We start from the raw sequence: 239,213 nt of genomic DNA, 5'->3' as shown, positions 1-239,213 counted from the left end.
GTGAGTGTAAGAGTGTATGTGGAGTGTGCATGTGTGAGCGCACGTGTTTTGAGTCTCCACCCCAACCGGCGCTGCAAAGTGCAGGGGGCGGGATGGGCGGCAGGGGGCCTGCCCCGCTGGATTCCCTCATGCAAGTTCCGGGGCGGCCCTGTCTAAAGCGCTTTATGTACTGTCGGGAGGGTGGGGACTGGCGCGGGTAGAAAACGGGATGCCTGGGGATTCCGGCCGGCTTTCCGTCACTTGGAACTGGCCAAGGTGCGCAGTTAAAGGAGCGCTCACGAACGGAGGCGCAGACCAAGCTGCGTACAACGCGCGCCCACCTCCTGGGGAAGGAACCGCGAGGCCGGGACCGCGGCGGCAGCGCGCTGGGACCGTCGCGGGGATGGAGCGCAGGGGGGTGGCGGCGGCGGCGGCGTGCACGCTGCTGCTGGCGCTCGCAGCCTGCTTGGCGCCGGCGAGAGGCGAAGGTAAGCCCCCGCCAGCCAGAACTCCGCGCGAAGCGCTTGGCTTCCCCCGCCGTGGCAGGGTCGAATCCGCAGGGCGACGAATGGGCCAGCGGGAGGGCGGAGGGGAGAGCGGCCGGGCAGGGGCCAGGGCAAGGCGGCGGTGCCGCAGCGGCTTCCCCTGGGGCGCTCAGGTTGCACCGCGAGCTGCAAGAAGCGCCCCTCCTTCGCCCGGCTGAGGACTGTGCAGCCGCAAACTTGAGAAAGCAGCCCAGTAGATTTCTGTGACAGCGCACCCCGCGGGTAACCCATTATTGTTCCCACGGGGAATATTTCGTTTTTCTGGAAAGTACTTTGCAGTTGGAATCCAGGAGAATGGTGTGGTCCCCCGCGGACCCTCAGCCTGCTAACCTCTGCGGATTTATTCTCGCCGTGGCTGAGTGGTCCGCTCGGTGTGCAGTTTTCCACCTGCAACGCCTGCGGGCTGGGGAGGATCCTTTCGCGCGCACAAGCCTTGGGTCGCGGCACCTCCTTCCCCTTGCCCCAATCACTGGGTAACTTGGTCCTGCGGTGACCCCTCTCTCCCCCAGGGACTTGGATCTGGCGCACCCCTCCTCCCCGCGCCCTCTCTCCAATCACCGGCAAAACTTGGTCCCGCGGTGACCCCAAGAGACTGCATCTCATGATACAGATCATTTATGAGCCGAGATAAGGCCGGGAGGTGTGATTGGCCGAGAGAGCAGTTGATACACTAGAGTATTTTCTTGAGGGGTTTTCTTTTTCAACCCTGGAGGTGGGGGTTTTTGTGTTGATGAATGGAGCTTGTCTGCGCGGCCAGTTTTAAGAGCTCTAATGCAGAAAGTTTCTGGGGTGAAGCGCTTTAAATGTCTCTCAAGTGGTCTGAGAGTTTACTTTTTTTTTGGAGAAACAGAGGACAGGGAAAGAGGAGGAAAAAGAATAAAAAAGTAAGAGGAAAAAGGAGAGAGGGAAAGAAGCAAGTGGAGAAGAAAAGGGAGAGAAGGTGTGAGAGCGAGTTTCAAAAGAAAGCTTTGGGGAGAATGAGAGAGAGCGAGAGCGAGAGAGAGCGAGAGCGAGAGAGCGAGAGAGCGCGACCGACCGGGAATGAATGGGAAGGGCGAAGGGCGAGGAGGAGGCCGGGGAACCCGCGAGCTCTCTCCCTGGCTTTGCGTTGCTAGGTAGCAGTCGGGAGCTGCGTGTGACCCACCACCAGACAGAGCGGACGCTGCTGCCGCCGCGGGGACTACTCTGTCTGTGGGGATGGGAGAGTCCCCCCTTTTCCCTCCAGCCTCTTCTTTCCCGTTGGACAACTTAATTGCCCTACAATGAAAATGAGACTCCTTTTGTTGTAGGATTAGCCAAAGCAATAAATTGATTTCCCTGGATCACATGTTGGGGTTGATGGGTGGGGACTGTGGAAGCCCCCACTTACCAGGGGGAGGGGAGGGCTTGTGGATGGGCCGTGGCATGTATTCAAATGGTTAATCTGCTTTCTTTCCCCAATTCTTAGCGTAAGCTCCTTAGAGGGAATCAAGTAAGTAATTATATAGCAACACCTAACAGTACCCGTTTCAAACTTACTGGGAAGAAGTAAGTTTGGAAATGCCAATATCCCCATTGGTCTTGCAAAAATCTTTAACCAAGAACACTTGGTAACAATTGTAAAAATGTTGTAAGTGCCAGAAAAATATACTCATTTATTATTGTGGAAGATTTCTTCTGAGGTGGACAGTGCTTAGGGTTATGTGTAATTTATGTCCTAAATATGGCCATAGGATTTGCTATATGTTCCTGTCAGTGCTGGGCAAAAGAAAATCTTGGCTGGGTTCACTTGGTAATGTCCTGGTACAACCAAAACCAATACTCTCCTCAGGGTTGATGGTTTAGTCTTTAAATAACTTGCACTTATTCTTCTTGATGGCTTACATCTATCTATCTTCCATTCTATAATAACAATATATAATGTAATGATCTATGTAGTGATAGCAAACATATACACTTACATGTACCAGGCCTTGTTCTAAGTACTTTACACTTACTGACTCAGTTAATAACCCTGGAAGTAGGTACTCTTATCCCTATTTTACAGATGAGGAAACTGAGGCACAGAACTTTCTTGTTCAAGGTCATACTGCTAGGAAATGGCTGAGCTGTGAGGCAAACCCAAATAATTTTTGTTCCAGAGTCCACGATTTAACTGTGGACTTTAACCACAGTTTTAGATTTTTGTTTCCCCAACTCTGTTGTACCAAAAATGTACTCTCTTTTACTATACACATGAGAGGTTCTAAGGAAGCTGAGGAGCATTTGCCAGTCTTTACCATAAGGTAAAATTCACCTGCCTAATTAAATGTGGATATTTTTAAAGAAACCATTTGCAGTTTTCCCAAATCTCCTCATTCCCAGTTTTTCTACTTTACAATTTTTGGATACATGTCCTCTAAGCCTACAAGGGTGAGGGAATTCCTAGATTCTTGAATTGATCCTGACTTAATCAGATGAAGGGAAGTGTGATGACATTGTGGATGCCCTTATATTTCAGCATTTTTGGAAGGACCCCACTACTAACTCTGAATTGCTAGAAATTCTAAGAGAACTTTGAGTGTTCCATGGTAAAGTGTTTTTTTTTTTTTTAATTATACTGTGTCTGTATGAAAAAGTTATTTGCATTTTTCTCATTTTGCACATGGATTTTTAAGAAAAAAAGTTCTTGGATTTTTATGAAAAAAGTAACATGGATTTTTAAGAAAAAAAGGTGATATTGGGCTGTGGAGTCAAGCTGTCTGGGTTCTGGTAATAGCTGAATGGCTCCACCACTTTTTATCTGTGTGGCCTTAGGAAAGTCACTTCACTTATACAAAGTGATTATCTGCAAAATTGAAACGCCTACTCCATTGACATTTTATGAGCCCAGGGACAGTATACAAAGTGCTTAGAATGGTGTAAAGCATAGAAAATGATTAATAGCTACTTTTATTAACACTTTTGCTCACTATTTAAAAAAAGAGTTTTGGGGCCAGTAACAAAATCACAACATTGTGGTTCCGTCACATTTCTGGTGCTTCACTCCTGCTTTTGTTTCACAGCAGATGGCTTCCCTTTTTTTGCTTGAAGTTCTTTCTTGCCAGTCTATAGGGCTTCTGCCTTAACTCCATTCTATCATGTGCCTGTCCTGTTTACTAGTTAATTTAAAGTATTTCTTGACTAAGTTGGAAAACTTAGTTATCAACTGGTCCGCTTGCATTATTTTAAAGATAAGATAACAACCTAGAGGAGGGGTGTGGGTGGATGGAGGAGGGAAGGGTCTAAGTGCTTTGTCTAAAGGCAGATGGTGCACAACAAGGCTAAGACCCAGGCCTCCTCATTCCTATCTTCCTACTTGACCATTTTCAGGTACAGGTCCTCTGAATGTCTGGTTGGTTAAGGAGAGTTCTAGATTACTCTTGTACTGATTCGGACTTATCAGATGAGGTAAAGTATGATGAGTAGATGATCTTAGTCTTCAAAACTGGGTGGGTCACCTCCAGGGCCTAAGGGTATACAGCCGCTGGTCACAGGCTTTTAGCTTGATACAGAATTTAAGCCTCTTTAATGCCCCACCTCCCATAGACCATATCTCAGGATTCATTTTTTCTCATTCTTGGGCCATAAAAACACATTTTGAAGATCTTTGAATTTTGGAGTGTAGCTTGCTATGAAACTAGGTTTTTGGTTATATTCAATGTAATTATTAATTCATGGTTAATCATTGTCCATGTTCTCTGAGCAGGCCCTCTAAGAACACTTTATAAAATTTTGATTAGAATTTTTAAATAATGTCAAGAAACTAGATAAATTTTTCCTGAGTGTCCAAAAGCATGATGTACAAGTAGAAAGTAGAAGGTGCTTACAAATGTTTGTTGAATTGAAAGGTATACTGCATGATACAGAGCAACTAAAAAGGTACTAATTGTGAAGCCCTAGTCTAGTATGGGGAAAATGAGTTTGATCGAGCCTTTTTCTATAATCAAATGGTTATATCATATCCTATTAACTTTGTGATCATAAGGAATTTTTGCATATTCTACAAACATATTATAAAGGGCTACAGTGGGCTAGTAAGTCAATAGTATCGACACTATAGGTAGGTTAAGGAGGATGAGAACTGAAGAGGAGTCTCAATGTTACAGTTAAAAGGGACTGCAGGTTTGCATTTAAGCTTCTGAGATCGTATCGTTCAATAGTTCCTAGTAACCCTGTCCAGGATCTTGCCAATGTTACTATTTTTGAAAATGGTCATCTTGGTAGTTATTTTGGTCAGGGACGCTTCTTTAGTGCTTCGTATGTTTGATGGGGCCTCATGCAGTTGTTCTCTAAGTTAATTTCTTGACAGTCTCAGCATTTTGAGATGGAAGGATGAAGAGCTTGAGATTTGCCGGTTACAGAGGATCTGGGTTTGAATTCTGGCTCTGCCATTTACTATTTGGGAACTCTAGGGCATCACATTCAACTTTCAGGTTCAGTTTTCTTATCTGTAAAATGGGCATTTATCTACTTTACAGGGTGTGAAAATGTTTTTGTGGACTGATAGATTTCTATCATTATTACACTTCTTCATGAATTTGATGTTTTCCAAAATAGGGGGAGGAAGATATTGTAGAATCTTGGCATGTTCTTTGCAAGTGTTCCTGTGAATGATGCATCTATGTATGCTGTTTTATTGGCTACAGGAACCTTACTTATTAGTCAGGACTCTTGTTTCTGCAAATGACAGATGAGAGAAATGAAGAAATGACAGAAATGAAAACTAAAAGGAAGTTTATTCAAATAATTGAAAGACGCAGATTATTGGGTTGAACTATGAGATTGCTGTATTTCTAGGTTAATAGTCAAATACTGATAGTTTCATTTGGCTCAACAATGTAAAATGGGAGTTTACCCTATGTGATGTAAATATGTTTTCTCTCCATATTGTGGCTCTGAGATGACTTCATTCTCAGACATGTTTCCTCTGGTGTTGTAAGATGGCTGTCAATGGCTCCACTGACATGACATGAAAGCATTGTTTTACTGTTCCCAGTAAAAGTCTCGGTTTCATCTCAGGGACTGCTTGGGTCACATGCTCATTGGAGAACCTAGTCATTGTGTCCAGAGTTGTGAATGTGCTTGGATCATGTGCTTGGCCCCCGAGGTCAGGGACTAAGTATGGACCCCGGAGGAAAATTGGGGCAAGGCTCCCAGAAGAATGCTGAGTAGATGCTGGGCTGCAAAAACAACAGGTGTCCTGTATACCTTATCAGATAAGAGTGACTGATGTTACGTTCATTTTATATGCGAAGACAGACTTGAGGAGAAATTTCTCAGGAGCAGTCCTGGGATAACTCAAAGAATTGAAGGAAAAGTATTGGTAACATTAAGATAAAAGATGTGGCACTCTGTGTTCATGAGGCCATGTTGCACCTTTAAGTTTAGAAGGTTCTGGACAAATCAGCTGAAAGCAACAGAATACAGGAGGAGCTCTTGAGTTCATTTTAGGATTTCATGTTTCTGAGAACCTTATGCCTTTGCTTATTTTCCAGTCTACTCCATTCCCTTGTTGATATTCCTGACTTTGTCCCTATTCTAGGCACTAGGCTTCGGCTATAAGGACAGGGTAGAAAGAAAAAATAGATAACAAGGTTTGGAAGCATGTTAAGCTTGCTTCCAAAGAGGCAATATATCTTAATACATCTTGCTGCATATCCAAGAGTCCCTAGCACTTAAACCAGGGACTTCTGTATATGGCAGAACAGGTATCTTTCATACCTCACTGGATTAATTCAGAAATCCTAAATATATGCAGTCTATGCCCATAGTTAATTTCTTGGTATTTAATTTAAGTCTTATTTCTAATAGTGTGTTCTGTGAAAATGGAAACATTATCATTTCAGAAGTAAAATGGTTAGCTTTTATGCTAGGACACTTTTGATGTAGGACAGGGTTGAAATCCAAGATAAGGGAATGTAAGTCTCTATGAGAAAATGACAGATTAGGCAATTTGAAGTTTTCATGTTGAAATCTCAATGCTTTTGGTCATTAGCCCCCAAGTCATGCCTGACCCCAAGGTTATTGGAAACAGTGAGAGGTGAATGAAAGGAGGAAATGTAATTACCATTCTGTGCATTGAAAACTTAAGCCACTTGTTACCATGGATACAATGACTTGTTTATTGTCCAGATCTTGATCTGACTTAGTAAAGCAATACCTGAAGTCTTGTACCATCAGCCAATAAGTAACAACATATATTCTACTTTTGGGGTCCAGTGGGCATTGAGGAAATCTGAAAAAGTACAGTAGGAAAGTAGTTACAATTCTGTTATGCTAGGCTTTCTTGGGTTTTATAGTGAGGTTTGCATGTTGTTTTGGGCCCAGTTCTTTGGTTTTTCTCATTAACACGGAGAAGCTTTTATTGAATACAGACTTGTAAAGTTGAATTCAGGAAAATCCTTAAAGTTGAATTTAAGAATGGAAGTCTTTTATCTGAATTATGCCACTTACATTTTAATCTCACTGAAGGGTAGGAGAAATGCTAGCACTGTTTCATTGATGTGGGCAAAGGTGTAGAGAATACTTTTTGTTGTAAGAAACAATAAATCAAAAACTCAAACTGGCTTTAACAATAGAGGGTATTTGTTGGCTAATGTAAGTAAAAAAATTGTGAGGTAGATTGGGGTTCAGATGAGGTACAGTCAGGCTTTAGTTCCGTTTTTCCTGACTAACCACTTCTTGGTTTAGGCTTTGTTTTCAGTCTAGCTTCCCACATAGCTATAACATGGCTGCGAGGGCAAATGGGCTGGGCCACGTGTTTTCTTGATCATGAACAGGGAGAATTCACCTTCTTGATCATAAACAGGGAGAACTCACTTTTTAGGAGCTGTCAGTTATGTCCTCAAAAGCATTATTTCATCACAATTATTTGTTGATATTTGTAATTTCTCGAGACTCTAGATAGAAATCTGCTAACTCCTCCTGGCTTGACCTATTATCAGAATTGCCTGGGATACTTTATTTTTCTTTTAATTAAATCATATGTATACATTTTATTTTTATCTTTTCTGTTACTGTCCCTGGGGAGCTTTAAAAAGTACGTGGGTTCTTAGGCCCAAACCCAGACTTACTAAATCAGAGTCATGGGCATCTGTATCTCCAGATTAGGTATTTCTGAGGGCTGGACAATTTGGGAACAACTGAGATAGTAACCCCTCATTTTTCAGTTGTGTAAACTGAACTAATTGCAAATTCCTTCCAGTGGCAGTTAAGTATATGTATCTTGTTAAATCTGTTCTTTCTTTTGAGGTGGGGGTGTTACAAGAAAAAGGAAAACTCTTTTCGTGGACAGTGATGACCCAGCTATAATGCCTGCACTTCAGCCCATATTCTGTCTTTCCTCCTGATACTGTGGATGAACTTTCCATGCCATCCAATCAGTTCATTCATGTTTTAGATACTATTTTTTCTCACCTCAGCAGTTGTCTCTTCTCTTTTGCAAAGTCCTCTTTTTCCCATATTCCCTTTCAGCTTTCACTCTATTTTTTGTTTCTTTACAACAAAATTCCTTGACAGATTTGTCTACATCCACTGTCTGTAATTTTTCTCCTCCAATTCTCACTCAAATCGATGGCATTTGGCATTTGCCCCCATATCCTTCACAGAAATTTCTTTTGTCAAGATAACGGGTGACCTCCATGCTGTTAAAAGCAATGATTGATTCTCAGTTCTCATTTAACTGATCAGCAGCATTGGACACAGTGTATCTTGCCTTCTTCCATCAAACACTTAATCTGGCTTCCGGGATACCACATTCTCCTGATTTCCTTCCTATGCTGCTGACCTCCTTGGTATCTCCTTGGTATATCTTTGATATCTTGTGCTTATTCCTGGCATCCATCTCTCTGACCTGTTTTCACCTCTATCTGCACTATTCCTTTGGTAACCTCATCCTGTCTCATGGCTTTAAAGACCATCTGTATGTTGACAACTTCCAAATTTATGACTCTATCCAGACTGCTACCCTAAACTCCAGATCTATATATCCCATTACTTATTTGATATATCCACATGCCTGTCAAATAATTACCTCAGATGTAACATGTCCAAAACTGAACTTTTGACCTATTAATGCCCCAAACCTGCTTTCCACATAGACTTCTCCATCTCAGTAAATGGCTGCTCCAACCTTGTTCAGGCCCCAAACTTTGGAGTCTAACTTGACTAGTTTATAACCCACATCCAACCCATCAGGAAATCCTGTTGCTTCCATCTTCAAAATAGATCTAGAATCCAACCACTTCTCACCACTTCACCTCTACTTCAAGGATCGAAGTCACTGTCATCTTTTCCCTGGATTGTTGCAATAGCTTCCTTACTGATCGCCCTGCTTCCCTTTGGCACTTCTGTCTACTCTCAAACAGCAGCTATAGCAACGCTTTTAGAACATCTGTCAGATCATGCCGCTGTTCTGCTTGAAACCTCTTGTGTGTAGCTTCTGTCTTCAACAAGTTGGGTTGTCCAGAAACTGACACTGAAATGGGGTTCATTAGGATCAACCCCTGTGAAGGGAAGGGGTGGAAGCAGAATTGGGCAGAGGAAGAAGTTGAACTGTGGCCAACCTGGTGGTGAGTTCTGGAGCAAAAGTTGCCTGTGAGCATGTCCTGTGTAAGGCTTAAGTGGCCTTGCTCGCACACTGGAAGCTGCCGGCCCTGGGAAGGGCATGACTGTGGGCAAGATGGCTCTCTGCAGCCGAGACAGACCCCAAAGCAGCTGAGTACGGGTAGAAAGGCCTTCCTTGCAGCTGGTAACAAGTCCTTTCTTGAAGGGGAACCTGGGTGGCAACAGTCTACCAGACCCTATCCCTCTGGCCTTCTTGTTACCTCCCTGACCTTATCTCCTCTGCCCCCACTCGTAGTGCTCTGCACAGTGATATCCTTGCTTTTTAAGGCTTTTGCATTTGCCTTCTCTCCTTCTGAGTGTTCTTGCTTGGACTGTGTATGACTTGATTGCTAACCTCCTACAGGTCTTTGCTCATAGGTCACCTTCACAGTGTTGCTTTTTCTGAATACTTGATTTAAGAGCCTCCCCCCCAACACAACTTCTTTTTTTCATTAGAGAAGTTGTGGGTTTACCGAAAAATCATGCATAAAATACGGGTTCTCATACCACCTAATTATTATTTTTTTAAAATAATTCAATTTTATTGAGATATATTCACATACCAGGCAGTCATACAAAGTGTACAATCAGTTGTTCACAGTACCACCATATAGTTGTGCATCCATCACCAAAATTAATTTTTGGACATTTTCATTACCACACACACGCAAGTAATAAGAATAAAAATTAAAGTGAAAAGGAATACTGGGTGCTTTTTTTTTTTCTTTTTTTTCTTTTGCCCCTGTTTTTCTACTCATCCATCCATACACTGGACAAAGGGGAGTGTGGTCCATATGGCTTTCCCAATCACATTGTCACCCCTCATAAGCTACATTTTTATACAACCGTCTTCAAGATTCAAGGGTTTGTAGTTTGATAGTTTCAGGTATTTACTGCTAGCTGTTCCAATTCATTAGAACCTAAAAAGGTTTATCTATATTGTGCCCACCAGAGTGATCTCTTGGCTCCTTTTGGAATCTCTCAGCCACTGAAACTTATTTCATTTCCTTTCACATCCCCCTTTTGGTCAAGAAGATGTTCTCCATCCCAGGATGCCAGGTCCAGATTCCTCCCTGGGAGTCATATTCCACTTTGCCAGGGGGATTTACACCCTTGGGTGTCAGATCCCATGTAGGGGGGAGGGCAGTGATTTCATCTGCCAAGTTGACTTAGCTAGAGAAGAGGGCCACATCTGAGCAACAAAGAGGCATTCAGGAGGAGACTCTTAGGCACAATTATAAGCAGGCCTAGCCTCTCCTTTTAACAGTCTTCTCAAGGGCAAGTCCCATGATAGAGGGCTCAGCCCATCAAACCACTGGTCCCCAATGTCTGTCAGCACATTAGCAACCATTGAGGTGGGGAAGCCCAATGCCCCTGCATCCTCCCCCAGCAATGTTCACATTAGTGGTAGCATATAATATTTCTCTTTTTGTGCCTGGCTTATTTCGCTCAGCATTATGTCTTCAAGGTTCATCCAAGTTGTCATATGTTTCACAACATCATTTCTTCTTACTGCTGCGTAGTATTCCATTGTGTGTATATACCACATTTTATTTATCCACTCATCTGTTGAAGGACATTTGGGTTGTTTCTATCTTTTGACAATTGTGAACAATGCCGCTATGAACATTGGTGTGCAAATATCTGTTCATGTCAGTGCTTTCAGATCTTCTGGGTATATACCGAGAAGTGAAATTGCCAGATCCTAGGGTAACTTATTTAGTTTTCTAAGGAACTGCCAGACTGTCTTCTAGAGTGGCTGAACCATTATACAGTCCTACCAACAATGAATAAGAGTTCCAATTTCTCCACATCCTCTCCAGCATTTGTAGTTTCCTGTTTGTTTAATGGAAGTCATTCTGATTGACCACCTGATCATTAACACCTTGTAATAGTGTGATACATTTGTTACAGTTGACAGAAGCACATTTTTATAATTGCACTAAGTATAGTTTATGGTTTACCTTAGGGTTCACTGTGTTGTACAGTCCTATGTACCTTTTTAAAATATTTATTCTAGAAACATATATAACCTAAAATTTTCCCTTATAATGACATTATTATATATAATATATAATTCAGGGCCATTGATTTGATTATGTTCACAGTTTTGTGCTACCGTCACTATCAGCACATGGGCATTTCCTATCTCTATTTTCTGATTTACTTTCTCTACCACAGTTACCTGATTTGACATAAAGTATGAAAGCAATTTGTTTGCTTACTTACATAATGTCTCCTTCTGTAAGGTGTAAATTCCACGTGGGCAGAGATTTTCATCTTTTATTCATTGCTTTATTCCCAGCATCCAGAATAGGGCTAAATAAATAACTACACGTTGAATGAGGACTGGAGGGATACCACTGTGGACATGTGGGCTAAGAAGAGGTGTCCTCAGTGCATCACCATACCCCTGCTGTTGCCAGCCCTGAATGTCCTCAGACCCCGGGAGGCCATATCAAGGCCTTGATGGGAAAAGAGAAAATTGCTGTCTCTGCCACTGCAAGTGGCTTTGCAATGTTTCTCTTCATTTTACTCTCCCCTTTCCTCTGCCTGCTGACCCCCACTACTCACGATTCCCAATGTGTTTGAGAGTAGATGATTCTACATCAGCCTTTTTAATTTCTGTTCCAGGCATTAGGTTACCCTGTGAGAATCTTCAGTACATACCGAATGGGTCATTTGGCTATTTTTAGGATAGATTTGCTACAGTAGCTTTTACAAAAAGATAAGCCAAAGTTTTTAGACATTATGTTAGTGGACTGTCATTCTGTGTTTAAACGGAACACGAAAGAAAGCTGAGAGCATGGCACAGTCTTGATCAGACAGCAGGCCCTCCTGAGGAGGGGTGTGCCTTCCCAATTCAGGGAGGCAGCGTGGACTGTGTTGGAAAGAACATCGCATATCAAGTCAGGATACTCATGGGTCATATTCCTGATGAATGAAGAAGGAAAAACGAGTCCAACCAGCAAGGGCTCCAGACTGCTTAAAAATGCCCATGGCTCCTTGTCCACTGGGCACACTATTTCTCATCTCGGTCCTATTCTTTTGGGGACTCCATATGCAACCATGACCAAAGAGGCTAGAGGCAGGAGAATGACTCATTTAAATGCATGTATGGGTACAGAAGTTGGGGGAATGAACTGTAATAATAACAGCTAAAATGCTTTGAGTGCTTTCCAGACCCCTGGAGGCCATGTCAAAGTCCTGATGGGAAAAGAGAAAATTGCTGTCTCTGTCACTGCAAGTGGCTTTGCAATGTTTCTCTTCATTTGACTCTCCCTTTCTCTCTGCCTGGCTGACCCCCACTACTCACAATTCCCAATGTGTTTGGGAGTAGATGATTCTACATCAGCCTTTTTAATTTCCATTTCCTGACACTGTCCTAAGTGCTTTACAGTTATGAATTTCCCTACTTTTTCTTTTTAATTACCTACTTTTTATTAGCATCCATTAGTTTTATGAGTGCAGGACTAAGACAAAGATAGGTGAGGTAATTTGCTAAGGCCATCCAGTTAGTAAGTGGTGGATCCTAGATTTGAACCCAGAGCCCATGCAATTAACATGTTATCCCCTTGGATAAGCCCGAGCAAGTAGAAGATAGGTCCTCTGTAGGCATCCAGAAAAAGCCTTACTTAGTGGCTCAAGCTATGGTGAGATGACTCATTTCAGAGGCTGGTACTTTCACAGCCCAATCTATTGACATTTTTGGGCTACTTATGTTCATTCATTTATTCAATACATGTTTATTGAGAGCTTATCCTGCTACAGACATAACTCACCTAGGTGTACTACAAAGGATAGAGGGATGCTCATAACAGCTTACTGTTGAGAAGGGAACATTTCTACTCTAATCTAGTCATTCCTCGATGTACCCTTTAGGTACTGGCTGATTTTTGATTGGCTACTTTCTCCTACACTGTCATCACATTATCTGGGAACATCTATTCTACATGTCTTTTAAAAACTCTTACGTAGTCAGTTCTGTTTTAACTTCCCATTAGGGATGGCAGTGACATCTACATTTTTAAAGATTGTTGCTTAATATTTATGGGAAAAAATCCTACGAAGTTCTCCTATTCGACGTCTTAGAAACAAACAACCAAGTGAGAACTGAGTCTATATACATCCCTGAGGAGGCTGCATTTGTGGAGATGGAGGAGGCGTTTGCTGGATGTCCTTAAAGGTCTTTTTCTCCAAAGTAACTCTCATCCTGGTCAAAGGTGTCTGCTGTGTCACTGTGAGAGCCAGTTCTTTAGAGTAAGACATTGTTTCTGCACGAAACTCCTTTTAATGAAAAAATGTTTTCCTCTGCAAGGTACTTAGATGAGATAATAAGCACAGTAAACATTTGTCAGAGCAAGGTTCAGAGAGAATGAGACTCAAGGGTAAAATGCTTTGATAGGAGATGAGAGAGGAAAAGCAGGTATCAGAGGCGAGAGGTGGTCTTGAAAGGAAGCGAAATTTCTCTTCATTGTTTTGCCTGAATCTAGCTTTTGTGAGGAAAAAAAGGTATTGGATAGCTGCATGGGGAAGTCTTGCTGTAAAACTGTTGAATGGAATGTGATAGAATTTCTTACCTTCTAGTATGGTTTTCCTCTCTAGTTAACTCAGTTGAAATAGGATTGTTAAAAATAAAAGGAGAGGTTGTACCTAAAAGCGACAAAGTTGGAACACTACCAATCATTTCTTAGGTATTTATCAGTAAGATTGAGAAGGGTTTTTGGATTTGAATTTACACCAAAGTGAGTGTTGCTAGACCATAATGATGACTATTAATAGAAGTTTGTTTTTCTTTTCAGTTAGTATGTAATTAAAAAAAAAAAGAATTTGCAAATGAATGAAGTTAAATGCACACATTTCCCAAGTCAATTGCTAGATGGTAAATGTACCAAAACTCTGAATTTTTTTTTCAGTTCTCTGAGTTAAGGAAAAACTTCTTCCCTAGTATTTGGTGCAGTGAGGTGTTGAAACAATTTGCTAACTAATCATTGGAAGCTGACATTCTAGAGGAAAACAAAATACATGGTTTAAAAATTGAACGTACTATCTGGAAGACAGTGAAATTTAGATGCTTCTCATTGTAAATAATTAAACCCAACAGGGCAGACAAGAGAAAATATCCCACCAAGTTGCGACTTGAGTTAAGAAGGATGCATATTGTGTTAATGCTTTCATTTTTGTAAGGGAAATCAAAGGGTCATTAATAGTTGGTGATGATTGTAAATATGTGCCACAAAACCGACTGTAATCCAGATTTATTTTTCAAGCATTTTGCTTTGATAGAAGGAATGAGAAAGTGAAGGGAAGGGGGATGGAGGTTTATGAAGGCCCTAGCACTCTTTTTTTCTCTTTAGGAGGTCCATGCTTGACTTGTCACAGTGACCTGGGACTTTTGTTCCCTCCAGAGCCCTCCTGCACTATGGGCACATTGGCAGATCAAAGACAATTAACTCTATTTTTCTTTACTAAAGCAGTGGATCTACTGTTTAAGAACTGGATTGACAAGAGACACAGGATATATTTTTTCTGACTTTCACTAACAGTGTTTTCTTAAACCCCCCTCCCCCACTTTTTTTTGAAGTGGGGCAAGTTCTTAGCCTTAATTTTTCCATGTGTAAAAAAGGGAATATGATTTTACAGTTTTCATAGGGAGGCCTTTGAACATTAGCATAACTAAATGTTTTATTGTAGCAAAATAAAAATTTGCCATTTTGACATTTTTAAGTGTACAATTTAGTGACATTAATTATTTACAATGTTGTGCTACCATCACTACTATTTCCAAAACTTTATCTCCCCAAGCAGAAATTGTACTCATTAGGCAATAACTTAACCTAGTTTTTAAATGTTAAGAGTAAAATTGACTTGGTGTGTACAGTTCTATGAATTTTATAGAACCAGATATACAAAATCCCTTGACATTGCAGTCATACTCTCCCAATAAAGTATTTTATAAGTTCTTTTATTTGAAAACTCACTTTCCCAGATGAAAGTCTCAATAGCCTTTCATTTGGTCATTTTTATTCAAGAAGTTCCCCTAGCTCATTTTGAAGTAATTTAAAATGACACAGTTTGGACGTTGCAAAGCTAGTTTTCCTTTATTATAATGGCAGAAAATTTTTGGAAAAATGGAGGCTCTTCAATATAATCATGGAAGAAAAAAACATTCTCAAAAGCTGGCTTCTTGCTAGATTGGAATCTGCAAAGAAAACACACTCAAGAAATCTACCTTGAAGGAGGAGGACAGAGGTTTATTTTTTATTTAACAATTTACCCCTTGACACCTGGAAAATGATTAGTTGATGTTTTCAAAGAAGATTAAGTCAGTGTGGTTAATTAACTGTGGTAATCAGATGACTTAAATCAATTAACTCCTTGTTAACAATTTCCATCAATTTTGTAAATAAATGACTAAATCAGTAAATTGTACTCTTAAGATTAAAGGCTATTTTCTGATTTATTTTATTGATGACATATTAGAGAGTTTCTCCTTCCCTTTTCATCCCCTCCCTGCCAACCTTATTCTTACTAATGAGAAATCTTAAGCCAGCTTTAGTTTGAGAGGAACATGCCGGTAACATTTAATATATTGGTTTAAGGAAAAGTCAGCCCCAGGATACCTTTGCTCCCTCATCTCAGCATATTTGGAAAGAATGATTTAGGGAAATGAAACTTAATAAGTAAGTGTGTACAAACTAATAAGTAAGTGACATTAAGGGAGATTGGATGTGGCAAGTAATGCTGAAACTCACTCTAGGATAAGCTTTTACCATTAAGTCTCTTAATGTTTTATTTTCCTAAGCTAAAACTGGATGAGGGATACAATAAAGTGAAACAGGGTTCGGCTCTTAGCTACATGTAAACTTTAATGGATAACTTAGGTACTCTGTTTAGAGGGAGTTTATTAAAATCCTGGGATGCTGATTGCATTCGTCTCTAAAGCTTGATGGTATTATTAAAACACCACACAAACATACAACTAAAATATTAATTTTCGAATCTTTGTTATTGAATATCCTTTTCCCTGATTACATGATATGTCTTGGTCTCCAAAGAAACGTGTGAGTCACAACATTAAACTATATCCCATAACCTCAAATACACCATTGCATTTTCTGAAGGGGGTTGAACATTTAGGGGATTTGCATTGTAGGTCAGGTGATACAGGTCATTTAGGATTGTCTCAAGGAGATGCATTTGGCATCTTGAGTAACTACTAAGGCTTTAGTTAATATTTACATATTTGAAAATTCTATGCTAAAATCACTCAAATTTTATAAAGATATTAAGAGAAAATTCCTAGTTTCTTTGAAGGTATAGAAGATAGCCTAAGTGGTGCAAATTTAAATGTCAGGCTGCCAAGCAAAATTCTGGGCTCTTCCTCCCGTTAAAGAAGTTTCCTTGCCATGCTTTCACTGCTCGTTCTCCACCTCTGTCCAAGGCTCCCCAATCTGCGTAGGACATGGTGAACCTGTGACCAGATCCTTAGAGATTTAGCTCCACCACTTTCCAGATGTGACACCTGGGCCACATGACCTTGCTGAGCTTGTTTCCTGGACTATACAGTGAGGGTTAGCAATTTCTACCTCACAGATTCCTGGGAAGACTTAAAGAACATTGTGAACATGTGAGATCCTGGCACTTGGTGAGCATTCAGTGAACATTTGGACCCCCCAGGGAATCTGTTGCTAAATCATTCATAGTTGACCAGTTCTTGGTCAGGTCAGCACAGCAGAGCAGCCACCATGCTGTGGTCCTGTGAAATAAAGAAACCACGTGTCAAGTTCTCTTTCCATAGAATTGCTGGGCAGAAAATACAGCTTCATTCTGGAGGTAAAATATCAGGGAAGAGCTTGGCAAGCGGAAGGAGGAACACAAACTCTTAGGAAGCAAGACACTCTGAAGGTCACCTACCATTATGCACCATTGCTAATTTTAGGTCCTTTCTTGGATATGTCTAATATTTTAGGTAGAGAATGAAGTAAAGATTGAAGATGTTTACTGACAATAGAATGGTGTTTACTGTAATAGAAAAATAGACAGGTTAGGAATTATTTAAAGTAAAGGCAACTAGAGTAGGTGCTAGGTAAACTGTTCTACCTGTTCAAGTGGTTGGACAGTACAGATAAGTCAGGACTGGGGTCCAGGATAGCCAGAAGGGTATGGCCTTTCCTGGGGTTTGGTTAGACAAGGGGCCAAATCTGGAAAAGTGGATGAAGCAGAGAAAAGGAAAGTCTGGGAGAGTTCAATCTCTATATTGGAGAGAGTAGGGAAGAGTATCTCTAGCAGGCAGGATGGTAGACTTTGTTCCTGGAGCAGGAGCCTTTTGTGCCTGTCCCATATTATTTAGCTTGTTGAGTCTATTAAATTTGCGATATTAAATATCTAAGAGAAGGTCTAGAGAATGAGGATAATGAATATCTTTAATACTTTTAGGATACACCTGAACTTTCCTTCTGTTGAGTTTAGTACCTGGAGAATCTCTGAACTTTCCAACTGGAAAGCTTAGTTTCAGTTGATTAAAATCATGAATTTCTTTACTTCATTTCTATACCTTATATTAAGACATGAGCTGAGGCCAGTATGGAAACTTCTTATATTTAAAACCTTGCACATCTTATCAGCTTTTTGGTTGAAACTCTACACTTCAGTATTTCGCATCAAAACTCCAGAGGATCATCTGAGATAGAGTAATTTAAGAGGCAATTAAAAAATACCCTTTGTAGCAAAATAGAAAAACGTATAAAAGGAGAACATGGGGAACCAGTGACAGGCTTGGTTTTGGCTCTCACTTGGCCTGTGTTTTCTTGTATCTCTCCTTTGTCTTGTCCTTGACCCAAGACTGGGCCAATGGAAGCTTTGTCCTTGAGTCGAGGCAGGCAACCATCATGCTTGCTCTCAGTTCTGAGCCTCCTGCTGAGCAGGGTGACTCAGGTTTTAGAGTTTTCTCTCAATTTGATATGAGGGGAATAAATGGGTCCTGTCTGAAGGTATGGATACCTGATTTTATTTCCTACATAACTTTTAGAGTGTTCGAGTTTGGTGAGGGATGGGAGTGCCCAGGGAAGGGACTACTGTGCTCCAGGCACTGTGCTGAAGGGTTACAGGGACCCCTTTCACCCTCCCCACAGCCTGATTGTTCAGACATTTTGCTGATAAGGTAATGGCGTCAGAGCAAGTTCATGAAGGCAAGTCAGTTGAACAACCAATATTTCTTGGGTGACGATTCAGTAGTCACTAAAACTAATTACAACATGGAACCCATGTCTCTTGCTCTTAGTATGGAATTTTTTTTTCATTAGTAACTTCTTATATTACCCTTATTAAAAAATCTAAAATTCTTACTGAATTTACTATAAATTTTACTTTATTATTGCAATATCTAAGGAGTCATGCTGACTATCAGCACATACATTTATTGGTTAATTTCAGACTATAATAGTTACCCCAATTCCCAGAATTGGGATAGTTTTGTTTTAATTGTGATTGCCTTTTCTGAAAGTGTAATACAGACAGAATTCCAGATAGCAAATGGTTTTGATTTTTTGTATTCTAGTTATCAGATTTTATTGTATGTACTTTCTAGTACGTACTGAAACTGTAACTTTCTCCAGCATTAAAATTCTAAGATTCTATTTAAATACATGGTTTAAAATTTTGTATTTATAATAATGACAATCAGGTGTTTACTGTCATTACTTACTCTTAAAATAAAATTTAGGCAATATCTTGAATACCTTTATTTCTGCTTTTTACAACCTTTGCAGATAAACTTGTAATTTTATTTAAGCTGCTATAAATATTGAGACATCATAAATTCACCATATGGGCAGAAATCTGAACATCATTATATTACACATGGATATCAGTTGGTGGCAATATAATGTTGTTGGTGCTGTGTCAACAAGCTATTGGGTTGTTTCAAGTCATCACAATCAGATTATAGCATGAAGTGATGACATTTATAGAGACTAGAAGTGATTTGAAGAGCTATAAATGCTGTTTTGAGCCCAGGCGTAACAAACCAGGGCCAAAGGACTCCTGGTGCAACAGATAAACTTGCTAGTGAGTTATGTTCTGAAATTCTTTTTGCTCACATCTGTTAAAATCAATGTCATAGGGGAGAAACAGGAAATTTAGTGTCATTCTCCCATGAAAATCTTTGCAAATATATTAGGTCCTATTTTATAGATTCACAGGGTAACAGAATCAGCTTTACTTGAAGTAGGGAAACCCAAATCATGAATATGTTAAGCTAATAAATTGCTTATAAGAAAAAGTTTTTATTTGTGGAATCAGCTGTGCTCTTTCTTTTTTCCCTCTCCAGAGTAGTGTTAGATATAAATAGTGCTCTGTATAGCATTGGCAGCCTTTCGTGAATTAGTGGATAATGACCTGAACATTACGGCATCAATATTCGTCTTATAAAATCCTTTCTGAGGTATAGCTTGGCACTAGAAGGGGAAAAATGCACATGTATTTGTAAGACATCAAAAAAAAACCCAATTAAAAAGAGAGAATGACTCATTTTAAAATGTTGACTTCAGTTTATAGGTATCACTACCTATTGCCTAAGAAAAGACTTTTAAACTTATCTTGGAATTCTTTTGGCCTTCTTGCTGCACAATATTTCTTGATCATTTAAGATAATTCTTTCTTTGTTGGCAGAAGCCATGCATGTCTATAACAGAATCATCAAGGTTGAGTTATGTGTATTTATGTGCCTCTTAACTATTCTGTGAATGATTAAACTATTGATTAAGTTAAGGGCTTGTGTAAGTAACAATGTACAGAGCCTTGCCATAAATAAGGTGTCACAGTTGCTTATTGATGGTGAAGCATTGGTTGCTTCAGTTCTCTATTTTCTGAAAAGACACATTCGGAATGACAGGGTATTTTGTTCCTAGCATGTAGTTTGTGACTTATAAACCCTACTCAGCATTACATGCTAGCTCAGTCTGGATTTGGGCCATAGCTGAATAAGAATAAATTGCCAATTTGTACCAGCCTGGAGTTAAGATGCAAGGTATTAAGTCTCATTAAATTTAGTGTCTGGGCAATCACTGGTAACTTTGACGTCCCTCCTTTCCCCTTCTCCCTTCTTCTCTTCCTCTCTTTCTCCAAGTCTGTCTCTTTCCCTTTTCATTTCTTTTGTTCTTGTGTTGTGACTATTGTGGTCGTCAAGAACTAAATAGCGTAGAATAAGAGTGAAGGAATACAGCAAGGTATTTGTAACATTCAAATCAAGAAGCTATTTTAGTAGTTATAAACAATTTAGCTTATCTCCAAGTCCACTGTTTTGGGAGTTGATATCTTCTGCTGCTGTTATAATTTACAGTTGTTCATTTTATGATTGCCTATCTAATTTCCTTGTTAAGATGACCAAAATGAGAGTGATGCTTACAGTGTTAACACGTATGTCACTTTGATGTTTAGTTCAACATTTGGGCCTAATTAATGAGAAAAACTTTCATTTGATGCTCTCTGTAAAAACTGTGTCTATCATACCATTTATAAGCCTGAAGCAGGAGAGCTACCTGCTTGGTCCCTCACGAGTATTCTATTCCAGTGTTTCTTCTGTTCAAACATTTTCCAATAATTTATATTGCTAATAAAGGAATCCTTTAGGGCTTGAAAATCAGCTCTTAAATGGGAGTGATTTATAGTTTCTGTACAGGGTGTGTTAAATCATTAAGTGCTGAAGGGCATTTTACTCTATCCTTAAGTAGTTTGATTCATTGTATCCTTATTTACCCAGAAGGCAAACTATCTTAAATTTTCTTCTGTTTGGAGAGTGTTCTCTGCATCCTGTAAGTGTAGCTCTTTGGCCATTAAAGGGCTAAATAACTGGTTAGTCCTGGGGTGGGAAGGGGGCGGGGGGAGAGGAAGTTCTTAGGCTTAGTTTTCTCAGTGTGGAGGCGAGTCCCATCTCCAGGAACCTCAGTTACTTTGCTGATAGAGAAAACACTGCACAAATTATCCAGGGGAAGTGCAGACAAGACTAATACCAACGCAATGTCAGTGTTTTGGTACTGGCTGGCAGGAAGTTTTCATTGCTGACAATGTTCCTGGTAATTCTTTGGAGGTATTCACATTTAAATGCTTTTCAATACATTTTTATTTCTTGGTGAATGTATGGCAGGGGTGGGGAGACGACATTCGAAGAAATTACAGATGAGAAAAGGTGTACCATAATAAAACAGGTGCATTTATGATCATTTTCCATAGCAGTGGTCCTTTACGTTAAGGAGGATTTAACGTTTTGGGCTTGTTCTGTTTCCAGCGTGACACGCTTTGGAATGAGTAAGCCTGTGGAGACAAGCAAACCACACTGGAGCATTCCAGGGTGAAGCAGGCCTCCCTGGAACTTAGATTCTTTATCAGTCTCCCAGGGGAGTTCATTCCAAGTTGCTGGTACCAGTAACTGCAGCATGATATTGCCCAATCCCAGGTCCTCTTATTGATGGGTGGGAGGGAGTGAGATTGCTGCTTAAGAAGTTTTATTATCTTTAGAAGGGAAGAATTTATTATAGGGGTTTTCTTGGATGATCTCTTTCATGTGAGTTAAGACGTTTTGAGCTCTGAATGTCCAAGCTGCTTAGAGGTTCTAAGTTGTTCACAGCCAGGGGTGGTACTGCCATCCTCAAGGGGTGATTGGACATGTATGGGGATGTTTTTGTTGTCACAGCGACTGGGGAGTGGACCCTGCTGGTGTTCGGGGGGGTGGGGTGGGGTGTGGGCTGGATGCTATGCCCAGGACAGTTTGGTAAAAGGAGTAATTGTCCAAGTCTAAATGCCGATGGCGTCCTCCTGGGCTGCTGAGAAATATGGCTTTGTATACAATGTTCTGCTGTGGTGAAGGGGTCCACAGCTTGGTATTGGGGTGGGAGGTACTCAGTGAGAAATAAATGGATCTAAAAGACTCGGGGGGAAGGGAAGAAAAGCAAGTAGCTGGTGTTGAAATGTAAATGGAGAAGAGTTGCTCTGTTAAAAAAGGGTGGTAACTTCAATTTTCCAATTCCCAGAACCAAGAGACTGCAATTGGTTCTGCAAATATTTATGTAGTGCCTGAGATCAACTGTCTTGGGAAGACTGAATTCTGTAGGCTAGATGCTCAGAGCTCAGGCTTTGGAGTCATACAAGTCCTAGTCTGAATCAGATTTTGACATTTTCTACCTGTGTGACCCAGGGGGAAGTTGGTTAATGTTCCTGAGGCTCAGTTTCCCTTTATATAAGTGTAAAACTCACTTTATTTCTAAGAGAATCCAATAGATGGATCTGAGGCTAAATATATTGACTGGCACGTAGTAGGGGTTCAATTAATAATAGTTATTTTTGGATGGCTATTTAATATATCATGTATAAATACTTATCTCCAGTCAACATGTAAGTTCTATGAAAATAAGGACCCTGTCTTATTTTTTTGTATCCTCCACAAATTATAGAACAGTGTTTTGCACAGAGTAGCTTTTCTGTGGCTTGAGTGATTCTGACCTTATAATTCCTTTTGGGAGCATTAAATAAATAATGTGCCTACATGGCTACTCATCAACTGGCCTTATGAATTTTGCCTTAGGAAGTTCTTGCAATGCCCTCTGAATGTTTGTTTTTAATTTTTTAATTTTAGCATTGTAGTAACATCTAACAAAACATCAGGATTTGGAAAAAGCAGTCAACCCAATTACGAACAATTGGTTCATAAATGGAATTAAAAAAAAATAATTCCTGCTGCCTATTTTGCAGTCTGTTTTGAAAACCAGGCAGCTGAGACATTGCAGAGAGAGTAGTGGGTTGATTTTGCTGTACATGTCTTGTTTCAGTTCCATCGATTGACTCCTTGACTGTCCCATCAATTCACATTAGACAGATAGGCTTCTTCCTCACAGTCTGTTGCCTTTGGCTTCCATGTCTGGGGCTTAAAATTTTGGAAATACGCAAGTGGCCCTTAACCTTCCAGAGAGCACTGGTCTTGGTGTGGGTCAGGTATGGGAATTATAGCAAGCCATCACCCAATTTACACACATCAGAAGTATGTCTATCAATACCAAAGGAATAAAAATAAAGGGGAAAAAGAGAAGTAAAATTTATGGATCAATTTAAGGGATTGCCTTTTCAAGTTTGTTTCTTTGAGCTCAGTGAAGACAAAACTGTTATAATATGATTTAGCTGTACACTGTTTTAAAAAAAGCACACATACCTCCTCATGGACTGTCTGAAATGACCAGGTGTTAAGAGGATCTAGCAGGGAAATAGAATTTGCCATAAAATTACCTTACTATACTAAAGTTGGACAATGATCTATTGCCTTTCTCTGCCAGGAAGAGAATTCATGAAAGGGAAAAGAAACTTTTGTAAGGAAAGGGTAAAAGAATGAATCTGATTTTAATATGACTCAATTTTATTTTTCTATTTCTTATTAGATAATTGTGGATATTTCTCATCTCATTATTCCAGATCTCATTTTTCTTTCTATGGACTTACGAGCATAAGCTCCTATTTAAGACTCATTGTTTGCCCTAATGGTTTTTATGTAGCTCTGGTATATAATGGTCCCAGCAAACTGAATTTTACAATGGGGAACCTTGATCACCTGACAACTAACTGCTCAGCTCTGTGCTAGAGGCTGTGAAGGATAAAGAAGTGCCCTGGAAAACAAACAAATGATTCCTTCCCTCCTCTAGGCCCTATCTGTTATTCTAATATCTTATCTTAACACATTCTTAGTCCAACACTTCGACCAGGAAGCTTGGGATGTGGCTGTTTATGAAAAAAGGATTATTCTTGTTTTTCTTCAGCCTTGGGGCCCTACAAGGTTGGAAAACAAGTCAAATGTAAATTCTCTAGAAGAGATCCAAACTCTCTTCTGCTTTTCTTTTGATTGTTGGGAAGTTTGCCAAGTCCTTCAACTTCTCCAACCCAAGTATAGGTGTGAGAACCCCAGATTCCCTGGCAGCCCAGTTAACTCAATGTTAATAGCAACTTGGGGGGAAATCCTTGGTTAGTATTTTTAGATGAAAAGGGTACATAGAACAGCGGTCATTATAGCTCATATGCTGGAATCAGACAACTAGGTTCAAATCCTTGCTCTGTGACCCTGGGTGAATTACTTAACTGTTCTGTGCCTTGACTTCTTTACTTGTAAAATGCTTGTAATAATAAAGTCTCATAGGGTTGTGAGGATTACATGAGTTAATGTTGGCAAAGTTCTTACAATGAGGTGTGCCATGTAAGTATTCATCTTTGCACCATTGATTTTTGGTAAAGGCAGGGGCTGCTGATGAGGCAGGCTATTCATTTGGTTTTGATGGTTCCGTCAAAGGCTGCCTGGTTCTTAACAAAGTCTTATTTCAGTGTGGATTACAATGTTTTCGTTTCTGGTTTTTAGTAGAGGGAAATGTTTTAAAGTTATGAAAGGGCTTGTTTGCAAAATTACAGCATGGCTAAAACTGGACTGATCAAAGATGGGTGTTCAGAATATTTGTTAAAAATTTTAAATTTTACTCTGTTTAGTTTCCTACCTATCACTTCAACTCCGCAGCAGTTGGAGTATACCAAATCATCCCTTCCCCTCTTTTTGGACTCGAAATTATTAGATAAGATAAAGATAAAATGTCTAGTAACCTTTGGGGGATTATAAATAAAGGCTTCTTATTTAAAATAAAAGACTCAGAGAATAAAGTGCATGTAGATCAAATGAAATCAGGGTAACCTGCAATTGTCAGACCTGATCTAGACCTTTTCACTAGCAGTTTGTTTTTAAACAGCACATACTCCCTTTGTCATAGAATGAGTGGCAGGCCTCTGACACCACTGGAGTATTTTGTCTGATTGCTAAGAGGCCAGGCATCAATGATAAAGTATCAGTTTGTTTTTTCTGGAGAGATATTTCCAAACAATAGTCATTTGGGAGTTATAGTGGGCATGGAAGTAACTATTGAAAGGCGAATTTGACAAATGTATTATGGTGGATCTGTTGATAAATCAATAAATTGAATATATTACTTTAGATAACAGTGATTGAGAGATCAAATGTGAAAAAAAACTATAGTTGCTTGATTTTAAATAATTGACTTTGAAGTATTTTAAAATGATTTGGGTGTCTATTTTGGGTTCTTTTCATGATTTGCTTAACTTCATATTTTAGCAAAAAAAAACCTAACCCCAATTTACTTGTAATAAAAGTTGCTTAAAAATGTTTATTTTCAAAACAGGCAATATATTCTGAGAATTTTCTCTACTATGCTTATGCTTTTCTTTTTTTTTTCCCATAGTAACATGAAACTTTGTAAGTGGATGGACTTTAGATTGTTATAATTTTTCTAATAACTTTTTGCTGTCGAAGTTACCGGGTACCAAGGGAGACAAATGTACTGAATTTACAAATGTATTATGTTGGATTACTAACAATAGACCTAATTGATAGAAGTGATTTAATATATGTTGTGTTAATAGCTAACCCCCCAAAGCCCGTAATCTCCTATGGAAATATTGCTTTGTAGATCAAAATCCAATGAAGTTCTGGGATTCCAGAGTGAATTTGTACATTCCTTAGGGGCATTTTTGCAAGGGAGGTTGTTGTGTTTTAAAGGTAGTTGATAAGAGACCTGCACCACCAACCCCAGACCTGCACCACCAACCACCATCATGCATTAGTCTATAGAGGTATTTGGGTGTACATACTCCTGTACCACTCGGTACCACCATTTAGCCAAGGGAAGTTTCTGACCATTTGCAGCATACATTATAAATCAGGATGTCACTACGAGACAATCAGATTTGAACATTCCATGAACAAAGTAGCCTGTATCCCCTTTGGAATAGATCACTTAACTATGTTTATGTCATGCTGTTGATATGCCTGCATTTACACAAGTCAGGATAACACATTGTTTATTTATTTTAGGACTAGATAGTTGATCTGTAAATTTATCTTATTTTGAGTTAATTAGCAAAATCAAGGGGTAATTTAGCATGATTGCTCAAAGATGTGAGGAAATTGCAATTTCTCTTGCAACCCAGAAAATTACTCCACTACCACCTTGGGTTTGTAAAAGAATAATTTTGAGTCTTCTCTAAGTTGTGCGGGTGTTGGCTGCTGTCTAAAAAATTTCCTATTTGGCACATAATGCTTGGGGAGGTCTTTTGCCAGATATTTGGGGAAGCTGGGAGGATTTCCAACTGCCAAATTTAGTCCTTTAGGGAGACCCAGGAAATCAGGTTATATTTGTTGAATGTAATGAGCTTGTTATATTCTCTTTCTAGCATCACCAAGAAGATTTTGGGATGTGGCAGCCTTTGGTGCCAAGTTTGTGCACTCTGACTGGCTGCAGAGGTTTTTTGTTTGTTTGTTTTTAATTTGCTGCAGAGATGAGTTTATAGGCATGGCAAATTATTTGAGAAAAGAAAAACTGAAATATTGGTCTGAATCAGGGATGAAGGCACAATTTGATATATGTAATTAAATAAAAAGCTACTTTAAAAATATTGGGTGGGAACTGCTTAATGACATGGGGTTTTCTTTTAAGATGACGAAAATATTTTGTAACCGTATAGAGGTAGTAGCTGCTCAACACGGGAATGTAGTAATTGCAACCGAATTGCAATTTGGTTAATTTAAGTTTGGGAAAGGTTATTTGAAGCCCCTAAGTGACTATTTCTGTTTTTTTTTTTTTAAATTGAATTCAGTTTTATTGAGATATATTTCACATACCATACAGTCATCTATGGTGTACAATCAGCTGTTCACAGTACCATCATATAGTTGTGAATTCACCACCACAATCTATTTTTGACCACTTTCCTTACAGAAGAAAGAATCAGAATAAGGATAAGAAATAAAAGTAAGAAAAAGAACACCTAAGTCATCCTCCCCATCCTACCCTATTTTTCATTCAGTCTTTGTCCCTATTCTTCTATTCGTCCATCCATACATGGGATAAAGGGAGTGCGATCCACAAGATTTCCACAATCACACTATCACCCCATGTAAGCTACATTGTTATACAGTCGTCTTCAAGAGCCAAGCTGGGTTGGAGTTTGATAATTTCAGGTATTTACGTCTAGCTATTCCAATACATTAAAACCTAAAAAGTGTTATCTATATAGTGTGTAAGAGTGTCCACCAGAGTGACCTCTTGACTCCATTTGAATCTCTCAGCCACTGAAGGTTTATTTCGTTTCATTTTACATCCCACTTTTGGTCAAGAAGATGTTCTCAGTCCCACGATGCTGGGTCCAGATTCATCTCCGGGAGTCATATCCTGTGTTGCCAGGGAGATTTACACCCCTGGGAGTCAGGTCCCACTTAGAGGGGAGGGCAGCGAGATTGCCCAATGAGGTGGCTTTTGCTCTGGAAATTTTATACACCAACAAGGACAACCCAAAAATAATGGTATCCAAACTATTATTTTAAAAAGTTCTTTAATTTAGTTAATTTTATGTTAATGAATTTCACGTTAAAATATATAAAGGGTGCGGAAGTGAAAAAAGCACAATCAAGGATATGAAAAGTTACTGATGTTATTATTCAGAGATAAACACTGTTTTAACATTCTGATATTCTACTTTTTTTTTCTGTGATCTTAATATAGATAAAATTTTGTATCCTGTGTTACATTATATTATACGTATTTATCGAAAAACATTTAGAAGTTCTTTCTAATCATTTTTAATAGGGTCCTAATATGTCAATATACAGATTTAACAAAATTTAATCATTTTCCTGTTGTTGGATATTTAGAGGTTTGCAATTTCCTTTTATAAATAACATTTGAAAATCTTTATACAGAAATCTTGGTCTAGTTCTCTGGTTAGTTCCTTAGAAATAAAAGTACTATGTTAAAGAATAAAGAAATGCATATTGTCAAATGAGTTTTTCCAGATTGGTTACATCTGCATATGCTCTAACAAGCTGTGTATGAAAATGAACTTCTTACTGCAGACCCCCAAACTGTCATTATAAAAATGATTTTCTAATAGTAATAATAATTAGCATTCCTTTGATTACTAATTAATTGACTGATTTTTCATGTTTGTCAATAATATGAATTTCTTTAGTGAAATATCTGCAAGGCCTAAGTTTTTTTTTATTGTTGTTTGTTGTATTACAGAATGTGTCAGTGGGAGTTTTCGCTGCGGAGATGGGCGTTGTATCTATGCATCCTGGAGGTGTGATGGGATCAGCGACTGTTCGGATAACTCCGATGAAATGAACTGCCGTAAGTGGGGAGCGGCCTGGTTTGTGTAACAAAAGAGCTTCATGGTGATTTCAGCTGTAGCCCTTCTTGACAGATCCAGGACTACTGGTTCAAGTCTTGATCTCTGGTTCAGTCAAGAATTGATGGCAGTGATAATTGTTTTCATTCTCTTTTAAGGTAGAGTTTCAATTCACAGCAATTTGTGTTTTACTGTTATACTATGACCATGACCTTAATGTGGAAATAAGTTGGGGAAAGCTTTTCTGAAGCCCATAAGCAACTATTTCTGTTTGTTCGCTCTGGAAATCTTGTACACCAACAGGATCAGCCAAAAAAAAATAATGATATCCAAACTATTTTAAAAAAGTACTTTTTAATTAAAGGAAAGGATGCAGTATCACTTATGTAGATATCATAGAAGTGGCTAGTTTGTTTTTGTGTTTGAAAATTCTATTTAAATAACTTGATAATACAGCAACCCAATATATAACTACTAATAAAATCACCTTCATTTAATTCAACAATATTCTGAGGTAGTTTTCAGATTAGGAAACTGAGGCTTGGAGAAGTTCAGCCATTTTGCTAAAGGCCTCACACGTGGTGAGTGACATGCACAAATTCTAGCCCTTAAGTCTATTGCTTGCCATAGCTGCTCAGCAACACTACTGCTATTTCATTCCTTCAGATGGATGAAGGACCAAGTGTTACCATCCAAAAACCCAGAAGATTTTTAATTGTTGGCTGTCCTATGACACAATAGAGCAGTCAAATTTTGGGCGTATTGTTTGGGATGATGATGCATTTGAAAATAGGAGGAAGGGACTGGGGAGAAGGTCCTAGATAGTGCTTCTCAAACTGTCATGCACAAACGGATCATGGGGGGAGCTTGTTAAAGTGCACATTTTCATTCCACGATATCTTTACTTCCTTAGACAAGCTCCCAGGCAAGGCTGCTGCTGGTGGTCTCTGGACCCCACTTTGAGCAAGGGAGTAGTTACATTTGCAGGGATGTGGTTATGGGCTCACTTTTTGCCTCCTCTGGGCTTATTGAGTTCATTTTAGATTAATTTGTATTCTGGGATACAGGAGGTTTGTTTTTTTTGCATTTTAATGTCCCATAAAAATAATAACAATAGTGACAGCGAATAACATTCCATGGCATTTTCACATATGTTAACTTAATTTTTACTAATTCATGAGATAGGCATAGATACCATTTAATTTTTATTATTTTTTATGTTTGATGAAATATTGGTTAAGCACCCACAGCACCATATAGACCCCATTTTATGATGCATACATTGAGGCTCAGAGAACCTGCCAAAGATCCTAAGACTAGTAAATTTTATTTTTATATTTTTTGGTGATAAATTTCAGTGTTTTGGCCTTTTTTTTTAATCGCTGTGTATCATTTGTTTTTGATGTGATGCTATTGCCAAGAGTACTTGAAAGTAAATTGTGATTAGAGTCTATATACTCAGCTATTTGACTTTCAAATATATTGAGCAGGAGTTGATCTATATTTATATACTTACAACTTTTAAAATGCTAGTATAAAAGGCTGAATGTTTTTAGCTCCCCATTCCTGCCTGTCTGACGAGTTCCGGTGTACCTCTGGGATGTGCATACCTCAGTCCTGGGTGTGTGACGGCGAGGACGACTGTAGCGATGCCTCCGATGAACGGCAGCAGTGTCGTAAGTGTTCTGACCCGTTGGGCACCTAAAATCTAACCTGTCACTGATACCAAAGGCAGTGGAATGATTCCTTATAGATGCTGAATCAGGCCTTAAACAACAGGGAGACCTAGGCAAGCAGTCTCATTCAGGGGTTGGAGGATATTAAAAGTGTGAGTGTGCTGAAAAATTACAAATATGCCCCCACTTATTATTTCATCCTCAAGGAAGAAATGAAACATTTGTTGGTAACTCTGGGCCCATCAGTGCTGGTCATGGGGTCTGCTGGGGACAAAGGGGTGGTGAGCCTTGGGCCAGCTGGTTAAGGGGAACCAGCAAATTCTGTCAGTCCTGAGGCAGGTGTGGGCAGGAGCTGCTAGTCAGGGTCAGACAGAGGCATGGCATGTTCAGACCAGGTCCAGTTATGGGTCAGGGTTTGTGGTGGTGTGGCAAAAGAGGGGACCAGATGTTAGAGGGGGAATAGTAGTCCAGAAATACTGAGGTGAAGAAAAGTGTCAGACATAGTAGGGAGCAGGAGGAAATCCATCTCAGAGAACAAAACAGCCTTGGAGTCTCCTCATGGGACAAGGGCTATAATATTCTTTGACTGGCCTCGCAAAGTCCTAGGGGAAAGGATAGCTGGTCCTCACTGGGAACAGGATGGGGCTGGATTGTAAATCTCTGGAGGGCAGTGACAATGCTTATTAACCTTTGTATCCCCAAGGCCTGGCACATTGTCTGGTGCATGGTAGGCTCATAATAACTGCATGCTGAATGAATGAATGATGGATTCTTCATGCTTTTGCCATATGCTCCATTTTGGTTCCCTTGCACCCCACACTGAGTAGTAAGAAAGCTGAGCTTTTATAGATTGTATGTTCATGTTTGGCAGTTGACTCCACACAAATAATAATACTTGATACTAATATTAATATTCATACTATTATGAAAAATAATATTCTCAAACTCATGTAAAATTCATGACAGTTTTTTGTGAATAAACTTCACATTAAAAAAACATTTTATTAGCTAAGCAAGAAAGAAGGAACAAGGTGACAAAGATAAAATCACTTAAGCATGGAAAAGGGTGGTAATTATGGTTAATATATTTTACATTTTATTTATCAAGATTTATATTATTTATGTGATTAAAAATTTAACAAAAACGATTTTTCTTGTTTTGATGGCTCATTCCTTAATAGGTATCTTAATTTTATCAGAAAACAAAGTTTTGCTGAACTCAAGTATCTTTACTATATAGAAGTGTAGAAAACTTTGTAACAGTGTTTTTCATTAAATCTAAAACTCAGGGGAAAACTTTTTTCCTCCATAAGAGGATTATATTCCTTTGTAGAGGATCACATTTTCCCCAAATGCTTCTTTATAGGTGGACAATTGATGATAAGATAAAGTTGTGATTCCTGCCTCAGACTTGCAGACATTAATTGATTTAGTTTTGCCCGTTTTATCCGCAGGCAAACTTGAGAAACTGCTGATGCCCTGCTTTCACCTTCACCAATCTATTTAGGATAAAATCTAGCTTTTTTCTGTTTAGGAAAATGACACATGGTTAAGGTGGAAAGTTTATGAAATAGACACATGTTGATAATATAATTGCCTACACTAACCTTGCATGTTGGTACTTTGGGCATTTTGATACTAAAGTCTTTTGCTTTTGCACTGTAAGCTTTTAGTGGTGGATACTCTGCTTTCAAATATCCTCATTAATATTTTGTAAATGCCAGTAGATTGGCCTTTTCTTGCCTAATAGTTATAAATTAAGTACTATGCCCCCCCCTTCACAGATCCGGTAACATGCTCAAGCCATCAGATGACATGTGCCAGTGGCGAGTGTGTCCCAATCGAATACCGGTGTGACCACGTCAAAGACTGCACTGATGGAACCGACGAGAAGGACTGCCGTGAGTTCATTTCAGTCTTTGCATTGTATTTGGTTTCACCCTTTTAATTTGTCAGATCTGTTGAGGGACCGAAATACCTACAATATGCCTCCTGTTATTGAAATCTCTTGGCAGATTCTTCTGTGGATTAGAGGCGATGTTCTGATAAGAGTTTATTTTTAGCAAGAAATACTAAGTGCGTCCTACCTTAACACATAAAGTTCTGTAAATTTTGAAGGAACATTAACATGGAATTCCAAAAGGCCATTGAGTACAATGAGTAGAGAATCTAGTTAGTCACTTTTAATTTTTATTACATTACTTTTACATTAGTATTTCAGATTTGTAGCTCAAATTTCTTATTGGGTTTTCAGCTCTTAAGACCTCAGACATTTTCCAGATTACTTTTGGAAAATGTTACATTTTAAAAGTGGGCTTTCCCATAATGGCCCCATGCTATATCAGTTTCTTTAAAAAATTCTATTTTATTGAGATATATTCACACACCATACAGTCATACACAGTGTACAATCAGTTGTTCACAGTACCATTATATAGTTGTCCATTCATCACCACAATCAATTTTTTTTAATAATTGAATTTTATTGAGACATTCACATACCATGCAGTCATACAAAGTGTACAATCAGTTGTTCACAGTACCACCATATAGTTGTGCGTCCATCACCAAAATTAATTTTTGAACATTTTCATTACCACACACAAAAAAGAATAAAAATTAAAGTAAAAAAGGACACCCAAAACATCCCATACTCCCCATCCCTCTCTATTACTCATTTACTTTTTGTTCTCATTTCTCTTTTCATCTGTCCATTCACTGGATAAAGGGAGTAGGAGCCAGAAAGTTTTCACAATCACACAGTCACACAGTTTAAGCTATACAGTTATACAGTTGTCTCCAAGATTAAAGGCTACTGGGTTGCAAATCAACAGTTTCAGGTATTTCCTTCTAGCTATTCCAGTACACTAAAAACTAATAAGGGATATCTGTATAATGCATAAGAATAGCCTCCAGAATGACCTCTCAACTCTATTTGAGATCCCTTAGCCGCTGGAACTTAAATTTGTTTCATTTCTCTTCCCCTTTTTGGTACAAGAAGGCTTTCTCAATCCCAAAATGCCAGGGCCAGATTCATCCCCACAAATCATGTCCTACATTGCCAGGGGATTTACACCCCTGGGAGTCATGTCCCACACGGGGAGAGGGCAGTGAGTACCTGCCGAGTTGGCTTAGAGAGAGAGGCCACAGCTGAGCAACAAAAAAGGTTCTCTGGGGGTAACTCTTAGGCACACTTGAACTCTCCTTTGCAACAACAGACTTCATAAGGGCAAGCCCCAAGGTCTACGGCTTGCCCTTCTAAATTGGTAGCCCCTAGTGCTTATGAGAATATCATTAATTCCCCAGGTGGGGAAATTTAGTATTTCCACATTTCCCCCCAGTTCTTCAAGGGGGCTTTGCAAATACATTTTTATTCTCTGCTCAAATTTACTCTGGGATGTATTGGGGCTACACACTAACCTGTACAAACCAACTAGATTTCACTCTTTATCCAACATTCCAGGTAATTATGTTGCTTGAATAAACTGACCATCTAAGTTAAATTAAAAACACCATCATTGTCATCCTTTACCCTTTAGTCTGATTTACCTTAGTCCTAACCAAGTCCATTGTTCCTATCTCTAATTGAAGTTTGATCTCTTTTTTCAGACTCTTTAACATTTGCTGTATGGGGTAATGCTGACATTCATAGCTGCCTTGACTCTGGCTTTGAGTCTCATGTCACACAGATACCCAAAGTTCCAGGGACTGACCAGATTATACAAAAAGAGTTCAGCATCTCAGACTATCGAAATAGCCACTACAACTCAGACTAGATGTAACTGCTGTAAGAGCTTACAATCTAGGAATCTTTACAATAAGCCTTCCCCAGATAACCTATTCTTCAGACTCAGTTCTCAGAGTTTGCACATTGTAGTTAGTCCATATTAGTGAGGCAGTATAATGTTTTTCTTTTCATTTCTGGTTTATTTCACTCAACATACTGTCCTCAATGTCCATTCACCTCACAACTTCGCTCCTTTTTGTAGTAGCTCATTATTCCATTGCATGTATACAACATAGTTTGCCATCCTGTTCATCAGCCGATATAGCCTTAGGCCACCTCCATCCACTGCAAATTGTGAATGCTGACACCATAAACCCCACTGTGCAAATGTCCATTTGTGCCCTCTTTTCAGTTCTTCCAAGTACATACTCAGTAACCGAGTTTTAGGATCATGTGTCTGCCCCATGCTTTACCATCACTATCTGTGTAAGGACATTTCCATTTCTTCTGCAAAGAAAGAAGAAGAGGTGAAAAAATAAACCCAAAGGAAAAAAAAAAAGGCAACTAAAAAGCAACAATAGAAAAAATAAAATTAAAATAAAATATAAAAAAAAAGTCAAACCGTATCACCAATGCCAAGAATCCCATACCCCTCCTCTATATCTCCCTCTTAAAGACATTTAGCTTTGCTATGTTGCCTTTGTTACAATTAACGGAAGCATATTACAGCATTACTGTTAACTATAGACTCTGTTTGCATTGATTGTTTTTTTTTTTACCTAATACCACCCCATTTTTAACACCTTGCAAAGTTGGCATTCATTTGTTCTCCCTCATGTAAAAATATTCTTATATTTGTACCTTTAATCACAATCATTGACCACTCTAGGTTTCACTACCAATAATCCCAGTCTTTATCTGCTAGGTTTCCTTTTGTTGTCCTACATGCCCCTAACCTTCCTCTTTCAACCACACTCATAGTCATTTTCATTCAGTGTACTTACAATATTGTGCTACCATCACCCAATATTGTGTTCCAAACCTCTCTCCCCTATCTTTTCCTATCTGCCTGTAGTGCTCCCTTTAGTATTTCCTGTAGAGCTGGTGTCTTGTTCACAAACTCTCTGTGTCTGTTTGTCTCAGAATATTTTAAACTCCCTGATTTTTGGAGGACAGTTTTTCTCTTTCAGTATCTTAAATTTATCACATCACTTCCTTCCTTCCTTCTTTCCTCTATGGTTTCTGCTGAGAAATCAGCACATAGTCTGTTGAACTTCCCTTGTATGTGATGGATCGCTTTTCTCTTGCTGCTTTCAGAATCCTCTCTTTGTCTTTGACGTTTGATAATCTAATCATTAAGTGTCTTGGCATAGGCCTGTTTGGATATATTCTGTTTGGGGTACACTGCACTTCTTGAATCTGTTATTTCATGTCTTTCATAAGAGATGGGAAATTTTCAGTGATTAGTTCCTCCATTATTATTTCTGTTCCTTTTCCCTTCTCCTACTGGGACACCCATGACACGTACATTCATGCACGTCATGTGGCAATTCAATTCCCTTAGCTGCTGCGCATATTTTTCCATTCTTTTCCCAATCTGTTCCTTTTTATGTAAGACTTCGGATGTCCTGTCCTCTGGTTCATGAATCCTTCAGATTTGCTGTGTTACTTTTCCTGTAAGGGTCTGTGTTATTTGTCTTTGTAGCTCCATTTCCTAGCAGGGTATCTTGTCCAGTTCTGTTCTGGCATAACTTCCATGTTGTATGTTCTATTTTGAAAGGGATTACATTGTCTCTTGGGTTTCCATCCTCTTTGAAAAGTCTGTGGAGAATCTAGAGTGAATGTTGACAATTTTAGAGATAGTAGTGTGTGTTTTGATGTCTGGGTGCCAAAAAACTGCTGATAGGAAGTCCATGAACCAAGGACTTTGCTTTTAGTTCCTGTGGAGAAATGGAAAGCACAGAAGATCCTTCATGGAGGCACATGAAGAAGTATATTATTATATTATATATAACTATATATATATCATATATATAAAATCATATATTATATTTGACCCCATACAAATATGTTACAAGGTTATGTAAATTTCAGTTATTGTTTGGCTCTCTATGAAGACAATAGGACAGGAAGTATTCTACTCTTATGAATGGAAAACTGAAACTTCAGAGGGTAATGTGGTTTGTTTGAGGTTGCACAATGAGTGGCAGAGCTAGACAGCTCAACCCAAGGCTTTAGATTGATTGGTCTTCGTGAAGGACTTTATTTACAGAAGGAGAATGTCTTACCAAGTTTGTGAGTGAGCTAGAGGTCTGTGCCACCAGCCAACAGAATTAAGTTTTTTTTTTTTTTTTTTTTTCACTTATTTACAAGTGGATAAAAATGAGTGCTTTATTGCAAATGCAATGGGACTGAAAGAAATGCTACTTTGGGGAAAATAAAAGGCAACTGAAGCAGGCTGTTTGGAATTTTTCCATGTGAACACTCTGCAGCCAAGTCCAAAGTCACCATTGCAACTCCCTCACAACATTGCCAATGAACCTTCCGGAAAAAAACTGGCAGGGTATGATCTGCAAGAAACTGTTGTGGGAAGGAAATAATATATATGGGCAGGAATTTTCAACTAAGTATTTGTTAGGAAAGAGAACCAGATTTATAGCTCAGTGTTTACAGAATCATATAGGTCATGAATCCTTGAGGGCATATCATGGCTCTAAAATGACTATCAGACATGTAGGGGGTTTTACAATAAGGGATTTTTCCCCCCTATTTTTCTGTTCATTTATTGCTCTATTTTATTTATAGAAGAGTGTTAAAAACAGCTCAGTAGAAATTAAAAAAGGAGTCTTCATTCTTCCTGATAGTGCTTTGATCTCCTGGCCACAGCCAGGTGAGTGCAAGAAGGGCTCAAAGTCTCATAAAGCACCAGTCTAAGCCAGGCAGGATTTGCCCTATTTTGTCTTCATTCATTTTTTTTGAAACTGTTGTGGGGAGTGGAAAAGCGAATTATTCGCCGAGCATCAGCTACTATTTTATACAAATCTTCACATCAATGCTACAACATAGATGTAATGACCAACCCCACATTACAGACTGTAATGAAGCAAGGATGGGAAGATTCAGGATTTTAACCTAGATCTAAACTCTATGCCTAAACTGTCAGAATTCTTTCCCTTAGTAGTGAGTACTTATAAACTATTTTTGCCTGAATGTTGCCTAGCTATTTTATTATTTTAAAAATTATGTTTTTTTAAAAGGACGCTTTTAAACATACAAAAACAGTGAATTGTATAATGGCCCTTTTGTATGTATAGAAGCACTCAGTTTCAGCAATTATTAACTTATAATTCATCTTTTATTCTTTAATTCTTCCCCCCATATTTTTGAAACAATTCATATAATTTCATCTGTAATTATTTCAGTGTAAATTTCACAACTGTCCTTTAAAACAGTCAGGTAGCTCATCAGTTTTTATTTATAGTTTGATTGTTTGAATTAAAATTCCTGAAGCCTATACGTTAGAGTTCATTGATTTGTCCCTTAGGCATTTGAATTTGTAGATTTGCCTTCCATGTCTCTTATTTTTACCCCTTGCAATATATTTGCTGAAAAAACCAGGTCACTTGTCCTGAAGTTTTTTATGGTCTGGATTTTGCTTATTGCATGCCCTGATATTGTTTAACATATTCTTCTGTCCCTTGTATTTCCTGTAAATTGGTAGGTAGATCTAAAGCAAGGTTTCTCTGTCTTAGCATTAATGACGTTTTGGGCTAGATAATTCTGGATTTTGTGGTGGGCTGCCCTATGCATTGTAGAATGTTTAGCAGTATCCCTGGCCCTACCCATTATATGCCAGTAGCTCGTGCCCCCAAGTTGTGACAACCAAAAATGTTTGCAGACACTGCCAGATGTCCCATGCGGGGACAAAACCACTCCCCTCTTCTCTGTCTGAGAACCACCAACCTAGAGACATGAATGAAGTTTTTTTTTTTTTCCCAAGAAGATTTTGTAGTTAAAGGTGTATGTCCTATCAGGAGGCTCATTGATTTGATGAGAGCCATGCAGTCACATAAATACATAGGTATGTCACTAGATATATAGCAGCTGTTTATTAATTGCTGTAAATCAGAATGCGTCCCAATGATTAAGGATTAAGTGAGGCCTGGCCAGAAACCATTTTTATGAAACATATAACTTCTATTTCTGTAGTCATGATGCTGAGGATTCATGCATCCTATTTGTGGACAAACTTATCAGCTTATGTGGAAGACTTCTATTTCTCAGAAAGAAGGTTGTCAACAGGAAGGGGTCTTAATACAATTGTCTCCTGGAAACCACCCAAATACAGTAATGGATGTTGGAAAAGGTTCAAAGATGGACCTTTTTTTTTTTCCTCTTTTTTCTCCAAATATTCAAAAGGGTTAGGAACTTGGGCCCTTAGTAACCCTGCCTGTTGATAATCAGACTCCTGGGGTACAGTCCCTACCCTTATAAAATCAAGACATCACGGTCAAGGACAGAGCACCTTGTGTCCTTTCCGAGCAATCTTTTTTATAGAACAAAGAACAATCTTTTTTACAGAACAAAGAACATGGAGGCAGAGGGAGAGGAGGCAAAAGAATGGGAGAGATGGTCAAGAAGGTGAAAGTATTAAGGTTAAAAAGTATTAAGTATTAAAAAGATTATGCTTGAAATGAATTTGGTTATAGTTTGTATATTTCTTATTGTCTGCTATATTATTCTAAAATAGTCTAATTCTAAAATCAGTTTGTGAAATACTTATATTTATAAATATATATATTTTCCCCTAAGTTATGTAGTCTGCAAAATGGCATCTGATAGTCAGTAGCTTGTCAATTAATTTTTTGGGGAACAGATTCAAAACTGTAGTCCATTTACTTCTAATGGAATTAGCATCTTGGAAGAACCACTGAACATCAGAACGGTTGCAGCAATTTTGGGTCATTAAGTTAATATATTGAAGTGACTTTAGACTGCTTAAAAATAGTTAAGTATACAAATTATTTTGTTGGGAAACATATTAGAATGATTTAGGTATGAGTAAAACCAAAGATCATTGGTTTTCAGCATTTCTTTTTTGTTACTTAGGAATGCCAAAGAAAGGTTAAAATCCCTATTACAATGAAGGCTTTCTTGCTGGTAATCAGCAGTATTTGGTCTGTCTGCAATTGGGGCTGCTTTGCCCCCAAAGTTCAGTTCTATTGACTTTCTGTTCTTCAGAATTTAAGCATTTTCCTTTATATATCTAATTGCTGAATCTCCAACTGGGGTAACAGTTGGAGGGAATTAAAGAGGGCTCAGAAAGAACTTGTTCTTCAAACTCACTGCTACATTTAAGGTGCCTAACGAGCCTTGCTCTTATTGTCCTTTCACTGCTTGAGGTGAAAAGAGGCAAAGGGACTCTCTGGTGACTGTCTTACATAGCATATCACAGATGTACCTTTTTAGCATTCCCACAGTTGAGACACGATTCAAGACCCTTAAAGCCATCTACAAGCACATTATAAATGGCTACCATCTTTAAAAAAAATGATTATTATGATTCTCCCTCAGCTGCTGCCCTTTATGGCAAAGTTATCTGAAGAGTTGTCTTTAATGAGTATCTCCCTTTCCTCATTTTCTTTCTTAGGCACAATGAAAACAGTCCTTCATCTTCACACAGCAATGATTTGCTGATGGGTGCTCAAATTATCTAGAGCCTGGTTCCCAGCAGGGAGGCTGAGCCACACCATTTGTAAGCCTCTGCCATACTCTTCGTGTGGAACTAGGATTTCTGTCTCCTGGTTACACACGTTTGCTCTGCTCAGCTGGGTCACTAACCATACGGAGAATGGCTAACCATAAGGAAGAGATGAGGAATGTGACCAAGGTGTTGTGTGACTCTGAATGAAAACATGTAGCCCCATCCCTCCTATATAGGATCAGTGTCACTAAATCTGGTGCATATCTGGTGCATATCTCTGTATGGGGCTCCAATTGTTGGAAACAATTCCTGAGTTGTGTCCAGTATTTAGAAATACTCAAGTCAGGGAACGCCATACAGTCTTTCTTCTGGGCATACATCCCAGGGTAACTATACGTAGAGGAGTCCAGGGGTTGTAGAGGGATTGAAGGGGGGTCCTTAGCTGAGAGAGATTTCATTATCAGTATGGATAGAGACATTAAAGTATTAGTTCCTCCTTCTGACCTGACCATCGTAATACTCTCAGGCTGACGTTGTTTGTGGAGGTTTATGAGCCATTTCAGTAAACTTTAGTCATGACACTTGGTGCTGTTTTATGGTACTGGCTCTCAAAGTAGGATGGGAAGAACAAGAAAGAGATCCTCCCAGGGCCCTCCTATCTACAATAATCACCTTAAATGAGGTAGCTCTAGTCCAAACCCAAATAAAATTTCCTTCTGACGGATGGCTGATTTATAGCAAAGAAGCTGGGGTTTCTAAATTGTGTTTGGTGATTTCTTGGGGGAAACAGCTAAACAACCAATACAATAAAGCCTACCTATCTCTTTATTCCCCCGAGTCTGGGGGAAGCCTGGGGAGGGACTGGCACCGTGTTACTCCTGGAAGAGAAGGGATTTACCTTGCCACCTAGAAAACCAGGGTTAAACATCTGGTTAATACCAGTGGAGGTGACCGTACATGCATAATGTGTGAGAATAATTGGTGTACATTATGGTTTTCAGGGTGCTTTAATAAACTTTGTCTTTTTACATCCCACTACCCTGTGAAGTAAAATACCAAAGTGTATGAATAAGGAAGTGACGACAGAAAGAGGTTAAGCAACTTGTGTTAAGAGTGAGCGGCTGCTGAATGGTTCCTCTGGACTCAGGTCCCAGGTCTCTGACCTCTGCTTTCTTTCTATAAACCTCCAGTAAAGAAAAAGTCTTCATTATTTTAGGGGAGAGATCCCTGAACCCCTAGATCCTCCTACTGTGCACTCTGTGATTTCCACCTTAGTACTTAACCCAGTTTGTAATTTGCTATTTGTGTCTTCATTTGATTTTCTCTTCCCTACTTAATTGCAATCTCCAAGGGGGCAGGGGTTATGTCTCTTTTGTTTAGCAATATTTGCTCAGCATTTAGTAACCAGCCTGTGGTAGTCATTCAAAAAATGTTTGCTGAAAGAATGGCTTATCTTTAAGTTTGTTGTTTCCATTCTTTAATAGAATACCCAACATGTGAGCAGTTTACTTGTGCCAATGGAGCCTGCTATAACATGACTCAGAGGTGTGACGGGAATCTTGATTGCAGGGACTCATCTGATGAAGCTAACTGCAGTAAGTATTGTGCATGGAGAAGTGCACTCGTGTGCCAGAGCTGCGTATCTTTTCCCAGCACACCATTGCCTAATAAGAATCACTTTTTAATCTCAAGGTCATATCTTCCTATGAGAATAAATGCCTACCATCCTTTTGGTTTGGTTGGGACAGTGGAATTTAAATTCTTTCTTTTTTTTCCCTTCATCCCAGCTCAGCTATGTGGGCACGACGAGTTTCACTGTGCCAGTGGAGAGTGTATCCCTAAAACCTTTGCCTGCGACCACAACTCTGACTGTAGAGACGGCAGTGATGAATATTTTTGCAGTACGGTGATTTTCTTATTCTGGATCATGTTAGGAGTGGGTTTTTTTTCTCCCCACTGTTCCAATCCAACAGAAGGGACATCTAGCAGCTAGAGCTACGTGATCATTTAGGGGCTAAAGCAAGAGCCTTAGTGTTGCTCAGTCTAGGCTCCTTTATCTTCAAGGATCTATGCAGAGGGTTGGTGATGGACAGTTTGCATTCTTTCCTTAGGCTACAAGGGTAATAGGGTATATTGTATCACTGGACTCTCAAATAACCCATGTCACAGGAATGAGTCTGATCACCTCCATAGCAGAGTAAGAGAAGGGCTTGAAAGGGAGGGGAAAGCTCCTATTAGCAATGGCTCTACCTCCTCTTTTTATTTTGAAATAAAAATAAAGGGGGGTCAGGAAAGTGTTTAGGTAGGTTTCATTGCCTCCACTCCTACTTCTTCACTCTACTCTGCTTTTCCTTCCATGCTGTTGCCTATGGGAACACTCTTGTTTCCACCTCTAGCCTCATTTTACTGGAATGTGTAAAAGTAAAGGACCCTGTGAGAGAGTGTCACCAATTCCAATAAATTTTGCAGCTTTTTTTTTTTAACAGAACATATGATTTTTGTCCATACATGTTTTGATCAGTTGGTGCCCATATCTTAAGAGGTTGTTAAATGTTTTGAATATCACCCCAATTTTTCTATGATTCATGCCTGATTTCCTTTCTAGCACCTGAGCTTATTTCCCTATCTTGTTCAAGAGTTTGTGAAATCATGGAATGGGTGACTCAGAATCATTTGGTCCTAGAGAGCACTTATAGTACCTATGGTTGGACATTGATTTCTCTGTAACATCTTTATACCCACCTGCATTTCCAGTTTTGTGTCAACCTATAGCACACCATCTTGTTTTGAACATAGAGAAATACACACTGACACCTGAATTCATTTCCTGGACCCAAAGCTGCTGTTACCTCCTGTGCCTTCTTTTCTTCCTTCTCCTTTGTGTCTTCCTTTTATTCATTTGGGTGAAGGTATGTAAGGAACTAAATCAAAGTTTCAGTTTATAGGAGCCATGTTTATGCAGTGAGGTGAAGAGTTTGATTTTTCTAAGCGATTTGTGTCTTTGGAGTGATGCTATTGTTTTCTTCCAGCGTATCAGACCTGTAGAGGCAACCAATTCACTTGCCCAAGTGGCCAATGTATTAGTCAAAATTGGGTTTGTGATGGAGAAGACGACTGTAAAGACAATGCAGATGAAAATGGATGTGGTAAGAAGGGGAAGAGATGCCTATTGAAAAGCATTTTCCAGAGCTTGTTTTTCCTCCTTTTCTTAGAAATTTTGTGTTGTAAGCCAGCCTCAGGACTGGTTTTATGGAATGCTTTAGGGACTTTGAATCAGTGGGTTAGAAGGAAGTGACTCCACTAGCTCCTGAGCTCTGATATAGTCTAAATTACTAACTATAATCAGGGCAAATTAGGTAAGGCAGTCTTTCTCCCTTCGATTCCCACTCTGACTTTTCCCCATTAAGACTGCCTATTTTAACCAGATTTACCTACAGAAAAGTAGTAGACTGGGAATTGAGGGATTCAATCAATTCAATCTAAGGGATTTGTCTTAGATCTTATACCCTTGAAAAATGTTACCCAAGTGACAGTTCAGTTTCTTTGCAAATTTGGATTTCCAGTTGAGTCACTGATACCCAGTGCTGGAAGACAGACCACATTTGGAACATGTGGTTTAGAATTAGGGATTGGTAGGTGCTGGAGAGGCTATTATCCAGGAAATGGTCAATAATATTTGCCCTTTTCCTGTGTCTGTACCATCCCCAATACCTCTAGCAGTTCAGATGTTAATAGCACCTACACCAAGGCAAGTTGCCTGGGCTCCACATTATATGAAGGCAATGCTTCTTCTGGGAACATCCACTGGCTTCTCCAGTGTACCAGGAAGGGGTCTTTGTATATTTGGGTTATGGTGTTTTTTAAGCTGCCCATGTTCCATTACCACCAAAACAAAAAAAAAAACAAAAAAACAAAAAACAAAAAACAAGAAAACAAAGAAAAACAAGAGAAAACAAAAACTTGGGAGTCATGGAGTTACCTTAATGCCCCTAGTTCTGTAATTCCTAATTTAACCCTGAAGGTATATTAATTTAGTTTGTCAATACAGGCCCATATCTGCTTTTTACTCTCATAACCTGGGTGGTGACTGCCTCCTTCAGAAAGAGTAAAACTTATTAATTCCATTCTGTTAGTCCTTAGAATCTCAATAAAAGGCTAGTGGTAGACTTAGAAACTTAGTTCATTTGTAGATTTCTGTTGTTCATCTTGTCTATGTCCTCTCTTGACTGTGGATTAAGAAAAGCACTTGCTCTACCTCTCAGACAGCAGTCATCATCGTAAATGTTACCCAAGAGAATGGGCTTGTCCAGGTTCTGAAAAATGCATCTCAATTGAAAAAGTTTGCGATGGGCAGGTGGATTGTCCTGGAGGAGAAGATGAAACCAATACAACTGCTGGGCACCAATGTGGTGAGTATGGAAAGTTACCTGGTTAGCTTTTTTCTATAACAGATTTCCATATGCTGAGTGTATGAGTTAGCATTTGCATAACAAACCAGATCAAAATTTAGTGGCTAAAATGAACAAACATTTATTCTCACAGTTCTGTGGATTGGCTAAGTAGTTCTTTGGTCTGGATGGATCAGCTTACTCACATGTCAGGGTGTTGGCTTGATGTCAGCTGGGGTGATGGCCACATGTCAACCACCATCTAGTAGGCTTGTTTGCATGGTGGTGAAAGGGCAATCTCCAATGCAGAAGCTCTTTTCAAGCCTTTTGTCTTAGTTTGCTATGACAGATACCACAAACTGGTTGGCTTAAACACCTGAAATACATCGTTTCATGGTTTGGAGGCTAAAGTGCAAACAGCAAGGTGCTGGTGGGGCTTGCTTTCTCCTGGGGTCTGTAGCAGTTCTGGCAATCCTCGGTCACATGGCGCTCTCTCCCTGATTTCCACTAACTGCTGGCTTCCACTTCTGCCCCCAATTTCCTTTTCTTATAAGGACTCCAGTCACATGGATTCAACCCACCTTGAATGAATAGGATTGTATTCACATCCACAGAACTTGAACATGACTTTTGTGGGGGACAACACCTCATTGGCCAAATTTAATGGACTGGAGAAATAGAAATAGTCTCTTGATGGGAAAAGCTTTTTTGTGGTACACAGAGACTCTGCAGCTTGTTTTGATGTGCTTCTGGTTCCTGGGATATGTAGTTTTTTCAGTGGTGAAATTGAAATGAGTTGGCCACAAAGAGTATGGCCTTTTTTTGTGTATATAGGGCTGCAGAACTTCCTCTATCCATCAACTCTGTTGGTAGCTGACTCTATCAGGGAATAAAATTTGTAATCCTGATTTCATCAGTAGAATACTGGTTACTTCAGTTATTTAGTGGTTGCCTCGAAGGAGATGGAATTATGACCCGATGAAGCACTAACCTTAGTCATAATAAATTAAAAAAAAATTTTAAAGTTTTTATTACATAATAAGACATTAATGGTGACATCTTCTGTGCCTTTGCTACATGGTTACTTAGTTTTTACTTACGGAAAAAGAAGCCACTACTTCGGAGACAACTCTGTCTTGTTCAGAGGTCACTACTAATTTAGCCAATTGTTTCTCTCTGTTTAGATGTGTCTATGTGTCCCACCTTGAGCTGTCAGTTCCAATGCCACAGCTCACCATTCGGAGGGGCATGTTATTGTCCTCCAGGATATATCATCAATGGAAATGACAGCCGTACCTGTCTTGGTAAGTGACAGATGGGACTCTTCGGCTTCCATGACATCAGGAAATTTATACTTGTTGAGTAGGAGAGATGATCTGTCCTCACTGAAAACCTGGACCATATGAAGTTTTAACCTTCAGAAACGTTTGTGAGGTGTATAAGGCAAGAGTTGACACCTGATAGAACAGATCACTAGGCCACTGTTCCAGTGACCACACTAGTGGTTGGTGGCCAAGCTGTGCTGGTTGTTTGCACAATAGCTGAAAGAGAAAGGAGAAGATGCTGCCATGTCCGTTTTTTTTTTTTAAAGCAGTTTTATTCACACATGCAATCCATCCAACACTCTCACTATGATCACAGAGTTATACTTTCATCACCACAACATTTTCATTGCTCCAAAAGGAAAACCCCAGACCTCCCCTGTTATTGACACTTAGCATTGGTCTGGTACCTTGGTTACAATTGGTGGAGGAATATTATATTACTGTTAATTATAGTCCATAGTTTGCATTAGGTATATTTTTTCCCATATACTACCATATGAACACCTTGTGATGAGTTTTTAATGCTCTTTTTCTTTTTCTTGCTTACTGATTTTTTGATACAACAAACACATTGGTAGAAAGTCATCACAGGGTTAAAAAAAAACATCCATCCCCGTTTTTACTGGTGTTGTGAAAGGTGTCTGGAAATGAAGTTTAGTAGGACATCTGTGGATCCCCAGATGTTGATAATTCAGAAATTTCTTAGGATATCTGTTTTCTTTGGATATTCTTTAGAAATTTGAAATTCTTCCAGGCCTCCCAAATAAAAAAAAGATGGTAAAAATATTGAATTTGTTTAAATATAATGAAGTAATTCATTCTTAGTCTCAGCTCATGGCTTTCAACTTCTTTATACTTTATCAAATATGGTTGATCTTAATATCTACTCGGAGTCAAAAAAAAGAAAAAAAAACTGGTAATACCAGGAATAAACTCTGGTTTGCAAATTATGCTTGGTATTCCTTCTCCATCTATTTCTCAGTGTTACTGTTTTCAACAACACACGTTAAGATAAAGTGATTTAGCCAAGTCAGCCTGAGAGATCACAGAGAGAACTTTGAACTATTTAAGAAAACTCCCCCAATTTTTCATTTCAAAACACTTTGTAAATAAAATGTGATCTGTAACATTAAAGGAGATTGCAGGATTTTTTTTTGTGTTTTATTATTATTATTGGCAACACATTCAAGTAATTTAGAAACGAATGTCTTCTCATTTATTTGGTGGCTTTCCAGTTTTGGCTTCCTGCCTGTGCTTCCTGGCATCCTTCCGAGTGGTACTCATCGGTGGGGTGAGGCTGCTCCTTTGTCTTTGGCAAATGTCAGGCTTCTCTACCCTCCCCTTGACTGCCACCCAGCTGTCAATCCTATTTCCAGTCTTTTAGTTCTCTAGGCATTTCCCTTTTCTCTTAGTAGAAAAGAAATTCTAATAGAAATACCAGAAGCCACATTCTCAGAATTACCTCAGCTTTTCTGACCCCGATTTCCAAACAGGAGTTGTGGTTGGGCTGTCTTGCAGTTTGAACTCAATAAGCTGTGACAACTTTTCAGTAAAAGTGATTTGCTCTTTCAGAATCCTTGATTCAGTTTTGTATAATCCAAGAGCTGTTCTCAGTGTCTTTTCCACCCTAGAGGCCTGATATGGCTTGTGAGGAGGCTTGGGTTATACTTCCAAGTGTCTAGAGCTTCGTAGATGCTTGAAGTTGCAGTGGCCTGGAACCATTAACAAGTTTATTGTTTTATAAAATTTTACATTTAACCCATTATTGAATGTAATATAGAAAATTTCATTATTACGTTGTGCACAAGATAAATTTCAGGATTTATAAAATTACCAGTTCATGATACATTGCATGTTTGTGGTCTGATAATAGCATTCTAGTTCCATAATGGATGCCTGACCTTTTGGTACAGACAATCTCAAAAATTCAAAAGTCTGCATTTGAGGGCTTTTGCAAACAGGAGGCCCCCCTGCCACCTCCAGAGACATTTTCTTTGAGCTTTCCTGCCCTTCGAAAATGTGTCATTTGAAAGTGGGTTAACACTTGTTTCACCTGATTGTTGTTTTGGTTGGGTCTTTCAAGCATGTAACAGTTACATTCTGTACCCTTCTGCATGGCTGACTCATTACAGAGGCTTCAGGTGTTGGAAAACTATGCAACGTTTATCCTCTTAGACATTGCAACAGTAATCAAGAAAAAAGTTGAATAATCCTGACACAAAATCTTGTGTCTTTCTACCATTCATCTGCCTCTGGTAGTCTTGACCTGGCAGTGGAAACTCTGTGGCATGCTGCAGTGGTTTATTGGGTTTATTATTAAGGGTTTATGGTTTAGTGACAGGATATGGTATTAGTTGACAGAATTACATTGCAGTGCAGAGTTAGGGCAGGAAGTTCATTCCACCTGGTCTAGATGAATCATAGGGTATCCAAAGGTTTTTTTTTTATTTATTTCCAAAGTAGCAATTGATGGTAAGAGGGGACAGAATAAAAAGAAAAGAAAAACAGATAAAGGTAGCCAGGAGGAGAGGAGAAAGGAATATAAAGCAAAGTTTCAGAAGATTCTACTATCTTTCTCATAAAAATGAATATTCTGCTCTTATTTTTCTTGCCTTCTCTGTGGATGATGGTCAGCCTTTTATGCCCATCTATTGTTTTACCTTGCCCTGTCTGGATTGGATTAGCTTTTTGTTGTTGATATGGTCCTTGGAATGAAAGATATACTGGCCCATGTTGTTATTTTTGGTCAAGAGGAAACACTGGAGCCATGAGCTTAGTGTCCGGACCTCCTTGGGCTTTTCTAGTTGGGGAGTCCTGGGACAGTGTGGGGGAGTCACAACTCTGACATTTGCTGCAAATGCAATGAGACCTAAAAATCTGGAGCATTTCCTGAAGCCAGAGGAACCCTTAGATAAAGGTTGTAGAGGTCAGCCTCCCAGGGAAGAGCGCAGGATAGAGGATGATTGAAAGTGGACATGGACATGACGGGCAATGAATAAGCAGAAGAGGTTATGAGTTTTAGATGTCACCTTTGCAGACACTTTACACTTTATTGAAGTCACTGATTTTTGTTTTCTTTTGGGAATGGGTATAAGACAGTTCCTACTTTATTTTTAAAAGTAATGCTTTCCAATAGAACTTCTAATCTATGCTCTTCCATATGGTAACCACTAATCATTATGTGGCTGTTGAACATTTGAAATCATTATTATTAGTGTAAACATAATTTAAATAGCCACTGTGGTCTAGTGTCTACCATATTGGGAGGCAGTTTTGAAGGGAAGCATATTAATCAGAATTTAGACATTTCAATAATTAAAATGCAATACCACAGGACTCTGAATCCAGGCAGCCTTGTGCATCTTCTGTACAGTCATCCTTCATGCAGAGTGTGAAAACTTATTTAGCGCGCTTGGGTTTTCCCTTTTATTAAGATGCCTACCACCAGAGGACACTTATTTAGAACATAAGCGTCACCACATTCCTGTCCATGATGTGTCCATCAGTGCTCATGCTAGTAAACATGATTTCAAATGTTTATTTCCTGTGTGGCAGATTTTAATGATTGCCAGATATGGGGGGTTTGTGACCAGATTTGTGAAGACCGTGTTGGCCATCACCAGTGCCGCTGTGTAGAAGGATATATCTTGGAGCATCAGCGGTATTGCAGAGCTCATTCTTCCTGTGAGTATATTATGCACATGAATCGGATCTCTGATCAGTAAACTAATATCCTCCTTCCATAGCACATGGCAAGAGAAATCTCAGCATTTATGCTAGCATTTTGTCATCACAAATGGAGTGGCTCTGGTATTTACCTATTGCCAAGAAGGATGGGTCAACATTAATCTCATCCTTTGATTATCAAGGGCCACTTTGTGGATTAATGATGACCATTAGTAGTATTTTTTTACTGGTTGCTTGTTCACCTTGGGGTTTCACTGTTTTGTCTACATTTGACTGACTTTTCAATTAATTTACCTACCACAAATATAGGTGATCTATCTATAGAAATAAATTTGGCATTGTTTATGCACAACAATGTCATGGGGAGAAGTCTGCTAAAAAAATGGGACCCAGTGGATTTGCCCCCATGGATTCTGAGTAATGTCTCTGCTAATGCCCACAATGTGTGCCATGAATGGCCCATTTGAAGATGGCACCATCATTGCTCACCTCAGGGACTGTTAATGCTTTTCTTTTTCACATTTAGCTGGCGAGGCCACTGTCATCTTCTCCAATGGTCAGGATTTACTAGTTGGTAATATTCAAGGAAATAGCTTCCAGGTCCTGGTACATCCTGAAGGTCGTGGAAAGGCTGTGGGTGTGGATTTTCACTACGACCTCCGAAAGGTCTTTTGGACAGACGTCATGAGAGGAAAGGTAAATGGAAATTTCAGTACCTAGCTTGGAGCTGAATAGAACCATAAGCACAATGTGTTGATAGCTTTTCATTTTTCCCGGAGTAGAGGGGAAAGTTTCTTTGTTTTCTTACAAAAAAGGCCCTTGAGATATTTTATGTTAATCAGCACCTTTTCCAGGCTATACTATTACATGTGACCTATTAAACAAAGCAGTCTATTATATGGATTAGCCTGGAGCAACTTTTAATTTTATTCGAAATGGAGTCCAAAAGCCTAATTAAAAGAAATAGTAGACATTCTTTCCAAACTGGATGGATATTTGGTAGTCATTTTTGAAACTTGATCATTTAAAATGTAAAAAGTACCCTGCTTTTGTGGATGATAAAAATCGGATTTTCCTTGCGTTCTCTAATGGAACTATAATTGAGGTCTGCATAACGAATATTGACAGTATTTTGTTTAACGGCCAAAATTTTGTTACAGTGTCTTATTTGGAAAGCATGGTGGATCTAATTTCAACATAGTAGCAATACTCCTAAAGATTTATGGAATTTTATTTCTTTCTGTTACATTTCCTTGTATCATTAATAAAGTTCTTATTCATCCATATGATAACTTGCATAACATTTCTAAAAATTTGATTACAGTTAAAAAACAAACCAACACCTCTACCAGAAAAAAACCATGTGCTTAAATTAAACCTTTCAGGGAAACACATGGTAGAGAATTAGGTCAGTTCCCCCTACCCTGTTTTTGTTTGAGAAGTTGTAGGTTTACAAAAAAATCATGCCTACTTATATCATTCTATTAATAACACTTTGCCTTAGTGTTGTGTATTTGTTAAAATTCATGAAAGAACATTTTTATAGTTGTACTACTAACTGCAGTTCATTGTGTACAATATAATTGTACTGTGTTGATACCCTTTTTATGCCAATCATTGGTCACTTTTCTTTGTGTCGTTAGTTTTATTGTTGTCTCAGAGAAGTTAGATGGGGATAAGGTCTCTCAGGTAAGAGAACTTAGACATGAATAATATATTTATTAACATTGTCAAAAGGACAACATTGGTGACCTAAATTATGAGGCTACATGGCCACCTCAAAAGATGAATTCAAGAAAAATTATTCCAGTTGTTTCTGTGGCCAGACTAGAGTTTAGGTGCTTTTTTCCCTCCCGCTAGGATATAGGTCCAAGCCTAGTCTTCAGCCTCCCACCAGGTGATGTAAAGGAGAGGAACGGGCTGTGCCCTCAGCCCCGCACTTGGTAGGAGGGGTGGTGGTTGTGCTGAGCTCCATCTGAAGGGAGCATTCTCTGCTCACTCTAGCCCACTGCTGCCAAGTACTAATGAAGCCCGGTATTCCCAGATCTTTTAAAGCTAGAAATTAAGAAACACTGAAAGTAGGTCAGGGTGAGAATGGAGATAGGTGGGGTGGCTTTTTGTCTGGTACTTGTAAAATCTTAAATGTCTTGAAGCTTGAGACAGCCCTCCCTCTTGGAGAAGCCTGACTGTATAGGACCAGACTGGTTTTCACCCATTGCTCTTGCCAGACTTCACGAATGGTGGAACGCTGATGCCTCAGATGCCTTCCCCACCTCCATTAGCTTTACAGCATACACTGGCTGAGGCTCTGTTGGTTGAAGATGCTAGGATTTTAACTTTTTTTTTAGGAAATACATAGACCCTAGCATGATTGTATTGATTTTTAGGTCCTTGGAAATGCAAAATATGTCTGTGTCTCGAGGCTAGAGGTTTGGAGGCGAGGCTCTGGAGTTAGGGAGACCTGCATACAATTCCTGATTCCACCACATCTTAGATGGCTGCTGCTGCTTCTCCTTCTTCTTCTTCTTCTTCTTCTTCTCCTTCTTCTTCTCCTTCTCCTTCTCCTTCATTTTAATAATGTTACCTATAGCCCATCATTTACAATAGAGTTCATTGTGTTGTATAGTCCTATGTTTTTCAATTTTTATTCTAGTAACATATATGGCCTAAAAATTTCCCTCTATATATACGACCTGAAATTTCATCCTGAGCTGTTTGTTTCCTTATCTGTAATTTCACCTCTGCATGTAGTCGTTTTTCCCAGTAAGCCATGATGGAAATAGAAAGTCTCCAGTGATTTTATTTACTTTTAGGTCCAGATGAATGATTTCTACAAAAAAGTGTACAAGAAGTGTAGGAAAACAGTGCCCTCATTTAGTCATGCTTATTAAGTGTCGTAATTTTGGTTTTCCATTCAGGTTTTTTCAGTTCATATTAATGGTTTGAATCTCCAAGAAGTCCTCAATGTTTCCGTTGATGCTGCAGAGAATCTGGCTGTGGACTGGGTTAATGATAAACTTTATGTCGTGGAGACTACGGTCGGCCGCATAGATTTAGTAAATTTGGACGGAAGTCACCGAGTTTCCCTCATCACTGAAAATTTGAGGCAGCCTAGAGGAATCGCCTTAGACCCAACTGTTGGGTAAGTGATGTGTAAACATACCGATCCTTTTTTTTGGAGTTTTATGTCTCCCCCTAAACATTGACCATCCATTTGATTTCTGATTTCTTATGGGCTCTGTACTCTAGAATGCCTCTACTGATAGCAGCTCTAAAGAAGTTGAGTAAATATAATCGCAGTTGAGGATAAGTTGTACACCTACTGGTGTACTAAAAATACTTGAGTTTTTGGGGTGTGAGTTTTATTCTCATAACCTGGATAGGAGTTTATGAGTATTATTAAAAGTAAATATTTTACTGTTATTAAGATGACAACTCTACCATGAATTGACTGTGAAGTTTTTTAAAGAGGCAAAAGATGTTGGGGTGATTACACTTTCTTATTATAGACTGTGGTTGAGATGTCAACATTAATGTTGCATTACAACTTGTTCAGTGTGAATTAACCCAGCAAGACTGATAATACTTCATATTAGAAGTTTATTGGAGACAGCTTTCTCCTGAACTTTTACACTTAGGTCTTAGAAACCTTGGAAGAAGTTTTGGCTGTTTTAGTGATGGTGAATAATTATTCATTTCTGTTTCATAATATCAGCTGTTCTTTTTGTTGGAAATGATGGAAATATCTTTGGGCTTGATAGCTTAATTTAAAATGGAATGCTTGGGAGGGGCTGGAATGAGAAGATTTATGCTGTATATATGTTTCCACAATTGAAAAAAAAAGACCGTCTAAATAGATAATGACAATTAAATGCCATAGATGATGCTGGATGAGATCTAAGAATAGAGGGGAAAAGGCTCAAAAGGACACAATTGGGACATAAGAAAAAAAATGAAATATACAATGTAAGCTTTATATGAATGTTAAATTTCTTGAACTTCTTAACCTACACTTAATATGATTACATAAATGAATATTCTTGTTCATAAGAAATATATATGTGAATTATATTATTTGTTCAAGGGTGTGTGCAACTTGCTCTTATATGTTCGGAAGACATATAAGACATATAAGACAGGGAGGGAAAGAAAGAAATGGTAAAGGGACAAAATATTAAAGTTGGTAGATCGGGATATCGGTGGAGGGGGGTTGGGGTATGCTGTTCTGTGTATGGGGTTTGTATTATTTTTGCAACTGTTACTGTAAGTTTGAATTTATTTCAACATAAAAACTAAAAAAAATGTATTTGTAATTTTTCTTGGTGTAAAAGTTAAAGATGAAGGTAGGGAAGACGCCATATTAGTGTGCTTTTAAGAGTTGCTGTTTGGAATCCTTAATTCTCCTGATTGGCCCTCATGATCTCATGGGTTTTGCACAATTTTTCCTTTGAAAAACTACCACAGTTACTAATCAACCATGAAATAACAGGCCCTTTTGTGTTTTTTTTTTTTTTTTTTTTGTAGATATTTATTTTTCTCAGATTGGCAGAGTCTTTCTGGGAACCCTAAGGTGGAAAGGGCTTTCATGGATGGCTCCAACCGTAAAGATTTGGTAAAAACAAAGCTGGGATGGCCTGCTGGGATAACTGTGGATATAGTATCAAAACGGGTTTATTGGGTTGATGCCCGCTTTGATTACATTGACACTGTGACTTATGATGGACTTCAAAGGTAAGAGGTTTTTTTTTTTTCTTTTTTTTTAATGGCTTTATAAATTTGCAAGCCAGTGCCTAAAATTGAGAGGGAGATAGAAAGATAATGCTTTCTTGGTTGACTTTACAGCTTTAACGACCTTTGTATTTTCATTTGCCTTGAAGTGACCTGTTCTGAGTTTTGTTAGCTTTTCTTGTGCTCCATAATAGCACACACCGGATATTACATAGAGCATTTATTCTTTGATTTCTTCTCTCCAGCCTCTCCCTCTATTCCAGATGAAGCATTAATTCCCGAGATCTTTATTCTTTCTTTCCAGGGATTACTTTATCTTTATAATATATCTTTATATAATTTATCTTTAGAATATATTATACTTTTGTCTTCTAGTCTGATTAGAGCTAACTAAAATTGCTTAAGACGTGTTCTTTAAATTTTGTTCAAAAGGATTCAGTGAATATGCTGTCTTGTTTGCAATATTTTCCTCTTTATCATTTTGGTTAAATGAAGTGATTGGATATTAAAACCATGACTTTCTATCAATGAAACTTGTTCCCACTGTGAGAACACTTAGTGAATTCATCACAGCAGGGGGAAAAATTGAAAGATCTAGTGCAAGCTAGAGGATTAATTGGTCCTGGAATATGTCTCCAGAGTCTTTTCCCAGCTTCAACATGAAAATCCTTCTATCAAATGTAGTTGGAACACATGCATCTTAAAATATTTGTAACACAAAATTAGCTTTTTGGTATTTAATTGAACTGACTCCAACTTTAGTAAAGATAAAAAATGATAAGAAAAAACAAATTGTATAATATATGCATATATTTCTTTTAACAGGAAGACAGTTGTTCAAGGAGGCTCTGCCATTGCTCATCCCTTTGGAATAAGCCTGTTTGAAGGGCATGTGTTCTTTACCGACTGGACAAAGATGGCTGTGTTGAAGGCAAACAAGTTCAGGGACACCAGTCCCCAAGTGTACCACCAGTCTACCCTGCAACCTTATGGAGTGACTGTTTACCATGCCCTCAGGCAGCCTCGTGGTAAGCCCCCGGCACAATGGATACTATGCTTGATATTGAACTTGGTAGAAAGGTTTTCTCAAAGCTACGGAGGTTAGCGATGAGGGATCTCATGAGATTTGCTTGGAATTCGCAGATGTATCAAGAGTTATCCAGAGAGGTAAACACTGAAATTGGCATTGGAAATGATGAACATTCTGGTGATATTGAGTAAAAATGTCAGATCTAGAGGAAATTTTACAGACCATAAATATTGTTTGGCATGTGCAGTATGCCAGGTACTGTTTAGATGCTGTTTAGCAGCAAGCAAAAACAAACCAAAAATATCTATACTTAGTCTACTGGGAGTACCCATTTTAGGCACTTGTATAGACGCTACACGTGTTCTCTGGTGTGCATTAAATCTGTCATAGGCCAGCTGGGTTTGGTGTCTCTGGCTGGTTACTTATGTTTAGTCTTCTGTTATTGTTAAGTAAGTTGTTTGTGTTTCAAGTTTTAAATTAAGCCACATATGTAGGTCTGCAATTGTTTGTTGTGTTGATAGAAAATTTAATATTGGTGAACAGTGATTTAGGGAAAAGGCAGGTTTATATTGTGAGATGGATTGTTTTATGATGATGAAAAAAAAAACCCCCAATGATGATCAACCTCTGAAGCATTTAGGTCATTATTCTTTAAGTACTCATCTAGTAGAACCTGATCTTGCTCCACCTCATAACTTTTTCCCATTATTTGCTCAGAATGATTTCTGGCTGCTTCTGCAAATCAATCCCCCCGAGAAGCTGTTTAGCTGCGAAATAATCATGGGCAAGTTATCTAACTTTTCAGAGCCTTAGTTTCCTCTTCTGTAAAATTATGATGTTAGTGAATGTAAGTTGGCTTTCTCACCAAGTTAACATCTAGTGAGTGATAGCGGTTATAGTATTATATCTTACTAATGGTAAAAGTAGCATTACATTTTTTTTTTCTTGGTCACTGAGAATAGAAGGCATAATTCTTGTGGGGAGAGAACTCCCAAAGTTATTCATTTATGGATGTTTGGTTTGTTGACAACACCAGTTTGAGTGGATAGAAGTGCAGCTATGAAATTTGGAGGGCAAATGCAGACAGGCATTTGAACAGGAATCTAGGTTTAAATTGACTTCAGCACTTTTTGCATAATTATATATTTCTAGCTGAGATTTAACTCTGTGCATTTTTTCCTCCAGTTAGAAATCCATGTGAAAATAACAATGGAGGTTGTGAACAGGTGTGTGTCCTCAGCCATATAACAGATAATAATGGTTTGGGTTACCGCTGCAGGTGTAAAATTGGCTTTGAACTGGCTGGGGATAATCACCGCTGTGTTGGTAAGAAGTCAGTTTGGACTGTTCTTCTGCTTGCCCCTACTTAGGCTTCTCCTTTTCTGTTTTCCCTGCAGCTTTCTGTCTCCTTCCCTTGACACATAGAACTGGGATTGAAGCTGTAAATTTCTGTCCTTTGGAACTGCCCCTTGGCTTTCTGGTCTGGGTTCTTTCTGTCCCATGTATACCTTTTCCACTTTTGTGGGAAATATTTCCCATTACTTTTAGAGGCTTCTCCTAGGCTACCACCTTTGATCAAGGTAATTACATCTTAATCTCAAAGTAAACATTTGAGCATTGAGGTGGCTCAGCTTCTCATCTAGTTTTTCACTTCAGTTCTGAGCTCTCTATCCTTCTTTCCTCCTGGTTGCTTATACATCGACTGATAACATAATTAGGCCATTGCCTTTGGTATTAGCTATGTTTAATGCTATGGTATATAGCTGTTATACCTATATAATATATAAAATATATAAAATATAACCTATATATATATATATATAACCAAATTATCTACTATAGCTAATATATATCTAATTATAATTAGTGAACTTCGGTCTTTTCCTGTTCTTCTCCTTTCCTCCCTTCCCTTCTTTCCATCCTAAGCAATTTACCTGGTTGCTGTTAAATTCTTTTTTTCCCCAGATTTATATCTCAAAATTAACATAACTTAGAAATTTTCATAGGGTTATCATGGAGTACTATTTTAGAAATTAAGCACATGCACATCATCTTCAGGATAAAATTTTCAGGAAGATTCTAAAACGTGTATCACCTTATCCTTTTTCTTCCCTTCCCCTCATTCTTTCTAACTATAAGGTAACATTCTGGGGAGGGAGGGTGAGAACCATGCCTGTGGCTGACCGTACTGCGTTCCACTTTCTACAGCTGTTAAGAACTTCCTGTTGTTTTCATCTAAAATGTCTGTTCGTGGGATCCCATTCAGCACTTACCGTAATGAAGACGTCATGATTCCTGTGACGGAAAGTCCTTCTTTATTTGTTGGGATTGATTTTTGTGCCGAGATGAACTCTGTCTTTTTTTCGGATAGACTAGGAGACGTTATTGCTAAACAAAAGACTGATGGCACAGGTGAGGAAGGATTTTTTTTTGCATGTGTACATGTGTTGCCTGTGAATAATATTAATAATTTATTCAGTAAAACTGCATCCACTTCTTTTACTAAATTTGGAAAAGAAAATCTATTGCTTATGAATTAAGATAATGACAGCTGACATTAACATATCAGTGGCAAGTGTATGAAAGCTGTGAGTGGGTTGATTGGCCATATTCGAGCATGCAGATGACTTCTCTTTAGGGATGCTGGAACATCAGGCAATGGCTGGGCTGGCTTCCTGTAAGAAAGAGTGATCTAGATATTCGGTAGCAGAGTTCACTGTATTGCTGAGCATATTCATGGCGGGTTCTTACTTGCCTCATAGAGGATGGTGGGAAACCACTGGGTGGGATCCAGTAAGTTGATTTCACAATCACTGATGAATTTTGAAAAAGAAAAAAAATTGGCAGCCAATATGATTTTGAGGGCTGCCCAGGCATCGACTGCCTGGCTTTGAATCCTTTCTTCCCACATTTCCTATTTGGGTAAACTGGGGCAAAATACTTAATCTCCTTTTCCACTCTCTATTGTCCTCCAAGCAAGTGGGACTCTAGCTGTTGCTGAGGGGAGACTTTTCCAGGGGCTGTCCTGCCATGCTGATGATATCACCTCTCTTTTTCTTTCCTTTTGTTGCTTTAGGAATAAAACCATTATTTGACACAAGATCCTGAAGATGCTACCCTATGTTTTCTTCTAGGAGTTTTATAGTTATGGTTCTTAGATTTATTATGTCTATGATCCACTTTGAGTTGATTTTTATATATAGTGTAAGGGTTCACCTTCACACTTGGGCATCTGGTTTCCCCATTACCATTTGTTGAAGAGACTATTCCTTCCCCATTGCATGGACATGGCACCCTTGTCAAAAATCAATTTAGCCATAAATGTGAGGCTTTATTTCTGAGGGTTTTTTTGGTCTGTTCTTATGCCAGTACTATGCTGTGGCTTTGTAATACATTTTAAAACTTATTACAAGAAGTATGAGTGTTCCAACTTTGTTCCTCTTTTTCAAGATGGCCCCTTACCCTTCATATAAATTTGATTGGCTTTTCCATTTCTGTGAAGAAGGCTGTAAAGAAGGAAATTTGATTGGATTGCGTTGAATCTGTAAATTGCTTTGGGTAGAAATGGCATCTTAACAATATTTAGTCCATGAACATGCATGTCTTTCCATTTATTTAGGGTATCTTTTAGCAACGTCTTCTTGTGTTCTGCATACAAGTCCTTTACATCCTTAGTTAGACATCCCTAGATTTATTCCTAAATTTGGGAAATCTTGCCATACCTTCATCTTGCCATATGCTCTCGTGCCATCTTGTACATACCTCCATCACAGGACCCATTACTGTGAGCCTAATCGCCCCCATTTTCTCTCCCACTCCCCACCTCTTTCTCTATTTGTGAAATAGGAATGGAATCCATGTAATTTACTAGGCCCAATCATTGGCTACCAGTCAGTTCTCAATTCTACTATTATAAGTACTGTTACCATTATTATATTTCCTGAATATTTAGAATGAGGTGTTTACACAAATTCAGATTTCCTGTAGTGGGGGAAAAAGAGAGAAGGAAAGGCATAGAGTAATTTTTTAAAAAAGGAAGTGCTTTTTTTTCTTTCCAGTACCCAGTTCTGCTTCCCTGTTTGGTATTTTTGCTGCAGTTTTCCAAACTTTGCAACCTAGTGGATGTGTAGGACTGAGAGGCAGTAATACCTCAGGGCCATGCCCCTCCCCACTCGTACCTGGTCGTGTCAGCTTTGGGGGTGTTTGTGAGTAGGTGAACCCAGGTATCTCCTCTGCAATGACAATTTTTTCTCACAGGTTGAACAAGGGAGTAAGTGCAAGCCATGCCACCAAAGTTCTATTTTATCAGAATCATAGAATTATCTCAATTGTTGCAGGTTTTTTTGCTGTTTTCCTTGATTTGCTTAAGAATTCCACACATATTACTAAAATATGTGATGAAAAATTTGGTTTTAAGTTTTAAACAAATCACATTTGTGTTTTGATTTATAGGAAGAGAAATTCTCGTACCTAACAGGGTGGACGGTGTTGACAGTCTGTCTTTTGACTGGATTTCAAAGAACCTCTATTGGACAGATTCAATTTATGGTGCTATCAGTGTCCTGAGGCTAGCTGATAAATCGAGACGCACAATAATCCGCCATTTGGATAGTCCACAATCAATTGTAGTTCATCCTATCATGGGGTAAGTGTGTTCATGTTTTCCAAGGATCTTGGAAACTGTATGCCTATTACAGTCATTGAAACGTGATGCCATAGGCTGGAAGCCATCAGGTTGAGTGAAATAAGCCAGACACAGAAGGACAAATATGTATCTGAATATGATTAAAAGGGGAAATGTTAGATTGTAACCTAATTAAAACAGTGTGGTATATCCTGTATCATGATTGTTCTCACAACTTCTCTAAAAAAATGAGTGATGCCATAGGGATTTGAAAAGTTGAGCAAATACATGATTCTGATTGAACTATATATGTTGAAAGTACCTATAATTGTATCCCTTTAGCATAAGCTAAACAATTTTTTCCCCACAATTGCAGAGGACCAAGGAATGTGATTCAGTAAAGAAGGAATGACTATGCAGGAAAGGGTCAAATTAAGCAGCAGTTAGTAGCCAAATTCTGGGACTGCAAAGGCCCCGTGTGTGTAATATATAAAATCTGCCTTTATAGTGTTCCTTTGTATATTTTAAATAAACCATGCACATGCTTTGATTTATAGGAATATACATGATTGCATATTTATTTCCTCTTTTTTAAAATAAACAGTGCATTTTTAAACTGATGATATGAAATTGTATTGCTTTATAGACAGATTTTGAATGTACCTTAACCAAAATGATGCCTTCATTTAAAATCATAGAAAGTTACTACAATTCAATGTGGAATTACATTTCATAATTTTATGACACCATCATCACCATCCATCATCAAAGCATTCTATAACCATTAAGCATTAACTCCCCACCCCCCTGTAAGTGAAATCATGAAATATCTGTCCTTTGCATCTGACTTATTTCACTCAACATAATGTCTTCAAGCTTCACCATGCTTATCTGTTCATTCCTTGATGTCTATTGTGATAACGTACCCTTACTACATATATGGTTTCCAAATATGTTCTCCCATACTGTAGGAAGAATCATGCATAATATCTTTTAGATATCTTGTTTGCCAAATCGTTATTAATATATTTTAATGCTCTTTGTAGAATTAGATCAGCTGTCCCAACCTAAGCCTAATAACATATATAGAAAATGAAATTAGTTCAGCAAGTCTCTGGAGAATTTGTGTTTGTTCTGTGTTAACATCCTTGATTTATTACATCATTTCTAGGTATATATTCTATACTGATTTATTACGTCCTTCTAAAATTGTGAGAGCGTGGAGTGATGGATCTCACTCTTTGCCTATAGTAAACACTACTCTTGGATTGCCCACTGGGTTGGCCATAGATTGGGGGTAAGTAAGATTCATCCCACATTATTGAGTTACCATTCATATTGTGCTCATATTGAACACATATGAGGCATACTAGGGTTGTATGAGGGAGTGAGGGATGGTTCTACATACCTTCAGAAGTTTATTAATAGGAGTTAAGAGAGATATGTAGAATGAACACAAGCACAGTTGACCATTTATTGTTCAGACCAAACTAATGCATTCATAAATATTCTGAGAAAATTGCTAGGGAACCAGAATTACAGAAGTTTGTAGGAGGTAAGTATGGTGGTGGTGAGTTGTGAACTGCATTAGAAGTAGGATAGCTCACGTATAACTCTTATAGGGAAAATCTTGAGAATAGGATATTAAATATCAAAATGAAAAGAACTGCAGTGAGTTTTGAACTGGTTGCTCTTGGTTGGTCAGGTTTGTGGATTGAGCTGTAGGCCATATGTTCATGCAGTTTACCTTGCATCTGAGCCACTTCTGTTCCATCTGTCAATCTCTCCTTGTTTGTTTCTGTATAACAGATAACTAACTATTTTATTCTTTTAGTGCTTCAAGATTGTACTGGGTGGATGCATTATTTGCTAAAATCGAGCACAGCAACTTCGATGGTTTAGACAGAAAAAGCCTGGGCCCTATAGAGGAGGTGACATATCCATATGGAATTACCATCGTTCAGGGTACGTTTTGAGGCAATAAAAGCGTATGCCGTTTTGGAAGTCCTTATTGACAGTCTCACAATGGTGCTATAGACAATATATTAGTTTTTGTTTTGGGTGCATTTGGATAATAATATATCATGTTTAATACTCATACAGACAGCCATTTGCTGAGTAGGTTATTCAGAACTTTCGCATAGTTGCTTTTGGTTATGTGCATGTCATTCTTGTTTCTTTAAGCATGAGTATCATGATTTACTAAGGACATGGTGCTACTTCAGAACATATGCTGAGAGTTGAGGGTATGGAAATATGTGTTTCTCTCCTTACTCCTGGGAAAGGGTACTTGGGAAATTTGCCCTATTTATAGTGCAATTTTATTGAGATATATTTACATATCATACAATCCATTCAAAGTATTCAGTCAGTGGCTCACAGTATCGTCACATAGTTGTGCATTCATTACCACGATCAACATTTTCAGTATTCCAGGAAGTAAAAAATAAAGAAAAAAAAAGAAAAAAGAAAAAGGAAACACCCAAAACATCCTGTACTCCTTATCCTCCCTATCATTGCTGATTACACATTCCCATGTTTTAACCTGGCTTTCCTTCTGTTGACATATATGACTCTAAACTTCCCCTATCAATCGCATTCACACTCTGTTCAGCACCATTAATTATTTTAACAATATTTTGCTATCATCACCTCTATCCATTTCCACTCATTTATTTTTTCTTTTTTTTTCTTTTTATTGTGAACTTCAACCTAAATACATAACAGTGATAACTTTCAAAGTACAATTTCACAAGTAGTTAGAGAGCAAATCTCAAAAGAATGTCATGGGTTACAATTCCACAACTTCAGCCATTTCTATTACTGTAAAATATACATTCAGAAAGGTGTCATCTCTTGATTTACAGCTCAACAAGCAGTCATGTAGGTAATTTCAAAAATTGTTATGGATTACAGTTCCACAGTTTCATTTCCTTCCTTTTTATGCATTACAAAGTATGTACAGAAAGGTGAAGATGAGCAGCTATAGAGCAAATCCCAAAGGATGCTATAGGCTACAGTTCTACCAAGTCATTTGCCTCCATTCCAGCACCCCAGCATCCAAAAATATATAATTATGTAAAGTTTCAGTATTCATAGACCTTTGTTCAATCTTATCTTGTTTGCTGTTACCCCTTCCCCTCACTTAATCTCTTTCTCCCTCTTCAGGGGTGTCTAGGCAGTGACCACCCTAACTTGTTCATATTGAAAGGGGGTGTTGACATTACAGGGAAAGGGGCCACATTTGATAGTTGATCTTAAAGAGGCTGTTGCCTCTGGGTTTTAGGACTTGTCAGGTATAGGAACACTCTGGTGTATTTAAGTTTCTGAAAGATAAAACTTAGTGAGTGAATCTTTTATAGAATCTCAGGTAGGGACCTAGGTATTTGTGGATTTTTTTTGGTATGGGCATGGCATACTGTAAGCCATTTCCACTCATTTAAATTCAACCTCGTTAAAAATTCGGCACACATTAAGCATCTGCTCCCCAGTTTCTACCCAAATTCTATTTTCTGGTAACCCATATTCTAGCTTTTATCTCTGAGCTTCCTTTATTATAATTAGTTCATATTATTGAGATCATACACTATTTGTCTTTTTGTGACTTACTTCACTCAGCGTTCATCCAGGTCGTCGCATGCTTCAGGACTTCATCCCTTCTCACTGCGGAATAATATTCCATTATATGTATATACATTTTGTTTGTCCATTCATCAGTTGATGGACACTTGGGTTGCTTCCATCTTTTGACAATTGTAAATAATGCCACTATGAACATCGACATGCAAATGTCTGTTTGCGTCCTTGCTTTCATTTTTTCTGGCCATATACTGCTTAGCGGGATTGCAGGATCGATCATAGGCAACTCTATACATCTTCCTGAGGAACTGCCAAATTGTCTTCCACAGCAGCTACACCATTTTACATTCCCACCAGTGGTGAATAAGCATTCCTATTTCTCCACATCCTTTCCAACACTTGTAGTTTCCTGTTTGTTTAACAGCAGCCGCTCCAATAGGTGTGCAATGGTATCTCATTTTGGTTTTATTTTGAATTTCCCTAATAGCTAGTGAAGCTGAGCATCCTTTTATGTGTTTTTTATCTATTTGTATTTCTTCATTGGAAAGATGTCTATTCATGCATTTTTAATTGGTTTATTTGCCTTTTTATTGTTTAGATGTAGGATTTCTTTATATATTCTAGATATCAAACCTGTATCAGGTATGTGGTTTCCAGATATTTTCTCCCATTGAGTTGGCTGCCTTTTCACCCTTTTGAAGTCTTTTGAAGCACAGAAGTTTTCAGTTTTAAGTTTTTTTCTTTCATTGCTTGTGCTTTAGGTATAAGGTCTATTTTTGAATGAGGAGTGAGATAGGGATTGTTTTTCATTCTTTTGGATATCAATATCCAGTTCTCCCAACGCCATTTATTGAAGAGACTGTTCTGTCCCAGTTGAGTGTTTTGACCACTGTAGCTTTTTAATAGCTTTAAAATCAGGAAATGTGAGTCCTCCCATTTCATTCTTCTTTTTCAAGATAGTTTTGGCAACTTGGGGCCCCTTACCCTTCCAAATAAATTTGGTAATTAGTTTTCCATTTATGCATAGTAGGCTATTGGAATTTTGATTGGGATTGCCTGGATTCTGTAGATCTATTTGGGTAGAATTGACATCTTAATGACATTTCACCTTCTAATACATGATGGATGTTTGATTTCTTTTAGCAATGTTTTGTAGTCTTCTGTGTACCAGTCCTTTACATCCTTGGTTAAGGTTATTCCTAGATATTTGATTCTTTTAGTTATTTTTGTGAATGGAATTTTTAAATAAGTTTTACAGATTACATGTATTACACATTTCAATATCACTTGAGGAAACTGAGGCTCAAATACACTTTATTTTCACACTGTTCCTTGGTGTTTACATAAACCTTATCAGATTCCTTGTAGACATTCTTAAACCACGGTATACTCACACAATGACTCCGAAGCTTTTTAAGTCATTGCTTAAGCAAATACTATGCAATTGAAATTTACTGTTTCATGATTTTGAGTCTAGGAGATGTTCAGATCAAGGCATCAAGATGTTTTCTTCCCAAAGACTGGCATTCTGTGCTTGATTGCTGGTGATCCTTGGTCCTTGGCTTCTCTGTTACATGGCAATGCACACTAACAATGCACAGCCTCTCCTGGTCTCTCCATTCTCTTTTCAAGATTCTGTTGACTTTCATCTTCTGGTTTCCCGTGGCTTTCCATCTGAATTTCACTTCAGTAATGGGGTTAATTCTCACCCACAGGATGGGATGGATGTTTTTCTGGGAGTACATAGCTTCAAAACCATCACAGTATTGGTAACTGATGTTAACAACATATGGTTGTTTTTCATCAACAATTTAAAATGATTTAATGCTACTAGTAAAGATTGCTGGGAAGGACCAGCAGGTTAATGCTCTATAGAATAAACCTTTGGAAGTCTAAACCTAATTTTGATAAATGCTATCACAGTACTTACCTGAAGTGCTTACCTGAATCTGCACTCACTACTGTTAAGGTAACAAAAATGGATTACAGAAAACGATCACAGATGCTTATGGTAGAAGATTCTTAAATTTGCAAGAAGCATTAGAGACCTATTGCATTTTCCCAAGTAGGCTGTGACTGAAAATAAAAGTCACCTATTTTTCTTCTTAGACTATGCGTATTTTACTGACTGGAGACTGAAGGCTATTGTTCGAGTTAGGAAAACTGATGGTGGGGCAAGGACCATTATCCGAAGAGACATTGATGAAATCATGCTTGTGAAAGCATATGATGCTAATATCCAGACCGGTGAGTGAGTGTTCCAAATTCTCTTAGACGGATTTATTTATTTGATATGGTTGCTCCTTTTCTCTGTTTTAGTTTCCTAGGCTGCTTAAAGCAGATACCATGAAATGGGTTGCCTTAAGCAATGGAAATTTGTTAGCTTTCCCATTGTCACCCCTCATAAGCTACATTTTTATAAAATTGTCTTCGAGATTCATGGGTTCTGGGTTGTAGTTTGATAGTTTCAGGTATCCACCACCAGCTACCCCAATTCTTTAGAACCTAAAAAGGGTTGTCTAAATTGTGCATAAGAGTGCCCACCAGAGTGACCTCTTGGCTCCTTTTGGAATCTCTCTGCCACTGAAGCTTATTTCATTTCCTTTCACATCCCCCTTTTGATCAAGAAGATGTTCTCCGTCCCACAATGCCAAGAAAATGTCCAAATGAAGGCAATGCTTTCTTCCAATTAAGGATTGGCTGCTGGCAATCCTTGTTCCTCTGTCACATGGCAAGGCACATGGCCTCATCTGCTGGTCTATCCTTTCTTTTCTGTGTTTCAGCTTGCTTCCATGGCTTATCTCCTGATAGTTTTCACTCACAAACCAAAGCTCTGACCAACCAAATGGAAAGGTGAATAATTTCTTATATTAGAACATTGCTTTTTCAGGTTCTAACGCCTGCAATCGACCCAGCAATCCTAATGGCGACTGCAGCCACTTTTGCTTCCCGGTGCCAAATTTCCAGCGGGTGTGTGAATGCCCCCTGGGAATGAAGCTGTCATCCAATCACCTGACATGTGTGAATGACTCATCCAGTCAACCACCAGTAGAACAGTGTGGCAACTTTTCCTTCACCTGCAAAAATGGCAGATGCATCCCCAGTGAATACCGCTGTGATGGAGTTGATAACTGTCAGGATAACAGTGATGAGCAGGAATGTGGTTTATTTAGTAAGTAACTGTTTTCCTGGGATGAATATATCAGAGAGAGGCTGGCTTTTTGGGAATTTATGCCAAAGGTTTAGGAAGCTAGGCAATAATATCATTCATAGGTTACTTTACAAATATTATTTAGCATTGATTTTTAGAAGGTCACAGAATAATAGGTACTTGGAATAAGAGCCTTTGAAAATCTCATGTTCTACATTTCTTTTTTCTCCCATTTAGAGTGAAATTTCTGATGTTAATGAAGTGCTTGATTGTACATTTTACTGATTTTGGGGTATTATCTATTATGTAGTTGCATCATTTCAATGATGTTTTCAAGATTTCTGCCAACTAGTAGTTAAGGATGGGCCATCAAGGCTCTCCCCATAGAGCTTGAATCTACAGCAGATTTCTAATTCTCTCAAAACCCTCAGTTTTCTCATCTGTAAAATATGTATTGCATAGTATTCCTGGAAGAGTAGAGCACTTGGAGTGCTAAAAGGTAAGTGCTAAATAAATGCCAGCCAATAGTGGCACATCCCATAGTGCTCCTACTGAGAAAGAGAAGAATTGGACCACATCTTTACAAGGGAAGAATTCATTTAAAAGACTGAGTATCTTAATGAACAATGCTTTTGCTTTAGATAATACCTGTTCACCTATGGCATTCACCTGTGGCCATGGACATTGTATCCCCTTACAATGGCGCTGTGACAGGTTTACTGACTGTGTGGATGGCAGTGATGAGCAGAACTGCCCCAACCAAGGAGCTGCTTCTTGCCCTCCGAACCTCTACACCTGTGATAATAACCATTGTATCCCAAAACTCTGGGTCTGTGACACGGATAATGATTGTGGGGATGGATCTGATGAAAAGAACTGTGGTAAGTTTTGAGCTGGTTTCTTTTGATTGGTCAAGCCAGTGAATAGACACACAAGTTATACTGCATCCTAGCCATTTCTGTTCCATCTGTCAATCTCCAGATCAATCTATATCAATCAGCTATAATAGTAGCACATGCATGCACATGGACAGTTGGAAAAAGGACAAACATCTAGATAGTAACTATTCACATATTTAAAATCTGTTTTTTTCCTAATTATTTAAGCATATCCTGACATTTGTCTACAGAATAAAGAGGCACAGAAAATGTATATTTCCATTAACCTTATCCACCTGAATTTTCCTTTAGGTTGGTACCTATTCTCATGTCTGCAGAAAGGTGGCGCAAAGTTCCTTGCGCTAAGTTCCAGTCTTGGTTGCAAGACGTAGCCAGTCACTCTTGGGAGTTGCTTGCACATTCCATGAGTCTATATTTAATAGAACTTTCTGCTTAGACTTTGGATTAAATCCAGTGATCATGTGCTGTCCTCTGTCTACACAATGTTGCTGCTAGGGATGTGGGACATGCAGACCTTACAGCCTAGTTGGTCTCCATTCCTTTCCTTTGGTCTTATGAGGTGTAGTCCCAGTCCAAGTACATGGAGTATATTTCTATTCCTTTTTACAAAAGCTGTCCTGGCTTTGAGTTCTCATGCTGGGCTGACCCTTGACAACGTGACTGAGGAACACATACATATATTTACAACTGAGATGTCTTTTGCGTAGCTACTTGGTATTTTTCAGTTTGCCTCTGGTACACATTGAACAAGAAATAAACTACTATTTGGTTTTATTTTTGGGTGACATCAGCCTCTGAAGATGCTTGCCAATTTAATCAATTTAAATGTCCTGGCCATCGATGTATTGCCCTGTCTTATGTCTGTGATGGGGACCGTGACTGTGCTGATGGAGCTGATGAGGTTGGTTGTGGTAAGTGAGATTGCTCTGTTTTATTCATGATTAGAAAATGTTCACTTTTTTAGTAGTTTTCCTTCTGAACTGATTTACAGTGCCCTTCTCTTGTATCCATAGTTTACAACTGCACAGCTTCTCAATTCAAGTGTGCCAGTGGGGATCAATGTATTAGCAACATAAACCATTGTGATGGTGTTTATGACTGCCGCGACCACTCTGATGAGATCGGCTGTCGTAAGTACCATGTACCCAAAATGTTCCAGACAAAGGGGTCATTTTATTTTACTAGCATCCAGACAGCTGGAGGGAAGGCAACCTAAATTATAAAGAATTCTCAAAGCAAAGCGCAGTACCATAGTACCAAGTAATTTGTAATTAGCAAATGATGTAGTTAATGGGCACTTGTATAAATATTTCTAAGGTATTTTTGCTTTCACTATTAATTTCCCAGCAAATCCCCAATTTTTTATTACATGAAGATATTTTATTGGTTTCTTTTGTATTTGAACAGGAAGGACAAATCATAGTTTAGAAATAGTACTGAGCTGTATTTGATATTGACTAATGAATTATAATATTTGTTGAATACCTGCTAAGATGTTATCTATGGCCTTTGTCCTTAGAGTCCTCTGGTGATTCCATTGGTTTTTTTTTTAATTCAGTTTCATTGAGATATATTCACATACCATACAATCATCCATGGTGTACAATCAACTGTTCACAGTACCATCTTATAGTTGTGCATTCATCGCCCCCATCTATTTTTGAACATTTTCCTTAACTAGAAAGAATCAGAATAAGAATAAAAAATAAAAGTAAAAAAGAACCCAAATCATCCCCCCCCATCCCACCCTGTTTTTCATTTAGGTTTTGTCCCCATTTTCCTACTCATCCATGCATCCATACACTGGATAAGGGAGTGAAAGCCACAAGGTTTTCACCGTCACACTGTCACCCTTCAGTTGTTAATATCAACTTTTTCATAGTCATTATTTCACGGTCATTATATACCACGATTAATCCAAACTAATTTCCTCTGAATCTAGAGATTGTAAACTGCATTCACCAGCCCAATTTGCAAATGCTTTCTCCCCAGCAACCAGGCCTCCTGGTATGTGCCACCCAGATGAATTTCAATGCCAAGCAGATGGCTCCTGCATCCCAAAAACCTGGGAGTGTGATGGACATCCAGACTGCATCCAAGGATCCGATGAGCATCCTGGCTGCCCCCCCAGTACCTGCCCTGAATCTCGCTTCCGCTGTGACAATGGAATCTGCATCTCAAAAATGTGGCTCTGTGATGGGGACAATGACTGCGGGGATATGAGTGATGAGAGGGACTGCCCTACTCAGCCCTTTCAGTGCTCCAGTGGGCAATGGCAGTGTCCCGACCACAACATCTGTGTGAACCTGACTGCAGTGTGTGATGGTGTTGCGGACTGTCCCAATGGGGCAGATGAGTCCCCACTTTGCAGTAAGTTTCCTGACCACAGTTCACTGGCCAGAAGCCTGATGTGCCTCACTAGCTTAACTATGTAGCTTTTTAGCAAGGGATTTTAGTTCATCTATGAGTACAGATTTGTATCGAGGTAACCATAATTAGATTCAAATAAATCATCACTGGACAAGATTTCTTGTTAAGTCCTTTGCACTTGGTTATATGTTTTTACTTCTTTTGATGCTATGATTTAGAAAAGTGAGTTTATATAAGGCCATAGATTAATTTAAATTTTGTTCTTTCTGTAATGTGCTCCTACATTTTTCTAACTTTAATATTTTCTAATGTCAATCAGAACTTGCCACAAAAGAAATGAAGCCTGGGGTTTGTGTTTGCTGTGATTGCCAATGCTGTGATTGGCTTGTAATCCTAACTACTGTTCTTTCTCTCTTTCCTCTTTAATCAATGCCCTCTCCCAGATGAACCCCAGCCAGGTATGACTGTGACAAGTATATCAGACTCTTATGATTTTGTATGTGTTATGTTTGTTCAGAAAACGTCCTAATCATTTTGGCTTACTTTCCTTCCTAATGCATGTTCTGTGTTATGAGCACACTTGGAATTTGCAGGGCATTTGCATCCTCAGGTATATGAACTGCCTTTGGATGGTTTTGGTCATTGCCATTTTGGCCTGAAAAGTCCTTAATGATGGTATATTAGTGGATCCTTGCGCTCTGATGTTCCAGTTAACCTTCCACTTCCATTTATTCACTTCCATAGCTCTTCCAGACTTTTCAGCCTTTTCTCTTAAATGTCAAAGTAACTTATTTACCATTTCTGTATAAATAGAGGAATGGCAAGAAATAAGTGGGAAGCAATTCAAGTCTCTTTGCATGTTCTGCCAGTGACAGTTGTCATTATCAGTGTGTATTGTCTTGATGTCAACAATATTTCAACACAAGTTCTCTCATTGCACTAAATAAGAGAGGACCTGTAGTGGAGAAAGCAGTCTGAGTCAAATGGGTGTAAACCCTTCAATGAACAGCCTGGGGAGCTCATTCAAGTGAATGCTGCTCTTAGCTTTCTACCTGGGCATCACATTGAAGATGCCACGAGGCTGCATGAGAAATACTACATCGCAGTGAATGAAAGAAGCAAAGATTCCCTAACTTTAACCCTTCGTGATTCTCTTCCTTTATTCTAGACCAGCAGAGTTGCATACATGATAATGGTGGTTGTACTCATGACTGTCTTCAAGGGCCTTTTGGGGCTGAATGCAAGTGTCCATTGGGTTTTCTACTTGCCAGTGATTTGAAGACATGTGAAGACATCAATGAATGTGATACTCCAGGCTTTTGTAGCCAGCACTGTTACAATGAGATAGGTTCTTTCCGATGCTTTTGTGATGAAGGCTACGCATTAGAAGGTGACAGGCGGACTTGCAAAGTTGCAGGTAATGACTGAACTTGAAAGTGAACTAACTGCAGCCAGCTTAACAGCCATCACAGAGCATAAGAACAAATGTCACGTGTAGGCAATCAGATGGACAGGTTTTGTAATCTTCTTAAACCTCAATTTCTTATGAAGATTAAGTGAGGCAATAGAAAAATGAGTCTAAAACATATACAGGTGGAAGATGATTATTTAATTAATTATTTGTACTAAGTGCATGTGATTTTGATACAGGAGGCTAAAACAAGTAGGCAGTCCAAGGGCTTCTATGTAGGGATCAAAGCTATATCTCCACACATATTTTCTCTCAGAAAGTAGCTTTCTTTTAAGCAGCTTTCTTTTAAGGAAGTGCGCTAACATCCCACTAGAAAGAACGTAGTCATGTCATGTGGCCACACCCAGCTGTCTAGCTGGGCAGCAATGTGCCAGAAGAGGGAAGGGAATATTGGGAGGAAATTTAGAACATTAATGTGTAATTCATGGAAGGCCATATTTTAAATATGCATGAAAAATCAGCTAATTATTAAGGAGCAAGCCTTGCCCCATCCCTCTCTGTTACATTGCAGAGACCAACCATGTGATTAGGGAGTAGGGGATTTGAGCCATATGATATCAGCCTCACCTTTGGGGAGGGGCATGGAGTTCAGCCAGTGGGCATTGCTTCCATCAGGGAATCCATCAGGAGATCAATTGGGGCGGCACAGGGAGCTTCCTTGGTTGGTAATTCACATCTCTGTGCTGAGAGAGTGATGTGTCCTTAGTCGAATGGAGAGAAGACATCAGAAGCATTGAGTTTGGGGACATTCACAGACCTTGCCCCATTGTTCCTTCTTTTGGCTTCTTCTGATTTGTATCCTTTTGTGATAATCACAAGAATCACAAGAATGAAAGTATTGCGTCAAGTATTTAAGAGACGTTTTAATTGTGTTTTCACTCAGAATCATTGACATTTTTGAATTTTGCATTTTCTTCTTGTACAGGGTCTGACAGTCTGTTGTTACTTGTGACAAATAAGAACCAAATTGTTGCTGATAATATCACTTTCCACACTCAAAATATCTATCCACTGGTCGAGAATGGTTCTCACATTGTAGCTATTGATTTTGATTCAATCAGTGGTCGTATCTTTTGGTCTGATAGAATTGAGGATAAAATCTGGAGTGCATTTCAAAATGGAACAGATAGAAAAACAGTAAGTACAGCTCCACTGACCTTTGCCCTGACTGATTTTTCTGTCCATTTGCTATTATTCACCAGTGGGAGAGGGAACTGCTTCATTCCAGGGTAGCTTTCATATTCCCATTTGGACCACATCATGCCAAAGAGGCTTTTGGTTTATATTCAAAACACACTCTGCCCCTTATTTTGTAATTGTTGGTGTTTCATAGGGCTGCTAACTTAGCAAATTGATGTAGCTTTTGTTTAATTGCAAAAACTTTTGCAACCAAAATGAAGCTACACACTAATCAATTACATGAAATCTTGATATTTTTTCCATAGGAATCAGAACTGTTGACTTGTTAGTTTGTTATCAGTCTGGAGCTTCTTTTTGTCTTTTTAGGTGCTTGACATTGGTGTCACCATGACCGAAAGTATTGCAATAGACTGGGTAGGTCGCAATCTTTATTGGACAGACTATATTCTGGAAACAATCGAGGTCTCTAAAATCGATGGGAGTCACAGGACTGCGCTGATTAGTGAAAATGTAACAAACCCAAGGGGACTAGCATTAGACCCTAGAATTAAGTAAGTCTTTTGGTTTTGTTTCTTGACACAGTTATGGTGGGGGTGGCAGGTGGATAACAGTAAATGTACTGATATGCATACTGTGGAGGTGATTTATTTTAAGCAGAGCATAAAATAGTGTACTTTGGACATTGAAATAAGTCCTCTCCAATTGGTAACCAGTTATTTTCTTTCCACAGTGAACATCTGATGTTCTGGACTGACTGGGGCAGTCACCCTCGTATTGAGCGAGCCAGCATGGATGGCACCATGCGAACTGTCATCGTCCAGGACAAACTCCACTGGCCCAACGGCATAACTATTGACTATCCTAACAAACTGCTCTACTTTGTGGATGCCTATTTTGATTACATAGACTTTTGTGATTATAATGGATTACGTCGAAGGCAGGTGATAGCCAGTGATTTGGTAAGTTGTTAAATCCACAACGGTGGATTTAAAAGTTACATCAAATTTTATAATAATCATAATCATTTCTGAATGAAATGCATTTTCACGAGTTAAATGGGCAAATACCATAAATATTTATGTTGCCAAAGACTTAAGATTGCAAAGGAAAAGATGGTGGAAATAGTGCCGGACGAGGACTGGTGATAATTGGGGAAGAGGCTCCAGATAATTAAATTTCTGTGCTTCAGTTTTGTTTTCGTTTGTAAAAGGGATGTCCAATGTGAAAGCAAATACTAAGTGACACATGTATTTTGGTTGACATAGTGGTATATTTTATGTCTGTCTCTTGGACAAGTACTTCTGGGCCTTTATTAAGTAAATGCCAAAGGAAACCATCTTATTGGGCAGACATCCTATTCTGCTTTGATCATCTTGGCTTTTATTTCTGGATGAGGCCTCATTGCTCTATTCTCCCTCACAGATTCTGCGGACTCCCCATGCCCTAACTCTCTTTGAAGATTCTGTATACTGGACTGACCGTTATACTCGTCAAGTTATTCAAGCCAACAAGTGGCATGGGGGGAACCAGTCGGTCTTGATTTATAATATTCATGATCCCCTTGGGATTGCTGTGATTCATCCTGTGAAACAACCAAGTAGTAAGTGATACAGAATAGCCTAGGAATAGCTTGGAAAACTACACATACGCTGCATGTACTCTGTGGCAGACCCACACCTCCTTCCTCTTGTTATGTCTCTTGTGAGTTTATGTTGAAAGCATGATGCTATGGAAGGGTAAGGTGGTTTAGGAAAAACCAGACATAACCTGAAATTACTCATGTCTCCAAATACTGGGTGCCTCTGGTAGGTCAATAACATGACTCTGGGAGGTTTTTCATTCTCTACTGTGTTCTTCTCTTTCTGTTACAGGCAGAAATTCATGTGCCTATGCCCCTTGCAGCCATCTCTGCCTGCTTTCCTCACAGGGGCCAAGGTTTTACTCCTGTGCTTGTCCTTCGGGATGGAGCCTCTCTCATGATTCTGTGAATTGCTTGAAAGGTACAGTATGTTCTTTATGTGCCATCCTGAAGTTGGAGCTTTCCATAGTTTGTGCCAAGCAGAGTAAACTCTGAATCCACTCACTGACTGAGTGTGTGCTGAGCTCCTTTTGGTTGAGGAGATGTCTGTGGATTGCATGTTGTATGGGGTGGCTTCCTTGAACACCTCAGTTGTAATATCAAATTATATAGGTTCCTGTATACAGAGCTCAGGTTATGTCTGCATGTGATTGAACAAACTTTCACCTCATATTTTCCCTCTGACCAGCTGTGCTAATGGGAAGTTCCAAATCTTGTACTTCTTGACCTTGTCATTGTCTCATTTTATGTTCATAGCAAGAAGTGAGTGGTCTAGCCTATTTCAGTACCTGTAGTATTACTATCAGATACTTGAAAAAATAAGCGAGTTTAATCTTCATCTCATCCAAGAGATACGTTACTGGGTCTGTTGAAGAGTTGTGGAGAGTTATACTAATTTGGGATGTACAAAAGGAAGGAAAAAGATACGCAGAGCCCTCTGAGGAGCTGGTGGAGAATGCAGGGATATTGGGCTTCCCTGCCTCAATGGTTGCTGATGTGCTCACAGACATAGGGGACTGGTGGTTTGATGGGCTGAGCCCTCTACCACAGGACTTGCCCTTGGGAAGACTGTTGCTGCAAAGGAGAGGCTAGGCCTCCCTATAATTGTGCCTAAGAGTCTCCTCCTGAATGCCTCTTTGTTGCTCAGATGTGGCCCTCTCTCTCTAGCTAAACCAACTTGGCAGGTGAAATCACAACTATAAAACAGTACTGTGCAAATTGAATGTGTGCTTTGTATGACTGCATGGTATGTGAATATATCTCAATAGAATTGAATTAAAAACAAAGAAAGGTAGGAAAAGATTCAGGCAACCCATAAAAGAAATTTCTTCTGGAATAAGTATTGGTGTGTAATAACCTATTTTTACTAATCATTCTCCATTGCTTAACCCAGGTTTCTTTCCAGAGAGAAAGTTATGATAGTGATACAAATGGTTGTAGATGTTTTAATGATAATATATTGCTAAATTAAGAGAGAATAGCCTTAATCTAGAGGGAAAATATATGGTGAATATATATTGAGTCAAGAAATTTATGTGTTTACAGGTTATGCCCATGTAGGTTTACTGAAAAACAAATCCCTTCAGCATGCAACATTTGCAAGGATACTTATTGTGATGAAAGATTTTAATTTATTAGTGATGCTTATAAGGGGATTGGCATTTGCCATTTTTCTTCAGAAATTCATTATGCACCTAATCCTTGTTGACAGTGTTTAATTTAGTGTGTCTTCTGTGTGTCCTTCAGCAGATTAAACTTAGTGATAGACATTTTGGATACAAAGCATTCTTTCATTGTGCTTTCATGGACTGTGCATTGGGAGTTGGCGTAATCAGTGTTGCTAATCTGATAAGTATCAATTTGGGATAGTACCGTTTGTTGTCCTCAGTTGGGTAGACTCATTTTACTAATATCTATTAAAAGAGTGCATGGAATATCTTTGGAAGTGCCTCTGTGGTAATGTTAGGTGAAAAATTAAACCCTGCATTAAAAAGTCGAAAAAGTCAGTAGTGACTACAATAGGGGATTATGAGGTATTTCTGTTGTTTAAAATGAGAGCTTTCTTTGGATGAAATACTGTTTTATTCTCTAGAAAATATGTTCCCCACAATGCCAAGAACAAGTAAGTAAACAAAACTCAAACCAAAATCTTTCCCTAACACCCCTTAAAATAAATAACCTCAAAGTCCTAATCAGGTGACTGATGTGCATATTCTTTTGTGTAGGGACCAAGGCGTATGGACCAAGGTCATAAATGTCGCCTTTTATTTACAACATCGATGTCTCATTTCTCTGCTTTGCTAAACCAGTCTTAGTGAAGAGATGACCTTCAGAATACTGAAACACACTATCCTAGGACAACATCACCTCCTCCTGTGCTCCTTCCCATCCAACCCCAGGTGCTACTGTGTCTACCCCTTCATAACCATTATCACAGTGAATTGTTAAGAGCCCATACACTTGGTCTTGTCCTCTATCCACTTAGTTCCCTGAAGGTAAATTCTCCACCTGATTTATTGTATAATTACTGCCCATGGCATATTGGATCACAGTGGCATTCAGAGTGGAATGCCCTCTAATATCCATTTTTTGCTCATTCTCTTCTGTTTCTTACCCATTTGCTACTTATATAGGTGTCTAGTTTCATCAGATCACTTTTTCTATCCCATAGCACTTTCCTATGCCACCTTTTCAAGTGCTCCCCTGGCTTCAGCCCTTACCCTGGCTGTCACTTCCAGCCAGTACATTAGATGATACGCTGCACTCTGTAAGTTTCCCCACCGAACCCCATATGTTGAGCAGCAATCAGATGCGGAAGAGTTCCTCAAGGGATGCTCCATTTGGTGGATGAGAAAGTTTGTCAGACCCAGAACAATGCTTTGGTTAATAATTACTTCAATTAAGAGAAAGGAAAGTAAATATCCTTCGCGCAGATGATGAGCTTTTATAATATATGATCTATAAGATAATTATTTCCTCAGTGTAATTTCAGGATACATCTCAAACTCATAATGCAATTTTCATTTTTTATTACAGCAGCTAAATCAAATTGGTCGAGTGGTAATTTGATAGTCAATGGTAGCACCGGGTAGTGATTAAGGACATGGGTTTTGGCATCTAGGAGACCAGGCTTTCTTTTTTTTTTTTTTTTTTTAAGTCTTCATTTTGTTGAGATATATTCACATACCACACAGTCATACAAAACAAATCGTACATTCGATTGTTCATAGTACCATTACATAGTTGTACATTCATTACTGAAATCAATCCCTGACACCTTCATTAGCACACACACAAAAATAACAAGAATAATAATTAAAGTGAAAAAGAGCAATTGAAGTAAAAGAGAACACTGGGTACCTTTGTCTGTCTGTCTGTTTGTTTGTTTCCTTCCCCTATTTTTCTACTCATCCATCCATGAACTAGACAAAGGGGAGTGTGGTCCTTATGGCTTTCCCAATCCCATTGTCACCCCTCATAAGCTACATTTTTATACAATTGTCTTCAAGATTCATGGGTTCTGGGTTGTAGTTTGGTAGTTTCAGGTATCCACCACCAGCTACCCCAATCTTCAGAACCTAAAAAGGGTTGTCTAAATTGTGCGTAAGAGTGCCCACCAGAGTGACCTCTCGGCTCCTTTTGGAATCTCTCTGCCACTGAAGCTTATTTCATTTCCTTTCACATCCCCCTTTTGGAGACCAGGCTTTCTGACCTTTATTTGCAATTTAGGAGACTATCTGACAAACAGGGTCATGATGCTTAAGAGAGACAATTTAAGTGCTTAGGGTGTAATGTGTGGCACATATTTTCAATAAATGGGGCTGAGAGAACAAGGGCAAAAATAACATTAAATTAAATTAAATTTGTGTTCTCAGTAATAGAAATGGCAGGAATAAGGAAAAGCTAATGAGATGTATCAAGATAATCCTGCTGAAGTTGTAAAGGTTCCCAGATTGTCAAAGCAATGAAAATACAATTTTTTAGCAATGATCATTCATCTTAATTACACAAAACTCACATTCCAAAGTTATTAAAGGAACTATTATATTTATTGTAAATTATTAAATTTATTTTAGTCCCACTCTTGGATTTCACTAATTCAGATTTTGATTTTTTAATAAGATATTATGATGATGGCAAATCAGACACAGTCACTGCCTTTTGGCCTAGATACATTAGTTGAATGCCTTTTGGCCTAGATACATTAGTTGAATGCCTTTTGGCCTAGATACATTAGTTGAATCACAATCGGTGGGATTATAAATCAGTCTTATCCATTTAAGTCCCTACCAAATTTACTAGGTAACACTGAATTAAGAGTAGGGTAAATAGTAATATGTCCAGAAGGCATTGTGTGTGGCCTAGAAACCCATTGAAATGCTATGGTTGGTTGATATAGACGTTATTTATTCCCACAATGAGATTTTATTCCATACAATGATAACAATCCATTATTGGCAGGGACTGTGTTAAAATCTAAACAGTGGGATATAATTTTGACTGACATTCTGCTATTCCCTCAGATGAACAACCTTTCTTAATAACTGTAAGACAGCATGTAATTTTTGGAATCTCCCTTAATCCTGTGGAAAAGAGCAATGATGCCATGGTTCCCATAGCTGGGCTACAGAACGGTGATGATGTTGACTTTGATGACACAGAACATTTCATCTATTGGATTGAGAATCCAGTAAGTTTTGAATAACATTCAGAGTGTGTAACTTGTTCTCAGGGAGCCTGCCTGTGCTTATGCCTTATTATGTGCATAACTTATTATGTGAAACAGTTCAGAAAGAAACTGAACTGAGAGATATAAATGTGAGGTTGGCCTGGAATAAAGATTAAAACCTCTTCAACTTTAGAAATAAATTTAAATTATTGGGCATTATTTATTCTTTCTGTGCCTGCTGTTTGCATACTGAGCCTATCCAGTGGCATGGTATATTTGTTCGCCTTTTTCTCAAGTTTGAGGACTATGAAAGAAATACAGCAGCTGGCAGTAGCTGCAATGAAGAAAGCACTCCAATGCAGAGCCTGTGGCCTTGAAATGGTTCACCTGACGTTTTTCTTTCAAGGGTGAAATTCACAGAGTGAAGACAGATGGCACCAACAGGGAAGTGTTTGCTCCTACAACTATTTTGGGGTCTCCTATGAGCTTGGCCTTAGATTGGATATCAAGAAACCTTTATTACACCAATCCTGGAAGCCATTCAATTGAGGTAATAATTTCATAATACTGCTTTAACTCAAACTTCAGTTTCTAACTCAAGTAAAATCTATCCTCAGTAAATGCTGTCTTGGAATTTGAAAGAAAAGAGGATGAGATGATATTAGCTATTGAAGAGGAAAACCTCTTTATATTCTTGGGTCTTCCTGTTACTCTATTTTCTTTCCTCCTAAATGTATGCTGCTTTGTTCCTAAAAAGGAAGATTTTAGATGATATACAAAATATATAAGAATATAAAGAAAACATTTTTTAAGAAAATCAGCCAAAAGGAAGGGAATGTTCACTGTTTTTCCTCATCTACAGTGGTATTTCAGTTCTAAACCAATTTCATAGGTTATCTCTCTTCTCAGCTGTAAATCTATGGTTCCAAAACAGTGGAATCACCAGTGTACTTGTACAATATCCCTTTCCGCATAGGTGTAATTCTTATTTAATTTCAACTTGAAAATAAAAAAGAAGTATTGAAGAAATTGTTTTCCACTAGGGGTAGCTGTGTGTCTATTCACTGTTTTGTAGTCAAAAACTGAAGCCTGCAGAAGGGCTGAGTGAGAGAAAGCTCAATACATTCCAGAAAATAAGGAAAGAAGCTTTCCTTTGAATCACAGAAATCTTAGGCATAGAAAAGGAGAGAAATTGTAGGAGAAGGAGGTAACCTGAAAAGAGTAAACTGTCTTAGGCCCAGCAGCTGAGAGACAAGAGCGAAGAGGAGAAGGGAGAGAGAGAAGGAGCGAGGGACAGAGAGAAACACACGCAGAGGCAGAAACACCTCCTGGATGATCCACCTCTCAGAAATGCTTCCAGTCAGCTAATTCATAATTCAACATAATTACCCCAAAGGAATAATATAACAGCAATAGAGATAGATAACATTGAGAAAGCTGCTAAACCTCTAGGCCTCTTTTTTTTATCATCCATAATACACGCATAATAACATCTACCTCTGAGTCTCTGTCTCGGTTTCCTCACCCTCTAAGGACTTCAGTCATACTGGGTTCAATTTGGCCTCATATAAACTCCTCATACAGACACCCACGAGACTGGGGTTAGGACCTGAACATATCTTTGTACATCATTATAATTCACATTTTCCTGAGAAAGAAACTAAATTCAGAGAGGTGAATTTACTTCAGGTTGTAGAGGGCAGGGACTTGAATTCAGGTGTTTTTAACTCAGGCCATTGACTTGGAACAGCATTCACTTTTAATCTCAATTCAGTTTCTTGTTGATCAGCTGTGTTTGCAGTGATGTACCACCCACACCAGGTGGTCCGGTCATTCGGTACAGGGGGTCTGTGGAGTTTCCATTTGCCTTCTAGGATTATCGCTTTTTGCTTTTTTGAAAACACCCTTGCAGTATCTCCATGCAGTGATTGTATATGGTTTGCTCAGATGAATCTTTCCAGATAAATTTCCTCTCCTAAGGAATTGAATGTAGGTATTTTGGAGGTGATTTTGCTTTTCCTTCCTCATACTTCTGAAATGCAATTAGGGATTATCTGAATCTCACTGAAACTCTCCAGTTCGTCCCTATGCGCTTCAAAATTTGTTGCATATGTAGGCTCTCCTTCATCTCAGGTTTCTGAATCTAATTTATTTTATGCTATAGGTTCTGACACTCAAGGGAGATTTAAAATACAGAAAAACACTGATTACCAATGATGGGACAACTCTTGGAACTGGTCTCCCCATTGGCATAACTATTGACCCTGCTCGTGGGTAAGTTTTCATAATGGTATACATCATTTTTGTTAATGTCGTGGAAAGTTTCAAATGTAGGGGGTAGATTACAGACCTTGGAGGATGAGAAGGCTCCCAGGTAGAGAAGGAGTTGCAACTGGGGAGTGGTATTCAAGGCCACGGGATCAGCAAAGGCACAGAAGCTTGCCAGCAGTATTTAGTGTGATTGCAGAGAGGGCCAGAACCAGAGGCTTGTTAGAGTAGAGGGCATCTTGGTGACTTGCTGATTGGTGACTGTGGTTCATGGTGTAGTTCCTTGGTATATCTATGAAATGGAAAGCCAAAAAAAAAAAAAGAAAAAGTTCTTTGTACTAAGTCTCCTATCTGCCTACCTGTCAGACCAATGGAAGCCAAAGGAAGTCATCAGTGGAAGATCCTAGCCTCCTGTTTTAGGCACATTTAAAATTACTAAGAAATTAACATTTGTTATGTATCCTTCTATACTGTATTCCAATTCAACATTTGTTAAATGCTGGTGTTTTTCATGGTTGTAGGAAACTGTACTGGTCGGATCAAGGGACAGGCAGTGGGGTTCCCGCCAAGATTGCAAGTGCTAACATGGATGGCACAGCTCTCAAAACACTCTTCACTGGAAACCTTGAACACCTGGAGTTTATCACCTTGGACATCGAGGAGCAGAAACTCTACTGGGCAGTGACCAGCACAGGAGTTGTATGAGCACCCTATTTTTGGTCTTCACTGCTGAGCTTCTGTAGCTGATGCTGAGTTGTCCGGCAGTGGGGCAGTGCTTTATTGCCCTTCCCCAAATAACCCTTCCTCTAATTTAAGCTCACTTCTTTATGTGCACATTTCCAAATAGAATAATGTTCATTAACTTTTTCCTCTTCATGATAAAATAATTCCATTTCTCATTCTTTAACTTATCCCTTCAGAGCCATTTCTTCTGTTTTAGTGATGTGAAACTTTTCTCTAGGTTCTTTGTAGAAATTAAGAGCTCAGTGTCCCCACTCTAATGGCCCATCATAGTTAGTGCATATGTGAAAACTGCTATTACTGGTAATTTTAAACTCCAAAGTAGAGTTTATTATGTTCTGCAATAAGAAGCACAAATTCATTCACTGAAATAGTGTTTGACCTCTCCTGATGCAGCTGATCTTCAATGCTCAGTAATAATCAATGAAAACACTGATTTAGAATTCACCTTTTCCCTCCCCTTCCCATGAGATTTGTTAGTGGTGTGACTCTTCATACCTTCCCTCCCCTCATTTAATCACCAGAAAATTCTGGCAATTCTTCCTCAGCCTTTCTCAGCATTTCTCTGCCACTTCCACCATCCTAGCCTCTTTTCTCCAGCCCTGTCTGTGGCTGCAGCCCTCGAAATAGCCCACTGGCCCTCATTATTGAACTTATTTTCATTTGTCCACATGTCAACAACACAGAAGCTTGATCAAGCTCAGTTTACAACGCTGGCCTGGTGGAGCAGCTGTGTTTGGTCAGCTAATCTGACCTTGGCCGCTCCCTCTGTAACTCCCCTCCATTTATGTCGCTTATCCTCTAGCCTCCTGGAACTTCTAGGGCCAGCCAGCCTCACTCTTGTAACTGGTTTCCTTGTATCAGTCTTCCTTGTCCAGGAGGCAGTGAGCCAGACCTCGTTTGTCAGGTCCTGGTACAGGGGCTTGTCGTTCCTCATGGGAACTTCATTCTTGTGATTTCTTTTCCATTATGCCTAAGTCATTTGATTAAGGCTTGTTAACAACACAAGATCAATCAGCTACTGTTTAATGGCCCACAGTTAGACTAGACTATTACAAAGGAGGTTTAGTCCTTTGACCTAGTTGAGCAGTGAAACGAGCAACAATGATATTTGCTTTTCGTACTTTCTGCCCAGTGGAGTTGTGACTATCAAATCTGAAAATAGCTCTACAAAGAATACAGTGCTATATACATGTGCAGGTTTGTTATTAGGAGAATATTTCACTATGAATCAGCTAAACTAATATTTCTGGTCCTTTAGATTGAGAGAGGAAACGTGGATGGCACAAATCGAATGATCCTGGTACACCACCTTTCCCATCCGTGGGGAATTGCAGTCTATGATTCCTTCCTTTATTATGCTGACTATGACTATGAGACCATTGAACGAGTTGACAAGAACACTGGGAATAACAAAATAGTCTTGAGAGATAATGTCCCAAATCTCAGATGCCTTCGAATTTATCACAGGCGTAGTAAGTATTTGTTGCTGAAACATACACATGCGTGAGTGTACAATGTACACATCTACAGACCTACATATTTAAGCACACATGCCCACATGAATACAAGTTGAAATTTATGTAAATAATCTGAAAGGCAAGATTCCTATTCTTTTTCCTTATCACTCATTTTTATAGTTTTTAGTTTCTAATCAAAGTTTGTTTCCTGCCTTATACCTAGGTGTTTCAAATGAGTATTTAATTTTTATACTTGTGAAAATAAAATGCTTATTTAGGATCCTGTTTGACCATCTCATTCGTTGATTATGTAGTCTCTCATCATCATCTAGTCTCTCCGATATAGGATTTTAACTCGGATACTATATGGTTGTTGTTAATTGATTTTTATGTCATTTAGACTCTGCAGATTCCACAAATGGCTGTAGCAACAACGTGAATGCCTGTCAGCAGATTTGCCTGCCTGTGCCAGGAGGGTTGTTCTCTTGCGCCTGTGCCAGTGGATTTATACTCAATCCTGATAATCGGACCTGCTCTCCACATAGCTCTTTCATTGTTGTTTCAATGCTCACTGCAATTAAAGGCTTTAGCTTGGATTTGTCAGATCACGGAGAAGCCATGGTGCCAGTGGCAGGCCAAGGTATGTCAACACCAATACAAGTAAGTTTTGCCTCCATCTGGTGCTAGCATGAAATAAATAAAACAGGAGGGCTGTTCTGGATCCCACCCCCAGAGGCAGTAACCTGTATTCTTTACAAGTCCCCAGGGCATGCTGCTGCTGGTCACAGACCACACTGAGAGCTGCAGGCCTTACGCAATGTGAAATATAGCATGAGCTGGCGTAGTGTGCCCTGTTTCTCACTGTTAGTGGAGATTTAGGATAGAGGGTATAATGAAATAACAGTATTAGCTGTTCCTTAATGACAGTATTCTGAATGTATAGATGAACTAAAAAGGGTTCTAGGCCCACATACCACAATAGGAGCTAAGAGTTTACTAGCATCACAAAGGGTACAAGTGGCTGCCTGTATCCTGTCCCATTAGTGTTTGCTTTTTGAGACAATAAGGGGCTCCTGGCTCACCTTGTACCATCCCTATCCCAGACCTACAATAAGCCATTTCTCCCGGGATCTCTGATTCCTTAGATTGGGAAATGGTATTTAGAAACCAAGATCTGTGGTAGGAGTGCTCATTGCAACTGGGAAACAAATTGTTTTGTTTTGTGGTGGGGGGATGGTCAGAGAATGGGGTTGGGAATGTGGATGTGAGAGGAAAGGCAAAATTTAGAAGATGTTTTAGTTCCTGCTAGGGTACAGTCTAATGGCTTTTTCTCTAATGTTCCAGGTCGAAATGCGCTGCATGTGGATGTTGATGTGCATTCTGGTTTTATTTATTGGTGTGATTTCAGCAACTCTGTTGTATTTCTGAATGCAATCCGTAGAATCAAACCAGATGGGTCTTCTTTTACAAATATCGTTACAACTGGGATAGGAGAAAATGGAGTCCGGGGTATTGCAGTGGATTGGATAGCAGGTAGGTAAGCTGTATAGCAATTTTATTCAAAAGCCTTTTTGAGTTGCACCTCCGTCATCTTATTAACTACAAGTGCTACAGAAATGTTTTTCTAGATTACACGTTTACTAAATCATTTCAGACAGTATAGATAAAGCAGGGGACAAGCTGTCTATAGCCTGTAGGCCAGATATAGCCCACTGCCTGTTTTTGTTTCTTGTAGCACAGCCATGCCTGTGTTTTGTCTATGGCTGCTTTCATGTTCCAAGGATGTTGAGTAGTTGCTACAAAAATCATCTGGCCCACAAAGTATAAGTGTTTACTGTCTGCCCCTTTGCAGGATAAAATTGCAGACCTGGATTAATTCAGCATTTGTTGCATTAGAAGTAGATAAAGAAAAAAGAATTAATCAGTAAAAATTTCCATATCTGCTTGATTTCTCTAGAGGAGAATTGGGTATAAGCTCAAAATTATAGAATTCCAAATAGGTATGCCTGGATATAAAGGTGGAGTTATCACTCAACCACAGACCTTAGGTGGTAGAGACCTTGAAGACTCTGTACCCAGAGCTGTCTACACAGACATTAGAAACATATACTGAGCCAAATCTCAACCTTGCATGTTTTGTTCTAATTTGAAAAGGTATCCTCTTTTTTTTTTTTTTTTTCCTTTCCGTTCATTAGCATGCTCTTTCATTTTCCTGCAGGAAATCTTTATTTCACCAACGCTTTTCGGTCTGAAACCCTGGTAGAAGTTCTGAGGATTAATACCACCCACCGCCGTGTTCTCCTTAAAACCACAGTGGATATGCCCAGACATATTATAGTAGATCCCAAGAACCGATACATCTTCTGGGCTGACTATGGACAGAACCCAAAGATTGAACGTGCCTTACTTGACTGTACTAATCGGACTGTGCTCGTATCAACAGGCATTGTCACACCACGGGGTTTGGCTATGGACCGTAGCACTGGCTTCATTTATTGGGTTGATGATTCTTTAGATATAATTGCAAGGGTCCATCTTAATGGGGGTCCATCTGAAATGATTCGTTATGGCAGTCAATACCCAACTCCTTTTGGCATCACTGTTTTTGGAAATTCTATTATATGGGTAGACAGAAATTTGAAAAAAATCTTCCAAGCTAGCAAACAACCAGGTAACACAGAGCTGCCAAGAGTGTTAAGGGACAATATCAATTTGCTACGAGATGTGACCATGTTTGACCCCCAGGTCCAGCCTCGATCACCAGCAGAGGTCAACAACAACCCTTGCTTGGAAAATAATGGTGGGTGCTCCCATTTCTGCTTTGCTATGCCTGGATTGCAGGCCCCCAAATGTGGCTGTGCCTTTGGGACCCTGCAAGGTGATGGGAAGAGCTGTGCCATTTCAACAGAAAATTTCCTTATCTATGCCTTGGAGAATTCCTTAAGAAGCCTACACTTGGACCCCGAAAACCACAGCCCACCATTCAGTGCAATACAGGTAGAAAGCACTATTGCAGACCTGGAATATGACAGTATAAATAATAGAATCTACTTTACACAAAATGGACATGGACATGGCCAGATTTCCTATATCAACCTGTTTTCAGGGATCCATTCTGCAACAGTCATTGCTTCAGGTAGGTGCCCTCCAAATGGGGTCAATATTCATGGATGGGGCAAGTAGTTCTCAAATGCACATTGAGAATCTAATGCCTTTGTGTGTGTTTGTGTATGCCGTCGTGTGTCCAGATATAGGGATTGCTGATGGCATTGCCTTCGATTGGATCAATAACAGAATTTATTACAGTGATTTCCTCAACCAAACAATTAACTCCATGGCCGTGGATGGGTCTCAGCATACTGTGATAGCCCGTGTTCCAAGACCAAGAAATATTGCATTAGATGTTTGCCAAGGGTATGTCATTTTGACCTGTGCATATTTTTTTGGAGGGAGAGCAGCCTGAAACTATATAATGTTCATAGAGAGCTAGTGTTTATGGGTTTCTAACATTATGGCTACAGTTTCAGGGGGAAAGAGCACTGAGTGATTTTTGTTTTGTTTTTTTTTAACTTTAGAAGGAGGTGCAGTGCACATCTCCCTTTGATCCTTTTGGAGAAGTTGTGTGGGTTGGAATGCAGTAGCCAATTAAACGATGCTAACATGTTTTACATGAAAAGGAATTTAAGGTCCCTTGCTGTGAATTAATTATGACTCTTTTTGGCCGCCTAGGTACATGTACTGGACTGACTGGGGCAACACTCCTAAGATTGAGAGAGCCACGCTGGGGGGGAACTTCCGGGCACAAATTGTCAACAGCAGCCTGGTCTGGCCCAATGGGCTCACTCTGGACTTTGAGGAGAAACTTCTCTACTGGGCAGATGCCAGTCTGTATGTGTCTTTGGATACTTGTGCCTTCTTCCCCCAACTTCTGAAGAGAAGGGCTTTGCATAGTATCATGAAAATGTCATATACCAAATAGATGTGGCTAAAATTTAGAATCTCAGTTTTTGGAACTATATTGGTGGACATAGCTGCATCATAATTTTTCTGCAGCATACTCCGATGATGCATTAGTAGATGAGTATAACTACAAATGTAATCCACAGGCCATGTAACTAGTATAAGATATGAATGGCTTTTTTTTTTTTTTTAATCTTCATTTTATTGAGATATATTCATATACCACGCAGTCATACAAAACAAATCGTACTTTCGATTGTTCACAGTACCATTACATAGTTGTACATTCATCACCCAAATCAATCCCTAACACCTTCATTAGCACACACACAAGAATAACAAGAATAATACTTAGAGTGAAAAAGAGCAATTGAAGTAAAAAAGAACACTGGGTACCTTTGTCTGTTTGTTTCCTTCCCCTATTTTTCTACTCATCCATCCATAAACTAGACAAAGTGGAGTGTGGTCCTTATGGCTTTCCCAATCCCCTTGTCACCCCTCATAAGCTACATTTTTATACAACTGTCTTCGAGATTCATGGGTTCTGGGTTGTAGTTTGATAGTTTCAGGTATCCACCACCAGCTACCCCAATTCTTTAGAACCTAAAAAGGGTTGTCTAAAGTGTGCATAAGAGTGCCCACCAGAGTGACCTCTCGGCTCCTTTTGGATTCTCTCTGCCACTGAAGCTTATTTCATTTCCTTTCACATCCCCCTTTTGGTCAAGAAGATGTTCTCCGTCCCATGATGCCGGGTCTACATTCCTCCCCGGGAGTCATATTCCACGTTGCCAGGGAGATTCACTCCCCTGGGTGTCTGATCCCACGTAGTGGGGAGGGCAGTGATTTCACCTTTCAAGTTGGCTTAGCTAGAGAGACAGGGCCACATCTGAGCAACAAAGAGGCAATGAATGGCTTTTAAATGCACACTAAGTTTTCTCTGGGGCTTTCCTTTCAGTGTCACAATATTTCTAAAAGTTTTTGGTCAATTATTGAACTCAAATTTTCTTCTTTATTTTCCTTAAATGATTTTGGTCTTGAGATTGTGCACAACCTGACCTTTTCTTCATTATCTCATTTGAAATGAAGCAGCAATGTTTCTTTTCTAAATAAAGATGTGGTTCTACGTGAACACTGTAAGGTGCTAATTACATTTTTGATTTTTATATTTACTAAGAGAGTCGGAAGGGAAAGATAATTTACATTTTATTGACTGTCTGCTCTCTGCTAAGTTCCATGCTTTGCTGAGTTCCGTGGTTCACACAGATTATTTCATAATGTTCTCCCATTTCTAGTGTCATCCTGGTTCCTTCTGTAGCATTACCTGTAGGTTATATTAACATTTGGAAGTCAAGGACATTGTTTGATAAGAAAATAAGACCTCCCATCACCAGAGGAAAGATTTTTAGCTGTGAAATGCCTCACTTGAAAGTTGGGGGCTTGTGTGAAACAATGATTGGGCTCAGGCATTTTTTTACTTCATTTTTAGGAGGAAGATCGAGCGCTGCACTCTAACGGGCATGGACCGTGAAGTTGTTGTCAGCACAATGTTACATCCTTTTGCCTTGACTGTCTATGGGCAGTATATTTACTGGACTGACTTGTTCACAAAAGGAATTTACCGAGCTAACAAATACGATGGGTCGGGTCAGATGGTGATGACCATGAATTTGCCCAGGCAGCCTACGGCTATTCATATTCGTGATAAGGGCCAGCAACAGCAGTGTAGCAATCCTTGCAGCCAGTTTAATGGGGGCTGCAGTCACATCTGTGCACCAGGTAAGGCCTTGCACATGAAGAGCCATACGTGGAGAGTAAAAATGATGACAGCTGGTAGGGAAGCCTGAGGGAATATTCAGCTCTAACAAGTGGAAAAAGAATCCCAATTCTCCTTTATTTCAGGTTAAACCATATGGTAGATTTGGGGGTGTCTCTTTTGAGAGGACGGTTTCTTTTCTATATGGAGCCCTTTAGAGTACTTGGTGGAGGTGGAAACTAAGCAGCTTTGGACTGCTACATTTCATGACTTTAAATAGGCTTACTTTCCTTACAAAAGGATTCAGTTATTCCACTTGAGAGATACCATTTTACAGGCATTTTAAAATGCGATTATATACTTCATGGTGTTTTCAAACTCATAGGGAAACATGACTTTTGATACCCATTGCTTTGCAAATTTTGCTGAGAAAGGAGAATCATTGCTATTGTTTAAGTGTAGATGAAAAATTAGGGTGAATTATCCACATGTATTAGAAATTGGTGGTGGTCCTTTTCTTATTTTTTATAGGAGAAGTTATAGGTTTATGGAAAAATCATGAATGAAATGTATTCAGTCCCGTACATTTGTTGTAATTGATAATTGTGCTATTAACTATAGTCTCATTTACTTTAGGGAATCACTGTGTTGTACAGTCCCAAGGATTTTTTTTTTATATTTAATCATTTATATATACAACCTGTAACTTTTGTACATATATGCAATAAAGTTGATGGGCAGAATATCCACAGCTTGTCTTACAGAGCGTTTAACGTAGCTGTTGCAAGTGCTGTTCTGAAGCAGAAAATGCGAATGTTTGCCACACAAATCTTTTGCGTTTTCAGGTCCTAATGGGGCCGAGTGCCAGTGCCCTTCTGAGGGCCATTGGTATTTGGCCAACAACAACAAGCACTGCATTGTGGACAGTGGCAGCCGGTGTAATGGGTCCCAATTCACCTGCTTCAATGGGCACTGCATCTCTGAGCAGTGGATATGCGACAACCATGATGACTGTGGCGATGGCAGTGAGGAGCTGGAAATTGTCTGTGGTGAGTTGGATGCTAATGGCATCTTTGTGCCAAGTGTTTAGTTCAGAATCCTGTTGTGTGTGACTGGGTTTGAAATTTGTGCCTCATCCTCCTGTTGGAGCAGAGAAAACCTCTGCAGAAATGCAGGCTGCATTTCTGTTCAATCACATGTAAGCTCATGTATTTTGTGGATTCGTAGGAAGCACAGGTACCATTTACAGTCTGCAAAGCCCTGGGCAAGTTACTAAACCTTGGGTCCCCAGGCATATCTGTACAATGGAGCTTACTAGGGTTCTTGTGAATCCAGGGTAAGGCCGAGGGCTCCAATAGGGGATTGTTATCATTTTATTACCTTTCATACTAGAAATTACTCATTCATGCCATTGATCTAATAATTTTATTGAATTCACTCCCAATCCTGAAATTCCACCTGTATAGGGTAATGCACAGTGGACTTTCTCAGTCAGTTACTTTCTTCTAGCAGACCATGTAAGAACTAGAAGTTTAGATTTGTATATGACATAGTTTACTTACTCTGATTTAAAATTTAAAAGTGTTATCTTACTTTGCATGCAGTCCGTTTTGTGGTCATTTTTGCCTTTGAAGGTGTCCATTTTATTTGATTGTATCTTTTTAGAAAGTAGGCTGATGCTTTGAGAGGTTTCTTCAATGTCTTTTCATTCTTTTAGCGTTTCACACCTGCTCGCCAACAGACTTCACCTGTGACAACGGGCGATGTGTCCAATACCATTTTCGCTGTGATCACTACAACGACTGCGGTGACAATAGTGATGAGATAGGATGCCAGTTCAGGAACTGTAACTCCACCACGGAATTTACTTGCAATAATGGAAGGTGCATATCTCTTCAGCATGTCTGCAATGGTATAAACGACTGCCATGATAATGGCACTTCAGATGAGAAAAACTGCCGTAAGTACATTTTAAGGACTATTGTGCTTTGGGGTCTGATGTCTCAGATCGTGAGAGACTTTTAATAGAAAAACTATCTAATATTTAAATTGTTCACTGAAATTGATGGATGTGTACAACCATTGAACATTTTCTCCTTTGCTTGTATGTCTACCAGATTTGATTGTTTTCAAGCTTTCCGTGAAATACATTTCTGTAACGTAGAATCTGTTCTTTCCATTTGCTAATTTTCAGTGTAATGGTGATGAATGAGCATTAGGCCAGTGGGAGCCCTTTCAAGTTGCCACTTGTATTCTTTTGTCATAACCACATTTAGTTCTCACACATTTCTTGTCTCAGACCTGGAATTAGCTACTTCTCCAAGGAGGATATCCAATTCCAATTTGGTTTTCATTGGACAGTGGGTATAGCTTGTTTTCAAGAAAGAAAATGAATTTATATTTATATTTCTCTTTTAAATATAAGGTTACAGGTTTTTCACTTAGATTTTATAGGCATATTTCTTTTCTTCCTTTTATAGCTCTATGGTACACCATTGCATGGGTATGCCACGGTTTATTTAACCAAAACTCTTGTTGATGCTATTAATGAAAACAGACAAATCAGGCTACTTCCCCAACCCCTGGGAATTTATAGAGTGCCATATTGTCAATGATCATGACTCCCTTCAGGTGGCTTTGGTTCTGCAATAGATCTTTCTTTATGGTATATTTGATGAAAGTGTTGTGAATGTTTATCTGGTTGTTTTTTCCTAGCTGATTTCACTTGCCAACCTGGATACGTGAAATGTCAGAATACAAATGTGTGTATCTTTCATCGTTACTTGTGTGATGGAGACAATGACTGTGGAGATATGAGTGATGAAAACCCCACGTATTGTGGTCAGTAAGACAGACCTGCTTCTCTTTCTTTCATCCTTCCTACAAGGATGTATATCTTGAGTGTTTGGGCTAGTTTGAATTTGTCATCTCCAATTGACCTTGTAAGTAGATATGGTAGGCCATTTGGAGGGGCAGGTTAAGCTCCTTCTCTTGTTTCTCTGGCTGGATGCCTTAGAGGTACGTTTGAATTTTATTTTATTTTATTTCATATTTAGCATCATTAAGCCATTAATGTAAATAGCTGCGTAATTTACAAATTTAGGAATTTAGGAACATACACCTGACTTTAGGGCTACCAAGAAAAGCATCTTTGTTCAAACAAAGGTCCCATATTACAAGGATGAATAAGAGCATACCCAATACCCCTCCTTCCCAATGCAAAGATAAAAAAATGCCACTTCCCATCCCCAGTCTTCCTTTCTTGGCAACTTCAGAGATTAAGGCTGATGGGAACAAATGTTTTTTGCTCATAGATTTTACCTTCTTTCTTTCCTTCAGCCTCTCAGACGTGCGCTGTCAGTGATTTCCGGTGCACATCTGGGCGCTGCATTCCTGGTCATTGGTATTGTGATGAAGAAAGAGATTGTTCTGATGGCTCTGATGAACCTGCCTCTTGTGGTGAGAAATAAGCATCAAACTATTACAATGCAGCTAGAAAACCCCACTCTTCTAACCATAGCTGCTGAATGTTTGCACTCAGCAGATGTTCATTAAAGGCACTGTGTGGGGAGCTGATCAGGTTACGGAAGTTGCTGATTGATAGCTGATAAGTATGTTGGTGGATCCACCTTGTACTCTACCTGGCTTGTATGAATTTCTAAATTTGGCCTCCCGTAAGTCTGTGGGAGGATATGACAGGGATTGGAGTCATCACATACCTGAGACAGGAGCAGATTATGGCCACACGACCTCTTCCTGTTCTCTCACTGTGCTGGCTTATGAGGTAGGGCCCCCTGGTCATCTGAGCTCTTCAGTGTATTCCTGAAGGCAGTTGTATTTGGAAGCTGCTATTTACCCTTACTATAACTTGCACATTTTTTTTACGTAAAGAGCTTCTATATTGCTATTTTTTTTTAAAATCATGGATGCTCCATGGGTTTTTAACCCTTTCCTAGTGATATTTCCTGTTTTTCACTATAAAACTATTGCTGAATAAACATCCTCCCCTCATTGCAATATGTGAAAGGGGATATGTCTCTTTAAAAGGCTTTATCAGCGTACATTTCTTTTGTGTCCAGTTTCTCCTACAGTTATCATTGTTCAGTGTTTTAACGTTTAAATAAAATGTTGTTTTGTCTTAGGCTAATTTTGAGGGGGCCTCGGGTTTATGAACAGCTTGATTAGTTGTATACGATTATGTAGGATTATTTGCTACTTTAAATCGTTTATTTTTGAGCACCTACTATGTTTTAGGCACTTGGGCTACGTTAGTGAATAAGACAGAAGCTCATGTTCTAGCTTATTCTAGCGACGGGAGACAATGCATACAAAAAAATAAGTTAATTGTATAGTATGTAATTGCTATGGAGAAAGGGGAAAAGGGCAGGGAAATGGCCAGTTGGGAGTACTGGGAGTGGGTGGTTTGGCTTTGGAAGAAAAGCAGATGTGAAATAGTAGGTATATCCTCTTGGGAAAAGCATTGCTCACTGACGTGTGTCTCCTTGGAGGACCTTGCAGTTCCAAGTTTCCTAGACAACCCAACCACAGCAGGCTTCTTTCACAGTTTCTAAAATTTCACTAAGTGCTTTTTCCTTTCAACAATGACTTTTATTCATAATTTTCAAAGATGAGTTGTAGATTTACAAAAATATCATGCATAGAATGTTCCCTTTTGACCACAGTTCAGCACGTTAGATCATGCTGAGGGAAAAAAGCCAGATAACCAATAGTGCTTTTTATCTCAGAGTACCACAGTCGAACATGCCCAAGTCAGCAGTTCACGTGTGATAACCGGAGGTGCATCCCAAGTGATTGGATCTGTGACGGTGATAACGACTGTGGGGACAGGAGTGATGAAGATGAAAGGCACCAGTGTGGTAAGTGAAGCCAGTGAGTTCCTCTGTATAGTCACATTCTGGAGAAACACATTAGGGCTGAATGTACACTGACCAAATGTTTTTCACTCTGGCATTGTTTGCTATCCCCTTAAATGCTTTAAAATTTTATATTTACTTTCATCTCTTGCATTTGTAGAATGCAAAGTGTAGAGCCGGTAAGTGTAGCAACTATCTGAGCCTCCCAGTCCCATTTATTAGCTTAGAGCTCTCACTTGGGGGATTATTCCTTTTAAGCAAATATCATTGTTCATTACTAAGAGAGCATGGAATCTTTAGCTAAGTTGCCACAGAAGAGTTCACTGACATTTACTGTAACCTCACGTCAGTGGTTCATACCCCAACATGTGCTCTATCCATGGAAACAGGTGTTTGGCAGCTGCACATGTTGATTATGACCGGCTCTATTCTCCCTTCTCCTGTCACAAAATCTCCCTCCTTCTGTTTCTTCATTTACCCACAATAAGTGTGGGACAATGCCTGTTCTTTTATTCTGTGGCATCTCTTTCCTCTCAATGTCATGGTTTCCGGCAACTCTAGTCTCTCCTATCTACCCTAATTCAATATAGATACCAAAGCTATATTTGGCAGTAAATTGGAGTGAAAACGTTTGAAGCCCTAGCTCTTTTCTTTCTAGTTCTTATGACATTGAGCCATCCAGTTATCTCACATCATGCTTGATCATATGTGTTATATGAGTTTACATTTTGTGAACTAAAAAAATGTTACCAAAAGGCATTTTTGGTATCCAGATAAGAAGATATGAGTGTTTTTTCTGAAGCTGTAAGGGGTTCAGAATGGTTGTGCATTAATTTTATGGAAAACTAAGCAGGATGGCTTTTTATGTTTATCTTATGAAAAATCCAAGGTCCTAAATGTATTTTTGTTATGATCTACAATTGTCAGAGCAATGTGATTTGGCTACCTGTTTTCCTCCCATTTCCTTTTATCCCTTAAGATGTTGAGTAACATAAAGCAAGAGAAATAATGGATGAGAGTGAGTTTGACTGCTAGAATGAGCTCTCATATGGTCTTTGATTCTTTGTTTTAGAGACTAGAACTTGTTCGAGTTCCGAGTTTTTCTGTGAACACAGCAAATCTTCCTCCAGAAGGTGCATTCCCCGATTCTGGGTCTGTGATGGTGAGGCAGATTGTTCTGACGCGGATGATGAGAATCAGAATTGTACCAGGAGAACTTGCTCTGCAAATGAATTCACTTGTCGTAATGGACTGTGCATCCGTAACACGTTCAGGTGAATTGGGTATTAAAAGATTTCCCTGTAAACCTCAAGTGTCCATGGAGGAGCAGGACTGTCTTACCTATTAGGCATAGTGGCTACAATGCACCTGGAGAAGTATGTTACATTCTTCTAATGCTAGGGGAGAGGGACCTGAGGGAACTCTTGATCATGCTGTTGAAATGGTTGACCTAGCCCCAATTGGGTCTCAAAACACAGGTGTGACTGGCGCAACGACTGCGGTGACTACAGCGATGAGAGGGAGTGCTCGTACCCAACCTGCAGTGAGACTCAGTTTACCTGTCAGAATGGGCGCTGCATTCCTAAGGCTTACACTTGTGATGGCGATAATGACTGTGGAGATGAATCTGATGAGCTGGAGCACCTGTGTAGCACCCCAGAACCCACATGCCCTCCTCATCAGTTCAGGTGTGACAATGGACACTGCATTGAGATGGAGAAGATCTGCAACCACATAGATGACTGTGGTGATGACACTGATGAAAGAGGATGTGGTAAGAAGATTTGGGAAAAGGAAAAAGGGGAAACTGCATATGAGATCTCAATATATCAAGATGTTCAAATCTATCAGAAAATTACTATTGCTTGTGAATCAGAAGGCAAGGACTCCTTGGTATGTGTGAAGTAGCTGTACAAAATTTTCAGACTAGCATCTCATTGTGTCTCTTCCAACCCACTAAACCTTGACTTTGTACTGAGAGGACAGAAAGCCAGAAGGAGTCCTAGTGTTTTTTTTTTTTTTTTAAGAAAAGTTGTGGGTTTACAGGGAAATCATTCATAAAATACCAGGGTTCTCATATATCACCCTATTATTAACAGCTTGCGTTGGTATAGTACCTTTGTTACAATTGATGAAAAAACATAATTGTGGTATTGACTGCAGGCCATGGTTTAACTTAGGGTCCATTGTGTTGTGCAGTTCCAGGAAAGAGCATTCTTATAAATGTACTATTAACTATAGTCCTTCATTTACAATAGGGTTCACCATTGTGTAGTACAGTCCTATGTTGTTGTTTTTTTTAATTCGAGTAACATATATACAAGCTAAAATTTCCCCACATTCACATATATAATTCAGTGCTGTGAATTACATTCACAATGTTGTGCTACCATCATCACCATTCTAGTGATTTTGTAAATCTTTTCGCAAATAGTAAAATGGTAGCCCATAGATGTGAAATAAATTGCTTGGGATCAAATTAGCAGCAGAAAGAGGCCTGATAATGCAGTTTGTGAAGTAATTTGATCCATTACTTCTTAACCAAAATCTCCTTCCTGTGTTTGGGTAAGCTTGGCTATGTTTCATAGGACCAGGCAAAGGCTGTCCCATTTTTTTAAAAGGAATTCTCATTTTATGGGTGAGCCAGGCCCAGTAACCAGTGGGCTGAGTCATGCCATCTCATAAGAGCCAAGTGTGTGCATGACTTCCAAACTCAGTGACATCACTTTGGTGAGTTGGTGGAAAGTAGTTGTGCCACAGAATGAAAGATGCTAGGAAACAAAGCATTTCTTTTTCTGGAGATGGGGCTGTTTTCCCAGTACACCCTCGCTGGTTCTTCTGCTCTTACGCTCCTTTCTTCTGCCATTTTACCTTCTTGGTTAAGAGAAGGTTAGCAGGCATAGGATTAGAAGTTAAAGTATTAACTGCTAAAACTACTAGTTGAAGGACTAAGTTGGGGAAGAAGTGGAAAAATAGTGACTTTTGAATAAACTGTGGATTTTATCGTGATATATTAAGAATTGGCACTGTCCAGCAGAAATGTTAACTTTGGACCATTATGCGAGACCTGTTGCTGACATTTTAGGTTCTTTAATAAACTCCCTTTTGTCTTTAGGCATTAATGAGTGCAACGACCCTTCAATCAGTCGCTGTGATCACAAATGCACAGACACCCAAACCAGTTTCTATTGTTCTTGTAATCCTGGTTATAAGCTTATGTCTGACAAGCGGTCTTGTGATGATATCGATGAGTGCAAGGAGATGCCCTCTGTCTGTAGCCAGATGTGTGAGAACACAGAGGGCTCCTACATTTGCAAGTGTGCCCCAGGCTACATCCGCGAATCTGATGGAAAGAGTTGTCGGCAGAACAGTGACATCACACCCTTTCTCATTTTTAGCAACCGATATTATTTGAGAAATCTAACTTTAGATGGCCAGTTTTACTCCCTCATTCTGCAAGGTCTGAGCAACGTTGTGGCAATGGATTTTGACCGCGTAGAAAAGAGATTGTACTGGTTTGATGTACAGAGGAGAGTCCTTGAGAGAATGTTTCTGAATGGGACCAACAGGGAGACAGTCATGAGGGACAATCTACCAAATGCAGAAGGTCTGGCTGTAGACTGGGTTGGCAGGTAAGAAAACACTGATTTATCTTTTCAACATGAGTTTGGGTGCAATTAATGCTTTGGAATGCTTTTTCTACTGCTTTGTATCTAATGTCCACCTAGTTTATGGTATCATTTTTATGGGGTGGGGCATCACAAGGGAGGAAAGAGCTCTGCTTTTTCTGGCCATTCAGTTAATGATAGGGGGTTTGAGATAGTCCTTCTAGCAAGGGTCTTGCTAGGGTCTTTATGGTAGGCCAGTTATACTTCTTAAAATCTCTACTGAATCTTTACTAAATTTCTTCAGCATTTAGTAAGCATCTAATAAATAGGTACTATTATAATTGCTATACTTAACCTCTTCAATGACAGAACTCGAGATTGTGACGTTCATTCATTACTCAACTGAATTAACTGGCTAGGGCTTGTCTATTTATGGATACTCACAGTACTCACAAGCCTAAAAGGATGCTATTGTCGGATCAGTTAAATATTCTGACATCCAGCATTTTTGGTTTAGGCCTTAGCAAAGAAGAATTTGCAATTTTTGGAAGGGAAATCATTTTCAGTTGGAAATGATTGGTCCCAGATACACTGAACAGTGAACTGGACATTGAACCCTTTAGGGGTTATGGATAGCCCTTGTGAGATAATGACACATATTTATGCATTTTGCATTAGTTTTAGAGGATTGCACAGAACCTCAAAGCCCAAACTTGCCAAATACCAGGTTAAGGACCCCAGGTTAATAACACCTGCCTTATAGAAAAGTAGTGGATTTTGTACATTAGCAGTATATTTAAACTGAAATATTCTTAAGGTAGGAGTTTCTAAAGCTTCTTAGTAAAACTTTTCACAGAATAAAAAACTCTTTTCCCAAGTCTAGTCTGACAAGACCAGGGATGGGTATGGTTTCTCTCATAAGGATGTCATAGTTAATCTTTGCATTGTCTGGGAAGGATGCTTATACTTCTTTTTTTTTTTTTTTAATTTTATTTTGAAATAAATTCAAAGTTACAGGAACAGTTGCAAAAACAATACAAAACCCATACACAGAACTCCAGCATACCCTGACCCCCCTCCCCCGATACCCTGATCCACCAACTTGAACATGCTGTCACATCACCATTTCTTTCCCTCCCTCCCTGTCATCCATCATCTATTGCTCTGTCTTCTGAACATATGAGAGCAAGCTGCACACATCCTTGAACAATGTAATTCACATACATTTCCCATGAACAAGCACATTCTTTTATGCAATCCCATTAAGCGCAGCTAAGAAGTTCAAGAAATTCAACGTTGATACAAAGCTTGTATTCTATATTTCTTTTTTTTTTTTTTTTTTCCTTATGTCCCAACTGTGTCCCTTTGATCCTCCTCTCTTCCATCCTCAGATCCCATCCAGGATCATCCTTGGCATTTAATTGTCATTGCCTATTTAGACTTTTTTTTTTTTCCCCCTCAATTGTGGAAACATATATACAGCCTAAATATTCCCATTCCAACCCATCCCTAGCATTCCATTAGTGGGATTAATCACATTTAGAATGTTGTAATGCTATCACCTTCCCACCATCCATTACTAGAAATTTCCCTTCACTCCAAACAGCAACCCTACACTCATTTCTTAACTCCCCATTGCCCCTTCCCCCACTTCTCATAACCTATACTCTACTTTTCATCTTTATGGTCATATTCTCTGATAATTTCTTTGTGTTTACTGTGGGGCTTAAATTTAACCTCTTAAATCTATAACAGTCTTGTTTTTCTTTGATACCAACTTAACTTCAATAGGACACATAAACTATGTTCCTATACTCCTCCATTCTCTATACCTCTCTCTCTTTGTTTCTCTGTTGCTAGGACTCCCTTTAATATCTGAAGTAGGACAGGTCTTTTATTAGCAAAATTTCTCAGCATTTGTTTGTGAAAATTTTAAGCTCTCCCTCAAATTTGAAGGAGAGTTTTGCTGGATAAAGTATTCTTGGTTGGAAATTTTTCCCTCTCAGAATTTTAAATATGTCATGCCACTGCTTTCTCACCTCCATGGTGGCCACTGAGTAGTCACTACTTAGTCTTATGTTGTTTCCTTTGTATGTGGTGAATTGCTTTTCTCTTGCTGCTTTCCGAACTTCCTCCTTCTCTTCAGTATTTGACAGTCTGATCAGAATATGTCTTAGAGTGGGTTTATTTGGATTTATTCTATTTGGAGTTCACTGGGCATTTATGTTTTGTGTATTTATATTGTGTAGAAGGTTGGGGAAGTTTTCCCCAACAACTTCTTTGAATACTCTTTCAAGTCCTCCTTTCTGGGACACCAGTGAGTCGTAAATGTGGACGTTTTATTTTATCTATCGTATCCCTGAGATCCGTTTCAATTTTTTCAATTTTTTTCTCCATTCTTTCTTTTGTTCTTTCATTTTCCATTCTGTGGTCATCAGGATGCTGAGTTGATGTTTAACTTCCTTTAATCTTGTATTATGAGTATCCAGAGTCTTTTTTTAATTTGGCCAACAGTTTCCATAAAATCTTCTATTTTTTTTATTTACTCTTGCAATTTCTTTATGCTCTTCTAGGGTTTTCTTTATGTCCTTTATATCCTGTACCATGCTCTTATTGTTTGATTTTAGGCTTTTGATTAATTGTGCCAAGTACTGTGTCTCTTCTGATCTTTTGATTTGGGTGTTTGGGTTTGGGTTCTCCATATTGTCTGGTTTTATCATATGCTTTAAGATTTTCTGTTGTTGTTGGCTTCTAGGCATTTGCTTTACTTGATAGGGTTCTTTTTGGATATAATACTGATACCTAATTTTTCAGATCTACAGCTTGGTGGCATATACTTTCTCTGACTATCCAGCAGATGGTGTCCGCTGGTCACCTGTTCCCCTCAAGTCAGTTCTCCCTGACTTTGTCTTTGTGGTGTGTGGAGATCTGATCCTTGTGGGGTTCAATTGGTGCACTAAGTTTGGGTGTGTTGTTGGTGCTGTCCGCCCTGAATGTGGGGTGTGTGTCTGGGTGGTTAGGGAGATAGGGCAGCTTTAATAATCAAACTTCCCAGGTGTTCCTGGAGAGTCAAGGCTGTTACAAGAGTCTAAGCCTTTGTTTCAGTCTTGCCACAGATTGTCTCTGCCGCTAACCCACAAGTCCTTGGTATTGGTGTAGGGTCCCTGGGATTTCCGAGCGGGTGCCCCTTCCGAGCTGTGCTCTTCCAGGACCTCTGCAGGGGGAAGGCTATGTCACGTCACAAGTGTGCACCAGCCTCCAGGGAAGCCCTGGGCCACTGGGCCATGCAGGGGTGTTCCCAGCCTGCTATAAAGATGGTTGAATGGGGTGTGTTAATTTCCTCCTTTTCTCACAGCTCCACCTTCCCAGCTCCGGGAGAATTAGCTGTGTGTGCACTAAAGGCCACTGTCCATGGCCATTGTCCATGGCACTGTGGGAAACACTCTTGGCGCGGCTCTGGCCTATGGCTCCGTCCCTGGGCAGGAGTGTCTCCAGTCTGCCAGGGAGATATCTGCAAGGGGCACGGTTTCTTTCTCCTTTTGGCTCCCGTCTATCCCCCTGGTCCCAAGATAATCAGGAGCGGGTGTGGGGAGGGCTATCCTCCACACCATACACCGAGGTGTTGGCTATAACCTGTTCCTGGAGTGAGTGCTTCACTGCATGGTTCTCACTGCCATATCTGCAGCCGCTCCTGAGTTTTTTGTTTTTTTTTTTTTAAAAGAACTAGTCCATCTCCAAACGCCAACCCGTGGTTTCCCCACACCGCAGCGTGGCTGCCAGACTTTCCGCTGGCTTACTCACTTGTTTCAGAATGCAGACTCCCAGTTTCACCAAATGCAAGGTCCCTGTGGATTTAGCAGACCTTGTCCGGCTGGTGCATTGCTGGAACTGTTGTTCTGGGTCACTTTCTGGCTTTTATCTAGTATTTTTCACGGAGGTGTTTTTTTTACCCTGTTTCACCTAGCCGCCATTTTAGGTTCTCTCCGCCTTATACTTCTTGAAGAATGTAAAAGCAGCCTCCTCCTATGAGGTGCGGCCCCAGAATTCCCTTTGTGATGTGACTTTACCATGGGGACTGTCATACACACTCTTGCCTCATTGCAGAAAGGTCAACTTACTGTTTCCCCCTGCTCTCGTTTGCCTGAGAGAAAATGTCTTCTAACAGTTTGATTCCAGGTAGCTTGGGTAGGAAATTGGGTGCCTGTGTCGATAACCCCCAGCTCTCCGTTTCAGAAAGCTCTACTGGTTGGATGCCCACCTGAATTGCCTCTCTGTTGCTGACCTCAATGGTCGATACCGCCGCAAGCTGGCCGAACACTGCGTGGATGCCAACAACACCTTCTGCTTTGAGAATCCCAGAGGAATTGTCCTTCACCCACAATATGGGTATTGTCTCCTGGATCCTTGAGCTCTTCGTTCATGCCTTGCTTCTACTTCTGTCACCAAAAGGCCAATATCTTGCTGGGATTTGCTTTCCACTTTTCTTACCTAGTAAATGGCTTTAGTATAACAAGTAGCACGGCTTGTTCAAATGATGTTCATCAGATTTTCCTTATTTGCCACGATACAATTTATAGATGCATACAAAGAAAATTGTGATTGGAACACATCTTTACTGGACTCTCCATGTCAAAGTCACTGAAATAAATCGTGTTCATTCTTGAGCACTTCCTGTTCATCATCCCCTTCTTTCTCTGCCATGTAACAGATTATTTTCTCTTGGTTTTCTTTGCTTTTTGAGAATGTAAACCATTTCTCTAAATGGAGCCTAGCTGTGGTCTTTTGGCTGCTGGCTTCTCTTGGCTTCCTGGACTGACCCTTTGTGTTTGCTTAAACAGGCATATCTACTGGACAGACTGGGCTCACAGAGCCTACATCGGAAGAATAGGCATGGACGGAACCAACAGATCTGTGATTATCTCTACCAAGTTAGAGTGGCCCAATGGCATCACCATTGATTACACCAATGATAGACTCTACTGGGCAGATGCCCACCTGGGTTACATCGAGTACGTATAGACAGAAAAATTGGGCAATTGGGCAACTGTTTATTTCAAACACCAGGGTTTGAAGTTCCGGCATATTAATCCCAGTCAGCTCACATGGAGGTAGTAATACCTCCTTTATAGTAGTCAGCTTACTGCTTAATTCACGTTAATTTCCTCATCCCTTTACATAGCATGTGCCCCAATATGTGATTAATGACTTCCTTGGACTGTGATAGTGTCCCCTGGGTATGCATTTTGGAAAACATGGAAGTGTCATTAATTCAACAGAGCTAAGTTTAAAGGCCTTTAGAAATTGTGTCAGTCTGTTACATTTATTTTGCTCTCTAATCCCAAGCAATCTTGAGAACATACCTAGCATGTGTACGGAGTGCTCTCTTCACCTAAGCTCATGACAGACATAGAACCCAGAGTTCTCTTTTGTTGAATTGGGACAGTCCTCTGGGATCCTCCCCAGTCAGCAGTGTGCATATTTGCAGTGTTCTAAGGAGCATTACTGACATAAAGGAATTTTCCAGCTGTTCACTTTTTGATAAAAATCTCACATGGATCAGGTAGTGGGTGTGACTCCAGAAGTCAAATAATATCAGGCAATCAGATCTGGGAATGAATGAAACTTTGATATTCATTACTGACTTGGTCCAGCTCTTGGAGGATTAACAATGCCTGTGTGCAGAAGTATATTTCATAGACCACATAAAAGCAATACATTTCTATAGAACATCCAATTGATTCCTTGTACATCAAGCCCAGTCATTATAGCTGAGCTTGTGGTTTTCGCTTGAAGAAATATTCACATTGTGTCTGGGATCTGTACAAGAACTGAAAACCATGGCTAACATCATCAAGTTTCTTAGGTGCTAGCTCATCCCACCTCCTGTTTTAGGTTTTGTTCCAAATTTTTAAAATATTGTTCCAATATTGTTCCAAATTTTTAAAATATTAAAATATCAGTATTTTAGAAACAACTTCTGACATAGACTTATAGTAAGCAATGAGGCACTGGAGCTAGGAGTGGCTGTGGGCACTCTGTGACACCTTGAATTGAGAGAAATTCGACCAGAGGTTTATTCATCTAGAAAAAGTATTCCTTAATTATGCCCAGGATGTGATTGATGTGATTGATTATAAATGTTCTGTTGATGTGTGCAAAGTTAACCTTGCAGCCCTGTGATTTAACTCAGCCATAATGTCCCTCAGATTATACCGAGAACTCTTCTGTCTCCTGGAAGAGTTTCTCTCCTAAAATGTTCACAAGACAGCAGAATTCCAGCTTTATATTGCTATCCTTTCTTCTTGGGAAATAAGAAAGGTGTTCACTATAGAATAGCAAAAGGGTGCTCACTGGAAAACAATAATATCCTGGAAAACAATAATATAAGAGGTTATAAACCTATACTACAACTACTGTGCTGGGCTACATCTGCTGGAAAGCAGCCGTGGTTACGAATCAGTGATTGTTTAAACCCCTGTGGTTATTCCTAATTTTTAAGCATTACTTTTTCAACATCTACGTTTTCTGAAGTCAAAATATCCTGTAAGTATAGCTAAAGATCGTGAGTTTAGGGGAGGACTTTACTTCGCGGAGTGACTGTATCTTCCTCCCGCCCCAGGTACTCCGATTTGGAGGGTCACAATCGGCATATGGTATATGATGAGACACTACCTCATCCCTTTGCCATTACCATTTTTGAAGACACCATTTATTGGACAGATTGGAATACAAGGACAGTTGAAAAAGGAAACAAATATGATGGCTCAGGCAGGATGGTGCTGGTGAACACAACACATAGACCGTTTGACATCCATGTCTGTCACCCATACAGGCAGCCGTTTGGTGAGTAGGTGGCTCAGAAGTTTGGTACAGTTGCTTTTGTTATGTGCGTGTCATATGAGTATGTAGTTTTCTTCAAAACATATGCTGAGAGTTGAGGGTATGTGGAGTTTCTTCCCCTACCCCTGGGAGAGGGCACTTTGGAGCGTCCCCTATTCTCCTTTTGGTTTTGGTTAAGAGTGAACGGTTGTTATCTTGCCATATTTACGTTCGTTTTGGTGGGACAGCTGAAGTATTTTAAACTGAGTTTAAAGACATCATGAATATTTTGGCCCTAATTTCTTAAGAATGCACCTTTGAAAAATAAGGGCATTTACTATATAACCACAATACAATTGTGGCACAAGCATTCTTCAAAACAATGATCAATCTATTTTAAATCATTATTAAACCTCATTTATTATCTATTTGTGTATGACATTTGTGTAGATGTTGTTCTTGTCACGAGCATTGCATTTCATAGTTTCACAACACTGAATAAAGGTGTCCTTTATTTGCTTATAACTATCATCTATCCTCTTTCTGAAATCTTCAAAAAAAATGAAACTAGGATAATGATTTTTCTTGCTCTCTAAAAGGTGATGAGTTTAATGTCAAAGTGAGTATGTGCTTAATAGTCTTTAAGCAAGTGAGCATTTATATTCCTCCATTTCTACCAGTGAACAATCCCTGTGGTACCAACAATGGTGGCTGTTCTCATCTCTGCCTTATCAAAGCGGGGGGCCAAGGATTCACCTGTGAGTGTCCAGACAACTTCAAGGCCATCAGAGTCGGTGAGGGCACGCACTGCCTGCCCATGTGCGCCAGCACCCAGTTCCTGTGTGCTGACAACGAGAAGTAAGACTCTCTCTTCCTGATGGCCCAGTGCCTCTCCATCCCTTGGACATGCTAACTATTATGCCTGCTTATGGAAGTTTTTATATCTTTATTTCTTATGTGTGCACTAAAAAATAGCCTTCAAGAGAGATGGAATCTCACTGTCTTTTTCGTGCAGTGCTAGCCCAGCTCCTCCTTAACTATTCCGTAGAACCCAGGGATTCAGTTCCATTTTGGATCATTTGTGTTTGCCATGAATCATGGCCACAGATTATTCCTGTAACAGTCGCCAAAGACCATTGATGATAAGGGAAGTTGAATCAGTGGGAAGGAGGGAAGTGTTAATGCAAATCACAGCATCTAAATAGGATCTAAGATTGAATGGCAGGCTATTTTGATGTTTAAATAAGATTTTAAATTAAGAATTTCTTATCAGCACCTATCATGATATTAGTACTCTATAGCTTCCCTGGCCGACCACTCTAATCAGTTGCCTCTGCGAGAACCAGAGCTAACACACTGTCCATGGTTTGTTGTGGTAAAAAGTAATCATACCAAAAGCATCTTTTTAGCATGTATTTGACTCTTATTCTATTATTCAAACCTGTTCTATCTCATAGAGTTATAGTCACAGTAATCTAGATCTCATTGATTCTCTTTGTGGGCCATGGAGAGAACTCATGATGCGTGCCCTTACTTGACTTCAGTGTTGGGACTTTTTCTCTACAAATAACCATTGTCCCCCCCCCCCCCGCCCCCTGCTGTTCTGTTAAAGAAGGGCTCTGTTTTCTCTGTGCAGGTGTATTCCTATCTGGTGGAAATGTGATGGACAGAGAGACTGCGCTGATGGCTCTGATGAACCATCTCTTTGCCCACTGCGCTACTGTCAGCTCGGACAGTTCCAGTGCACTGACGGCAATTGCACCTCCTCATACTCATTATGCAATACTCGCCGAGACTGCCCTGATGGGTCTGATGAAGACCAAATCCTTTGTGGTATGTTGAATTACTTTATGCTTTCTTTGTTTCCTTGTGGGGATTTCCTGAAATGTTGACATTCATTTGTTCTACCTCATGTAAAAACATATTTGTATCTTTTATTACAATCGTTGAGCACCCTAGGTTTTCCTGAGTTACACAGTCCCAGTCTTTATCGTTCGTCTTTTGTTCTGGTGTCCCACATGATCCCAGCCTTCCTCTTTCAACCATATTCACAGTCATCTTTGTTCAGTGTACTTACATTGCTGTGCTACTATCTCCCAAAATTGTTTTCCGAACCTCTCACTCCTGTCTTTTCCTTTCTGTCTGCAGTGCTTCCTTTAGTGTTCCTTTAGTGTTTCCTGTAGAGCAGGTTTCTTGTTCACAAACTCATTGTTTGTTTGTCAGAGAATATTTTAAGCTTTCCTCATATCTGAAGGGTAGTTTTGCTGGATATAGGATTCTTGGTTGGTGGTTTTTCTCTTTCAGTATCTTAAATATATCACCCCACTTCCTTCTTGCCTCCATGGTTTCTATTGAGAAATCCACATATAGTCTTATCAAGCTTCCTTTGTATGTGATAGATCATTTCTGTCTTGCTGCTTTCAGGATTCTCTCTTTGTCTTTGACGTTTGATAATCTGATTATTAAGCGTCTTGGCGTAGGCCTACTCAGATCTGTTCTGTTTGGGATACGCTGCACTTCTTGGATCTGTAATTTTATGTCTTTCATAAGAGATGGGAAATTTTCATTGATTATTTCCTCTATTATTGCTTCTGCCACTTTTCCCTTCTCTTCTCCTTCTATGACACCAATGACACCATCTTAAAAGAAATGGGTTGATGAAGAAACCTTGAGGGCACCATATTGAGTGAAATAAGACAGACACATAAAGGCGAATATTGCAGGGTCTCACTGATATGAACTAATTATAGTATGTAAACTCATAGACATGAAATATAAGTTACTAGGATATAGAATGAGGCTAAAGAATGGGGAGCGGTTGAGCAGAATGTTCAACTAGGGCGAACTTAAATATTTGGAAATGGACAGGGGTGATGGTAGCATGTAATGAGAATAACTAACAGTGCTAAAAGGTATGTGAAGGTGGTGGAAAGGGTAGCTCAGAGTCACACATGTCACCAGAAGGAAAGTTGGAGGTTAAAAGATGGGCATGTGTAAAACAGTGAATCTTGTGGTGGACAATGTCCGTGATTAACTATACAAATATAAGAAATCTCTCTCACGAACTAGAACAAATGTATGTCACTATAACTAGAAGTTAATAATAGAGAGGCATATAGGGAAAAAATATATACCTATTGCAAACTTTATACTACAGTTAGTAGTATTTTAACATTCTTTCATCAACAGTAACAAATGTACTATACCAAAACTATGACTCAGTAATGGAGGGGGGGGCGTGGTTAGGGGTATGGGAGGATGTGAGTTTCCTTTTTTTTGTCTTTGTTTCTTTTCTGGAGTAGTGAAAATGTTTTAAAAATTGAAAAAAAAAATAATGGTGTTGATGGATGCACAGCTGAATGGTGGTGTCATGGGCAATTGATTGTATACTTTGGATCTTTGGATAGTTGTATGGTATCTGAACAATCTCAATTAAAAAAACAAACAAACAAAAAACAAATTATGATCCATTTCTCCAGGATCCATCAGTGTAAACTAGCAGCGTCTGATTTTGATGCTTTCAAAGTGTATAACCAAATGTCCTTGCTTGCAGAGAACCACCACTGTGCTTCCAATCAATGGCAGTGTGCCAACAAACGTTGCATCCCAGAATTCTGGCAGTGTGACAGCGAGGATGACTGTGGGGATAACTCAGACGAAGATAGTTCCCACTGTGCCAGCAGGACATGCACACCAGGCCAGTTTAAGTGTAACAATGGCCGCTGCATCCCTCAGAATTGGAAGTGTGACTTTGAAAATGACTGTGGAGACCATTCGGATGAGCCCATCCAAGAATGCAGTAAGTTCCTGTGGGAGGGGCAAGACATGGCTGGGAGCAGAGGAACAAGAAGAGCCTCTTTGTAGATTGAGAGAGGATAGGGAGCCCCCTGCTCCCTCTTGGCTCCCCCTGCCAACTCTGGCACTGTGAGGCAAAATGTAGCTGTATAGAAATATTTCATATTTATAATATTTATAAATATTTATTTATAAATATTATTTATAATATTTGTAAATAAATATTTTTAAATTTTTATTTATAAATAAATATTTATAAATATTTATAGATTTATAATATAACTTTCAGATATGCTTCTCTTGTCTGTCCTTTGGGACTTTTGTAATCAGTGGTTCTTTCTAATCTTGGCTCTGAACCATAAGGGTTAACTGAAATGCTATATTTACGGATTCTCCATAAAATGAAAGCCATCAAAGAAACATTCTGGAGGTGGGGCAAGATGGTGGCATAGGGAGGTGTGGAATTTAGTTAGTTCCCTAGAGCAACTAGTAAATAGGCAGGAAAAAAAAAATGTAGCTGTATAGCTTGCAAGTTGAACCAGACCCTGTTTCTTTTCTTTGATACACTAAATGTCTAATCACTCTAGTGTCTGTGCATGCACATATGTGGGGTATTAGCTGGAAGTCCAGAATATGATGACAAGAACATGAATTTTGTTAGATAGCATGTTCGAAGCCTCAGAGAGCCTCAGAGAAGCATCATTGATGAAACATTCCTGATAAAACTGATGTCATGTCATGTCTTATTTAGTGGCAGAGCTGACATTTCAACCCAGGTTTTTTACTTCAAACCCAGTCCATTTTTTTTTCCCCACAAGGTTATACTGAATACAAATGAGTAGTACTGAGATAGGGAGAAACCTCTCTTATTTTCTGCTCTTGGTGAATAGACCGGCCCTTGGTGAACAGGCATGTTGCAGTCAGTTTAGTAGGTAACATGGTAAAGGTTACTCTTTAGCAACCCTTCCCCAGTATGACAATAGAAAGGCATCTTCTTGGTGCATTTCCTGGCAGGACTGAGACTTGAGTGCTGACTTTGTGCCTCCTTCTTTTTCAGTGGGACCTGCCTATCGCTGTGATAACCATACGGAATTCAGCTGTAAAACAAACTACCGCTGCATCCCACAGTGGCGAGTGTGCGACGGTAGGAACGACTGCATCGACAACAGTGATGAGCAAGGCTGTGGTAAGAGGGGCTGCAGGGGAGGGGGGTGAACACTGAGACCAGGGCACCATTAGGAAATGAATGTGGATTTCCTCTGTTCCACTTTCCTCTGTTCATTTATATGATCTTAAATGATAATCTCATCCCAAAGAGAAATTATTAAAATGATAGGACCTTGTATAATGCCTCTTTATTTAAATAATTTGTCTAATTCTATAGATTGATTGAAATTGCTGGAAAGGGGGCGGGTAGAGAAAAGACTTGGAATCTTATCTTTAAAACACAATAATTTCCAGAGTAGAAAATCATTTGGGGATTTTCAAATTCTGGCTTTCCACATCCTCTGTCTGACAGCTGTAGTCCTTCTGACAACCTGGAAAGACCAATTTATGGATATCTAGATATCTAATGTAAACAAAAGTGTCTGAATGTTTGTGTTGGCTAATGGTTGGAAGAGACAAAAGGAACATGATGGATTATTGTAATAGTCACATTGTGTCCAATCAATAATTTGGTAGATATGTTCAGTTTTTTTGGTGGCATCATTTTAGCCTTCCTTACCAGGCCTTGGAACTGTTCTAGCTTCCAGCTGTAGGCTGGATTCCGTTTAGCCCAAAGATGAATATTCACGGTGAATGTTGCTGGCATTCCTCTCTCGTCCTGGAAATTTGCCTCAAGGAAGGCAGGGTTGTTTTGTGTGTTTCTCGACCACTGGCTTATGAAGTCTTTGCCCTGACTGTGCTTTGCAGAGACAATGACGTGCGATCCTGTGGGCGATTTCCGTTGTAATGATAATGTCTGTATCCCCCTTCGCTGGAAATGTGATGGGAACCATGACTGTTCAGATGGATCAGATGAAGAAAACTGCGGTGAGTTTTCAGGGTTCTAGTATCCTTTTGTAACACCCAACTTGTGATGTCTGTAATTCAACTGTCTGTGTCATCCTTAAAGGGTAGGGTGACAACACTCTGATTTCTTGCTGTTGGTTTGTATGCTGCTTCTCCTTTTTCTTATTATTTCTGATATGCTTATAATCAGGCTGTTTGCTCAAGTTTATCTCTGTTGAATTTATTTACACCCAACTTTTTTTCTAAAAAGAACTTGAAGGTGACAGTGAAAGACAAATATAATAAATAGAAATCAGGATCAAGAAATGGTATAGGAAGGAAAGATGCTAACCCTGAGACCCTGTTTCTCAAGTCCTTTGGTATGATCCAAAAGTCTGGATCATATCAAATTAGAGATGGTCAGTACTGAATAATTGGGTATATTTTTAAAAAATCTGCACCCTGAGCATATGGCAGTACGTAAGAAGTAGTCACTATTTGCCACAGGCAATTGAGAGAATCAGGACGCAGATTACATTGCAATTATCAATGGACTAAAAAATTTGAGAGGAAAGGTCTGTTTTGGGAAGACGGAAAATCTGCCCAAGCAGACCCTGGAACTTGGAACAAAGGAGAGCCGTTGGCCCTGAGGGCACGTTGGCCATCTCACAGCCTGACTCCTGGGTATAATTCCTCGTACTCACTGATGGCCATACCATTTTCCCTTTCAGTCCCCCGGGAGTGCACGGAGAGCGAATTTCGATGTCACAATCAGCACTGTATTCCCTCTGTGTGGATCTGTGACCATGACAATGACTGTGGGGACAACTCAGATGAGCTGGACTGTGGTAATTGTCAGAGTGTTCTGAAAGGTTACGGTGGAATCTTGTAATAGGGCCATCCTATTGGACAGAAGCAGGGTCTTCAAATAAGTGTCTGTAAGGTTTTTTTTTTTTTTTTTTTTAACAATACGATGATTTTTGTGTAATTTCTGTAATTTATAAACCTTTAGTATAACACAGTTCCTTCTGCTTTGTATTCTATATGCTTTATTGATATAGAGGAAAATAAAGAGTTTTTTAAAATGGCATTTTAACTTGAACATTTCCTAGGGACAGACATTGTGCACGTAAACAAAAAATGCTGGTCTTTCTATTAGTCCACAGAATTGTGGCCTTAAGGAATATATACTACTGTAGCTCTTGGCATAGAAGTCGGAGCACTGAACCATAATTGATGAGTCCTAATTTGTACTGCTCTTCACTGATCAACTGTTGGGTCTGAGAAAAATCAGCAAATGTTTGGTACTTCTGATTTCTGAGGAAAAGCTTAAGAGCTGGGGATTATTGCATAGCAAGGCAATAGGTACACCTTTATTGTGAAAGGGCAAAGTGTGGGTTTTGAGAATTTATTCATTCCCTGTCCATGAGTTGTGGATTTGCTGTGAGCTAGTTACCAGGCACATGGATAAGATAGTGAAGGACGACTCGCTGCATTCCAGTTAGCTAATACCTGCCTGAGCATAACGAGGCCTTTCTGCAATAACAATCATTCTCTTCAGAGATGAGGACCTGCCAACCTGGATATTTTCAGTGTGGGAGTGGACACTGTGTGCCTGAACAACTGAAATGTGATGGATTACCCGACTGTCTTGATGCCTCTGATGAAGCCACTTGTCGTAAGTCTCTAGTTACCGATCGGTGATGCTGAAATATATGGATATGATAGCTTAGACCCCACCTTTCCATTAGCCAACTCTTCTCAGATTAATCAACATTGTGAGTGTTAATGGCAGCTTAAATATATATATATATATGAATATTGTTAAAAGGGAATATGTTAGGTTGTATGAAATATATGATAATAGGATAAAATAGAATTAAAATCTTTAAAAAATCCATGGATTTGCACTGCACAGTGCAATTTAACCCTAAGTTAAACTGGGGATTATAATACCATAATAGTACAATTATAAAACATGCTTTTATCAACTATAACAAAGGTACAACACAATGTGTTAATGATCAAGTGGTATGTGGGAGTTCTGTATGCAATTTTCCTGTAAACTCACAACTTCTAATTAAAAAAAAAACAAAAATAAAAACAATTGTAGTGGGAAAAATAAAAAGTAACCGTAGTTGACCTTTCATCTGAGTCAACACATCCATATTTTTTGTAGTAGTCATTCAAGTGCATTTCACTGACAATATTTTAAATAGAGGATGTAGTAAGTACTAACAAAAATATTTACATGGTGACACCTTATTAGCTATTATAAAAATCACTAATTGGAGAAAAAAATGCAGGTGGAGAAAGAATATTTTGCATAGTGATTAAACTAGTATAAAGAACTACCCAACTAGTGTTGGGTGTTAGGACATACTGAATATATTTAAAGCATTAAGAAAACATCTGAATTGGCATATAAAAAGTTGAAAGAGTAAAATCAGTAATATCATTCACATTTTAGTTTTTATTGAATCACTGAATAACTTGATCAATGACTATTATAGTGAATATTATTGATGATGCGGTTCTACATCTTAAAACCTTGTTTCAAAAAGACTATATAAATGTGTCATGGTGGATAAAGCCAACTGAGCAGTTGTACTTACCCATAGAGAAAAAGTCTAGTGCTATCCATGACATGATTCATGTCATTGAAGATTGTGATGCATGTGGAGACCAACTGGACTTTGAAAACTATCATATATCTATATCCTAAAGTCCTTAAGGAATATTTGATGAGATGTACAGACAGGTTAAGATCATTGTACATCTGGATGAATAAGGAAAAGCAAGCTATGGAGGAAAGAGCTAAAAGAGAATTTTCCAACTTTTTCTCCTCCCCACCAACAGCTACCCGCTTTCCCAATGGTGCATATTGTCCGCCTACTAAGTTCGAGTGTAAAAACCATGTTTGTGTTGAGCCAGCTTGGAAGTGTGATGGTGATAATGACTGTGGCGATGGTTCCGATGAAGAACTTCATCTGTGCTGTAAGAGGGAGGAAAATGGAGTGAATGGGCATGATACTGTCTGGCAAAATCTCAGTGTTTCTTACATGGAGCATGTGATCCTGCAGGGAGTTACTGGATTTAATTCTGGGACACCACTTGGCCTTTCTGCATAAGTTCTCTTTCTGGGACATTAGAAAGTCATGGTTTTAAACCTTTATTTTATGGCTGAAAATTTTTTCCAAAGGAGCCTGAGATGTATATAAATCAGCAGCTTAATTTGTATTTGTGGGGGTGGGGATCCTAGTTCCTCCCCTGTTCTATCCTGTTGTTGGTACCCCTTGAAGCAGCTCTTCCAAACTCCTAAAGCTTTGTGGAACAAAATTTTAAGACCAGTTAAACCTAAAACTAAGTCACTTCCCTTAGTGTCATGATTCAAGGCCATCCGATAAGCCACCTGATAACCCATTAGAATCAACTGCAGAGGTGGGGGTGGGTGCACTGCCGTAGGTATCGTTCTAATGAACCAGACTCTCAAGTGGTGTGTATATTTTTAAAAAAATCCTTAAACCCATGGTTGAGAACTACCAAGTTTTTTTAATCATTTTACTATATGCTTTGAGTTGCTGGAGAAACTCCAGTTTCGTTTCAAAGTGTGGTCCCTGGACGGCATCATATGTTAGAAATGCAAATCCCTTGGCCCCCACCCCAACCTATTGGATCAGAATCTCTGGTGGTGGAGCCCAGCCATGTAGGCATTAACAGGCCCTTCAGGTGATTCTGATACTAGCTACAGTTTGAGAATTTTGTCTAAGTAAAAGCCTTTAACATAGCAGAAGGCATTCTGCTGGAAATCTTGATTAGCTCCCTAATACAGTCTCACTCTGCTGTAATTTGCTATCGAAATTCACATTATGTCTCCATTCCCTTACCTAGATTTCAGGTATTCATTTCTAGCCCAAAGATTTGATGTGTATTTTCTTCCCTCCCAGAGAACTTTAGTATATGATATACTTTCATAGTGGCATCTTAACAGTTTTCTTATTACCTTATTACTTATTAAGAAATGTAATCTTGAAATTATCTTAGGCATGTATAACTTTAGGAATTTGCTTCTCTCCATAAAGCTGAAATGCCCACAGCTAGTCAAATGTGGCAGGGACCCAGCCACATTTGAAAACAACCTACAGTATTTTATGGAACCTTCCCATAACAAAGCTTCTTCTGATCCCACCACACCCTCCCCACAAATCTGTGTCAGATCCCCAGGTAGATGCTTTTATAGCATGACTCCTTTGTGACTTTGCAATGGAATGATTTGTAATGTCTCTTTCCTTGCTGTAATGAAATTCCATGAGGACAAAGACTGTGTCCTTCTTCCCCACTGTACCCAGTACCCAGTACAGTGCCTTGATGTTTACCAGATATTCAAGATGTATTTTTTGACTGAAAGGATGGATTAATACAACAAACAAATGAACGAAGAAACGAATGAATGAAGCAAGTCTGGCACTGGCACGGGAGATACTGACACTTGTGTTCTGCTCTTAACTTTGCTTTATCTTTCCTTTCAGTGGATGTTCCCTGTGACTCACAGTTCCGTTTCCGGTGTGATAACAACCGCTGCATTTACAGCCACAGGCTGTGCAACCATGTGGATGACTGTGGAGATGGAAGTGATGAGAAAGAGGAGCACTGTAAGCAAAATTCAAAATGGAGAAGGAAGACCAAGGGCCTCAAATTGCAGTTTGAAAAATGTGTCTTTGGGATTTTAGTTCTGTAGAGGCTTGAGATGTATCTCTGACTGCACATTTCTGTGTGCTGCCACTGTTGTTTGTAAGAATATATAAACGCCTCCATGACTCAGATGCAACCCTGCCATTGCCCACTTATTCCTATCTATTGGCAAGTTTTTAGTCTTTGTTTAAACATTTAATAAGCTTTTCTTTCCTCTCTTCTTATAAGAACAAACAGTAAGGATTGGTTGAGTGACACTTCACAAATTAATGGTTTATTTGTTTTAAAAGATGAGGTTTGGTCACTCTTCAGCCTAGAATTGCTATTTGCAAATCTAGCTGTGTGAATAATAAATACTATTTCTTCTCAACACTCAACTGAAGTGGTCATGTTAAATAAGACAGCTTACCTAATATCCTTCTTTCTTTCTGAAAGAGAGAAATAAGAGAAGTTTCAAATTTAGGTACTGAAAAAAGTGTGATTTTTCTCCACTTGGATAATGTTTTAAAGTCTATCCATTGAAGAGGGAGAGTTGATCAATTTTCTGGGCAATTTAATTTACCTAGAAAAAAGGCCAGTGAAGAAAATTATTTCCCCTGACTCACTATCTGGAGGAAATTTCTAGTCCTTGAATTGGCATGGCCTTAGAATGCTGGGCCTTTCCTCACTGCCAGCTCCCATCCCAGCAGGGGTTGTGTGTCAGTGAGAATTTTGACAGTTTTCAAAGTTTGCACCTTATAAATTTTTTTTTTTTGGTGGAGATGAACCTGTTATAACATTATTGGTCTGTTTATTTTACCTGAGGCACAAAAGAATGAAAGCCCAGAAATTAAAAAAAAAAACAAAAAAGCAAAACAAAACCAAACTGTAGATTTCCCCATCCATTTCCCAAGGAGTTTGTATTAATCATTGCTAACCAATTAAATGGCAGACAGCAAAATTTCAATGGCCTGAAACAGCAAAGGTTTATTTCTCACTCTCAAAATTCAGATCTTACTGTTTATGATCTAGAATTAGTCAGCTTCTCTTACACTGCAAATTTCAGGACTGCTTATATATCAACCGGATCTTCCCTGAGCCTGTCTCTTTCTTATACTACCTTGCCAAACCAGGTAAGGGCAGTCGATGCTACAATTCACTAGATGTGCTAGATCTATCTACTAGTCTAGTGGTCTGTCTTCCAGTTTTTCAGAGGTTGCAGCTTTGCCAAATGCTTTGTTGTTGCATAGCATGGATCTTTCCTGCCTCCAACATCAGTTACCTCATCGTTTGGCTCCCACTTAGCTTTTTGTTATGGAAGTACCCTCTATAGCTGCTGAAACCAACTAATCTCAAAATCCTAGCGGCATAACACAATGACTTTTTTCTCAGTCATAAAAGACCCATGCAGCTTGCACAGCCCTCCCCCATCCTGTAACTATGCCTCCTGGAACACATGGCTTCCAAAGTTGCCACAGCAGGTAAGGGACATGGAGGAGGCAAATGGGCTTTTAATAGCGTCCGCCCCAAAGTGACACTTATCACCTCCCATCAACCAGACATGGTCTTACCTTCAAGGAAAGTACGTGTTATTTGGTGAGCAATAACTGTCTCAGCCACAGGGGGGAGCATATTGTTTCGTAGAAGAAGTTGGTTTGACTTCAGTTTGTTCTTATATTATAGGTAGGCCTCCAACCCCTAGACCTTGTACAGAAGATGAATTTAAGTGTAACAATGGACATTGCATTGCACAGAACTTAGTATGTGATGATGTTGATGACTGTGGAGACCGTTTTGATGAAACAGGTTGCAGTAAGTAAATGCTTATTTTATACTTCATCATAGTAACATGGTTTACCTAAAATGTGCAGTAACATGAAGTAGATGATAACCCCATATTTCTCTGTAATTTAGTTTGGGCTCCAAACTGCATTCAAGCCCTCAGCTGCCAGTTATTGGGCATTTAGTCTACACTCTACATGGGGTTATCTCCTTTAATCCTCATAGCAATTCTATGATTTAAGTATTATCCTCCTCCACTAATACACTTGCCTTTCTTTTCATTCCTGCCTCCTACTCCCTCATCATCTTCTTTTAAACAGGATCATTGAGGTATATGAAACATAGGCTTGATTTTTTAAAAAATACTGAATAATTAGGAAACACCTTTTTTCCCTAGCACTGTTGAGTTAGAGGAAAGAAATTAACCTCCAGTTGCAAATAGTATTCGTAAGAGTATAAAGATAAACTAGTTTAATGTTTCTCTAGTAATTCTTATTCCATCATCAGTGGGAAATAGAGTGAAAGCATATGTGTGGGTATGGGGAAATCATTTGTTCTATGGATTAAAATGGTGATTGCTTTCGAAGGAAAGAAGTTAAAAGATTGCCAAATTTGAGGAAGAATCCCACAATTTTATGGGGTTTCTCATCTTGTTAAGGACTCCTGCTTCATGAGAGTATGACTCACTCCAGCACTTTGTCCAGAATATCTTTTACTTCCTTGGACTGCTAATCACATTTTAGAGCTGGGAGGAGTCTGTAATATATACATGAGGTCCAAAGAGGTTATGTGACTGGCTTAAGGCTACTCAGGTTAATAAAAATAGCTCACACTGATGTCGCAATGCAGAGGGAACATCATTTAAAAGGTAATAATGGACTACTATGAACAATTTTATGCCAACAAATTAGACAGATTTCTAGAAAGATGCAAAATGCTAAAACTCACTCAAGAAGAAATAGAAAATCTGAATAGGCTTATTTAGACTTATTTAGCAATATGTAGCTCTCTTAAGAGCTCAGAGTAGAACTAAAGTTTTGAAGGCCATCATTCCACTGAATGCCATTGTGATTTATTTTGCAGTTATTGTTTGAAATATATGCTTTCAGTCTATTTAGAAATATGTATGTAAACTGTTTATGTATATAAACTGATGTAGTCATTGTACCCTAAGGAACCCTGAGAATGCTTAGGTTCCCTTATTGCCTTCTATAGAAGATAGACGTAAATCTGCCCCGATTTGACTTGATCCAGGAAATAGCACAGTCCCTTTAGCTAAAATTTTCAGAAGTCTGTGACCAAGAGATGAAGCTTGAATTGTTTACGGAATGCCCCCTCCTCCCACTCCCATTATCACTGTGTTCATCTTAGTCAGCTTCCTTGTAAGAACTAGGTTTGGGGGTCGGTGGAGACTAAGGATGAGAGAAGCAAACTGATAAGAGTGACAAGAATGAAAGCCAGATGGCCTGGATAGATTTCGGAAGAGACAAGAACATAGGATGATGAGCAATTAAAGGTCAGCCCCAGAACATCTGGACCCCAGAACAACAGGGATAGCAAGTGTCATTCATATGGACCCCAAAAAAATAAATTGCTGGTTGATTTTTTTTTTTTCTGACTATGGAGGTTATTATTTGTATGAATCCAGAAAATTTTAACAATCGAAGATCAAAATCACTTGGAATCCCATCATGAGAGAGCTAAGGTTAGAGTTTAGTGTACTTGGATTGCCTTTTTTTTTTTTTTTGCACAGTGCTAAAATATCAATATTTAAGAAAAATTTTTTATATCCACTTTTATTACAGATATTTCCCTTGTCAGATAGTATCACTAGAAACCATGAATTATTTGAAAACCAAGGATGGATCTGAGCAATCCATCATGCAGATAATTCTAAGTTGTTCACTTATTTTCACATTTTAACATCTCTGAAACCAGACTGCATCTTTTTTTAAAATTTTAATTCAGTTTTATTGAGATATATTCAATAAAATCATCCACGGTATGCAATCAGCTGTTCACAATACCACCATATAATTGTGCATTCATCATCCCAACCAATTTTTGAACATTTTCTTTACTCCAAAAAGAATGAAAATAAGAATAAAAATAAAAGTAAAAAAGAACACCCAACACATTCCATCCCCCCTGCCATCCTACCCTATTTTTCATTTAATTTTTCTCCCCATTTTTCTTCTGTCCATACACTGGATAAAGAGGAGTGTGAGCCACAAGGTTTTCACAATCACACAGTCACAATATGTAAGCTACATAGTTATGCAGTCACCACATTGCATCTTGATAACATGCCATGATCCTAGAGGTTTTTCTATTTTAGTGATACATAAGATAATAGAGCATCAATGGGGCCTTAGATTTGATAAAATACAGTATACTGTAATTTATCCCCTAGTGTTGAACATACATTTTTAAGGGTTCTTATTATAAATAACATTATGATTCTTAAAAATAAATCATAGTGCATATTTTTTAGTCCTTCCTCAGGGGAAATTAATATGGAATAACTTAGTCAAGGAGTATGAATATTTTTAAAACCCCTATATATACCTATTGCAAAATTTCTCTCAATATATACCAATTTATGGCTCTTAATGGCAGTTGTCTGACTGTACATTTTACTGCACCCTGGTCAACACTACATATAGATTCCATTGTTCAATGTTAGGCAAATCATAGCCTTCTTATAAATGTCCTCCTATTTGTAACTCTGTTCTCACCTGTATCATGTCCTTTATTTAGCTCTTATAAGAGTGGAATAGTGAAGAAACCTGGTTTGAATCCTTGCTGTATTGTATTCTAGCAGTGTAATCCTGGGGAAAATATTTTAGCTCTTTCAGCCTAAACATCCTCATATGTTGTATATACATACATTTATAAATGTTATATAGAACCCAAGATAGTGGAGTAGGTGGTGGCTGAAGGTTTGGGGACTGAGCCTGGCAGTGCTGAATATAATGGGAAAATTGCCTCAAGGATCAGTTAGCTTTGTACTCCTGGAAAGGGCTCATTTCCTAATGTCCTATAATTGGCAGATCAAAGAGTAGTTGGTAAGGGTAGGTGCTCCTTCTGATACACTACTCGATTGTTCATTTGTGGGTGATCTAGCTTATACTTTTCTTTTGTAACACTGGGATTTTGTTTTTCAGATGTAGGAAAAGAAAGAACATGTGCTGAAAATCTGTGTGAACATAATTGTACCCAATTAAGTGGAGGAGGATTTATCTGCTCTTGTAGACCTGGTTACAGAGCCAGTACTTCGGACAGAAACTCCTGTATAGGTAGAGTATATTTCTTGTAATTCCTATTTCTTCTATTATTTGAATCTACTGTTTTCTAACTCACGATGTGTCATGTTTAGACGATTGCAATAGTTCTTTGGAGAACTAAAGCTTAAGAATTCAATTGAAAAACCAAATCAATGACACCTATTAGTTAGCAAAAGGAAGTGATACCAAACCACAACAATGACGACAGAATGGCAGCTGCTTTCCTAAAGGGACAGTTGCTCACCTGTGGAGCACAGTCAAACTGCTTTGTTTTAAACCATGTTTCCATCCCTTATCAACTTTGGAAATTTAGACTTACTAATAGTCCACATCTTTTTTGAGAAAGAAGAGAAAAGCATGAGAAATAGTGTCTGAAACTTATTGGGTTTTATTTTCCCTAGACATTAACGAATGTGAGGAATTTGGGGTTTGCCCCCAGAAGTGCAAGAATTTCAAAGGAAGTTATGAATGTCTCTGTGCCGAAGGATTTGTATCTATGGGTGAACCCAAGGGGAAACGGTGTGCAGCTGCAGGTACGATGGATTCATGTTGAGGGTAATGACTTCCTGGAAAATAAATGCTGATGAGCACTCCCAGGTCCTTAAACCCACCATTTACTCTTCCCATCCATACTCATCCACTCTCTTCTTTCTCCTCCAATTAAAACAATAACTACAACCCCCAACCAATAGGTAGGAATTAAAATAAGAATCAGGTGCCACTTATTATCCTGGATTTAGCCTCTTCTCCACCCTCTGGAAGGCTCATGCAACAACAAAAGCTTGCCCATGTAATGGTTGTCAACAGAAAGAAATTAATAACACCCTCTCACTCCCACCTCTGCTCAGATGATGGTTTGAGGCCCTGTAATCCAAGAAGTGTCACAAAAAAGTCACATTGAATTGGGGCAAATCAAGGACACTGTGTTGACAGATCCTTTTTTTATTGTTCATGGGCTACTGATCACAGAGAGAAAATTGTGTGACTCATTCATAACTTCAATCATTAGTTCTTTGTTTTAAGTTAATGCCAGCAGTAATAAGTACTAGACAGAAAAGACAAAAGAGAAAGAAGTTACCACCCACATTTCCAGAGGTCTGATCTAAATCAGCATATTCCAGTTGGGGGTACAGGATTTTATGATCATAGATTTTGATTTGGAGTTTGTGCTATTGTTTAGGCAGTGAATAGAGGAAAAAAAAAATCGGTTGAAGTGAGGATGCTATTCTAGGGGTTAGCAAATGGGGAAACATTCCTTCTTAGCCTTGTCTTATTCTAAACACTGTCCCACTGAGGACAAAGAAGAAAGAATCGCTAATACCCCTAAAAGAAATGTTAGTTTTCTGCCTGAAATGCAAACGAATGTCCACCATCACCGATTTTGCAACCCAGTTGGGTCATCCACTTTGTTGATTAACAGATAGTCAGATCCCTTTGAAAATTCATGTTTTTTAAGGACATGGGTACTTGCTATGAATTTTATATCCTTTATATAAAAAAGTTTCAGGTAGGATTCAACAGATAAAGGCACCTTTCATTTGTTTACAGGTAATGCTCCTTTGTTACTTCTGCCTGACAACGTTCGAATCCGAAAATATAATCTCTCATCTGACAAGTTCTCAGATTATCTTGAAGATGAGGAGCATATTCAAGCTATTGATTATGACTGGGATCCCGAGGGCACAGGCCTCAGTGAGTATCAACTTTGGGGTCTGTCACTGATGATAATTGAATTAACTGAATTTTAAGGTGTTAAATTTGGGGCACTTAATTTTTTTTAAATGCAGTTTTATTGAGATATTTTCACACACCATTCAGACCATGCAAAGTATACAACCACTGGCTCACAGTATCATCACATGGTTGTGCATGCAACCCCATGATCAATTATAGAACATTTTTCATTACTCCAGAAAAGAAATAAAAAGAAAAGAAAACCCAAATCCTCCCATACACCTTGTTGTTGCATCTGCTTGTCTTTGCTCATGAAGATCTTTTTTTCCCTACCATTGTACACTTAAACCTCAAAGGCCAGTTCAAATGTCACCTCTTCTGTGACATCATCCTGGCAGAGTTCTGCAGTTGCTCACCGATGAGCCTGTAGCATTTCATACACACATTTACCTAAGCACATGCTACACTGGGTCTACATATTTCTCTTCCCATCCTTTTGCTCTCCCAGATGGAGACAGAATCTCTTTTCATCTCTACATCCCTAGTACCTGGCCCAGCTCTAGTATGGTATGCAGGATGTGTGCTCAAAAAATTGAGCCAAATGAATGAAAAAATGAATAATGCCTATTGTTGAGTGCCTTAAGGCTCTGCATTGTATGGAAGAGATGCTAATTGAGCAGGAGTTAGAAAGCTTGCCTTCTATGCCTGTCTTCCTCATCTGCTAGCTTTATGACATTAAACAATTATACCAATTCTCTGGGTCTCCCTTTTACCTATAAAATGAGTATAGTACTCTTGTTCTGTCTATTTTTGAGAGTTGTCTGAATGAAATAATAGATGTGAAAATGCTTTGCATACTGTAAACAAATATACCAATGTAAGATTTATTGTTATGTTTCAAGCTCAGTAATGTAATAATGATAATCTTTACAAGAATGGTGGATACCAGGAAAGCAGCAGGTGCCCAGTGCATGCCTTAATAAAAGTCAGTCTTCCTATACTTAATTCTGTACACGAAATATAACTTCCCATTTACACGGCTCTTTTATTACCAGTGTTATTGAGTATGACTTCAAACATTACTTCCAACTCTCAGCAGCCTGCTCCTGGCTTATCTGTACACACTTATCTGTACACACTGTTTTGGAAACTAGAATTGATCCTACTGTGAGTGAATAGGCTCTTGGCTGAAATATATTTGAATAAATTACTCCCCAAATAGAGATGACTATCTAATTTTCCAGCTAAGGCTATTTGTAGGTAATAACTCAAGTATGATAGGTTTTGGGGTTTGTTCAGTGTAATTAAATTATTAGTTACTAACAGTAGAGATGTCAATAAATGATCAGTACTTCACCTGTAGACACCAGTTCCTCTCTTAGCGGTTGTCCTTAACATGAAACTAACCCGCATGTCTCTCTCCTGCAGGTGTGGTATATTACAGCGTGCTGGGGCAGGGAACTCGTTTTGGTTCTATCAAACGGGCCTACATCCCCAACGTGGAAACTGGTGGCCATAATATGGTGCAGAAAGTTGACCTGAACCTGAAATACATACTGCAACCAGATGGATTATCAGTTGACTGGGTTGGAAGGTAAATTTACCATATATTCCTCTCTTGCCTGTTCTGCTTTCCTGGCCAGGGCTCTCTACTGTTCACACATGAGTAGAGTCCTAGGCGTGGCTGTAACTAACCCCTGGTGCAGTCGAATGATGCCTGGGATTGCAAAGGTAATTGGCAATTACCTTTGCTTACCCCAGTATGGCAGACACACATTATCATTTCCTATATTCTGTGGGTTGTGATAAAGTTTAGGAAAGCACCAAGGTCAAGTCTCTACATTGTATCTAGGAAGGCATTCTTGCAAATAATGTTGGGGTTCAGTATGGCAGCTTTGTTTATTGCTTGACGAAATGGGACAGTCTAACAATTCTCCTAGTAAAGCAGTTGAGGTGAAACATCTTTCTCTATAGCAATTATTTTGGGGAGGAATAATCCATATTTCATGTTTTTAGCCCAAGTCTGAACAGATTGGAAATTTGTCTTTCCTTTTTAATCTTTGGCTTTGAGTTGATAGAGGTGTGAGCTCCTTGCTGCTGTTTTAGACCTTCTAGGACCAGGGACCCAAGCCACAGATTTTGAAGAATCCTTAGGTAGGAATCTTAAATAAGGGTCTTCATCAGGTGCCATGCATGAGATGGCGAACTGATGTGGAAGAGCTATTAGACTTCCTTCTTCAAGGAAGAGGCTTGCATTGGAGGGACATTTGTGGCGAAGTGATTATTAAAACCAAAGCTCAAACATTCATAGAAACCCCTATGCCCTTGAAGAGGAACTGATAATGGAAGGCTTGAGGCTCACTACACTCCCAGTGAATGAGAAGTCATTTGCAGTATAAATTTTCACCTTTTAACGAACTTGTCTGGTGCTCCTGGAAGACTTGAGCATCTCTGAACAAGTTAATTAGGTCCCTAATGTGCCCGCAAGCTGCAGGAGACTCACTTCATTGTCTCCTGTCAGGCAACAGGGCCTCAGAGAACTGTCACTGGAGTCAGGAACTTGAAACCCTAGCCTTTAATGCCTCCTCCTGAAAATTTTCTCTTTTCCTCACCTGCACCCTTAAAGAGTGCAGGGCTGGGAGGTTTCAAAATAAAATTATCGACACATAGGTGCCTTGTAACTTCTTCCTGGAAGCTCATACCTCAAAATAATGCAAGATGTGCAGTCTGGCTGTCTGCTCTGAGCACTGTCACTGATTCTGGCCGATTTGGTTGAGTCAGGAGTCCCCTTCACCTCACTCTTCCATGTGTAACCTTCCAAAGAGGCCTCCTGGGTGAAGAGACTGGGGCACTCCTGAGAGAGAGGAAGGGCTGTGCTCTGATCACAGGTATCCCAGTAGCTGCCTCACTGGCTAAAACTTACAAATACTCTCAACTTCAAGCATCTTTGGAAGTGGCCATTGTAGCCTTTCCGTTTGTTTTAACTTTGTCCCTCCGCATGCAGGCATATTTACTGGTCAGATGCCAAGAGAAAACGGATCGAGGTGGCTAAGCTTGATGGAAGGTACAGAAAGTGGCTAATTGACTCTCAACTGGATCAACCATCTGCGATTGTTGTGAATCCAAAACTAGGGTAAGTACTTGAAATAGGCTTTATATAAGTTCACGGTATTCTCCATTAGAGTCTCATAAAAGTACATCTTTTTTCTAATTGTACTGAAATTGTCCTTGGATTTTTTTGGAGTGGTATCTATGACTGTTTTCAAGAATTATAAGCTGCTGTAGAAATCATAGGACTGTCTATTTCTGATGGCAAAATTCCTTTGGAATTGTGGATTTAACTGCTTTAAATGAAAGCTTCACTAGAATTGTTTTCCTTTTATTTGGGTGTTTAAAAGTAACTCATTCATTGAAATTCAGGTCACATTTCATTGGAAGTAATTTATTTAGATATTTGTTATTTGCATATTGAGTTAGTGGCACTTTGTTTTTTCTTTTTATAACTTTGCATAGCCCCAAATACTTTATTTAAGCAAGGCTACCACAGCTCTTTGTAGATACACTGGATGGACCATTATTACTTTGATTCTGTTAAAGCACATTCTCAAACTGCAATGGCACTTAAAAAATGCTGATCTCATAACCTATAATGCAGTCATTGAAACAGTTTCACATATATGGTATCTTAGGAGCAATGGATATCTTGTGTACCATGTTGCAAGTGATGTGACTACTCCCTGTGTGTTTAATATTTTTCCTCTCTAATTAATTTTTATACCCATCTCATCATTATGATTACATTATTATGGCCCTTTAGTGGTTTTTACCTTTTGTTCATTGAAAAAAAAAAACATTTTATTCTTTGTAATTCCTTCTCTTTGGGTGGTTCATGTATATTTACTCATTGAAATCATACCAAAGTCCTATGAATTAGGTATTACTTTTTATCCCCCTTTTATATATGTGGACAAAATAATATTATTCAGCTATTGTTGAATAAGGTAGAAAAGGAAGAATGCCATGGGGAAATTATTGATAAATACTGTGGTAGTTCTACGTTACAAGGGATCAGATCAGGAAAGGGTATAAAAGAAGGTTGCATTTTGAACTGAATTTTGAAGATTAAGACCCAATGGAAATACAGTAGGTGATCAAGTATTTGATACAGGGAGTTTAGTGTGGATGAGGGTGATGAGTGTCCACTTCCTGGAGAAAGTGGGATGAAAGCAGGACTTAGAAGGATGTCTTGGATGTAGATAGGCAAAGGGGGACAGGGTGGGTTCCATAAACACAAGAAATTGCATGGACAAGGTATACTATGGCTTTTGTTTGAGTATGTATTCCCTTTGTTTTCAACAGCTTTATCAGATATAATTTGCATACCGTACATTTCCACCCATTTAAAGTGTACAATTAAATAGCTTTTAGTATATTCACAAAGTTGTGCATCATCACCACAGTGAATTTTAGAACATTTTCATTACCCATAAAGGAAATCCCCCACCTCTTGGCACCCTCCTATCTCCCCTTCATCCCCAGCTGTAGGCAACCACTAATCTACTTTCTGTCCCTATAGCTTTGCCTATTTTGGACATTTCCTACAGACAGAATCTTATAATATGGGGTCCTTTGTGACTGGCTTCTTATACATGTATACTGTTTATAATGAGAACAAAACAACATGGTATCTGCCAGTTGTTGAGCCTGGGCCTGCTCTGTGTAAGTAAAAGGTTTCTGGCCACGTTTTTCCCAGAGCCTTGTTTGTTTAAAAGTCACACATTGCACCAGAGGATTTAAGGATGGGTCTAAACCTGATGACTGGTTTAAACTGGTGACCAGTGGGGTTAAATATGGCCTATAGAGATGTTTGGTTGAACTACGCAGGCCTTTAGATTTTTATTTTTACTTAGTTGCTGACATTTAAAATAAAAGAAAAATAGAAAACCTGGATTTCTGACTTGAAAACTCAGAACTGATAACTCTAGGTAGGACTGCATTCCTGGATGCCTACAGAGGTGCAGGGGCTGGCCTTTCAGACAGGACCCTCCTGTCCTGCATTCATGGTGGTCTGTTCCAAATCCTTCATCTTAGCTGCCTGGTCCCTTATTTGAGGTGGTGCAATCCCTGCTCTATGCGATTCTCCAATGATAGGTCATCCTCTTTGGTTGCATAGGCTCTCTCTCTACAATTTATTGTTAACTGGATGTAAAATGTGCACTCAAGAGCTGGAATGTAAGCTCCACAACAATAGGAAGTCTTTGTTTTGTTCTCTGTTATCTCCCAATCATACAATAGCTTTTCTAATTTTATTTTTTAAAGAGTCTGAATTTCTATCTTTCAGATGGGGCTGGCAATTTCCATTAAGGGAAGGCAGTTTTCAGGAAGAATAGACTACAAATGCACTTGCTTCCCCTTTTTTCTCCCCTTCTTAAGGTATAAAACAGTGTCTCTTAGGACCCAGGTTACTGTGAAAAACTGTTGATTGCCCTGTTGGAAGTCCATGCTCTGCTTTAGGGGAGAAGCTTCAGTGGATGAAATGCTGCAATGAAAAAACCTTCTGTTACAGGTTTATGTACTGGACTGACTGGGGAAGTGAACCTAAAATTGAGCGTGCCTGGATGGATGGGCAGAATCGGGAAGTCCTCATTTCCACAGACCTTGGTTGGCCAACTGGCCTTTCTGTTGACTATTTGAGCAAGGACCGGCTCTACTGGACCGATCTCAAGGAGGATGTTGTTGAATCCGTAAGGCATGATGGGACTGATAGGAGAATCATTTCAAATGAAGGTTAGAAATGGGTTAAAATTTAATATGTTCCTAGTCTCTGTCCATTTTCTCAAGAAAGAACCTCGATCTTAGGAAATGGTTTATGTATGGTTTTTTAGATCCTTCTATCCCAGCTCTCAGCTGCTGATTTAAATATATATGAATCCATTAGCAATATTTGTCCTTTTTTTTTTAGTAATTAAAAATGTGCATTTCACCAGCAGATATTGAAATAACCAATTTTCCTGCTAGGTTGCTCTTAGGTGTTCATATGTACAAATGTTAATTATATAATTCATATAAAACCACTTCCAGATAGTTCCTTGTGCACAACTGAAAAGGTCTAGAAGGAAAGGAGCATGCTATTTTCTTATCCAGACCCTGTAGAATTGCAAAATCTAGTACCTACCACTTTTTTCCTACCTGACCTGTGGCATCTTATTTTAAAAAAAAAAAATCTCTGCCAAATTATTTTCCAAAAATAAAATCAAATCAGCAACTTGAAAGTGAGCTGGTCCCCTAAAATTGGTGCCAGGCAACATGCATCAGTCTAGTTCAATTTCTGTCATCCAGTGCAGTACACTTTCATGATACAGAGAGCTGAGTTCCCTAATGACAGCCTACCAGAATGTTCCAGGAATTTCCAGGCATTGCTTAGCGATAATTCAAGTAGAATGACGTGAAAGTGGTGCTGGGATACTTTCTTTTCAATAACCTTGTTTTTTTGTTTTGTTTTTTCCCCTGTGGTTAAGCAGCAGGGTACCCTTACAGTCTGGACATCTTTGAAAGCCAGTTGTACTGGGTGTCTAAGGGAAAGGGAGAAGTATGGAAGGAAGATAAATTTGGAAAAGAACAGAAAGTAAAAGTGCTGACAGTGAACCCTTGGCTCACTCAAGTTCGAATCTTTCACCAACACAGATACAATCAGTCAGGTAATCACCAACCTTGGAATAAGATGTTCCTTATTATCTGGAAACTATTTCAAATTAATGGCTATATTGTTGGACGATGGATGATAATAGGCTAATCTCTTGGTGCATGAAACGTGTGTGTGTGTGTGTGTGTGACCAAATAAAGATAAAATTGGATATCAGGTGAAATTAGGCAAAGCACCAACAGTAAAACATTTCCATTTTCATTGATGCTTGGAGTTATGGGTATATGTACTTCTTGGCCTCCGGCCCCAGCAGGCATCAGACCTGGGGAATCCAATGTGAGTTGAGTTAACACATCACAGTGTGGGCCTCATGGCCATCAGAAGCCTTCTCCACACTGGCTGTTGCAAGGTCAGGCTGGCTTTAGTTTAAAATTGTCAGCCTTGTGCATTTATTTCTCCTCCCCTGTTTCTCATTCTGGACCCTGCCTCATCAGGTTACTTGTGTTCTAATTCACCCTTCAACATAATATGGAGCAAGATGAAAGGGAAGGAAAAATTTTGAAATGAGGAAAGGAAATAGAGCTTTCCCCATTCTTACTGAGGATCTTTTCCTCACTTTACTAAATTCTGTACTTCATGTTCTCTGTCCCTGTTCAGTTGTAGATTCTCTTGTTCAACGCAGCCATCTTTTATTTCAATTAATTTTCTCAGAAACCTTAAAACAGGATTTTATTCCCATTTCACACATAAGGAAACAGAGAGAGTTAGTAATTCATGGGCCCAAGTTGCACAACCAAGGGATGAGTTCTAAACACAGAAATGATTTTTAAATCCAGTTCTGTCCAGTCCAAATCTTGGGGTCGTCCTGTTCTTCTGGTCCAGGGTTGGCGTACCGCATTCTGGGTTGAATGCTATGGTTGGGTGGCCTTTGACAAGCCACTTCCCTCCCATCCTCATCTGGGAAACAAGAGAATGAGACTCCCCTGAGTTCAGTGATAGCCTGAGAGCCTGAATCAGCTGTGGCAAAGTGGAAGTCGATGCTGAGGATTTCAGGCAGATAATCTGTGTTAGATTAGTATTTAGTTTGAATCAGTGATTCTCAAACTTAAGCATGCATCAGAATCAACTACAGGGGCTGGTTGAACACAGATTGCTAGACGCTAACCTGATTCTGTATGTCTGGGGATGGAGCCTAATTTGCTTTTCTAACAAGCTCCTAAGTGATGCTGATGATACTGGTTCAGGGAGACACTGAGAACAACTGCTCTAGACTCTTTGCTACTGTGTGGTCTGTGGGCCAGCAGTATTGGCATCATATGGGAGCTGTTTAGAAAGACACATTCTCAGTCCCCACTGCAGACCTATGCAATCAAAATCCGAATTTTAACAAGGTCCTCTAGGTGATTTGTGTGCACTGTGCTCTGCTCTAGAAGGCTGACAAAATGGTAATAGGACTGATTTTTTAAAAGCTTATTTTTAATTTGTGGCAAAATATACATAACAAAGATCATTTTAACCATTTTAAGTGGACAATTGTTTGACATTAAGTATATTGACACTATCGTGTAACTTTCACCACTATCTATTTCCAGACTTTTGTCATCATCCTAAAGCGAAACTCATGCCCATTTAGCAATAACTTCCCATTTCCCAGTCCCACCACCCTAGTAACCACTACCCTGCTTTCTGTCTATGAGTTTCCTTCTTCTACATATTTCGTATAAGAGAAATCATACAATATTTGTCCTTTTGTGTCTGGCTTATCTCACTTGATGTCTTCAAGTTTCATCCATGTTGTAGGCCTGATTTTGAGTGAGGCATGCCTTGTCTATAGCAACATTTTGAGTAATGGAGACTCAGGATCACAGAATCCAAGGAGGAATTTGGAAATCATCTAACTCAGTGTGACCCTTGGATAAATCGTAATATATACTACAATAGAATCCAGAAGATTCTAGTATCTTCTGAGCCATGTTCCAGACTAATTTAAATCTGAGTTTCTATGGGTGGTCAAATCAAACTGGTGATTCTGATTTGCAGCCACAGTTGAGGCTCTTAACTCTAAATTCCTGCCTTGCAAATGAGGAAATTGAAACCCAGAAGAAAGTTGTCCTTGGAGGTTTGGAGTGGAAATCACATCTGCAGGATTCTACCTTAACATATACAGTATTATAATTTATTATTATTTTGGAAATGGCAGATCTTTATAAAATTATGGGCTCTTACTGGTTCTTTTGAGCCACCTCAAGTTGCTTATCCCTGATTAGATTTTGAGCCAGATAATCTACTTCAAAAACCTGACAGGTTTATACAGGAGATAAGTGTTGCTAATATGAGATGTGGATCGTGTGGAAATGGAATGGAGGGCATAAGAACAGACTGTGCCACTTTGGGGTGGCAGGGGATGGTTGTGTAAACAAGGGGGAGTTGTGGGGTGGCATGTGACCTACGGGTGTGGGGATGCTGCCTGGGCTTTCCCATCACCAGCTGATGGGCATGTCTCGGGATGCGGTTTGTGCTTTCCTCAGGACCTAACCACTGTTCTCATCTGCTTTCCAGTGCCCAACCGCTGTAAAGATGTCTGCAGCCACCTCTGCCTACTGAAACCTGCTGGATATAGCTGTGCCTGTCCCCAAGGCTCCAGCTTTAAAGAGGGGAGCACCACTGACTGTGATGCAGGTAGGAGTTCTGCCTAGGTAGTTGTGGGGGTCTGGGAGAGTTTGCCTTCTCTGGTAGGCTTCCTATCTGAGCTTCGCCTTCCTCAGGAGTTGGAAGAGTGTGCCGGGTCCTTTGCAGAACAGAGTGGAGATGGCTAGAAAGAGGGAGGAGAGTTGTGGAAGCAGAGCTGAGTGGGACTTAAGCAGCCAAACAAAACTTATGGTCCAATGACTTCTGAGAATTACTTGATAAGATACAGTCCCATTGCCCCTGAAATTACTGTTGTTATGGTCTGTAAAGACATTTTAATAGTGGGTATTTTATAAGGCGTCTTCCTCCTCCTTCCACTTCACACTGGATTCCAATTGCTCCAGAATCCATTTGGCCTTAACTGGAGTTCATTGAGGTGGAGAACCATGCTCCCAAGGTGGGAGGAGGTTATGCAGTGCAGAGGGTAAGGCTAGACCATGTTCATTGCTCTGCTCACATGCTCATTTCAAAGTTCTGACAGCTGAAAAGGGCCACATATTGAAAAGTACCTTATGTTCTTGGGAAATGGAAGCTAGAATAAAGATGTGGTAGTATAATTCTTATCCTGAATGATGTAGATCATCTGTTCTTGAACAAAACCTTTTTAAACTGTCTCTTCTAAATTAAGGAGTTAAGGATTCTACTGCAATGCCATAAAGCATAGCTGGTGTTCCTAACTAGTATCTTATGCTTGTTAAGCACATTAAAAAGTCATCCATTGCATGGCCCACATCCTTGGCAACTAGGAAGCACAAGCCATTCAACAAGGCACCACCTTTTGACTACCTTCCTGACTAGATTGAAAAGAATGAACACAGGGAGGAACTGCTTCCCTTCCTTCTTCTAACCCCACTCTTGACCTATTGGCATTGGGGAAATACTGGAAAGATTCCAATATTTTGAGCAGGCTTTTGAGATTTGTTCTTTATAGATGAACCGTTTTGACATTTATTGCAATTTGATGTTGTTTACATCATCTCCTACTTTCTTCATTTAAGTTTTTCATCTAGTGGATTATATTAGGATTTTGATTAAAAAACACATTAAATATGGTAGTTATTCCACATGAGCTCTTGGTTTGGTATAGTCATTAATCGATTCAATAAATAATGAGTTTCTACCATATACTAGGCAGTGTTCTAAGTTCTGGCAATAACAGAAGTGAACAAAACAGACAAATTCCCCGTTCTTATTGAGTTTATGTTCTAGTAGGACAAGGAGAGAAACCAGTAAATATATAATAGGTCAGGAGGTGAAAATACTATGGAGAAAACTAAAGCAGGTGAGAGGGATGAGGTGTGCTGGGGCTGGGCTGGGGGTGGAGTTACCTGTTGGACAGAGTGTGCAGGGAAGGTGTCTGTGACAAAGAGAAATTGAGGGACTGACCCAGGAGGATATCCAAACTCCTTAGATAAATACATATGTAGTAGCTACTTATTGAGCATCTTTTAGGAATGGCCCCTCAGGTACATCCAGGGAGCATGTGGAGGCTGAGCTGGGAACAGGGCTCAGAGCAAGGGCAGTTTGTGAAGACATAAAGTGAGGATATGTTTTCTCTATCTTTCTATCATCTATCTATCTTTCTATCTATCTTTCTATCTATCATCTATCAATATATATCTGTGTCTGTTGATCAATTGCTGATGCTTTGAAGCCTTTAGTTTTTTTTAATGCAATTTTATTGAGGTATATTCACATAACATACAATCATCCAAAGTGTACAATCATTTGTTCACAATGTCATCATATAGTTGTGCATTCATCACCACAATCAATCTTTGAACATTTTTATTCCTCCAAAAAGTAAAATTAAAATTAAATAAAAAAGAACATCTAAAACATCACATTCCCCTCATCCCCCCATTATTCATTTACTGTTTTTAAATACAGTTTTATTGTGATATATTCACAACCCTACAGTCATCCGCAGTGTACAATCAGTTCTTCACAGCACCATCATACAGTTGCGCATTCATCATCAGAATCAATTTTTGAACATTTTCCTTACTCCAGAATAAAAATAAAAGCAAAAGAACACCCAAAACTTTCCATCCCCTCCATACCACCCATTCTTCATCTTATTTTTGTCCCCATTTTTCCACTCATCTCTCCATACACTGGATAAAGGGAGTGTGAGCCACAAGGTTTTCACAACCACACAGTCACACTGTATAAGCTACATAGTTATACAATTATCAAGGTCACTGGGTTGCAGTTCAACAGTTTCAGGTATTTCCCTCTAGCCATTTCAACACTCTAAAAACTAAAAGGTGTTATCTATATAGCACATAAGAATACCCCTTGACTCCATTCGAAATCTCTCAGCCACTGGAACCTTATTTTGTTTCATCTCTCTCCCCTGTTTTGGTCAAGATTTTCTCAATACCATATTGCTGGGTCCAGGCTCATCCCCAGGAGTTATTTCCCACGTTGCCAGGGGGAGTCACACCCCTGGAAGTCATGTCCCACATAGAGGGGGAGGGTAGTGAGTTCACCTGCCAAGTGGGCTTAGAGAGAGGGGACCATATCTGAGCAACAAAGAGGCTCTCTGGGGGAGACTCTTCTGAAGCCTTTAGTTTTAAGGTGTGCCTAAACTGAGCTTTTGATTTTAACTGGACTCACAGGGAATTCTGAATGTCTTAGATTCCTTTACTGTATATGCCCTGGAGTCTAGCACCTCTCCGTTGTTTTTTTGGGGGGATGGGGTGAGGGGTGGGGATGCTATAAACTGCCCCTTTCTTTCCACCAAATATATGTTACTTTCCAAGACTTTATTATTGCTAAGTGCATTCATTTAAGGGGAATGTAACATTTTGACAGGGAAACTAATTAGCCTTTCTCTGCCCCCCACCCTGGCCCTGGGTGTGAAGTGGGTTTGCATGGTGGGGTGCTCGGCTGAGTGTGGCTTACTAACAGATGCATGGCTCCACCTTTCTGCAGCCATCGAACCTCCTGTCGCCATGCCCCTCGCATGCAGGTGTATGTATGGAGGAACTTGCTATTATGATGAGAGTGGCATCCCCAAATGCAAGTAAGTCTGAATGTGGAGGTCAGAGTTGCCTCATCTGGGGGAATTTGCAACTTTGAAGTAACCAGGAAAACAGTACAGGAACCTTACCATTTCACTAATTTTCGTATTTTAACCAGCTTGTCCTCCCTTCGGAGAGTCCACAGAGCATGATAAAAAAAGGCACTGCTTCTCAAACTGTAATGTGCATGAGAATCACCTGGGGATCTTGTGATTCTCATTCACAGGGATTCTGCATTTCTAGGGGGCCCCTAGGTGATGCCACATTTTGAGTAACATGGAGTTAGAGAAGGGAGAACAGCGCTCCACTCACCTGACATTACCAATAGCAGTAGGACTGCAGAGCTGCTTTCGTTTAAGGCACTCATGATGAGCAGCGTGACTGGACTAAACATTTGGAAAGAAGAGGTTTCTTGAGAGTCCTAACATGAAGCAAGAAAAAGTCATGCCTTTAAATAAAGTTAATAGAAGCCTAACAGAGGAAAATATATAATCCTGGTTTCCAGTTTTACTTAGAGAAGAAACCAGTAGATATATTCTGAGACTGACCCTGTAGGGGCCACTCCACTGAAAGTGAATTTCCAAAGGTAAAGATTTACTGTTACCCCTGATATATCTCTTATCAGAATAAGCAGAAGTCATGCAGGATTCATTGTCTATTCAACAGGATACATTGTCTATTCAACATGCGACTTGCTTATTTAAAGCTCTCTCCATCTCAGGATGTGCCTATAAAAACTGCAATAGTATCCTATGAAGGCAATGGCTAGTGAGTGATTCTCCTTTTACTTTCAGGTGTTCTGATGGCTACACGGGAAGCTACTGTGAAGTAGCGTTTTCAAAAGGCATGTCTGCTGGAACAAGTAAGTGTCAGCAACCTGGAAGTATGCCATGGCCCCTAAATCGAATGTTGTCATTCAAAAACACCCAGTCTTTGAAGAGGACTTCTGTTTCTGACCACATGTTGATGTGTTCCCTTCTTCTTCCTCCTTTGTTAGCGGCCATGGTGACATTATTGACAATCATCTTGATCCTCATCATTGGAGCTTTGGTAATTGGAGGATTTTTCCGCTATAGGAGAACTGGCACCCTTTTGCCTTCTCTGCCCAAGCTGCCAAGGTCAGTTACATTACAAGGAATGTTAATTTCAGAGGCATAAGTGATATTACCATTAAAAATTACAATACGTTTTTCTACCTATTCTATAGAAAGTAGGGAGGATTTAAAGCAGTCATGCAGGATCACAGCTATTTCATCAAGTGCTTTTCCGAAATCAGAGTGACAAATCACATTTGTCAAATGGTTGTGTCTCCTCTACTGGTGGATATTCAAGTTACACTTCAGGTTAATGGGGAATGGGCTTTATTCCTGCACGTGCCCAAGTCATCCTTGTCTTAGATCTCAAGTATTCAGGAATGTGCTTTAATGTTTTCAGGTAACCAAGGGACCTTGCTACCATGTTTGGCATGTGTAAATTCAGAGTGGAAATTAAGCATTTCATTTAAACAAGATGTAATAATGTGGAAGAAAGGCTGTGAAAAAGAACATAAGACCCTGTTTGTTTCCATTACTTCCTTGCAGCCTAAGCAGTCTTGTCAAATCTTCTGAAAATGGAAATGGGGTGACCTTCAGATCAGGGATGGATGTTAACATGGATATTGGAGCATCTGGTCTTGGGTTTGAAACTGATATTGACAAATCAATGGCTATGGTGAGTGTGGTGTCAAATGATTATTTGAAGGTTAAAGTCATTTTTATTGTTTTATTAAACACTTATAGAGAACAACATTATCCTAGTGAATAGGGAAATGCCATATGCCTCTCAGAATTAAATCTGCACTATACAGGCAAATCCAGGAAACATTAGGTTTTTTACACAGGTATCTAACAACATTGATAATACATCTGAAATTTACTCCAACATCAAGCCAAGTGGTTGCATTGGAATCATAAACAGTCTTTAAGTTTTATTGAAAACTTTTACTTTTTTGGAGGGGAGTGACTATGATATTTTGTTTCTATTTGATTTTTTTGCATGTACAAAGGAAAGATAGGGGAATATATTTTTACTGGTATCATGTATTTTTCTACAATGATAGTGATGGAAAAAAGTGATTTTAAAGTCGGTGGTCAGATCAAACCCTAGTTCTGCCACCTTCTGAGTATAACAGGTATAGAGCTTGATCTGTCTGACCCTTGCTGGCCACATCTGTCAAATAGGTACAATAATACCTCTTTTGAGGGTTAAATTAGGTACTTATGAGGGGACTAACACGGGTCTTGCACAGAAGGGCTTCTCTCTGATTAGTATTGGGGAATCATTTTTGGTATATTGTCTCTTCCCAGATTGTTAATTTTTTTCCCTCCCCAAAAGTATATTACCTGTTCTCTCTTCTCCCCTTCTCCCTATTCTTGATTTTCTTCCACCAATCCCCCTTTTCTGTTTTGTCCAGATCCAATCTCAAATGAATTATTAAGGGCCAGAGAGAATATGAATGCAGGAAGTTTCAGTTTTCTTGAGGTGGTGAATTAGTGGTGTGTGTGTGTGTGTGTGTTTGTTTTTTTTTTTTTTTTTTTTTTTGTTAAGTTCTCAAAGTTGTCAACCTTTGGGTAAGTTTTGCATGGCACCTAGCACGCCGCCAGGTGTGCTCCAGGAACGCTCCTTCCTTTGTGGGTGAACCAGATCAATAGCTGTGATCTCTCTTTTTTCCATCAGAACGAACACTTTGCCATGGAGACAGGGAAGCAGCCTGTAATATTTGAAAACCCAATGTATGCAACCAGAGATAGCACCATCAAAGTGGCTCAGCCAACCCCGGTGAGAAATCACACAGTCCTTTGTTTTTTTCAGTTATTGCCATGCTGGTTTTTATTTAGTGAGTACTGCCCTCTTGGAATTCTCCCAACCTTCTCTCCAAATGGAAGGAAGCAGAGGTCGATTCCTCTGCAGGGACAGGACTGACTCAAGGACATAAGACCTGAAAATAAGCAGAATCCTGTTCTGCTGCTCCATTGTGGAGTGTTGGCTCCATTCTGGGGCCAGTGACCAAGAGTCATTCTGAGGGGTGTTGGAGTGAGATGTGTAGTCCATTTAGAGACTTGGCAAATTCATAAATATTTATGAAATGAATGAGTGAATGATTGTCCGGTCATTATGCAGAGATCGGGGGGGTTGGGTACATTTTCTTTTATTATTGTTATGACAGGGCTGTGGTGAGCCCAAGGGAGAAACTGGTGGTTGTCCTCCCTACGCTTGTCTTTCCCATACTTTTCTGTAAAGTACAAATGTCTCCACAGCTGACAGGTGGAGACCTATGTTTCCTTTGGCAAAGCCCTGTTACCCAGGCATCTTCCACAGGAGCTGGGAGATAGGAGTTAGATGAAGGGAAAGAGGTTTTCATTAGTCTTGGATCAGTAGCCCCAACACCACTGTCAGCTGTTAACCTCTGCCTTCTTAGTCAAAACAACTATGACCTCAGTGGTACAGACTTTCATTGTTAACACCTAAGCTCAGAAGATCTTTAAATATAAGATAGAATGTTTCCTTTACACGCAGATATCTTAAGATCAGAAGTCAGGCATTTTGCTTGATCCTTTGATTTCCAGATAGCAAAACTTTAACCACATCATGAACAGATTTTTGACATTTCATTTGGCATTTTCACTTAAAATAAAATGTGGCCATGTATGCAGACACATATACAAGTTACAGAAAAATTGAAGTAGTAAATGTGAAAATATAGGGAAAGGAGTGATTTTCTGTCATGTAATTTATTTATTATATATTCATGGGCTTAAGAGGGAGCCTTGGAATTATATGAATGTTACAGAAAATGTCTGGAGGGGTATTTATTCCATCATTTTGAGCAGACCTATGAAATGATCAGTCTTATTCCGAGTATCTAAGGACCTGATTCTCAATTCACCAATGAGTTTGGAGAATTATTCATGCTGTTCTTCTAGGATTTGGGCTACCATGATATAACCAGTGCATATTTTATCCAAAAATGTGGTTATAACAGCAGGAGTAAGAATACAATAGAAATTGCTATTAATATATGAAAGTGTGACCAGTTGAGGAGTATTTTTATCTCCCAGGATTAAGGCATGAGGTGACTTTGCGGTTGGTGCTCTTGATTTTGGGAAGTTGGCAGGAAGGTTTATATCAAATTTATTACCAAATTCTTTCAAAACTGGATAAGGATCTTCAATATATTTACAGGTGACTGTATCCGGAAATGTGGATAATCAGAATTATGAAACTCCCGTAAATCTTTCAGAGCTAGCTCCAGAGATGATGCAGACTTCCTCAGGTGCTGGTGGAACTCAGGTAGCTATGGTTGGCTACTGGAATAATGTGGAATTTGGAAAGAACTTTGAAATTGCTGGGCTGGTATTAATCCTAGGCAAACTGGGGGAGACAGGCTCACAGATCCCAAGATGCATAGGCAGTTTTAAAAACTTTCTACCAAGTAAAGCTATATCCAACACTGAATTGGGAATAATGCGCTTGTGACATTGGAGACCATGAGGGAAAGAAGGGCAACAGACTTCTAGATCCAGCCTCTTCAGGTAAGGGGCGTTTACTTTGAGAGAATGGCTTAGTATGAATAAAGCATGCCTATAAAATACATTTCCCTGTATGACATAAGTGTTTTGACAGTGTACATCTTTAGGTCTGCTGCTTTTACCTTTGTTGGCCACAAAATGGCACTAGTTTATATTACATACTCTTCCATTCATTCGTTCATTCCTTGTCTGTTCATCCATCCAATGTTATTGCCTTCAATGTCCCAGAAAGAGCTTCACAACCATTCCTACAGGCCCTTTGAAATTTGTAGACTGACTCATAGACAGAGTCCCTTCAGAAAATAGACTGCAGGGAGAAATACAATAAATAAATTTGATGTAAAGGTCTGTATTAATGAACGATATAGCACTAGTATTAATAGATACATATTTAACTATCCGCCAGCTCAGTTGCCTGCCAAACTAGGCTGTCCTGTTTCCCGCTGGCAGCCGTAGCTGTGCACCACCTCTCAACAGCAAAGTGGTCATGGACAGCTTCTCAACAAGGCAGGCGCCGCACACCACAGTCTTGGGTGACCTCTCTTTGGGTTCCTTAGTTTACGTATCTCCTGAGTGATCAGTGCCTGCTCTTCTCTCTATAATTCAATTATTTAATCTTGCTGTGACTCAGTTTCCTCATCTGTAAAATAAGAGTACCTCAAAGCTTAGTTGGGAAGATTAAATCAGAAACTCTTAGATTAAAACTCTTGGAATAGTCCCTGACACGTAGGTGGCACCCAATAAGTGTTGTTTTTATCATTGCTGTTATTGTGATGATTGCAGGAAGAAACAATGTGGGGAGTTGACCAAGAACAAGATGTTAATGGTTTAGGAAATGAGAGTTACAATTTGGCCTTTGCCTCCACTTTTCAGGAAGCTCCTGGAGAAATCCCTTGCTTGTCTGTGTTTTGAAATAACCAGAGTGATCTGCTTGTCAAAGCTTCCAGATACTATGGGTTCCAACTCTGGAAGCTACACATTTCAAGTCAAGGCAGTGCTTTGAAATTATTAGATGGGGGCTTCAGTTCCTATTCAGGGGCCATAGAAACTGTTGAACAATTGACTGCACTGGCCAGATCACAGAGTCCCAAATAGTTTTGTCCTTCAGTGAGAAGAAATTTTAAAACAAATTTCCATGACTGAACTGTTTTCCCCTTTCCATTTAGGCAACCAAATGGAGTTTCTTCAAACGAAAACCAAAACAAGATACCAACTTTGAAAATCCAATCTATGGAGAGGTAATTTTTAAAAAAATGTTTCTTAGTACAGGCATTATTTCTCTTTTTTTGAAATAACTTTACCTGGCTAACTCAGATATACGCACAGAGTACTTTATGCAAACTGGCAGTGATTAGTTTTCTTCACACAAAACCGTTGCCAGTCTCGATAAGGGAATAACTGGCTGATTTCCTGTTCTGTTGTCCTAGAAGGAGAAGCAGCAAATGGACGACGGTGCTGAATCCCCTCCCCTCTCAGCTCCCCTCCCTGCTGAGATGCCTCCGAGAAGAGAGCCAACTGCAGGCTACTCTGCAACAGAAGACTCTTTTAAAGACACCGTGAATCTTGTTAGAGAGGACTTAGAGGTATAGCTGTGACAACTAAATAGGGAATAATCAGAAACACACTTTTGCACGTATATTTTTTACAAAACAGATGGAAAAAAGTTAACATTCTGTACCTTATTGAAAAAAATATATTTTTTCTCCTTTTCACCTGTAGTTGGAAGCGTCTGGAAACTATGCCTGTGTCTTTTTTTTTTTTAACATGTGCCATCTCATATATTTACAAATAATTATCACGATATACTATATGTATATCTTTGCACTGAAACTGTCTGAAGGTAATGCTATAAATATATTGTACATTTGTAAATTTTGGAAAGATTATAATGTCAATTGAATTTGATAATAAAAGTATCTGCCCAATTTGTCTGATTCAACGAGGAAAACAACTTGCGCCATTTCTAAAGGAAACTTGCGTCATTTCTAAAGGAGAGGCATTACTCATATTTCCTACAGAATTATCCAGAAATGAAGCCAGGCCTCACTCTTGAGTCTGTTTTTATACATTGGCACTTAATTGATGTTCAATATTTACATGTTAGCCTGATTAATGGCTGAATTAGTGAGGGGCACTGTGTATTGGATTAACATCTGAATTTGACACCTCAGATACTGCAGAAGGTAGAAAATGCATTTCAGTTTAGCCCTTCTGCATGTTTGTGTTGTCTAACCAGAACACTCCCTTCAAAATGCATTATCTCACTAGCTTCCCAGACAACATTTTTATTTCTAATGTCAGTGAGAAAATTTTATGTCATTAAGTGCAAATGACATGCAGTGAGTTTGTATTTAATTGGATGAACTCTTTTGCGCAACGGACCAGAGAGTAATTTGCCTGGCATCTCAGGTGGTCACCTACCCTAGTAACTGGAACTCAGTAGCTGAAATACTAAATCCAATCTGTGTCTTCATAAAATAAGGTGCAAAACAAGTACCAGTTAAGCAAATTCTAAACTGGGTTTTTGTTTCTGTGTATGAAAAAAATATCATTATTTTAACTATTTATTTCCTAAGCTGAACATGATTCAAAAGGGAAATTGTTCTTCTTGAGCCTTTTTTAGGTCCTTTGACTAAATCCATACATTTTTATCAGAAGGTACTGTATAGCCTAGCTGGTATTATCTCTACAACAGGATGGTTTTGTAGAAAATCTGGGAGCCATGGCAGGAGTATACAATTTATATAGTAAGTGCCATTCCTGGCTATCTGTGCTAATATTGCACATTTGCAATAGATAGATAGATGGATGGATGGATGGATGGATGGATGGATGGACGGATGGAACCTACTACTGAGTATTCCTGAGTTCTCAAAATATTTGTGGCTCATATTTTGAAATGTACTTTGATTAGAAAAGCAACTGGAAATGATGCTGCTGAAAAATTTCTAATAAATATGTATTTTATCAGACTTGTGTGCTTTCTTAAGTCCCGGTGATGAATCAGTAGCATTTTGCTGCACAAGGTGGGGAGAGGGGTGGAGATTGAGTGCTTTCAGCCATGGCAGGGAAATATTCTGTGCTGCTCCTTCCTGGAAGTGAATCCAGAGCATTTTGTTGGAAAATCAATAAGCCCTACATTCATCTTGTTTGGATCCATGATGTTCTGGAATAAGTGATAGGAAATGAAACAAACAGGTCCCCAGAAACTATTGGATAAAATTGAGTCTCACTTAGCTAACAATACCACCAGTCATTGAATGCTTTCCTGGCTTATGGGGAACAAAGAGGAAGGACATATATCCTTATTCTCTGAAAATTAGTCTTCCCCTAATGAGTGTTATTTGCCAAGATGACAGTTTACCAACCAGTTACTTTTCACATAGAAGTTAGGTCATCCTCATGCTGTAAGCCTAAGCTACTGCATCTGTAAAATTGGGAGGTAGATTGTGAAAGTCAAATGTGAAAATGTATGCAAAGAGTGTAGTACAATGCCTGACACAAAGTAAACCCTCAGTAGGCAGTAGCCATGATTATCTTTTATTAAGAGGACCGGAAAGGAAAGAGGCATCCATGTGTTTTTTGAAAAGGGTCTCAAGGGATTTAAATGTACAACCAGGGTTGAGAATTATAATTATAAATCAAAAACCTGCTCTTCATTTAAAAAAAAAAAAGAAAAGAAAATTAAAGAAGAGGATGCATATGTATTGTCTATTAGAAGGCTGGAGTGGAGATGATAAAACTTTTGGTCTAGTTTGATTGTCATTTGAGGGTGACGGGGAAGGCAATAAACCCCCTTGAGCATGAAAGATGGGAAAATCAAGGCTGAGAACAGTGAAGTGCATAGTCAGGTTGTTCTAGTTTGCTAATGCTGCCGGATTGCAAAACACCAGAAATGGATTGGCTTTTATAAAGGGGGTTTATTTGGTTACAGAGTTGCAGTCTGAAGGCCATAAAGTGTCCAAGGTAAGTCATCAACAATTGGGTACCTTCACTGGAGGATGGCCAATGGTGTCCAGAAAACCTCTGTTAGCTGGGAAGGCACATGGCTGGTGTCTGCTCCAGAGTTCTGGTTTCAAAATGGCTTTCTCCCAGGACGTTCCTCTCTAGGCTGCAATTCGTCAAAAATGTCACTCTTAGTTGCTCTTGGAGCATTTTTCCTCTCTTGGCTTCTCCAGAGCAAAAGTCTGCTTTCAACGGCCGTCTTCAAACTGTCTCTCATCTGCAGCTACTCTCTCAGGTTCTGTGCATTCTTCAAAGTGTCCTTCTTGGCAGTAGCAAGCTCACTCCTTCTGTTTGAGTTTATATACTGCTTCAGGATATAGCTGAATGGGTGGGGCCACACCTCCATGGAAATTATCTCATCAGAGTTATCACCTATAGTTGGGTGGGTCACATCTCCATGGAAACACTCAAAGGATTCCAATCTAGTTAGCACTGATAAATCTGCCCCACAAGATTGCATGAAAGAATATGGCTTTTTCTGAGGGACATAATACATTCAAACTGGCATTGAAGTGGGGTCCCTTTCCCTTAATCCTAAAACATCTGAAAAGCAACAGCGTTGTGTAAACGGCATTAGGCCATGGGGAGGGGGGAGTGAGGCTGGGCCTGTACCAGTTAAAGGAAGCAAAACTTCACTGTTTATGGGAGGCAAAGCTGCGGTTGCACGCATCAGCCAAGCATAACCCTTCTAACAATAACTGCTCCAGGTCCAAGTGAAACTTTTTGTAACCCTTTTATAATCAATAGCTGCTCCAGCTCCAAGTGAAACTCTTTGTGAAATTGTTTTTTGTGATCAAGAGCTAACTGCCAACTCTGCTTCTGTTAGAATAGCTTGCTTGCTTGCATTTCTAGGATATGGTTTCTATCTATATAAGGCACCAGCACACAGGTCGGGGCTGCTGCTTGCTGAACTCCCTGTGCGGAGTGAGAGATGGCAGCCGCCGGCCAGCTAATAAAGGCTCTTTAAATTCTGTTTGGCTGTCTCGTACTTTAACTTGCGGGCACCGTAACATTTGGAGGCCCCAGCGAGATTTAATCTCAGCATTTGCTGAGGCTCATAGGTCGAGACAAAGGTCTGACTTCCGGCCCTCCCCCAGGGGGCACGCTCTGAGAGACGTTCCTCAGCCCCGGCGGAGAACCGAGTGGTCAAGCCTTGAAATTCAAAAATCTGCCTCTGGAGCCGTCTGGACGTGGGCCCACAACAGTAAGAGATCTCTAATCTGGTCTGGTGGGGTACCCCTTTAGGGTCTTTAGGAGGGCTGGACGCAGCCATAACTCCGAGACCCGGCCTCGGACCACGACGGTGGCCGGTGGCTTCAGGTTCAGGTTTTGGTTAGTCTCTGTTTTGTGTTTTGCTGTTAGTGTCTTTGTTCTGTTCTGTTTCTGTTTTGTCAACCATTAGTCCCATAATGGGTCAGTCTCAGTCTGCTTCTGCTTGCTCTCCGTTGCAGTGTTTCTTGAAAAATTTTCAGGACTTCCGCCGACGAGCTGCAGGGTCGGGGGCTATGGTCAACCCAGGAACCCTTCGGGCCCTTTGTGAGCTCGAATGGCCAACTTTTCCAGACTCTAACTGGCCACCAGAGGGCACTCTAAACTTGCCAATTGCCTTTCAGGTTCAAAAAGTCATTTGTGGGAAATCAGGACATCCGGATCAGGTTCCCTACATTGAAACCTGGATCGACGTCCTCACTGACCGCCCCACGTGGCTTAAAAATTGCTCACCACCTAAACTGTCCAAAGAGCGAGATGTGCTCTTTCTAAAGGGGCCACCCAAAAGGCCCCTGGTCCTCAACCCTCCACAGGATAGTCCCCCCTTAACACGGCCCCCACCTTATTCCGCAGGGCCCCCTGCCCTTCCCCCTAGCTCAGGGCCTTCTGCCCCCAGCCCAAGGCCCTCTCCTCCAAATCCAGAACCCTCTGTTCTCAGCCCGGGACCCGTTGCTTCCAGCTCGGGGCCCTCTACCTCAAGAACAGAGGGGCTCTCTACCTCAAGAATGGAGGAACCCCTTGTTCCCACTCCGGATTCCACTACAACTCTCTCCAGCCCTCCCCCCCCAATAACCGTTCCGGAAGTTCATACGGACCGCATGGCCAGGTTTCTGTCCCTGCCCAGTTACCCCTGAGGCAAGTTATTCAGGGCCCCCCTGAAGACCCAAAGCCCTTTATGGTTTATGTTCCTTTTTCCACCAGTGACCTGTACAACTGGAAGAATCAAAACCCTTCTTTCTCTCAAAACCCCCAAGGACTAATCTCTCTGTTAGAGTCCATTTTCTTTACTCATCAGCCCACATGGGATGACTGTCAACAACTTCTGCAGACCCTTTTCACATCAGAGGAGAGAGAATCCGTGCCCAGGGACGGAAACTAGTTGTGGGGCCAGACGGTCTGCCAACCACAGAAGTAGACCGCCTTGAGGCTGTTTTTCCCCTCACTCAACCCCGGTGGGACACTAACACTGGTCAAGGTAAGGAGGCTCTCGAACGGTATCGCCAGACTCTAATGGGGCTCTCCAAGCAGCAGCGCGGAGGCCTACAAATATGTCCAAGGTAACGGAGGTGACTCGGGGCCACCGAGTCCCCTGCTGCTTTTCTAGAGCGCCTCCAGGAGGCTTACCAGTTATATACCCCTATAGATCTGGAGGCACCAGAGAACAGGTGGGCAATTAATATTGCTTTCGTCGCCCAGTCAGCCCCAGATATAAGGAAAAAGTTACAGAAGTTAGAAGGCTTTGAGGGAAAGGTACTGAGTGAGTTGGTAGAGGTTGCTCAACGAGTCTTCAATAATAGGGAAAGTTCGGAAGACTTAAACAAAAAAATGGCAAAAGTCCTACTTGCCATGAGTGAGGACCAGACGCGTAATAAAAACCGAGGAGGAGGTCAGAAGTTTGGAGAAAAGTCAGGGGGAGGAAATAAATTGTCTGGCGGGAGAGGGGGGCGAAAAGGACCCCCTCTAGGCCAAAACCAATGTGCTTTCTGTAAGGAGCAGGGGCACTGGAAAAACGAGTGCCCAAGAAAATCTTGTCAAGGACCGTCAAAAGTCCTTCTAGAGAAGGAAGACTGACGGGGCCGGGGCTCCGCCCTTAGCCCCCAGGAGCCCAGGGTCACTCTTAAAGTAGGGGGCCGAGACATTGACCTTTTAGTGGACACTGGGGCAACTTTTTCTGTGCTCCAGGAAGCAGAAGGCCCTCTATCGCAAAAATGGATCCCAATTCAAGGGGCCACTGGAGGAATTAAGTCCTATCCATGGACACAGGCCTGGATAAGTAACTTAGGGGAAGGAACCGTTACTCACTCCTTCTTAGTTATGCCTGAGTGCCCTTACCCTCTAGTTGGCCGTGACTTGCTCCACAAGCTAAGAGCAACCATCTCCTTCCGAGACGAAGGGCCGGAAGTAAACTTTCCTAGACAGCCGAGTTCCATCTTAATTACCTGCCCCCTGTCTGAAGAGTACCTCCTCCTAACCGGGGAAGATGCTCATAAACAAGAGACTGAGCTCCTCATAAAGTGGCAGAAAGAAATTCCAGAAGTATGGGCAGAAACCAATCTCCCGGGACTGGCTGGCCACCAGCCCCCAATAGTTGTCCAGCTTCTAAGCCATGCCACACCTGTCCGGATTCGACAATATCCAATGAGTTACCGAGCTAAAAAAGGAATAGCTGTCCACATTAAGAGACTAAGGGAAGCAGGGATCCTTGTACCCTGCAAGTCCCCTTGGAACACCCCACTCCTACCTGTCCAGAAACCGGGGACTGAGGACTTCAGGCCAGTACAAGACCTAAGAGAGGTCAACAAGAGGGTTGAGATGATCCACCCAACAGTCCCTAACCCATATACCCTGCTTAGCTTGCTTCCTTCCAATCGGAAAGTGTACACTGTACTAGATTTAAAGGATGCCTTCTTTTCACTACCCCTGGCTCCGGTCAGCCAGCCTCTTTTTGCCTTTGAGTGGACAGACCCCGAAGTAGGGGATTCGGGACAATTAACCTGGACTAGGCTGCCCCAAGGTTTTAAAAACTCTCCTACTCTCTTTGATGAAGCCCTTAGCCGGGACTTACTAGAATTCCGGGAAAGACACCCCGAGTTTACTGTCTTCCAATATGTAGATGACATCCTCCTTGCAGCAAAATCCCCCGAGGAGTGCCAGAAGTCTACCAAAGAATTATTAAAAGCTCTCGGGCAGCTAGGATACCGGGTATCAGCAAGGAAAGCACAGCTATGCCTTCCCCAAGTCTCTTATCTTGGGTACAATATAACTGAAGGGAAGAGAGCACTGTCTAACAAACGCATCCAAGCCATCCTCCAAACTCCGACGCCCCAAACGAAACAGCAAGTCTGGGAATTTTTAGGAGCGGTCGGATATTGCCGGCTGTGGATCCTTGGGTTTGCCGAAATAGCCCGCCCCCTTTATGCTAGCACCAGGGGAAAGGACATAGAACTAACTTGGACTGACAAGGAGGAGGGAGCTTTCCGGGCTCTAAAAAAGCACTTACCCAAGCCCCAGCCTTAGCACTCCCAGATTTCAGAAAACCATTCCAGCTGCATGTAGCCGAGACACAAGGGGCAGCAAAGGGAGTGTTAACACAGCGCTTAGGGCCATGGAAACGGGTAGTGGCTTATCTGTCAAAACGCCTCCATCCGGTTGCGGCAGGTTGGCCTAACTGCCTCCGGGCCATTGCGGCCACCGCCTTGCTAGTTAAAGAAGCCTCTAAACTCACCTTTGGGAAAGAACTGCAAATCATCGCCCCCCACGCAGTCGAAACCCTCCTCAAAAGCCCCCCAGACAGGTGGCTCTCTAACACAAGAATTACTCAATACCAAGTTCTTCTCCTTGACCCATTCAGAATAAAGTTTCTTCAAACCTCAGCTTTCAACCCAGCTACTTTGCTGCCAGAAAATAATCCCAGCCAACCCATTCATGACTGTGTTGAAACCTTAGCAGCAACCACCAATCTGCGTGAGGACCTGACCGATCTGCCGCTCCAGGACCCAGATGAAACTCTCTATACTGACGGGAGCAGTTTCATTCAAGACAGGACTCGAGTCGCGGGAGCAGCAGTAGTGACGGCCTCTAAGGTAATATGGGCCCAAGCCCTAAACCATGGGACATCTGTACAAAAAGCTGAGCTAGTAGCTCTCACCCAAGCTCTCCGATGGGCCAAGGAAAAAGCAGTGAACATCTATACAGACAGCCAATACACGTTCGCCACTGCACACGTGCATGGGGCCATCTATCAGGAACGCGGCCTCCTAACCAGCGGGGGAAAGGACATTAAAAATGCCTCAGAAATACTAGAGCTTTTAACAGCCCTTTGGCTTCCTAGAGCAGTAGCCATAATCCACTGCAAAGGACATCAAACCTCAAATACGCCTGAAGCAAAGGGAAATGCTTTCGCTGACCAGATGGCCAAAGAAGCGGCCCTAAAACCAGTGGGGCCCCTTCAAGTCTTGCCCCTCCTACCACCCTGGGTACTAAAAACTGCTCCAACTTACTCAGACTCTGACATTCATCTAAGTCAAGTGCTCCAAGCTAGAGATGATTCAAAAGGGTGGAAAGTCCTCCTCAACTCTAGAATCCTCCTACCAGAAGCACTGGGAAGAGACTTAATTTTACAAACGCATCAGAGTACACACTTAGGGGGGACAAAATTAGCTGAATTGCTAAGAACTGACTTTTACATACCTAAGCTTTTTCAGGTAGCAAAAGCAGAAGATGCCACGTCTGTGCTCAAGTCAACCCAAGTCATGTAAGTACCCCTGCTACCCCAGGTCACCGCCTAAGAGGTCAGCTCCCAGGAGAGCAACGGGAAATAGACTTCACGGAACTGCCTCCTGGACCAGGAGGATACAAGTACTTACTTGTGCTGGTGGACACCTTCTCAGGATGGGTTGAGGCCTATCCAACTCGGTCAGAGTCAGCCCAGGTAGTAGCTAAAAAATTATTAGCTGAAATTATCCCCTGGTTTGGCCTACCGGTAACAATGGGGTCTGACAATGGTCCGGCTTTTATAGCCCAAGTTACCCAGAATTTGGTAAAAGCATTAGGAATCAAATGGAAACTACACTGCATCTATAGACCGCAAAGCTCAGGGCAGGTAGAAAGGATGAATCGGACACTTAAGGAAACCCTCACCAAACTTAAACTAGAGACTGGCGGAAACTGGGTGAGCCTCCTTCCGTTTGCCTTGCTCAAAGCTAGGTGCACCCCTTATGTAAAAGGTATTACTCCATATGAAGCCATGTTTGGCAGGCCACCCCCACTCCTCCCCAAGCTAGGGGAGGAGCAGCTCACCTCCCTGTCTAACTCTGAACTGATCAAGTCCCTACAGGCTTTACACTGCAACTCCAAAGGCATCCACCACACCGTCCGCAACCACCACTCAAAACCTGATGCCATGGAAGAAGAAACCCCTACTGCTGAACCTGGGGACTTGGTGTGGATCAAGAAGAGAGACCCCTCCTCCCTTGAAGCATGCTGGGCTGGACCTTATCAGGTGATTCTAAGCACACCGACCACCGTGAAAGTCGCAGGTAAAAGATTTTGGATACATCACTCACAAATTAAGAGGGCGGACTCCGACCAGAACGTGGAATGGGTTGTACAGAAAACATCAGATCCCTTAAAACTGCGGCTGCAGCGACGTACGCCATTATGCTAACTCTAGTAACTGTACTAACTGCCGAAAACCCTCATCAAGCCACTCACACCATTGATGGAACAATAGTTAGCCAAATTAGCACTCCTGGCAGCCCTATTAACTAACTTAGAACGGTACAAGAGAGCAGTGCCCATATTAGTGCCAGTGCTTCTCGGGATTGGTGTAGCCGGAGCAACTGCAGTAGGAACCACGGCACTAGTCACAGGAAACCAAAACTTCAAAAGTCTTAGCACCCAGATTGATCAAGATCTAAAAACCCTGGAGGAGAGTGTCACTAAATTTGAAGAGTCCCTAAGTTCTTTAGCTGAAGTAGTGCTCCAAAACCGACGGGAGCTTGACCTTCTATTCCTGAAGCAGGGAGGGCTCTGTTTAGCCCTAGGTGAAGCGTGTTGCTTCTATACTAACCACTCAGGTGTAATTAAAGGAAGTTTGAGCCAACTCCGAAAAAGACTACAAAATAGGGAAGAGCAAAGGAAAAAGGAGGCAAACTGGTTTGAAAATTTATTTTCTTGGTCCCCATGGTTAACTACCCTAGTGTCAGCAGTCGCTGGACCCTTGATCCTCCTCACATTAGCCCTGATCATAGGTCCTTGTGTTATAAGGTGTTTAATTCAGTTCGTCCGGCGACACATTCGAAGTGTAAAACTCATGGTTTTGCAGTCTCAATATCATCACCTGTCCTCAGAAGAAACAATGATTTGATTCTCCCTAAAAACCAGTGGGGAATGAAGTGGGGTCCCTTTCCCTTAATCCTAAAACATCTGAAAAGCAACAGCGTTGTGTAAACGGCATTAGGCCATGGGGAGGGGGGAGTGAGGCTGGGCCTGTACCAGTTAAAGGAAGCAAAACTTTACCGTTTAGGGGAGGCAAAGCTGCAGTTGCACGCATCAGCCAAGTGTAACCCTTCTAACAATAACTGCTCCAGGTCCAAGTGAAACTTTTTGTAACCCTTTTATAATCAATAGCTGCTCCAGCTCCAAGTGAAACTCTTTGTGAAATTGTTTTTATGATCAAGAGCTAAACTGCCAACTCTGCTTCTATTAGAATAGCTTGCTTGCTTGCGTTTCTAGGATACGGTTTCTGCCTATATAAGGCACCAGCGCACACAGGTGGGGGCTGCTTGCTGAACTCCCTGCGTGGAGTGAGAGACAGCAGCCACCTGCTAGCTGGCTAATAAAAGGCTCTTTAAATTGTTTGGCTGTCTCGTACTTTAACTCGCGGGCACCGTAACAGCACACAGGTCGTGGATTGGGGAGCAGAGCCATGGTTGAACTGCTTCGTTCCTAGATTCTCTCAAGGGCTCTTGTCTCATCAGCATTTCTTACAACAAAGCCAAGGGCAAGGAGACTTGTTGGGCCTTCTACAGAATTCCCAGAGTCTGGCAATGGCACCTTCATGGATTCCAGGCCCAAGTACACAGGGCCTTTCTTTAGTTATCCTCCTATTTGTAAGTTTCCCTTATTCTGACTGTGGCTATAATTTCCTCTGATTCTCACTTGTAATTTCCTTGGGAGGCCTTTTAGGAGCCAGGGAAAGAAGAGATCCTGGAAACTCTTGAGCCTCCTCTGACAGTGAAGAGAATCAGGAGAAAATGGGTTTCTGACTTTTACTACAAGGACAGATAGGATATGGGTTTTTGGATTGAGATTTTATGTTTTCAGATTTTGGCAACTTCATTTGAGAGGGATGCTTCATTCTTGGAAGTTAGGCAACTTTGGGTTGTTCTTGACACAGTGCTTTGCCATTTTGTCAAATCTTAAAGGGGCCAGATTCATATGATGGAGGGCAATGGAGAATTTATTTGCAGCACACAAAAATTGATACCCACATTACGGAGTTAGTGTGGAGGGTGGGGTAGAGGGTCCACTTACCTGTCTTTGGCCCTTCCAAAGGGCCTTGTTTAAAATGGCTGATACACATATTCCAGTCACATTGAGTCACATTTCCCATTGAGAGAGCAAAGCTCTAACTGGCCATGTGACTTGGAATAAGTTGTTTCACCTTCCTGGAGATCAGTACTTTTATCTGGAAAAGGAAGAGGTTGGACAAAGTTCTCTCTAAATTTGCCTTTAGCTTTAAAATGCTATGGTTCATGATTTATCACTACTCCAGTCTTTTCAAATCCTCTGCAGCTATTTTAAGTTCCAAGCTTGTTACAGCTACTTGACAGAAGGCAGATGCAATTATATAACTTTTATCCTCAGATGTTTTCTCTAGGTGAGCTATCAGAGAGATGCATCCTTAGCAAATGGTTTTTTTTTTTGAAGCTTCTAAAACCCTGCATGCCAACTGATGGTAGAAATTTGACATGTGGAGTTCCTTTTTGCAAGCAACCCCTGCAAGCATCCTTTATAGGCTGAGAGGACGTTCATGGGACCCTGGGCCCATATTGAGTTTCCTAAGGCAGGTGAGGAGGCCCTAGCCAGCTGGAGGAGCAGGCAGCCTCCTGTGAAGAACAAATGGTGTTCTGCTGACTTCTGACAGGGTAGGCAGCCAATCAGTGATCTCTGGATTAAAGAACAAATCCAGAAGTAAAAGAAATTAATCATAGTGGTTTCCATCCTTTGGAAGTTAAGCCTGTATTTTTGATCATCAATCTGGGATCTGGGAGCTTTGTTTGTTTTTCAAAATGGCCTCTGATGGCTTGGAAAATCAGTGAGGCATGGTATTTCCTTCTAATATTCTGAATGTGAAAAGATGGCAGAGAACACAGCTCAGCTCAGCCCAGCCCAGCCCAGCAGGAAGTGCCTTAGTTAGTTATGATGTCCACATACGTTATCTTCTCAGAAGGGGTCAAGGCTGTGGTGCTTCAGGTATAAAAGCCACCAATGTTGGTAACTTAAGTACATGGCCACCAAGCCTTGTTTTAGGAGTCAGTTCTGGTATCTTGGATTATAGCTGGAAACCATAGATATGGGTTGGAATCATGACTTTGTAACTGGCTGGTTGACCTTGGACAAGCTATTGAATTTTTCTGAATTTCATTTTCTTATCTGAAGATATAACAAGATAGTAACTTTATAAAATAATAAACTCCATAAGGCTTTCTTAAGAAGAATATTCATTCATCCAACAAATATTGAATGACCATCCACCAAGTACACAAACTAGTAACAAATAGCAATAACTAACATTTACTGAGCACTTCATGTGGAATATCTCACCCCACCTGGAAGCCTTAGAAGTATTATTGTTTTTATTACAACTGTTAACAAAAGAGAAATCTATAATGAAGTTTTGTAAGTTATAAAGCACTGCACAAACAGAATGTTAAACACTCCACAAACACGACCTGGCAAATGTTTGCCTTTACTTCCTACATTTCAATTCTAGCCAATTCTTGATGACCTATACTGTCCAGCAACAACAATAATAATCACAAGTGTTCACTGAATGTTTCTTCTACCTGCTTTCCAAGTAATAGCTTGTTTAATCTTCCCAGCATCCCTGTGAGGTAGATAAAATATCCCCACTTTACAGACAAGGAACTGAGGCAAGAGCGTTAAGTCACTGGCACAAGGTCGTACAGCTATTAGGTATTGGAACCTGGACCCTAACTCAGGCAGACTGGCTCCTGGCTCCGCTGCACTCAACCCTGTTTTGCTACACTGAGCCCTAACCTAGCTCCACAAGGAAGGTATGGTGCCCTAGCTCACACACCCAGCCCTGACTCCTTCCCCATCCCATTCCACGCTGCTCTTACTCCCCAAGAGCTTCCTAGTGTTAAAACCTTTCCTCTTATCAAAACTTCTCATCTAAAGGTCCAAGCCTTCATTTACTTGAGCCCTACTGAAGGTAGATAAATCAGTTCTGGTCCATGTGATTATTCTCTTGCCCCCTCGCTCCCTTCAGTTAACACTACTGTTTCATGAAGGCCCTTGGGAAGGAAGGCTGTGCTCACATGAGGGACCTCCTTGTGGTGGGCTGACTCTTGAGATGCTCCTTCTCCTCCTAAGTGCTGGCTTCCCCCAGTACAAAGGGCCTAGCCAGCCCTGACTAGCTCTGCCAATCGGCCAGCATTAACATTTTATAACACAAGTCATTAATATTTATATATAAAATTAACCAATGCCTATGTTTATTCTGTGGAGAAAGAACTCTGCCAGGAGAGGCTGATTAGTGGTGCTCCCCTTGTTGTGGTCAACTAGGCATGACACTCGGGTCCGGGAAGCCAAGAGGCAGAAAAATGTGAAAGACAAAATCTCCAGTGATTTTTCTGAGTTGGGCCTCAAAAAAGGTGAGTCAAACAGCCCAGATAGCTAACCCTATCCTAATATTTATTTTTAATTTTCTGTGTGGGTCTCTCTTTCATGAAGTGGGGTTCATGACCTTCTAAGCTCACCTCTATTCTAGTCTTGCTGTGCCTTTTAATTGTCCTTTTGCTTGCCTCAGGGTCAGGCTAGCTTTCACTTCTATATCTAATCCTTAACATGGAGCCTGACACTTAATAGGTGCTGCATAAATGTTAAATAAATATGAGAAAAAGAAAAGATGCTGAGAGAAAGGCTACAGGGTAAAGCAATAAAGACACTTTCTCATTGAATCTTGAGCCTCCAACCATAGAGAATTGTCCCAAGGCATATACTTACCCTGCCTTCCCCACAGGATGGTTCCATCACACACACTTATAAATGTGTTTATATTTATGTTTACTAAAGGTGCCAATTAAAGTTATAGCTTAACTTTTCTTCTAGGCTCTGGAAACATTTAAAGGATATCAAGAATTGCTGTAAAGGCATCTGAGGAGTTAAACTTATGCTAGTCCAGAAAGGTAACCTAGGGGAAAAGAGCTGCTCCTATGGGTGGAGAGGCATCCTCCCGGGTCATTCAGCCCCCCAAACCTTAACACAATAGATAGGGCAGAGGCAGAAGCTAAATGGTGCTGCAATTACAATGGAGGCCTCAGCTAATCCTACAGGAAGCTCTGGGAATGGCCCTTCTGAGTTGTCCCAAATTGAGGCAGGGCCTAGGCATTTGTATCGTTACGTCAGCCAGGCATTGGTCCCCAGCCATTCCATGATCTAGAGTGACGTGTTTCCTGGCTGAGGGCAAGTCCAGGGAGGGGCACATCTGTGAGCCCTCAACAGCTGGGGAATTGGTGCCTAGGCCCTAGAAAGTGCGGTCACAGTTAAATCGTCTGGGGGGATGGCGGCCGGTTGCTGAACCCTCGGCTCTCGGCGTTGCTCGGAGGGTACCGGCGGCGGGGGCTCTTTCCCAGAGGCGAAGGCGAGGCGGGGGACTTGGCCAGGTCCCCAGCGGTGGCGTGCAAGGTGTGGAGGGCGGCGAGAAGGGAAAGACAAGACACTCTTCCTCCAGTAGGGGTAGAACAAAAGGACAAAAAGGCTTTATTCAGGGGTGAGCACAGGTTATATAGGCTGGTAAGAAGGGCGGGGTCGGAGTGGGGGTGTAAGAGCCTTAAATGGTAATGCTGAGGGGAGAAAGGCTAGGATTGGTTCTGAGAGGACGCAGAAGCTGTTGCAGCGGGCGGGAGTTGCTCTGGCAACGGGGGAGTGTACAGGCAAGATAAGGGGGTGGGGAAAAGGTGGTTCTCTCTGGCAAGCCTCCCCTAATGGTGGTGTTTTGGGTGAGGAAATGGGGCCTGCCTCCGGCCTCACTTTCTCAGGCCTGGGGGGCTGTGGAGGGCACTGTCTCCTGTGCCCACCACCCTCCCCAGGGGTTGATCAGGTCCCCCGGCCCAGGCCCGCCAAGTGGAAGCACGTAATCAGTATCCCGCAAGAAAGGGCACTGGAAGGACACTAAGGCAAGTCTTCAACTTCCTTCCATCTGACACTGTCACTGTCTCATGACATACCTTGATTTTCAAGAAGGAATGGAATAAAACAATTTACCCAGCCAGGACTGTGCTACATTTAGAAAAGGACGAATCAACCTAAACATAAAAAATGACTTGTCCCTCCATTTGCCAGATTTGCTGACAGAAGAGTCAATCCAAGACTAAGTTCTAAAGGAAGGTTTCCTCTCTCCCCTCACCTTCTCTCTTCCTCTCTTAGCTTTTCTCTATCGGTTTTATTTTCAAGCTAGGTTGCCAGTGGCTGCCTCTGAGGGTGTGAGTTGGTCCTTTGGGATGGCCTTGCCCTGGAGAAGGAGGCTGAAGGGGCAAGAGGGGAGAGCCTTGTGCCTCCATTGGTGTGTGTTTGGGGGGGTGGGGGGTGGTTGGAGCTATGGAGGGGTGATGGGCCAGGGTGAAAGGGGGGGTCTCTTTCTTGGTCAGAATCCTTTTGCTGACCTGAATTACAAATGTGATAGCTGTTCTAAATGGGAAAAGATGGACAACTGTCTTCTGAGAACACAGAACTTAAGACAGCGTTGCATGGCAATCACAGTTCTGTATTGTAGAAAAGGAACATTCTGATCTTGCAGATGGATGGGGCATTTCCCTGAGACCAAACACGAGTAGAGGGAGTATGTCCTGGGTGGTTTCTATTTGTTTCTGCAGCACATTGAATCACCATGAAGACCTAATAGATACTCAGTTCTAGAAAGGTCTTTGTGCCGGTTTGAATGTATTATGCCCCCCAAACACCATTATCTTTGATGTAATCTTGTGTGAGCAGATCTATCAGTGTTAATTAGATTGTAATTCTTTGAGTGTTTCCATGGAGATGCGCCCCACCCAACTGTGGGTGATGACTCTGATTGGTTAATTTCCATGGAGGTGTTGGCCCGCCCATTCGGGGTGGGTCTGAATTAAATTACTGGAGCACTATATAAGATCAAACAGAAGGAGTGAGCTTGCTACAGCCAAGGGGGACACTTTGAAGAATGCACAGAAGCTGCAGATGAGAGACAGTTTGAAGACGGCCGTTGAAAGCAGACTGTTGCTCTGGAGAAGCTGAGAGAGGACAAATATCTCAAGTGCAACTAAGAGTGACATTTTTGAGGAACTGCAGCCTAGAGAGGAATGTCCTGGGAGAAAGCCATTTTGAAACCAGAACTTTGGAGCAGATGCCAGCCACGTGCCTTCTCAGCTAAAAGAGGTTCTGGACACCATTGGCCATCCTCCAGTGAAGGTACCCAATTGCTGATGTGTTATGTGTTACCCTGGACACTTTATGGCCTTCAGACTGTAACTGTGTAACCAAATAAACCCCATTTTATAAAAGCCAATCCATTTCTGGTGTTTTGCATTCTGGCTGCATTAGCAAACTAGAACAGTCTTAATGTACCTACTTATTATTTGTTTTAAATTTTTATTCTGGTAACATATGCCACATAAAATCTCCCATTTTCACCACTTTCAAGTATACAGGTCAGTGGCATTAATCACCACATGTTGGATGTACCTACTTTTCAGACCTCATGGAAACCTTGGTACCTCGGGATGTCTCTGCTTATGTAGAGGCTTCTTTAACTCACTGACTGGGGAACATTGCCTGTCTTCCTCTGCCATAAAGGGGAATTTCCTTTATCTACCCCCCAACCCCTTCTTTCTTTCTGTCTTTCTTTCCCAGTTAAAACAATTGAGGAAATCTCTTATCCTAATTGTTTAATTTCAAAGCCAAGTTATACAATGATTCTCCCTTTAACAGCTACACTGTCTTCGGGCAGAGAGGAAGCTTGAGAAACCCCTAATTAGAACCACAGAGGCTGTGGTCATAAAGACAGGCCCCAGCTCACATATGACCTCCGGCCCCCAGCCTTCCTGTCCCCTCCATCTCCACCTTCAGTTTGGGGGACTTGTGGGGTCTCTTGAGAGTCTGTGAGTTCAGAAGACAAGAACAGCAGAGGCTAAGAAAAAACATGAACATTTTGGAGCCATTGAACTCAGGTTTTTGATCCCACCTGTGGAGGGGGCCAGGTGGAAGACGGCAGGGCTGTCCCAGGAGACGGACCGCAGTGGTCTGGGAGGAACTGCACAGGTGGGAGTCCTGGTGTCATTACTTACCAGCTTTGTTCTTGGGGTGTGTTATTTAAACTCTAGGCCCCTCAGGAGACTTTTACTGCATAAAATGGGGATGATGTCAATATCAACCTAAGTAATCAGGAAAGCTAAACGAGACAATGCATTAGAACGCAAGCTCCATAAAGGTTTGTTTCCTTTGTGTATATCCCTAGTACCCTCCCCATTGTTCTTGGTTCCCAAATGTTTGCTAAGGGGATGAAGCAGGTAAACCATTTAGCACAGGACCTGGAGCAGCCAGTGCTCATAGTGCCATAGCCAATGCTATTCTATCAGAGAAGCTTCCCTGCACCCATTTCTTACATGATCTGCCCGTCTACCAGGAGTTCATGCAGATACTCATGGGAGGGCCAAAAAGCATCCAGCCCTCACACTTAGTCATGAGCAGCTTCAGCTTGTTTCCTTCCACCACTCAGCAGAAAAGGCAGACCTATGCAGAGGGACTTTGGTAATCGGGAGACAGGTCGAGAATTTGTTGGTGCCTGGAGCCTCCTGATAAGCCTGATTGGGGTGGGGTGCTGAGCTGAGGCATTTTACACAGCAGGGTTCCGGAATGCTCAAGGAAACGGCAGTTTGGTGCTGAAGAAGGGATGCATGGTAAAGGATGGCGGAAAGCAGACATTCCCAGGACCAGCCCTGTACTCAGGAAAGGAGAAGAATGTTCTCTTTTTCTTTTATTCTGAAATTTTCTCCTCCTTCCTGATTGTGTGACCTGTTGCCAAATCACAGAGTGAGCCCTGAGGGACTGAACGTACAAATGGACAAAGACCGGGAAACTCTGACCCAGTAGCAGCAATAACCAGGCCAGGAATGTCTGACCCATGAGCTGCAACAGCCATGGAAGAGGACCATTATCTACAGCAATCATCCCAGAAAGTCAAACCCTAATCTCTGTAACAATCAACCCCATCTAGCCAGAAATTGGTCAATATCTGATATCTCCCCTAATTTTTGCACCGGCTTCCAGCTTAGGGCCAACTAGAGAAAGTCAAATACACTCCCCTAACCAATTATATAGGCTGCCCCCCTCCTAGTTAGCCTGCCTCCAGCTTCCCCATGCCAACAGCTCCCAATCAACCTGAAGTCTTCCCTTTATTCCAATGTAAAGTCTTCCCATTCCTCTGCCTGCCTTTGGGTCTCTGCCAAATGCAAGCAAGCGATGGTGGCTGACTCTCCTGCTATAGCAAGCTCTGAACAAATAGACTTTGTTTGTTCTCGTTTGGGCATTCCTTATTTATTTCCACAGCTTAGTACAGTTAGTTCCACAGCTGAGCCACAGTTTGGATTCAATGGGCTCCTGCCAGCTGGGGTGGGTGGGGGGTGGGTGGTGGACCTGGGCTACCAATTGACACATTGTTTCTATGAGAAAATTCATTCTAAATTCCAAACAGATGATTAATGACATAGGTTTCAGAATGGAACCCATTCTGTGCTCTTTCTTGGAATTCAGACAAGTCAGGGCTTGGCCTGGAGGACATTGGGGAATCCGTTTGCATAATAAAGACCTTGTGCCGCCCAGGAGGGAGAGCGAAGGTGGACTTTGGAGCTGACAGCCATCGCCAGGGCAGAGCATTTTCATATAAATTGGGGTGGGGGGTGTGCAAACTGGAGTTTCAGCAAAAAGAAGATACTTCAGCTCCTTAATATTCCAGGAATTATTCTAGTAGGGGAAAATCTCAACTTGAGGAGCAAATGTAGATATGTCCGCCGAGTTTCAGCAGCAAGGACCATCTTGAGAGTGGCAATCTAAGTGTTGTTCATATTGTCTCCCAGGCCTGTGGAACATTCCCATGGGAAGGAAGCTTATAAACTTGAAGACAAGGCCAAGGAAAGATGTGCAACACTAGACTTGTTAAAGAAAACCGAAAGGGAAGTCATTTTTTAGGCATCTCATTAAAGAATTACCATGCAGGTGGGATGGGTAATCTCACCTCAGGGAGAGAAGCAACTGTGGCCGTGTCAAGACTGGGGAAGAGGAGAAAAATGACCAGGTCAATGTTTGGCAGCCAAGGACTGACCTGGTCACCTGAAGGGCTACAGGTGCTGGAAGAGAAGGCCACAAATAATAAGGTGGTCCTCTTCTCAAGTTTAGTTATTCTCCTTCTAGAACACTTTTTGGAATAAGTAGCTTAAGTATCCTTGTTCTCTAGTTTCCACTCCAATTTTATTCAAGAATTTCTGTCTGTCAGCTCCCAAGTCCATCTTCAGTCTCCCTCCAGGGCCTATAAGTTCTTTATTATGTGAACCGAATCCCCCAATGCCCCTCAGAACAAGCCCTGATTTGTCATCCTGGAGGATCCAGAGCCCCCATCTCTCCCTGCCCACCTGTTACCACTTGAAGAACTAGAGCTACTTTTATAAAGGGACTTCTGGAATACAGAACCTTAGAAAGTCAGGGGTTTGCCCTTTGGATTTCAGCCTAAGGGAGATGGGCACAAATGTTAATGGACCAGTAGTGGAGAAACTAAGAATTAACAAATAATTAAGATGACCCAATCATTACTCAGATGTCCTTTTCTTACTTTCTAGTATATTGTAGAATAGCCAAAAGGAAATACCTGAAAGTATTGAAATCTACTAAATTGTAATCCAGATGCCTTGATCTTTGATGATGCTTGTATAACTACATATCCTTTATCTTGTGATTGTAAAGACCTCCAGATTGGCCCCAATTGTACCCCCTTATCCTGTTTTACAACTTAAGAGTCTTATGATCACAAAGACAACCACCTAATATTTATTAACGAAGGAACTTGAGTCAGCTCAGAACTAACTGCTGACTATGGGGTTTATACATATTATTGTAATGGTTATTTTCATTTAGTTGTAGCTTAGTTTCACCTCTTTACATGATGCTATCGTTGTTTATACTTGGTATTGTAATGGTTAGTTTAGCTTAGCTCCACTCCTTTGCATTTTGTGAACTGTAGTTTATTCTTGTGATTGTACTGGTCACAAGCCACTTCTCCTTGTTTGAAACCACAAAAACCCTAAATTCCTTAGACTCCAGGAGACAGGTTTTAGGCCATCTGTTCTCCTTGCTCCAGAGCAAAAAACTCTCCTTTTGAAACCCTGGTGTCATAGATTGGCTGTTATGCACTTTGGGCAAAGAACCCCAGGGTTTGATCAACATCAGACCAAATAGCTTAAATAGGTATAATTGTTTCCAACTAGTTCTCTGCCTCCCTTTGTTAGCTACAGGAAACTGATTTGACAAAATTTCATAGCCCAAAGGGTAGCCAAGTGACTCTCACTGCTTCCTCTTCCTCCCCCTGCCTGCAGTAAGAATGCTTGGAATTGTTACCGAAGGATTAGACAAGGAGAAATATGACATTGTGGGTTGACCAAATGCAGCAGAGCTTCCAATGTGCTACCTGAAAGTTGTATTTCTCTAGACTATCCCATTTCCATACACATGTTATAAAATACTGGGCTATCTTCAACAAATATGCCGGCATGTCCCAATTATCCCTAATAATGAAGGCAGAGAGAAAAGAATGCATTAAGAGGTTCAAAGGTAATTCCCAAAACTAACCTTATCAAGTGGTTACAGACAAAAGTAGTGGGTTCTCTGCCCGAAGCACTTAACAGCCAATCTGTGACACCTGGGTTTCAAAGAGAGCACGCGTTTAATGCTATGGAGAAAGCAGGAGAGAAGATGGCCTATGGGCCCCAAAATCTGTCTCCCCAAGTCTAAGGAGTTCAGGGTTTTTATGGATTCAAACAAGGGGGAAATGGAGTTGTTACCATTACAATAGTAAGTGGACACAATGCTGAGACTAGGCTATAGTAACCATTACAATAGATAACTATTAGGATAACCATTACCCTAGTACCTGTAAACAGGGCCAAGACTAGGCCAGGATAACCATTACAAAACAGGGCTGAGACAGTTGACTTTCAGTAATGTCCGGTATTAACTTCTGCCTATTCTACCATACAGAAAGGAAAACTTCTATGTAATGATTCAGTAATCCTAATCATCTCTTAACTCTCAACCTTGCAGCCACAGTTTCATCCTCACCTCCATCCTTACCCCATGCTTACCCACACCCAACTCAGGAGAGTTGCCAGAAAATAGCAGCTTTGTGTCCACTGTCCCCAGGATAGTCTAAGATACCAAAGTGGGTCAACAGATCCGGCAGGAGGAGGCCAAAGGAACAAAGGCCGAGGGCAGTGAACACATGAACACAGCCACCGGGGCAGGAGGTAACAGAGGCCTACAGAACTGAGAAAAAGAAACCTTGATTCTCCATGTTGCTCTGATACTCTGAGCCCCTGGAAAGGTCATTTGTGGTTCACGGGCCTCACTTTTCCCATCTAAAAAATGACACTCCTAGTACCCGTCTCCATTTCAACAGGGGAAGATAAAATTAGACAATAAACGTTAAAAGTGGTTGAGGCCTTAGAAGAAAGTTTCCGCGTTAAGGTGCAGAGTCCACAGAGGCAACAGGTGCATAGGGAGTTTGTGATTTATTCCAAGGACAAGGACAGTTAACAAAAAGCAGGAGAATCCGGCGCTGGGGGCTAGAGGATGTTGGGAGATGTTAGGTAAAATAAATGGCCGCCTGCAAGGGGCACTGCTGGGAGAAAGGATTTTCCAAGAAGGGATTTTCCAGAAGACAAAAATAGTTGACCTGCAGGAGCTTTCCAAGAAAAGGAAACAATGGAATGCACCCAACAGAACTGCGGATAAGCAATACCTGCTAATAAACCGGTTTTGGTCCATTGAGCTAGTTTATTACAGTGGGCAAGCATTCCATACCAATCAATGTATAGGTGCTCCCCAATTTGTAAGATCCCCTTTGCAAAATGGAAACTTAACTGTCAGCTAATCAGAACATGCCTTCATTGGCTTCCTTGTTTGCCCCATATCAGCTCCCTATTTCCATCCCTCCCACCCCCCAGTTCCTTTTCACATGCGGTTTGGTTGCTACCTGATTCATAAATCCTCAACTGCTCAAATAAACTCATGTAAATAATATCTCGTCTAATATTTTATTTTAACCAAGGGTGGCTGTGGGCTGTGGGCCCAGCTAGCAGAGGTGGAACCTGAGAGGGTTTCTTTTTTGTCCATGTTAGTATGGGAGTCACGTTCCATTTGACAGCAAGGCTACCTCTTCCTGTTTCTCCCTATCAGATAAAATATAGTCTGCTCCTCCTCCAGCCCTATATCTCATGGCTTTATCCCTGCAGCAAAAGCTTGAAATTTCCTGCTTGCTGATGATATCAAGGCAAAGAAATGTCTAAGAACTCTGAACCCTCTCAAAGAGTACCAGGAATTTTGAAAATGGATATAATTCAGCTCCTAAGGAACTTTTTGCTTCCTCATTCAGCTATTTGTGTTGGGTTTGGTTTGACAGTAGGTTCAGGCTTTACTTGAATGTGTCCCCTACCTCACAGACAGGGTGCATCTGCAGTTGGGTGAGCCAGGCAGCACCTGCTCTGGGTCCCCAGAGTGGCTTACCACTCCCATTGGCATCTCAGAAAACCAATGGATAATGATGGAAAATTCTTTTTTTAATTAAGCTTAGCCAGCAAATTCCCCAAACTCATTGTCACGTCAGGTTATAGAGGCCTGCTTGGTTCTGAGGCACCTCCCCCTGGGCCCATCTCTGGGGAAAGGCAGACAAAGGAAAAAGTGCAGAAGCCAAAGTGATTCCACAGACTGGACTGATAAGACAGAGAGACTGTAAAGAAATGATATGCACAATTAGCTGCCTGGCAAGGTTACAGGCATTAACCCATTACGCCTCCCCATGACTTCCCTGAATACATGGATGGGGGCTTTGTAGCAAAGTTTAGCTTTTTTATACATCTTGGTAGCAACGAAAATAGAGCCACTGAGACTGATTGACAGAACTGAGTGGTGCCCATTTATCCATTCCGCAGCTTTTGTTTGAGAGCGGAGGTGAAAGTGTCTTTAGCACTTAGCTGTTCTGTCTCCTAGAAGAGACCCAGCCATCTTTCTCTTTGGTCTGAAAAGTGATTTGGCTGCAGCGGGAGAAAGTCGGTGGGAGAGACCAAGTGAAGGTCGTACCACATTCTCTTTCTCCTTTATTTTTTGTTAGTCATGGTTAGTGGCTAAATTTTTAAAAAGATCGAAAGCATGAAGTGGGAGAAGGGAGTATTTATATTTGCATGTTAATGCCAAACCTGTGTTGCCAGCACTGGGTTATTTCAAAGCCTGTTGCCAAGAGCCCAGCTTTGAAAGGCCCCAGCATGCAAGTCACCTGGTTCCTCCATCAGGGGCTGCACAAAATGAGAAAACCCTGGGGCTGCCTCTTCTCTCCACGCTTCCTGGGTAAAACCGACAACGGTTTCTTCAAGTGACTGACTTCACCCATCCACACACCTTCCTCCAAGAAGGCATGTAAGCACAGCGAGCTGTGGGTGCAGGCAATGGGCCAGACTTTGGAGACAGGGTTTATTTTTCTTCTATGCCTCGAAGTATTTTTGATGGTTAGTTTTATTATTATTACGTTTATAATTGATTTGTGTTCTAGGCTACTCTGGCTTATCCTAGGGGTTAGCAGTAGCTGGGCTGGGAGGACAATAGTTTTCCATTAGGCAGTGGGGTTCTCTTCTCTTATTGCATTCTTAAGGAACTAAACTAGAGGTATTGGAGATTTAGATTGTCCAAAAGAAAGAATTCTACAGTAGGAAAAGCTATTGAACAATGAAAAGGGTTTGTTGCAGAATATGGTCCATTTCGGTCCATTTAAAAGCGATGCTTCTTAGGAGTAGAAGGACAAGCTGTTCCTTCCCCTAATAGGATCAAACCGGGGCTGAGGGACCCAGGGATTTTATGAGCATCCGGCGCCCCCTAGTGTCCACGTGGCAGAACTGGGCTTGCGCTTTCATCAGGGCAAACATTGAATCCAGGTCGCGGAGTAAGAAAGGGACTTGATTTCCATTCAGGGGCGAAGGATAGACAGGGAGAGGGGCGACTTCAGGCAGTGGCTTTCCAACACCAGAAGCCACAGTGCCCTGCACCCAGACCACAACGACTTGGAGAAGGGGCAGATCTTATTCAGGAATTCCTTCCCTGAGTATTAGAACAAGGAGACAAAATTCACGCAGTGGAAAGATTTGGAAATAAAGAGATTAGTTCAACTTCTGGTTTAGCTACTAACTTGGCAGTGAGACCTTGAATGAAGCATTTAAACTTTCTGAATTTTGTCACCTTTATATGGCGGCAGGGATAGGAGTTTTTGAGGGTTATAGTGAGAATCTTGCAAGAATAAGAGAGAGCAGATGTGAAGTCTCTGCCGCCTCTCGGTAAATACAGTATTCTTTTCTTCTTGCGTTCCTCACCCCAAATACGAAACAACCTCTCACTTTCCAATTCACCTGGCACAGGAGCTACCTGAGTTGGGTCCCTGAATATGCTGTTTCCATCTGTAAAATATAGTATTGTGTATTTTTCCTCTCTTGATTGATTTTTAAAAAGTAAATCTCTCTCAAACTTTTCTCTAAACAGCTCATGCGTCCATTTCCAACTTAGATGTAGCCGTTGGCTTGTTGACAACTGTGAGGAATTGTGGTGCCTTGGCATTGGAGCCTGAGCTGCCTGTTGGATTACGGGAGGAATGGACTGCCTGGAGAGGCTGAACAGGACCTGGGGACTGTGACAACTTGCTGATTTAGAGTTTCTGGCTCCACTAAAAATCATGAATAGATTTTCTAGTGATCCGTTACATTCTAATATCAAAACTCTTTCCTAATAGAGCCAAAATCTTAGAATCTAGTTTTCTTTTATCTTCATTTTATCTGGGGCAAGTTTTCCTATCACAGAAGAGTTTGGATGAATTAGAAAATACTCTTCTGCCTAGGTAGTGTAGATAAATCTGGGATTATTTTACAGACTAACTTCTATTGCAGCCTTAACTACTTAGAAGGAAGAATGTATTAGAGATATGAATAGATCATTTTGAAAAACTGCCTTGCCGGGGTGGGCAGAAGGGGTGGTGACACTTCCAGTGTCTATTGAACCAGGATTGATTCCTACATGTGTGACCATTGGCCTGTCACTGAATCTCTCCCACATTCTAGTTTTCTCTCCTGTAAAATGAGTCATAATAATAGTGCCTATTTCATACGGTTATTGAGATGATTATGTCAATAATGCATGTAGCACACATTCACATAAAAGTATAATCAATAAATTGTACATCTTTCTCCCAGTATTTTATTCACATTTTTTGCTTTAACTTATTTAGGGTTTATAATATACATTTTGCAAGTATCCTTGACAATTTACAAAAGTACAGGTGGTCTTACTTCACTTCCTGCTGAAATGGAAGAGCTGTTGCTACTTTCTTCTTTTGTTTTTATTTATATATCTCTCTATATTTTTTTGTTATTGCTACTTTAATCATCAAAGATGATTAAAGATCTCATGCAGTTCTATGATGGAGTTTTCTGTCAGCCCTTCACTCTGCTCTGGAAACAGGAGGTGCTCAGGAAATACTTGTTCCCTGACTTGGAGCCAAATATAATACTAATTTTAGGATATGTACCAGCTCTTCCAAGCGTCGAAGACTATGCAGGTAGTCTCTCTCTGGCACCCTGCTTCAGAGAGCTGGGAGCATCCCAGCTGTTGTCCAACCTGATTTGCTCTCGGTTTGGGTTTAAATGGAGGCATTTATAGCCAAGAGCTGTAAGTCAGGTTCCCCGCAGCCCCCCGCCTCCCCGTGATGTTTCTCTTGCCATCTCCAAGCTGCTTCAACACCTAAAGAAGGACCAGGACCACCTAATTATACTACCCCTTTTTTATTCCACAGGGCTGTTGTCACAATGTTAGCATCATGTGTGATGGCTGAAGTTCAAAATTTGACCACAGTATTTCTTGTGGCTTCCGCTGCATTTCGTTACACTGTACCAGAAAAGTGGAAATGGTAAATGCTGCTCTGTCATTACATGGGAGAAAAGCAATGCTTTCAGCAAGTTTATGGTAGCAAAAAGCAATCAAAACCAGACCCAAATTCACCAAAGATTTTGTATGAGAACACATTCTTACACCAAGATGATCATGATAATTGTTCTTTATAATGATAATCTTCATAGTTTGGAACTCTACATTGAAGATCAAATGAATCTACTTTACTGATAAAAGGCACAACTTCTCATTGCTATAGTATGGATGTTCTAAAAATATATAATCACAGAGAAGGAGTGTCCTTAGCAGCGTCTGTTGCTGGTGGCTGCCTCTAGGATGTTGTCCAAAGTAGAGGATGTTGGTCTCGATTTCCAATCCCCAGCTCTGAGCTGCTGGGTAAATTGCTTATTGTATCTGAGCTCTGTACTTTGTCATAAGCACCTTGCAAGTTTTGTTGTTTGAGAATTAAATGAGAAAATCATGTTATAAAGCATTATCACAGTTCTAGCATGCAACAGTTGCTCAACTTTTCAGAGATGATAATGTTGGGGCTCTTAGTTCTCTATTCTGATCATTCTCTTGGGTCAACCTTCCTTCTGTTGTAACAGAACTTTCTTTGTCACAAACGGGCAAGCCTATTTCTTCTCATCTGAGTCTTGCTCTTTTGTGAATCTGACAGATAATCTTGTTCGGGTCTCCCTACCTCTCGGGAACTCCAGTCCCTTTTCTTCGAAATTATAACATGGGTCTGGAGTTCTGAAGGGACTTCAAACTCTGGCACTTTAGGTTCTAACTCTCTCTGGTAACTAAAGGCATTGTTAGGCCATTCTTCCACTTGCAAACCTTATTCATTTGTAGTTACGGCATGTCATGTGGGACTCTCCACAGGGTGCATGCTGAGAAAATGGCGACCAATGGATATTTTGTGTAGCTGTTTTTCCCACAGGTGTCAGTTCTTCTCCCTTTCATCATTCTATGTGCTCTGCTGTGGATCCAGTCCTTTCTTATCACACTTAATTTGTAAAATTTGGAAGCACAGAAGTCAGAATATCGCTCTTGTCTTTTGTCTTGACCAATCCATTCAAATAACATGCCAAGTTGGGGGCTGATCTACTACAGCTAAGTTCTTCCATGAACCTAAGCTAATTTGAGAAGGTGCCAACAAAATAAACAACAACAATAGCTAACATTTATTGAGCACGTGCATTCATTCATTTAATTCTTACAACTTTCTAAGGTAGATACTCTTGTTATCCTCACTCTACAGATGAGGAAACTAAAGTTTAGAGAAATTAAGTAACCTGCCAATGGTCTAGCCAATAAGGGCAGAGCTGGGTATTGACTTCACTTGCTTAATCCCAGAGTCTTTGTTCTTAACCATTATTGAGTCACCTCTAGACAGGACTAGAGTTTTGAGGCAAGAATGTGGACTAGATGAGCTCCTAAGGATTGCATTTACCTCATGATTCTGCCAAACCAGTGCCATGTTTATACCATTGCATGGCTCTCTTCTATCATTTCTTGGTAATAATCAGCATCGTGACTCCATTTCCCCACTGCAAGGAAGTGGTTTACTTCACAGGAAACTGTCAAAAAGGCTTAGTTTTCAGATCAGACAGGGCAACTTTGCTAATACCTCCTTTGCTACTTTTAGGCAATAGTCAAGTAAATGAATCTCTGGTTACTCATCTACAAAATAGAACAACAGGCTTCACAAAATGAGATAAAGACATAAGAAAAAAAAGGAAAGAAGAGGAAAGTTTCTATCAGTGTTTAATTTTTAGAAGCACTTAACCCTTGATGTCATGGAATTAACTGACTCTCAGTGAATGAATAACTTTTTGGGAATTAGATAGCCCCAAAGGGGATTTCTAAATGGTTTTTTAGAAGAATTAATTTCACATAGAGGAGCAACTTACCTTCAGAATGATTTAATAATATATTGGTGATTCCACTTGTATCTACTATTTTTGATAAATAGGGTTATACTCTTAAGTATTGCTTATAATCAATACAGTTGTCTCCTTTCTTATTTTATCTAGGGTAAGGATAATTGCTGCGTTAGATTAGGGAGAAGACTGGAGTATAAGGAATAATGCTTTAAGATGTATTTAATGAAAAAATAACAGCAACATTATTTAATGAATTCATATGTTCCTTTGTTGTCAGGCATTGAAAAAGTAAAAATGATAGAATCATAGCCCTCTGTTGCCTAAGATTAGGTCAGATTTGAAGAGAAAACTGTGAGAAAAAGTTTTTAAGTTTTCTAGTCTTTTGTTCATAAAAATTTGACCATATATAGAGAAAGGTAGAGGAAAGTGTATAGTGTCTAGTACTGCTACCATTTGTATAAAAAAGGGGAAATAGATAAATTGGACTTTATCAAAATTAAACATTTTTGTGCATTAAAGAATATTATCAAGAAAGTGAAAAGACAACCCATGAAATGGGAGAAAATATTTGCGGATCATGTATCTGATAAAGGTTAAATATACAGAATATATAAAGAACTCCTACAACATAACAACAAAAAGTCAAATAATCCAATTAAAAATGGGCAAAGGACTTGAAAAGACATTTATTCAAAAAAGAGATACAAATGGTCAATAAGCACATAATGAATGACATTCGATTACATGCTAAAACATGGATGAAACTTGTAAACATAATGCTGAGTGAAATAAGCAAAACAAAAACTTATGATTCCACTTTTATAAAATTTCTACAATAAGCAAATTCACAGAGACAGAAGGTTACCAAGGGGGAGGTGAAGGGGAAATGGGGAGTTAGTGCTTAATGGGTATAGAGTTTCTGTTTGGGCTGCAGAAAAGTTTTGGTAATGGATGGTGGTGATGGTAGGACATCATTGTAAGCGTAATTAATGCCATTGAATTGTACACTTAAACATGGTTAAAATGGCAAATTTTATATTATATGTATTTTACTGCAATAAAAATATAAAAAGAAAACAATACAAGTGATGATTTTGGAATTTAAAGAAGGTGGTGTGCAGAGGATATCTGTGCATCTATATTTATCTACACATTCTTGGGAAGGACACACCAGAGATTCCCAACTAGGGACCAGAGTTCTTGTGTGGGAGGACAAACTTTCATGCTGTATCTTTTTACAGTTTTATTTATTAATGGATTTATACCATATCCATGTATAATGCCTATATTAAAAAGTAAACACATGTTTCTGACAACTGAGTACACACAACTAAACTAATCAAGGACACACAGGTTGCAAGTTCCTTGGGGGCTCGTGGAATCCTTCCAGGCTCCCTTTCCCTGAATTAACCCTGGGGCTGGCTTTGGGCAAGGTCTGAAATTGAGCTCAAGTTTATCCTGATGTTCACTACCTCCTCTTTGAGCATCCCTCTTCTTTCTCTGTGGCAGAAGGAAAGGCAAGCTTTCAAGACTCAAAGAAACAAAATTTCAGACCTTGGGAGAAGGGGCATGCATTTCACTTGTGGTTTCCTCAGGATTTAGAAACTGCAAATTCTTGGCTCTCTATTTACTGATATGTGCCAAATCCTTTTATTGGGTGGCATCATACTCAAGTTATAATTGCCTTATCTAAAAAGAAAAACAGACCCAGGGAGTAGGGAGTAAATATTTTACCTATATATGAGACTGGACGGTTTTTACCTAGGCATTACTGCTATGTATCCACAGCAGAGTTCTTTCCAACTCCAGTTTCTCAAAAAGAGCTGAAATGGAAATGTTCAGGGACAATGCTGGTTGTACAATGTGCCAGAATGCTATATTGCCCTGCTGATCTGTTTCAGGCTGGAGTGTTATTTCCAAGGAAGAATTAGGCAAGGTCTCTGATATGGCTTTTTGTTGGATAGATGCTACGTAGAAAAAGAGCTTGGAAACTCTGCTGAACCAAAATCTGTATTAAAGCTCTGGCTAGTTCAGTGTCTCATATAATAGTTTGGAAATTACTCATATTTTCTTTTTAAAAATTATTCACAGAGTTGAGAAACAATGTCATATTATGATTATCAACAGCATTATTTTAAATCACGTAAAAAATCATGAAACTGATGGCCATCATCTTCCTTATATTTTATATGGCTTAGATTAAGTTGTCACAAATAATTTCTAAATATCAAAAAGTTTTCCATTTTGAGAATGTTGAAGTACTTCCTCCACACCAATGGTAATGTGGTTCTCTCTTGTCCTTGAGGACTAGAGTGATTAGGAGTTTGGAGAAGAGCCAAATTTGTTCGTACTTCTTAGTGTTTCCTGGAAATCCTCCTCATTTAAATGCTGTGCTAGGTTATCTACAAATGTTATGGAGTTTTTGGAGAGATTTTAGATAGCATATAGATGGGTCCTGTTTTTTAATCCATTCTGCCAGTCTGTCTTTTTACTATACATTTAGCATTATTACTGTAAGGGCAGTACTGTCTTCTACCATTTTGTCTTTTGGATTTTATTTGTCACATCTTATTTTTTCCTCTCTCTCCTTTTACCCTTCCTGATAATCTTCATTTCTACACTCTTCTCCAAACCTCTCTCTACTGTCTTTTCCTATCAGTCTGTAGCACTCTCTTTAGTATTTCTTGTAGCAGGAGAGAATTTAAATGGAAAAGATTCTATTGAGCCTGAATGGCTTGGGAATGTCCCACCTGCAGGCAACAAAATGGACTAAATTACTCCTGATATTGTTTGCTCTGCCACCATTTGGCCCAGGATCCTTCACCAGTGTCTGTCGCTGGACCAATGGGTCATCGGAAATCATTATGGCAACCCTGACCAGGCTCTGAGGGGAGGCTGATAGCAGAACCAGAGCCAGGGAGCCCTTGTGGAAATACTCAAAGGCTTAAGGAAATTATAAGACTTTAATTGAACTGATGAATTGAGAGCACAACTAATGGGGTTGGGAAGCTTGATCTGAAGTGAGAGATAGCTCCCTAGTTGGAAAGGCCAAAATAGGCCAGTTTCTGCATTCATTAAACACATATTTATTGAGTGCTGGTCTCTGGAAGCAATGTGCTAAACAAGGTGCTAAGCAAGGGAATACAAAGATAAGCAAAGCATCGTGATTACTGGCCTCACGGAATGGGGAGACCAATATTAACTCACTAACCTCACAGATATATAAATACAAACTAGGATGAGTGCCCTGAAGTAAATTTCCAAGGTACAGTGAAAGTGTGTAAGATGGGATGAAAGGGTGGTAGTCAAAATTTGGAATTGTATGGACTTCCCTGAGGAAGCAGCTGTGATCCGTAGGATGAGAAAATGAGATAATGAGGTAAAATGGAGAACTTTCTAGAGAAGAGCATGGGCAAAAACCTGAAGTGATAAAATGAGGAGGACAGTGGCCTAAAATGAGGCTAATGAGGAGTGCCAGGATAATACAATTTTTATTATACGTTTTAGTCTTGAGCAAAAGGGCAATGTGAAGACACTGAAGGCTTAGGAAAGTGGTGGTGGAGAAAAGAGTAGAATGATCAGATTTTAAATCTGAAAAATACTGACTGCAGTGAGGAGAAATCTTGAGGAGCGAAAGAGTGACTGTGTTATAGCTGAGACCAGAGATGATGGCAGCTTGAATGGAAGATTGCAGTGGAGATGAGAAGAAGTAGAAGGACTCAAGACCTTTTTAGGAGATAAAATTGATGGTAGTTGGTGCTCAGCTGGGGAAGGGGTATATGGGGTGGTGGTGGGGCGGGGTGGGGGTGTATATAAAACTTCAGATTTGGATATATTGTGCATGTCCAGGAAGAGTTATAGAGGACGCAGTTGAGTTTTTAGGAAAGGTCTGGAAGATTCTCCTGTTCCCTCCAAACTAAGTGAGGAAGGATCCTCCATTCAAATGTGGTGGAAGACAACATCTCAATTCATCTCCAAGGCATCTGGAGTAGTGGCTTCAGCCTTTGGATTAGTATTAAGTTCTGTGAGGGAAGGTGCCATATCCATTTTGTTCTTAGTGTAGGGCCAGCACTTAGCAGAATGCCCAGCACATGACATGTCCCCCAAAATATTTATAGATGAAAAATTGATAGTTATTTTCCCAAGAGCATAGAGAATGAGAGGTGATGGTGAGGTAGAGAGGAGTCCAGGAACCCAGGCCTTCAGAATCCTGGTGTGATGACCTTCCAAAGTACCTCCCTACCTCACAGGTCTGTTCAGACTTATGCCTTTATAGCCAAAACATCCCACCTTAATCTAGTTAAAAAAGCTTTTGAGTATATTTGGTTTTATTGTGAGGAGATACCATGTTTGGGGCATTTTTTTAAGGAGAGAACTTTTGTTTGGATGAAACAGGGAGTTGGCAAAGTATAGCGACTTTGAAAAATGAGCAAAGACTTCAGGTCTAGGCAAAACAAAGGAAATACACAATTAGGGAGGCCCAATAATGTGGATAGAATGGTTGGAAGTTCAGCAAAGAAGGTTCTTGGTAGATTTTAAGTCTTGGCAGCCCTGGGAAGCCTGGGAAGTCAGAGAGCAGCAGATTATAAATTTTTAAATGAAGACAAGATGTCAGAACTCAAGTTCAATGTTGGTGAACTTTAGCTCCATGGACAGGCTGAGCGAGGGTTTCCAAACCACAGATGCTTAACTGCAACCAAGTGAAATCAGAGATCTACAGGTGAACTGTCTCTGGGGAAAGGGCCAAGATGGATGAATGACTTCACAGGTAGATAGTGACCAGGTAGATAGGACAATAGCTTAGCTAACTTGGCCCGAGAATTTTTCTTATTGTTGCTTTGATTTTCTTCATTTTGGTGCACAAAAAGGATGACTGTATCTTCCCTCAAAATAATGAAACAAGTGTCCGTGTGGACCCTCATTATCAATAATTTGATTTTTCAGAGTCATCAATATGCTGTAAACTTAAAAAGAGGAAATAATCTCATAAGCAGACGTTTCCAGAAGGATGAACGAAAATGAATAGAATTACTGGTACCTTCAAATGGACATGGTTCAAGAAGCATATAGTAAATATTTTCTTCACAGTAAATTAGACATATGTGTGCAGAGGTGCATGCGAGATGATTTCTCTGGCTCTTTCAAATTATATTATTCTGCAATAAAAGCTGAATTCTGAGACTACAGATTTTTTCATGTAAATATTCAGCAAAACTTTGAGGGTGATTCTGGATGCTGGAATCTGGGGAAGCATTAATTTAGAGAACTGTTTTCTTTGGATGGGTTGTGAGCTCAGGGTCAATCCAATTTAGAAGCAGGAATATGAGCAAGTAGCAGACTTGATTTCACTGTAGCTGTAGGCTAAAGAGTCTTTTATTTCAGCTGCATATCTTCATGGGGCCTCAGAGATGCCTCAAATGAAGGAGTTCCAACCATCTTGGGTATGAATTGTATCAGACATTATTCTGAGGCTTGTCATTTTTATAATTACTAGAATAAACATAAATCACCTACATTTTTGCTTCTCTTGGAGTTAAACTAGATTGGTATCCTGCTACTCTATTATTTCCATCTTTCCACCAGATATCTGTGTGGTCTAGAATAGGATGTTTAACCTCTGTAACATCCTGTAGTTTAGGATGATTTGTCTTGGAATCTCCCTATCTCTGGTATATCCATTTTCTTTTTTTCAGTCCTCTTCTTCTCTCTTTTTCTTCCCCCCTAATTAAAATCCCATCTATTGTGTTTCTGCTGTCCCCTTAGCTTACATCATTGTCCCACAATGCTTCATTTCTCACCCTTTTTCTGTTCCCATCAGAGCTTACCAGAATAGAGTTTGCAGTCCTCAGCAAGGTAACCTAATATATCTAATTCATTTGTGAATGTATTCTATTTAATCTCTTAATATTTTGAGAGGGGACAATTATTTAACATTTAAGAGGTGAGTCTAAATGGTAGGGACTATGGGCCTGGGGTATGCCCATAGTGGAGATAAATTTGAATGGGAAAGTCTTCTGATTCCCCTTACATCATTCCAAGCAGACAAAGCCTGTGTGATGTGCCACCCCTGCTCTTCAATTCAAAGAAGGCTTGAGAAGGGACTCTGAGACATCACCAGTGATGGAGGGACCCCTTCAGTCATCAAAAGAAGCATGATCATCTAAATGAATCCAGGTTGGATTAGGATGGGATTGAAAAGGAGACGCTTCTTGAAATCAGTCAATCTCATCGCCTGGGGCAGGCAGTTGTGGTCGATTGAGTCACACTGCCTTGGGATTAGCCAGTTCTACTTTCTGTTTCAACAATAAAAAGTCTTGCAACACTGCAGGCATGTGAGACAGAGGTATCCAGAAGGTCTTGGCATCTTTTCCAGCAGTATAATGGGTCTTAGGAAAGAGACTAGTTAAAGCATGGTCCATGCATTCTACCACCAGGGAGAGGTCCATATTCACAAAGAATGTAGTACCTTTCAATTTGTTTAGACCTGTCAAAAGATATAAAAGCACAGCATTAACTCTTTGGAAGAGTGGGAAGAGGAGGATGTATAGTATGTGGGAATCTGTTTTGAGTTTGCCATTATAATCCAGGCCCCTTGGGATGGTTTTCTATTTATTCCCACAGACATGTTCTCTTTAGACCAATGGTTCTCAAACCTCAGTAGACAGCAGGTTCTCTTTGAGGGCCTCTTAAAATACAGATTCCTGGGTCCCATCTCCAGAGTTGCTGATTCGGTAGGTCTGGGGTGTGGCCCGAGAATTTGCATTTTTAACAAGTGTCTGGTTAATGCTGATGCTGCTGTTCTTTCCAAACCTGTATACTCACTACTCCAACAATTCTTTTCAGGAGTAGGTGATGTAACTCATAAGGCACTTAGCACAGATCTTTTTACTTAGTATGTTTATAAACACTTGGAGAAGCAAGACATGACACTGGAGTTAAGTAGGGATCCCTGATCATATGTAGATCTTTTTTGGTATATTACTCTGGGAAACTTTTTTTTCACTTTTGTTTGAGTCTCTTTCATGCCGCTAGGACACTGAATCCCCAAAGGACCCCGTGTTCACCTAGAAACTCACTTTTTTCAATGTAACCTTCCCCATATTGCTGTTTGATGTCTGGAGACAGACGTTTCCAAATGGCGAGTTTTTTTTCCATTGTCTTCACTGGATCTGTCAATTCCGTTTTGAACAATCCTGGCTCAATGCAAGAGACGAGCACACCAAAAGCTTTCATGTCCCGTCTGTAAAAAGAACCCAGTGAAGATGTTTACTCCAGATTTATTTGGTGAATGTTTACAATTTGGGTGGCTATTTTCTTAGGAATCGTTTCATGAAGTCACAGAACTGGATGTATTGGAAAGCAGCATCTAGTTCTACTCTCATTTTGCAGAAGAGGAAACTGAAGTTCAAGGTGGTGACGTGAGGACTGGTGAGTGGCAGAACAGGAAATGGATCTCGGTGAACCCACCCCCCAGTTGAGCATTTTTCTCCCTAGGTCACACCAACTCACTAAATCAATGATCATTCCGTTAAAGACTGATTTCTTCTCAGTACTCAAAGTACCTTATGGTGCAATGGACTAGTGATTGTCCTAGATGGACAGGTGACCTCCATTCCAGGACTGGGGAGATTGCCGCACAGATGCTGGTATACGAAGGATACAGTGTGACAGTCCCTGACATGACTCACAAGCTCCCTATGCCTCTCAGCAAGCTCTTTCAGCATGTCACTGCAGAAAGCCAAAAATCTACTCATTTACTGGGCTTTGAGGTTTTAGAGGAATAGTGGTGCCCCCTACCTTTTTTTAAAGCAAACCAATGGATGGCAAACCAGTATATGAATAATCATTTCTTAAATTTAATTTCTATTTCCACCAGGCATATATAGGAAAGTAAATATTTATTTCTCAGAAATTGACACCATAAGAATTTTTTTTTTTACAAAAACAGAAAAATACAGACACTTTATGAATTTGCATGTCATCCTTGCACAGGCATCATGCTAATCTTCTCTGTGTCACTCCAATTTTAGTATATGTGCTGCTGAAGTGGGCACATCATAAGGTTTTTTAAAAGTTCTATTAATGAACTTAAAATAGGATTTATGTTAGATTCTTCTTTCTAGCAACATACCTATTGTGTAATTTGAAGCATATTTTACAGAAAAATACAAATTAGCTTTACCTTTAAAGATTTCGAAAGGTATGTGTTTGCATTTTTAAAAAATTGATTACTTCTTAAGGTGAAACTTAGGAAGATTTGTCTCCCCACCCATCCCTGAAAATAACATATAATCTAGGGACAAATGGCTTTAAGTCACCAATATAAGCTTACCAGGTAAGTAAAATCAAGATGCTTACTGGGCAAATATGGCTTCAAAGTACCCCATTGTTCTCCCAACCAGATGCTGCCCCTAAGCTCTCCTATATAGAGAAGTTCTGGGGCTGCTTCTGGTCATTGGCTTGCATGTACAATACCATTTCCAGTACCATTTTTCATGGTTTAGGAAGACATAAAATCTTTATTGATTACTTTCAAGCATGGTATAGTTGCATTACAAACAGAATCCCATGAATCCTTCAGTTGAAATCTCTTTTTGTAAGCAATTATGGCAATTGCTTATAGAGTGGAACCAGGAGGGAACCAAGGATAGTAACACAGATTCTCCAAGTCCTTGTTATTGGATGTGTGATCACTGGACTTTGGCATCACCTGGAGGCTCATTAGAAATGCAGAATCTCAGGCCCCATTCAAGAGCCACAGGAAAAGATTTTGCATTTTAACAAGATCCACAGGTTATTTGAATACACATAATGTAGAGAAGCACTTGTGTTTCTTTCCTAGAAGAACCTGGCAGCTTGATCCAATAACAAAATGGAGTTGTTCTATCTTTGTTCATCTCAGTGGAATAATCCAACCTTCATTTACTAGTAAACTAAACCTAGATCCATTGTACCAGTTTGAAGGTGTTATGTCCCCCAGAAAAAGCCATGTACTTTGATGCAATCTTGTGGGGCAGACATTTTAGTGCTGATTATTTTGGAATCCTTTGAGTATTTCCATGGAGATGTGACCCACCCAACTGTAGGTGATAACTCTGATGAGATAATTTCCATGGAGGCATGGCCCCACTCATTCAGGGTGGGTCTTGATTACTGGAGCAGTATGTAAGCTCAGACAGAAGGAGTGAGCTTGCCACAGCCAAGAGGGACTCTTTAAAGAACGCACAGGAGCTGCAGATGAGAGACAGTTTGAGGATGGCTGTTGAAAGCAGACTTTTGCTCCAGAGAAGCCAAGAGAGGACAAAACACCCCAAGAGCAACTAAGAGTGACATTTTTGAGGAACTGCAGCCTAGAGAAGAACGTCCTGGGAGAAAGCCATTTTGAAACCAGAACTCTGGAGCAGACACCAGCCATGTGCCTTCCCAGCTAACAGAGGTTTTCTGGACACCATTGGCCATCCTCCTAGTGAAGGTACCTGATTGCTGATGTGTTACCTTGGACACTTTATGGCCTTAAGACTGTTAACTGTGTAACCAAATAAACCCCCTTTATAAAAGCCAATCCTTCTCTGGTGTTTTGCATTCCAGCAGCATTAGCAAACTAGAACATCCATGGTTTAGATTATACTCAATTTTGTCCCCTCTCCTGCCTCTCACAGCACACTCGGCTGGATATCTTCCACTTGGTCTTCCAGACCCTTTGTCCACCCTTCTACAGTGCTACAATTTGGGAGGTGACCTGTATTAACCATATTCTGGTTTCTGTTAGGTACAGTCAGTTGGAAACACTGGCAGGACATCAGAGGGAGGGAGGAGAAGCTGGTCTGGCTACTTATTCTCCCTTTGGATCAACACCAGTTAATTTCATCCCTCAACCGAAGGTGACAGCCTCTATGTCTCTAGGTTCTGGAAACTGTCCTGTCTCCTTGTTCCTTCAGTTCTATGGGTAGAAATGTCCCTGCTGTTATTAGCCTCTGGATTCTACGCTTTCCCTTGGGATGTGGCTATACAAGTTCCACGTGTTTGTAAACAGTCCCTTAAATAAACTCTACTCCCTTTACCCAACTGTAGTGTGCCTCCATTTCTTGCCAGAACTTTGATACAAACATTTGCAATTTAGAAGCTTTGAACTGACAGTGATAGGGTCTGGTCCCGGGAAAGATGGATTCAGCCTACTCCTTCCATCTCTCCCACTGAATGCAGCTACCTAACCAGGACAAAATGCACAGAGCAGGTATTTAAGAGCTCTCCAAAGCAAAGGGAGTAGGCAAATTAGGGAAGACCATTGAACCAACAGTGGTTGTCCTGTTTTTCTTCCACTCTGGTATGCCTTAGTCTGGTCTGACTTCAGTCCCAACCCAGAAGTGGACAGACAGAGCCCCAGGAGAAGCTCTCTAGCTCTCTAGTTCTGGTTTCAGGAACAGGAAACGGGAATCCTCAAATTCAGGGAGAGTGGAGGAAACTGCTCTTTTAAGATATCTTTTTGTCTTTTTTCCCTTTTCTCTGTTCTCTCCCAGAGCAGGCAATGGTGGCGGCAGCAGTGACAATGGTAGCAGAGGGGGCCTGCAATTGTCTAAAACTCTGAAGGAAGGGAAACTTCCTCTCCAATGAGAGTTGTTGTGGTCTAAGAGGGTAGGGAGAAACCCTATCGCTTTTTGTCTCTCTCTTTCCTCCCACCACTTGGCCCCATAATGAGCACAGCTGTGGGAAGTAGGTGGCAGAATGGGAAAACTAAAGCCCCAGTTTTCTGACTGGAGGGGAGCCCAGGGAAACAGAAAACACTGGGGAACTCATGGAGAGGGAGGAGTTTGGGAAAGTGACCCCATAAAGTTGTTTATGAACTTCTAGGCTTAGCCCCAAGATGCGATGTATAGATCTAACTTTGAAAAGCAGACTATGGGACAGAACACCTTCCACATCCTTTACTGGCTATTAGATGGCGCACATGTGGAACAGATCCAAATAGCACAGCAAAGTCTTTGAACATACATTGGAACCTCAGAAGGCTGGTCAGAAGCTGTGACCTGAACACAACCAGGTTGATTGTCCATTAAAACACAAATATCAACATTCTCCATTCTCCATGTGATTATATATTATATTATAATAATACTACTAATAATATAATATTACTAGTTTAACATACAATCTAAAATTACTTGGCATATGAAGAATCAGGAAAATCTCAACTCTCATGGGAAAAGGGAATCAACAGATGCCAATGCTGAGGTGACACAGAAGTTGAAATTATCAAAGTCCTAAAAGAAGCTATTATAAAAATGCTCTAAGTCATAAGGGAAAACATGTTTAAAGTACATGGCAAGTTAGCAAGCCTCAAGAAAGAAATAAAAAATATAAGGAAGAGCCAAATGAAAAGTTTAGAATTCAAAAATACAATGACCAAATTAAAACATTCACTGCTTGGGCTCAATGGCTGAATGTAGATGATGGAGGAAAGGGTGAGTGAACTTGAAGATAGATCAATAGAAATTATCCAATCTGAACAAAAGAGAGAAAAAAAGTAAACAGGGCCTCAGGGACCTATGGGAAAAAATCAAAAGGTTTAAAAAATTGTGTTATCAGAGGCCCAGAAACAAAAGAAAAAGAGTGTATTGCAGAAAAAAATATTTGAAGAAATAATGAATGAAAACTTCCCAAATTTGGCAAAAGATCCAAGCCTCTAGATTCAAGAAGCTTGGTGAATCCCAAACATGATAAACCCAAAGAAATCTATGCCCAGAATCATCATAATCAAACTGCTGTAAGCTAAAGACAAAGATAAAATCTTGAAAGCAGCCAGAAAAAAATGACACATTATTTATAAAGGAATAGTGATTTGGATGACCAAAAATTTTTCACCAGAAGCCAAGAAGTAGAATAACATTTTTAACTCTTTGAAAGGAAAGAACTGTCAACCCAGATTCTATTTTCAGCAGAATATGCTTTAGAAATGAAGATGAAACAGAAACATTTTCAGATGAAAAAAACTAAGTGCATTTGTTGCCAGCAGACCTGCTTAAAGGAAATGCTAAAGAAGTTCTTTAGACAAAAGTAAGATGATACCTCTGATGGTTTGAAGGCTTTACAGACTCCAGAAAAGTATGTTCTTAAGTTAATTCATTTCTGTGGGTGTAAACCTATTGTGGGTGGGACCGTTTGATTAGGTTATTTCAATTGAGATGTGACCCATCTCATTCAAAGTGAGTCTTAATCCTCTTACCGGAGCCCTTTGTAAGAGGATAAAAGACAGAGAGAAGACACAGAATAAAGCCCCAGAGAAGCCGAGAGAAGCGACGAGAAGCTGGAAGCACCGAGACCCGTGAGGGAAGGGACGTCACTAGGTGCTGGCCATGTGACAGAGAAGCTGAGGATCCCTGGTGGCTGGTCTTAGGGAGAAGGTATCGTCTTGCTGATGTCTTGATTTGGACATTTTCACAGTCTCAGAACTGTCAACTTGTAAGTTAATAAACCCCCATAGTAAAAGCCATCCCATTTCTGGTATATTGCATTTCATCAGCTTTAACAAACTAACACATTACCAGAGGGAAAGTTGGAAGATCAGAAAGGAAGAAACAGCATCAAAAATTGTTTCTGGGTTTCTGGGTAAATAACATAGACTATTTTTCTCCTTTTGAGTTTTTAAAAACATGTTTGATGATTGAAAGCAAAAGCATTATAACATTTTCCATGGGATTCTCAATATAAGTAAATATATTACATAAGACAATTTTAAAGGAGGGAGGATAAATGAACCTATATAGTGGTAAGGTTTGTACATTCCACTTGAAGTAGTAGAATATTGATTCAAGGCAGACTTAGAAAAGTTAAGTATGTATATTATAATCGCTAGAGCAATGATTAAAAAAACTATAACAAGAAATATAATCAGAAACAAAATAGATAAATTAAAATGGATAGTAAAAAAAAAGTTCAAATAATATAAAAGTAGGCAGGACAAAGAGAAACAAAAAGGAGGGAAAAAACCATAAAACAAATAATAAAATGGTAGCCCTAAATCCAAACATATCAAAAATTACTTTAAATGTAAGTGATATAAACCAGTAGTCAGCAAACATTTTCTGGACATATAATAAATATTTGAGGCTTTGCTGGTCACATATGGTCTCTATTGCATATTCTTCCTTTGGTTTTGTTTTTTTTTCTTCTTTTTTAACATCCGTTTAAACATGTAAAAGCCATTCTTATCTCACAGGTCATACGAAAAAAGGAGTGGGCCTCATTTGGCCCACTGGAGATCACATCGTTTGCCAACCCCTAGTCCAAACTCACAAATTAAAAGCTAGATATTGTCAGAATGGATAAAACAAACAAGACTGTTACTTACCAAAAACTCACTGCAAATAAAATGATATTTATATGCTAAAGTAAAAGAATGATAAAAGATATACCATGTAAGCACTAAACAAAGAAAAAGTAAACTTCAGAGCAAAGAAAATTACTGGGGATAAAGAGACAGTAACAAAAGAGTCAATTCATTCAGGAAATAGCAGTGTGAATGAACCTAACAAAAGAGCTTCAAAATGCATGAATCAAAAACTGACAGAGAGAGACTCCACACAGCAGAGAGAAGAAAACATATTTCCACCCTTGAGGCCTCCATACTTACCTGAATCTCTGCAACACTGTAAGTGCCAGCCCTGCCCACACTGGATTAGGCCCTATGGCTGCAGAGAAAAGTGTCTCAGGAGAAAACTCAGGGATAAAAATGGAGGAAATGATGCTTCAGCCTGAAATTACTGGAAATCTCCAGGAAGTAAAGGAAGAAGAACAGGTTGTCACCATGCAGACATGGCCAACCTTCCAGCTCCCAAGTTCCAGCTCCAGGCCTGCACCATCCTTGTGCCCCTTGAAGAGCTGATGTGGACCTCCCCACATGTGATCTACATGGAGAACCCTCAGATGCTCTGACTAGAACTTCTAGAACAATGCTGAACAACAGTGGTGACAGTGGACATCCTTGTCTTGTTCCAGATTTTAGAGGGAAAGCTTCATTCTTCGACTACTAAGTATGATGTTAGGTTGGGTTTGTCATTTATGCCCTTTATCAGGTTGAGGGAGTTTCCTTCTATCCTTCTTTTCTAAGTGTTTGGTCAGAAGCATTTTCTGCATCCATTGGGAGGATCATGTTGTCTTTTCCCTTCTTTTTGATAATGTGTATTGTACTCCTTGATTTTCTAATTTTAAACCATCTTGCATGCCTGGGGTAAAATCCACTTAAATCTTGTTTTGTTTTTTTTTTTTAATTCACTGTTGGATTCAGTTTGCAAGTATTTTGTTTAGGATCTTTGCACCTATATTCATAAGAGAAATTGGTGTGTAATTTTATTTTATTTTCCTGTAGTATCTTTATGTGGCTTTGGAATTAGGGCAATTTTGGCCTCATACAATGAATTAGGTAGTGTCCCTTTCTCTTCAGTTTTTTGGAAGGTTTTGAACATGATTGGTATTAATTTTTCTTGGAATGAATGGTAGAATTCACCTGTGAAGACATCTGATCCTGAGCTATTCTTAGTTGGGAGATTTCTGAAGACTGATTCACTCTCTTTGCTTGGAATTGGTCTGTTTAGATGTTCTATTTGTTGTATAGTCAGGTAGGTTGTTTGTGTGTTACCAGTAATTTGTCCATTTCATCTAGTTTGTCCAATTTATCAGCAGATCTATTTTCATAGATTTTATTTCAGTAAGAGATTCTTATGATCCTTTTTTTTCCTATGGGGTCAGTAATATGCATAGAGGTATGACTTGTTCAAGGATTATGATATATGCATTTTTCTATCAATTTTTTGAAAATAGGTATATATATAATTAGATATATAGATAGGTAAAACATGGATAGATAGACACACATATAGATAGAATTATACAAAACTGTGGCAAAATATTAAAGGTAGACAAATAGGGTATGTGGGTATGAGGTATATTGGGGTTCTTTGTATTATGATATAATTTTTGTAACTGTCCTTAACTTTAAAGTTATTTCAAAATAAAAGTTATAAAAATGAAAAAAAAAAATGACAGAACTAAAAGGAGAAAGAGATGAATTCATAATTACAGTTGGAGATTTCAACACTCTTCTCTCAGCAATCAAAAGAGCAAGTAGAAAATTAGTAGAGATAGAAAAACTGATAACCATCAACCAGAAAAACTGATAAGCATCAACCAACTTGACCTAATTGACACTTACAGAATACTCCACCCAACCAAAGCAAAGTACACATTCTTTACAAAGGCAAAGAACAATTTACCAAAATAGACCGTATCCTGGGTCACAGTACAAACATCAACAGTTTTAAAAGAATTGAAATAACACAAAAATATTTTCTCTAACCATAGCTGAGTTCAACTAGATATAAATAACAGAAAGATTTAATAATAACACACTTCTAAATAACCTACAGGTCAAACAGAAAGTCTCAAAGGAAATTAGAAAATATTTTGAACCAAAAACACAACATATCAAAATTAGTGGGAGGCATAGCTAGTGACAGATGATGAGCTGCTGACTAATCACCCTCTAAAAGCACTGATGAAAGTAAAGGTGAGATGTTGGGGTCACAGATGCCCCAGCAGTGTGCCTGGCATTGTGACCTCAGAGACAATCTCTCAATAGAAATCTTTGACCTTTTCTTTTTTAAACTCTATGTCATAGATTTTCAAAATGCATCAGAAAATAAAGAAAGCTATTGTACTTAGAAAACTTAGCTCAATTGAATGTCAGTTGAGTTGGGGACTCTTATTTGCTGAATTAGTTCATTGTTTTGAACTCTGGAGTTTTCTGGTGGCATACAGAATAAAGCTGTGGTCAGTGCTTTCTTGCGGTAGCAAAACCTTCATCTGTAACAAGCAAACCCTTACTCTGAGTGCCATTTGGAAATGGAAGGCAGTAAAGGAGAGCCGTTTTTCATTTCTTTGGGTGTTCCATCCATTTGGCTATAGTGTCTGAAGTGTACTGAGATTTGGGTCCAGAAATTGCAACAAGGGAAAATAAAGCTGCATAGCTAAGTCATTGTTTTGTGACCATGACATTTACTTTACCAGATAAATAAGGTGGTACTGTGGTGTCTGCAACTGACAGAAACACCAATGGAGAGACCTACACTGATTTAACTTCTCTATATGATTCCCTATTTCAACAAACTGACTTGTCAGATATAAGTTCACTACCACCATTAGCATCATGTACTAACATAAAAAGCAAAGAAGTGTTAGATAGATTTGGGTTCAAACCCCAGTTGTACCACTTATCAGCTTGATGACCTTGGATGAGTTACCTAATCTCTCGTAGTTTCAGTGATAGCATCTGTGCCAGTTTGAATGTATTGTGTCCCCCAAGCACCATTATCTTTGATGTAATCTTGTGTGGGCAGACCTATCAGTGTGAATTAGATTGTAATTCTTTGAGTGTTTCCATGGAGATGCACCCCACCCAACTGTGGTTGATGATTCTGATTGGATAATTTCCATGGAGGTGTTGGCCCGCCCATTGGGTGGGTCTGAATTAAATTACTGGTGCACTATATAAGATCAGACAGGAGTGAGCTGCCACAGCCAAGAGGGACACTTTGAAGAAAGCACAGGAGCTGCAGATGAGAGACAGTTTGAAAACAGCTGTTGAAAGCAGAGTCTTACTCCGGAGAAGCTGAGAGAGGACAAATATCTCAAGTGCATCTAAGAGTGACATTTTTGAGGAACTGCAGCCTAGAGAGGGACATCCTGGGAGAAAACTGTTTTGAAACCAGAATTTCAGAGCAGATGCCAGCCATGTGCCTTCCCAGCTGACAGAGGTTTTCCGGACGCCATTGGCCATCCTCCAGTGAAGGTGCCCAATTGCTGATGTGTTACCTTGAATATTTTACAGCCTTAAGACTGTAACTGTGTAACCAAATAAAGTGCCTTTTATAAAAGCCAATCCATCTCTGGTGTTTTGCATTCCGGCAGCATTAGCAAACTAGAACAGCATCTATAAGTTGGGAGTAATTTAAAGTACTAAATAAGAGTGTCTGGTACATAATAAACATTCAATAAATGTTAGCAGCTATTATTTCCTAACAATTCAATTAGTTTTTCATTTTATTTTATTTTTTACCTTAAGCTGTCATTGAATCCTTCCACTGCATACTTGGATGGGGCATAGCCCCCTCCACCAAATGCGAGACGACCCCCAATGCTGGAGACATTGATAACCCTCCCTCGGGCTTTTTTGACCAAGGGAAGCATATTTAATGTCACATTGATGAGTCCAAACAGGTTCACTTCAATGGGCTCCCTGTAGTGCTCCACTGTCAGCCAGTCAGTGGGAGCCAGCACGCCAAGGACTCCGGCGTTGTTGATCAGACCCCAGAGGCCTAGAACAGAGAGAAGGAAAGGAGGTGCGGTAGTGGGAGGAGGCACATTTATAAGTGTGCATCCTTGATGGAAAGACAGTGCTTTACACAATGGTGCCATTTCCACCTTCTAGTCACATTCCTGCTTTGAAATACTTTGCAGTTTGGGGAAATAACAGTATGGGAGGGTAAACTGAAATAGTTGAAGTTCTGTTACTGAAAGCCAACTTTGCTGTTAATCCTTTTCTGATCCTGAATGTCAAATACTATACCCACTGGGTGAGACTTTCTGCTTTTTAATCTCAGATGTAGTGTAAACTGGTCTATTTTACCTGCCTTGCTATATGCCAAGGCCAGAGAATATTTATAAGATGTTCTATAGGAACAAAGAGCAGCATAAATCTTTATGTTTATTTTTGATGAAAAATTTAATCATTCACTTGGGTTTTCTTTAAATGGCAGGAAATCTCTAATATTATTAAAGATATTTGGAATTTAAGCATTAAAAATTATCTGGAGCCTTATCAAATCATTGCTTTTGAGGTTCAGAGTCTCAAGTCTATGATGAAGATGTGATAGAGAAAAACCAAATACCTTTTTTTTTACTTTGTGCTCCCAAATATCTTCATCCATGCGAAGGTTTCAAACTTCATTCAAAGCCAATAAAAGTCCCCTAGCTCAGAATGCAGCCGTCTAAGCTGAATCCAATGCAGAGCGAGTATCCGATGACTCACTACTCTACCATGACCACCCAAGACACAACTCAATTTCTCACACCACTTTCTCTTTTGCAATGAAAACATATGAGGTCTGGAACTACTGTGCAGTGAGAAGAGGGTCCCAGTTATCCAGATGGCAAGTTGGGGACTGCTCCCATATTCTGTAGATTTTATCCCTAAATTCTTTGGTGGTGTATGTGGCAAGGGTAGGACCTTATCAGAGAAGAATCAGGAAGGGCAAACCTTGATCTCAGTTCTAAATTCACCCACTGGGACTTAAGACTGCAGGTAACTTGGGCTGTGTCTTTCTTGTGCACAGAGAGCCTGAGACTCGGTAATACTCGGAAGCTATCCTGACATGGAAGAAGTACACAGCTGGTATTTAGGAGACATTTGTTTAAAGGTCGTATTCATTTAGTAGTAGCTTTGGTCCCCCCAGCCCCTCCACTGCATGACTCACCTTTGTCCCCCACTAGATCCCTCACCCACTGGGCAGTCCTCTTGACGTTTTCTGGGTCTGTTACATCTAGAAGCACGGTGTGAAGCCTCACTGAGGTTTCTGCCTTTAAAGCTGCTGATCCTGATTCAGTCAGACAGGCAGCAATTACACGAAATCCTTTTTTATCAAAAGTTCTGGCTGCCAAGTTTCCAAAGCCCGTGTCACACCCAGTGATGAAAATGTACTTATCAGTGATGTCTGCAATCTTTAGTTGTCCTTTGTAATTCCACAGAATGCCACAGAAGATCAGGAGGGCTAACATCCAGAGGAGCATCTTTTTTTTTCCTGTGTGCAACAGGGATACTCCTTTCTCATACAATAAAAGATGGTGTCCTGCATATTGAAAATTAGAAAGAAAATTCAGATTAGAACTCCCAAGGCTTTATAATCCAGGATTGATGAACTTGAGATATTTTAATGTATTCTGAGTGGAAAACAAAAGGGCAGAAGACAGTAACTCTTATTTGGTTGGTTGTTGAGAAGAGGACCACTTAATGCTAAACAGCTCCTCTAAAGTAATGCAAAATCTAGCCAAGTAATATTCAGATAAATCACATGGAAGAGGGGTAGCCATTTCAAAGCTAATGGAGGCCATTGGGTTGATGTGAACATTTGGAATTGTGTGGCATTGGTTTCACGTGTGAATTAGCTATCTGAAAGAGACAATCTTACCTTTGGCTACTTCCTAAAATTCATGCTCAGAATAGTCTCATAATCTATCAGGAAAGCCTTCTTAGACCAAAAGGGGGAAGAGAAATGAAATAAAATAGAGTTTCAGTGGCTGAGAGATTTCAAATAGAGTTGTAAGGTCATTTTGGAGTTTATTCTTATGCATTATATAGATATCCCTTTGTAATTTTTAGTGTATTGGAATAGCCAGAAGGAAATACGTGAAACTGTTGAACAGTAATCCAGTAGCCTTGATTCCTGAAGATGATTATATAACTCTTAAGGTGTGACTGTGTGACTGTGAAAACTTTGCAACTGACACTCCCTTTATCCATTGTATGGACAGATGAGTAAGAAAACAAAAACAAAAAATAGATAAATAAGAGGGGGGGATAAGAAGTATGGGATGTTTTTGGTGTTCTTTTTTTATTTTTATTCTTATTTTTATTTTTTTTGGAGTAATGAAAATATTCAAAATGTGATTGTGGTGATGAATGCACAACTATATGATGATACTGTGAACCATTGTACACTAGATGAGTATCTATAACTCAATAAAATTGCATTTAAAAAAGAACTCTTTCAGGAAATGTAGTTCTATGCTAATTGTTCTGCCAGACTCCCAATTATTTTCAGATTGTTGGGATAAGGAGAGTGTTTTGGTCTTGCCACTAAGAAAATATTTCCAACTTGTTTCCCATTTTCTTATTTTAAATAGGTTACTGTTATCCTTCAACCCAACTCTTGGTCCATCACATCTGAAATTGGAGAGAATTAAGGTGTGAGGCCACCTGAGAGAGGGTGAGATAAACAAGAAGAGACTGAGAGAGAGATGATGGTCAAGGCATGTAACCCAAACCAGAATCCAAGATCCTCAAATTCTGTCCTCTCAGGGCACCAGCCTCCTGTGAGAAAAAAGAGTGACATCTATGGAGGATAAAGAAAAGCAAATCCATACTTTGAAACTGTGATGTTTTGATCACAAGTATGGCAGAACCATCTGTGTGGCTGCCCCTGAGCAAAACAGGCCTGCAGATCTTTGGTGCACAGCAGTCTGCCTGACCTAGGCAGCTAATGTTTAACCTATTGTCTTTGTAAGCCAGTAAAGAGAAAAAGGGTAAATCGACCTTAAAATGTAACTTTAAAACAATGGGAAGCAGGCAGGAGGTGAGAGGCTCCTGGTCTCACAAAAGGGCAACAATGTTAATCTAGTCTACCTGCTTCCTGGCCCCTAAGTGGTAACACTCTTGTGGTTATTTACAAAGCCCCATCCTATAATTCTTTCCTTCCTGCACCACCTCCATGTCATAGTGACTTGTTCCCGCGTCTATGCTCCCCCACCCTTAGGAATGCCTTTGTCTGAAACCCTTATAAATGGCTTGCTGTCCTCTTTGCATTGCGTGGTTGACTTCCCTGCGAATGTGATGCTCGCCCAGCCTGAGAGAGCTGTCATGATTTCATCACGACTTCTCACCCTGTAAGTAAGCCCTGAATAAAAGTCCATGTATCAGAAAATGTCTTCTTTGGCCTCTGGACTGGCATGGCCCTCATGGGCTGCGACAATCTGGAAAACTAATTTTGCCAGGGCTGCTGGCAGTCTGGGCCCTAAAACTGTAAGAATTAGATTAAGTTTAGCTTGCACACAGGGCAGGAGCAGTTTGGAGGTTGGCAGAGGGTTAAGAAGCCAAGCCATAATTGGTGGCTGGTCCTTCTGTTTATCCGCCCACTGTCCTTGCAAGGTGGAGACTCAGGGGTAGAGGTTCCTAAACTAGCTTCATAACTTGTTACGAAACTAGCTCAAACTGGCTCTGCAGTTAAGGAACAAAGGAAAGAGTCCTGGGCATAACAATTATAGTCAGGGGTGGAGACTTGTTAAAAATGTTTCTTGTTTCAAGTGTTTCAAGTTCACCTGGGAGACTTATTTTGAATGTTTCAAATTTGCTCAGGCTGCATGTTTCAAATTTGCATGGCTAGTTAGGCCTGTCGAATAGAATGCAACCTCTGGTGTATCCAGCCACTGGAGAAACAGGGAAGGGACTTCAGAGTTAGGCGTAGGGAATAAATAGTGCTGGGTCTATTGTTCTGGGTGCCAAACCCCCAAATTTTGGTTGCGTGCCTGTTCTTGCAAGATCGTGAATAAATTCCTTTCTTCTCCACAATTGGGTGAGTGTTTACGCCTTTTTAGATATAGTGTTTGTTTCTCACAATTCTTGGGGGCTCGTCCAGGATCTGAAGCATTGAGGAGGACCCGCAGTGTTTGTTTCTCACAAAACCAAGTGTGCAGAGGGCTTTCTTTTCCTTCAGAATCCTGAGCCTGTGTTTCCACTCAGCACAGATCTCTCTGACTGTGGGAAGGGTGTCCTGGAAAGAGCAAGCTGACCAGTAGGAGAAAGCAAACGAGAGCCCATGGGCATTTGTCCAGGCCATGTGCTGGGGCAGCCTCAGGTCTGAACATCTTTGTGCCCTGCATCCACCTAACCCCGCATCCACCTGAGGGAAGGAGACCATCTGGATGGAGGAGCAGCCTATGCTGCTCTCTCAGCCCTGTGGGAGGAAGAGGTGCCAAAGGAAACACTGCCTGTGGGAAAGACATTGCCTTCCCTCAGCAGCCGGAAAGTGCCCTCACTTTGCCCTATTCTCACAATGTCTTTACCCTGGATCCTGACACACCTTATGATCAAGAGGGGCCTTGAGTGCCTCACAGAGGACAAGTGACTGGGCCTGAGTGAAGCTCAGTCCTTGTGGATGCTTCTGTGTCATGGCTGTTCATGGAAACTGTGATCAAAGTGTACCTGCAAGGCCAAGCCATTCTATAAACTTTGTTTGGACTTTATTTTCTTACAATCATTTCCTGGATTTCCCTTTAAAAAATGTTTTTTTCCTTTGAAATAGTTTTTAAATTGTTCATTTATTCTGCTTATAAAAGTAACTTAAAAATTAAATTAGCTAATACAGAAAAATCTGTCTTAATATTTTGGCATATATTCCTCCAGTTTTTTTTTTTTTTTTTTTTTTTTTTTTTTCTGCATGTGGGGATATTTCTTTCTATAATAAGGAATATAAACATACTGATCAATATATATGCAATTTGATTTCTGTTCCTATGTAAGGAACAGATTATTTCACATAAAAACCAATTCAATGTAATATATCTTCTTTGCCTCTTAAGGAAATTTTGTGCTTTGCTTTCATTTTTCCCACAAATGATCTATAGCTAAAGAAAGGTAAGGGAATTGTCAGCTGATAAAAATTAGACCAGAGAGAAAACCTAAAATATGGTAGATTTGGAGAAACTAGTTCATTCTTGAGGTATAGCTGTGATTATTTCTAAAGCAGTCAAGTTTTTAGACTACATTGAGGCCTCCATATGATTAATAATTTCGTATAATTTTCCCAAATCTTTACTGTGTAGGAATTATTGATTTGTGGCATATCAATGATGTAGCAAGATTTCTCCTTCTCAAAAACACTAAAAATGTATAATTATGGGGGGGATATAACTATTCTTTTGCAAAATGACATATTTAGACATTTTAAAGAAATTATATAATTATAAATTCTCTTAGTGTAGTGTTTTGTTCAAGACTGGTCTCAACAAATGATTTCTGAATGACAAAATGTTTAATTTACTCCCTGAATCTAGAATGGACTCTGTAGCTTTTATTGTGATCCAAACTTCCATGTGAATTATTTTAAGGAGGGAAATATTTGTGGAGTTTAATGTTCCCTAGATCAGAGAATGGAAATAAGTGGAAACTTTTTGTGTGGTCATGTTATGGCAGGGGCAAGCAGGAGGGGAGGAATAATAATGATGATGATGATAATAATAATAATAATAATAATATCTGCTTACACTTACAAAGCCCTCTACACTGCACTTTTGCCTATAGGTCTCATTTGATCCTCTCAATAGCCTTGTTAGGTAGAGTGAGGATTTTACTTATCTCATTTTATAGAAGAAGAAACAGGCTCAAAGAAACAGCGATTTGCCCAAAGCCACGTAATTGGCAGATCTGGTGTTTAAATGTGGTTTTCTTTTCAACTCTGTTAAAATGCCTCTGGGGGATTCCTATGTTCTTCCATGGCAGGACCAGGAGAGAAAGGCACTGGATCCTGGAATGCCTGTGTGCTGAGTGGCAGTTGAGCAGTGTTTAAGCTGAGCCGATAGAGACAACACATTGCACCTAACTCTTGGAAGCTGAGAGGCTGGGATAAAAGTCCCCTGCCCAAAAGCAATAGGTGGCATCTGGAACAGCTCTTGCTACGTGGTCATCTCCGTTCATGGTCTCCTCTGCTCTATGTCTGGCAGAATTCCCAGAGAGAGGAAAAGTGGGCAGGGTTCAGGGGGAAGGGAAGTAACAAGGAAGGTAGGTTCTGTGTCCTGTGTATGAAAATGGATTACTATGGCCAATATAGAAGGTCTTCTTTATAATTCAATGCATTTTATTTCAGGAATTAAAACAAAATTCTCACCTCTCAGGTAGTTGTGGTAATGACAGTCATTTACATCTAGAACAACCTCCTCAAAAATATATAGTTCAAGAAGAATAAATAAAACCACTTACAATCCATGCCTCTGTCAAGACAGACAACCCTAAAATTTCAAGTTATCTTATTGAAAAAATAAGTGAATATAGCATGGATAAATGAAGACAGATTTTGCACCATCAGAAAGGGGAGTTACAAATACAGAAAAAGGAGACTCAGACGAACCCTGTGGAGGTGGATTAGAATTGGAGGACTCAGTGTGAGCTCTATAGCTACGGAGACATAGATATAGGTAAATATTTATCTATTTCTAAATATTACTCAATGATCTAGAAGCTATGAAACTCCAACAGCAGTAAATACACCAAGGGCTTAAATCTTGATTTCTAAATATCCGGTTTGATTAAAGGATCCTTGAAAAACTAATTTCAGGAGTGGGGCTTAGGAAAGTACAACATGAACTTGGAATATTTTGTGCTACAAAGTAAGGAAGTGCTCAAAGAATGTTGCAGACAAATCAAAAGTACATAGGAGTCAGCATTAAGGGGCTTATTTTGGCCAAGTACAGAACAATCTGATCATCAAAACAAGTAATGATAATAATGGATTATAACCCATTGAATGAAATATGAATCTATGAGTCCATTCTATAAAGAAAGAAAAGACAAAGAAAGAAAGAAAAGGAAAAAGAAAGAAAGAAAGGTGAAGTGGAGACTTTTCCTTAGAGTTGAATGCCAACTAATAAACATAAAAGGAATGATGGGATTAGAAAATCACTATTTGGCAACTAAAAGAGTAATAATTGCTTCAAGCGAGAATGATCAATGCTAAAGCTATGTGGGTGAAATTCTGAAGAGAGACAATATTTATGGAATCTCAAAGAATGCCCCCACAAGATCCTTACTAATTAAAAATAAAAACGGTAATTTCATAGTGAAGAAATAGAAATTCACAGTGACTTAATGCCTAGTACATAGGCATTATCAAGAACTCTGACAGATACCACCTAATTAAGTGATCAAAATTAACATCAACAGTTATGGGAAAACCAACATGTGCCTCCTGATAAGGTGCACTGAGAAGAACACAGCAGCACTTTTGTGCATGACTGAAGCTAATCATGGGGAAACATGAAAATTCTATGAAATACATGGCCTGTGCTTTTCAAAAATGTCAGAGTCATGAAAGACAAAGATGGGGAACTGTTCCAGATTAAAGGAGGCTAAAGAGATATGACAACTAAATGCAACATGTGATCCTGGCCAGGAAAAAGTTTTTTTTTTTTCTTTTGCGATAAAGAAAATTACTAGCTCAACTAGTGAAATTTGATTAAGAGTATGTCAGATAAATAATATTGCATTAATATTAAAACCCCTGTTTTGATAATTGTACAATGATTATATTAAAAACTTCTTGCTTTTTAGGAAATATACACTGGAGTATTGAAAAATTATGGAACATCGTATCTTCAACTTATTCTTAAATAATTCAGAAAATAATAATATGTATATAAATACACACACACACACACACACACACACACACAGGGAATGAGAATGCTAATGTGGTAAAATGCCACTTTTTGGAGAATCTTGGTTGAACTACTCCTGTAACTTTTTTTATAAATTTGAAATTATTTCAAAATAAAAAATTAAAATTAGCAAGGGGAAGAAAACATTTTTCTGAGAAAAGTCTTCACTAGTCTGCTTTGTGTTCCATGCACAAAATAAATAAGAACTCCTGAGACTTTGGAGTCTAGTGAACTTGGGCACCAACCTATTTGCCTTCTACTCTTTGGTAAGCTCAAGTCTACATCCGCTGGAGAAACGCAAAACCTTAAACCAAAGAAGCCAGTCTCTCTCTGCCCTCCTCCTCTTCTCCAACTCCCTCTCAACTTCCTCCTTCCCTAACCAAACCCATTTTACCCTGGTGATACGCAAATGGAGAGGGTTCTTTTTGTTGTTATTGACAACGGCTCACATTAAAATTTGCTGTTGTCCTCATAGTTACAGCTCTGGATTGAGGGTCATCTTTAGATGCTGGTGTCCAGCCTGGGGCCTGAATCCTAGCGACTATCAACAGTATCTTAGAGTTCAGAAAAGCCTATCCTTATCATAAATGTCATTGTCCAAATTGCTGGTTCTTCTTCAATCACTAAAGTTCACATTCTTCTAGGTCACAGAACCAAGTTGGTCACAGAACCAAGTAAGCCACAAACCAGCATATACAACTTTGACCGCTAGTGGTATTTCAGCCAAAAGAGCCGGGAGAGACATTGGGAACATGACCTGTACGCAGAGCAGGTTGATGGCCTATTGGTTCATTGACCGCTGAGAAGTAAATGAGTAACAGCAACTAACTGGGCTGGCTCAACACACTCTACTCCCTGTGGTCACCTCCACATGAGTCCCTGGACCCAACGATTCAGAGACCCAGGGCATTGACCTTAGTTGCTTGTGTATTTTAGTTTGTCTCACCATGAACTGCTTAGTAGGGGAGCATACCTCTTGGCTAGAGGCAGTAATGCAGGGGTAAGGAGCCCAGGCCTCAGAATCAGACAGAGGTTCAATCCCTGCTCCTTCAATCGCCATCTGAGGATCCTTGTGCAAATCACTTATCCTTCCTGAGCTTCCATTTTCCCATCTGTAAAGTAGAGGTAATAACACCTACCTTAGATAGTAGCTCATGAAATTAAGTGACTTAATGCTTAGTGCATAGGAAGAACTTTATTGTCATTATGGCAGGATCCATTGCTCTCACTTTGTGAGGCACCTGCTGATGGCAATCTAGAGCAGAGTTTCTCACCCTCAGCACTTTTGATATTTGGGGCTGGATAATTCTTTGTTGTGGGGTGTATTGCAAATGTTTAGCAGCATCCCTGGCTTCTACTCATTAGATGCCAGTAGCACCCCCACCCCCAAGTTGTGATGATCAAAAATGCCTTCAGTCATTACCAAATGTCCCCTGGATGGGGGAGTGGGGTGGGGGCAGGGGCAAAATTGCCCCCAGTTGAGAACCACTGGCCCAGAGCTTCCTTTTCTTGGGGTTCCAAGACTTCATAACACCCAGAACTACTGTGCAGGAAACTTGGTCATTGTTTCCTTGGTAGTGCATACAGATAAGTATTTATTTTTTATGGCCTTCCCAGAAAATTTTAAGTTACTTATAAAACTGCAAGTTTTAATTTTATGTTTTTAAAATGCCTTTTTGGCATCTGGAAGACAAGAGGCAATGAACAAAGCCTAATTTATATATGACACCATTGTGAATTTAGAAATTATCAAATTAGCACTCAGCATTTGCAAGGCTCAGATTCTGGCTGAGCCTTTTGAATTTGGGTCACTATGGGCTCCTCTGGGAGTGTCCTTCAGGTGGTCAGATGATGCTACAGAATCCAGAATTGTTTCTAGAAAATCCATGGACCTCAGGATTCTCCATGGACTAAGTCAGGTAAGAACGGTAGAATAGCTATGGTTTGTTGAGTGCTCACCATGTTCTAGGCCCTCTGCTGGGATCTATAAATATTTATCTCATCTAAGCCTCATAACACAATTATCTTCACTTTATAGATGAGAAACAAATTCACAAAGTCAAGGTAATTGGCCCATTAAACAGTTCACAGTGGTACTTCTGGGACTGGTAACCCACGCAACTCTGATTCCAAATCCAAGTTTTTAATCCCTATCCTCTACTGTCTCCTGGATTCCCATTCAACTCCAGGAATTTGGGCTGTGCAAACTTTTCTACACCACTTAATACTACACCACTACACACTTAATGGATTTAGCAGTTGCTCAATAAATGTTGTACAAGGAAAGAAGGACTAGAGGAAGGGAAGAATGAAGTTTCCACTCTAGTTCCAGGATACTGGTGAAAACTGGATTAATCTTTGAGCCTTCAGAATCACTGGGGCAAAATGATAATAGTAATTATACTAACATAATATCCACGCTTCCAATTTAGATAATTATAAAAATTTTGAAGAGTGTTCATGTACTGAAAATATTTCCATGAGCTAAACTAGGAATTATACCAATTTGTAAAAGTGACTTGCACAAGGTCATTTGCTAGAGAGTGGCTAGAACAAAACTTAGATCCCTGGACTACACTGTGTAAAAAGAGAAGGAAGACTGAAAAGAGATAAACAGTCTTATAAGTCAATAGGAGCAACTAAAACCTTTATCAAAATTCTCTATCACGCTACAGAAATTCAACAGGAACCAAGAAAGGAGAACTAATCTCTTTCATTTGCCATGCAGCATGCTCAAGAGCAACCACCTACCAGCAGCCGTAGAAAAACATTGCAATTTGATTGCAGTCCTCGCCCACTTCTGCTTCTTTCAAATTTCTCTTCCTGGGTCTCTTTTCCTAGTAAGAAAATTAAAATAAGGTTATTGATTTCACTTCTCTTATTCACCTACCTCTGCTCCTTAGGAAAAAAAACAGTTAAAAAAAAGATTAGACAATAATGTTTCAGTGTCATTGCAAGGCATAACACTTATGAGAAATATAGAGTTCTTTCTAGATATTTCCTTTCACACCTCTTCATTTTCTTTCTGCATGAATCTACAAAGGGCTTCCTTTTAGAAAGTAGTCCTAAAACTAGTCAGTCGCTCTGGTAGGAATTTGTAAAATCTTTATTTACTTTGAATTCATTGCACTCATGAGCTGAATTGAATCAGTATCAAAGTTATTTATCAAAATACATAAACTACTGCATTTAGCAATAGCTTTTTAAAATGTTCTCTTTCGGGGGTTCTCTTGCACAAGCTTTCTTAATACCAACAGAGTCTGAACATATATGTCCCTTGTACATTTAAATATTATAAACCTGGTTAACTTAAACTGAATCCTGTTTTTATTTTTACCTTTATACTGAAGTAAAACATTCTGTTTTTTTTAAGAGAAGTTATCGGTTTATAGAAGAATCATGCATGAAATACAGCATTCCCATATACCACCCTATTATTAACACCTTGCTTTGATATGGTACATTTGTTACAAATGATGAAAACACAGTTGTATAATTGTACTATGAACTATATAGTATCTGGTTTAACTTAATATTCAGTTTGTGTTGTGCAGTTCCATGGATTAAAATTTTTTTTGTTCTAGCAACACATATACAACTTAAAATTTCCCATTTTAACCATATTCAAATATATAATTCAGTGCTGTCAATTACATTCTCAATGTTGTGCTGTCACCACCATCCTTTACCAAAACTTTACAACCAACCCAAATAGAAACTCTGTATGTTTTAAGCATTAACTCCTTATTCCCCTCCGCCACCCCAAATCCTGGTAACCTATATTCTAGATGCTGATTCTATTAGTTTACTTATTCTAATTATTTCATATCAGTGAGATCATAAAATGCTTGTCCTTTGGTGTCTGGCTTATTTCACTCAACTCATGTCTTCAAGGTTCATTCATGTTTTTGCATGTATCAGAAATTTCATTCCTTTCTATGGCTGAATAATATTCCATTGTATACACATACCACATTTTGCTTATCCATTCATTGGCTGATGGACACTTGGGTTGCTTCCATCTTTTAGCAATTGTGAATAATGCTGCTATGAACATGGGTGTGCAAATATCTTTTTGAGTCCCTGCTTTCAATTCTTTTGAGTATATACCTAGAAGTGGGATTGCTGGGACATATGGTCATTCTATATTTAGCTTTCTGAGGGACCGCCAAACTGTCTTCCACAGCAGCTACACCATTTTACATTCTGTGCCAGTTTGAATGTATTGTGTCCCCCAAACGCCATTATCTTTGATGTAATCTTGTGTGGGCAGATGTTATCAGTGTTGATTAGATTTCTTTGAGTGTTTCTTTGGAGATGTGCCCCACCCAGCTGTGGGTGATGACTCTGATTGGATAATTTCCATGGAGGTGTTGCTCCACCCATTCAGGGTGGGTCTAAGTTGAGTCACTGGAGCCATATAAATGAGCTGACAGACAAAGAGAACTCAGTGCAGCTGTGAGTGTTGTTTTGAAGAGGAGCTACAGCCAAGAGGGGCACTTTGAAGAAAGCACAGGAGCTGCAGATGAGAGACAGTTTGAAGACGGCCATTGAAAGCAGATTCTTGCTCCAGAGAAGCTAAGAGAGGACAAATACCCCAAGTGCAACTAAGAGTGACATTTTTGAGGAACTGCAGCCTAGAGAGGAACATCCTGGGAGAAAGCCATTTTGAAACCAGAACTTTGGAGCAGATGCCAGCCACGTGCCTTCCCACCTAACAGAGGTTTTCTGGACACTATTGACCATCCTCCAGCGAAGGTACCCGATTGCTGATGTGTTACCTTGGACACTTCATGGCCTTAAGACTGTAACTGTGTAACCAAATAAACCCCCTTTTATAAAAGCCAATCCATCTCTGGTGTTTTGCATCCCAGCAACATTAGCAAACTAGAACACATTCCAACAAAAAATGAACAAGTGTTCTTATTTTTCCACATCCTCTCCAAAGCTGTGATTTTCCTTTTTCAAAAAAATAGTAGCCATTCTAGTGCGTGTGAAATGTATTTTATTGTGGTCTTGATTTGATTTTTGTATATGGTGTGAGGTAAGTGTCCACCTTTATTCTTTTGCATATGGACATCGTTTTCCTAGCACCATTTGTTGAAGTGATTATTCTTTCCCAACTGAGTGGACTTGGCACCCTCATCAAAAAGCAGTTGGTCATAGATGTGGGGGTCTATTTCTGAATTCTCAGTTAGATCCCATTGGCTTATATGTCTATCTTTGAGCCAGTACCATGCTGTTTTGTTACTGTGGCTTTGTAATAAGTTTTAAGATTGGGAAGTGTGAGTCCTCCAACTTTGTTCTACTTTTTCAAGATGGCTTTGACTATTCAACACCCTTTACCATTCCAAGTATATTTGATGACTAGCTTTTCCATTTCTGCAAACAAAGCTGTTAGGGGCATTGAATCTGTAAATTACTTTGGATAGAATAGACATATTAACAATATTTAGTCTTTCAAGCCATGAACATGCAATATCCTTCCATTTATTTAGGCCTTCTTTGATTTCTTTTAGCAATGTTTTATAGTTTTTCTGTGTACAAGTCCTTTATATCCTTGGTTAGATTTATTCCTAGATACCTGATTCTTTTAGTTGCTATTGTGAATGGAATTCTTTCTTGATTTCTTCTTCCAATTGTTTACTACTTGTGGATAGAAACACTACTGATTTTTGGGTGTTGATCTTGTACCCTGCCACTTCACTGAATCCATCTATAGCTCTAGGAGTTTTGCTGTGGGTTTTTCAGAATTTTCTGTAATATAGGATCATGTCATCTGCAAATAGTGAAAATTTTACTTCTTCCTTTCCAACTTCAATGCCTTTTATTTCTTTTTCTTGCCTAATTACTCTGGCAAGAACTTTCAGTACATTGTTGAATAACAGTGATGACAGTGGGCATCTTGTCTTTTTCCTGATCTCAGAAAGAAAGGTTGCAGTCTTAAGTAGGATGTTAGCTGTGGGTTTTCCATGTTGGGGAAATTTCTTCTATTCCTAGTGTTGTAAGTGTTTTTATCAAAAAGTAGTGCTGGGTTTTGTCAAATACCTTTTCTATATCAATTGAGATGATCATGTGATTTTCCCCTTTGTTCTGCTTATGTGGTGTTATTACATTAATTGATTATCTTATGTTGAACCACCTTGCATACTGGGATAAATCCCAGTTGACCATGATATATAATTCTTTTAATGTGCTGTTGGATTTGGTTGATAGTATATTGTTGAGGATTTTTCCATCTATATTGTAAAAGATATTGGTTTATAATTTTCTTTTCTTGTGGTATCTTTATCTGGTTTTGTTATGAGGATAATATTGGCCTCATAGAATGTAGGGAGTGTTCTTTCTTCTTCAAGTTTTTGGAAGAGTTTGAGCAGGATTGGTGTTAATCCTTCTTGGGATATTTAGTAAAATTCCACTATGAAGCCATCTGGTCCTGGACTTTTCTTTGTTGGGAGGTTTTTGATTACTGATTCAATCTCTTTACTAATTATTGGTTTGTTAAGATCTTCTATTTCTTCTTGATTTAGTGTAAATAGTTTTTGTATTTCTAGGAATTTGTTCATTTCATCTAGGTTATCTAATTTTTTGGTGTGCCATTGTTCATAGTATCCTCTTATAGTCCCTTTTATTTCAGTGGGGTCAGTAGCAATGTCCCCCTTTTCATTTCTAAATTTAGTCATTTGTTTCCTCTCTTTTTCTTCATCAGTCTAGCTAAAAGTTTGTTAATCACATTGAACTTTTAAAAGAACCAACTTTGGGATTTTTTAATTCTCTCTTTTTTTTTCTGTTTTATTTATTTCTGCTCTAATCTTTGTTATTTTCTTCCTTCTGCTTGCTTTTGGTCTTGTTTTCGCTTCTTTTTTTAGTTCTTCCAGTTTTGAGGTTAGGTCTCTAATTTGAAATCTTCTTTTTTAAATGTCAGAATTTAGAGCTATAAATTTCCATCTGAGCACTGCATTTGCTGCATCCTGTAAGTTTTTGTATGCTCTATTTTCATTTTCATTCACTTCAAGATATTTCCTAATTTCCCTTGTTATTTTCTCTTTAACCCAATGGTTAACAGTATGTTGTTTAATTTACACACATTTGTGACTTTTCCATTTCTCCCTTCTTAATGATTTCTAATTTCATTCCATTGTGGTTGGAGAAGACATATTGTATGATTTCAATATTTTTTAATTTATTGAGACTTTTTTTGTGACTTAAGCTATGGTGTATCTTGGAAAATGATCCATGTGCATGTGACAAGAATGTGTATTCTGTTTTTGTTGGGGGAATTGTTCTATATATGTCTGTTACGTCTAGTTGGCTTAGAGTATCATTCAAGTCTTGTATTTCCTTATTGATCTTCTGTCTAGATGTTCTTTCCATTGTTGAAAGTAATAGTAAAGTCTCCTACTATTAATGTAGAACTGTGAATTTCTCCCTTCAAATCTGTCAGTATTTGCTTCATATATTTTGGGGCTCTGCTGTTAGGTACATATATATGTATAACTGTTATATCTTCTTGTTGAATTGGCCCCTTTATCATTATATAATGACTGGCTTTGTCCCTCCTAACTGCTTTTGACTTAAAGTCTATTTTATCTGATATTAGTATAGCCATTCCAGCTCTCCTTTGGTTACTATTTGCATGGTATATTTTATTCCATTCTTTCACTTTCAATGTGTTTATGTTTTTGAAGTTAAGGTGAGTCTTCTGCTTTCGGTTTTGTTTGCTTTTCTTTTTTTAGTTCTTACAGTTCTGAGGTTAGGTCTCTGATTTGAAATCTTCCTCTTTTTAAAATGTCAGCATTTAGAGCTATAAACTTATTCTTATAGTTGGGTTATGCTTTTTATCCATTCTGCCAGTCTCTGCCTTTTGACTGCAGAGTTTAATCCATTTATATTTAAAGTCACTACTGATAACACAGGGCTTTCTTCTGCCATTTGGCTATTTAGTCTTTGAAAATATTACATCTGTTTTGTCCCTCAATTCCTCCATTAATGCCTACTTTCATACTTATTTGATTTTTTGAATTGTACCATACTGAGTCCCTGTGCTGGTTTGAATGTATTATGTCCCCCAGAAAAAGCCATATTCTTTGATGCAATCTTGTGGGGCAGATGTATCAGTGCTAATTAGATGGGAATCCTTTGAGTGTTTCCATGGAGATGTGACCCACCCAACTGTTGGTGATAATTCTGATGAAATAATTTCCATGGAGGCATGGCCCCACCCATTCAGCATTGGCCTTGATTACTGGAGCACTATATAAGCTCAGATAGAAGGAGGGAGCTTGCTATAGCCAAGAGGGACACTTTGAAGAACACACTGGAATGGATAGAGGAGCTTCAGCTTACAGAGACATTTTGGAGACGGCCTTTGAAAGCAGACTTTTGCTCCACAGAAGCTAAGAGAAGACAAATGCCCCAAGAGCAACTAAGAGTGACATTTTTGAGGAGCTGAAGCCTAGAGAGGAATGTCCTGGGAAAAAAGCCGTTTTAAAACCAGAACTTGGAGCAGATGCCGGCCATGTGCCTTCCCAGCTAACAGAGGTTTTCCAGACATGATTGGCCATCCTCCAGTGAAGGTACCCAATTGTTGATGTGTTACCTTGGACATTTTATGACCTTAAGACTGTAAATGTGTAACCAAATAAACCCCCTTTTATAAAAGCTGATCCATCTTTGGTGTTTTGCATTCCAGCAGCATTAGCAAACTAGAACAGTCCTTTTTCATTTCTATCTGGATATATTTTTCATATATTTTCCCTGTGGTTGCCATGTGATTAAAATTTAACATCCTAAATATATAGCAATCCTGTTTGATTTGATACCAACTTAATTTCAATAGCATACACATACACTGTTCCTATACCCTCCACCCCCACCTTTTTTTTTTGTACTTATTACAAGTTATATCTTTGTACATTTTATGTTCAAAGCCATAGATTTATCACTACTTTCTATGTGTTTGCATTTTAGAATCCATAGGAAGCAAGACATGGAGTTACATACCAAAAATTACAATACAATAGTGCTGGCATTTATAATTAAGCAAATGGTTACCTTTACCAGAAATCTTTTTTTATGCCACTTTGAAGCACTGTGTAGTGTCCCTTCCTTTCAGTTTGAAGCTTTAGAGAAAGTCTAGGGATGATGACTCCCTCAGTGTTTTATTTTTAATATGGAAATGTCTTAATCTTGCCCTCATTTTTTTAATTCAGTTTTATTGAAATATATTCACATACCATACAATCATCTATGGTGTACAATCAACTGCTCACAGTATGATCATATAGTTATGCATTCATCACCACAATCTATTTTTGAACATTTTCCTTACATCAGAAAGAATCAGAATCAGAATAAAAAATAAAAGTAAAAAAGAACACCCAAATCATCCTCCCATCCCACTTTATTTTTCATTTAATTTTTGTCCCCATTTTTCCTCTCATCCTTCTATACATTAGATAAAGGGAGTGCGATCCACAAGGTCTTCACAATCACACTGTCACCCCTTGTAATCTACATTGTTATACAATTGTCTTCAGGAGTCCAGACTACTGGGTTGGAGTTTGGTAGTTTCAGGTATTTACTTCTAGCTATTCCAATACATTAAAACCTAAAAAGTGTTATCTATATAGTGCGTAAGAATGTCCACCAAAGTGACCTCTCGACTCCACTTGAAATCTCTCAGCCACTGAAACACCTCATTTTGCATCCCCCTTTTGATCAAGATGTTCTCAATCCCATGATGCTGGGTGCAGATGGATCCCTGGGAGTCATATTCTGCGTTGCCAGGGAGATTTACACTCCTGGGAGTCAGGTCCCATGTAGGGGGGAGGGCAGTGAGTTCACCTGCCGAGGTGAATCTTGCCCTCATTTTTGAAAGAAAGTCTCACCAGATATACAATTCTTTGTTGGCAATTGTTTTTTTCAGCACTTTAAGTAGGTATTTCAACTCACTGTCTTCTTGTCTCTATGGTTTCTGATGAGAAATTGACACTCTAATTGGGACTCCCTTTACATAACACATTGCTTTTCTCTTGTAGCTCTCAGAATTCTCTCCTCGTCCTCTGCATTTGACAGTTTGATCAGTGTGTGATGGGGCATATTTTTTTGTCAAGTTTATCCTGTTTGGTGTTCTCAGAGTTTCTTGGATGTGCATATTCATATCTTTTGCTAAGTTTGGGAAGTTTTCTGTCATTATCTCTTTGACTGTTCCTTCTGCCCCCTTCTCTCTTCCTTCTCCATCCAGGACCTCCATAATGTGTATATTGGTATGCTCAGTGGTGTCCCAGAGGTATCTTAGGCTATTTTTACTTTCTATAATTCTTTTCTTTTTTCTGTTCCTCAACCTGACTCATTTTAATTGTCTTGTCTTCGAGTTTTGATTCTTTCTTATGCCAGCTCCAATCTGCTGTAGAAACTCTCTTGGGAATTTTTTATTTCATTTATTGTGGTCTTTAACTCAGGTAGTTCTGCTTGGCTCCTTTTAAAAATTTCTATCTCTTTATTGAAATTTTCATATTGTTCATTCATTATTTTCCAGATATCCTTTAATTATTTCTCTGTATTTTCCTTCATTTCCTTGCGCATATTGAAGATTATTTTTTAAAACCTGTTGTCTGGTATGTCCACAGTCTGGTCTTCTTTGATGATGTTTTCTGGATTTTCTTCCTCTTCTTTGGATGGGCCATCACTTCCTATTTTTTTGTTTGTCTTGTAATATTTGTTGCATACTGTATATTTTAATATTTTAAAATGTTAACTCTGGGATTTATTTCCTGAGGTATCTGTTTCTTAAATTTGTAACAGCTGGTGATATGATAGAGATTGCCTTAAGTGTCAGCAGCTAAGAAAACCAAGTAAATCTAAGCAAAAAAATACCTCATTATCTTTGCAAATTGGCTTTGCATTGGCTGGTGCTCTCTGTTAGACTTCAGCTGTCCTATCAGGAAGGTAGCCTAAAGTGAATGTAAAGTATAGGATCTGAAGTAGTTAATCAAAAGTAGTGATCATCATTCAGCCCACACTCCCTCCCCACCCCAGATCTTGGGGAAGTGGATCTTTGTGCCCTTTTCTGGTGCCAGCAAGATACACCAGGCCCCTGCCCCACCACTGCCTGCTGTAAGAATGGGGGATGTGCACTGATGACTGTTACGCAGAAAGAGCAATTTACTGGTGTTTATTGTAATTTACCAGCCTCTTCTTCCCACTCTTCTCTGGGTGCTGTACAGTTTCCTAATGGATCCTGGGCTTTCAAAATAATTGATTCAGTTAGTTTCTGTCTGTTTAATAGTTATTCTGGTGAAGGACTGATTCTTGGAACTTTCTTCTCTGCCATCTTCGCACAATTACCTTCTCTGTTTCTTTTTAACTCTAGTAGCCTTTCAGAGATTTCTTCTGCACTTTTCTTTAAGCAAAAATAAACAGAAACTAATTCATATGAATAAAAATTGTTTCTATTTAAAAGAAAGTTCTAGTTGACAACCCAGAAATCTGAAATTTTTTTTTAAAAGGGAGCCAGGGGTCTCCACATGTAATGTGCATGTGTTAAGCAAAAAGTGCTCTTTTGAGGGTCTGATGATAAAAAGAATTCATTGAGATGGTATTCATCATCATGGGAATGTATGGTTCCTCACACAACAGGATGAAGGAGCTCCTTGACCACTTACCTGTCCCTTAAATCTCACTTCCCATGGAGCCATGGTCCATGCACTATGCTCCAGGAGGTGAGTGAGTGAGCCCTGGAGAAGCTGAGAGCTCCCTTTCTGCAGATTCGTCCTCACAGTCTCCTTGGAACAAAGCTCTCTCCCTCCTGGTTTAGGTGTGCCTGCCCACTCTTATAGGGAAGCCCTCTAAGACTTATGCTGGATTTATGCTTTGCATTTTTGGTTCTAAAAAAAAAATATCTTTAATTTTCTTTTGCCTTCCCTCAGAAACTTTCTTTTTAATTATAATTCACTGTAACATCCATAATTAAATATTCCCAGTTTCTCCTATGCTTATTTCGCTGATATACTTCTTGACGTTAGTGGTAGGTTAGGCCTAATTTTAAAAAACATGGTAAATTTATTTATGATCACTGAATAGAAACTCTCAACTGGAAAAGATTATATGTTATATTTTGATCATAGGTTGTAGTCACAAGGTTTTAAAGAAAGTGTAGAATATAGAGAATGCTATATATAGATGCAGAGTTTTGTTCAAATCTTTAATGTACTTCTTCCAGCAGCAGTTATTTGAGCAGAAGAAAAAGGTCTGACTTTTTTAAGACTGTAACTTAAGAAAGTGACATTTGCTTTAAAGTAAGGATTTTAATACCAATTCACATTTTTTTCCTGTTTGAAATATAAGAGGTAATGATACAAATATATGTATTTGTATTTAAACACTGAAGTTTGTTCTAAAACTTGTGCACACTTTTCAAATTTCCAAAAATACAATACGATGATTACACAACATTTAGCTTTCATTTTATGCAGCATTTAGCCAAGGGTATTTTTAATGCCCCTGATATTAGGATACATAAGGAAGAAACATTAAGATAAATAAAGTGTAATCCATACCCTTGAACTAATAGTCTAGTGGAGCATTTCATGGCAATTTGTATAATCCTAAACTGATTTTAAATTTCAAAATGTGTTTTATTTAAGTTTTGCTCCCAAGTGCAAAAAAGCAAGCCACTGAGAGAGACAGTCACAACCACCATTTGAATCACTGAGCCTTTAACTGGCGGGAAGAAATTGACTTTTCCCCTTTCCCATTGAATTTTGAGATCAAAGTAAAAACAGATTTTGCCACAGCCCATGGCCCAGCCCCTTTCAGGTGGAATATCAAACCATCATAAAGTGGGTAGTAAATATCTGAAGCAGGTTTATTACTCTCATCTCAGTATCGAGGGATCCAGTGTGCACTATAAGGAATTTCCCCGCTTTCTTATGGCCGAGAAGGCATTTTTCTCTCCTGGTTTAATGTGGGTGTGTGCATTCATGTAAACTGACATCTGATAATATTGATAAAGCAGGTAGACAAACACATCAGACCTGCAGCTGGTAGCAAATCTGTGGTTCCAGTAAGAAACTCATTTAAAATCCCTACTCTCCAATAGGAGAGATTAACAACTAAATGCAAATGTAACTGTGACTCTAGGGTGCAAAAGGAGCACTTCACACTGAGATTATTTCTACGGTGAGAAGGGCCTGTTCCCATCACTACCTTCTAAAATCTTCCTTTCTTTTTTAATAGCAACAATTGAACACAGCTTGAGACAACTTGATTAGTTACGAAAGAGAGAGGCATATCAAAGAAAGTTTGAAGACTGACACGGCAAACGAAGGAATAAATGACAAAACCCAGTTACCAGTTACCTTAAGAAAGCAGAACTGGGACGCAGACGCTGTCCTTGGGCGTACTGGCTTGATAGCGAGCTTCCTGGGTGCACAAGGGAAGGAAGGGCTGTGCCACCCCGACCGGCTCGATCCTTTTGAGGTCGAGGTGCCCGGGCTTCTGTGGGACTTGAGCACCCACATGTGTGAGGAGGCCTCACGTTCCCTCCTCGCCCGTGAGTCACGCCCGTTGTGACACTGGTGGTGACTAAACATGTCTTTAATGAGTGAAGGAAGCCAAGAGGCTGTGGGTCACGTGTTTCTGAAGGAATTGGCAGTATCTTTAGTAGATCTATATTTAGCAACTTTTAGAAGGAACTTAAAAATTATCAAAAACATTCCTTTAACTGGCAGTACAATCTCTTGACCAGATTTGGCAGCTGAAATAACGGAACATGGGAGCGTTTTGTAAATTGCCTGGTGCCTTGCAAATAAAAGGTGGTGTTTCAATAATTTAATTTTGGAATTATGCTTATTGTTCATGATCTCTAGTTGTTTTTTTTATATTTGTTTGTTTTATTCTTTTTATTCCTATTTTGTTGCTTTATTTAGTACTCCTTCCCACCTAAGAGGGTAGGTAGGAAAAATCAGTTACTGATGATTCCCTTTAGCATTTTTTTTTTTTAAGATTGAAGAGCAAGGAGATCAAATCAATTTAGTTTTGGAATTATTTGTGGGTCTTAATTTGTGTTTTAAGGTACAACAAGGTGATTAGAATGGACAGCCTTTCTCCCCACCCCCAAGGTTCAGTGGGTCCCTTCAAAATTTCTCACAACTGACCTGGCATATCCTGAGGTTGCAATGGAAAATATTGAGGCTGCAGGGACTAGGGGAAGAGATGGTGCTATCACCACCATCTCCACATCACTGATTTTTTTAAGCTTTCTTATAAACCAATTTATCTCCATATCAGTCAGGTTTCCTGGGCTTTTGAGAGCCTTCTTTTAAAAAATATAGTTTGTTATGGTTCAGCTGGGGTGAGTCAATGAATGAAAATGTCTGTCTAGGTAAGTCTAGACATTGCTATCACTCTTTAAATTAAATGGGGATCTTTTTCTCTAAAAGAACAAGAAAACAAGATTGGAATTTAATCAGCTAAAGATTTAGGGTGCCTAAAAGGGGGCAAGCATACTTCATGTCCTTTAACGTTCCACAAGTTAAATAAGGCTTAAGTGTAAAACCTTTTAGAGAAATAATAACATTGACTTAAATACACATAAAGAAAGGCATACATAGCTTAATATCAGACCCTTTCTGAAAGCAGGTGTGCCAGTTTGAATGTATTGTGTCCCCCAAATGCCATTATCATTGTGGTCTTGTGGGACAGACGTTTTGGTGCTGGTTAGATTTGCTTGGAATGTGCCCCACCCAGCTGTGGGTGGTGACTTTGGTGGGATACTCCCATGGAGGTGTGACCCCACCCATTCAGGGTGGGCCTTGATCAGTGGAGCCATATAAAACATGCTGACTCAAAGAGACTGGACAGAGTGCAACTATGAGTGACGTTTTTAAGAGGAGCAAGCTTGCTAGAGAGGAACATCCCAGGAGAAAGCCATTTTGAAACCAGAACTTTGGAGCAGACGCCAGCCATGTGCCTTCCCAGCTAACAGAGGTTTTCCGGACGCCATTGGCCATCTCCAGTTAAGGTACCCGATTACTGATGTGTTACCTTGGATGTTTTGTGGCCTTAAGACTGTAACTGTGTAGTGAAATAAACCCCCATTTTATAAAAGCCTATCCATCTCTGGTGTTTTGCATTCTGCAGCATTAGCAAACTAAAACAGCAGGTTACGGTCATCGAGGAGTGGAGGGAGCCTTAGGCACTGACTGGTCATGGTAGTGGAGAAAGGAAATGAGCAAAGAAAAAGTCTGTAACAATAGTAAGTTGTGCTTACTTAATAATTTTGCTCAGTGCAGCCTTGTATAAAAAACTTCTTAAACAGACTTTAAAAAATAGCAGATGTTTGACTTATTTGCATACTGGGGACTAGAATCCTTGCCATCTCCCTGACATCCCTCAACGCTAGTTGACCCAATCTGAGAGTTCAGTTTCAGTACCCTGGCACCAGGATTAGGACACTTGCTCCCCTTGCCAGATGGTCCCATTTAGGTGTTCAGTTAACAGATCATTTGTTAGCAGTACCCTATCTAGACTCTAACCTTACCTGCATTCAGGATCACATCTTAAGTGCAAAGATGTCTTTCACTCCATGCCTTTATTATGCAACCTATGAGAGTGCTACTTTGTCTGAACTCTCCCTACATTGGACTGCTGGTCATAAAGGTGATGTAAAAAATCCACAACTCAATTGTTCTCTTTTTTCCTTCTTCTTTAAGAAGAATATTGCAACCTAGATTTCATTTAAGTGTAAATTTCAACTTTGGGAATTGGGTTGTAATCAGATAGGGGCAAAGCTAGATACTACCGTAGACCAAACACTGAAGTTTTTTAGAAAGATGGTTGTCCCTTTTCTTCTAAATCTATATGCCTCCCACATTTCCCTATGTATTTCTGCCCAAGGGGACCTTCTCTTTTCCAGACATCAAAACACAAGTAGGGCATGCAGATCCAACGCCATCCCAGGTGCATGTATCTGGTTCCTTGCAACTGCGTTATTTTAGGAATGGTCCACATCACAGACCATTCTGGATGGAGGGAAGCACTTACCAGCACTATAGGCTGTGGTGGATCCAACTTCTGGATTAGGTCTGACCGGTAGGGCAAAGCTGCTTATAGGACATGCTTGTTGACCTCCTTATTCCTGGCGTAATAATGTAATTCCGGCTCCAACGTCATTCTGCAAAGGAGTGTGTTCCTCTGAATAGCTATGATTTAGTATTATGACTTCATGTTTAAAAGTTTATTCTGTATTTTCTTCCTCCTCCCTTTGTCAACAGTTCTCTTATTTCCACTAGAAAAAGGAGCTTGTCCTTTGGTTCCCTTTTTATACCAACAATGCCTTTTATACATGTGAGCAGTGTAATTACAAATGCTGCACATAAATGTGTATTTAGGCTTGGTCACAAGTAGAAGCTTTGTTACTACTCATTTGGCTTGACACGACTCTCCCAACTACATATAAGATGATATGGGCTGATCTTTTATTCCCCTACACCATAAGATCCTTAGATATACTAGTAGTTAGAGAATGAGTCATGGGACCATTCGGAAGGGCCTTTGAAGAGAGATTTTTCTTATTTACAGAACATACATTGTTTAGCTTACTCAAATGAGAGGCCCTGGTTTGAAAGGCAGGGTGAGGAGTATTGTCCCAGGGAAGCTGGTTATGCAAAGGGAGATGGAACAAGAGAGAAGCAGCTGAGAGTAGAAACAAAGGGTGACCAGAGGTGCTGGGTTTTCCTGGCAACAGGGAAATCTGAGAGATATGAGGGCAGAGGTTTAGTAAGAAAATATGACTCTAAGAGGGGTAAGGAAGTTGGTTGTTCCTTTTGATATAACCATCATATGTAGAGCATTAAAAAAATATTTCCCTGCCTTAAGAATGACTCTTTTGCTAAATTTTCTGGTTTCTTACAATCTCAGGCAACTGAGATCCATTCTTAACTGAAATGGATCAAGTTCCAAATGAAATTAAGAGCAGATGCTAAATATGGGAGATTGAGTAATATACAAGTGCTATGCCGTCGGAAAGAGCTCAGGGGGCCCATGAAACGGACAGGAAGTAAAACAGCTCAGCAGTTAGAGAGAACTCAGACCCTGTTTGGAGGATATTCTGAATTGACTTTTCCAGGCCTGTGTTAAGCTTGAGAGAGACAAAGATAAACAGATAGGACCCTTCCATTGATTCATTAACTATTAGGATTTTAATTCCTGATTAAGATATCTCATAGAGCTCTTTCCTTCTGGTTCCCAAACACATAACTCCCATTTATAACTATTTTTTCATCCTTTGAGATAGTTTTAGATTGTGGAGGAAAGGGTGATATCTTTTGCTGGAGGATATGTGAATTGCTACAGCCATTTTTGTGAATTTTGCAGAAATATCTATTAAAATAAAAAAATATATATTACCCTTTGATCCAGCAATCCTACTCCTGGAATTCAATCCTATAGAAATGAAAGTCAGTCTATTAGTATGTATGAGTAGGATGTTTTAAAAATAACTGGGAGTAAAGCAAATGCCCACTAGTAGTGGAATGGCTGAGTAAATCATAGTATATCCACTCCACAAAATATTATTTTGCAGCCATCAAAAAGAACAAATTAGAGCTCTACTACTTAGCTTGGAAGGCTTTCTGTCATCTCATTTTTGTAAAACTAACAGGGAATCTCTATATGTGTTTATGTGAATAGAGATCTTTAAGTGAACATGGAAAAGGGTGGAAGGATTTTCACTGGGTTGATAATATGTGTTACTTATAGATATGTGGTATAGAAAAGCAAAGGGGAGAAGGAGGCAAGTGAAAAAGGAAAACATAAAAAAGACTGCACGGAAAATGTGATTCAATTCAACATCTGGCAAAAAGTCTTGTAAAATAAAACAAAATGGACAAAACAAACCTGAATCTAATCAAGTACAGCCAATGACCAATTTATAGGAAATACAGAGGGTGGGGAAACTTGTTCAAATTATACTATAAGCAACACCATAGGGGTGTGATCAGCAAAGTCCAGGTAAGGAGGGGAATTCTAAAGGACAAATCACTTGATTTCCTCAATAACAATACATCACAAGAAAAAAAAAAAGATGGAGAGGGAACCTATAGATTAAAGGAGATTTAAAAAATATAACAGCCAATTGCAAATATGCTTATTTGGATCCTAATTCAAAGGAACAAATATTAAAACAACAACAAGAAATCCATTTATGACAAGTTTTATGGGACAATTGGAAATTTAGATACTGGATACTTGATGATTTTAAGTAATTACTATTAATTTTTTAGGTGTGATAATGGTATTATTGTTACCAAAAAACAGAGTCCTTATCTTTTAGTTTAATTATTGAAACATTTATGAATGAAGTAATATGATGTATGAGAATTGTTTCAAAATCATATGGGAGTGGGAGGAGTGAATGAGGGCGTGTATGGGGCAAGTTTGTCCGTGGGTTGATCTGTGACTAGCGATGGGCACATGGGCATTTATTATACTATTTTGTCTGCTGTTATGCATGTTTGAAATGCTCTGTTACAAGAAGTTTAAAATGTAACATGACCACACATTTTTATTTATGTAAAGTTTTACAACTGTGTGTATTTTTTAGAGAAATTAAATAAATAAAAAATGAAAGCCTGTCTTTGATATTTATTTTTTTGAACCAAAGTCTCCTGAATTAAATTTCAAAACTGAATTAAAGCATTTTAAAGGAAGAGAGGGACACACTGAGATTAGCTGCAGATCTCATGCCCGGGATGAGTACCTTGTTAGGAGTCATCTGCCCATCTAATGGAAGGTGTAGTTTTGCCATCAGCTTTTTACTTCTAAAGATGCATTCAAATTTTCCCTGCTCCACTGCCATAATGATGTTTAAAAAGGTATGATAGCTCATATCTATTTTATAAAATGCCTCAAATCCTTTCCCTGTGGTTATGGAGATGGGCCTTTATTTGCAAGGCCTCCAAATACTAAGCTAAGTGTTTTCGGTAATAATCAACAAAGCCAATCAGGCCCCAGGTGTTTTCTTATACAAGGTACTTTTCCAGGTGTTATGGGATATACAAGTAACAGGGAACACAAACTTGGCCTTCAGCAAGCTTGCAATCTCTGGAACAGTTGAAGGTTTTAAAGCTATAAATATTTATCATCTGGATATCCTGGACTTCATTTAGTTTGCAAGACACCATTATATTTACTGAAATTTATGAAATACCATTAGCCTTTCTGCTTTTCTGAATATCATGTTCTTGTCCTCCTGGAACTTGGCTTTTTGGTGGTTATTTATTTTAAAATGGGAATTATAAGTTTGAAAGCAAAATTCCTGTAAACATATTGAGTATAAAAAAAATTACATCCTGGAAACAGTAGGGTTAATGAAACCTACCAAAAATAAAGATACATCAGTATAACTATCCTGTAGAGAATTAGTTGGCTGTAGGCACAGAAAATGCCCTGTGGTGAAGTGGCTCTGGTCAAATATAATTTTAATATAGTTTTATTTCCCAGCTATCAGAGGCTCTCCATTTGATGCCAGGTGCTTTAAATAAACATCTCATGTGAATTTTGTACTTTATCTTTACAAAGCACCAGGGGACACTTCGGAACTGGCAGCGTGGAAGTGGGTTTTTTTTTTTTCCCTCCACTCCTATTTGAAAGAGAAGGGCCTTTCTTTAGCTGAATAGGGGCTTTGGCACATTGGGTAACGACTGTCGAAGGACCACATGCCCAGACAAAACAATTTCTGCCCCACCTCAGTTCCCTTTGTATGGAGGCTTATTTAACAGCAAAAATCCCCTGGCCAACAATTCCAAGAAGTGATTCTTTGCAGTTACTTTTAGTTAGTTTTGTTATTAATTAAAAATAATTAGGAAGAAAAATTGCTCCTTATCTAACAAATCAGAGGAATACTAACAAACTTTTATTCAGTTTCCCAAGCATTACTCTAAAGCATTATCTCATCACAACGCCCTACCCACTTGTTCCTACTCTAATTTATAGTTGAGAAAATTAAGACTCAGAGAGCTTAAATAAATAGGTCAAATTTATTTTGCTCTTCAGATCAAAGTCTTTCTTACTTCAGAGTCCATGCTATTTAAATCACTGTTCAATTTCAGGGTGTGTGTTTCTCCATGTATATTTATTTTTTATAAAAATACCTTGTTTTAAGGCTGTTTTCTAAAAAAAATTACCATAAACTTATTCCAAACACTTTAAGATATCAGTAAATTTTTTTTTTATTCAGGGAATCTTTTAAAATTGTATTGTGTTCCATCAAATGGCCTCATTCGGCTTCCCTCCAATAATAGGGCATTTCTATTGTTTCTAGTTTTTTATTATAAGAATACTATTTTGAAGAATATCTTTATATGGACATCTTTGCACATTTCTGAGTGCTTCCTTAGAATGGATTCTTTAACACTGTACCATTTAAATATGTTTCTGTTGCAGTTTGTGGTGGGTAGTTTCAGTAATGGACAAGCCTTCCTATACCCATGGCTTTCTGTGTAGTTCTTTCCCACACTGACTCTGGGTTTGGCCATGTGACTTGCTTTGGACTGTGGGACAACCACAAACATGATCCAAGCAGAGTCTTTAAAAATGCTTGCACATGACTTGTCCTCTTGGAATGCTGCTGCCACATGAAGAGTTCTGGGTTAGGTTGCTGGAGACCTGTGGCACAGCCAGCACCAGCACCAACTGCCCAACACGTGGGAGAGGCCATCTCAGACCATCTGGCCCCAGCTGAATCGCCAGATGACGGCAGCCACGTGTGTGGCCCCTGGTGAGACCAGCAGAAGAACCAACCAGTTGAGCCCAGAGAATCTGTTAACCCACAGAATTGTGAGCAAATAAAACAGTCATTGTTTTAAACCACTAAGTATTGGCGTGGAGTGTTATACAGCAAAAGCTAACTGATACGAGCTTGTGTAGCAGATGCTTATTTTTATGCAAGGTTATACACCGTCATTTGCAATTTCAATAGGGAATATGACACTGAGGGTGCTTGATAACTGATTATATCTGCCAGGGGGTATCTTACTAGTTGTTTCTAATTATTAGATCAATTAATATGTATTTTAAAGATATAAAAAATTATTCTCAATTTCCTTGGCAGTAAAAACCCTCATTTAGACTGCTCTAAGCAACTCTGGTTGTGCATTAGAATATTAAAAAAGCAAATGGGTAGTGATTCCCTTGGCAAAGATGGAGTTCTACATTTGTAAAGAGTTGAGAATTTGTTTAATCATTACTATCAGTCCAGCAATATTTTTAGGTGATCATCAAACATGATATGAGGGGATAGTCAACAATTGTCTGAAAGTTAGATTTTTTTGTACTTTCAGGACCTTTTTTATGTACTTTCAGAACTTTTTTTCTCTATCCTTTTATTTTGAAACTTTTGCCAGGAACTAACCAGGCATCATTCTGTTCTTTTTGACCTTTAATCTTTATACTTGGGAACTTCTCAATTCAGGAGGTTAATTTATTTCACTGATTATTGCTTCATTTATATTGGGATTGTTTATTCCTCAGTGTTTCGGTTTGCTAGAGCTGCTGGAATGCAATATACCAGAAATGGGTTGGCTTTTTCAATGGGGATTTATTACATTATAAATTTTCAGTTCTAAGGCCATGAAAATGTCTAAATTAAGGCATCAAGAGAAAGATATCTTCTCTGAGGAAAGGCTGCTGGCATCTGGGTTTCCTCTGCCACATGGGAAGGCACATGGTGATGTCTGCTGGTCCTTCTCTCCTGAGTTCTGGTTTCAATGGCTCCTGTGGGTCCTTGCTTATTTCTCCTAGGGGCGTTTCTCAGCTCTCTGGGGTTTTACTGTCTTTTATCCTTTTCACTTGAAGGACTCCAGTAAAGGATTAAGACCCACCTTGAATGGGCTGGGTCACATCTCCATTGATATAGTCTAACCAAAAGGTCCCACCCTCAATAGGTCTACCCCCACAAGAATGGATTAAAATAACATGGTCTTTTCTGGGGTACATAACAGATTCAAAGCAGCACACTCAGGAAGCCTTATACTTCTTATATGGAATTTCCATTTTCTGTAATTTATAAATTATAATCTCTCTGTCATCATTTCCTTATTTTTGTTTACTTCCTCTACAGCCTAGAAGAATTGTCACATTTACCTACTATGTCACTGATTCCATTTCCTATATTGTTGGCTTTGCAGTTTACTGTTTATAATGAAGATTTCAAATCTGATAATGTATTTTTAGTTTCCTGTTCTCCTTCCCTACCTCATTATATTACATATTATTTCGTGCAGTTGTTTTCTCTCTTCATGTCTTTTACCTCTGTTTCGCTTAGTCTATGTCTTCTTGCTTTGTATTCAGAGCACCAAAGAGTTTTCTAAATTTTTGGGTGTGCGGATTCTATAGTAAGCCATTCAGGTCTGTTCAATTGCAAAGATGATGTTTCCTTTTCATCATTAAGCATTGTGTCATCTTCATGTTTTGTTTTGTTTTATTCCTGCTTAATTATCCTTGAACCAGTAGAAGTGATCAGTCTAGAAATGATAATTACCAATTGGATAAAGCATACACATTTACCTTAGAAGCACTTTCTGTTCACTTGGATACTGTTTGAATCTCTTCTGTATGTCTCCAATTGGGTACAGATTGATACAAATACTAGTGATTTGTGTGTCTGTGTGTGTGTGTGTGTTGGACTTTTAAGATTTTACTATTTATTTTTCCTTATTTTTTATTGAGGCATAACATATATAATGTGCATAAATATTATCCACCTTGATGAACTTCACATTTGCATAGTGTATCAACCCCTCCCAGATTGTATATGGAGCATTCCCAGCACCTCAGAGTTTCCTAGAAATTGGTGTCTCCAAGTCAATTTATTTATTTTTACATGTCCATGACACAACATTCAAAAAGGTATAAGTGTCCCTCCTGTCCCTGTTCTCCAATACTGGTAATTTAACTTCTACAGTCTAGCCTACTTTCTTCTTTGATGATTGTGGAGGATAGTGATGGGATTTTCTTCTGGCTCTTTGACATGCTGAACAGATGAAACACCTGAAAGACTGTTTCCAGAATCCACTGCTACTAGAGACTTTTCTGTTTTTCATTCTACTTTTCTAGAAGCCAGTTTTAAATCTCCATTGCTGATTCCCCCTTCTTTAGCCTGCCCTAAATGATGGAGTCCTTCAGGAATCAATTCTAGGATTTCGACTCATTGTATACTTTCTTAGGGGTTTTATATTCTCTCAAGCTCTTAAATACAATAGATGTTTCAATGACTCTAAAATTAATTCCTCTAGCCCAAAGTTCCTTGCTGAGACCCAAGACAATTGCTACTTGACCTTTCCACTTAGATATCTCACAATACCTTAAAATAAACATATTCAAAACTGAACACTTGGTTTTTTTCTCTTGTAATTATTTTTCTCCCCAGTTCTCTATCTTACAAAATGACATTTTTATCTGTCCTGTTACGTATTCAAGGAATTTTTGGAATCACCCTTGACTGCCCACTCTTCCTGACCCCCCCAAATCCTATTAATTTTACATCCTATCTACATATTTCTTGCAAGTGGCCATTTCCTGTCAAATCTACTACCAGCACCATAAGGAAACCACCACATCACCTTCTGCCTAGACTACTCCAATTGCCTTCCACCTATCACCCTGCTTCCAAGCTTGCCCCCCTCAACCTACCCTTCAATTAGAGTGAACTTTCCAAATTCAGATCAGATCACATTACTCTTCTGCTGAGTCAGAAACCAATCATCAGGTGACTAACAAGGTCCTGCATGCTCAGCCTTCCACCCCAAGTCCAGCCACAGTCTGCGTGCCCTATCCCATTGTCCCCACACTTCCCTTGGTTGCTGCACTCTTCCTCCCACCCTTTTCCTGGCCGATCCCACTTATCCCATCATCATCAGTTTAACTGTTGCTTCCTTGGGCCAGCCTTCTCTAAATACCCAATCTAAGTTAGATCCCTCTATTCTACTCTCCTATAGTCTCTTGAATATGGTTTAATATTATTGATTCTCCTTTGGACTGTAAGCTTCATGAGACCATGTGTGTTTTGCTCATCACATCTAACCCCAGTGTCTAGCAAGGTGTCAAACTCATAATCATTGATTAATAAATATTTGCTGAGTGAATAAATGAAAAAATAACTGGGCCAGGTACAGAAACAGTCTTACTTTAATCCTGCCCAAGAGGTAGCAAGCATGTAAGTGTTTCCTGGGCATCTACCCACATCCCAGTAATGAGAGCCAACTCCTACTTCCTCTTATTCTTCACTCCCTCATTTGGGTCGGGAATGTGGGCTGCTCTGGCCAAACGCTGTGCTTTGGTTGGAGGAACTGAATGCCAAGATGAGCCAAGGGCAAGAGGGGACTCTTCTTTTTTAAGCTTGAAGTGAATCAGGAATTACCAATGAAGAAGGAGAGAACTAAACCCAATGGATTGTGTAAGAAGTTCAAAAGGCCATGGCTTTGTAAGAAAAATTCAACAGAAATGTTATGATGATGTGAATGAAATAAAAATGAGAGCAAAGGACGCTGGAGTTCAGATAAAATCTGACAGTGTGTTAAAAAAAAACACATCTGCAAGCCCTCAAAAGGGGAAATAATAAGTGTGAGTCCAGTGGGAGCGTAAAGAGAAGGGGAAGTTATTTCTAAAGTGGGGTGATAGAAGAGGTTAGGGGCTTAGAGGTCTAAAGGTGATGATTGGGAAGCAACACTGCAGATTATGAGGAAGGATGTGAAAACTTAGCATTGCTGTGATTTTTTACCCCTACTATAAAAAGAAAAATTCTGATGTGATTTTTTTGGAATTCAGGATATTATAGGAGATATCAAAAATGATAATGGCATTTTGTGCATGAAGAAGGCATAGATATTTTGGAAGACTGATAATAATAAAGAAGTCCAGGAAATAGAGGCTTGGAGGAGAGAAAAGCTTAATGCTTTAACAATGATTTGAATTGACAGTGACACTTTAGGAATTGGTGTGAGGGAGGAAAGGGAAGTCCATAACCACTGAGGTGAAGGAACACTCGGAGAAGTCATAGAAGTCATTGGAATAAAGATTTGAGATGAATCATTGAAGAGTCACCTAGTGGATTATTGCTCCCAAATTTCCTTTCCTTATTCATTTTCTTGTGTTATTCTTCAAATTCCTTATGATCAAGCCTTCAAAATGTATAACAATGAGTGTGTATGCCTGCACCTCCTTGGAAAGTAATGATGCAATTTAATTTCTGGAGCTATCTAGGAATGTGAGGTGTACCAGCATATATTCAACTGCATATGACAGAATATCCCGGTAATAGTGGCTTAAGAATTAAGGCAATTATTTTTTATAACAGAGTCTGGAAGTATTTAGTTTCAGGTTTGGCTCAGTGATTCAAAATACCATTAAGGCCAGGGCTCTTTCTATATTCCTACCGCGCCTTCCTCAGTATGTGGCTCTTCATTGTTTGACATGTCACACTCTTGGTCACAAGATGGCTGCTGTACCTCCTGGCATCACTTTCTCACACAGGAATTTTGAAACAAGTAGAAGAGATAGGGAAAAAGACTTTCCCTTGTTAAAGCTCTATCTTTTCACCAGAAAGAAAATATTACCCAGAACCACAACAGATTTTCTCCTTATATTTCACTGAACAGAGCTGGGCCACATGTCTAACTCCATCCCCTTCAAAAGGAAAAGGGGAATGGGATGACCATGACTGGTTTAGACTTTGGAGCTAGGGCTGGTCCTAGAGCCAGCCTTCCCTGATCATGCCTTTTCCCTAAATCTATACAAAATTAGGGTTTTGTTAGTAAGGAAGAAGCTACTAACATCTACCAGTGACAGCCAGACAATGCATATTAAGGCAATTGGTAAAGAACTTTAAGGAGAAACCAGGCTTTGTGGAGAGGGTATGAGTTTGGAGCCCAATAGACTTGGGCTTAAAGCCTATCTATCACATGTGCAGCTTTGGACAAGTATATTATTTAACTTCTCTGAATATTAGTTTTCTCATAAATTGGAGAGACAAATCACCACCTTGGAGAAACTAAATAAGTTAATATGTATAAAGCATTAACCTAGAGCCTGGCAAGTATAAATTGCTACTGTTGAGGATGTGATTATGGAATTTATAATTGGTATGCATTGTTTAGTAAGCATTGTGTAGCAAAGAAGGGGAAAGATGAATCCTTTGAGGCTGATCTGGAGGGGAATTACTAGGACTTAGAAATGATGCATTGTGAGTTTTGCTTCTGCTTGATTCCTACACATACATACTATACATATGCATACACACAGGCACTTCCATTCACACACATAATCATGTATATTAAATATAAAGGCATATGATAGTCCAGAAGAAAAGTAGAACTAAGTGCCGTCATTTGTACATGACTATAACAATATGCCAGGTCTTGAAATGACTCCCTGAGAATGCAGGCACAACCTTTTGCTACCCAATAAGGAATCCTTTGAGGATGCGGCAAATCAGCTCTTGTAGGGTGGGTTGCAGTTTAAAGGTAAGTATGCCTAGCTGCACCCTGAGAGGGATAAATGTGGACTCTGTCACGGGGCCCGCTGAAACCCCTGGGCTGAATTGGAGGGAGGTCCCCAGTACTATGGCGGCCACCCCAGCTTATCTATCAGAGTTGGTTGCAAGTTGAATTTAACTGCAAATCCTTTATTTTTTCCTATCTTGGTTTGAGTTTTGATGGTCATGACTAGGTGTGGGAAACTGAGTCTTCCATGTTGCCTAAGGCATATCTAGGGTGGTGGCTTAGAGCCATGCGGGCTCGCCCTTTAAAGGTCTGTGTCTTGTGACTATGACAACAACGTTTACCATTGTCCTAAACCTAGATTGTCCCTTCTGATATGCAACAGGATGTAAACATAGGTATCTGGTGGGCCCTCCCGAGCCTGAGGACATTTAGCATAGACTCCCCAATCTTCTGAAATAAATAACTGGAGCAAAGGTGCATTATTGTCCACTAGCACGAGATGCCGTGGGCTCCCTGCTCCCTTAATTCTTAACTTTGTGTCTGTGTCTCATTCCTGTGCCGCCCTGTCAGCAACAACTAAGGTCCCCATAAACAAATGCTCTTAGTCACTAATCAGTTATTTAAAATTGTGACCTTCTCAAATATGTGCCTAGACAAGGGTCAGTGAGAAGCAATGAACTTGTATATCAGGTCTGGGTAGCTCTGCTTTAGAGCAAGTGGTTTTTAAGCTAAGGTTCCTGCTGTCTTAAGGAGTCACCAGATTTAGTAAGAGCGGGCCTGGGGAGCTCTGAACAGCTATTTGCAGCATAACAATAAAAATAATGTGCCCACCTTCATTTTTTTTTTGATCTTGATTTTATGAGGCTGTTGGATTACTGCCCCCAAACATGTCTGATTAATTTGGGTACAACTGTTTCCTTGTCACCAAGGTATGTCATGGTAAGAATGAATTGCCCTGCTTAAGCTAGGGAGTAGTGGACACTACCCACAATTCATTAATAACCACTTGGCATAGCTCATGGTGACCTATGCTTGACTATTAACAGCCACCCACTTCTTACCACCTCCTCTTCCACCCCAAGAGAGAAATGGTTTCCAAAACTAATACTTTACTTTAAGAAGGGATGGGTCCTGGATAAAGCTGAGCAATGAAAACCTAATCAGCCCAAAGCCTCAGATGGACTTGCCCCTCTCCATTGATAGGTGAAATGACTACCCAACTCCATAGGTACAACCACTTGGTAATGAATTTTGTGCTGTAGCAGGATTCTCTCTGCTTTCCCTCTTCTCTAATTAGTTCACTGTTTCCTCTTCATTCTCCAGTGACTGATGTTCTCATAATTTTTATAACTTTATGCCCAATGATGAGCCTTCAGGGAAAGGCCTGAACTACTACACTCAAAAATAAGAGAAATATTTGCTCAGGGATAAATCTATATTTTTGTGCTGGTTTTCCTCGTTAGAGAGGGAAACAAAAACAGAAATTCTGAAAAAGTCCTGAGTACTGAAGAAGATAAATAGCTGTGGATATTAATGTATTTTATGTAGATAATTGTAAAGTAAATCTTTCTATGAGTGTGATTAAGCAGTCTGATTTGGTGGTTTATATCTACAGGGGGAACATAAAATATCTAAAAATGCCTTTAGGTCGATAAACTGACTACTTTTTTTTTTTTAATTTTAGGTAGACTTTTTTTTTTTTTTAATTAAATTCAGTTTTATTGAAATACATTCACACACCATACAATCATCCATGGTATACAATCCACTGTCCACAGTATGATAACATAGTTATGCGTTCATCACCACAATCTATCTCTGAACATTTTCCTTACATCAGAAAGAACCAGAACAAGAATAAAAAATAAAAGTGAAAAAAGAACACCCAAATCATCCCCCCATCCCACCCCATTTGTCCTTTAGTTTTTATCCCCATTTTTCTACTCATCCATACACTAGATAAAGGGGGTGTGATCCACAAGGTCTTCACAATCACACTGTCACCCCTTGTAATCTACATTATTATATAATTGTCTTCAGGAGTCCAGACTGCTGGGTTGGAGTTTGGTAGTTTCAGGTATTTACTTCTAGCTATTCCAATACATTAAAACCTAAGAGGTGTTATCTATATAGTGCATAAGAATGTCCACCAGAGTGACCTCTCGACTCCATTTGAAATCTCTCAGCCACTGAAACTATTTCGTCTCATTTTGCATCCCCCTTTTGGTCAAGAAGATAGTCTCAGTCCCATGATGCCGGGTCCACATTCATCCCCGGGAGTCATATTCTGCATTGCCAGGGAGATTTACACCCCTGGGAGTCGGGTCCCACGTAGGGGGGAGGGCAGCGAGTTCACCTGTCGAGATGGCTCAGTTAGAGAGAGAGAGGGCCACATCTGAGCAACAAAGAGGTACTCAGGGGGAGACTCTTAGGCACCATTACATGCAAGTTTAGACTCTCCTTTTTGTAAACCGACTACTTTTAACTTTTGCCCCCATGACTGCCTCAAAGTAAGCATGATATGAAGACCAAATGAAGTGCTATATATATGTCTACGTGTTTTGTTTTAAATGGCATACAAGTGAGGCCTGGAGGAGTTCCAGGAGGTGGGCCAGACATGACAAGGGGTGGGACAGATTGTAAACTGAGCACTGAGCCAAAGGAGATGCCAGTGATTTGTTTAGGTTAGAGCCAGTTTTGGGGAGAAATGGACCCTGGGGCAGAAGTCTGGGCTGCAGTAGGGCTAACTCCTGGTTTAAGACCACTGTCAGGACCACGGAGCCTGAGCCTCAGGGGCCACCTCATGGGGCTGGTGGGTGTGGATAAACCAGGATCGCAGACAGAGGCTTCTAATTCACAGAGACTTTGCCTCTGATGTCAAATTCTTTCTGCAGAGCTCGGGACCTTCATTCAGGGCAGACAAGCCATGACTGAACCACAGCCAATATTTGGAGAACTTCAAGACTCTCTAGGTATATATTTTTAAAATCATTATTAGTATCTTAAGTGTTCCTCTAAGCATTACTTTGTGTCATACACTTCATTATTTTTATTTAACAACTTTTATATTACAGTAATAGTTCATTCTTACATTATACAATTTAGAAGATGCAGAAAAGCACAAAGAAGAAAATAAAAATTACCGACATTCACGTTTTTATAACCTACGGATAATCACTTATATTTTAATGCATTTTCTTCTAGTTTGTTTATATGTCTACATAAAAAATTAGGAATATACTAATTTTAGTACATATAAAATATACAAAAAATTAGGAAGATAATATGTAGTGTACATGTATGTACACTAGTATACAGCTTTATAAAAAATAAAACTGCTCTTTAGGATAAAAGTATAATATTCATTCTAAAAAGCTATACAGTATACAAAGGCATAGAGAAAAAAGTGAAATTTATCTGGAATCCTCCATCTAGAGACAACCAATAACAATATTTCGGTGTGTTGTTAGCATCATACACTGCATGTTTTCTGATTTTTTTTTTACATTTACTATAGAATAATTATTTTTCTTTGACAATAAACATTGATTTCCAGCACCAGCTTCATTGGCTGCATAGCCTTGTCTTGTATAAAGTTAGTGTAATCAGTTTAACCACTTCCCTATTGCAGGACAATTGGACCATTTCCAGTGTTTGCCTATTACAGTAAATGCCATGATAAATCCTTATCATTAAACCTCTGTGAGCTTTCTTTCTTTCTTTCTTTTATTTGTTCAGCCTATTTTAATTGACAGATAGGGAATTTCTGTTTAAAAAGATATATCCCCTTATAAAACTTTAGTAGATATAGTCAAACTGCCTTCTAAGTTGTACAGAGGTTCACTCTCACCAACAGTAAATAAGAGTACCCATTTCCCTATCCACTTTCACGTTCTTGATCTTTGTCGATATGATGGGTAAAAAAACTGTCTACATTTTAAAAAATTACTCATGAAGCTGAATGTCTTTTCAGGTGCTTAATGTTCCTATCTAGTGTTGTGTGAGTGTGAATTACCTGCTCATTTAACAGTTTAGAAATTGATATAATGTGTTTTCCAATATCCTAAAATAATCTTCTAATATATTAATGGATATTATTCCATATGTTCAACAATTTATGTACCTTTTCCTCTACTGTTAGACATTAGAGTGTTGGGGATTTTTTGCTATCATAATAAATATTTTGTGCAAATCTCTTAACATCTCCTTAGAGGTAAACCCTAGGAGTGCAATTTGTGGGTGAAAGCATATGCACTTTTGTAAAACTTTGATACAAGGAGTCAAATTACATTCCAGAAACTGGTACCAGGAAGATGACATCAATTTCTACTCAAACAAGAGTGTGTGCAAATGCTGGTTTCCACAAGTTTCCTCACAGCACTTTCTAAAATTTCGAAGGAAATTTTAAGTAAAAATTAGCATTCTTTTGTTGCTGTTGTTTAATTTTTAAAACAAGGAATATTCTAGTTAGCTGCCTAGCAAATAGTAGGGACTGAATACGTGTTTGTTGAATTAATGAATTGACTCATAATAAGATAAAGTAAATATAGATAAACAAAAGAAGAAAATAAAAGTTACTTAACCTATCAGAGTTAATCACCGTTACCATTTTTAATATATAGATCTGGAACGACATACATCATTTTGTATGTCAAAATGTGATACACACACACACACACACACATACACACACACATATATACTATGTTTGCTATTTTTTTATATATTCTTCTTGGCAATCTGAATTTCTCCTACTAAATATATCTTAAATATCTTTCAATTATCTTTAGTACTGTCATTGCCTAACCTTTAAAATTTATGGGCAAAAAAATAGTATCCAATATCACTTTAATTTACCTTTCTCTGATTCCTAGTGGGGGTGAACTTTTGTTTTCTGTATTGTTTGGTTGAATTGGGTCCCCTGGTCCCATGAATGTGACCCTATTTGGAACAGGGTCTTTGAAGATGTGAGTAGCTGAGGCCAAACTGGAGTAGGGGGGGGCCCTAGTCTGTAATGACTGGTGTTACAAGAAGAGGCGGTGACAGGCAGACACAGGGGAGACGGCCCTGTGAAGACCGAGGCAGACGCATCTACCAGCCAAAGAATGCCAAGGACCGCCGGCAAATACCAGAAGCTAGAAGACCAGGGGAGGAGTTTCCCCTACAGGCTTCCGATGGAGCATGCACCTGCTGACAACTTGATTTCAGACTCCCAGGCTCCAGAAATGTGAGACAAAAAAGTTCTATTGTTTAAGCCACCTAGTTTAAGATACTTTGTTAGGGCAGTTCTAGGAAATGAAGGGTCATCTCTTTATGGCCTTTTACCTTTCTGGGCATTTGCATTTTGGTCATACAGGCCATGCTGTCACCTGCTGTTCATCTCCTGTTCTGAGCCTGAGAGCCCCCTCTGCCAACCAGCATCAGCACAGCTCATGGGGATGAGGAACTTTGGCTCCTCTCTAGTGCAGGGAAACTTGGTGGCCCTGCCTCAAGCCCTCTCTTCCAGACACCTCAGCAGCTTCTCTGCTCTGCCAGCATCCCTCCCCTTCTTTGGAGTTGACCTGACTCTGTGGGAGGGGATGTACAGGGTCCCTTCTCAAAGACCCATACTTACCACACTTTGTTGATTACTTCGATGACTCTTTCTCCAATCTCCCAGCATAAATAGTTTTATAGTCCAGGACAAGAAATGCTGGGTCACCTAGACCTCCAAGCTTTCAGTCTTACACCTAGACTTTGGCTTTTTTTTTTTTTTTTTATAATTATACTTTTATTATAGTCCATAGTTTACATTAGGGTTCTCTGTTTATGTTGTATAGTACTATGATTTTTTATTTTTTTATTTTTTATTTTTATTTTTATTTTATCTTCATTTTATTGAGATATATTCACATACCACGCAGCCATACAAAACAAATTGCACTTTCGATTGTTCACAGTACCATTACATAGTGGTACATTCATCACCTAAATCAATCCCTGATACCTTCATTAGCACACACACAAAAATAACAAGAATAATAATTAGAGTGAAAAAGAGCAATTGAAGTAAAAAAGAACACTGGGTACCTTTGTCTGTTTGTTTCCTTCCCCTATTTTTCTACTCCTCCATCCATAAACTAGACAAAGTGGAGTGTGGTCCTTATGGCTTTCCCAATCCCATTGTCACCCCTCATAAGCTACATTTTTATACAACTGTCTTCGAGATTCATGGGTTCTGGGTTGTAGTTTGATAGTTTCAGGTATCCACCACCAGCTACCCCAATTCTTTAGAACCTAAAAAGGGTTGTCTAAAGTGTGCGTAAGAGTGCCCACCAGAGTGACCTCTCGGCTCCTTTTGGAATCTCTCTGCCACTGAAGCTTATTTCATTTCCTTTCACATCCCCCTTTTGGTCAAGAAGATGTTCTCCGTCCCACAATGCCGGGTCTACATTCCTCCCCGGGAGTCATATTCCACGTTGCCAGGGAGATTCACTCCCCTGGGTGTCTGATCCCACGTAGGGGGGAGGGCAGTGATTTCACCTTTCAAGTTGGCTTAGCTAGAGAGACAGGGCCACATCTGAGCAACAAAGAGGCATTCGGGAGGAGGCTCTTAGGCCCAAACATAGGGAGGCCTAGCCTCTCCTTTGCAGCAACCGTCTTCCCAAGGGTAAAACCTGTGGTAGAGGGCCCAACCCATCAAACCAGCAGTCCCCTATGTCTGTGGTCATGTTAGCAACCATGGAGGTGGGGTAGGCGAATACCCCTGCATTCTCCACAGGCTCCTCAAGGGGGCACTACATCTTTTTTTCCTTGCTTTTCTTTTTTTTTTTTTAACTTTCCCTTCTTTTTTAAATCAACTGTATGAAATAAAAGTTAAAAAGAAAACAAACATACAATAAAAGAACATTTCAAAGAGACCATAACAAGGGAGTAAGAAAAAGACAACTAACCTAAGATAACTGCTTAACTTCCAACATGTTCCTACTTTACCCCCAGAAAGTTACCTAATATAGCAACATTTCTGTGAACTTGCTCCTACTATATCCATCAGAAATTAACAGACCATAGTCATTCCTGGGCATCCCCAGAACGTTAAATAGCTTATCTGTTCTTCTTGGATTATTGTTCCCCCTTCCTTAATTGCTCTCTATCGCTAGTTCCCCTACATTCTACATTATAAACCATTTGTTTTACATTTTTCAAAGTTCACATTAGTGGTAGCATATAATATTTCTCTTTTTGTGCCTGGCTTATTTCGCTCAGCATTATGTCTTCAAGGTTCATCCATGTTGTCATATGTTTCACGAGATCGTTCCTTCTTACTGCCGTGTAGTATTCCATCGTGTGTATATACCACATTTTATTTATCCACTCATCTGTTGAAGGACATTTGGGTTGTTTCCATCTCTTGGCAATTGTGAATAATGCTGCTATGAACATTGGTGTACAGATATCTGTTCGTGTCACTGCTTTCCGACCTTCCGGGTATATACCGAGAAGTGCAATAGCTGCATCGAACGGTAACTCTATATCTAGTTTTCTAAGGAACTGCCAGACTGACTTCCAGAGTGGCTGAACCATTATACAGTCCCACCAACAATGAATAAGAGTTCCAATTTCTCCACATCCCCTCCAGCATTTGTAGTTTCCTGTTTGTTGAATGGCAGCCATTCTAATCGGTGTTAGATGGTATCTCATTGTGGTCTTAATTTGCATCTCTCTAATAGCTAGTGAAGCTGAACATTTTTTCATGTGTTTCTTGGCCATTTGTATTTCCTCTTCAGAGAACTGTCTTTTCATATCTTTTGCCCATTTTATAATTGGGCTGTCCGTACTATTGTCATTGAGTTGTAGGATTTCTTTATATATGCAAGATATCAGTCTTTTGTCAGATACATGGTTTCCAAAATTTTTTTCCCATTGAGTTGGCTGCCTCTTTACTTTTTTGAGAAATTCCTTTGAGGTGCAGAAACTTCTAAGCTTGAGGAGTTCTCATTTATCTATTTTTTCTTTTGTTGCTTGTGCTTTGCGTGTAAAGTCTAGGAAGTGGCCGCCTAATACAAGGTCTTGAAGATGTTTTCCTACATTATCTTCTAGGGGTTTTATGGTACTTTTATATTGAGATCTTTCATCCATTTTGAGTTAATTTTTGTGTAGGGTGTGAAGTAGGGGTCCTCTTTCATTCTTTTGGATATGGATATCCAACTCTCCCAGCCCCATTTGTTGAAAAGACCATTATGACTCAGTTCAGTGACTTTGGGGGCCTTATCAAAGATCAGTCGGCCATAGATCTGAGGGTCTATCTCTGAATTCTCAATTCGATTCCATTGATCTATATGTCTATCTTTGTGCCAGTACCATGCTGTTTTGACAACTGTGGCTTTATAATAAGCTTCAAAGTCAGGGAGTGTAAGTCCTCCCACTTCGTTTTTCTTTTTTAGAGTGTCTTTAGTAATTTGAGGCATCTTCCCTTTCCAAATAAATTTGATAACTAGCTTTTCCAAGTCTGCAAAGTAGGTTGTTGGAATTTTGATTGGGATTGCATTGAATCTGTAGATGAGTTTGGGTAGAATTGACATCTTAATGACATTTAGCCTTCCTATCCATGAACATGGAATATTTTTCCATCTTTTAAGGTCCCCTTCTATTTCTTTTAGTAGAGTTATGTAGTTTTCTTTGTATAGGTCTTTTACATCTTTGGTTAAGTTTATTCCTAGGTACTTGAATTTTTTAGTTGCTATTGAAAATGGTATCTTTTTCTTGAGTGTCTCTTCAGTTTGTTCATTTCTAGCATATAGAAACATTACTGACTTACGTGCATTAATCTTGTATCCCGCTACTTTGCTAAATTTGTTTATTAGCTCTAGTAGCTGTATAATCGATTTCTCAGGGTTTTCTAGATATAAGATCATATCATCTGCAAACGATGACAGTTTTACTTCTTCTTTTCCAATTTGGATGCCTTTTATTTCTTTGTCTTGCCGGATTGCCCTGGCTAGCACTTCCAGCACAATGTTGAATAACAGTGGTGACAGCGGGCATCCTTGTCTTGTTCCTGATCTTAGAGGGAAGGCTTTCAGTCTCTCACCATTGAGTACTATGCTGGCTGTGGGTTTTTCATATATGCTCTTTATCATGTTGAGGAAGTTTCCTTCAATTCCTACCTTTTGAAGTGTTTTTATCAAAAACAGATGTTGGATTTTGTCAAATGCTTTTTCAGCATCTATTGAGATGATCAATTGATTTTTCCCTTTTGACTTGTTAATGTGTTATAATACATTGATTGATTTTCTTATGTTGAACCATCCTTGCATGCCTGGAATGAACCCCACTTGTTCATGGTGTATGAGTTTTTTAATGTGTCTTTGGATTCGATTTGCAAGTATTTTGTTGAGGATTTTTGCATCTATATTCATTAGGGAGATTGGCCGGTAGTTTTCCTTTTTTGTAGCATCTTTGCCTGGTTTTGGTATTAGATTGATGTTAGCTTCATAAAATGAGTTAGGTAGTGTTCCATTTTCTTCAATGTTTTGAAAGAGTTTGAGTAAGATTGGTGTCAGTTCTTTCTGGAAAGTTTGGTAGAATTCCCCTGTGAAGCCATCTGGCCCTGGGCATTTATTTGTGGGAAGATTTTTGATGACCGATTGGATCTCTTTGCTTGTGATGGGTTGGTTGAGGTCTTCTATTTCTTCTCTGGTCAGTCTAGGTTGTTCATATGTTTCCAGGAAATTGTCCATTTCTTCTACATTATCCAGTTTGTTGCCGTACAGTTGTTCATAGTATCCTCTTATAATTTTTTAAATTTCTTCAGGATCTGCAGTTATGTCACCTTTTTCATTCATTATTTTGTTTATATGGGTCTTCTCTCTTTTTGATTTTGTCAGTCTAGCTAGGGGCTTGTCAATCTTGTTGATCTTCTCAGAGAACCAACTTTTGGTGATATTTATCCTCTCTATTGTTTTTTGTTCTCTATGTCATTTATTTCTGCTTTAATCCTTGTTATTTCTTTTCTTCTACTTGGTTTAGGATTGGTTAGCTGTTCATTTTCTAGCTTCTTCAGTTGATCCATTAGTTCTTTGATTTTGGCTCTTTCTTCCTTTTTAATATATGCGTTTAGTGCTATAAATTTCCCCCTTAGCACTGCTTTTGCTGCATCCCATAGGTTTTGGTATGTTGTGTTCTCATTTTCATTCATCTGCATATATTTAGCAATTTCTCTTGCTATTTCTTCGTTAACCCACTGATTTTTTAGGAGTGTGTTGTTTAACCTCCAGGTATTTGTGACTTTTCTAAGTCTCTGATGGTTATTGACTTCTAATTGTATTCCATTGTGGTCAGAGAATGTGCTTTGAATAATTTCAATCTTTTTAAATTTATTGACGCTTGTTTTATGTCCCAGCATGTGATCTATTCTGGAGAAAGTTCCATGAGCACTAGAAAAGTATGTGTATCCTGGTGATTTGTGATGTAATGTCCTGTATATGTCTGTTAAATCTAATTCATTTATCGGATTGTTTAGGTTTTCAATTTCCTTATTGGTCTTCTGTCTGGTTGATCTATCTATAGGAGAGAGTGCTGTGTTGAAGTCTCCCACAATTATTGTGGAAACATCAATTGCTTCCTTTAGTTTTGCCAGTGTTTCTCTCATGTATTTTGTGGCACCTTGATTGGGTGCATAGACATTTACGATTGTTATTTCTTCTTGCTGAATTGCCCCTTTTATTAGTATGTAGTGGCCTTCTTTGTCTCTCAAAACATCCCTGCATTTGAAGTCTATTTTATCTGAGATTAATATTGCTACACCTGCTTTCTTTTGGCTGTAGCTTGCATGAAATATTTTTTTCCATCCTTTCACTTTCAGTTTCTTTGTGTCCCTGTGTCTAAGATGAGTCTCTTGTATGCAACATATTGATGGTTCATTTTTTTTGATCCATTCTGCGAATCTATATCTTTTAATTGGGGAGTTTAATCCATTTACATTCAACGTTATAACCGTGAAGGCATTTCTTGAATCAGCCATCTTATCCTTTGGTTTATGTTTGTCATATTTTTCCCCTCTGTCTATTAATATCCTTTATTTCACCCATACTGAATCTCTTTAGTACTGAACCTTTCTCCAAGTCTCTCTGTTCTTTCTTTGTTTCTCTGTCTGTAGGGCTCCCTTGAGTATCTCCAGTAGGGCAGGTCTCTTGTTAGCAAATTCTCTCAGCATTTGTTTGTCTGTGAAAAATTTAAGCTCTCCCTCAAATTTGAAGGAGAGCTTTGCTGGATAAAGTATTCTTGGCTGGAAATTTTTCTCACTCAGAATTTTAAATATATCGTGCCACTGCCTTCTCGCCTCCATGGTGGCTGCTGAGTAGTCACTACTTAGTCTTATGCTGTTTCCTTTGTATGTGGTGAATTGCTTTTCTCTTGCTGCTTTCAGAACTTGCTCCTTCTCTTCTGTGTTTGACAGTGTGATCAGAATATGTCTCGGAGTGGGTTTATTTGGATTTATTCTATTTGGAGTTCGCTGAGCATTTATGATTTGTGTATTTATGTTGTTTAGAAGATTTGGGAAGTTTTCCCCAACAATTTCTTTGAATACTCTTCCTAGACCTTTACCCTTTTCTTCCCCTTCTGGGACACCAATGAGTCTTATATTCGGATGTTTCATATTATCTATCATATCCCTGAGGTCCATTTCGATTTTTTCAATTTTTTTCCCCATTCTTTCTTTTATGCTTTCATTTTCCATTCTGTCATCTTCCAGGTCACTGATTCGTTTTCAACTTCCCCTAGTCTTGTACTATGAGTGTCCAGAATCTTTTTAATTTGGTCAACAGTTTCTTTAATTTCCATAAGATCATCCATTTTTTTATTTAGTCTTGCAATGTCTTCTTTATGCTCTTCTAGGGTCTTCTTGACTTCCTTCATATCCCGTACTATGGTCTCATTGTTCATCTTTAGTTCTTTGAGTAGCTGCTCTAGGTGCTGTGTCTCTTCTGGTCTTTTGATTTGGGTGCTTGGGCTTGGGTTATCCATATCGTCTGGTTTTTTCATATGCTTTATAATTTTCTGTTGTTTTTGGCCTCGTGGCATTTGCTGAACTTGATAGGGTTCTTTTAGGATTTGTAGACCAATTGAAGTCCTTATGTCTAATTTATCAGATCTACAGCTTCGTGGAGTACACTTTCTCTAACTAACCAGCAGGTGGCGTCCACGAGCCACCTGTTCTCCACAAGCCAGTTCTCCCCTGCTTAGCCTTTTTGGTGAGTGGGGGAGTGAGTCTTGTGGGGTCCAATTGGTGTACCAAGCTTGCGTGTGTAGTTGGTGTTGTCTGCCCTGTATATGGGGCGTGTTTCTGGGCAGTCAGGGAGGGGTGGGTGGCTCTAACAATCAAATCTCCCTGGTGATCCTAGAGTTTTAAAGCTGCTGCAATAGTCTAATCCTTCAGTTCAGTCCTGCCACAGTTTGTCTCTGCCACTGACCCACACGTCCTTGGTATTGGCGTATAGCTCCTGAGACTTGTAAGTGGGCCCCTCTTCCAGGCTGTGCACCCTGGGTCCTCTGTTTAGGGATGACTGTGCTATGTCACAGGTGAGTGCTGTCCCCCCAGGGCAGTTCTGGGCTGCTGGGCTGTGTAGGGAGGCTCCCAGTCTGCTGAAATGATGGCTGAATGGGGCTTTGTTAATTCACACTGCTCCACCTTCCCAACTCTGGGACAATCAGCTGAGGTTGTAGGGAAGGCTAATGTCCACACCCAGTTTTGTGTTGTGTGCCTGTTATTTGAAGTGCTTCCGTGACACTGGGTTGTCTGGGGCAGCTCTGGGCTATCGGGCTGGCGACGGGCAGGAGTGTTTCCTGTCCACCAGGATGATGGCTGTGAGCAGACACTCCCGTTTTCTTGGGAAGTTGTGGTGTTTAGTGAATTTTCTCAGCCACTGGGTTATTGCCTTTTGTCTCAGAGCTCTCTTGGTTCTGGTCTTGTCTTGACCTGCCCAGATTGCAAGTCTTTGAAGCTTTCTGTATTGGGCTTCTTAGAGTAATTGTTTTAGAAAAAGAAAAAAGGATTAAAAAAAAGGGCCCTCCTTGGAGATCTAATGGGTTATTGAAATGCTAAGAGACAAAGCAATTAGGGCCATTAAGGAAAGGTCCACAAGGCAGAGAGATCAGCTTTTCTTCGGGATTTGCATATGAGCCTCAGGGCCTGAGCTCTGCCCTTCCCCTTTCTATGTTCACCAGAACTCCAAAAATCCTCCACTTTTATTTTGGAGTTTTTCGTGTTGTTTTTTTCTATGCCTGTCTCCTCTCTGCTGGGCTGGCTGCTCTCAGATTCTCTGGTGTCTGGTCTCAGTCTATCTATGGTTGGAGTTTGGATTAGTAGAATGAGTTTCTGATAAGGGCTGCCACTGCAGTTCTCCCTTCTCCTTCCCGGAGCTGACAGCCCCTCCTCCCACGGGACTGAGCCTGGCAGGGAGGGGCGCGGGGCCCCTGGCCACAAAAACTTACAGATTTCACTGATCTCAGCAGTTCCACGTTTTCATGAGTGTTGTATGAAGTATGCCCAAAGTCAGGTTGCTCTGCGGTGTCTAGTCCACGCAGTTCCTGGCTTTCTACCTACTTTCCTGGAGGAGTAACTAAAACATACAGCTCACCAGTCTGCCATCTTGCCCCGCCTCCTAGACCTTGGCTTTTGACACTCAAAAGCTAATAAATTGATACATTTGTTCTCTGGTTGTGCAGTGAAAACTGTCTCTCAAGTAATGGTGTTTCACACCTAACTGCCTGCCTAGGTGAGGGGCATAGGAGAAAGGAAATGGAAGGGCAGAAATGCAGGGTTATTAGTTCACAGTATTATCTTACCACACTGCACATCCATGGGGTAAATTTTTTCTGATATCTGTGATTTGTTCTTTTATTTCAGGACCTTGACCTGCATCATGGAGTCCCCTTGACCAGACAAAATGAAGCCAGATGAGTTCATTTAGGAATCTTAAACATGCATCTTTCAGGGTGGAGTCAGCTAGACTCTTGTCTGAAAAGGAGGGCCCAGTCAGTGGCTGCGGGGATTCTGGGACTGGGGTGCACATCCACATACCATCCAGAGAGACGGAATCTTAGAGCCTAATCCCTGGGAGTCAGAGCAACTGGTCAGTTGCATTCGTAATTGAAGAGAAATTTCCCTGTCTCCATATCTGAAACACTTTCCTACAAACCATATTTGTCCAGAATCTACGGCACATGGCAGGTCAGGCAAGCTTCATCTCTATCAGGGTGGAATTGCCACTCCTGCTTCACAGGTGAGGAAACTGAAGCTCATGGAGATAAAGTCACTGGCCCAAAGTCACACAGCTGCTATGTAAACCCAAATCTTTGTAATTATAAAGCCCATCCCTTGAGACTGGATGGTTTTTCACCAAACCTCCTAGGCACAGAGCTAGACTCATTTCCCAGTGTCTCTTAAAGTTAGGTGTGGCCATGTGACAGAGTCCTGGCCAATGGAACGTAGATAGAAGTGATGGATGTCACTTCCTGACTGGGTTCATGGAAACTGTCCACAGATAATAATACTCCATGATTTATCTTCACCTGTGTGATGACTAGATGTCACTGTCCAAGGAGACTTTGAAAGTCACATAGCAGACCTGAAATGACTGCATGGAGCAGAGCACCTTCTCCTGCCACCAACTTCCCCTACTCAAAGCCCATTGGACTTGATGTGAGAGAGAAATAACTAGCAAGCATCATCACCTTAGATAATCACACAGCAAGTAAGTAGCAGAGGTAGGATATGTACCCCATTCTTTGTGACTCCTTAAACCTGTTCTCTTTCCACTTTCCTGCAAACCCATATTTCCACTGTACCATTCTACTTCTCTCTGTAGTGAATTGAACTACAGTGAACTGAACTACAGAGACTGCATCCTTTCATATAGCTTACTTTAAAAATACAAAGCTACCCAGGAAAGCCCTAATTTAGAAATTCTTCTCTCTGCTAGTCTATATACCACCAAAATATAGCCAATTATTTTGTATTGACTGCCTCAAGCTGGCTTTTCATAATTTACATTGATTTCTAAGGTGGTAATAACCCAGCAGAAGAGTCTGTGGTTGGTGTGAGTGTGCAGGATTTACTGCTTAAGTCATCCCCTACTCCACCTTTAGTTTGTGAACACTGGCCCTGCCCACCTCTTGGACTGAAGTTCAAGTCTTAGACTGTCTGCAACTCATCCTACTGGCACTGAAAGCCCTTTGTTGTCATCACCAACCTAGCATCTTTTTACGTTCTACTGCTTGTCAACAACCAGCTTCTTTTCTCAGTAGCCGTGTAGTTCCTTTCAATGTTGTCTGCATGAGTTCTAAAACTTTGTGGTATATCTGACCTGGACCTTTTCATACTTTGATGCATAACTCAAATCCTCTCTCCTCTGAGATGCTTTCCCTGATGACTCCTGCCCACACTGATGTGTTTCCTTTTTTTAATACTTAAGATCTACATTGACCATTTTGACATTTGGTGTTATTCTCTATTTAGTTCTTGTTTTATATGTGAAGTTTTATCTTCCCTTTAATCTTTAATCTTTCTTGATTATTTGATTATTTCTACCTCCTGGAAACCAATATAACACCTAACATGTATCTTGCAAATAGGCGAACTTCAATAATTTGTTTTTAATGATCCAAGGAATGAAGTAATAGGTTCATCTTTTGTCTCTTCTCTGTGCCTAGGACAATCTTCAATAAAGCTATTTAAACAACTGTTGCCTGAATTCTTTCCTTATTATTAGGGACCCTCCCTAAAGCATTTTTTTGCTATGGGTTTGAAAATCATGCTCTAAATTGGTCCACAATCACCAACAGGGACCTAAAATGGGCTTTTCAAGCTTCAGCATGATGGTGGGACCCATGCCCAGAATTTCTGACTCAGCAGGTCTAGGTTAGAACCCAAGAATTGGTGTTTCTAACAGGTGATGCTGATGCTGATGGTGTAGGAATCACACTTAGAGAACCATAGCCCCAGGTGGTCATGCCACTGCCCCACCCCCCCCATACTGACACCATCCACTACTGCTCCCCTCCTTGCTTACTCTGCTCCAGCTACACTGACCTCTTTGTTCTTCCTTAAACATACCCATATACCTTGCTCTCTCACCTCCCTTAGGTCGTTCTTTATATGATACCTTCTCAGTGAACCCTTCCGCAACCAATTAATTTAAACTAACATCTCCCCACCTTGCAGTGCTTTTGAAGCAGTATGTGTCCCAGAAAAACATGTTCTTAAATCTAATCCATTCCTGTGTGTTTATACTCATTGGTAAGTAGGGCCTTTTGATGAGGCTACTTCAGTTAAGGTGTGACCTACCTCATTCAGGATGGGACTTAATCGTATTTACTGGAGTCTCTGAACGAATAGAGAGAGAGTAAGAGAGAGAGAAAGCCATGGAAGCAAGAAGCTAAAATCAATGAAACCTGGACGAGAAGGGAGAGATCAGTTGATGCCACCATGTGCTTTGCCATGTGGCAGAGGAGCCATGGATTGCTGGCAGCTGGTCTCTGGGAAGAAAGCACCGCCTTGATGATGCCTTGATTTGGGCAGTTTCCCAGACTCTAAGCAAATAAATTGCCTTTGTTTAAGCCAAACCATTTCATGGTAATTTGCTTGGAGCAGTCTAGGAAATGAAAAAACTCCTCTACACAAATACATACTCACACACACCTGCACACAATCACACACACTATTTATCATACCCCTTTCCTGTAATGTTTTTCTCTGTAGTACTTATCACCATCTGATATTTTATATGTTTTACTTATTTGTTTACTGTCTATCTACTCCTACCAGAAAGTAAGATTCCTGTGGGCAAAATTTCTCATATGTTTTGCTGATTCCTGTATCCCCAGATGTTAGAAAAGTGTATGGCACAGAGGAAACACTCCAAAAATAGTTACTGTTTTAATTGGAAGACTGCAGAGACCACAACCCTATCTCTTTTCAAACTATAAATCATAAAAAGACTTTCCCACTGCTGAAACAAATGAGAATGGTGAGCTCAGTATTCACACTGCTCAGACCTGAGTAAGGGCTGGCATGGAGGAGCAGAGGAAGAGGCCTTGAAACTCCTATAGAGCTCTGGACAGATCACCACTCTGTCCTCACCTTTCCCATCTGCAAGATGAGGTGGTTGGACTAAATAACTGCTGTGTTGTTTCCAGTTCTAAAACTCTGTGCTTTCGTCCTCTTCTAGATCCCCATGTCATACAAAGGGAGCTCTTAGGACACAAGGAACTCTGAGTGGCTCAGCTCTGGCCTTGTGTTGACGTTGATGGCTGAGCATATTTAACCACTGGCTGTTTTCAATAACCACCTCAACAAAGGGAGCAAAACGTCCCTTCTACTGTTGAGCATCTTCTCCCAGTAAAGCTACAATCTCTGTATTTTCCCCACAGTGGTTCTGCCTTTTATGTCTTGTGAGAAGCAAAGGTTTTTTTTTAATTCATTTTTATTGAGATATGTTCACTTGCCATGCAGTCATACAAAACAAAGCGTATATTCAGTTGTTTACAGTACCATTATATAGTTGTGCATTCATCACCAAAATTAATTTTTGACATTTCAATTACCACACACACAAAAATAATAAAAATTAAATTAAAGTGAAAAAGAACAATTAAAGTGAAAAAGAACACTGGGTGCCTTCTTTTTTTTTCTTTCCCCATTTTTCTGCTCATCCATCCATGAACTAGACAAAAGGGAGTGTGGTCCATATGGCTTTCCGAAACACATTGTCAGCCCTGATAAAGCTACATTTTTATACAATCATCTTCAAGATTCATGGGTTCTGGGTTGTATTTTGATAGTTTCAGGTATTTACTGCTAGCTATTCCAATTCATTAGAACCTAAAAAGGGTCGTCTATATTGTGCGTAAGAGTGCCCACTCAAGTGACCTTTTGGCTCCTTTTGGGATCTCTCTGCCACTGAAGCTTATTTCATTTCCTTTCACATCCCCCTTTTGGTTAAGATGTTCTCCGTTCCACAATACCGGGTCTAGATTTCTCCCTGGGAGTCATATACCATGTTGCCAAGGGGATTCACTCCCCTGGGTGTCAGATCCCACGTAGGGGGGAGGGCAGTGATTTCACCTGCCAAGTTGGCTTAGCTAGAGAGAGAGGGGGCCACATCTGAGCAACAAAGAGGCATTCGGGAGGAGGCTCTTAGGCACAATTATAGGGAGGCCTAGCCTCTCCTTTGCAGCAACAATCTTCCCAAGGGCAAGTCCTGTGGTAGAGGGCTCAGCCCATCAAACCACCAGTCCCCTATGTCTGTGAGCACATCAGCAACCATCGAGGTGGGGAAGCCCAACACCCTTGCATTCTCCACCAGCTCCTCAAGGGGGCTCCGCATATTTTTTTCATTGTTTTTTTTTATTATTATTAATGCTTTTTTTTTAATCAACTATATAAAAAAATTAAAAAATACAATTAAAAAAAAACATTTCAAACAAACCATAACAAGGGAGTAAGAAAAGGACAATTAACCTAAGAAACTACTTTACTTCCAACATGTTCCTACTCTACCCCAAGAAAATAACCTAATATAGCAACATTTCTGTGAACTTGTTCCTACCATATCCATCAGAAATTAACAGGCCATAGTCATTCCTGGGCATTCCCAGAATGTTAAATTTACCCACAATAGTTTATCTGTTCTTATTGGGTTATCATTTCCCTTCCTTAATTGCTCTCTATCACTAGTTCCCCTACATTCTACATTATAAACCATTTGTTTTACATTTTTCAATGTTCACATTAGTGGTAGCATATAATGTTTCTCTTTTTGTTTCTGGCTTATCTCATTCAGCATTATGCCTTCAAGGTTCATCCAAGTTGTCATATGTTTCACGACATCGTTCCTTCTTACTGCAGCATAGTATTCCATCGTGTGTATATACCACATTTTATTTATCCACTCACCTGTTGAAGGACGTTTGGGTTGTTTCCATCTCTTGGCAATTGTGAATATTGCTGCTATGAACATTGGTGTGCAGATATTTGTTTGCATCACTGCTTTCAGATCTTCTGGGTATATACCGAGAAGTGAAATTGCCAGATCCTAGGGTAACTTGATATCTAGTTTTCTAAGGAACTGCCAGACTGACTTCCAGAGTGGCTGAACCATTATACAGTCCCACCAACAATGAATAAGAGTTCCAATTTCTCCGCATCCTCTCCAGCATTTGTAGTTTTCTGGTTGTTTAATGGCAGCCATTCTAATTGGTGTGAGATGGTATCTCATTGTGGTCTTAATTTGCATCTTTCTAATAGCTAGTGAAGCTGAACATTTTTTCATGTAGAAGCAAAGGTTTTTTTTGCTGGGTCTTAATTGGTACTAAGCCCAACATTATTACATTGATGTGGCCTCATATGTCAACATATCCCAGGAATTCTAGAATCAATTCAGATAGGAGAATATCTAGAAATCTGGCATACTGAGATTTTTACCTGAATATAAGAACACAAAATTCAGGAGTAAATCATGACCATCTTAAATATGAATTCCAACAGAGACAGAGTAGTGGATGGTGAATTTTAAGGAGAAGTTTATGGCAGCAAAACTTAAAATTGAACAAATTTCATCTTACAGTTTATTTTCTGTAAACTGAGAAGCACTGGCCCGTCAACCAAGTCTCAGAGCATGGAGGTCAGCTAGCAGAGTGGTTGGGAGCACAGGCTCCAGCTTCAGGCTGCCTAGATTTCAACTCGGGCTCTGCATCTACCAGCTGTATGAACTTGGGTGGGTTATTTAACTTCTCTGCACCTCGGTTTCCTCAACTATGACATGGAAATGATGACAATAGCACCTAACTCCTAGGGTTGTTGAGAAGACCAGATGAGTAAACCTCTCCACCTGGACCAGGCACCCAGTAGGAGCGTGACTGATGTTGGCTGCTATGACTTATCACTGAAGGCTGTAATGAGGCACCCCCAGGAAAGGGGAGAGTCAGGCAGAGAGCGAGATCGCATAAAAGCTTTTTGAGAAAAACGGAAGGATTAAGAACAGGTGGGGGATGTGTGATATCTGCATGCATTTATCTGACTGGGTTTCTACTAATTTGAACTTTAAAAATCATATGTCTATACTTACACAGATAACACCCAGTGGGCAGAGCCTGGTTATTGACTCTTCAGGCCAGGGTGCAAGGGTCATCTGCACTCAGGGTTTTGAGTAAAAGGCTGTTTTAGGTGTATTTTTAAGTTGTCTGTCTCCATGGAAACTCTGGAGCTGGGTCAGGAGCATTAGGAGCCTGCCACCTAAGGATTTTCCAAGAGTAAACTTTTAAATTGAGGAAAACAATTTAAAGGTATTTTCTTGTTATGTTTTTAAGTAACTTTTCAAGAGAGGGGCCCGTACAAAGACGAGTGGGGCAGCTGGAGTCAC

At 39.8% G+C, this 239,213-nt stretch overlaps 2 protein-coding genes and 1 non-coding gene across 7 annotated transcripts; 1 reads left to right on the top strand and 2 right to left on the bottom strand.

The window, feature by feature from the left end:
- The first annotated feature begins 204 nt into the window (after positions 1-204).
- Positions 205-140,554, top strand: LRP2 (LDL receptor related protein 2). 3 transcript variants are annotated; one of them, XM_037848924.1, is made up of 79 exons: positions 205-467; positions 28,241-28,348; positions 29,903-30,022; positions 31,807-31,923; positions 40,938-41,048; positions 41,241-41,354; positions 42,483-42,599; positions 43,716-43,862; positions 45,026-45,145; positions 48,722-48,850; positions 49,380-49,549; positions 51,772-51,995; positions 53,378-53,584; positions 54,407-54,609; positions 55,797-55,937; positions 56,820-57,023; positions 59,064-59,256; positions 60,407-60,532; positions 61,070-61,200; positions 64,924-65,061; positions 65,705-65,986; positions 66,607-66,846; positions 67,656-67,775; positions 67,878-67,994; positions 68,857-69,234; positions 70,403-70,651; positions 71,631-71,842; positions 72,212-72,396; positions 72,576-72,804; positions 73,268-73,445; positions 73,717-73,845; positions 77,948-78,114; positions 78,500-78,643; positions 80,258-80,367; positions 80,883-81,060; positions 82,364-82,577; positions 82,963-83,202; positions 83,907-84,095; positions 84,781-85,698; positions 85,811-85,976; positions 86,292-86,450; positions 88,009-88,298; positions 89,121-89,324; positions 89,993-90,235; positions 90,991-91,116; positions 91,615-91,734; positions 93,021-93,152; positions 94,222-94,423; positions 94,628-94,923; positions 96,265-96,781; positions 100,991-101,143; positions 101,596-101,766; positions 103,377-103,600; positions 104,257-104,434; positions 105,213-105,409; positions 107,130-107,375; positions 108,429-108,557; positions 109,286-109,405; positions 110,095-110,211; positions 110,925-111,041; positions 112,223-112,360; positions 113,893-114,015; positions 115,718-115,846; positions 118,984-119,115; positions 119,505-119,636; positions 120,652-120,795; positions 122,206-122,371; positions 123,782-123,910; positions 126,344-126,564; positions 127,299-127,475; positions 129,980-130,099; positions 133,049-133,139; positions 133,932-133,999; positions 134,135-134,255; positions 134,718-134,847; positions 135,853-135,954; positions 137,359-137,466; positions 138,872-138,943; positions 139,136-140,554. In XM_037848924.1, the coding sequence occupies exons 1-79, from the start codon at positions 209-211 to the stop codon at positions 139,292-139,294; spliced, it is 14,127 nt and encodes a 4,708-aa protein (XP_037704852.1). In that variant the 5' UTR covers positions 205-208; the 3' UTR covers positions 139,295-140,554. The 3 variants fall into 3 exon arrangements, with proteins under 3 accessions (XP_037704852.1, XP_037704851.1, XP_037704854.1); XM_037848923.1 differs by having other exon boundaries at positions 139,133-140,554; XM_037848926.1 differs by lacking the exon at positions 67,878-67,994 and having other exon boundaries at positions 139,133-139,294.
- A 29,071-nt stretch (positions 140,555-169,625) lies between these two features.
- DHRS9 (dehydrogenase/reductase 9) lies at positions 169,626-205,880 on the bottom strand. Of its 3 annotated transcripts, XM_037850223.1 has the most exons (7): positions 205,672-205,880; positions 195,062-195,147; positions 193,284-193,422; positions 185,584-185,955; positions 184,167-184,425; positions 174,136-174,299; positions 169,626-173,543 (listed from the first exon to the last, which is right to left on the bottom strand). In XM_037850223.1, the coding sequence occupies exons 4-7, from the start codon at positions 185,894-185,896 to the stop codon at positions 173,320-173,322; spliced, it is 960 nt and encodes a 319-aa protein (XP_037706151.1). In that variant the 5' UTR covers positions 185,897-185,955; positions 193,284-193,422; positions 195,062-195,147; positions 205,672-205,880; the 3' UTR covers positions 169,626-173,319. The 3 variants fall into 3 exon arrangements, with proteins under 3 accessions (XP_037706151.1, XP_037706150.1, XP_037706152.1); XM_037850222.1 differs by lacking the exon at positions 193,284-193,422; XM_037850224.1 differs by lacking the exons at positions 195,062-195,147; positions 205,672-205,880 and having other exon boundaries at positions 193,257-193,289.
- Positions 175,007-175,113, bottom strand: LOC119545091. Its single transcript, XR_005219065.1, has one exon. It is a non-coding gene; the product is annotated as a U6 spliceosomal RNA (small nuclear RNA).
- Positions 205,881-239,213: the final 33,333 nt, after the last annotated feature.

This window comes from Choloepus didactylus, chromosome 9 (genome assembly GCF_015220235.1).
Source record: "Choloepus didactylus isolate mChoDid1 chromosome 9, mChoDid1.pri, whole genome shotgun sequence".
Classification (NCBI taxonomy): Eukaryota; Metazoa; Chordata; class Mammalia; order Pilosa; family Megalonychidae; genus Choloepus; species Choloepus didactylus.
This window is presented reverse-complemented; position numbering and strand designations above follow the sequence as displayed.

What these genes read in the sequence shown, in the direction of transcription:
- DHRS9 (XM_037850223.1), bottom strand. Translation starts at nt 185,896, where the DNA reads ATGCTCCTCTGGATGTTAGCCCTCCTGATCTTCTGTGGCATTCTGTGG. An exon ending in GGATCTAGTGGGGGACAAAG is followed by an intron (nt 184,426 to 185,583) that starts GTGAGTCATGCA and finishes TCTCTGTTCTAG; the next exon opens with GCCTCTGGGGTCTGATCAAC. An exon ending in GGAAGGTTACATTGAAAAAA is followed by an intron (nt 173,544 to 174,135) that starts GTGAGTTTCTAG and finishes ATCTTTTGACAG; the next exon opens with GTCTAAACAAATTGAAAGGT.
- LRP2 (XM_037848923.1), top strand. Translation starts at nt 209, where the DNA reads ATGCCTGGGGATTCCGGCCGGCTTTCCGTCACTTGGAACTGGCCAAGG. An exon ending in CAGTGACCAGCACAGGAGTT is followed by an intron (nt 81,061 to 82,363) that starts GTATGAGCACCC and finishes CTGGTCCTTTAG; the next exon opens with ATTGAGAGAGGAAACGTGGA. An exon ending in AGGCATGTCTGCTGGAACAA is followed by an intron (nt 134,000 to 134,134) that starts GTAAGTGTCAGC and finishes CTCCTTTGTTAG; the next exon opens with CGGCCATGGTGACATTATTG.